The sequence below is a fragment of a genome, unplaced genomic scaffold (genome assembly GCF_019419815.1).
Source record: "Pyrus x bretschneideri cultivar Hongxiangsu unplaced genomic scaffold, Pyrus_bretschneideri_v1 Contig44, whole genome shotgun sequence".
Classification (NCBI taxonomy): domain Eukaryota; kingdom Viridiplantae; phylum Streptophyta; class Magnoliopsida; order Rosales; family Rosaceae; genus Pyrus; species Pyrus x bretschneideri.
Window position 1 is genome coordinate 3,455,175 of NW_025999768.1, and position 209,752 is coordinate 3,664,926.

The following is a 209,752-nucleotide window of genomic DNA, read 5'->3' on the forward strand; positions in this document are numbered from 1 at the left end:
ACGAATAATTAATCAGTTTATCTTGATCCTTGCCTAATCATCTCTCCATCTATATAATCAAGACAGAGATAAATTAGCTAAATTGGATCCACTCTTTAGTGACCTCCAGCTAGCCTGTAGTGACACAAAAACAAGGATTAGGGTAGGAAAAAAAATAAAAAGAAGATTTCTCCCAAATTAGGATAAAATCCAAGTTAGCATGCTTCATCTTTTATAGGAGAAAATGACATTCCACCTTCAAGGCGTAGATATTTTTTCGATCATGTTTGAGAGAACCAAATCTTTTATTTGATTTATTCTTAACTTATTACTCCATTTTTATGGCAGACTTGTTTAATGAAAATGACTCGGATTTTGTCCACCCAACAGCTAATCAAAACAGGATGAAGCAAGGCTACAAATCTCATTTTCGATTCTTAGGTTTATGTTTGTATCCCATTTACTACGCTCGCACTGCGTCAAACAAGCTGTCATTTTTTGCCCTTATCCTCTATTTCACCCAAACTCACTAACTTCACTCAACTTCCATCCTCGTTCTTCAATCTCTGAAGGCTCAAGCACCACCATCGATAAGACCCACCCACCAAAAAAAAACTTAAGCAAGAACACCACACCAAACTTTTATAACCTCACTTATTAACAAAAAAAAACTCATGGATCCACCACTGCCCATCTTTTTCGCGACTTAAGTTGTTATGATCTCACCATGATCTCCCTTAATTGGAATCGTGATTGGTATTAACATTTGATTAGTGCAAGAACAAATGATTTCCACTGAACAAGAAAAAGGTCGACCAAGACAGCAAAGACTGTCCTATAATTCACCTGTTCTTGTCCTACCCGTCACATGAGTGGAGCATTTTCTCTCATGTGGTATTCAATTTCATGGTGGGGAGGTTGGATGGATAGATAGTGATATGTAGTGCAATTACATTCATTCACAAAAGGGATTGCACCTCTTAAAAATTTGTATTGGAGATCACATGTTGGTTCAATAATTTGGAAATCATTGTAAATTTTGGAATAATGCTCAACTCTTTACTGTAATTAAAGAGTTATTCCTTATGTAGACTATGACATATACTAAAGTGACTTGCAAGAATAAAAACTGAAAAAGTTTGTTTATAAAAGTCAAACTGTGATTTGTTTGTTATGAGAAACGCTACACATAACGAGTCAAGCATTTTTTTGAAAGATTTGTGGAAGAGATTTGATGCAACACGAGCATATAAGGATTACAAACGTAAATCCTGAAGAACAAAGGTTTTTGGAATCCATCATAGATGGATAAAATTGAAAGGTTGTTTGATTATTTCTTGAATTGATACATTACATTGGGAGCCAAATGGCTTAAAAAGACACAAACACAACCCCTCAAGAAGCTCAGGGTCTTAGTAAATTAAACGACATGAATGAATCCGGACAGAAATTGAAAAGTCTGAAATTTATTAGACTTTAAAAATGTTGTTTTGGGAGTTTAAACAACCTCGAATGACCTTAAACACGACGGGCTCATATTATAACCATGAGTCTTGTTCTTCTTGCGATTCTCCTCAAAAATGACATATTACGCTCAAATCTAGCACGAAAATATTTTTTATTACTTTTTATGTCGTCATGTTGATTAAATCTGATATAGCCCGACTTTAATTCTTCTTTCCAAACTCCTCAACATTTTATTTGCTTGATATTTTTTCCTCGGAATTCTTGTCCTACATCAAGATTAATGTGTGGAATTATAATCTCCCACTAATTTGCATAAACTATTTACTCACACAAAGACTACTTGGCAACTATTCACTTTAACAAAAACATATGGTAACCAAACAATTAGCATCACAAAGTTAATTGTTCAAACTTCAAACCAACTCTACAACTGCAACTGCAAGCTCAATCTGTATTTTTCAATTTGCATTTACCAAATTACCAATACAGTTACTAGGAGATAATCTCCGTTCTGCAACAGGGGCAATGGCCATTGTTGTGAAGCCATGGAACCATGCAACCAGAGTGGAACCTATGGGCACAGGGCAGGTGCACCAGGGCCTCACCTGGCCTGAGCCTCTCCAGGCAGACTGCACATTCATCCTGGTCCGATGACTTCCAGGTCAGCTTTGACCAGCTGAACTTCTTTGACCCACTTGTACTACTACTACTACTCTTGTTTGCTCCGTAAACTTCTTTCTGCAACTCCCCAAGCACCACAGATGATCTTCCTCCTCCATCCACACATTTCAGTCCCTTGTTACCACCATTAGTATGCCTAAATTTATCACAAATATAACAAAACACATAGTTAAAAAATATCGAAAATCGAGAGACAAAAATAAACAGGTATTGCAGAAGGAGAAAGAGTGAGAGGAAATTTATTCCCCTCGCGTATGTTAATGCAAGAACCATTATTGTTAAGAAATTTTATGTGCATGAAGGAACAATTGTTTCTTCGATATTGTCAAGAACGCATCAATAACATGGATATCGAGGCATTATTGATGTGTCAGCAACAATTTGTTTCATAGCCGGACCACATATTGGTAAATTAATTACCTTTTGGGTTGTGGTTTTCTTTGTGTTCTCAGTCTTTCATCTAATCTCCCCTTGGCTTCTCTGGCTTCCACTCCCAGCTTCTCATCCATGTATGCTTGGTTCAGTATGCTTCTTTGCTATTGTGTCCAATAAATTAATACTGTTATTAATGGAGAACATGCAAATTGAAACAATGATCATGAAAAATAATCCATACAACAGGAGAAAATTATATTTGCTTGTAATTTAATCGGTAGGATAGCGATTTTCACACTCCAGTTTCTCGTTTCTCCTTCTGCGCTCTCTTCTTCTTTTCCTCGATTGATTCTTGTTTGATTCATTCATTTTCGAGGGTAAGAAAAATCGGATGCTTCCAAGAAAATAAGAGCGCGAAAAACACTTAGAGAGCGATAGAATTACCAGTGAAGAGGTGGGGGTGTGGTGAGAATCATGGTTGCTAGCATACAAACAGAAAGAAGACCGCCTGGTGCTGCCATGGATGCCGCCGACACACGGTGACTCTCCGCTCTGATGGACTCGTCTCCTCCGAGCGCATTCCACACCAGGAAGCATTCCAGCCATTAATTTCAACCTCCAAATTACAACAACTCAAAACCCGACAAAGAAAACGAGTGTAGCTCTATATATATATGTATATATTTCTCTTATAAATGATCCAGTTTTTCCACCATGAAAAGCTGCTTGGTCCTGAAATATTTTCCAAAGAAATGAAGAAGAAGAAGAAGATGGAAGTTAAACAATAAGATGGAAACAAAATATGGTGGCAGACAAAAAGGGGTCCATACCATTGATGGTTGTATATACAATCTGCATCAATCATCTTCATCTCTCTCCTCTCAATTATGTATGAGTGAAAACCGTTAAAGTTTCAGAGACGGTTCAACGGCCTACTACCGGTAAAACAAAAATAAATAGTGTTTACTGCAGTCAGGTGGAAAGGTTGATGGAGTTTCAGTGCAACTTAACCGAAAGGTTCAACCAAGTACAATAGGTGTGCGTCGAATGAGACAGTGGTGCTGCGTGTTGCTAAGAACTGAAAACCTGGCACTTATTAAGGGACAAGGGTGAGCCACGTGATCAACCAAATCTCTTCTTGTAATGTTTCTTTGGGCCTTCTAGTAAATAAAATGTCTTTTCTTGGCTGCACCAAGTGAATGGTTTTGTTGAGGACTTCACTTCTTCTGTGTTTCTGTTTAGGTAAGGAGAAGGGTAGTGAATTTGCACTTTCTTTTATGCACTCTTTCAATGAATCAAGTAGAATTAAGGGGGGGAAAAGTTTGGCTTCAATGAAACAGGTGTTTTAATTATTAAATTACATTTCATAAATGTGAGTAGAGCAGTCTGACCAGCTAGATGGTCAGACATTCTCACAAGTGAATGAGCTACATTATATGAAGGTATTATCGGGTCTCACGTAAGTCCAAACCCTAATTCATGTGGTTTCATTCATTGTGATAATGAAACGTCTTTGTCCTCATAACCTGAAAGTCAATTCGATTGTACACACAAATGACGTCTTACCCCACGTATAAAATCGACTCTTTAAAGAAATTATATCTTAAACGATCAAATTTATCAATAAATAATATCAAAATTGAATAGAAGTGAATCTTTTTCAAAGTTAAAAACAAGACATAATCTGTAGAGAATCGCAAATGTCAGGAGCGAGTATATTTTCTCTCAATAAACAAAACAAACGTATCAACCCCAACCCCACTTCTACAATATTTTATTACACAAAGGATATGGACAAAGATCGTATCATGTGAGGAAGAACACACACACACCAAGGGTTCTAAGGATCATACAAACTAATATTAAAAGACACTTATTTTTATCTTTATATACTTCTCTAAATTTCAGCTATTGGATCGAATGAATTAAAGAAGATTAATGAACAAAAATTCAAATGGATTGCATATACTCAAATCTTCCTTTATTTGGTCCAGCAGTGTGATATTCTAAACTAATCTTAACTTATAATAACGAAAATTCGAACTCAAGTACCAAAAAAAAAAAAAACACATTGTCCTAATCAACTCGCTTAACGTAAATGACCCTTTACCACAATAATGAAAAGGTGTTGAACCTCTACATGACGGCGTGTATTTGAGCCCCGTCAATGACTAATCTAACAAAATCTATCGGTTGACCAAAAAAAAAAAAATCAACTCGCTTAACCACATTGGCACCAAATCTCATCTCATAATCACATGGTTTTCTTAATTGGGCAACAAGAAAAACTAATCACATCACCATAAAATCTATGCTATGTTCAAGCCCACATTCCGATTTTGTATTCGAGCCCAGCCCATATGTCATGCAAATGGACCACAATATTAACCTTCAAATTCTGGCCCAACATGGTTTTCAGATTTATCGAAAGGAACAAAAAAAAAAAAAAAAAAAAAAAACCCTAATAAGCGATAATCTCTGAACAAAGTCAAATGACCAGAAACCCCAAAAGCATCCCATGAACTCCGGAAACCTACGTGTCCTCATCCGTCATTGCACCTTCCCCACGGGGCCTCCTCCTCCTCCCAAATAAAAACACAAATACCACCACCACCACCCCTCACCTCTGCACACAAATCAAAATAATGGAGAACCACCACGAACCCTGCTCCCCAAACTCCCTCAAACAAAAGCTCCGCTCCTCCCTCTGCATCATCCCATGCTTCCCTACTCCTAAAGCTCACCACCACCGCGCCCTCACGGCGCCTCCCACTCCGCATGAGGCTGATAATGTCAGCCTCGTGCAAACCTCCTCATTCTCCCCTAATCCTCGGTCCTCGCGGTCTAGGCATCATCACCACCCCCAACACCATTACAACCACCACCACCACCACAACAATCATTACGAGTTTGCAGAATTGAAAGACAAGTGCAGAAATTGGATTGGGCGCATGCATGGACGTGGCAATGGCCATGGCCGCGCGGGGCGGAGGCATCATTCAGCCGATTTCAAATATGACGCACTCAGCTACGCCCTCAACTTTGATCACGAGGAGTCCAACCTCGAGGATGACCCGCTCTTGGGATTCTCCTCCCGATTGCCGCATTCGCAGCCTCGAACATCGCAGGACTCTGTGGCTTCTCCGCCTGCGTCCAAGGAGATAACTGCCTACAGCTAGCTTATGATCCAAAGGCAAGACCTCAGCAATTAATCGGTTCTTAATAATTAATTAATCAGTAGGCTTCGTAATACACATAAACGTAAATATGGTTTGTTAATTAATTTTCATGGGGGTGTACATATATATTGGCACGGTTACTAATGTTGCTATGTTTTTTTAACTTCAATTTATTTTTCTTCAAACTTTTTTCTTTTGCGAACGATCAGTTCTGAATTAGGTTAATCTGTAGTTTGTATTTTGACTGGGAAATTTGGGAATGAATGCTTGCTGTCAAGTGTGTGTGTGTATATATATAGATATTGGGAATAACTTAATTATATATCACTGGATCATCACAAAATTTCAAATCATAAAGAAATTTAATAGAATCTGAATGAGTTTGCATGATTAATTTCGCCCCATCAATTCGATTTGCAGAAGTTCCCAGCTTGTATAGTTAATTACAATTGCAATTCGCATGTACCTTCTCTATTGCTCAATTTTCACGCAATAATGCATGCATGCATGTACGCGTACGTAGTCGAACCGAGGCCCAGTTTTGATACGGTAAATAGTGAATGAAGAAGACGACCACACTACGAGGGGGCGTAAGTAGTGAATGAAGATGACGATGCCCATACTACGAGGGGCAAATCCAATGAAGGAGAGGGGGCACATGAGTAGTTTAAATGGCTAATTCCCATACTGTAAATTATTAAATGGCATATGGCGGGTCCAAAATGTTAAATGGCTAATGCTCATACTCTAAATTGTCTTGTATTTAAAATAAATAATAAAGAAAAAAGAAAAAAGAAAATAAAAAGAAAAAAGAAGAAGATGGCCTTTCCAGGATGGTTAACAACATTGTAAAGAAATAAAGCAATGGTTTTTATGGGATCGATATGCTATTTTAAACTAATTTAAATTGTGAGGATAAATATATTTAACTTAAGTGCCTAACATCATAGGAGAGCACATCCGTTCTTGTTAATGTTGCTACTCTCTCACGTCTGCAAGAACTCGTGATACTTTGACAGCAAATAATTAAGCAATTCCTGCAGCTGTAAAACAAGAAGCACGCACCATGAGGTAGATGATGTCGAACAACTAAAGAGCTAGCTAGTAGCTACTTCGATTTTGTCCCGGCCAAATATGTGGCAGTTCATTAGATCATGACCTTCCTAAATATTCCTAACCTAGTAATTAAACATGAAAAATGCTAAGGAGATTTTCTCTCAAAGTGGGATTAATTCTTGATGAAATCTCTATCATCTCACGGTTAACAGTTTAATTAACGTCAATTTTCATGCCAACATTATAAAATATTATATCAAAAACATGAGATGACATAGAGTTAACAGAGAATTTCACTTTAGAGAGTTTCATTAGCATTTCTCATTAAACAATAAATAGCAATTAGTTAATTAAATGCACTTGCACTTTGTTGATCCTTCTTCTACGTTTGTTGTAATATTGAACATCATCGGATTCATCAACATGAGATTTACTAGATACCTAGGAGCCTAGGATTGGTCAAATGTACAGATTAGGAGAAATCTATGCTAGCTTAATTACTGTTTACACTACTGATTAGCTTGCTAATTATGTTCTGAATTCTCCCACAAAGGAACAATATGATACTCTCTACGCTGCAGCCAATAGGGCATATTGCGCGCGCGCACACACATGTTATAAATAAAACAATGCAAGTTGAGGTCTACTTTCCATCTCACACAATCCCACAATTAATCAATTATTTTCTCAAGAACTGTTAGAATTAGTCGCGTTTAATTATCCGTCTTTATAAACATGAATGACAAGAATCAATCCTGCATAAAACCGACAAAGCATGGCCGACCAGGACCAATTAGCCCATGCAAACACGACTGATTCCGGAACTCATTTTCTTCTCTACGTACATATCGTTGTCACACCTCTATTATCTATAGCAAAATGATTAGGGTGTTTCAAACATAGAAGGATACAAATACTCAAAAATGCAGGGTTTCACGTCCTTGTTGCTTATTGGAGGAACGACAACTTAACAGGTGTAGGATTATCTACTTGCTAAAGACGATCGAGCCAAGTACTATACATATCTCTTTCTTTTACCTGACTTTCAGTGCGCATAGATATACTAGAATCACATAAGCATGATGTAATATCGATTGGTTAGTCGGTGTACTTTTATAATACCGACATGAATTTGTTTGACTAATATCGTTAATTTGGTGCTGAGCCTTTCGGTGTAAAGTACTTAGATGAAAAATGTCAAGGTCCAGAATAATAAAGCTACGTTGCTCGAAAAGTTACCAACACATACTGCCGCTTGATAGGTTTGGAATATCGTTACATCGGTGCTCATGTTGTTAGAAAAGTTAATTTGGTTTTTTATTAATATGTAAAGGTATATTCAATGGCGGATTTAAGATTCTAACTTCAGGTGGTCCTAATCAATGAACATTAGGCGCTAGTCTAGAGGTGGGCCAAGGCCTCCTATGCGCCTAGATGGAGTATAGGCAGAGACATAGGTAGGTTAGGTGGATTTAAGTAAAGTTACTACATATTATACAAGCAAGTGCCTATTGACACTTAAAAAATATGTACTTGTATTGAGAATTTAAGGTTTATTATTCGATATATAACATAAAAATATCAGAATTTTTGCTTTAGTAATGAATTTGATGGTAAGAGATGAAAGTGATTGGGACTACGAGTTCATAGTACATTATGAAATACTTTTCAAAAGTTGTATGAATTTATAGAGCACTTTTAAAAGTAACGGTGTTAAACATATGATATAAAAATATTTGTTGAGGGATGCACCATCCGTTTGCTAATTAAAATGCTAGGGTTGCACAACTTGATGGGACAACAATTAAAAAAAAATGAATGTTAGTCACTTGGGAAATGGAGAGAAAATTCCTTCTTCTTCATTCTAACCAAGGTCCAAGCAAAGCCACAGTGGTCTTCTGTTTTCCACTACACGCTCACACCGTTGGGTGGTCTTTAGAGGTTCTCACATGAAACCGCGTATGGAAGTTTAATTCACTTTTTGTTTTAATATCAAGCAAAGGATTTGGCGGATCTCATCCAAACAAGTAAAAGACTTGCTGATGTTAGTTTCCATATTATTCTCTCTTTCCTTTTCTTATAAAGATTTATTCCTCTTTGATGTCGAACTTTTTATACCTTTAAAAAATTATAAAAAACGAGGAAAATATATCTCATATCCTCCCAGTTTTGAGAATTGAAAATCTCTCGGAATCTTTGCGTTAGAAAGCCAAGGATTAAGAGATTTGGGTTGTTAGTATGAGACATTCAGACGCTTTATTTGTGTGCAGAGTTAGTATGATGAGTTAATAAGGGTTTAAAACGATTAGTTCTATTTCTTAGAATTTATACTCTCGGACAGAGAAATTCAGAGGATCGCAATTCCAGTTTTGATGATGTGTCATCACCCACCGATTCGGTGAAAGTCGAAAATGTCCTTCAAACGGTCGATATGAATCCAGAAAAATATAGTGAACCAAGAATAATCCAATTATTGTGAAGTTGCCCTATTCAGACCAGGAAAGAAGTTAGCAATTTCGGGATAAATACAAAAGTTACGGTAAGTTATAGTATACAACAATATGGCATGCATTAACTTAATTATTTCTTACTGTAAATACTTTAGTTCATAAGAATTACGGTAAGTTCTATCGTCGAATGTAGACATACATTTTTTCTTTTAATAATTTACTCTTAAGTATGAATAGTTACTTAAACAAGTCTAGGCATTTTTTCATAATTTTCAACCGTCTATGAATCATTAGAATAGTGGCTTGTCGTCCAAAGCCTAGACAAGACCTTGATAGCACTAGGCGGAATTTTTAAAACAGTGGTAATGCTTTAACATAAACTCATAACTTATGTTTATCTTTTTTTAATTTTCTGATGGCATGTGTTTAATATTCCTTACTTTTTGTATTAACAAAAAATTAAATAAAATTGAACGATTGAAACCTAATTAGTAAAACAATCATGATTTATATTGACCATGATCATGCGATCAAAGTAATTAAAGATTGATCACGAACAAAAATAAGAAGTTAAGGCTTTAATTAAGTTGTGATTAAAATAGCATGAGCAGTTAAAAAAAGTAACCATAAGTAGATACGAAATTACTACCAACAATTCTATCATAAAGTATTACTTAAATAATATGTTGCATAATATAATTTAATGTAGTATTTGAAGGACCTTCCAGTATTTTAGTTTTGTATTTGTCTTCTCCTACCTTGCCACAATGTCGAGAAATTTTTAGGTCTACCGAATACATAGTTTGGTACATCAAGTCTTATTATATTAGTAGTTAAATTATTTTTAAATATTTAATTATTTGTATTATAATACTTGATATATCAGTCTATATTCTTGACATATTAAAAAATTCTTGACAAGGCCATTAAATTCAAAATATTGAGATAATATATAGAAACCACAAAATATATATATATATATATATGTATGTATGTATGTATGTATGTAAGAAGTCTTTAACGGAAGGGATCCCATGACATTCTCTTAACCGTTAGATTTTGCTTTAATGAAATCTTGTGATTGAGATTATGTGGTCTGTGATTTAATCTCAACTACATAATTTCATTAAAATCAAATCTAATAGTCAAAAGGATGTTCCCATTTTTTTTTTTTAAATCGGAATCCTTTCCCTTAAAGGATTTATATATTGTTTGTATATGTCACTATCTCAAACAAAGTACTCCTATGTTCCCAACAACACATAATACTACACTTTTTTACTGATAGATCATAATCTTGCATGAAACATTCCACGTGGGTTCCCCCGTCACCTTCTCTCTTCTCCCTTCTCCAAAGACTTCAAACCAAAAATTTTCTCTTACGCCACTCTGCCATTTTATTCACAAACACATCATTTTCCCGAGAAAATATTCAACGATGGATGGAACAATAAAAAGACCAGATTTTTGGAGCGAGAAAGTGCCAAGGAGCTCTTTAGGGGACGCTTGTCACTGTGAGCTTTGATTCCTTCGGAGTTTGGAAACTGCACTCCACCGACTAGGACTCTCTCTCTCTCTCTCTCTCTGTTTTTTTCTTCTCCCCCACCTTATCTCTTCCACACACTCTCTCTCTCCTCGAAACGCCAACGCTTCAATCTGGTACTTAATCTCTCTGTGTGTGTGTTTTTTTTCTTTCAATTATCTGTGTTTATTGCCCCCTGTTTTGGATATAAAGCTGTAAAATTTTGTTATAGTTTGGTGCAATCTGGCTAGGGTTTATAGCAGATGATTAGAAAAGCTTCAGTACTTGAATTAGAATTAATAAAATGAAAATCCCAGATGAAAAGACCTTAGCTTTATTGCAATCCAGATGAAAATATTTTAGCTTTATCGAATTTTGATCGTGGGTTTTCTTATTTACGGTTGATTTTGCAGACCCTTGATTGAATTTTGAATTTTTTTTATATTAATTGTAGATATGGCGTTTGATCAAAATTCGTTTCCCAAGGAACTGAGACAGTTAAATGTAGCTCGAACTGTGGCCGAAGAACCCCGCATTGCGCAGGCTACTACAGCTGCTCGAAACCCTGATGGATTTTTCCCTAGCCACCTGGTTCGTGAAGTTAATAGCCCTCGTTCAATACCTGTTTTTTACCAAGCACCGGTTGCCTCGGAGGCTGGGCATGTTGGCCTAGGGTATGGAAATGCCGTGTCGGGGGTGCCCCCGTGGTGCCCTGGCCCCCGCATTGCTGTGCCGGTGGGGCATCCAGGTGTGAACCCTGCCGTTGGTGTTGGAATTGGTTACAGTCCTAATTTGGGCAGTCGGGTCGGTGGAAATGATGTTGATCTTGTAAGCTGTGCTACTACAACAACTGCTTCTGGGCCTTCTGACTGTAGTTCAAATATGTTTAATAGGAGTGCTGGCAGTGGTTTAGATCATGGAGTTAATGATATGGCAGCTAGGATTGGTTATAATCCCAATTTAGGAAATAAGGTCAGTGGCAATGTTGCTGATCAGACTGGGAATGATTCGACATCGGGGTATGGTTGTAATGCCAATTTGGGCAATCGTGGCAGCGGGACTGAACAAGCAAGTGATGACGGTGGAGAAGATTCTGTGTCTGGGAAGAAAATAAAGCTTCTGTGCAGCTTTGGCGGAAAGATTTTGCCCAGACCAAGTGATGGAATGTTGAGGTATGTTGGAGGGCAGACAAGGATTATTAGTGTTCGGAGAGATGTGAGCTTCAATGAGCTAGTGCAGAAGATTGTGGATACATTTGGGCAACCTGTGGTCATTAAATACCAGCTCCCCGATGAGGATCTCGATGCACTGGTGTCGGTTTCATGTGCTGATGATCTTGACAATATGAAGGATGAATATGGGAAGTTGGTCGAGAGATCTCCAGATGGTTCAGCAAAGTTGAGGGTATTTTTGTTTTCTGCTTCTGAAGTTGATCCATCTGGTGTCGTACAAATTGGGGATTTACATAACAGTGAGCAGAGATATGTTGATGCTGTCAATGGGATTACGGATGGGGTGAGTGTTGGTATCGTGAGGAAGGAGAGCAATGCAAGTGCAACTTCAACTCAAAATTCTGATTTTAGTGGAACTGATGTTGTTGATAACTCAGTTCCTGGTCAGGGGGACAATACTGGACTTCCATCACCGGGCAAGTTATCACCGAAAGGGGATTCAGCTACTTCTCATGATGCTAGTACAAGGCTGGTATTTGTGGATCCTAAGCCTGCAATTTATTCTGAAGTTTCTACACTTCCAGTTGGTCATTCCTGTGGTTAAGTCTGGGCCTCCCCAAACACCATCTTCTCATCCGGAAGGTGAGTTAGAAAGATCTGTGCCTGTTACAGTATCACAGCAGCAACCTGGAATTGGCATTTCATCTACTGCTCCTTATCTGCAAACTTATGTTGGTCCTCGCCAAGAGGTTATGACATGGGCAGACCATATCCAGCTTCCTCCTCAGATGGGTTTCCCAAGTCCTCACCTATTGGGGACTGCTGGTCCTGTATTCACCAAACAGCAATACGGTGATAGTATTGCTGGCATCACCCCGCATCACTTCATTCCTGCAGCACACATGACAATGACTCCCTCGTCTTCTCATGTTAATATAAGACCAAGTGTGCTTCAGCCATTGATCCATCCACAACAGACTCGGTTGGATAAGTATGCAGGCGAGAGTACCTATGTTCCCAATGTCGTCCAGCTTCCTGCTGAACAAAGCTATAATTCCTATCAGGTTCAAGTACCCTCAACAACAGCAGGAGGTGCTTACGGATGGCATCAAGTTCAACCACCGGAGCATGTGATTTACCATGATGCATTGGTATCTCACCAACAGGTAGTGTATCCCGAGAAGTCCACAAAGTTCCAGGACTGTTATATGTGTCAGATAGCATTGCCTCATGCACATTCTGATACTGTGGTACAGGTTCAGAGAGACATTGGCGGAAGCCCGGTATCTGATTCAAGTCCAACTTATTATAGTCCTCGGCTGGAGGAGAATTTGCGAGCTCAGCCGATGAACAGGGGAGAAGGTAATTTTGGCCAAGGAGTTGAGGCTCGACCTAGGGTTCAAATTCCAGTAGATCCTTGTCTCATAACATCTCATTCAGATGTGACTGGCCTCTCTCAGATTTCATCTCCACAGGGCGTTATCCAGAGAGGAGGTGATGTGCAATCACCAAATGGTGCATTCATGGTCGGTATTCCTCAGCGTTGTCAAGACGATGTTGTTCAACAACATCCAATGCCATTTCATTACCAGGTTAAACAGGAAAATTTAGGTAACGATCCTTTTAATCAAGATGTACCTCTTGTTGGAGGCGCACCTGTTGAAACTTCAGAATGCCTGGTTCGTGAATCTCCAACTGCATATGATAATCTGAGACAAATCGACGGGAGGATGCAAACACTCAGGATAAATCCCACTGAGCTTTATGTTAATAAGGAGCATGGTGAATCACCTTGGGATATACCTAGAATGGAAGACAACGTTGATCACAAAACACCACAAGTTGGGGGTAGAGAGGTGGCTGTAGATAACATCGTTGACAAATTTGGCAGGAATCACTTTAACTCAACCGAAGTACTAGCTTCTCCCCCTGCCGAAGTCTCACATGGGTATAGTTCACAGCCAGCAGAATTTTATGATTTAGGACAACAATCTATATGGGGAAATCCTGAATCTTATCTGCAATCAAGAGTTGGAAATTACCAATCTAATTATGGAACCCCTGTTGTTTCTACCCATCTCACTGATGGAATTCAACCTTTTCCTGAATGGAATGATGAGACTATGAGATTGCAGCCCAAGATGGTACCTAACGAGAGGGAAGTTAATACCTCGAATGGTTTCGGTGCCCAGGACTCCTCAAACTCACTGTTCAGCAATCAAGATCCTTGGAGTTTGTGCCAGGATACTCAATTGCCTCCTATGCCAACCAAAATACAATTGAGAAAAGAACCATATACAGAAATGCGAATGGACAATGGAGGTCAACAGCCACCAGGCAATTTGAACAGGGATCTTAGTTCAGAGCATGCTCCGTCGTCCAAAGGTTAGTTACGTGATGATTTGCCTTTACTTTCTAGATAAGTTAATTATTTCATATGAACTTTTCATAATATTTTGCTTCTTTGTCGCAGGATCAGCAGAAGAACAAATAAAGCAAGAACTTCAAGCTGTTGCCGAGGGAGTAGCTGCTCGTGTTTTTCAGTCATCTACGCCATCAGATTCTTACTTGCATGATAAAAATGAGTCTGCTTATGAATCCAATCGAGATGAAGAGGTTCAAAACAATGCTGCAGGGATGCAAAACAGATCAGAAAGTGAGGTATTTAAGAATTCATATATGTACATGTGTGAAATTATTTTATTATTTGTATGTGTTCTCTCCCTCTCTGAAAAAATATTCTAGGCTCTCCTGTTGTTTATCTTCTAACTTCCGCTTTCTATTTTAGGATGTCAAATCCAACTTTGCAGATAAGCCAAATCTTGGTTTTCCAGTAGCAGATGGCCTAGGCCGGTTGCAGGTGAAAAATTGGTTTCCATTTATATGTATTGTGATGTTGTGATATTACCGTGTAACATTGACCGATTTCTTATTCTTTTGGCAGATTATAAAGAACAGTGACCTTGAAGAGATGAGAGAATTAGGTTCCGGAACTTTTGGTACCGTTTATCATGGAAAATGGAGGGGCACTGATGTTGCAATCAAAAGAATCAATGATAGGTGTTTTTTCGGGAAGCCTTCAGAACAAGAGCGCATGGTTTGTCTTTTTGTCGCACTAGTTTCTAAAACTTTTAGCTTTCATTCATTCATACCTCTTTTACTTAATCCGTATGTTGTGGTTTATGTGTTCAAACAGAGAGATGATTTCTGGAATGAGGCCATCAAGCTTGCTGACTTGCACCACCCCAATGTGGTAGCTTTCTATGGTGTTGTGCTTGACGGACCCGGAGGTTCTGTGGCAACAGTGACAGAATATATGGTTAACGGCTCTCTGAGAAATGCCTTGCAGAAAAATGAGAAGTAATGTATTTGCTTGGCATTTTGTTGTTTGTAATTTTAAAGTGGGATAAAAATCTGACACAGATTTAATTTTATCAGGAGTCTAGACAAGCGCAAGCGCCTCATGATTGCAATGGATGTGGCATTCGGAATGGAGTACCTGCATGAAAAGAAGATAGTACACTTTGATTTGAAAAGTGACAACTTACTTGTCAATCTTCGAGATCCACACCGCCCAATATGCAAGGTAGTGCCTTTATTTTGCTCCTTGCATTCTCATATTCTGGTTCATTTTGTGGTAGATGTGATCTTTCGTTTCTTATAATAAGCCACATACTTGTTTAAAATGCAGCATCTTTTTCAAAAACGCACATTTTTCATTGACATGCTTTATAAGATGCTTCTTGTGTAACATACTGTAATTCGTTTACGTGTTTAGAATATTGTGTTCACCGGTTTCTTTCTGATGCCAGGTCGGTGATTTGGGCCTATCTAAGGTGAAATGTCATACGCTGATCTCCGGTGGTGTGCGGGGAACACTTCCATGGATGGCACCGGAGCTGTTGAATGGTAGCAGTAGCCTTGTTTCTGAGAAGGTTTGTGTTTTCTTATTTAATTTATTCTGAATCTTCTCAAATGATTGCCACTCACTTCTTAGACCTGTTTTTATTGCTTAGCTATTTACCCTCCTCTTTTGTTGCATGCAATAGGTCGATGTGTTTTCTTTCGGTATCGTGTTGTGGGAGCTGTTCACTGGAGACGAACCATATGCGGATTTGCACTATGGTGCTATCATAGGTATCTTCTACTGCTCAATACAACTTCACACTTGTTAACAATGCTCGGCTCCTTGAGGTTTTACTCAGATTCGGAGAAGCTGATATCCTGCTGTTCATATGTTAATGCAGGTGGTATTGTGAGCAACACATTGCGGCCACCAATACCGGACTCTTGCGATCCTGAATGGAAATCACTGATGGAGAGATGCTGGTCATCAGAGCCGTCTGAGAGGCTGAGTTTCACTGAAATTGCGAACGGATTACGCTCTATGGCAGCAAAGGTTCCTCCTAAAGGATAGACCCAACCGCAGCAACCCTCGGCAACATAGCCTCAGGTTTGAAAATGGTCTTAGTCAAGTTGCTTCATCGTCGATGTCTCGCCGGCGCCGGTACCCGTGTGTTTCTAGCCCTTGGAAAATAAACTTAATATTTGCCTTGCTTTATAGTGATGGGGAAGTTGTTTTATTGTTTTATAGAAACATTTAGGTCTTATAAAAGTCTCAACTCATATAGATTTTACCTTTGAATCAACTTCAATACAAGCACTTATCATTGGATTGTATTGAAGCTTAATCTCTGTCGGGATAAGACTTTGTTGTTGTTTTGTCACTTTGTACACTAGTAACATATTAGGGTTAAATGAAACATGTTCGATTGGCCCGAGTTGTAATCGAAACAAAGATTAAACCTTGTTAAAGTCTTGAGGAAAATGTAATGTATCCACGAACATGAGTGTTGTGGAGTTATTTGGCTATTTGCAGTTGCACTGAAAAATGAGATCCATAAAGTATAATTGTCTAATGAAGAGTCTAAATTGAACTTCAGAATTGGACATCAAGATCACCTAGATTGTCAGTAACATCTAAAACACTACCATGCCAAAGCTTAATAGATGTGTTTCGGTTTCGGTTATAAAATTTTGGGAAAAACTTACCTACAACGGAAATGTCACTGTAACGATATTTTAAGTCAGTTACACGAGAATATCAGTCCACTCCTTTTGTATTTTGGGCCTACTCATCCCCTTCTCGTCCCATCCGATGAGTATTTGATCGGTCAACCACATGGTCCAGACAGAAGAACTCCTCTAATCACATATTATGTGTAGTTTTCTTTTCACGTGACATTGTATGATTGATTTAAGATTTTTTGTCAATATTGATTACTTCTTATGGGGGATACAGATACTTCCCTATATTTGTTTAGGCCACCATGACATTCCAAACTAACGATGTCATTACAACAAATTAAAATGCCATAATATTACATTATTGATCCAAAATACCACGACGGCACTCCACATGTTTAGGTCCTGTCTTCGTTTATTTTGTTTTGATCAATAGCAAGTCGTCCTTTCTTAGGGCGTGTGGGTTGTGGCGGGGAATGTTTACGGCACTGCGTTAGGGCGCGTATCAACTATGGCGGGAAATGTTAAGATTTGGAGATATTTTTCAATGTGCTCGAAGTACAGAGCGAAAATACCACATTTCATTATATAATTAGAGAAAGTTATTTTTGAGTATCATTTCAATTCTATAATAAGAAGTAGTATTTTGTCCCGTGTTTCCGGCATTTTGAAATCCCTCTGAGATTTGCATTAGGAATTCCTTGTTTTGTTTCCACAAATCTACACCACCCTATCAAATCTTTCCTCGAAAATCTATAAATCCTAAATATTGAGCAACTCTTTCTTTCCATATGTGTGTGTCTATACATATCTCCTGTTTCCTTTTTCTCTCTTTCTATCCCTTTCCCTTCCCTTCCCTTCCCGCCCCTTCCCCTCCCCTATAAATTAACACCCTTCCACTCCAAGTGCAACACAGATTCTCTCTCTCTCTCTCTCGACCAACCGTGCTCATGTCAAACCACGGTTCACTTCGCGAACACAAAACAGATATGGATGTTTCTACTTCTTCTACGTCTTCTTGCGGTTTTCGTGGTTGTTTTAGGACTTCCGGATCACGCAACAACAATGGTCACGAACGCCAGCATGAAGGCGGAGGAAGGCTCAAGGAGACAACATGATGGAAGAAGAAGCTGAACGAGGCTAAGAATAGGTTGTGCTGAAACAAGAAGCAAAAGTAAGCAACGTCGTAAGACATTGATAGTTACGCTCTCAATTTCGACGAAGGTGTTGGCAGGGGAGCCGATGCTACTCTTGGCTTCGCAGCAAGGTTCGCTGACCCTTTTACCAATGAAGATGGTTCCGTAGGCAGAGAGGTTCGCAGTGTTGGATAAATATCAACAATCAATGATAACTTTATATATGCTAATAAATGATGAATGCGAACAACTAACTTAACAGAGTATGAACATGAAATAATATTAAACAGAAAAAACTAAAGATCAAGGTTTGCATTCCGCAATGTCCTTGAAACAGATATTTCGCCCTTACTCAGTGCTTGTAGTTCTACGGACGTCTCCTTCACCAAGATTCAATGATCAAGTTAAAATTCCAGCACCGAAAAACTTAACTCCTGACGAATTTCTTTGTGGATCTCTCAATAAGAATGCTTTGGATTATAGAAGAAGAATTATGTTTTTCTATGTTCTAAATGTCATGCAGATGAATGTATATATAATAGGATTATGCATGTTCGCAACAGGTATGAAAAATGGTTGCATCTGTTAGGAGACATGTAAAAAATAATTAAATAATTAAATTCGAAATTAATTTTCAAAGCTCAAGAAGGCCCAAGGCCCATCTTTTGATAATTAATTATATATTAATTACTAATTAATTAGTACACCCTAAAGCTCAACCTCAAGGTTGAGCCCAATTTCATTCTCTATGGTCCATCACTCTAATTACTATTGGTAAGGAACAAAACCTTATAAAGCGAGAAAACCTTTTGAGAATGGCCAGTGTGAGACAATGAAATTTCTACTCAAAATTTCCACCACGCATAACCGATGAATCACCTTTCGTAGAATGCAGAGATTAGATTCAGTGTCGTGTCTGCTGTCTTGTTTCCATTTTTGATAGGTTTTCTTGCGCTGTAAGAAACAGAACAATCTGTATTCTTATATCAGTTGTATTTTTTGCCTTAAAATTACAGATTCACATTCTTCATAGACATTCTCATTCATAAAAATATGTACAGAAAGCAAGCGTTTTATTTTATATGCGATCAGTATACAAAAAATCTATCTAGATCCACCGAAACGTGGTCCATTAAGGCTACCTGGTTCGAGTTTTTCGTGTTACATGCTTAGAGTTTGATGATATTATGGTACTATAAGACATGGATAGTGTCGGGGTGCCTCGGACTCGAAGCGATCGATCCAAAGATGGGTAGCATACCATTTGAAGGCTTGAAGCTTTTACTGTACGAGAAATATTAAATTCCTTGCTCTCTGTTGCTAGATTTTCGACTAAAAGCATGACATTTACTTCAATCGTTGGTTGTTCATGTCACCTGCATTACTTTTTTTTCCAAATTACACATTGAGACAAGTTTATATGAAGTTTACGAAACAAATTGACTCGAAAAACAACCATATTATGTTAATCGTAATCCTACCTCTTGCGTTTGCTCTTCAGAACGGAAGTCGATGAAATGTTGGTGTGCCAATTCCTTTTTCTTTGATTAATAAACCAGTTATTGATCTGTTTCAACTGCAAGCCTGTTTCCTGCACCAATCTGGCCTTGTCTTCCTCCTATCGAAGCGAAAGAGCGTCTTAATTAGTAGCTATTACAAAAGAATCTGCTAAACTGAAAGCTTCAAGGGGATTATAACAAAGTTCAAACTCACTGTCGGGTAAGGCCACTTGGAATGCGATTGCCACCAAGATTTTAAGACAGAAGTTGTGTCGCCTGGCAGTTTCCCCGCTCTTCTCTTGCGCAGAATTTCCTCTCTAATGTCGACGATCTTTTCCTTGTAACCCTAATAAGCAGAGGTTATCAGCTACACTAATTGTCCACACCGAAAATGTATATATACGCTGTAAGTCTATAGTTCTTACCTGTTTCAGTTCATGCTTCAGTTCCTGCCTTACACGCTCCATTAAGGACCTCTCACTTTCAGTCGGAACAAGAGGGCCAAATCCCATGGTGTCTGGCCCGTCCAGGCTTCCATCATAGGAGTTGATGTCGCTATCTACCTGGTCGTCATCATCGGACATGGTAGCACCCGTTCCTTCACCCGTGGATACACCTGTGAAAGCAGCTTAAAATATTTAACTGTAAACCATCCATAAACAAATGTTGATCACAATCAACAACCAACAACGAGCAATAACAACTACACAAGATGTTTTATCCTATATCTGAATTTATAGAGGCAGGCAGGCAATCCAAAGTGACAACACTAATCAAACCTAAAAGACTCGACAAAAATAAAAACTTCGAGTCAGTGCAATTGCTGCCCTCGTCTTTCCTCTTCATACCGATGAAGTCTTCAACAGCGCCAAACTGACATCAACCTCAAACTCAAAACATTAGGATTCACGATAACAATGGAAACAATGTCGATGGTTTCGCTATTGCAAAATCCCTCCTTTCGCAGATACCTAAACACATAGAGTTAAACATAGTTTTTTCGGGGAAGGGCAGTAAAAGAACAACTATTAGGCAGCTTTATACAAACGATGCTCACATTTAGGACACACCAAAAACAGTTTAGCACATGGGAAGTAACATTCATGTTCTTGTCCTTTGTCCCTGTCTCCTACTTTTCGTACAAAGGAAGCGAAATGGGGAGGAAAGGATCGAGATTTATGGGGCGATCGAAACTAAAGAAACAAAAATTACCTGTTAAGCTTTGCAGAGACTGATCAAGCTCCCAACACGCCATCACTGCTTCCATGGCGTGAACTCGGACATGCTGCTGCAGTTGTTCCTTGAAGGAACAAAGCAAAAGAACATAATTCGTCTACAAAATCACAACGAGCAAAGATCAGATGACGAAAACCGAAAGTTTAACAAATTTATGAACATCTCGACATGTTAGACCCTCAACCAACATCGTAACTAAAGTGTTTTGGTACATAATTACAATGTGACTTGTATAAAGTACATAAATTTATTTAGAGAAGAAAGAGAACACCAAAGTAAGAACTAGGCGTGAGCGGATTAGGCGAGCAGAACTACGCACCAGGATTCGATTGTCTGGATACATACCTAAACGTTTAGACTTAATATTATAGTAGAAATTATAAAGAAATTGGAGAGATCGATCTGCAGAACAAATTCTAATTCCAAGACATGCCACTAATCAAACTACTAATTAAAGGGTTAAGATTCTCCAAAGCACTTGTAAAGTGGAATAATTAGAGAATTAAGCAACATGATTCTTCACTGCCACCTCAACTAATTAAACGACACTCTAAAAATATCCAGAAATTAAAAATGTTTTAAACTTTCAATAATATGGAATTAAAAATTAATTAAGATTTAATTAGTGCTAACCATGAACAAATCAAGTTCTTTCTCATCCATGACTCCAACATCCCCATTGGCTCGGAGCGCCGAGTAGTTGTCGACCACGCGCTGCGACTGCACGAGCTTCTCGTCGATCCTCGGCAGCTGATCGACCGGCGTCGCGATCCTCAAGCACGACACGTGCGCCGACACAAGCTGCTCATACAGCGGATGTCCCACGATGTCGGCCTTGAACCTCGCGCTCTCGCACTCCAACTCGTCTTCCCCCTCCTCCTCTTCTCCGCCGTCGTACCCGCTTATATCCCTCCGGTTCCGATCGCTGCAGCTGCTGCTCTTCCCGGACGGCGATATGACCACGTCGTCGTTTCTCCCCGCGTCGTGGAGGCCGCTGAAGCTGGTGTTCTGCTGGCGGAAAGCTGCGTTGTTGAGCCACGTCAGAGCTCCGGAGAGCGGCGGCTGGTCCTCCGCGAAGGAGTGGAACGCCATTTCGTGAGGGGTCTGCTGGTGGTGGTGATGAAACGCCATTTTTTCGAGTTGAATTGTGAGAAATCAGAGAGAAGAGCTTAAAGCTTATGGCTTTTTCAGTGCATATAGGAAAAGCGCGGTTTGGAAAAGCCAAAAGCGGCTTTTGAGTCAAGAAAGAAGGTGGGGTTTGTTGAAAGTTTGAAACTTGAATGTGTTATTAAGCAATTAAGGAAGGAGGAGTCCTACAGTCTGCAGAGAGTGACGGAGAAGACGACTTTTGGTTGCGTGAGGACCGAGGAAGACAATTGGACGGCCAGATTGATAGACACGTGTCGAAGTAGACAAAGATTTATTGTTGATGATTGTAATAAGTACTCTAGACTAGTAGATTTGCAGCAAGTAGCTGTAGCCTGTAGCTATATATGTGGATAAAGGTGCACGGGCGCATACTAGGCACATTCTAAAACCAAGTACCTAACACTTTTATTAGTATATATATTATCGTGTGACACGTACTCAAAAGTTTTTGTGATCATCGCGCACAAGTTACTTGATGTTATTGTTCTACTTAAATTATACTACATCTGTACATGTATCAATTAACTAATCTTATGAGAATTGGTCCCTAAAAAAAAAAAAAAAACTAATCTTATGAGAAAGTGTTCAAAGGTCCATTTGATTAGTTGGTCGGGTCACCTATATATCACACGTGAATGCTTTCATTGCAAGTTACATATGCGTAGGGTCGAATTGTAGCCAACTACTTTAGAATATGTTTCATTGTGAGAGCATAACTGTCCAGTTGATCAAGTTGTCCTGCGTAACGTTTGTCTGAATTTATTTAGTTTTTATTACTGGGAGAAGTGAGGAACATAGAATGGTTGAGTAACAGTGTGAGAAAGGTATAGAAGCATTACAATAAAATCTCAATAAATGAATGTTCGCGGTCATCATCAAATCTTTCAGCCCCAACTTGGGTCAATGTACAAAGATTATAACCTCGGTTAAATAATAAAACATTTCAATTCATTCTAGTGGTATTTTTTTTTTACTTATAAGTAGAAGGTCTTAGGTTTGATTCTGTCAAAAGTAAATTTGAATCATATTATGCTAACATATTATAGGACTTAGCTTGATTTTTCACTCTCTTAGTGTCGACAGTAACGTTTGCTAAAAAACAAAAACAAAACATAGAGTGGTGAAATGGACATAGGATGTGTTGATTCATTTATTTTAGTTTGGAGTGTTTGGACCGTTTGGTGGCATTGTGGGGTATAATTGCTTCCTACTTCAACCTTTGGGGCTTTCCCTCTTGTCTCTTCCACTAAACTATTTGCCTTGCCCTAACAAAATAATATCTAAATAAGATATTTAAACAATTACCAATCTCTTGGAGCCATATATAGATACGCACAAACACATAGATTTTGTATTGTTGCAAGAAGTTTCTAATATGATTTCGACAGAAGGTGCAGCTGTTGGCATGGTGGAAGGACTATAGACATTGAAATTATACGTGTCTATATTTTAAAAAGACATGGCAGCGATTCATTATTAAGATACTGTTCCTCAACTAGCATCTTATAATTTTCAGGTGTGTAAGAAGTTTCTTAAATGACTTTCGTAGAAGTTCCAGCTGTTGATATGGTGGAGGGAATATAGACATTGAAATTATACATGTCTATATTTTAAAAAGAAGTGTTAGCAATTAATTACTAACTACACTGATATTGTTCCTCAACTCGCATTTTATCATCTTCAGGTGTGAAATTTTTATCACTAAAAACTTGATGTAGCGAGAAATAAACCACGCTCATCATATTTAATTTGTTAATTTTCTGATTCGAGATGTTTAATATTTTCAACAATATATGTTTTAAAAAGACATAAAAATGAAGAAGTTGGTCGACAAGAAAGAAAGGAAAGTATGGAAAGGAAGGAGCAACTTTTCTTTTCTTGTGCTTTAATCCTTGAGATACGCTTGACCAATGGAAGTTTTTAAGGTCAAGACAAAATACCAAGATGTCACTCAATGAAATATTCAATCACAACAAATCTTATGGCAATATCTTGGATAGATTTCTGACTATATTCGGAATACGAGCCGGAATATTATAGGTCATTACATAATTAGAGAAAAGTGTTTTTTTTTTCTTTTTCAAGCGTCCAACTAATTATATAATGATATGTGGTGTTTCGTCTCGTGCTCCGAACACACTGAAAAATATTTCCAATATCTACCATTTTATTTAATAAATTCACATGATGAGTTCATGGTTTAGCACATATATTAGAGTAATTCGTGTGAACTCAAACGATAAGATTGTGGTGGGGCAATTGTGTCTATACTTGAGATTATGTGTTTGACTTGACGCAAGTATATGTTTTTCAAGATGTTAATAATTTCGGACCGAATTAAACTTAGATTTATATGATCTAATCTACCCACATAGGTGGTGAGTGGATTTCAGCCCAATTAGGTTGATCTTGGTAAGGATTTTTTGAACCGTATGAATGTAGGCATAATTACTAAATGGATAGTGATTAGGCACTAATACGATTCTAATTTATTGTGAAAAAGGTGATAAGCACATCGAACACATTCAGAAAATATCACAATGACGTAACTATTGTGTAGGGTAACTAATGTCTAATTATTTAGTAAAGATGGAACATGTGATCATAAATTTAAGATTATGAAGACACTTTTTTATGCAATAATTAGCAAGATTCATCATTAGTCGTAAAATACATACAACGATTATGCACTCTCAATTTAGCTCTAGGTTATTCAAGTCATTTATTTGATAAGTTATTTACCATCACTATTAGAGTTTTAGGATGAAATATTAAGTACGAGAATATGATTAGCCAGTTGATCAGATCACACTAAAAGAAATGAGATGGGTGGTTTAAAAGTTGCACTCAATATGGAGCCGGATAATATCGAGATGCAGTAGAACTTCGTTCTTTTGCAATAGTGCTTAACCGTTAAATTGGTTTAAGTTGTTCTACTCAAAATTTTCTCATCGATCCGAAACTAGGTTCAAGAAGAGGATAATATAATAAATCAAAATTCAAGGAGCGTGCAAATGTGGCTATGGTTGACAGATGTGGGGGAGGTCGTTAGATTTGATCGGTCCATGTAACGACACTGATTACACGGGAGGGACAGTGTACCAAACTCCCCAATCAATGACGTTCGCTTTTCGGACGTCCTCGTCAGAGGTCCTTACCCTTGCGCACAGTGACCTCAAACCCGTACGAGCACACGTGTCGTCCCTAGGTTTCATGGACCACCTGGGAATACACGCCCCATCGTCGGAGAATCCTGTTCGTACAGCTGTAGAAAAAAGCAGCAGCAGAAGGAAGGTGGTGGGGACCACCTGCAGGAGGAGAAACATAAGTGATAGCTGATCGGCCGTAGGACTGAATTTGGCGCTAGCGGATGAAGGCACTGCAGGACCCCTTCACGCCCAGCTGTTCGTGGTCCCCACCCTCTCTATTTGCTTGCGCCCTATTGGGCCGAAAGAGAGAAGGGCTACATCTTCGTCGTTTTCCAATGGGCCTTGCGACTGCGGTGCCCAAGGTGTCCTTTCCATTGAGACAGAAGAATTCGTAGAAGTTTGAGATGGGTCCACCCAATCCAGACCGTACGTTTGTTTGTCTTTGGATCTTGTCCGACCAATTCATCTACCTTCATAAACATCATTTGTTTCTTTTTTCACTTTTTATTTTTTATTTTTTTTCTAAATTATTTTGCCAATTGACGAACTGATTCCTTATCCTTGGAAGGGCCAAGCACAACTTTGATGAAGCCTCCCCTTCTATTTGCTGCAATGGACCGGGTTGAGGCCCAAAAACAGATCCAATTCCAAGTTAAATATTTGTAGCATTTGCAAAAAGAGAAAACGGAAGTGCAAACATCACTCCCCAATTGGGAAGTAATGTTTTTGTATGTAGGTGCATTTCATGCATACATACATACATACATTTTATACATACAATTGGCGTTGCGCTATCCAGTTAATTCTTACACATCCCTTATTAATTTATGTCATTTAATCTTTTTCATTTCACTCAATTCGACAATGGAAAATTGAGGGGAATGTGTGGGAGATAAAAAGGATATGTGGATATCACAACTGTACAACTAACCAGTATGAAGTTGGTTTAAACAATAGCATCTAAGATATCTTCAAACTATAGCATATACCAATGCTTCTTAGTTCTTATCAGTAATGTTCGTTATGCTATGTTGCCTGACTAGGTAGGATGCGATGGTATCTTAAGTCAATCACGCATCGTCACAATAAAATGTTAAAATACACGACAATGCCTGATAGGCTTGCAATACCGCCACTATCATCGAAACGCATAAAGCACAACTTAAGCAGCAATACATTCTCATTACAAAATCTTAGCAGAAACAAGATTTAAGTACAATTATAACTTTAGAAGGCTCTTAACAAAAATATTAAATCAACGAACCAAACAATATTAACAGTTATATATGTTATATCCAAATGCAATGTGCATAAAATGATCAAGGAAAACTCGGAGAAAGGGAAGGCTTTGCCACCTTGAGCTCTCCGCAGTCGCTGATATAAACGGTTTTGAGAGGTTTGTTCCACAGAACTCGAGCATTCCCAGCTATCTCGTCACCTAAAAACTCGGCGAAATCGTTGAATTGCTGTATATTCTCCTAAGGCCTGTAGGTCGGTATGGCATCTATGGCTGTCACAACATCCATACCTAAACAAAGCAGACCAAAATTAATGGGAAATGTTTTCCGCAATCTCGTTTTCTGCTAATGGAGTCCTTCATTTGTTTGTGTGATAAAGGGCTCATTTCGGATTGCTTCTCAAGCAAGCATTTTTGGTTTACAAGCGCTTCTGCTACAAGTACTTTTATCCTAGACACATTGAAATTTTTATTAAAATACAAGTGCTTAAAGAAGCAATTGAAAGTGCTTATCTGGAAGCGCTCTCTGTAGTATCGGGAAGTACTTCCTAAAGTAACTGACTATGAGAAAGTGCTTTCTGAACCATCGAAAGGCACTTCCGGAAGACACTAAACTAGAGAAATGCAGAGGAGAAAAATAGAGTGCGGAAATTAGATACTCAGGAAAAAGCTCGAACCTTCAATTTAGCCATCGGTCTTTCAAGTTATTTATCATCACCGTTAGAGTTTAGAGATGAAATATTAAGTGTTAAAGTATGATCCGGCCGCTGATGAAATCACGCTAAAAAGAAGTGAGATGGGTGGTTTAAAGGTTCCACCCTATATGGAGCTGAATAATCCGAATGCAGTAGAACTTTGTTCTTTTGTGAGAGTGCTTAACCATTAAAGTAGTTTAAGTTGTCCTACTCAAATTTTTCTCATCCGTCGGAAACTAAGTTTAAGAAGAGCATAATATAATAAATAGAAAACTTAATTCTAATCCTTGCCAAAGATGACTTTTAGACTAAAACCATGAGTAAGATCAAAATATAATTCTAGTCCCTTGATACATTAATAACCTCATTTATTAATTACATTTTGATTTTTAATTATTTCTTATTTTCTTCCTAATTTTAATGTATTAATTTTATTTCATTATAATTATAATTTTCATTTTATTTATCGTAATATATTTTGTTGTAAACATTTTAATAAACTAATTTTTGTTATACACTAAATTCCGATGTAATTTGTCTTCTTTATTTAGGTACATTAAATTCACTATAATACATTTCGGTGCATACATTTAGGTACACATATTTCGGTACACTTGTTTTCAAAATTAGGTACATCAATAATAATCTAACTATCCTTTTAATGCATTTCGGGCATCATTTATCGGTTGAGCGCACGTTGATTGTATCGCGATTGCGACCGAGGAAGGAACGCTCTCGGTCTCTGGATTCTATAGCCTGAAGACAAGGCTACTAATTCTACGGAGTTCACAACTCGTCGAAGCCTGATTCGGCCACTGTGATTATATTCGTAAGAGTATAAGCACGCCGAATTGAGACCAAACTATACGGGCACAGGTATTCGAATGTGATGTATGTCTTGATGGTAAACGTAGTTCGGCCGTCAGAATGCCGAACCCTGAAACTTACTTGTGAGTATCCAATCATAAACTCACTCGGCCTCCAATGCGCCGAGCAGGGCAATTCGTAACACCCAACTATGCCGAAATGGCTTAGTAAGATGACCTCTACCAACAAAGGTTCGAAAACCTTCCTCGGCCGAGACTTAGATAGATAATCGGTCGACCTCGACGCAGTGCTGTTTATCCAAACTGAAGGTGTGTCTCGGTCGGCTGATTCTGCGGCAGCAGTGCTGTTTATCCAAACTGAAGGTGCTCACCGGTTGCTTCCACAGTGCTGTTTATCCAAACTGAAGGTGTGTCGGCGGGAAAAGAAAAGGAAAAATCTCAAGGTGTTTGAGAGAATTTGCGCAGGGCAATTGTATGCTGATGTTGAAGGGTCTTTTTCATTGTGTGAATTCTTGTATTTATAGCACTCGTTTCCCTGAAACCAATTTGTACTCTGATTCGGATTGGGAGTCCTTATACCATTTCGCCTCTAACTCGAACATTCCCACTCCTACTGGGATTCTGAATTTTCCTCCTTTTAAGGCTCAATTCCTTGCTGGTCGAGAATCCTGGTCGCACCAGGATTTCCTCGACCCTTTCTACTCATCTGGACTATTCAGGATAGGATTTGGCCGACCCTCCTGGTTGGCCTGGGTTTCATTATTCGGCCCATAGCATCTGTCATCACCTTGGGCCGAGCATATCTTGCTGCTCGGCCCAACCATAGTATTTTGGGCCCAAACAACTTGATACAAACATTTAGGTACCTTCAATATAATACATTTCGGTGCATACATTTTGGTACTAACATTTAAGTACATTAATTGAGTCTTTCAAGTTTGAAGGATGTTAAATAAAATTAATAAATTTAAAAAAAAAACGTTTTTTGGTCAAAAAATAAATTAAAATTTGTTTATTAATAAATTTAAATATTTAATGGGAGACATTAAATAAAATGCACATTGATTATTTTAAATTAAGGACACATCAAAAGACTATAATCAATATGTAATCTAACACCAGATTTATTTTAAATTTCAATCTTGTTAAAAAATCAGGAAAACTAATGAAAAATAAATTGAAAATTTTGAGTTTTAACAATAAAAACAAAATAAAAGGTAAAATGAATAGTATAATAATTGATTTTTTAGTATAAAAATATAATTTTTCGTTAAAATAAACAGTATCTAGAATTTTTCGTTAAAATTTCCTAAAAAAATCCCTATAGTAAATCAAAAATTCAAGGAGCGTGCAAATGTGGCTATGGTTGACAGATGTCGGGGAAGTCGTTAGATTTGATCGGCGTATGTAACGACTCTTATTAGACGGATATTATATGCAAATGCATTGTGCATAAAATGAACAAGGAAGACTAGGAGAAAGGGAAGGCTTTGCCACCTTGAGCTCACCGCAATCGCTGATATAAACGGTTTTGAGAGGCTTGTTCCACAGAGCTCGAGCATTCCCAGCTCTTTTGTCACCCAAAAACTCGGCGAAATCGTTGAATTGCTGTATATTCTCCGAAGGCCTGCAGGTCGGTATGGTAGCTATAGCCGTCACAACATCCATACCTAAACAAAGCAGACCAAAATTAATGGGAAATGTTTTCCGCAATCTCGTTTTCTGCTAATGGAGTCCTTCATTTGTTTGTGTGATAAAGGGCTCATTTCAGATTGCTGCTCGAGCAAGCATTTTTGGTTTACAAGCGCTTATGCTAGAACTACTTTCATCCTAGACACATTGAATTTTTTATTTAATTACAAGTGCTTAAAGAAGCAACTGAAAGTGCTTATCTGGAAGTGCTTTCTGTAGTATCGGGAAGTAGTTCCTAAAGTAACTGACTTTGATACAGTGCTTTTTGAACTATCGGAAGACACTTCTTGAAGACACTAAACTAGAGAAATACGGAGGAGAAAAATGGAGTGCGGAAATTAAATACTCGGAAAAAAGCTCTAACCTTCAAGCACGGAGCTGAAGACGATGTTCTTGTAATCGAGGTCGGGGCAGAGGTTGGGTCCAGTGGACCGGTGGTGATGAAGAATTCGACATTTGGTATTCCGGGTTGAGTTGATGTCGTCCTCATCGTCGTTCTCGAAGGGGCTGATGGAGAGGAGGCCGGGCGGTAGTGGGTGAGAGCGAAGGATTTTGAATCGACAGTCTCGGCGTTTTGTGCAAGGCTGGATGGGCGTTGGATTTTGCCAGGCTTGTCGCCCTGGTAGCCGACGAGGAAGAATTGGCTGGGGAAAAACTTGTGGATGATAGTGCCCTTGTAGGCGTAGGAAGTGCACATGGACTTGAAATTGGCGACGATGAAGGGGACGAGGTGGCCGTAGAGGCCGAGGACAAGGCGGCCGAGGGGGATGGAGTCCGGGCAAAGGTTGGGTTTCGGGTCGGGCGAGGATAAGGGGCGGAAGTAGGTGGCATAAAGGCTGAAGTCCATGAAGATGCGGTCGGTGATGGTGGTGTCGGGCGGCGGGGGAAAGGGGGGAGAGGCGTAGGAGGGCGGGGGCTTCAGGGCTAGGGAGAGAGGGGTGGAGAGGAAAATGGAGCGTCGTGTTAGGTGAGCAATGGGGTTCGGGTTTTGGCGATGGTGGCGGGAGAGAAGAGGTGGTGGACCTGGCGGAGGAGTTACAGAGCAGCCCATTAGGTTGGATTGGGCATGTTTTGTTCTTCTCGTTCTAATTTGGGGCTTTGGGAGGAAACCGAGAGAAGCCGGGATAGTGGGCCCTACTTTTGGATAATTAATCTGGAAATTTTATTAATATTTACTAGCATTTACCTACACATTTTGTATGTATAAATACATTTTTTTAGAAAATAGAAGGAGAGAAGGAGAGAGAGAACGTGGGGGGAGTGAGAGGTTTATGTTTTTGGTTTTTTTGGGTTTTTTTTTTTTTTTTTTTTTTTTTAAATATTGGAAGTATTTTAACATCACCTGCCTTACTTTTTGAACATGTGAAATTACATTATTGCCCATCATTTTTTTTTTGATATAGAAGACTAAGTAGTCTTTTCACCTTCTTTTAGTTGACAAAGAAGGTTTCATTAATTAATAGGGATTTCATTGTAATTTGTCGTTAACCGAGTGAAAATTAACCTTTTATATATTATTTCGAAACCATTTCTTGATAAATTTTAATAACCCGTCAATTTCATCTCATAAGATGTAAGTAGCCATTTACTAGTGATGGAAAGATGTTGAGCGCTTACATGGAAAGATGTTGAGCCCTTACATGACGGTATGAGTTTAAATTATGTTGACTTTTTTTTCTTTAGGAAGTACGTGACTTGCAAAAGTAGATTTAAGGACTTATTTTTTGAAAAAAAAAAGAAAAAAAGTCAAGAAAGTTAAATTTGAAGAGCAAATTAACATATAGATTTAAAGGCTATATGCAATATTAAGTGTTTAACTGTTTATAGGTGAGAAAACTAAAGATATTACGCTGGAGATTTCCAAACGCCTCGTAGAGGTTCGGTTAAAATTTACAAACCCCTCAAAGGCGCCTTCGGGTTATTGACTGGTCCAAGCTGCATTCATGAATCGTCCGTTTAAATTATCGTCAGATATTCATTCTAGTATTTGAAGGATGGAGTAAATTATTTTCTTAATCCAACAGAGTCAAAATTCCTTTCCGTTTTTAGATTTTCAACAACTCCTTACTTCAATTTTTTAACCCATAAAATTTCACGTTCTTACATTCGGGAATAGAGAATTAGAAATATCCTATTGATTGAAGCTTTCTCCCCGAACTCCTTTTTATGTAGTCAAAGCAAAGGCTTGCTAGGGTTTTGAGTCAAGGCTTGTTAGGTCTGCTGGCATGACAAAGTAGGAGGAGTTCTGCTTCCACCATTGGGACGGTTCTCTTCCCTTACCAATTGAACTCTCGTACTCTGACCCAATGAAACGAAAAAAATTCTTCCAATGACGAAACCTCTAAGACATAAGTTACTACCTTCAACTCGAAACTACGAAGAATCCACTTCATATATTTAGTTCAGCTTCTTATGTTTAACTTAAAAGGTTTGCGATACGTCAGATATTCATGTCTTCTTTATAATTCATATCTTGCTTGTGTATGTGCTTAAGTTTCTTTGCCTTTGCCAATTGTATCACACTGGTATGAATCCAAACTAAATATCCTGTACATGACCAGGAAAGTTTCAGAGAAATAAGCACTTACCAAAAAAGCCAGAAGGTTGCCTTTGTCAGGTGAGCTTTTAGCTTGCAGATGACGTTTTGCAACTCCAGTCTGTCGCCCCAGCCTACCCGTCGTTAGTTGCTCAACTGTCGCAGCTTACTTAGCGCTGAACTAAATGTATAATTATTTCTTTGAGTGATGCACTAAATGTATGATTATATTTTCTAGTGATGAACTAATGTTTCATGCACTAATTAGTGACGCAGTACTGCTGCAGATTAGAGGAAGATATGAATCGAGCAGTCGGGCGTGGCTACAATTTATTTTTTTCTTTTTTATCTTGTGTTGGTGATCTTTCAATTAGGTATCGAAAAATTCATCTCATCGCTCCCACTCTGGGGTAGGAAGGACGAAGAATGAGCTTAGCTTCCATGGCTCCTCAGGAGAAGAGTTTTTCGATATCAAGACTGGTGTGTTTGTTTTTTCCTGTCCTAAATTTATAATCTGATTGTTTTGATACATGACTTACCAACTTGGTGTAGAGTCTATAGACTTTATCTGTATAAATGGAATATTTGTAGCTAACGGAAGACTCGGAAAGAGATTATAAGAAAGGATATGGAGTAATTGTAGCTAATGAAAGACTTGGCACAAGACCAAGTGCAGTGGCAATCTACGATTCATACAGTCAACCCCGTTTAGTGAGATAAGGCTTGGTTGTTGTACAAGTAGTATTTTTTGTGTGCAATTTGTGGCGTAAATAAAAGTCTAAAAGAAAGGTGTTTGGGGGGTGATTGGGAGGATTCAAATAAACAAATGCCTCTTTCCAGACGATTTTATCTCAAGCTCTCCAGGTGACCTGGATGTCTAGATATAGAGCGAAACAAATAAATTATGTTACTTCTCAGTTGCTGACCTTTTCCTTGTTGCTCTGCTGTGACAAGCTCTCTAAATCTTGTCCGCGACATGTTACAGCACATTCGGGTCTTCTTTGTTCCGTACTGATGAGCCACCGAGAACAACAAGGCTGTTTCTTGGGGAACGAAATATTCGTTTTTGGAGGGCAAGAGCAAATACCCTTCAAGTTGTGCAGTGCGCAGCTACAATTGCGGTGGTATGGCCTGTTCTCAATCTCCACGTCCTGAATTGATAAACTTACTTCAATCACGCATTGAAGCATCATTGCCGCTATCCCAAGAATCATCCTTCCCACCTCTCCTCTCCTAAGCTTTAGTGGAAACCCAAGTGTAAGTATGTATGTGCCAATTAAGTTTTTTGAAAAAGTGTGCTTCCTTTTTCTACATATGTGTGTCTTTGAAGTGCTTCTGTTACATGTTTATATAGAACGCGGAGGGGTGTTTCTTCACGGAAGTGTAGGAGTAACCAAGAGTAGAAGTTTTGTTAGTTTCGTTACCCCGTTGAACTCAAGAGAAACTTAGCAATGGTGATGGTTCTTGGGAAAGCATTATTTTTTTTCAGCTTTTGTTTTTCATGAGGCCTTGTCAAAGTAGTTATTCAACAAGGCAGTTGGTTTTTCTTGAAAAAATCAGCTTCTCGAACACATGCTCTAGAGAGAGAGAGGGAGAGTTTAGACAAAACGATTTTCTTACTTAAGCTTAGTTGACTGTTTCTACGACTTTAACATAGTTTTCTCCATAATGACGTCTTTTAACTAATCTTGTTACCAATCCTATTGTTATGAGTGTGAGTTAGTTGATTGTTTCTACGCGACAACATCTCCGTTTTAGCACGGCGTCACCGTTCTCTCTCTCTCTCTCTCTCTCTCTCTCGTCCTTGTAGAATAGTAACTTTAGGACGTAAAATATGGTGTCACTGTCTCCCTCCTCTCTCGCTCTCGCGTTTTTGCCTCAACTTTACCTTATCGGAGTTGTCATTACTTGAAAATAACTAATAACCACTATCAGTAAGGTAGCAAACACTATCTGCTTCAATCCGTTTTACTGCTTCAATCCTTTTCATGGTCATTTTTGTATATCCCGGCCTTGTAATCTCGAATCTTGACTGCCTGGTTCCATTTATTTTGAGAAACAATGTTCTGATATGGTATTGGCAATTCATTCTGTGGATCGAGACTCCATGTCGTGTTGTTGCTTTGTGCAATAAGAATTTGAAAATTCGATCGTGACTTTATCTTTTGTGATAAATTGATAACATAATGCAGCTATCTTATAACTTAAATCTGTAAGTGAACTTCTCACAGTAACTTTTGATATCACATATTTGTAGAAACATAAATTTTTTACGAAGTTGAAACTTAAAATGCACTCGTGCAATTACTATTCACTAACGCAATAACTGCTTTGGCCCAATTGATGGGGCAACTATTGCCTTAATGGGATGTACATGGACTTGCTCTTAAAGCTATTAGAAACTTTGAGTGGATGTTGGAATTTTACACGAAAATTACACATTTAGTAATCTCAAAAGTTTTTAATCCTACTTTAATTCGAACTTTCCTTCTAATTCTGATATATTTTCCTCGTGTTTTCGGGTCATGTGAAAAGGTGAAAACATATGGGGAGTAACTCAACTTATGTATAAGTTCATGCAAGGTCTCTCTTTCCATTAACGTGTAATTCATTCTCAATAGAATATAGACAGAAACTTTGGTAGTCCTTTGTGTTCTCCACCTCTCTGTGTAAAATCTCATACTTGACGCTTTTGCCTATGATATGTTTCCTCGTAGCACCACTTCTTTGAGTTTTAGTTTTGGCAAGGCCTGTGAGCTTTGGAACCAAGGCATGCGTATTGGCAGCTTATAGTTTGTACTTCGCACTAACAAATTAAAAATGTACACTTTTCTTGGTTGAGTTGCTTATAAACACCTGCAAGCGAGCAAAGACTTCGCTATTACCAGACATGCCTCGGTCACGTGATAAATGTTATACTAAACAAATGAATATACCCGCCGTAAAAAGCAATTATCTCCTCTGCAATTGGAGGAGATAATGTATGATGATGGATTTTCTTTTTGTTGTAACTTGTTGTCTCATTTGGAGTGTGTACGGTGTACAACCACAAAACTATCTCTTTCTGTGTCATATTGTTGACCCTAAAAATTACAAAGCCTACGTGGCGCGCATGCCGAATAACTAATGAGCTAACTACGTCCTTCAATTGTATGCGGGGCGTGCCAACTCGTTGGCCGAGCTCGATCGAGGAGTAAAATTTGTTGATGTTGCGTTGAGCGCATTGCTAACTTCTTTATCTTGCGACTGCGACCGAGGAAGGAATACGTCTCGGTCTTTGGGTTCTCGAGCCTGAAGACAAGGCTGCTAGTTCTGCGAAGTTCAATATCAAATTCGGCTTTCAATGTGCCGAATGTAGTAACATGTAACACCTCACTTCGCCGAGATGGCTAATGAGATGACCTCTACCAATAAGGATTCGAAAATCCTTCTCGACTGAGACTTGGATAGATAATCAGTCGGCCTCGATGTAGTGCTGTTTATCCAAACTGAAGGTACTCCTTGGTCGGCTGATTCTACGGCAACAGTGCTGTTTATCCAAACTGAAGATGTTTGCCGATTGCCTTCACATTACTATTTATCCAAACTGAAGATGTGTTGGCGGAAAAAAAAAAAAAAAATCTCAAGATGTTTGAGAGGTTTGCGCAGGGCAGTTGTGTGTTGAATTGGATGTCATTTTTTCATTGCCATTGCATCTATATTTATAGGGCTAAAATACTTGCTTGGCACGGCTAGATAATTGTGTAGAGTCCTTTTGCAACTCAAACTCTGTCGAACATCACTTCAGAACTGGTGTCTAATCATCTTGGTTGTCAAATATCTCTAATATATGATAAAGGCTATCTCCTAATTTCCCTTGAAAAAATAAATATATATTTTCGCATACGTGACCTCACCAAATGAAAGCATCCTATTCCAACTGAAACTTCTCTTTTTCCACCATGTTAGTCCAGGTGCAACCGTGCATGCATACTAAATTGCATTTTATCTGCAACACAACCTGATCACTTTAAGAGACCATTCTCTATCAAAACCCATCTAACAAAATCTCAGGGTCCTTTATGATTATCCATGACTTTTCAACCAAAACAACACCTAGGCTTGTCACATCCCCAAGCCTATCACCTTGTCGCATTAACTCACACATACATTCATCCAATTGTGGTTGTATGCATGCACAATCCCATCCTTGCCTGCTTCATTGCCATGCGTATCCCAATATCACATATGTTCAAATCAATGGGGATTTAGACAAATATTAGGTTTAAATAATTTAATATATTATTAAGAGATAATATCATGATTAAAATCACAACATTATTTCCTGATAATAATTGAAAATTATTTCAACAACTTTGTCATTCAACGGTCTCGATTACTCAGGCCGATAGTGTAAAATCGGGTCCAAACATTGCCCCCCCAATTTCTTGAGCTTCGGCCCGTAAGCTGAATGGTCAAGGAAATTAATTATTTTGTAGCCAACAAAATCCCGTATCGTCAAAAAAAAAACTTTATTCCTTGGCAATAACATCTCCATGTTGCCAACGCTGTGGTCTTCCTCAGCTGCCACAATTCTATAGTAGGCTCAGCAACTTTGATAAATAACCTTGTAATCATGTCGACCATCTTGAAAGACAGAATAATTGGGTCGAAGAAAGCCAACTGGGGCCGAGGGCCGAGAAAAACCAAATCAGGCCGAAGTCTCGAGGACTGTTGCCCACTGCTTATCCTGGTACTCTGGATATATATATATATATATATATAGGTAGAGCACGGGATTGCCTGAACCATAGGGGCTTGTCCTGAATATCAACAAATGATTTGATGCTGCATGGGATGTCCCTCAGCTCAGTAGAACAACCTTTATTTAAACAAGCCTAGTGTGAATTGATCTACACGACTGTTAATCACGTAGACTTACTAAGTGTGCCGCATGGGACGTTCCTCGGCAACATCTCTGTATGTGTGTGTGTGTGTGTACACATGGCAGGCCAAATGACCCCATGGTCGAGCACTAGCAGGCCGAATGACCCCATGGTCGAGCACCAGCATTTTTGTGATTAAAAAAGGTCAAAAGTCTCAATGTTGGCCCTCTTCCCGATTTATATTTACACACACATTTGCCCATCAAGCTGCAAACATTAAATGGCTCGGCCTCATAACCTTTTGGCCGAGACTTTAATATCATTTTTTTTTTCAACGCTATGGTTAGCATCTTCCTTATTTTCTAGGCTTCGGCCTAGACAGCCGAGAGCTGTCTCATTTTTTTTTTTTTTTTGTATGAGGTCAGGTTTTGAGGTCCCTATTGTCCGCCTTATTTTCTCACGCATCGGCCTGAAAGGCCGAATAGGTTAAGAAAATAATTTATTCATTATATATATATATTTTAGCAAACGAAAATAAAAGTGGCTGAACCATAAAGTGAAGGAGGCCAATGATGTTTTATTCCGAGCCGAGATCTTTTAATAGCAAAATTCTCAAATTGATTTCGCTCTAGGCCGAATAAAGAATTTTCTCCAAATATTTTTGCCTTGGTGAAATATTTTTCATTTTCGCCGCCAAATGTGTTGAACAATTATTATGCCCCCTAGGCATAATTTCTTCTCCAATTTCGACTTTCAACTCGAACAACTTAGTCGAACAGGATTTCTCCATATCGACTGTATCACCAATAATCATATCGATTGGCGTGGTTTGTTCAACTGAAAGCATGAATTGGTCTTGTTCGTCATTGGAACACTTTTCTGACGAATTATTTTCTGAGTCAATTTTTGTCTGAGAAACTTGAACATTTTCTTCTAGGCCTACCACACTTTCAGTCTCGACCGAAAAAATAGGTGTCCTAGGTTTTTCTTCTTGGCCGACCATATTTTCAGTCTCGACCGAAAAAATAGGTGGCCTTTGTTCTTCGGCCAAATTAACAACTTTTTTAGGCTGAATGTTGGTTGTGGCCGGAGCAAAAAATTGCCCCCCCAGCCTTTTGATCCAACCATTCTTCAAATGGAATTTGATTTGAACCCAAAAGGCGTTCTCTTATCGAGCCATTCATAATATCAAGCTTTATCTTCATTTAACCATTGATCTTGTAAGTTGTGATGAACCTTCACCTTTATCATTTGAGAGAAAGATTTCTCCCTTTCTTTATTTGCTTCAACGATCCAGCCAAGGAGTTTTTGTTGCTCGACAATTTCCTTGAATAGACGCCAAATCTCATCCTAATAGTGATCTTGATATATCATGTGAACTTCGTAGTTTTAGCTTTGGGTCCCACTGGGCGTGCCAACTCGTCAGCCAAGCTCGGCCGAGGAGTAAAATTTGTTGATGTTACGTTGAGCGCGTTGCTGACTTCTTTATCTTGTGACTACGACCTAGGAAGTAACACGTCTTGGTCTTTGGGTTCTCGAGCCTGAAGACAAGACTGCTAGTTCTGCGAAGTTTAATATCAAATTTGGCTTTCAATGTGCCGAATGTAGTAACCTGTAACACCTCACTTCGCCAAGATGGCTAATGAGATGACCTCTGCCAATAAGGATTTGAAAATCCTTCTTGACCGAAACTTGGATAGATAATCAGTCGACCTCAATACAGTGCTGTTTATCCAAACTGAAGGTGCTCCTCGGTCGGCTGATTCTATGACAACAGTGATGTTTATCCAAACTGAAGATGTGTTGGCGAAAAAAAAAAAAAAAAATCTCAAGATGTTTGAGAAGTTTGCGCAGGACAGTTGTGTGTTGAATTGAATGTCATTTTTCCGTTGCCATTACATCTGTATTTATAGGGCTAAAATACTTGCTTGGCACGACTAGATAATCGTGTAGAGTCCCTTTGCAACTCAAACTCTATCGAACATCACTTCAGAACTGGTGTCTAATCATCTTGGCTGTCAAATATCTCTAATATATGGTAAAGGCTATCTCCTAATTTCCCTTGAAAAAATAAATATATATTTTCGCATACGTGACCTCACCAAATGAAAGCATCATATTCCAACTAAACTTCTCTTTTTCCACCATGTTAGTCCATGTGCAACCGTGCATGCATACTAAATTGCATTTTATCTGCAACACAACCTGATCACTTTAAGAGACCATTCTCTATCAAAACTCATTTGACAAAATCTCAGGATCCTTTATGATTATCCATGACTTTTCAACCAAAACAACACCTAGGCTTGTCACATCCCCAAGCCTATCACCTTGTTGCATTAACTCACACATACATTCATCCAATTGTGGTTGTATGCATGCACAATCCCATCCTTGCCTGCTTCATTGCCGTGCGTATCTCAATATCACATATGTTCAAATCAATGGGGATTTAGACAAATATTAGGTTTAAATAATTTAATATATTATTAAGAGATAATATCATGATTAAAATCACAACATTATTTCCTGATAATAACTGAAAATTATTTCAACCACTTTGTCATTCAACGGTCTCGATTACTTGAGCCGATAGTGTAAAATTGGATCCAAACACATATTCTTATGTGGTAGCCATCTTCAATGTCGACAGTGAATATTCCTAATACTTATATTCATTCGGCAAGAACAAGATAACATTTTCTAAATGGAAAATGATTTTTAAACTCCCCTTTTGTTCTTTGGATCTTCCTTTTATTTATTTTTTTATTACAACTGATATTACTATTCTAAGTTACATTAAAGATCGATTTGGGTTGTTGTGCTTTTATTATTATTATTATTATTATTATTATTATTTTAAATTGCTTATGCTTTGCTGCGAGACTAAACAGCTGTGAAAAAAAAAAGTGTTTTTAGTGAAAAAAAAAAAATTCAAGGTAGAATTGTCAATATGAAATTTAATATTGTTCACCTGCCTCTATTGATAAAAAAAATGTTATTTTCAGAAGCATGTATAGAGCTGCTTCTGCGTTATGTTGTTTTGGACTCATAATTTTTAAGAAGCTGCTTTCACTTACCAAACACAAATATGACCCTAACTTTTTTAAGAAGTTACTTTTAAAAAAATTAAGCAGCCCCAACCATTCCTAAGAAGATAGTTAAATTTGAACTCGAAAAACAGTGGATTGAGAAAAATACCTCATTCATCAATATTATTTCTTTATTTAGGTGCCTTGTATCTTTCGATGAATCAATTTATTTAATTTAACGACTAAAAAACAAAAAAAAAGAGTACGGAGAGAAAACCTAGAGTGCGGAAATTATTTTCCTCTTTCTAATTAGGTATATTAAATGACAGATTGGGAAGCATAGATGGAGGGACATGAGAACATGGATGGTATTTCACTTTGTGCGTCATTTCTTTTGTTTGTTCGTTTTCTTTTTCCTGTTTTGTTATCTCTATTAATTAATGAAATTCTCTTTGTCAACCAAAATAGGGTGAAAATACAACTTAGTAATCACACAAAAAAAATGATGGGCAATAATATAATTTCACATGTCCAAATTTTACTGTTTTTTATAGAAACCTCACCTACAGGTGATGTTAAAATATCTTTAATATTTAAAATAAAAATAAAAAAACCAAAAACCAAAACCTCCAACTCCTCTCACGTTCTCTCTCCCTCTCTCCATCTCTCCTCATTCTCTAAAAAAATGTGTTCATACACACAAGTTGTGTAGGCAAATGCTAGTAATATTTAATAAAAGTTGTTTTCAAATTTGTTGAACATGGTGGTGCAGCTGACTAAACATCCCATCCAGCGTAGAGAGATTTTTAGTGTGTAGGGTTATTGCAATCGGTACACTAACTGTAATATTATAATTGATGAGAAATTTAAAAAAAAATTCAAATTAATTATATTATGATATTTAATGTACTGAGTAGTGTTCTTGGCTCATTAAAAAATTTCTCTTAAAATACGTCAGTTGGTGTTTGGATTGTATTGTATAATGTATTGGTTTTATTAACTATTTGGTAATTAAACACACTCAAAGACTGATAATTACAGGTTTAATCTTTCGTTATGTTAACGGCTCTCCACATTCTAATGCATTGTTTAATCTAGATCGAAGAATCTCCAAATGTATCTGAAAAAGGTTTATCTGCAAGTCACAGTTTAATACATATGTAAGTATATTATACACATATGTCCGCTTACGATTTATTTGTTGAACTGAATGTTATAAGTAAGAAGTCAAAAAAATTTCCATATACTTGTATGCTTTTGGCACCGGCTCCAATTATCAACATCTTGAGAAGGTTTACCATTCTAACAAAAACATGTGACCTGTTATGTTATATTTTGATCACTCTCGATCCCACGTTGATTCCCTCCAATATAAAAGACAGCTCTGCCAAAGTTCTTCTTCAATAGCTCAACCCACAATCTAGCTAGATCCCCAAATTGGGTATTCAAGGAGAGTAAGGAAGAAGGTGATCCAAGATTTCATATTTGCAGTCTAAAACTACAAATTTGGAGTGAAATTGACAAGGCTGGATAGAAACAAATTAGAATCCAATATTCTGTTTAGTGAGTTCAAAACAGAAAGAGTGCATGTTCTTAACCAAAATACGATGATTGCCAGATAAAAAAAATGGCATTGATATGATGATGATCAGAAAAACTTACAAACCTCTCTGAGTAAACTCAAAATTAGATTTAATTACAAAACTTGATTATCCCATAATTATTGATCAAACAAAGTACACTTACTGTACTGATCAAATCACAAACATACATCAAACCTTGAAGAGAACAATCTCCTCCTCATCCTCCTCCTCCTCCTCCTCATCGCACAAAGTATCCAATTGTTGATGCGACTGCCGCCGCTGATGTAGCCGCCCGATCACATGGTGGTGCTTAGCCGGCGACGAAGACGGCGAGGAGTGCACAGAAGAACCGGCTGAAGCCACCAAAGCCAAGTTCCCTTCGCTCCAAGCCCGCCTCAGCGGATAGGACACTTTCTTACTCTTAGGCCCTCCGTGGGTACATTGCTTGTTACGTGACTTGTTGTGTAGGGCACAGCCACAGTTGCGGTGGTACGGGCGCCGCTCCACACCAATATCCAATTCTGATAAGCAACCCTCGTACACGCACCGGAAAAGCCCGTCCGCGGCAGCTCCTGCAGCGGCCATACGACAAGTTTAGGTGTTCGTATTGAATACGTGTTACAGGTCACAAATAAACACAAACGACGTGTTTATGCACCACCGCCCTCTATAAACGAAAAGTTACGCGTTAAGGGACAAGGGGGGCATTTATAGGAAATGGGGTTGTTGGTTGTTATATAGTGAAAAACGACGAGGGGTGGGGGGTGGGGGGAAGAGAGAGAGAGAGAGAGAGAGAGAGAGAGAGAGAGAGAAGTTGGTTGTCAGCTAGCTGGGTTGCTGGGTTGCTGCGTGTGATGTGTGAGAGCATATGAGGCAGTAATTCAAGGGTTGAAGGCGTGTGATGTGGGTCGGTCGTAGACTGAGTTAATTTTTGGCATGCTTGTACATGTGGGCGTGTTTGAGTGGAAATATAGCTATGAGTTAGGAGAGAAATTAGGGAGTGAAGTTAACAAGAAGAAATTAATTAGACACTCGCAATTAGTTAGCTATACTTTTCTGAGTGATTTTACACAGTTGTATGGTGTTATTAATCTATCTATATATGACTATAAAAGAGTATATATAGGCCATTTATGCAAAGGGATTTTTTTTTTTTGAAAAAAAAGAAGGGGATTAGGTGTGGAACCCACTCCACATCAAATCACAACGGTCCTAACCGTTCATTTTGTAAGTCTCGATTCATAGATCATCATTACAAAAATTCAATTCAATCTGAAACCATTTGCCTATATAATTATCAACATCATATTTCATTGTTTCTTATATAACAAAGTATTCGTTCATTTCTTTGAACCCAATTAGATGTCTTAAATATTTCCAATTTGGCTATATTTTGCAAGGATGATCTATGAGGTACAACTTGATAAATAGACGGTTCGGATCGTTAAAATTCGATGTGATGTGGACCCCACAACTAATCTCCATTTTTATAAAAAAAAAAATGAGGATCCTTTCTCTTAAGGGCTTCCTACACACACACACACATACACATGCATACATGCATATATATATATATATATATATAATTGATGATATATTAATTATATTGTTCATACATATCATAGCAAGTGAATTAACGTGTACTTATATTATTTTTTAAATGACTAAAAGTGCTTTATGACATTCGAAAGTATTTCTACTTGCACTTGGCAAAAAAAGTTTTAATTTGTTTTTGCTAAAAATGTTCATGAACGTATATGCATTTTTAAAGACCCGGTCTCAAACGCGCTCCTACTAACATCATATGATAATGTGATTGTACGCATTCTGAAAAACTAGAATTCTGATTAGGTCACTTTAAATCCAAACTCATTATATATATATGAGGTTAGGATTAGCTTAGCAATTATCCATCTTTGTACTTGTTTGTGGGTGTGTTTGGTATATTGTAGCTGCCGCCTATAAAATATCTTGTTCACCAATCATGTTAAAGAACTATTTTTTGGGCAATTTGTGGGATTAACTAGCCAACTAGCTAGCAAGATTACTTCTCAAAACGAAAGATCAACTTTCGTGGGGCTACTGACTTACTTGTGTCGATGAGAATTTTTGTGGCTTGAATTTGACACATTAGGGTTACTTTATGAGCGATCAACAAATTTATAATATGAATGAGCAATATGCATTACGTAAATGAGAGAGTAGATTTAAAAATATCAGCCATATTAATTTTCATGTTATAATATGAGCGGTCAATAAATAAGTATACCAAACGTAAATGATTAAAACATCATCTTACGAATGTCTTTAAACGTTTATAACGAATGAATTGATACAACAAAATAAAAACATTTGTAGTGGGAACTAATTAACTTTGCTGCTGCTTACACCCAATCTTTACTGGACACGTGTCTGAGTTTTGATTAAAAAATTAAAACTTGAACATGTGTCCAGCCATAATTGGATGTAAGCAGCAGTTATTGCTGAATTTGCAGCAGTTAAATTCAATTTTGTGTAGTGTACGTAGGATGCATTTTGAAAATTGTTGAACAAAACAAAGAAAAAAGGATGCTTGTAGAAGATTAAAGCACATGCATATGCGTTTTGAGTCCTTTGGTTTCAACACCAACACCACCAAAATATTGTACTGTTGCTTGGGATTAAGAGCTAGCTTTGATTAATCAAAGATGCAAATGAATATTTATATTAGCTTAATTAAAGAACGGCTTTTTGGTCAAAATTTCAAGATTGATGTAGTTTCTTACTTTGATTTTTTAACAATGAAAATCGATGAAATGACTCTTAAGTGTGACAAATTCAATAATCACTTTTATCGACTGCTCATTCAATAATAACTTCTATGAATTTTCAATATTAGAAATCAAAACAAAAGTTATATAAGTCAACATCAACAACTATTTTAGCTAAAAAGAAATAATAATCAAACGGTTGAGATTTTACGTTGTCAGAAGGAGGTAGCATTTTGGGAATCTGGGATCGGGTCTGGGAACCAAAGTAGCATGCAGCGACAACTGGACGGATACTTCTGCACCGCACTATCATGTGAGCTAAGCAACCCATGTGAGTCTTGGTAAGGGGATGCCAAAACTTCTCCATCGATCGCAGTAGTAAAAGAGTAAATGCAATCTAATGAAGGGGAGAAAGAAAAGGGCAGAGAGAGAGAGAGAGAGAGAGAGAGAGAGAGAGAGAGTAATTGGGCATGCCAACTCATTTATCGTGCTATGCTTGGAATTGGAGATTCACGTAGTCGTATACTAGAATTACTTCGTGTTACCAACTCATTTATCCTAATGTTATTATGTGTTGTTATTATTAGTAGCTAAGGAGTTCATAGTTTATCAAATTAACGATGTTCATTAAAGAATATATATCAAAGACATGTACATATCCAAATACCAACATAATGGTAAAAACAACAACTTCAAAAACATCAAACTAAAACGAACAAAAGTCGCGCAAACTACTAAAAAACTCACTTCACCAAAATCTTGCATTGCATAAACCGTATCCAAGCTCGTCACCGAAAACAATCAAATCCTATACCCCTAAATAGTTTATAATTTAAATATAGAATTAGTGGAATAAATATACTGTGTATTTATATGTACTACGTTACACAGATAGTCAGAAAAATGCATGTAAGAACTTCCCCTACCCTAAACCCCGAAAGTCAACATGCAGATTCCAGTTGCACAACTAGTCACGAGAATGAGAGATTTTTCAGTGTGATCGGAACATAGAACAGTACATCACATATCACTATACAAATGATGAGATATGTGTGTTAAAAAGGTAATAACTTAAAAAATAAAATTTCTCACCATTTATATAAAAATATATGATGTACCACTTGTATTCCAATCACAATAAAAAATTTCTATATGAGAAGAGGAAAAACAAATTTTCCAGTTAATAAAGTTGGCAAAATCTAAGCTAATATGCCCACCTGTGGTCACATCTATTTAAATCATGGGAGGTAGGATCTTTCTATTTCTTCCAACTGCCTTTGCTTGTAAATATTAATTAAAAAATTTCACCATTAAATGGGAACCAAAGCCAGCCAAGAAAAAGATTCAAACAAACAACCTTCAAACCCTAACCACCATTTATGTAACAAACTAATTAGTATAGGTAAGACCCTCAGTAATCTTTATTAATTTCCATCTCAGAAGTATCAAATTTGATTTGATTGTGTTAGAAATAAAATATGATATAAAAGCGAAAGTGAAGAATAGAGAGAGACGAGAGAGAGATTGGGAGAAGAAAATCAAAGTGTGTACTTTCATTACCATTCGACGCCTTTATATAGGTAACAGTAACTTGAAGGAAAAACCCTTGTATCTCTAATTACATCAATGATCGATAAGATTAACTAATATTACACAATAGGTTACGAATATGAACAACCACATAGACATAAATATTTACAACAATACTCCGCCTTGGATGTTCGTGCGTTAATGAAGTTATGTCCACTTTAAATGATAGTTACCTCAATAAAATATTGCTTGGAAAACCCAATGGGACAAACCTAAGTAAAGGAGAGAAATCGAGCACAATTTTGGAAACACTGGTAAGGTGTTGGACGCACATAATGTTGCCTCGCTAAAACCTTGCCCAAAAAAAAAAAAACTCAGTAGGATAAAAACCTGGTTGAAGAGAAAAGAGCACAATGCGCTTATATGTACATTATACCACATTGTCAAAAACTCCCCATCATAAATAACTCCGCTAGATAAGTGACTCCCCATAATGATAGTAAGCCTTGATTTGATTGATCATCATTGTCGATTTTGAAGTAATGTGAAGAAATTGAACTTGAGTAGAACTTGACTCTTGAAAGCGCGAAAGTTTATCAAGAATTGACAACAGCCGTTTGTACTCCTTCAAAGAATAAATAAATACAAAATAAAATATAGGATTCAAAATAAATTAGAAGTAGTTTATTAAACTCCATAGTAAATATAAATAGATCATATATACAAATAGCCTCATAGGGCTTTCAATAATCTTATAAAAACATGAATTCCATCAAGAGTATGTTGTAACAATATAACTTTAGTTCGAACTAACAAGAATATTCGTTAAGACAATTTATACCAAACTTATATAGAATAGGCATTGACTGTATGCTTTGAGCTTTGGGCCTGAATCACTTTTGGTTTGGGCTTGAGCCTTTTGCATCATGTCCATCATATTAATCTAAAGCATATTCCAACTGCATCCTCCTCAACAGTCCGCGTAGAACCGCGCACGCTTCCGTTGGTTTGCGGATCCAAAACTCTGATATCGGACCTTCCGTCTCTCTGTGGCGGCGACAGCGCAAAAGCTAACAGGGCAGCCATGGCTGGAGGAAGAGGAAGAGGCAGAGGAAGAAGAAGACCCCACATCAACGACAGCAGCAACATAAACGGTAGCAGCGGCAGAAGAAGAGCGTCGTCGTCCTCCTCCTCAAAGTCCAAATTTCGAGGAGGTCTGTTCGTGGAAGGCGGCATTTTATCCGATTGGTCGTCCCCTCAAACCGATCAGCGAGGTTGTTCCTATATCCCTATCGAAGGATCATACTTTGCTAATTTTTTGTTTGGTTTCCGGGAAAATAATGGGAACTGGGATTCGGAACGGATGTTTTGATTCAGTTTTAACTTATAACTGCTGAGATAGCCAATATGTTTCCAGATTGAAAAGATTCAAACTTTTGCTGTATTTAGTTTTGGGTTTTGAATTTCAGGGAAAACTCCGAGTTCTAGCAACAAATCTACGTCAAAATCTGTAGCAAAAGCAGCTTCTGGGTCGAAAAGTGATTCTCGGAGATCAAATGTTACCGGTATAGGATACCAATACCCTTCTGTTGAATTTCAGGTGTGTCCTTTTGGCTCAAAAGCTTCTTCCTGCAGTTAATTTTTTTCAATAAAAGTGAAAAAGTTTCTAATTTTCCTTTGTACTCTGTCTTGCTAAATGCAGTTTTAGCTGTCTAAGATGAGATTTAAATTAAGTTTCTGAAAATTTATTTAATTTAATGGATTGGGTTCTAAGTTGTGATGAAATTGTAGTTACTAGCATTTTGTGCTTGTAGTGAAGAAAATATTACTAGAGCTACGCAGTTAACTATATCGTCATGCTCTCGTTTAGGTAAATTATAGTTCATCGGAAGGTTTTATTCTTTGTTTGAACAGTAGTTAGTTCGTGGGGAAATTTTTAGTATGCTTTTAATTTAAGTCGCTGCAAGCAATGTTTGAAGCATAATGTATGCACTTGTCAAATGGCTACAGGCAGAGGGTATTTGAGGTTCCCTTTTTCTTATTCTTTACTGGTGAACTTGGAGAATGTTTATGGAGATAATATGTGAATTAATTGATGCACTGGGTATTCTTTTTTGTTAACAATTAAGTAGCAGCGTTGGTTCTACATTCATGTAGTTTGGATATGCTTTGGTTTGGACAGGAGGGTTTCTATTCAGAACTACGCGAAGGCAATGATGCAGAAAAAGATATGGTCGAGTCGTGCCCTTTGGTTTTAGTTGATTACGAGGATACCCAAATTTCAGCTCACGCATTCCAAACACAACCGTCAAGTCCCAATGAAGTGGAATTTACTTATCACTATGGTTCAAGTTTTGTGTTAGGTGAAAGCTCTCATAGAGGGCTAGGGTTCTCTGAGGAACTTGGGGAAACCCCAAGTGGTGTTGAAGATTCCTCAAAGCAAATGGAAGAGCCAGAAGATTCATGTTTTGACTTGGAGTTTTCTGAGAAAGATGTGGAAGCCAATGACAGAATGGATTGTGAAGTTGGCGATGAGATGGCTGAAGAGATGCCAACAGAGATGTTGTCGCCCAAGAAGAACTCAGGCTTTTTGTCAATTGGTGGCATGAGATTGTACACCCAAGATATTTCTGATGAAGAAAGTGAAGAAGAAGAAGAAGAAATGGAGAGTCACTGTATGAGGGAAGCTCAGGCTCTTCTGAGTCTGGAGAACGACTTGGATTCTCTGAAAGTGAAGACTCTGAAGAAATGTCTGATGGTGATTCAGATATAGACGATGATGTTGCAGAAGATTATTTAGTGGGAATTGGTGGGAGTTACAACATTTTAAGTTCCAAATTTTTGGTAGAACAGGATTTGGATGAGCCGGATAAGAATAGCTCTCAGAGGAGTGGCTTTCATGAAACTTTACAGAAGTTGGGCGGAATTGCTCTTCAGGATGCATCTAGGGAATATGGTATGAAGAAGGGCCAGTCACAGAAGAAATATAATGTGAATGAAAGACGTGCTCAGTCTTTGGCTATAGATGACCTAATGCTTGTAAAGGATCCAAGAAAGCATACAAAAAAGAAGCCCGTTGCTAAGTTTCCTCAGTCCTGGCCTGCAAAAGCTCAAAGTAGTAAATTTTCAAGAAATTTCCTGGTATAAGATTGCTAATATATGCTTTTCTTTCTCAGTTTTGCTTCATACGTTTAGCTTGGTTAACATGTGTCTGTTCCATGAAAGGGATGTGATCTGGCTCTGGCTGATTCAAGTTCATAATGAATATCAGCGGATTAAAAACTTATTACTTTTATGTGCTTTGTCTTTTCAGTTGGAGAAAAGCAAATGAGCTTTCTCATATTTTTCATGGTTTCTACTATTCCTTGTATCCTTTAGATGAATATGATGAGAAGTGGATAGTTATGAACTTAGATCTCAAGGGTATATTTTCCCACTTATCATGGGTTAATAAATGTTTGAGGACTGTTTGTATATCAGAGACAGGATTCCTGTATGATATTCTAATAATTTTCAGTTGATTGTCATTCATGCCTTTGTTTCATGCTAGTTATTGTTCTGACTGACTTTCCATTCAGGAGAAAAAAAGAAACACCGTAAAGAAATGATGGCTGGGAAGCGTAGGGAGAGAATGCTGCGCCGAGGTGTTGATCTTGAGCGCATAAATTTGGTAAACTTCTTTATTGTTTTCAGTGAAGTTGTGGGCTGATCAGTAACTCATGGAGGATATATTGTGCAATGCATATAGTTGGATTGTATTACAGCTCTATTCTCTTCTATTTTAGAAAATGGAGCAAATTGTTTTGGATGGAGTAGATATGTTTTCTTTTCAGCCTATGCATTCCCGGGATTGTTCCCAGGTATGGAATTTTGATTTATCTCCTTAATTTGACGTTTATAATTTATTCGATCCTTGTAGTTTTACCTTTTGCGCTTTCTGTGGGCACTTCATGTTCGTCAAGTGTTAGCCTTTGTTTGATAGTTGGTGCTTTTGAATATTTTAGGTGCAGCGATTAGCCGGAATCTATCGCCTAAGGAGTTCCTGCAAAGGATCTGGCAAGAAGAGGTAAGTCAGTTTGTTTCATTAATAATGGTTATACAAAGAAAACATGGAGTTGATGTTTTTTCTTTTCCCAGGTTTGTGACTGTGGTGCAGACACAACACACGGGCATGCCATCGGCAAGTGATAGACTTCGTCTTGAAAAGGTTAATCACATTTCATGGTTACAAGTTACAATTAGTGTACTGCATGGTCTGGCTCTGCGTTTTTCATATTTTGTGTGTCTCATTGCCCTTCTGATTCTGCTCTGAAAAATAATCACTATATACTTCGAATTTTTACGTACGCAAGTGCAGCAAAATTCAGTGATTGTTTTCTATATTTCAGCTGATTGGAGCTGACATGGAGGATGCCGATTTCTCTGTCGTTGAGCCTGGTAGAGACAAAAGCAGGTCAAGGAAAACTGGAAAAGGAACTGATTTTAAGACACCGGAATGTAAACAACCCAGCCAAAGAAAGCCGAAGACCTCAGCCAAACGTGGCAGTGGAAAAATTGATTCATATGCTAATACACCGGTATCATTTGTGTCAAGTGGTGTAATGCAATCAGCGACTGAAAGTGTAACTGTTGACTCAATAGACGCAAGTTGCAAAGGCAAGGCTGTTGCTGAGTCAACTGAATATCGTTCGTTTGAGGTACACACTAAGGGTTTTGGATCGAAAATGCTGGCTAAAATGGGATATATCGAAGGTGGTGGATTAGGAAAAGATGGACAGGGCATGGCTGCGCCCATTGAAGTGATCCAACGGCCTAAATCACTTGGGTTGGGTGTGGAGTTCTCCAGCTCCATTGAGATCCTAGTCAGTAGGACACCCCCAGTCAATAATAACGCGGTAAAGAGTAACCCGGTAAGAAGCAGATCTCAAACTCAGAGTCAAAGAGTCGGAGCTTTTGAAAGGCATACCAAAGGATTTGGCTCGAAGATGATGGCAAAGATGGGATTTGTTGAAGGCACGGGGTTGGGGAAAGATTCACAAGGCATTGTCAACCCTCTATCTGCAGTCAGGCTGCCAAAGTCGAGGGGATTAGGTGCCTCAGGTTAAGTTAATTTTAATTTATATTTGCTCACTTGTAGTACTTTCGTCATTGAAAATAAAACGTGGTAGGGTTACCACACAAAGTTTTAAATGTCTTCTTTACGAGAAAACCTTTTCTGCCCTGGTTTTACTGTCCCTGGTTCGCCGTCTTTCCATCTCTCTCCTCACGTGATAGGCCAAATGAGGAGACACGAAGGGATGTTGAAACCGGGGCAGGGAAGTATTTGTCCGGTTCCTTCTTCGGGAATGGTTTCGAGAGCCGTGGTCCGCGGAAGTACTCTGCATCCATTTGCATCTGAATTATCTTGCAAGCAATCATATGGTGCACCAAATTTGTGATTCCATTAGATGGCGCTGGAAATTGGAATTGCCTCTCCACCTTCTTTCTGTTTATTATTAGTTGAATAGGAATTATCATCTGCACATGAAAGAATAACATCAACTTGTCTAATTCGACACAATCTGAGGACAAATTGTTTAAAATATGGCCAATGACACATATGCTGGCTTGGGCCAATTGTTAAAGTTTGCTCGTTCTTTTGCATCTAAATTTGAATAATCTTTTATCGTTTTACGGATTCAAATTTGAATCCTCTGTTATCGAAAAGTGAAAACGATTAATTTACAGGCTATGTATGATATCTTACATGTTCTACTAGTTTTATGTTTTTCGAATTACCGACGGGCAAGCTCACTTGACAAAAAAAATCCATTGACTAACTCATGAATCCTAGTGTTTGATTCTTGGTAGTTTTAATATTGAAGTTTATACCGATTGGACAAAGTCACACCAGAATATTAAATTTACTTCATGACTTAAATAACGTAGCATCTTGTCAATTATTTAATAATGTGCATTCTTGGCCTAGAAGATAGAAACAATATAGGTAAGTCTCACTATTGAACGGTTTATCGCAAATTTTACAAAAATCATATGCAACATGACCTGTTTCTTTATTTGATTTCTAATCTCTCTAACCGACGTGTTAATGACTTAACAACAACGTTCTCAAATAAATAAATGTGACAAAATATAAAATAAGTCTCACTGGAGAAAAATTAGGCAAAATGGCAATTCTAGGAAAATGACATAAATTTAATTAATTAAAATGGTAAATGGAGAGCCGAGATCTGTCCAGAAAAGGGCCAAAAGTTTGGCACTCTTTTGAAAATCCAACCTTATAAAACTTGCACCCCAAACTCCTCTCACTCGCATCTGCGGAGCTTCGAGATCTCGCTCTGCTGCTCCACTTCTCAGAACGCGCTCTTCAGGTCGTCCATGTCTGATGCTCCAATAAAGGTTAGTGCAGATCCTTCCTCATTTCATTTGGGTAAAAACAAAAGGATGGAGTTTTTATATCCTTTGCTGCTTATTTGGTTGTGTATAGATCTTTACTGATGTGCAAGTTGTTGATTAGCTTTTGTGATTGAATTTTGGTTGAATTTGAAAACCCATATGGAAATTGTGCTGATTTTTTGTTTTTGTTGCGTATTTTCACTTCTGGGTTCTCCCAGATCTGACTCAAACATCGAAGAATGGACGTTTCTCATCGATTCACGATCTGTGCTTTTACCATTTTGTTGATTTTTGAATCCGGATATGGGTTTTACCTTCCGGGTAGTTATCCTCACAAGTACCTTGTTGGGAGCAACTTAGGGGTGAAGGTGAATTCTCTGACTTCCATCGATACCGAGCTGCCCTATAGCTATTACAGTCTCCCCTTTTGTCAGCCCGCAGATGGTGTTAAGGACAGTGCCGAGAATCTCGGTGAGTTCCTTATGGGGGACCGCATTGAGAGCTCTCCGTATCGGTTTAAGATGCACACCAATGAGACTGAGATCTTCTTGTGTGAGACGGGTCCGTTGTCGGCAGATAAGTTCAGTCTCTTGAAGCAGAGGATTGATGAGATGTATCAGGTCAATCTGATTCTTGATAATTTGCCTGCGATCCGGTATACAAAGAAGGAGGGATTTTTGTTGCGGTGGACTGGGTATCCTGTGGGAATTAAGGTTAAGGATGTGTACTATGTGTTTAACCATTTAAAGTTTAAGGTGCTTGTTCATAAATATGAAGAGCCCAACGTAGCACGTGTGATGGGTACTGGCGATGGGTCGGAGGTGATCCCAGCAGTTGCTAAATCAGATTCAGATGAGCCTGGTTATATCATTGTTGGGTTTGAGGTGATACCTTGCAGTTTCATGCACAATGTGGATTCTGTGAAGAAGTTGAAAATGTATGAAAAGTACCCTGCAAAGATACAGTGTGATCCCACCACTGTGGCAATGCCAATTAATGAAAAGCAGTCGGTCGTGTTCACATATGAGGTTGAATTCGAGGAGAGTGACATCAAGTGGCCCTCACGGTGGGATGCTTATTTGAAGATGGAGGGATCCAAAGTCCATTGGTTCTCTATTCTCAATTCTCTGATGGTGATTACTTTCCTTGCTGGAATTGTCCTCGTGATCTTCTTGAGAACTGTTCGGCGGGATCTTACTCGTTATGAAGAGCTTGACAAAGAGGCGCAAGCACAGATGAATGAGGAGCTGTCTGGCTGGAAGCTTGTTGTAGGGGATGTTTTCCGTGCTCCAAGCAATCCTGCCCTGTTGTGTATAATGGTTGGTGATGGTGTTCAGATCCTTGGGATGGCAGTGGTGACCATACTTTTTGCTGCTTTGGGGTTCATGTCGCCTGCTTCTCGTGGAACACTTGTTACAGGTATGCTGTTTTTCTTTATGATCCTTGGTGGTGCAGCTGGTTATGTTGCTGTTCGTCTTTGGAGGACAATTGGCTGTGGAGATCACAAGGGATGGGTTTCGGTCTCATGGAAGGTTGCTTGTTTCTTCCCCGGAATTGCCTTTTTGATTCTGACCACCTTGAATTTCCTGTTGTGGGGTAGTCACAGCACAGGAGCCATTCCCTTTTCTATCTTTGTTATTCTCCTTTTGCTGTGGTTCTGCATTTCTGTTCCCCTTACTCTTGTTGGTGGATACCTTGGGGCCAAGGCACCTCACATAGAGTACCCAGTTCGAACCAATCAAATTCCTAGGGAAATCCCTGCGCAGAAATACCCGTCCTGGCTGTTGGTTCTTGGGGCTGGCACTCTCCCCTTTGGCACCCTATTCATTGAGCTCTTCTTTATCATGTCTAGCATTTGGATGGGCCGTGTCTATTATGTGTTTGGGTTTCTCTTCATCGTATTGATCCTTCTCGTTGTGGTCTGTGCTGAGGTATCTCTGGTTCTAACCTACATGCATCTTTGTGTGGAGGACTGGAAATGGTGGTGGAAGTCATTCTTTGCTTCTGGTTCGGTTGCCATATACATTTTCCTGTACTCCGTAAACTACCTTGTATTCGATCTCAAGAGCCTGAGCGGACCTGTCTCTGCAACTCTTTACTTGGGGTATTCGCTCCTCATGGTTGTGGCGATCATGCTTGCGACAGGCACAGTCGGGTTCCTCTCTTCATTCTGGTTCGTGCACTACCTGTTCTCTTCGGTGAAGCTGGACTGAAGAGTGTTTAGCAACTCAAAAGATCGGCACGTAAAGAAGAGTTACCGGTGATCAATCGTGGAAGACAGAGTGCAAACTTTTACAGATGTTCTATCCTGTGTTACTTTTCATTTTTATCGTGTTAGGGAACTTAGTTCGTTCTAATAACAATGTTTCGTCCAGTTTTGCTAAATTCTTTAAAAGATGAACATTACACCATCGATTATAGCTCGATACGGACGTTTATTTGCAGTAAGTGTGTATGAAATCTAAAAATATTTTCTCTGAAAGCGGTTTCAGTCATTTAAAAGCACTTTCAAACGAGTTCGTAGTTTTCAAAGAGGGAGAATCCGATTCGAATCTTGTACCTTAAAAACATACACACTCGAAATTGAGACTCGTTAAAAATTTTGCATTGAGAAGGGTTTGTCCGGGCACACGGTAGTACCCGATTTTGTTTGGGACTATTTGTTTTCATTGTCGTATAATCTTCTTCGAGGGCGAAAATTGATACTCTTTAACGCTTTTCTTAACTGCGAAATTTGATCATTTGTCAACTGTAAAACTTAAAATCCCTCGCTTAACGTAGTACTAAATGACTGATATAGCACTTTTAGCCCATAACTTTTTACTAGGACATTCAAATGTTGTTAGCATTTTTTTTTTTTTAATAAAAAACAGAGTAATTGCTTTTTGTCAAACGTTATTAGAAACACTTTTATGCATCTGAACTCTTCCTAAGAATTTATTTTCTTGATGGAAATAAATTAACGTTGTCATCATTAGCATCCAACTTTTCTAATTCATCCAATACTATATAAATTTAATAGACCTTGAATAGTAATGTTTTTCAACGTAAAGGCAATACGACATGATACACAAAGTGTTATAATACAAGTGGTTGGATACTTAAAATTTTTTTTGAACCACTTGTATTATAACGTTTGGTGTACCTAATCGTATTCCCGTTACATTAAAAAAACTTGAACAGGGTATCCAATTCCACCGCTAAAATTTCCAATCCAAACTAAATTTTTTTGGAATTTGAATATTTTTTCGAAAAATATTAAATGCATTTATAGATTACGAGAATTCCAGAGTTTCGGCTCGCAATCGTATATAAATGGCTCGGAGGACAAAAATGTCAATCCAACTCTAAAGAGTAGAGCCTTTTTCAACAGAGAAAACCAGAACTAGTGGTGTCAGTTTTTCCGTTAGCTTCAGCCGCTTATACTTCTTAGCCTCCTCCCTCCCTCTCCCTCTCCCTCCCTCCCTATCGTTCACACACAGAGAGAAGAACAAAGAATGTTGCTCCACTCTCTCTCTCCTCTTCACTCCTCCAATGTCTACTCTCCCTCTGTCTTCCCTTTCTCTCCCTCTCCCTCTCTCTCCTCTTCTTCTTCTTCTTCTTCCTCTCTCTCCCTCGAAACGTCTTCGAACCGTATCTGCTCTCTGCGACTCTACAGCAATGCCCATTTGAGGATCACCTACAAATCCAACGTAGAGAAATAAAAAAAACACATTGACGTTGTGTTTATGTTTATGTCAATTTTCTCTTCTTCTTAATCAACAATGTTTGTTGTGTATTTTGTGCTCCGTTTTTTGGCAGGGACTGAAGCTCAACTGTTCTCTGAAAGAGCCTCTGAAGGTGATGATATCCGGTGCACCGGCGTCCGGCAAAGGCACTCAATGTGAATTGATTGTCAACAAGGTAACCATTTTAGGATCCGTTCGGGGTTGCTTCTTTAGAAAACACTTGTTTTATGCTAGAAGTGCTTTAATTATTAACACATTGAAATCTTTATTAAAAATCCATGTGCTTTCCCAGAAGGCGCTTCTATGACCCTTGAACGCCTTTAAGTTTTTCTGCTAAACATAGGCAGCGCTTTTGATGTCAAAATGTACTTTTAGCCTCTTTTAGCCGTTACAGAAGTAGTCCCAAACGGGCTATAATATAGAAGGCCTTGCATTCTTCAGTTTGGATTGGTACACATATCAACGGGGGACCTTCTCAGAGCTGAAGTGTCATCCGGGACAGAAATTGGAAACAAGGCCAAAGAGTTCATGAATGCCGGTCGTCTGGTCCCCGATGAAGTCGTGACAGCGGTATTATTCCATCAACTCATCATGACTGAAAATCTCACATTATTCGTAATCGTATCATAGATTCATAGTCACTTGCTTTTGTAGATGGTGACAGCACGGTTATCATGCGATGATGCAAAGGAAAAAGGGTGGCTTCTTGATGGGTATCCGCGGAGTTTTAACCAAGCGCAAAGTCTGCAAAAATTGAAGATTATACCAGATGTGTACATTGTGTTAGATGTATGTGAGTCTCATATATAACGAGTGTTATCTGCTTAACCGATTGCCATCAAAACTTTATCTGCAAGTAACCTAGTTTCATATTCAATTCTTTCTTTCGAGAAGCATTTAAGTCATCGTTTTAAGGAAGCTGACTAAAGCTTCTAAGTTTGCTTAATTTCTGATGATGTATGTTAGCTGTTTCATTTGATTCAAACTCATAAAATCGTAGTTTTGTGAGCGACATTTGAGTAGAAAATCATTCATTTTCTAAAACAAGTAGTTTTGTATGTGTAATATATAGAAGTTATTTCGATTTGTCACCTCAATTCCTTCTGTATGAACTTTGTACAAATAGAATTGATCTTTACATAGTTTTTATTCCGTAATACTCAGGTTCCTGATGAAACTCTAATCGACAGATGTGTTGGAAGAAGGCTAGACCCAGTTACAGGGAAGATCTACCATATAAAAAGTTTCCCTCCGGAGACTGAGGAGATTAAAGCAAGACTTATTACTCGTCCTGATGACACCGAGGAAAAAGTATGATTTGAACATCTTGAATTTCTAATTTCTAATTTCCGGTAACTTGTGAGCGATTTCATATGTTATGTGGCAAAACTTTGGAGCAGTTAAACTCAATTAGTGCCTCAAAATCTTTTGAGCTTATTCTGTTTGCCGTCTAGGTGAAGTCGCGTCTTGAAATATACAAGAAAAATGCAGATTCAATCTCAGCCACATACTCGAATATCATGAAAAAGGTGTTTGTTAATTGACATCTTGTATATCATTTTTCCTTTTACCATTGTTGTATATGAATCTGTGTAAACAACTTTACGCTTTACACTATATCGTTTGAAACACAGATCGATGGAAACCATTCGAAGGATGTTGTTTTCGAAGTAATAGACTCTATACTATCGCAAGTGCAGAAAGATAAAGAAACCAAGATCAAATTAGGTAAATCTTTTCAGAATCTGAAGCACATTGTATGAGTTTCGCTGACTTAAATGAATAATACTTGGAACTGAGTCTTATTCTGTTTTCGGTCACGTTACTTTTACCTAAATGAGTTTTCAAATTTCAATCTTGCATGATGATTTTTATATGCATCTAAAGTTTGAAGAGAGCAGTGACCTAGTAAAATCATACTGAAATTCGATCTCTCTCTCTCTCTCTCTCTGCACTAGGAAAAAGTTGGAGTAGCTCAAATCCGTCTTCAGTTGAGGTATATGTTTAGTTAATTCAGCGTGACTGTTTAGCTATCGAATCAGCCATCGTTAATCCAGATAAGTAATATGCTATGGTTCCGTTTAATTCTTCTTTCACAATTTTACAGGATAACTGGAGGGGAATTCCTACTAAATTGAATAACGTTCCACATTCTCGAGAAATCAGGAAATATTTCTATGAGGATGTGCTGCAGGCCACAAAAAGAGCAATAAATGATGGAAGAACTCGACTAAAGGTTTCCTACCGGTCATTTCTACTTACGGTGCATCTATGATCATATATAAAACCATTGGTCTCGAAAGGCATGTTAAAGTACACATCTTATTTCCAAATTGGCAGGTAGAGATCAATATTCCGGAGCTGAACCCAGAAATGGTAAGGGGGGCATATACCTTAGTTTTCTTAAATCTGTTTGGAGTTGACTATATCTTATGATCAACAGGATGTTTATCGAATAGGAACCTTAACGGAACTTGTTCGAACTATTGCTCTTTCATTTGCCGATGATGGGAAACATGTCAAGGTAATTTGATCCTGGTGGTTTAGATTAGTGACCAATGATGATTTAAGCTTTGCTTGCATTCATTCAAAATTTTCCTTGTCAGGTTTGTGTTCAAGGCTCGATGGGGGAAGGCGCTCTTGCTGGAATGCCATTACAGCTTGCTGGTACTCGAAAAATCTTGGAGTTCATGGACTGGGGTGAATACGAAGCTATGGGGACGTTCATTAACATTGGTTCTATAGGTACAGAAATGTTACGCATCCGTCTGCTAAACAGTCGATGTTCATTTTACTTCAGTATATTACATTATCCGACTTGACTTGAGACATTAGATTCATGATCTTCCATTATAAATTCACGAAAAATGTATACATCAACGCAACATTTCTACATATCAAGAGCAGGTGGCAAAGAGGTAGAAGAGCAAGATGACCTGTTTATCTTAGTAGCTCCTCAAAATGCTGTTGGGAATTGTATTATTGATGTAAGTATATATATCTCGAGGGTCGAAGACTCCACGACTATATTCGTAGGGAGCAAAATTGTACTTGACATGGCTTTCTTTCTACCCTTCTGTTGTTATTAAGAGCCCTTTGCTTAAATTTACAGGATCTAAGAGCCATGACTGATGCTGCCGGGAACCGACCAGTAATTCTTATCAATCCTAGGCTCAAGGTTTAGTTTCTATGCTACATCTGATGAATGATTTGTGCTCGGGATTGCTTAGAGCTGCAAGTGTTAAGCAACGCTAAGAAATTTCTTCTCTTTAAGTGGACATACTGATGACATTTTTAAATTTCAGGATTTACCCGGTTCGAGTGGAATCATGCAAGTAAGTGAAGAACTCTCGACTTGAATTAAATTCATAGAAACCGATCAGTTTCTTGACTATGTCTCGTTCTATAGACCATGGGACGCGACAAGAGATTGGAGTATGCTTCATCATTCGAAAATTGCTATTTCTTTCGGCTTCTCTATTATGCAGGAACCCAGTATCCAATTATGGGTGCTCTCCGGTAAGCTTAGCGCGACTTTCTACTCCACTACTTCCATTTACTTCTCTCGCACACTCATAAATACATGTGTTTGAGGTCGTGAAGAATTGTCTCACGTCGGAAAGTTAAAAAAAACTTGCATCCAGGGAATCTGCAAATGTACTAGCTTGCAACGCAAGAAAATGGGTCAATTATGTTATTAGTCTCCTGCAATGTGCCTGAAACGTTACGATCTTATGTTGGTTGACATGTTTAAGTGTTCTCATCACTTGTCTCCTCATGTTTTAGGTTTTCTTACCCGTATCGCTATGAACTGTACAAGAGGGTGGAAGATCCTTACGGGAAAGAAAAGTACGTAATATTGTCTACATTCCCCGAAAAGCCGAGTATTGATGAAGTGAACGATGCATTTGAAGGAAAGCCTAGGTAACTCTCTCGTTAAAGATTATATGTCCGTTGATTTCGTTTAATTTGAAAGACTGGCATTTCCCTGACCTAACGTTTTCATTTCGATCAAACTTTTGCAGAAATGAAAGCAAGAAAGCCGTAGGATTTTGGTAAGAAATTAAACGTTCAAATACTTGCAGAAGTTTGTAGGTACAATGTTCTGCTATGCTGTTTTAACTGTTTTCTTTGCCTTGTAGGGGATTCTTGAGTGGTATATTTTGAGGTGGAATCTTAGGAAGGTGATCGGGGACTGAAGAAAAAACATGTAAAATATGTCTCATCAGCAAGTTCTCACATAAGAGCCGCGATCTAAGCATACAGGGGTAAAGAGTGAATGCTGTTAACCAATTCAGCTACGTCTGAGTCGCTTGCAACATGTTTTCTTTTTGTATTTGTGCTCTATGCATTCATTGCGTGTGTATATATGTATATGTATATGCATGATATATTCATACGACCATTAGCCACAAAACTAGTTATTTATAATTTTATATCGAACTTGTCAGAGTTGAACTTAACCTTTCACAAATTAACAATAAAGAAAAAAAAAATAAAGAACCTCAATTTGCAGAAGCCAGACAACTCACCAAGTGATCAATGTGTGGCTCACACACAGCTCAACATATCATATATGGCATGAACCACTGGATAAGACCAAGAGTAAGGATATTAAATAATTAGAAATCCATTCGTTTTTTTTTTTTTTTTTTTGTGTATTCAAAAGATGATAATGGATTAAGCAAGTCGAGTTGTGCATAAGGTTTAGTTGCTAGACTATAATGGTAGAAGACTTCTTTCTACACATGGCAAAAAGAATAACTAAGATCCTGAGATTAACTATCAACTACAAGCAAGCTACTTCTTTTTCACTAAGAATGAGTAGAAAATTTTAACTCCTTGAGAATTACATAAATTTGTTCAGTTGTATTTTTTTTTAGAGAACCTCGACGGTAAGAAAAAATTTTATTTATATATATTACCTTGATAAATGAGATCTTTCTAGGGCATTTTTTTTTCTTTTTTATTTTTTATTTTTATTTTTTTTTAAGGAATGGACCCCATAGAGTATCACACCAGCACGCAACATTATGCATATATACTTCCTGCTAATTAATTATGGAAAAGACTTGGCTGCTGAGTTCATTAATTATAATATTGAGTAAAAACCTAACCTTCTCATATTTGGAAACCTAATCAACCAACACAAATCAAATGAGATGGTGAATGCTTTTCTTTTTCTTGTTTTTCTTGATAAGTAAGAAGATATGACAAATTTGCAAGTATCATTTTATTTTTATCATCCACTCACACTGAAGTTCAGTAAAAGCAAAAAGCATCTCAAATTCTTGAATGGATCGTCACAGCATGAACCAGGTGAATAAAAAATTAGGTGCATAATTAAGGATATGACGAACAAGAATTCTTGTATTCTATACTTGGGTCTAATATTCTGAAAAATAAAAAAGTTGTTGTGAGTTATAACTTGCTCTATGTTTACAAATATAATTTTATAAACAAGTTAAACCCATTTAATAAAAGTTACAACTGGTCACAATTTAGTATCGAAATCATTACAACTATATATCATTTTTGCATATCCACGAGCAAACTTGAAAACTTTTCTAATCAAATGAAGATCAGATACCATTAAATCAACTAATCACATGTTTAGAAAATTCAACTTTCAAAACTTTTCTACGGTACTTGCATATATATACTTAATACATTAAACATTTAACAATCAGGTATGCGACCTAAAAAAGATAATATCATATATATAAATAATAGAACTTTTACGGGAATATTTCTTCTATTACTTGTTTTGAAATATATACATGTGCTATCATAGCTTTACAAGGAAACAAAAAACATATACACAAACCTACTTAATAAAGGACTCCTATTATTTACATTCCCTATTTTTCCTAATATTGACTCACGCTAACACTCCCCCTCAAGTTGGTGCATAGATATCACACATGCCCAACTTGACAAGTGAGTCATCAAACCTTCGACTACATACTGCATGAGTTAGAACGTCTGCAAGTTGCTCCTCTGACTTCACAAAAGGTATTGACACAATCTTCCTTTCAAGCTTCTCTTTAATAAAATGTCGATCAACTTCCACATGTTTTGTCCTATCATGCTGTACCGGATTATCAGCTATATCTCTTGCTGACTTATTATCACAGTATAGTCTCATGGTTTCCTTTGGCTTGAACCCAAGCCCCTCAAGAAGCTTTCGAAGCCAGAGAATCTCACAAATGCCGTGAGCCATTCCTCGATACTCGGCCTCAGCCGAGGATCTTGATACTACCTTCTGTTTTTTACTTCTCCATGTAACCAAATTTCCTCCTACAAAAGTAAAGTATCCCGAAGTAGACCGTCTGTCACCTACACTTCCTGCCCAATCAGCATCCGTGAACCCCTCAATCCTTAAATGTCCATGCTTCCGATAGAGAACTCCTTTTCCAGGTGCAGACTTTAAATAAGCTAAGATACGCATAACAGCAGCCATATGATCTTCACTCGGTGAATGCATAAATTGACTTACTACACTTACTGCATAGGCAATATCTGGACGTGTATGAGCCAAATAAATTAGTCTCCCTACAAGTCTCTGATATCTCCCCTTATCAACTGATTTCTGATTCGGATCCAAACATAGATGATGTTTTTCAACAATAGGAGTATCAACTGGCTTACATCCCAACATACCAGTTTCTTTTAACAAATCCAAAACATACTTACGTTGTGACAAGAAAATACCTTTCGACGATCGAGCAACTTCGACTCCAAGAAAATACTTCAAATCCCCTAGGTTCTTCATTTCAAACTCAGCCGCAAGATTTCTCTGCAGCCTAGAAATCTCATCACAATCATCCCCAGTAATAATCATGTCATCTACATAGATGATTAGGGCCGTCACTTTTTCCTGTCTCCGTTTGACAAACAATGTATGATCAGAATGACTTTGGTAATACCCAATCTTTTTCATGACTTGAGTAAACCTATCAAACCACGCACGAGGCGATTGCTTAAGCCCATAAAGAGACTTACGCAACCGACATACTCCGGTACTTCTACCAGCACTGTACCCAGGAGGAAAATCCATATATACTTCTTCCTCCAAGTTCCCATGAAGAAAGGCATTTTTCACATCAAACTGTTTTAATAGCCTGTTCATATTAGCAGCTAAAGATATCAGAACTCGTACCGTATTCATCTTGGCAACTGGAGAGAACGTTTCTTGATAATCTACACCATATGTTTGGGTGTATCCTTTAGCTACCAACCTTGCTTTGTACCTGTCGATTGATCCATTGGCTTTGTATTTGACAGTGAACACCCAACGACAGCCAACTGTTTTTTTTCCCTCTGGTAAAGACGTCACCTCCCAGGTATTATTCTTCTGTAGCGCCAACATTTCTTCATCCATTGCGTTTGCCCATTTTTGATCCTTTAGAGCCTCCTCCACACGGGTTGGTACTCGAGTAGCCTCCATATTGTCCACCAAAGTCTTGCGCTCTGGTGCAAGACCATTGCATGAGACATAGTTGGCTATTGGATACTTCACTTTGCCTTCCGGAGAAAACCTGTTAGGAGGCACACCCCGATTTTGTCTCGGTGGCAGCTTATATGTATTTACATCATTACTTGTATTAGTTACATAATCATCCACAATACTTACCTCAGGTATATCCAGAGAAGATTCATTGGGCAGCACTGTGGAGCTAGAGAGAGAAGGGGGTACATTAGTAGGCTCGTCAACAACCTGTCCTGACTGCATGCTGCTCTCGGTGACTGTTGGAGATTTATCACTCGCGGGATCACTCTCATCTGGAACCGGTCCTGACTGCATGCTGCTATCGGCAACAATTGCAGATTTATCATTCTCGGCATGTATAATCACTGCCCCATTATGCACGGCATCAACCACAGGGATTCCTTCCAAGTCCAACCATTTCAGATCATCACTAGAGCTCTCCCCCTGGGGATCTGAAGATGAAGATACGGGCGCATAAAAATACTCGGATTCAGAGAAGGTCACATCCATGGTAACATACATATGACGAGTCGCAGGGTGATAACATTTATATCCTTTTTGGTGAGAGGAGAAACCAACAAACACACAGCGAAGTGCACACGGATCCAACTTAGTGCGATGAATTTTCTGAATATGCACGTACACCACACACCCAAAGACCCGGGGTTGGAGAGTATGAGAAGACACCACAGGAACAAGTTGAGTGAGGACATGAAACGGAGTTTGAAACTGAACCACCCGAGAGGGCATACGATTAATCACGTAGACGGCATAAGTAACAGCTTCAGGCCAAAAAACCTTAGGAACAGAAGCACCCAGAAGTAGTGCACGTGCCGTTTCTAAGATATGGCGATTTTTCCTTTCAGCCACCCCATTTTGCTGTGGAGTATAGGGGCAAGTTGTTTCATGGAGAATGCCTTGATCACCAAGAAACTCTGACAACTCACGATTAATATATTCACCACCATTATCAGAACGAAGAACTTTAATCACAGAGAAGTATTGGGTCCGAAGCATTTGAGAAAAATTCCGAAATACCATACCAACATCACTCTTATTTTGTAACACATATAGCCACGTCATACGAGTGCAATCATCAACAAACGTAACAAACCACTTAATCCCAGAAGAAGTAACAACCGGAGATGGCCCCCAAACATCAGAGTGCACAAGTTCAAACGGTAAAGCTCTTTTATTCATACTAGGCGGAAAAGAAGCACGATGGCTTTTAGCAAGAATACATACTTCACAATGTAAGTCTGATTCATTTATTCCACTAAATAAACTAGGTAACATATGCCTTAAATACCCAAAAGATGCATGGCCTAACCAACGATGCAACAACCACACTGCTTGTAAATTACTAGACCGGGACGCGCGAACTGCATTTGCTCTTCCAGAAACGACGTCATCCACGTAGTACAACCCCTCTCTCTTAGTGCCACGCCCAATTATCTCCTTGGTCTGAATATCCTGGAGTAGACAAAAAGACGGATACATTAGAACAACACAATCCAATTGTTCAGTAACCTGTGGTATGGATAATAGGTGATGGGATAAAGACGGAACAAGCAAGCAATGATGTAAGGGAAGTGATGGGGTGAGATGCACAGTGCCGGCACCACACACGGGTGCCAAAGTACCATTGGCAGTAGATATATTTTTCCTGTGAGATGTAGTCATGTATTGAAACATATTTTTATCATATGTCATATGATCCGTTGCCCCAGAGTCCAGAATCCAACCTGTATGGTGCTGTTTCTCGGAGGCTAAGAGAACATGTCCCATGGTACCTGTGTCGGACGACGAGGCACCCTGAGTACGAGTCAACAAATTCTGACCAGAGGCACTGGGGCTAGGCACGGCTTCCTGAACAGTGGGTGTAGCCGCAGCAAGGGAGGCACAGCCTCCACTGGACCCGGTTACTCCACGCTCCTTGGCACGCAATTTTTTCTTTAACTCTGGGAACCAATCAGGCACTCCATGCTTAGTAAAGCATGTATCTTCAGTATGACGGGTTTGTCCACAGAAATTACACTTCAAATCATCTTTATTTTCGCGGTTGAAGGGACGAGAATTTAAAGATTGATTAGAATAATTACTAGAACGATTTGTACCAGCCGGCCGAGATATCATTGCCATGGACGGCAACCCTCCTTGATTGTTACTTCCACCCATCATGGTAGCATGTCGTTGAGCTTCACGTCGAACAACAGAAAACACCTCCTCAACAGAAGGTAAAGGTTGAGTACGTAAAATATCACTACGCACTTTATCAAACACATCATCCAATCCCGCCAAAAAAGCGTACACACGATCAATCTGAATTTCTTCTCGAAGCGTCTTGAGATCCACAGCACATACCATCTGGATTGGTCTCCGCTGATCTAACTCCTGCCAAACGGACTTGAGATCAGCATAATACACACCAACTGGCCGACCCTCTTGACGGAGTCTGAATGATTTCACCTTTAATTCATAAATCTGAGAAATATCTGACCCATCATAGTAGGTCCGAGCTACCTCTTCCCACACTTCTTTAGCAGTACGTAGGTGAATGAAAAAACCCATAATAGTAGGTTCCATGGAGTTGATCAACCACCCTTTTACTATTGCATTCCCTGTCTCCCACGTCTCATACTCAGCACTAGCCTCAGCCGGCTCCTTGGTATTCCCAGTCACAAAGCCCTTCCTACCGCGTCCAGCGATGTGCATTTCCAAAACCTTGGACCAAAGAGGATAGTTTGATCCATTTAACTTCACGGTATTGGGGCAGACGCATCACTCTGAATAACGATAGGATTCACGACTTGATTATTGGTTGAGTTACTGCCCTCTAACCGCATCACGCCACTGCCTTCTGAATCCATTCGGTGTTGCTCACCAAATCACCAAATCAACCCAAAAAACAACACAATACTACGTACACGCAACCACACCACACAGACAAAAAACTGTGCAGAGAAACGGATAACCAATTCTGATTCGTACACAACCTGCACGGCAGCAGCCCCAAGTTGCAGAAAACCCAGCAATTTGCAGAAACCCCAGCAATCTGTCCACAACTCGCACGGCAGCAGCAAGGTATTGGCTGCATAGCAGTATACAGCAGCAGACTGCACACACACAGTCTGCACACACAGCAGCAGCACACACCCACACGGCAACAATACACACCGCAGCACCACACCCACACGGCAACCTGTTTTCTGCAGAAGATTTGCAGAAATAAGGTCAACCAAGCACAGCGGAAAAGAAAAAAAAACTAGGGTTTTGGCTCTTGATACCAAATAGAACTTTTACGGGAATATTTCTTCTATTACTTGTTTTGAAATATATACATGTGCTATCATAGCTTTACAAGGAAACAAAAAACATATACACAAACCTACTTAATAAAGGACTCCTATTATTTACATTCCCTATTTTTCCTAATATTGACTCACGCTAACATAAATGTATCTAATTGTTAAATAACAAATATATTAAATATATGCATGTATCCTAACCAGTTTTCAAAATAAGAGAATTAAAGAAAAACTTTGCAGTTGCTTTTAAAGATTGCCTAATATTTTCATGCATCATTTTGCTTCATATTTTTTTTCCTACCACTTATGATTGCCTTGCAATACTAGGACCAGAATGACCGGGATATTCCACAAGAATTAATCAAACACAAACAAGATTAACTCCGGCGTCCCCACGTTTTCTACCCACTACCACATTTTTTTTTTCCAAACCCACTACCACATTTCAGCTTCCACCTTAATGAATCTGGATCCTCGTTGGATCCTCTTTGTGAGAATTTCAGAGATTCATGAATCGTGTTCATTCATCGTATATCGTGCGATCAAAAATTATTTTAAAATTATTTATTTAAAATTAAACATAAATAATACTTAATAAAAATTAATCATATGATGTAAATAAATAGACACGATTCATAAATTCTCAATATCCTTACAAAAGGATCCAGAAAGGGTCCTGTTGGCACCTTAATCTCTCTCTCCTTAAGTGTCAATCATCCACACACGTTGCCCTTACAGCGGATGTTGACTTGACCCCATAAAGCAAATAAAGTATAATATTTTGTCACTCCCACAACAATCATTCAATGATCGTACTCACCAACAACAATCATTCAAACCTGAAACCGTCAGCAGGACGAGAAATTGTTGTATTGTATTGATAGGATCATTTGGTATAATTGATGTAAGTGGTATAATATGTGAAGTGGTTATAGGACTGTGGATTTAGTATGTATGGTCCTGAAATACGATTATCTAATTTAACCAGTTCAAATGTTATAATATGTGAATTGGCTATAAGATGTGGATTTATACAAGAAGTTATAGGATATCATTTCAAATAAAGAAAGATTAGTTGAGATTAGTTATTCGGCAATGGTCGCATGCAAGGCACTTATTCTCTTTCAAAGATGTGAGGACCTTTACATCCAGAAACTCTCTTCTCGTCCCTCCTCCAACAATTTTGTTGACAACAAATGAAAGTAAACGAAAAAGATAAAGGCGGGGGACTATGCCAAGACCGCAAAGATAGAAACAATCAACGAAAACGGAAATAAGGACAAAACGAAATGTCACAAGAATGAGCAAAGGTTATAAAATTTGGAATCATAGACCACCAATTATAAGCATAATTATCTACAAAAGAAGTTAAAGTATCTGCAACTTAATTTCTTTCTCTATAACTATGTATACACATAAATCTGATTTGACGAAATATTAATAAAAATTCTTCCAATCCATCATAAAAAATCACGAAACCGCACTAGAAGCCTTAAAAGATAAAAAAAACACACTGCTATAGTATTAGTATCACTAAATATACATATTATGTAACATATGAACTGCGTATACGATGTTATCGCGCTCCACTACCCAAAACAGAAGCCCTCTCTGTCTTACATCTTTCTTATCTTTTCCTTTTTCATGTGTTACGTGTAATCCAAAGCACCATACTTTAGTACAACCAAGTTCCAAACAGAGAAGACAATATTTGAGAACATGCATCAAGAGATCTCCTCCAGATCTCTTCCACCTAATCCTTCTTATTGAACAATTTAAGTCATTAAAATTTGATCTAACGACTAAAGTTATTATAACTTTTAGAGTTGGTTTCTGTTTGTAATCATTTGATCAAATTTGAAAGATCCAGATTATTTGATGAAAAAGATTATGTGAAAGGATCCAGAGAGGATCCCTTTCCCCAAATATAAAACCAAAAACATGCAACAAAGTCAGTTCAAGTGGAAAATTGCAAATCAAGAAAAAATGGACATCATTGACTCATCATAAATGTGAAGGGAGACCTGTCTCTATCTGATCAAGTTTCAGCCTGGTTGATATGAATTTATCAGTCGAAATCCTTGGATCTTTGTGTCTGAAATCAATATATTCCAAAATTCAGACCATTCAAGAGAAAAAAAATCTAAATAAAGAGAGGGAATAGCAGTACAAGGAGGATCCATGATATGGATTGAATCTCCTTTTTATAATTTAGATTAAATTAACGTATAACATCGTGGTTTCAAGGATAAATTTAAGGTTAGATATGTCACCAATTTCACTTTGCAAAGAAACAAAGAGCAGCTATAAAAATATGGATGTGGATCCTCCTTCTTTCCCAGAAAGTTGAGAATTCTCTTTTTTTATTTTTTCTTTTTTTTCCTTTTTTTTCTCTCTCTTTCTTGTGTCTCGTAGCAGGAGCTAGCTCCTCTCTGCTTGGAAATGGCGGGAGGGTCGTTCGCGCCGACCGGTGTGGCCAAGGAGAGGGCACAGCAGTACCAAGGGAGGCTCACCCCTTATGTCATCGTTGCCTGCATTGTTGCCGCCGTCGGCGGCTCGCTTTTCGGTTATGATATCGGAATTTCAGGTAACCTTTCACATTTTTGTTGGCTAGCTCTTTGGTCTTTTGCCTTTTTCAGGGTTTCATGAGGTAATCTACCGAGTCGTTGAACGAAAGAATTAGGGAATTATGACATGAAAGCAAAGTTAGTGGTGAAAAGTTCAGCTTTCTTACATGGTATCATAAATTTTGGGTAGCTGAAAATGGAAAAAAAAATATGGGTGCAACAGGGTGTATATCTGCTTGTGCTTATCTCTCTCCTCACGGGTGAGAAGAAGGATCGAGGAGAGAGATAAGCACAAAAAAAACGGATATACAATTAGTTGCACTTAAGTTTCTTTTCTAAAAAAAAGAGTAGTAAAGGGAGAACACATTCTTATTGTAACTTACAAATGTCAGAATGATACTTATGACAGTATCTTAAGTCAATCACGTATTGTCATGTATTTTTAACTTTCCCACATAGCATTGTGTGATTGATTTAAGGTACGATCATAGTGTCGTTGGAATACCGCCACGGTGTCATCACCGTTGTAGGGAAGTTTTCAGACGGTCATAAAATCGGTAACATGTATGATTGTGCCTGTATGTGTGTGAAATATGGAAGCAGAAATCTTACTGAAGAATCTCTTCTAAATGTTTGGTTTTAACTGTCGTTAGGCGGGGTTACGTCGATGGACGGATTTCTTAAGAAATTCTTCAAGACAGTGTACAAAAACAAGACGCATGCCCGGGAAAATAACTACTGCAAGTATGATAACCAGGGTCTTGCAGCGTTTACCTCTTCGCTGTACCTCGCCGGTTTAGTTGCATCTTTTGTGGCTTCTCCGGTCACAAGAAATTATGGACGCCGAGGAAGTATAATCTGTGGCGGAGTCAGTTTCCTCGTTGGAGCAACTCTAAACGCTTCAGCTGAGAATTTGGCCATGCTTCTCTTAGGTCGGATCATGCTTGGCGTTGGTATCGGATTTGGAAATCAGGTAACTAATTCACAGAAGGCAATGACTTACTTCTGTCAACAAAATGTTCGAATACAACTGATTTCTTCTGCTTGCTTATTTGTCTTGAAGGCTATTCCGCTATATCTTTCAGAAATAGCGCCAACGCATCTTCGAGGAGCCTTAAACATGATGTTTCAGTTAGCAACTACGCTTGGGATCTTCACAGCAAACATGATAAACTACGGAACTCAAAAACTCGAGCCATGGGGGTGGAGGCTCTCGCTAGGGCTGGCTCTAGTACCAGCTGCAGCAATGACAGTCGGAGGAATATTTCTACCCGAGACACCAAATAGCTTGATCGAACGAGGATGTAAAGACGAAGGAAGAAAAGTTTTGGAGAGAATTAGAGGAACCAAAAATGTCAGCGCAGAGTTTCAGGACATGATGGATGCAAGCGAGTTTGCCAATGCAATAAAGCACCCGTTCAGAAACATCCTCGAGCGAAGGAACAGGCCTCAGCTCGTTATGGCAATCTTCATGCCGACATTCCAGATCCTCACGGGGATAAATTCGATTCTGTTCTACGCTCCCGTGTTGTTTCAAAGTATGGGGTTCGGGGGAAATGCTGCTCTGTACTCCTCTGCTTTAACCGGAGCAGTTCTTGTCACGTCTACGCTGCTATCTATCGCAGCAGTTGACAAACTGGGACGAAGGGTTCTGCTCATTACTGGTGGAATACAAATGATTGTATGCCAGGTAAACTTCATTACAATTCAATTAGAAAAACTAATTGAAAGTTCTAAAAACGCTTTATAAACGCTTATTATTCTTCTCTTCAACGCGAAACAGGTCATAGTCGCAGTAATCTTGGGGCTCAAGTTCGGGGACAATCAAGAACTATCGAAAGGATTCTCAGTACTGGTGGTGGCGGTGATTTGCCTCTTCGTGATAGCTTTCGGGTATTCATGGGGTCCTCTCGGGTGGACAGTGCCAAGCGAGATCTTCCCTCTAGAAACCCGATCAGCTGGACAAAGCATTACAGTGTCTGTGAACCTTCTGTTCACCTTCATCATCGCCCAGTCGTTTCTCTCCCTCCTGTGCGCGCTCAAATTCGGGATCTTCCTCTTCTTCGCGGGATGGATTACTATCATGAGCGTCTTTGTTTACCTGTTTCTTCCCGAAACCAAGGGGATTCCAATCGAAGAGATGATACTGATGTGGAGAAAGCACTGGTTCTGGAAGAGGATAATGCCGGAAGAGTATCCTGAAGCTGACGACTCCGTTAATGTCAGGCAAAACGATTCAACAGTTTGAGATATTTTAGAGCATAATGATGTATAAATAAAGCAGATGATCGTTACAATTCAGTTTTAAAGGCTTTTAAAATAACTGAAAGCGTTTGGTCAAAATATTTTTGAATTAATCCTCAGTAAAAATGCAAGTGAATAAACTCAACTTTTGTCCTTAAAAAAGCAGTTTTAATCATTTTAAATGAACTTTCAAACCAACCAAAAATATATTGAGTAGAAGTAGCCAACTAGCCTATTTCCCTTGAATCAATGTCTATATATATGAAATTTCCGGGCACCTACATTACTCCCAACGGGGTTTTCTCCATTGCAAGGAAATTACGAGATGTGAGTAGCCGGTCGATCTGCCCAAGGCGGACAACCAGCTGGTCAATCTGCCCAAGGCGGACAACCAGCTACTCACATCTGATACGGGATTTAAGTAGCCGAACAATCTGTATTGGGATGAGTATAGCCCGTCGATCTGCATACAGTGGAAACTGTCTACTCACATATCAGTTGTGGGATTTGAGTAGCGGAAAATCAGCCCAATACTGGCGGGCAGTTGTTGCAGGCCGGTTGACGCAGGCAACCAGCTCCTCACATATTGCGGGTTGCAAGTAGTCGGTCTATCTGCCCAATAGACAGCGGAGAATTGCTACCCAAATATCAGGATGAGTAGCTGAACATTCTCCCCGATACATGGGGACAACCGGCTAGTTATATTCGGTTTGACGGGCTGCCCATTACAGGCAGACAACAAGTTTCCCGGGCTGCCCAACACAGGCAGACAACCGGCTGCGAGTAGCCGGTAAACCTACCAATACAGGCAAACAACCGGCTACTCACATATTTCGACACCATTTCTAAACAGGAAAAACTCGTGCAAATCCAGATAAAAAACACAGAATGATTGGCAAGAGATTAAGCACAACATTTTATTCTTTGATGATTACTACTGCATCATATAATATTTCTCTCTATATACTTCTCTTTTCATCCAACCTCGTAAACATTTCTTGCACACTAAGTAAACTATACAAGGCACCAAACACACAAACTTTCCTACTAATCTTCTTCCTTTAATTTGCACAAACCCTAGCAAGATATTTGCCCTAATCTTATCATCATTTGCTCGCACTCAAATCAACTTTCCTCTTGAAAAAATAAAGGAAGCAAAGCGAACAATCATTACCAACTAATAGAACAACCTTCAACGATTTTCGGAATTTCGGATTCATTTAACTTTTCGATCAAACGATTCAAGCAGGCAGCCTTGCTAAATCACCATCGCTCACACCAAATCGAGCCGCAGCAGCCGGCGGAGATCGCTCGTTGCGGTGCCGTTCCTTCCCAAAAAAGCAGGCAGCGGCACCGAGCTCGGAGGCGGAGACGCGTAGAAAACGCTCGATCCAGCATAAATCGCGTCCATGACCTTGAACTCCGCAGCCTTAATCTGCTTCTGCACGGTCTCCGGGTCGGGTCCCAAACGGTCCGTGGATCCCAAAACCAAATCCGGATCGTTTTCCTTATTCGCCTTCTGCTTGCAATCGTCGCTAGCAACCACTCTTAGCCCTCGGTTGCTCTTCTCCGGGTTCAAAACCTCACCGCGCCTCAGGATCTTGACCTGTCCCGTCACAAGGTTTTTAACCGGCGCCTTCGCAACAACGGAGTGATCAGCGTACCGATCGCGAGGTCGGTCGTGCTGATTGGACTGAACCGCCATCGGACTCCTCTTCCGGCGGCGAGATTGATGAATATTGGCGGTGGAGCCATGGTTGGGGGTGGAATTAGGGTTAGGGTTAGAGAAATTGGGGCTCCGTCGTGATCCGGAGCGGGGGGAGAGGGTTAGGGTTAGAGCTTCGTTGCGGAACCTACCTCGAAGGCAATCCTGCGATCGGAAAATCGCCGTCACCATTTTTTTCCCTCAGAAAAAGAAAGAGAAGGAGAAAATTGAAAATTGTGAAAGAAAAAAAAATTATTTAATTTCTTGATTTTCTGAAAATTTTGTTATCGGAGAAGAAATGCTATATTTTGCAAAGCAAGGGGGAGCGTGTATTTATAGAGAGGTTCCGGTACGTCACGTGACGTCGCGTGAGGTTTGGAACCATCTGAGGAGCGTGGGCGGGTTGAGATTTTGACCGACGTGGATTTGCAGTTATACCGGGGGTTGAATTTACTGTATTGCACTGGTGTTTCACAAATTTACGAAGGCGACCAAGCAAGGTCTGCGCTGGCTTTTTTAATTCTGGAGTAAGAGAGTGGCAATGATGTGTGGTTCGATGCTTTGGTTGCCGTGAAGGGGACCGGAGAGCCACGCGTTCAAAAGTGAACGGGTGGAGTGGTTGGTCTTATCGACACGTGTTGACCGGGGAAACTGAGTATTCCGTTTGGGCAGGTTTAGACTGGAATCGCGGTTTCGTGGAAGCTACGGCCTACGGAACACGGGAAACAGTGGATCCGGGTTCCGGTGAGTGGGCTCTGGGTCTGTGTGTACCAACCGACGTGTCTGGGCTAGGCAGATTATTGACCCATCAATGAATTGGACTGGATGTGTAAACCGAAGGAAATTTAATTTGATTGGGTCCACTTTGGGTTGAACATAGTTTGGTCTACCTACATCCCGTGAAGTAAAAGCTCGTTTAAAAGTAATTTAAAAAAAAAAAAAACTAAAAACGTTTTAATGATAACGTTTTTAGAGCTAGTTCATAGGAACATGCAATTGAATCATGAAAAAACACTTAAAGTGCTTGTGAAATACAAAAATATTTTTTTCTAAAAATGCTTTCAATTATTTTAAAAGCACTCACTACGAGCCGTAAAAACTTGGATCTATAGACTATAGTATGCTATTCAAAACTAATAACATATGAGACCCATCTATAAGCTTTGTAAAGAGCTTCATCATCTTTTCGGGTCGAAGCCTTCCTTTCATTGCAGTTGTGGCCATTTGAAAATTATTGAAAAAATTAAAGGAAAGATTATTGAAAGAGGCAATAGAATAGAATGTGAAGAATTGAAATAAAATGAGGTAAAATAGTGTAGAATGGTGAAAAGTATGTGAGAAATGATGTAAGAATGACTTAGGTATTTATAGGAAAAAAAATTAAATTAATTTTTTTTAAATTCTTCCAAAAAAAAAAATCAAATTCCAATGGTAACATGACGTTAGTTAGCCGTTAGCATTCAAATTGGCTGAGCTGGAAGGTTGGCTAGAAATGGCCAGCCTGCTGGCCTAATTTGAGGGTTTTGGCTTGGTGGGGCCCATAAGCCCTATGGCTTAGTCCTTGGTTGGAGACAATTTTTGTGTCATTTCGAGCTATTTTTAACCCTATGGCCGAGTCGGTTGGTGATGATCTTATTTTCCATTTCGAGATTTGTGTAGTATATGATCGGAGCCCTTATAAGTGGTATACGTGGTATACTTCCGTTCGTTCATTTCTAAACTGATAGACGGCCGAGATTTAAAGCTCAAAAATAATGATCTCCTCCACTTCTTCAGCCTCCATCGCCGCCTTTCCTCCGTCTGGGATCTGATCTTCGCACTCCTCTAAAATACACTCCAAGGTACTGGGCAGCTCCCTCAAATCCTTTCTGATATATCCTTCGACTTCAAATCTTGGTTGCAATCGTTCCAGTTCTGGATTTTGAATCATAAGTTCATTTTTTATTTATTAATTTCATGCTTTTCTTCCTGTAAATTCTTGATAACCAACTTCTTTTTTTCTCACTGCATCTGGATAGGTTTAGATTGATGAAAAAATATGAAATTTCATTGCTTTTGGTGTTTACAGGTGAAAGAAAAGCCGGAAGAAATGCCGCTGTACGATTGTATGCTGCTGCTGAAGCCCCATGTGAGGAAGGAGTCTCTGATGGACTTGGTTGCTCGAGTGAGCAAACACGTTTGCAGAAGAAATGGAGTTATTACTGACATGAAGTCGTTCGGCACTGTTCAGCTAGGTTATGGTATTAAGAAGCTTGATGGAAGGTACTATCAGGTGGGTTTCTTTTTATCTTTCTGCAATCTTATAGTGCATTTGAATTATTACAGATTGTAGTATTCTTCGTCGTTGCGTTTGAATTGTCTATTTTTGCAATGAGAGCGTGTTGTGTAGTTCGTTGCGTTTGCGGATGTTTTTTAGTTGAACTTGTTAATGCTACATTTTCGATAAGTTGAGGGCCAACGTGATGCCGCTGCAGTTTCCCATTCTCTTTGTTGATACGTAATGAAAAGTGTGTGAAATTTCTATAAGCTTCTTTTAATATGGAGGTTCGAGAAATGACAATTACTGGCTGAAGCAGGGATGATATTTTCGTAGGACATGAACGAGGATTTGAATTGGGTTAAAGTGCTGCTTTCTTTGTTTGTCTTAAGAACTTGAATTAGAGGATTTCAAATGTAAGGATGGAACCTCTAGGGGATGGCATAAAGTTGAAAGCTTCCCTCAGAATTCTCAGGATGCTTAATTTGAACTATCTTAGGTTGTAGATTCTGTTACGCCCTCAGCAGGGGACGACGGACTCTGCTTGTAAGATTGTAACAATATCTGAATTCAAAGTTCTTTGCGAGCTTTATAGCAAGACGGATGGTTTTCTGTCAGACCTTGCCAATCCCTAAACTTAGGAAAAATGACAACAAAAAAACGAAAAAGGTTGGCATTCTATCACAGTTTTAGAGTGCAACCGTATCTTTATTGTTTGATAGTTCTTTAGACGTTTTGTCATCCCAAAGAGTGACAATTTTCACTGTCTTAGCACTCTTGAACATCTCCATTAGGATGCTGGTGCCTTTTATCCTGAAGGGTGAGGGCGATCTCCTTTGTCGGTTATTGGGTTTCCAGGGTTTCTGCTTCCTGGGTGGAAATGTAGATTTCACCAGATTCAGCACTTCCTGGAATATTCTAAAACCTTTGAGAGCTCTTGACCATCTTAATCTCATCAGATGCAGAAATACATTTGTACACTTATGGTCATTTTCTATTTCCATATGTTGTCTCGTTGGTATTTCGAACTGTTGACGAGTTATTATGATTTTATTTATAACTCAAAGTTTCCATATGGTATAGGGCCAACTAATGCAAATGACAATGATGACTACACCCAACATCAACAAAGAGCTGCACTACTTGAACAAGGAAGATCGGTTGCTGCGCTGGCTGTTGGTTAAACACCGAGAAACAAAGTATGGACAGGAATTTCTAAGTGAAGAGGATTCGAAAAGTGAATTCAATAAGCTTCAGCGGAGCAGCATATATAATATGGAAGAGTCTGAGACTGAGGATGATGATGACGATGACGAGGAATATGATGTGGAACAAGAAGGAAAACGTACCTGAAGGGTAGTGGAATACTGTTTCAGGCATGATCCTTAGCATTTTGTTTAAGTTCCTTGATTTACGTTTGCCATAAGGTACGGCATCAGTAAGTGTTATGAACTAAGTTGGGTGAATTAGCTTATCGATGAATTAGATGTAGCGAGCTTTTAGGTTTAATACGGATGATGCACTCAAATTCCGTTCTTCTCTTGGCCAGTGTACAAAACCATTGAAGATGAACTTAATCAGCCGATGTTAGGATTATTTCTCTAGACCGAAAACATCTTGAATATCTTCTGAGCGTTAAAAGGATCAATGCAGTAGTTTAAATTTCTTTGTTTCTCGTGATGATGTATGTGTTAGGTTGATGTTGAGTTGTCGCAGGAGGAACTAGGGCATGGTGCGGGTGCTTCTAGTTCGGTTACGTGAACTACAAGTAACCATGCTTTGGAGCTTCCTTCTACGATTCTAACCTTATGTTTGGATGGAGACGGCTGCCTTTTGCACATGAATTGCTTTGTTCTTGCCCCTTAATTTCCAAATGGTTCCACTTTCTATATAGCAAACATGCCTTGCATTAACCACAGGAGGAAGGAAACATCCCATGCATTGAAAAACAATAAAACGGTAGCGTCTATATTTTACACGCGGAATGTCGTTTGGCATTTAGGAAAGGCATGATATCGAGAGAATCTGTCGAATATTATCGGCGCAATCTATCGAGATATGTTAGCAGATATTAGATCAAACACTTGGTGGACACAAAAGGGACCCATACCACCTATTTGGAGAGTTTTCAAAAGACATTCACATGTATATTTTATGAGATCCTGCGACCATTCTGGTCTTAATGTACATCTGTCTCTGATTATGCTATAACGTTTAAATTAGACATGGATTTCAATTTATATTTATACTTCCATCTTCTTTTTAGCTCTTCTTTCTCTTTATTTGAGTTTCTTGACGCATACAAACGTTCGTTTTTGTAATGCTTAGGCTCTCACCCCGTTAGGACCCGATATCCTAGCCTTATAAAAACAACGAAGATTTGGCCCGTATTATTGGGTAAGGATATAGGGTATACTCATACTAGTGAGGACCGAAGTATTTTCGTTAACAAAATGTATCTTAATCATTGAAAAATGTTATACTGTTATTTTGCCATAGATTTAGCTGTTACAGTAACAAGGACAAAAGGGGGTGCCTTTCTTTAATCACTTTATTAATCCTATTCTTGCTTTATTGAACATATTATGAATACTTTGTGCATGATTAACGTCTTTTTTTTTGCAAATTGTTAATCCTATTCTTGCTTATTAGTTTCCGCACCACTAATATTTTGACTATATGTTCCCCCAATTGCATGTCTTTTGACCCTCCACTAATCTAAATCAGTGGACATGGATACATAGTTATTTTAGCGTTTTATGTTATTGATACAAATACTATGTGAATAAAAACTTACATATTTATTTGTATCATTAACACAATATCAGAGCATCTTCAATGTAGACAATTGAGCAGGCAAATCCATTTTGATGACCCATGTCAGGCAAAAACAGCTCCCACAGTATAGGCAATTAATTTTTTTGCAAATTTTGCCTACTCTCCCAAAGTAGACAATGTTGCCTACAATATCATGTCTAGGCAATAGGACCCCACATCTTCTTTTATAGTAAAATATTCTACGTAAAGAAAGATAACAAAACTTAAAAGTGAAAGTATATACTATACATGAAAGATAATAATAAAATATAATTTTGTCTACTCTATTTGCCTAATTCAATGGAATGACAAACTTTTTCGATAAGGCAATTGGGTAGATAATATGCCATGTCGATCGTTATAGTACAATTTTATCTATTTTAATTGTCTTCTCACGGTAATTATACACCTGAACCACGAAAGTCCTCCGAACTAAATAACAAGTTGACCGGCGTAGAAAGAATGTGGTGAAAAGTATTTACAAGATAATGTAAAATATAAATAATTGTACTTGTTATATGATTAGATGATAGAGGCAGAGGTATCAAATCAAAGCATAAGCTAAAGCTCCTCCTACTGTTTTGAGACTCTAATGGGAATCCAAGTCAGGTAAATTCTTTTCCTAAAAAGCTGTGTTGTTCTGAGCTGCACACGGGCAAATCCGTTTCAAATCAAATGCCCGTTGAAGTGTCTGTCCCTTTCAATTTCAAACCTGTCGTTGGGAAACTTCTCTAGTAATTTACTGATTTCTCTTGTCAACATATTCCCGGCTCGATGTTGAGTCGAGAACAGAGATTCTTACATGTAACTAAAGTTATATCCCTATACGTAAACAAGACGAAGAAAAGAGGGATGCATATTTGATTGTACCCAAGTTTTCTCGCTTCTTGTGAACAAACTACTCAAAATATAACAATCTTGTTATGTCAAGTGTGTCAACTTTTTCAAGGGGATTTTCTATGGTACTATAGATTTGGTGTATGCAAGGAGGTATTTCTAACCAGTTAGATATTTGTATAAAAAAATCAATATTAAACATTTAAAATGATCGAAGTATCACAAAATCTTACTCCGGAATCATGGGTGGATGTACATTATGACCAAGGTGGTCCCAAGATCACTCAGAGTCTGAGATATTTACACACACACACACACACGTGAAGGTCTTTCAAGGACTCTTTGAATGTTTGGTACAAGTTCCTTTTGTGCCTATCAAGTGTTTGATGTAATGCTTGTTAGGCATATCTCAACTAGTTGTGGCGACATCATTCAACAAATTCTCTTGATATCACTCATCAGATTGTTTCGGCATGTGTCAGTTTCTGTTGCCATGTGTGCAACATAGTTTAACTTAAGATAAGAAACTCACCAAATGTTCAACAAATGTCTCAATAGAAAAACCGATTTTTTATTTTTATTTTTTTGCATGCTTCGTACTTTGTGTTTATCTAAAAAACTTATACTTTAATACTAAGGCACCCCCAAAATTCAAATCCTAAATCTCGCATGTCCGAAGCACCCTAAAATTTTTGCTTTTTAAGCACTGCAATAATAGAAGAAAGTCACGAAATTCCTGAGGGTTTTTATAGTCACGCTAACCCTGCGAGAACCACTGCATGGGAGGGTCCCTCTCGTGAGTGGTGATGCCAAACCCAAAACTCGAACAGCTTGACACTGTTTCCTTTGAATCAAATCAAGACAACTGCATGACATGTATAAATAGAATTTACATGCAACTTGAACGTTAAATCGAAGTACTATAAACTTATTTAAAATACTGTAAAAATAACATCTCCGATATATGTCTCTTTCCAAAAACATGTATCACACGTTCAGGAGCTTGCATTCTCGGTAATTCACTCAGTGAGTTACTGTTAAGGTCAAGGTTCAAGCATGGGGGTTGTCAAATAGTAATTACCATTTTTAACGTCCTCGAGGGACACAAAAGCTGTGGCTCATCACAAATTAAGAAAAGGTTACTTCTTTTATCAGCAACTTGTCTTTTACTCTTTCATCTTTCCTGCACTGCACGGTCTGCATCGGCTGCTCGAGAAGGACTATATGGAACAAAATGATTGTTACTAGGACGTCTCGTTTTAATAAAATAATAATATATGTAAGTTTTATAATACATTATTTTGTATTATTGATTGAGACGTTATTTGTAAGTTTTCATATAGCTCTATAAGTAGAGTTATGAAAGAACAACGAATCAATTTTTACATTCTCATTTTCTCATTTTACTGTAATACCTTGAAGCTTCATGTAGCTCTCTACGAGGCTACAATATTGTGGAGTATTGAATATTCTGCTATTTAGAGTTTTTAAATTCAATTCAACGATTGCTTTTTTTGTCAACCGTTGGATTGGCTCTAAGAGAACTTTAGTTGTTAGTAAAAAAGAGATAATGAGAGAATTTTCACACTGTAATTTTCATTTTAAGAAAATAAAGATCAAACTTAAACGTACAGTTTTGCATACTAATTCGGGCGACTGACTTAACCTACTCTTCATCTCACATTTTCTATTCACAATACCAATTTAGAAATTCATTCAGTCCCCTACTTTTTACTTGATCTACCCTATCTTTTGATTGGATTCTTTCCAATAAAAAGGCATAAAAGAGATGCTTTGTGAACTTTTGATTATTTTTTGTTAAAAAAAAAATAAAAAATTCACAAAGCATCTATTTTTTTCCTAAATGATCAGCACCAGTCAAATAAACAAACACCCTCAAGGGTCCCCTCTTGCTCCCAAAAGCAATCCAAATTATATTCCCATTTCAACTAATCATGTTCCTTATTTGGACTTACGTCAGAATGTTTTTGCAATAGTATTTTAGGTCAATTACACTTAAAAATACATATATTTTAATTTTTTAGATCGTAGTACGTAATTAGCTTAAAATACTGTTAAACATACTTCTTTGAACAAAAAAGTCTTAGTAACTGATACAAATAGCGATGCTCTCAAGTCAATGCCAAAAATCTTAGAAAACGCTATAGGTTGCGATATTTCCTTGAACATTTTTTTTTAATTTTTACAGAATCTTTGAACGTCATTATACTTAGTTTTGCGTCAAATTTTTCGTTACCTCTAAATACCCTATGTATTTTTTTAAAGTCTCTTTCTAGATATTTCTATCTATTTTGTCATGCGCATCTATCTAATAAACATATTTTCTAACCGAAATATTTGCAGATTTTCGATTTACATGTTCAAACAAGTCCGCCTACTTTATGTCGATTTGTTGCACCAAAGAAAGAAAAAGAAATTCAATAAAAAAAAAAGAGAAAGAAAAAGAAATTATTCCTCCTTTCCCTCTTTTGCTAGTTCCCATGCAGTCCTCACTCGACTCTCACACAAAAACAGATTTCCATAATATCTGACACATTTTTCTTCCAATCGGGCATCCAAAATTGTCTGCTCTCTCAGTCATCCCAACTGCAAGTTCCAATGGAGATTTTCCATTCCTCCTTCTACTTAATCCTTCTCCTCCTCTTCGCGGCGGTTTCCGCCGCCGATATCTACTCAGACGCCCTTCTCAGCTTAAAATCCGAGCTCACAGACGCCAATGGCAGCTTGAAAGATTGGATTCTCCCTTCTACAGAAAACCCACCTGACAAAATCCACGCATGTTCTTGGTCCGGCGTCAACTGCAACACCAACAACTCCGCCGTCACTGGCTTAGACCTCTCAATAAAGAGTCTCGCCGGTGAAATTTCCGGCGATCAATTCGCCGTCTTCGCCGACCTTGTATCACTCAATCTCAGTCACAACTCGTTCTCCGGTCACCTCCCCGCTGGAATCTTCAACCTCACCAACCTCACAACATTAGACATCAGCAGAAACAACTTCTCCGGCCACTTCCCTACCGGCGTCTCCGCCCTCCAAAACCTCATTGTACTCGACGCATTCAGCAACAGCTTTTCCGGGTCGCTCCCCGCCGAAATTTCAGACCTTCAGAACCTCAAAATCCTTAATTTAGCCGGAAGCTACTTCCGGGGACCGATCCCGTCGGAATACGGGGCTTTCCGCCGGCTCGAGTTTATTCATCTCGCCGGGAATATGATCACCGGAAGCATTCCGCCGGAACTGGGGAAGCTCAAAACAGTGACCCACATGGAGATTGGCTACAATTTTTACCATGGAAGCATTCCGTGGCAATTGGGGAACATGACGGAGCTCCAGTATCTCGACAGTTGCCTATGCAAATCTCTCCGGCGCCGTCCCAAAATCCCTCGGCGATCTCGACAATCTCGAATCCCTCTTCCTTTTCAGAAACCAGCTTTCTGGGTCAATTCCGCCTGAGCTCAGCAACATCAGAGCTCTCCAAAGCTTGGATCTTTCCGACAATCTGATTTCTGGGTGGATCCCAGAAACCTTTTCGGAGCTGAAAAACCTTAGACTCCTCAGTCTTTTTTACAACGAGATGAGCGGCGAAGTTCCTGACGGAATTGCAGAGCTTCCGTCTTTGGAGACGCTGCTTTTGTGGAACAATTTCTTCTCCGGCAACCTTCCCCGGAGCTTGGGGAGGAACTCGAAGCTCGGATGGGTGGACGTCTCCACAAACAACTTTAACGGCAGCGTTCCGCCGGATATTTGTGCGAATGGTCAGCTCCTTAAGCTGATGCTGTTTTCGAACAATTTCTCTGGCGATCTCTCCACTTCTCTGTCAAACTGTTCGTCTCTGGTTCGTCTTCGACTCGAAGATAACAAGTTTTCAGGTGAGATTCCATTGAAATTCAGCACTCTGACTGACATCACATATGTTGATTTATCTGGGAACAATTTTAGTGGTGGGATTCCAATGGATATTTCAAAAGCTCAAAAGCTTGAGTACTTCAATGTCTCTAGAAATCCAGAATTAGGGGGCACAGTTCCTGCAGAAATGTTGGAATTGCCAAATCTTCACAATTTTTCGGCTTCCTCGTGTGGCCTGATTGGCAATGTTCCTTCGTTCGAAAACTGCAAATCAATATCTGTTGTTGAATTGAGCAAGAACAGCTTGGAAGGAACTGTCCCAAAAAGTATTTCTAGCTGCCGTGTTCTTGAGAGGATTGATTTAGGTAGCAATAATATATCCGGTCGTATACCCAAGGAGCTTGCAAGTCTCCCTGCTCTTCTTGTTCTTGACCTGTCACATAACAGCTTCAATGGACCAATACCTAAAACTTTTGGTTCTTCTTCGAGTTTAGTACTTCTAAATGTGTCTTACAATGATGTTTCCGGGAGTATTCCATCCGAAAAGGTATTTAGAATGATGGAACGAAGCGCTTTTGATGGGAATCCAAAGCTGTGTGGAGAGCCTCTCAGATCATGTCCTGGCTCAGTGTCTATATTTGGAAGCAGAGTTGCCGGGAAGCTTCTGTGGATCGCACTACTCTGCATCGGAGTAGTTATGTTCGTTACTCTATCAGTTATGGGGATATTTTACTACCATAAAGGCAGCAAAGGCCAGTGGAAGATGATCTCATTTGCTGGACTTCCTCAATTCACAAAAAATGATTTATTGAAGAGCTTCAGTTCGACAGAATCCATGGATGCATTGCCACCTTTGTCAGCTTCAGTGCGGAAAGCAGTTCTGCCAATGGGAATTGCAGTTTCGGTAAAGAAGATTGAATGGGGAGCAAAGAGAATGAGAGTTATGCTGGAATTTGTAACACAAATAGGAAATGCAAGGCATAAGAATTTAATTCGATTGCTTGGAGTTTGCTACAACAACCATCTGGCTTATCTCTTATACGATTACTTGCCCAACGGAAACTTGGCTGAAATGATAAGTGTGAAAGGTGAATGGGCAGCCAAGTACAAAATTATCATCGACATTGCAAAGGGATTATGCTTCCTTCACCATGAATGTTATCCTGCAATAGCACATGGAGATCTGAGATCAAGTAATATAGTGTTTGACGAAAATATGGAACCTCATTTGACAGAATTCGGGTTCAAGCATCTGCTCGAGCTGAACAAAGGTTCGTTTACAGCAGCAACTTCCACCTGGGATGCAGGTATGCATAATAAGATATGTTCTTTCATGTAGTAGAGATGATTATGTGGTGGTTGTTTTGAAAAGTTATAATCCGCCACGCCAAACATATAATTTAAGCCCTTACACCTACCACTTCTGAAATCTTGGGAAAATTACGGAATTCCAGTAAAACTCAACGATATGATTAGAAACAGAATTATAAACAATTTGATATCGTTCGTGTATTAGCATTGACCATTTCCCTGAGTGCTCTTCTTTTGTTGGACAGTTGATAACATCAGTGGCACAAAAGAGGAGCTATGCAGGGATGTATACAGCTTTGGGGAGATCATGCTGGAGATTCTAAGCAACGGCAGGTTGACAAATTCTGGCGCAAGCATACAGAGCAAGTCGAGGGAAGTTGTTCTGCGGGAAATTTACAACGAGAACGAAGCTGGTTCCGACATTTCAATGCAAGAGGAGATAAAACTGGCAATTGAGGTTGCTATGCTTTGCACCAGGAGTAGGCCATCCGATCGACCATCCATGGAAAATGCATTGAAGCTTTTATCCGAGTCGAAACTCCAGATGAAAAATAACCCAACTTTTGATACTGCAGGGTGATGAATTTAGATGCAGAAACCGAAGATATATACACAAGATGAAGTGAGTGAGCTGTTTGTAGCCAGTTAATTTGTTTTATAGTTTGTATTGTAAGCATAATAAATGTTGTGCTGTATAAGAGTGCCATGTAATGTAAGTTTGTGTACCATTGCGTCGGTTGTCTAGGTTAATCATGTACTTACTACTATGCGTTTTAACGTTATTGGCTTGAGATAGCCGTCATGGTGACCTTTGGTAATTTTACTCCTCTTGAATGTGAACATAATGGATACACTACATGTGTACGTGTGAGTGATATACCACTGTACGACTAAAATACGTGTATTTTATGAAATTTCTTAATGAAAGTACAATACAATGATTAAAAAAAAACAAATTATTGGATTTCTACTCATGCATTATGGGTATAAAATTCTTCCTTAATTATTGTAAGAGGTTTGATCCTCCCCTTTCTTTAATAACAATAAATAATAAAAAAAACAATAAAAGAAGAAAGAGGAAAAAGAGGGTCTATTCACATTCAACGGCCCCGGTAAGCATTGGGCCTTTACACCTCAGAAATGGGCCGGCTTGTCTGTCCCGGCCCAATTCACAAGTCCATTATTAACCATGGAGTCACGTGCTACTGCCAGATGTTATCAACCTCTTCCTCTTTCCCGCCAAATCATTCCCGCCAAAACGGCGCGCTCCTCTTCCGCGCGGTGCCCTACCATTTGACCTACAGCGAGGGAGCATTTTAGAAAGAGAAAGTGGGAGTTAACACTGTAATTGTAGATAGAGAGAGAGAGAGAGAGAGCAGAGACATGTCAGGGTGGGACGAAGGAGCGATCTACTACAGCGACCAAGCGCAGTCGCTTGGCGGCGACGGCGGAGACGGCGGAAGCAACGCCGCAGCCGCCACCCGCCACTCGGTTCTTCAGAAATTCAAGGAATTCATCCGTAGCTTCGAGACACAGAAAAATGTGTTCTCGTACAGGGAGAGCCTCCTCCACAACGCTAAGTACCTTCTCGTCGACATCGAAGACCTCGACTCCTTCGACGCTGACCTCGTCGCAAAGCTCCGCTCTGCCCCATCCGATTACTTGCCTCTGGTTACCACTTGACCTATCTGCTAATTATCTCCTTTAGTTTTCAATTAATCCTTGTTTTAAGTTGTTAATTAATTTTGATTGTTTTAATTGTGAGGGTTTTGTAGTTTGAAAACGCCGCCGGTCAGGTTTTGGCGAATTTAAAGACGAAAGTGCCCGGAAATGAAGGGAAATTGGAGGAGCGAGTGCCGGAGGATGTTCAGATCTTGCTGACGTCCAAAGAAGACCCGGCGTCTATGCGCCAGCTTGGGGTTGGTTTTTTCTTTGATTTTTTTTTTCTTGGTGTTTGTATTTCCTGTTTGGTTGATGAGAAAGTTTGGGAGAATGATAAAACCTTTATTTCAGCTGAACATAAAAAGTTAATTATTTGAGCAATGAGAATTTGGGGAATGGTGTATTAGGATTTTATGGTTAGGTTATGCTACATAATTTAGTTTTTAAATTATTGTAGGCACAATGTATATCGAAACTCATCAAGGTTTCTGGGATCACTATAGCTGCTTCGAGGGTCAAGGCGAAGGCAACTTATGTGATTGTCATGTGTAAGAACTGTAAAAATGTGCAAAGGGTACCTTGCCGGCCAGGCCTTGGTGGCGCAATTGTCCCTCGCTCTTGCAACCATATTCCTCAGGTTTGTTATATTCCTTGTTCTTATGTTCCTTTCTTTCGGTGTTTTCTTGCATTGTCTTTCTTTTCTAGTTTGGTATCTTATACAAGGGATTGCAAATGTTTAGCCTGGAGAAGAACCTTGTCCGCTTGATCCGTGGGTTGTGGTTCCTGATAAGAGCAAATATGTTGATCAGCAAACCTTGAAATTGCAAGAGAATCCAGAGGTGATGATCTTAATTTATAACGAAAAGAATTTTAAGTTGAATTATGGAATCTGGATATAATTAGTTGTTTTTCCCTTGGTTTATGAAGGATGTACCTACCGGAGAGCTTCCAAGAAATATGCTTCTATCCGTGGATCGTCATCTCGTTCAGACAATTGTGCCTGGCACAAGATTAACCATCATGGGCATTTATAGCATCTATCAAGCTTCCAATTCTGCCACATCGTGAGGATTGTTATAACTTTAGATGAATGTTTTAATGTCTTTGTATACTGCTCTTCACTGCTGAACTTTGATGTTTACTCTATTCCGTTCTATGTAGCCATAAAGGAGCAGTTGCTGTTAGGCAGCCTTACATCAGAGTGGTAGGAATAGAAGAAGCAACTGATGCCAACTCTCGGGGTCCTGCTGCTTTTACACAAGATGAGGTATTGGTTGAACTCAATATTTGGGAGTATCTTTAACATCTTTTCTACATTGCTAGTGTGTTCAACATGTGCAGTTCTTGTTAGTAAGTATAGGTCTCATGGAGTATTTAAGCACTAGACAATTGGTAAATTTTGGTGTGGTGGAGAATTGTTTACTCTAATACAAGCCTTAGCTGTATATGATCATAAATTCATCTTTTTTATTTTATTTTTTGGTCATATTTTAATCGAAGTAAGCTTTGTTATAGAACTAGTAATATGACTTTTCAACCATTTTTTGTATGTTTGCAGATAGAAGAGTTCAAGAAGTTTGCTTCGGAAGATGCATATAAAAATATATGCTTGAAAATTGCTCCCTCTATATTTGGTCATGCAGATGTAAAGAAGGCTGTGGCCTGTCTTCTGTTCGGGGGATCTAGAAAGGTATATCCTGAATTTTTGTCTGTAGTACTTGTGTGGTTATTGATTGTAACAACCCATTCTCCTGCAAGCAGCATTTGCCTGATGGTGTGAAGCTAAGAGGTGATATTAATGTCTTACTTTTGGGGGATCCATCTACTGCTAAATCACAGGTTTGTTCTCGTATATTTGTTTTATGGGCTCACAGTCTAAGTGGCAGTATACAATTTTTAGCAGAAAAATATCTCTGCTCAGTTTAAGACCTATTTTCCTAGCCATGTGAGAATAAGACAGTTTATGCTCTTCTTCCATTGCTACACATGGCACATGCTGATTTGATTTCAACTTATCTGTAAAGTTTCTCAAGTTTGTCGAGAAGACAGCTCCCGTGGCTGTGTATACTTCAGGAAAAGGGTCATCAGCTGCTGGTCTTACAGCTTCTGTGATCAGGGATAGCAGTTCTGTAAGTTCCTGATCTTCTTTTGATTTTAATTTAACGATACTTGTTGTCTCTAGTTTTGTAATGCCTTTCACAAAATATTAGCGAGGTAGTTGTCCCTTTCCTTCGGAAAATGTCTCTAATTTCAATTTCTTGGTGCAACCCAGCGTGAGTTTTATCTTGAAGGAGGAGCCATGGTTTTGGCGGATGGAGGTGTTGTCTGTATTGACGAGTTTGACAAAATGAGATCAGAGGATAGGTAATGCAAGCTGGATAGATCTTGATGTGCTTAACTTTAGTTTTTCATAGAGTTCTAATAGATTACATTGTTGTGGCTTAGGGTTGCTATTCATGAAGCCATGGAGCAGCAAACCATATCCATTGCCAAAGCGGGAATAACAACTGTTCTTAATTCTAGAACCTCTGTGCTTGCAGCTGCTAACCCTCCATCTGGACGTTATGATGATCTGAAGGTACACTGCCATTCTAGTTGATCTAATTTAAGAGTCTTAGATGCAACTTGTGACTTCTTTGAATATTAACTGACACAATTGCTTTCTTTCAGACTGCTCAGGATAACATCGATCTGCAGACGACAATTCTGTCGAGATTTGACTTGATCTTCATTGTTAAAGATATCAGAATGTACAGTCAGGATAAGGTATTTTTAATATTGCTAATTCGAAGTGTTTTGCTCAATTACTTTGGGAGTACAATTCTTCTTGTTTTCTTTTAGGTGGCATTTCAACACCTAACATGTACTATATCTTTGAGTGTCACTGCTGGTCCACTTTGATCGTACTTCCTTTTTCATCGGTAGCTTGACTCGGCTTTTCAATGACAGACTATAGCGAGTCATATCATAAAGGTTCATGCATCTGCTGGTGCAGCACTGGGTGATGGTAGAGTAGTTTCTAAAGAAGAGAATTGGCTGAAGAGGTATACCACTTTGAAACACAAGTTCATACATTCGTTATAAAATGGTGCCATTGCAATATCAATGAGATGTTGAATTCTTTTTCTTTGCGACATTGTAGGTACATACAATATTGTCGAACTGAATGTCACCCCTGCTTATCAGAAACTGCATCGAGAGAGCTGCAGAGTAATTACGTGAAAATCAGACAGGTATTCTTGCTGTTAACTTATTATAGTAAGGATTGAGCAGATGCCTACCCAAAAATTCTCATATGGTCCTCAAAGAAGTTGATCATGCTACAAGTTCTATGGAAGTCCCATTTGGTTTCTCTGTTAACTGGATCCACATATTGGTATATGGTTCTCAAGGATCCGATTGACATCATCTTCATGAATTTTGTTATAGGACATGAGACAGCTAGCGAATGAAACAGGGGAGGCCGCAGCAGTGCCAATCACCGTAAGGCAGCTTGAAGCTATAGTGAGGTTGAGTGAGGCCCTTGCAAAAATGCAACTGTAAGTATTAGTGATATTGATTGATGCTTAGGAGTTAGGACTTCCAGTTGTAATGTTTATTAACATGAACGTGAACTAGAACATCACTATTGAAAACCACAATGTCAAATTCAGGCGCCACGAAGCTACTGAGGAGCATGTTCGTGAAGCAATAAGACTATTCAATGCGGCCACAATGGACGCGGCAAAGTCTGGAATACAACAGCAGGTCAATCTTACCGGTGAGATGGCTAATGAAGTTAAGGTTAGTAGAAACTATGTTATTGTCATCTTTTCCTACAAGAAAACAAAAGAAACGACTAGATCAGAGATAAAACATCATTTTCATTCTCTCTTTATCTTTCTCATACTCTTATCTTTTCCAACGCGCTCTTAATTTTTCTCCCTTAAACAGCAAGCTGAAACTCAGATAAGGAGAAGAGTAGGCATTGGGAACCACATATCAGAGAGAAAGCTGATCGATGAGCTCACAAGAATGGGAATGAATGAATCTACTGTAAGTACGAATTTGATTAAATATCATTCATAGTTGCCTCCTCACATAAGCAACTAATCTGGAAAAGTACGATTATTTGGATTTGATGCCTCTCGGGTTGAACTGTCTTCCAAATATTGATAATATCACATACAATAGTGTGATTTTGGGACAAATGAACATCTGAAAAAGGACTATTTCAACTTAGCGGACCATTAGAAACTAGCTGGCGATTGCTTCCGCCAACATCTTTTCGGTCTGTTGGTGATTTGATTGATATCACTACTACTAATTTGCAGGTAAGAAGAGCTCTGATAATTATGCACCAGAGGGATGAAGTTGAATACAAGCGAGAAAGGCGCGTAATTTTGCGCAAAGCATAAAGAGCTCTGATAATTATGCACCAGAGGGATGAAGTCGAATACAAGCGAGAAAGGCGCGTAATTTTGCGCAAAGCATAAACACTTGTTACCTACACATTTACAGGGCAGTTATCTATTGTTTCTGTAATCTTACCTTAGTGACAAATTAGCCTAAGCTGTGCATTAGTTTGTACTAGAAATCAATGCCCGCGCGTTGCTGCGGGATTAAAAATTATATGTAAGATTGTATTCCAAACATATGAAAGATTGTTAGATAGAAGATTAATACTATTTACATTCAAATTGTTAGAAAAAATTTATATACAAAATATTTAACAAATACAATCCACATACAACAAATCGTAGATTTTTTTAATATATTTCATGCATTATGTTTGATATATAGACAATACCTAACCTAAGTTCCAGATATAAAATGTGTATATCGAATCTAAATGGATCTTAATCTGTTAATCCTTATAATAATTGGGGTTACTAATATAGTGTCAAGAAATGATTGGACAGAAGAACATGGGTAAACCTGTGACAAAAGACATACTTACAATAATTCAGCCATCAATCTTAAGGTCTTTCGGATCGGAGAGCTGAATCTTAATGCAAGCTTTCTGCAATTTTCCAGAAATACAAATAAAAAGTTAAAATCCAAGTCTAAAAATTAACTGATATCCCAACTTTGTAATAAATTGTGATGACCAAATCAACAAAATAGAATGAAAACATGACTTACACATTTAAGGCATGCTTGAATCTTGATCTGAAGTTGGTGATGAGTCGATTGGTTGTCACCAACTCTAAATGAGAATTCATCAGAACCTAGAAATTTAAATAAAGAATTTTACAAAATCAATATTTACTAAAACCCAATTATTTTGTTTATGATGTATTATGGCTTGCCAAAGACTGAAAAATAAAGTAAAAATAAAAATAAAAAGCACAACAAAGAGTCAAAACTCAGTCAAAAATCCATCTTCAAAGTACTATTAAATGCCAGCATTTACCCAATTTTAAGAAATTGAATTGTTAAAATTTAAATACCATGATCAATTCACCTTCCTTAATATTTTCTAAAGTTTCCTCGCACCCCTCTTTAACCGCTGCACCAAAAAGAAAAAACAAAAAAAAAAAAACCATATTACTCTTTAAATACTAAAATTGAAGATCTTAAATTCATAAATTATCCAAGACTTAATAAGGTCGTCAAAATAAGCATCCATCATAACAATAGCACTCAAATCGTGCTCCTTTGTTTCCCAACATTTTCTCATCAACCAAGCAGAGGAAAATTGTGTTCAACTAAATAGGTAGCAGTTGTGAGTTGGGTTTCACCTCTTTAAATTCATAATATTTTTAACATGCATGTCCATCATTATTTCTTTAATTTGCTTTCGAAATGGGGCAAGATCATGTTAGTTTAAAACTACTGTTAACATGTTATCATTCAATATAGTATAACATGGATCAAACAATTAAAGTTCGTAAACCCCAAAAAAAAAAAAAAAAAAAGATTAGAAATTAATGGAAAAATTATTAGTCTGACATGATAAGTTGCAAAACCTACATCACCAAATCGTTTTCGCTCAATGCTAATAAAAGCCTAACATGACTAAGTTGTAGTGCAAAGAATTTTAAGTCTCTGAGTCCCTTGAATGATGAAAATGCTTATAATCACAAAGTTCTCTGAATTTGTAGAAGATATATACCACATAATTAGACTAAAAAAAACTGATTTTCAAATACATACCAAAGTTGAACTCTTTCTCCAACCAGTATCCGATGACTAAAAGGCTCAACATATTAGCCAATAAATAGAAAACACCCCATGTAACCAATTGCAAATGATGAGAAGCCACCCCTGGTGCCTGTCACCACCTTCTTTAAATCCAAAGCCCCCATCTTCTGCAACCTAAACCAACCAAAATCCAACACAACACCATGTTATACTTGTAATCTCTGTCAACTAACAAACTTCAGAGCAAAAAGAGTCTTCTCCAATTAGGACTAAAAACATCCACCAAATGATTTCAGATCAGTCCCCAAACTTGTAAAACATGTTTTTCTGCAAATAGGACAACGAAAAGTACGAAAAACTTAAAACCAACCAAGTGGTTTTCTTAAAGCAAGAAATTGGAGCTACCACAAACAGAATGTATCAAGTTAACAATATGCAATCAATGAACTATTTCATAACAAAAATAGCTAAAGGCTTAGACCCAAATGAGATTAAATGTTAGGAATTCAAAAAACAAATTGAAAAATCTAATTCCAAAATTCCAAACACCCACCAAATGGTTTCGGATAAAGTTCTAAAGTTGAATACATGTTACCCATACATAAGGGTACATAAGAATGAGAAGTAAAGTATGAAAATTTTAAAACAAATGGCCAATCGTGCTCTTTGGCAAATTACATTTTGAGTTTGGCTGTTTTTCAGTTTCACTCTACCCTTAGATTTGTTCTTCTTTATGAGTAGACCTTCCAACCCAACATCTATTCACATATATAATTGCCCCTAGCTACACCAACACGAATCCAAAATCACATATATTCTCTAATGTAAACTAATTCCTAGCTAATTAATATGTTCAAATCCTAATTTTCTCATATGATTATGTACCAATAGGAATAGGCGAATCTGAAGAAACCCCAAATTTCCAGTCAAAGGAAAATTAATACAACCTCTGGAAAAAATAATCAGGAGATAAAAACTCAAATACCAAAAAATAGAATCAGTAAAATAATCGTATAAATTGTGATTTAGATGAAAATATAGGAGCAGGGTAAAGATTGGAAACGCACAGAGAGGGAGGCCTTGTATTTCTGCCAATCTGAAATCCAATCCTCCTTGGCCCTTGACAAACTTCTTCGATTACCACCTACACAAAGAGACAATTATCTCTTGAACCCTTTTCAGAAAATGAAAAATGGATTTGAGAGAGAGAGAGAGAGGAGAGAGATAAATTAGGGTTTAAGAGCTAATTAAAGGAGATTGCATTGTGTTCATTTTTTCTTTTGTTTTTGTTTTAAAACTCACTCTTAATCAGGATTTCCTCTTTATCGTGTTTATAGTCTTTATTGTATATTATGCCTACATTATATCCCCATTTCAGTAAGAAATTGAAATCGGAATCAATATGCTTTTTGAGTAAACATGGTGTTTTCATTACATCTTTTTCATTAAATCTTCCATAGATTAATACACCCATGATCAAAATGGTCTACACGAATAGCCAAAGATTGACACAATTCACGTCCTCTCTCTAGCTAAAGAAAAACCTCTATATTTTTCTTTTAAAAGCTCCATTCACATTATCCAAAACAATACGTAAAAAAAATAAAAAGAAAAAAAATTCCAAAATGAATACAGGTGAACCACAAAAATAAAAACTGAAATTCAAATACTTAGAAACAATGAACTACATCCCCCATTCATGAACATAATCCACTTCTCTCTTTATCTCCCCCTCTGTCAGACTAAACCAAAACCCTCAATCTCTTTTCAATACTGCAATAACATAACTCAACATAACATGGAATGAAAATCATTTACAACTTAGAACAAAAGAGACTAACTTATGCAACACCACCTAAAACACATAGAAAAAGGAAACAACATTCTCCAAATACACAAAAAAAAAAAATTAAGAACAAATGGATTTGCACAGATTCAACGTTCACAATATACAAAATTCAACCTCCACAATATACAAAAAGTAAAAATTTTGTTACACAAAATCCTCAAAGGAAGATACTAAATTATTTACCTTGTGCACAAAGGGCTTCGAAGTCTATACACCGAAGCCTAAAAACAAACAGCAAGGTCTCCTGATCATACACCCAAGCTGGATCTGACAATATAAACAAACTCTCAAAATCACAGAATCAAAATTGAAACAGAAAAGCCATCTGTAAATTCAAAACAACATGCAAAATCACAAATACAAAATTCAAACAAAAAACCCATGTGGACATTGAAAACCACATAAACAAAATTCGAAACAGCCACACGGAGAAGTCACGAAACTCACCAGAACATGCTAGATTTCGTGGGTAAAAAACCGATCCTGATCGAATCGAAAAATTGATGAAATAGCTGATGAAATCTGTAGCCACCGAGAGGTTTTAAAATCACAAAAATTTGAACACATAAAAGAAAATTCAAAAACAATAAGCTGGAGAACTCACCAGGAAACCCAAGGTTTCTGCAGGATTGACGATTTCCTGAAAACCATGCTTTTCTAGGTTTAAACTTTCTTCCCGAAGGCAACGGACCTAACATTATTTGGAAAGAAAATTCGATCACGAATTGAAAAAAAAAAAAATTGAGAGACAGAGAGAGACGAACCTGAGCTCGAGAGAGATCGAGAAATCCGTGGAAGCAAATGGAAGATCCCTGATTTTCCATCTTTCTTCCGTTCTTGGATGAGCAACACGTGTATAGCAGGAAGAAAATCCAACGAAAAGGCACACGGATGAGGATGTTGACAGAGTAAAGCGAAACAACGAAAAGCGGAGCTTAGGCAATAGGCAAAACAGTCTGCACTACAAAAGCTACAGGGGTAAGAAAATTTGTATCCACATGACTCACTGAGGTTTTAGTATTGTATTTCGTCCAATTTTTTCCATGTGAAATGGAATGAGCACTTTGTGTATGAAATTGTGAAACCATGTTTTCTCCAACTTTACCCTTCCATGTGCCTTGCACGTGACAATTTCGTACGAGAAATTAATGAAAATTGATGGACGTCTTTGGATAGGAACTCCTTACAAAACTGTAGAGATTTGTATGAAACGGAAATGCTAAGATGGTGATGTTTGAATTTGAACATGTGTGGAAATTTAAAACACGTGACGTTTTGTTTTTTATTCATTATGTTATTATGACATCTCAGAATAATGGAGTAGGATTCTCTTTTTTTTTTTTTTTTTTTTCCTTCCCTCTCCTCCGCTCCTATTTGAACGGTTGTGGTTAAATCACGTCAACATCTTACAAAGAAAGGAAGAGAATCCTAGTCTTCGAATAATATGCAAGTCCTAACCTACAAACAAGAGGACGAAAGTGAAATTTTGTGAAAACTTAAATGGACTTGTTTTGAATAAGGGAAACAAAAGAAGAGAAGAGGGGATAGGTGGCGGCGGGGGGAGGATGGCGTCTTCTTCTTCTTCTTGTTCTGTTGGGTCACCGAGTTCTCTGACTCAGCGCCACGGTCCTCCTCCGAGTCTGAGTCCGAGTTGTGTGAGGTACGCAGTGCTCGGGGCTGGCTTCGCCGGCCTCTCCGTCGCGTGGCACTTGCTAAAGCAGAGTCCGAAAGACTCCAACATCCGCGTCGACATATACGATGAAGCTGGAATCGGTGGCGGCGCGTCCGGGGTTTCGGGTGGGCTTCTTCACCCTTATTCCCCTAAAGCTAAGCTTCTATGGCGTGCTGCCGACTGCTGGAGTGAGTCCTTGAACCTGTTGAGCGCTGCTGAAGCCGCCGTGGCTTCCGCTGCTCAAAATTCTGACGGCCCAACGCCAATTGTTAGAAGAAGGTTCGCTTTTTTTTTGTTTTTTTTTTTTTTATAATTTCAATTCGATTAAAGTTGAAATATTTGTGTTCTAGATTACTACATCATTCGTGCATTGCAGCATTTGTGCGCATTTTAGTGTATCTTGAAAGGGTTTTGATGACGTGGATTAGGTCAATTGGTCACGGTGTTCTCTACTAGTGTGCGAATTCTTTACAGTAGATTATAGTAGTTTAGAATACCGCTTTGTGAAAATGTTTCTTTTACTCTTTATCTTTAAGGTTGAAATCTTTTTTTTGTGCTCAATTGAGTGTGTGTAACATCTTAAAAGTGTTTGATTTTCGGATTTTCGCACTAGGAAAACAATTAAAGCTCAATACTGTAGAAAAACACCTTGCTAACAAGAGAACGGGAACAAGAAATTTCGCTCTAATAATCGGTTAGTAAATGACTAGTAACAACCGGATAGTTGAGAGTTTTTATCTCCAATTTTGCTCGTGTTTTTGTATAAAACTTAGCTAATAGGCATGAGATTTTGAATTTCTTGTCTTCAGGGGCATCTTGAGACCAGCCCTGAGCTTGAAGAACTTGGTGTTGTTGAAAGACGTAATTCTCCCTCGTCATTCTACCATCACAACAGCTTCAGATACTTAGTTTTCAACCTCATTGTAATGTTAGTGTTTCTCAATTTATGTCAGTAGAATGCCCAGAGTTGCCTTGCTAGTTGCCGAATAGAAACCCTTGACAACGATGCTGCCCAAAATCTCGTACCCGGCATATCTCCACCTCTTGATGCCTCCTTTTATATGCCTGAAGCTGTTAATATTCATCCTCAACGCTATTTACAGGTTCAGATAATTTAGCCGCTGACCCCTCTTTCCTCCGTATCTCTTTGGTAGATACATTTTTCCTTTTGTTTTTGTTGATTTCTTGTTGTCATGGTTATTTTTCCAGGCACTGTTCTTAGCATGTCAAAATTTGGTGAAGGAACTTTGTGCTTCTGGCTCCGGAGTCAAAGAATTGCATTTGCACAAGAGTTCTGTCCACAAACTCTTAGACCTAGAAGGTAATGACCAACGCCATTGTTTCAAGCTTTGTTAAGGCTCATGTCGTGGACTTCTTTGGCTCTCTCCAATAAGTTGTTTGTATGTATTCTGTTTCGTGCTCCGTATTTCTTATCGTTAGCCTTGCAAAGTAACCTGTGAAATTCAGTTAACATCTGTGTAAGTTTGGATTTTGTTGATAGATTTGATGTTTCAAATCGGATGTTTAACATTCCATGCAGCTTCCTTCATTTCAGAAGGTTATAACTGATAGGTTCAACATTTTTTCATTGCACTTATCATTTTTCATATTTAGTGTCTGATTATATTTGATGTTAGGGGAGTACCAGGCAGTAATAGTATGCCTTGGTGCCAAAGCAGACATGCTTCCTGAACTCTGCAGGAGGCTTCCATTGAGGACGTGCAGAGGTGTTGTTGCACATCTTCAGCTTCCTGATGATATAGGGTAAATTTTCTTCTCTGCCTTGTATCGGTATCTGAATGGCCCTAATTTTTGTGCTGTATGTATGAAACAAAACTCATCTTATGAATTTCTGTGTTTAAGAGAGGAGTATCCAAGCCTCGGCCCCTCGATATTGTCAGATGCTTGGCTTGCTGTCCAAGGCCCTCGGAGTTTATACATGGGCTCGACATGGGAATGGAAATCAAGAAATTCATCACCGGATGTTTCCGCAGAAGAAGCTGGGGAAGCCCTTAAAGAGCTTCTGCCAAAGGCACATGCCGTTTACCCTGTCCTAAAGGATTGGAAGTTTGCCGGAGCCAGGGCTGGCCTGAGGGCAATGCCGCCGCTCACTCCTCACGGCTCACTCCCCCTTTTGGGCTGTGTCGATGACATCGTAGGCAAAAACCAAAGCTCCAACTACTGGTTATTTGGAGGGCTTGGCTCAAGGGGATTGTTGTACCATGGTTGGCTTGGGAAGTTGATGGCGCAGGCTGTGCTTTCATGTAATGAAGAATTAATCCCGCATGAATTAACCTCTTGGAAGAAATTAAAACAATAATTAATGCATAATTTCTCGTTCATTTTTCAAGTTCTTTGAACCGAGGTGCCTTGTTCGATGCGTTCATGGACATGCTTGTGCCACAATATACATGGGTTAGGCCAGTTGACCAGAGTTGTTCAAATCCGCCTCCACGTAACTTGTTCAAAATACAAAATAGCTCGCACCACACGACGTCACTGGATTAAAGTTCAAGGTACAAAACTTGTCATGTTTTCACTAGCTACGTGCAAGCAGAGAAGCTGAATTTCCTAGCCCAATGTCCATACATAAACTTGGCCTCCGGCTGTGGATCCTGCTAGCATCCCAACGTTGTAAGGGTGAGCACCAAATCGACACGGAATCGCAGTCATGTGCGGGCTCTCTAAAGTGAGCACTGTTCTTCTTGCAGCTGGGGATATCACATCTACTCCTCTTTTCACATTGCCAATGAAGACATAGGCGTCGTCCCACCCCCATATTCCCCTGCTTCCAGTTTCAAAAGTCAGATGCAAAGCGAAAGCGATCCCGTTCTAGCAAAAGGAAAGTCACAAACATATCAAAATTTCAAAATCTGGTAAAAATCATACCTGAACTTAGAAATCCATCTGCTGGTATTATTGTTATGGTATATCATTGACGTGTACTCGAAATTAGCTCCACTCGATATACCAACTGTATCGTCAATACTACATGAACACAGAGAGAAATTAGTCACGCCGCAGCAGGCAAGATCAATGCAAATTCATTCATTAATCACCTCCTAAGAACGTTACTCTTATGGAACAACAATGCAGCGGTAAGAAAAAAAGCGCAAGTTGGATACCTTGTCGTTGCAAGAAACCCTCCAGAAGGCGAGAAGTAAGCAGAATGCACAGCCCTACTGTGGCTAACTGTTCGTAAAGTTTTATCTGCATCAATACTTCTCAAATCCCAAATGCAGGCAGTTCCGTCTGAGGAACTAGTGGCCATGAGGTTAGGGTTTGCTGAGCTAAAGTCAATGCTATTAATTCGGTATTCATGCAAAGACCACTGGTTTGAGAAGCTTCCAGTTCTCTGATCCCAGACACTTAAACCTCCATTGCCCTCGGCAAAATATAAGCAGTTCGGACCCTTCGATTGTTGGGACATAGAGCATATAGGGTCTCCACTGGAATGTACTAGATCAAACACCTCTTTCTCGGCATCCATCAACCGGATATAGCCATCATAACAACTGGTAAAGATCTGCAATTTAACTCAACAATCATATGTTAGCATATATCGCAAGAGTTACTCGAACTCATTCCAGTGATTGCTCACATAAAAGCATGCGGCAAAACATTGCCAACTTTCGGGAAGATGAGTTTCCGCCTTATTGTTACCGAACTCAATTTCTTATGTTACTACTCAGAAGTTGAGCAGGACAGGAGTATACTAGTGACAGTGTGTGAAACATAACTCAGAATTTAACAGAACTTAAACCTACATTTTTGAGTCGGAAACATAAACGTCTCTCTCTCTCTCTCTCTCTCTCTCTCTCTCTCAAGTCTCAACACTGTTATCATACAAGAACCATTTGGATAGAAAATACCTTTGACGTGCAATGTTGCTGAATCAAAATCCCCGAAATAGGACCACTATGTGGATGATACAAATATATTCCGCTTTCTTCATCTTCCTTAGAATCAATATGCCAAAATCCAACATTCCCAAACTTATTTCCAACCGCAATCATATTCGAACTAGTACAAGGAAAAAACTTCACATTCATAATCCTGCCGGGCACAACTCTCGCTACATTCTCCGGTTTTAGAGTCAAAGACTCTAACTTTAAACTACTCCACACTTCATTTTCTTCCTTCTTAACCAAACCACAAGTAAACCCATTTTCTTCCTTCTTAACCAAACCACAAGTAAACCCACCAATTCCCTCACTCAAAGGCTCTGTCTTCTCACCAATTTCAACTTCATTTTCTTCCTTAATCGAAAAGCTCTCACCTTTGCCACCCTCAAATCCGCCATTTTCGCCTTTAATTTCACCTTTCACTGAAGCATCCAATTGGGGCTTCTTCGAAATATCCAGAATTGCTTCCATTAGAGCTCGATCTGACACTCCTCTGTAAGCATCTTTCATGCTAAGAGGACCCAAATAGCGAGGCAACCCCTTCGATGGGCTCGAAGATTTCGGGGTTTTGGCCATGGATTCCAGAGCCTCATCGCTTAGGCCCTTCGCATCGGGCGGTAACCCGCGCGTGCGTAAAGACCGCCTCATGACAATCGGGGTCTGGGTTTTGGGTTGTTTCTTCGGACTAACTTTGTACGATTTGGTCTCGACCCTACAATTATAACCAGATATTAGAAACGGGGTTTTCGAGAAAATCGTGATTTTACCATAGATGTACACACACACACATATATATATATATATATATATAGAGAGAGAGAGAGAGAGAGAGAGATAGAAAGAACCTTGGGCGTTTGATGGAGGCAGAGACATGGGCTTTGATGGATTGGAGCTTGAGGGAAGACATCATTTCGCCGTTCCGTAGGATGTTCTCGAGCCTCTTGCGCTCGTACTCTGTGAGTTTCTCAGTCGCCATTAGAGGGGAATGCTTAGAAGCAGAGAGAAAGTCTCAGAGAGGAAAGGAAAGGAGAAGAGAGAGGGGGCTTGCATGTGAATGCGGTGGGCCGGTTATATATGTCATTCGCGGATTGGTGCAAAGTGGCGGGAAGAGAAATTGGCGGGAACGGAATTAGGCCAATCGACATGTGGCCGCATCAGCTTCTACCATCTGTCTTGGTTTTTATCCAAGAGACCCGAAGATTTAAATTATGAGAAAAATATCTATTAGAGCCATTAACGGGAGAGTAATGCTACCGCATTTTTCATATTATATTTGTACAGGAAGAGATTTTTTTTTGGGCTCCCGAATAAAGGGCTCAAGTTCGGATCATTCAAAATAAAATTGACAGACTACGTTAACTTACTCTATTGGTTTACTTCATACAAATCAAGAGCTCAAATTCTATGGTTTTTAGGCTCCTGATTAAGGATGGACAAAATACCCATAGATTTGGGTAATCGCGGTTATCCGTTCATTTAAAATTCACGGTTACGGATATGGATAACCGTTTAGACAACCAAATGGCTGAAATTTAAATGGACGATTATGGGTATTACCCGCGGTTATAACGGGTATCCATTGATTATGGATATTATCTGCGATTATAACGGATAACCATTTATCCATTTAATTTATATATATATATGTATTGTACACTCATAAAGAAAATAGATGATATTGTGTACCACAGCGATGCGACTTGAACGATTATCAGGACCCTTCATTTGTAGGTGCTATATATATATGTATGTATGTATGTATGTATGTATATTAGAGAGGAGGAGGACTAAGGATCGCTTTTATTTGCTTTTTTTATTTTTTTTATGATAACTGAATGTACAATGTAAATCTTATGTGATTACTTACCCCTATTGGATTCATGCTAATTGGTGTCGGTGTTCCTAAATGAGATACTAATTCAATTTATACATTTCTTTTGTAAGCCTCTTTTGGTGACAATGAGTCGATGAGACTTTGTGATTGAACGTGCTAAAGCATTAGTGTTCAAAAGTGTCTAGTTTTGAAATATTTTGGAGCTTTGAATCATCTAGTATTCAAGATAATGATTACTTTTTGTTTTTAGAAACTTTACTTTGTAATCATATGGATTATAATTAAAGACTTGCTTGGGTGTAGCAGAAAAATATCGTTCGTAAACTATTATTTCAATTATTAGAATTGTACGAGGACTTAAATGATTAAAATAGGGAAATGCATACTAAAATATACATACAATGGTGTTTAATTGTTAAAAAATAAAAATTATGACAATTTTTTTTTTTGTAAATTTCAAGTTGTTAAAAAAAACATTTAGACGGGTGAAAGAATGAGTAAATGGGTAAAAAAATGATAAATTGGTTCAAAAACAGGTAAATGGGTAAACAGTTATGATTAAATGGGTACACGGTTATGGGTATGGCTAACCGTTTATAAACGGTTATGTGTATGAATATAACCGTTTATGCAATTATCCAAGGGATAAACTGTTATGCGGGAATGAACATAAATAGTTATGGGTAAATAATCATTGTTATCCGCCTGTTATAACCGTTGCCCATCCCTACTTCTCACCGTCAAAGCAAATGACTTTGTTTAGGAGGCTCTTGACTGTCTGAAGCGAATGAATTTTATTTTATTTTTTTTTGAAAATGCGAATGAATTTTATTTGTAGGCTCTTGACTGTATTCCATTTGTACACCTCTTGAGGCTACTTCGCCAATCCATCTCTCTCTCTCTAACGACCTTTTTTTTCTAAGAAAAATTTGAAATAGGTCCGATTTTATAGACTACCTTTTAAAATAGATCCAATTTTTAATGATTTTTAACTTTTGAAATATATCCAATTTTTAGTTATTTCAACCATTTCAAAAAACCTCTTTTTTCTATTCTCACTCTCTTACGACCTCATTCTCTCTCTACTCTCGCTCTAAGAACCTTTTATTTCCTTTCTTCTAAGAACCTTTATTTTTCTTTCTTATTCTCCCGTTATTCTGTCATTCTCTCTCTCCCTCTCTGAGTACCTCTGTCTCTCTGTCTCAGTACCTTTTTTCTATTCACTCTCTTCTCTCTCTCTGTACCTTTTTTCTATTCACTCTCTCTCACGGCCTTATTCTACTTCGCCAATCCATCTCTCTCTCTCTCTCTCTCTCTCTCTTCTACTTCGCCAATCCATCTCTCTCTCTCTCTCTCCTACTTCGCCAGTCCATCTCTCTCTCTCTGTAACGATCCTTTTCTATTCTCACTCTCTCACGACCTTTTTCTACTTGTACGCGTAAAGCTCTGCCCGAGGTGTATAAAATCCACCATGAATTCTCTCATGGAACTAAGAATTTAACCATCAGTTTCCCTCGATCCACAGCTGTGTAGGGTTATACTTATCAGGTACAAGTATGAACTACTGTATTGCTAGTGCTTATCAGTGCCTTCAGGCATTTTTGCAGCAACTACTCAACAAGATCTTCATCAGCACATTGGACAATGATCTTGACCCAGAAGCAATAGTACCGGCGACTGATCAACCACCATCACCACTACCACCACCACCGCTGCTGCCAGCCTCCGCTGCCAGCTCTAGGACTAGAAAGCACAACTTTGACTGGGCGAAGATTATCGTGGCATATTGCTTGTCGACAGCCATTGGAATGGCTCTCATTCCCATCCAACTTCACTCCAACCAGCTCCCTCTAACCTTTTGCTTTCTCGGTCTCGCAATCCTACTTGCCTTTACTTGTATCATGGTTAGCAAATTTATCCAACACTCCAACTCTCCACGGATAATAGTTCATCTCTTCCATTATTTCGGGGTCTTCTTCGGAATCACCGCCTTCTTCATTTCCGTCACAATCCCATTTCCTGTCTGGTTCAAATGTACGGCCTCTCTCATCTATGTGGCCTCAGGCATTGTAGTACTACTTTGTCACCACTACTATCCATAAGGCTATAGCAAGCAAAGAGAAAACCTCATAAACAAAACGTTCGATTGGGGAAACACAGTTGTAATCTACTAGCTACATATCTGCATAAGACTACATGCACATGCAATGATCGAGTTAAACTGTATTAGATAATGTCTTAGCAAGTGTATCAATTTTATACAAATAACATTATTGTCTTGCTTTTCGTTTTGGCCGGTATTTTACTTTTTAGAAAAGATTTTCACCCTAATATCTATAAATATTAAATGTTTGTTTTTGTTATTTTGTTTTTCTAGTAGCACCGACTTCACAAGATCAATAAAATCTCCCTATTTTAGTTTTACTTGGCTCTAACGACTCTGCCCATTATTGCTTGTAACCTAAAAAATAATAATAAATAGTGTCTTGGAAAGTGAAAGGGAAACAAATCGATTGATAAAATGGTGAAGAAATGTGTTTTTATGAAGAATTTTGTTTTGTCAGAAATTAGATTGCAGCAACAACATGTTAATATGACCAATTTCCCTTCCACCCATATATATATATATTGGCTTAGGCTTGCTAACACATGAGAGTTCTGTCTCTATTAAAAATGTAGTACAAATATAATAAGAATAGCATGATGAGGACAGTTCTTACAACAAGTAACATGGTGTAGAGTCAAAATAAAAATGTTTTTAGGTTTTTGTGAGAGTTATCATATAAATAAAGTGGTCAAAACACAGTTCACAAGTTTTTGTTTTTCCAAGATGAAGGCTATTTTCTTTCTTAAATCAATGGGAAAGGATTTGAACTAAACAAATAACTAGTTAGTAAACAAATCCAAAGTTGGTATAATATATATCATATATGCACACGAAGGCTATTTTGATTTTATCATTGTTGGGCATAATCTCGTGTCATTTTATAACAAGCTTAACGCTTGCTTCTCATTTCCTTTCATATTCAATAAAACATGAAAAATTTCATACGTTAACTTGTTAGGTTAGTCAATTAGAATATTGTGTCTGTCCTCGAGCATCTAAGTACGGATTTATAGTAACAAGATTTATAATACACTTGTAACAAACCCATGTTGAGATGAAATCAAATATTTTGTACTTATTTTTGTGTGTGACCTCTACCAGCGATTGACACGCGCTAAATTTGTGATCGTAAAGTTAAGGACGTGTCAATTAATGATAGAAGCCACATACAAAATAAATACAGAAAATTTGAACTCGGTTGAGATTTCGTTAATCATGCATGATAATTAATCTTGGAATAATTTCACTGTGAACCACTAAATTCTTCTTGCACTATTGATTCCTAGGCAATACAATCCCTCATTCTTATAAAAATAAAAAAACAAAAAATAAAATAAAAAGGTGAGAGGATAGTGTACCTTAAACACATGAATTTTTTAGCCTATCTTAAAAAAAAAGTAGAAAATAACCCCAATAATTCATCTTCATTCCATCCCAAAGAGTTTTAGTTTTTTCCAATATCTAATATAAAGACAAATCCATTCAGCTGGCTTTCCCAGCATTTACCATCTCTACTTTCATAACATAAAATATATATAAATACTATATATTTGTAAATATATATATATATATATCGTTGCAGCTTCTCTCTGAGCACTCCTTGCGTCCACCTTTGCCTTTTCAGCAAGTGTTCTAAACAGTGTAGTGTTGTTGGATGGTGTCAATGTCTAGCCCCTTCAGCTTAACCACTGATTCGACGTGTCCCTTTAACGTGTGCAGTTCCCTCAGCCTGCATGCATAACATAGAACATCAGATGCAAAAATTCAAATAATTTTTATTATTTTATTCGCGCATATACGTGTATCGATTTGTTCAAAACATATGAACCAAGAATAGGCCTCGAACGAACCAACAAAGGGAAGATTTTTCAGTGTGATCGTCACATGAGACGGTATACCACGTGTCTTTATATAAATGGTGGAATATGTGTGTTAAAAGGTTAATAACTTAAAAATTAAAATTTTCCACCACTTACATAAAAACACATGGTGTACCATCTGTATTCCAGTCACAACTAAAAATTTCTCCAACGTAGGAAGCATGCTGCTGTTTTTTGAGTGCCCTTTTTTTGTTTTTGTACAAGGAAGCATCATTTTACCTAGCGACTTCCGCGCGCCTCTTGGCCTGCTCAGCTAGCTCCGCCTGCTCCCCGTGGTTGCCGTGGAACAATGCTTCCGGAGGCTGGAGACCGCTGAGCGAACGCTGAGCTGACGCCCATTGCGCTTCTCTTGCCCCCTTTCCGTAGTCATTGTTCGATGTGAAGGCGGTCTTTGTGCGTAAACAAAACATTAGCAAGCAAGATTAGGTCGGGAAACGAGTGAAAAGAGTAAAAGGAGTAACGTTTTTTTGGTAGAGCGTGAAAAACAAACCTTGTTCTGGACAATGTTATCCCAGGCCTTCCCGGTCAATGCGTAGCGGATAATGAACTTGAAGATATCGAGGGGGAAGTAGGTGACGATGCTGTAGATCCAGATGACACCGGCCCATCCCCATCCAACGCCTTCGATTCTGGCAAAGCCCCAGCTGCAGTACACAGCGATGAGCGTGGCCACCTGAAGAAAAAGGTACCCCAAATTAGCAAGGTAAGTTATGGTGAAAAGCGAAAAATACTACCAACTGTATCGGACGTACTTATTTTTTAGAATCTAAGTGGCACATAAAGTGAGACGGAAATTGAGTTTCAAAGGGTAAAATGATATACTAACCAACTGAGCTGCAAGAAAGGCGACCATAAGCATGAGACCAGGGCGTTCGACGAAGGACCAGCTCCTTGATCGAGTCACGAAGATGAGCGCTTGGCTGATGATGCTCACTTGTAGGTAGATAGCCGAGTTAAGCTGTTTCGGGTTGTCTGAGATATTGTGCACTCCAAAATGTTTCTGTAAAAAGTAGAGATCTTTTTAGCATTTGTATTAGACTTAAATCATCAATTGAGTGTTGGCATTTGATTTTTGATCTCTAAGAGTTTGTTTACATACTCCGAAGAAGTTGGTGCTATTTGCAAGCCAAAAGAAGACCACGGTCATGACAGCCATGTAGGTTCCAAGGACAACGCCAGTGGCGAAGATTTCCTTGAGCTTCCATGAGTCAGGGAGAGGAGACGGCTTCACTCTGTCCTTGGAGATGGTCATGATAGTCCCATCGTTCAGGACAGCGATAACCAAGACCATGAAAGGCGAGAAGTCGAACTTCCAGATGAGAGCAACGAGCATGAATCCCACCACAATACGGATTGTGATGGAAACAGCGTAGATTGTATAGTTCTTCATCCTCTGGAAGATGGCTCTGCTTGTCAAGACGGCACTCACAATCACACTCAGCCCTGGCTCTGTCAGGACAATGTCCGACGCGCTCCTGGCTGCGTCAGTTGCATCTGCCACGGCAATACCAATGTCCGCCCTCTTGAGCGCCGGGGCATCATTCACACCATCTCCAGTCATCCCGCAGATATGCTTCCTCTCCTGTAGCTTCTTTACAATCTCGTACTTGTGCTCTGTATGCCACAAATATATGTGCATTAGTTTTAGGTTTAAAACCACTAACGGGAGTTGCTATTGGCACTCGAAAAAATAGTGTTTTAGTTACCAGGAAAGACTCCGGCGAATCCATCAGCCTTTTCGATGAGCTCATCAACAGGCATGGAGGCAATGGACTCGTCCTTGCTCTGTCCTAGAAGGGTGGATGACGGATACATGTTAGTTCCCATGCCAAGCCTGCGACCAGTCTCTTTCCCAATGGCAAGTTGGTCACCAGTGATCATCTTAACATTTACACCGAGCTCAAGAGCACGACGGATAGTCTCAGCACTGTCGTGCCTGGGAGGATCAAAGAGAGGCAGTAAACCGACAAACTCCCATGGATTGCCAGCGCTCTCCTTTGTCTTCTCAGGAACTGTCTGTAAAATCATAGAGAATGGAATCAAATTTATGTCAGGAAATTCATCTTTCTGGGGTTAGAAACAGAACAAACACCATTGAGGCATTTCGTCGTGGTTATTCACCTGTCGAGCAACTCCCAATGAGCGGAGACCACGTTCTGCATAGTTGTCAATGACAGCATGGGCCTTCTTCCTTGCTTCTCCCTTGAGATCGCAAAGGTCAATGATCTGGTAGACAAGTAAAATAGTTGGTTATCAATATTTTTTTCTTTCCTCAAAATATTTACGTTTGGAGTTCTCATGGGATCCGGTGCGTAAAATGTGCTTGGTAGTATTGGTACAAGGGCTTACTTGCTCAGGTGCACCCTTGCTGCATCTGTGCCAGTCGCCATTGGCATCGATGTAGGTGATTGCTGTGCGCTTGTCGACGGGATTGAAGGGCAGGAAATGCACCTCAGTGATTCCTGCTCTTGCCTACAAAAACATCAACAAATCAGAATAAGGATGAGCTTCTTCAATCAGGCATGCTGCTGCAGGAGAAGTAAAAATGGATTGAATTGTGTACCTCCTTAGGGTCGGCCAACATATTAACAATCGAGGCATCAATGGCGTCCTGGTTTTCAACCCTGGAGGCCCTAGCAGAGAGCAACACCACGCCATCCTTATCCACGTTCTTCGGGAACACCTGAATTATAATCACACCCAAAATAAGTACTGATCACATAACGAGAATCATAGGCAAATAATCATATCTACTATCTTGGTTACTGACTGCCACGCCTCCGAATTTAAGGTCAATATTATACTGAAATATGGCACGTATTCGGGTTATTACACTAACCTCAATTAGACTCTTATCGACGGTAAGCTTGTTGAGGGTGAGGGTACCGGTCTTATCACTGCAAAGGACGTCCATCCCAGCCATCTCTTCAATGGCTGTCATCCTCTTGGTGATGGCGCCTTGCTGTGAAAGGCGGTGAGACCCAATAGCCATGGTCACGGACAAGACCGTGGGCATGGCAATCGGGATACCTCCGATCAGAAGCACCAGCAGGTTGTCAATACCATCTCTGTATGCCCTGTGCTGAATTGGATACATCACCAGGATCTCAATTACCATTCCCACAGCAATGGAGCATATGCAGAAGTTTCCGATGGATGTCAACACCTTCCAAGATAATACAAAATTAGTAAAACGCCCTGAACTGAAAGAGGAAAACTTCCATGGAACCGAGATGTCATTGTCACTGTTATATAATTGGATTGAGATACCACACAATAGTTTACATAAAATTCGATGACTGACAACGAAAAGAAACGCGTCAATGCGCTTACCTTTTGGAAGTGACCCACTTGGTTGGTGCTATCCACAAGGTGAGCAGCCTTTCCGAAGAAGGTATGGACACCGGTGGCAATGACAACAGCTTCGATCTCACCCTGCTTGCAGGTAGAGCCAGAGAATACCTCATCTCCTGGGTTCCTGGTAACAGGAAGGGACTCACCGGTGAGAGCAGCCTGGTCAATCTTGAGAGGATCACCTTCCAAGAGACGCGCATCAGCTGGGACGATATCTCCCAACTTGATGCTGATCACATCTCCTGGCACCAGGATTTCTGCCTCTTGCTCCCCCCATTTTCCATCCCTCAAGACCTTAGTCTTAGGGGCAAGACTAGCCATCAGAGCTGCCGCAGCATTTCCGGCATTGTTTTCCTCGATGAAACTGATGGTTGAGTTGATGAGCAACAACACCATAATACCGACGAAGTCTGGCCAGTCAGTTGGCTTGCCCTGCATTGTTCATGACATTCTTCCTTATTTAATCGAACGACCAGAAAAAAGTTGTGCATGGGAAGAAAAAGGAAGTGCCGAAATCATTTTTCTTTCGTTTGATTAAATTGATTAACATTAATATTACCCCTCCATTGGCCAAAACCAGGGCCATGATAGCAGCGCACTCCATGACCCATGATAGAGGATTCCACATAAATCCCAGGAACTTGAGGACCTTGCACTCCTTCTTCTCCTCAAGCTTGTTCGGGCCGAAGATCTGCAGCCGCTTCTGGCCTTCCTCGGCCGTCAATCCACCTTTCGTGCATTTCAGCTGCTCGAAAACTTCCTCAACGGGGATTCGCTCCTACGAAAGACACACAAACAATTCAAACACATTGCCACTGGCATACCATTGCATGAAACTTCAAAAAAAAAAAAACAACGTAAAATCATGCAAACTCAAATACGTACGAGGTCGACGTTCTCGTTCTTGACGTCTTCTAAGGAGATGTTGGCCATGATTGACCGACGGCACAACACCGCCTTCTTAGGCTCTCAGGCCCGAAAGAGCTCCGCTGTTTCACTGCTTCCCCACCACGAAATGCGCCACAAGGAGTGCTCTCAACCTCTGGGCCTCCTCGTCGGAAGAGACACGAGGAAGAGAGAAACGGAAAGTAAAAGAAAGTACGAATAGGATTTGTCGGCAGCCTAACTCTGTCCCTTTTTCCCCTGATGGCCTAAGTTGTGCCCCTCAGCCGCCTCGAAATTTATAGGAGATGTGGGAGGGGGGCAACGCAGGGCTGCCCGTCGATTGCTGCTCTTGTTTTGGAGTTTCGTTTCGCCGTTTCGGTTTCCACGGATAAGTTGGTTAGACATTTTTGTGGCCTTCCAAACTGCACGGCCATATTTGGCTCCTTTTAGATATATTTACAACTCATTCATCGCAAGTTACGGGGTACTCCCACTTGGAACAACATAGCAAAACTGATCTTTCTAGAGAGAGAAACTGAGAGATAAGGGGAGATGTAGAAAAAGGTATGTAGGCTAAAAATTATATTTGTTATTGATACATGAATGTGGAAAAATGGAAGAGAATGCAAATGGAAGAGAATGCTTATTTTTTCATTATCTTTCTCTACAAGATTACAAGGATATATATACATGATACAAATGTGTAGGTAGGACAAGGTAGCCGTCCTAGTGTGTAGGTAGGACAAGGTAGGATGGCTGTAGAGGACAAGGTAGCCGTCCTAGTGTGTAGGTAGGACAAGGTAGGACGGCTGTAGAGGACAAGGTAGCCGTCTTAGTGTGTAGGTAGGACAATGTAGGACGGCTGTAGGACGGCTTATTCTTCCAATAATAATATTATATACAGTTACACAAGGACTCCAACCATATTCCTTATTTGTCTAACACTCCCCCTCAAGTTGGAGAGTGGATGTCAAGAACTCCCAACTTGCGTAGCATACCCGAAAACTTTTCTTTCCCAAGAGGTTTGGTAAACAAGTCTGCCAACTGTTGTGCCGTACCCACATGCTTGGTCTCTATTGTGCCATCTACAATCTTATCTCGTATAAAGTGACAATCCATCTCAATGTGACGAGTTCGTTCATGAAAAACAGGATTGTCAGCTATATGTAACGCTGCTTGATTATCACAAAATAAAATGGAAGGACCATCCAAAGGAATGTTCAAATCCTTCAACAAAAAACGAAGCCAAACTATCTCGCAACAAGCACCTGCCATGGCCCTATATTCCGCCTCTGCTGAAGAGAGCGAAACGGTTTTCTGTCGTTTCGTCCGCCAAGAAATCAAAGAACCGCCCAAGAATACACAATACCCAGTAGTCGAACGGCGAGTGATAGGGCAACCTGCCCAATCAGAATCACAAAACGCAGTTAACTTGGTCTGGTTGTCAGAACGAAATAATAAACCTTAACCTGGAGTAGCCTTCAAATAACGAACAATACGAAGCGCAGCATCCATATGAGATATCCTTGGCTCGTGCATAAAACGGCTTAGAACATGCACATAATAGGTGATATCCGGCCGAGTGATAGTGAGATATATTAACCGACCTACTAATCGTCGATACTTTTCAGGATCCTTGAGAAGTTCTCATTTATCAGATAATTTTGTGTCATCCATAAGAAAAGCAATGGGTCGTGCTCCCAAAAAACCATAGTCCTTGAGAATCTCTAATGCATACTTGCGTTGAGAAATATAAATCCCTTGTTTGGAACGAGAAACCTCAATACCCAAAAAATATTTTAAATCACCAAGGTCTTTTATCCGAAAATGATCACGGAGAAAAGACTTCAGAGAATTAATGGCACTAGCATCATTGCCTGTAATCACAATATCATCCACATAAATGAGCAAAGCTGTGAAAGAAATACCAGACTTTTTAGTGAACAATGAATAGTCAGCTTTGGATTGTTGAAAACTGGCAGAAATGATGGCACTAGTGAATTTGGCAAACCATTGGCGAGAAGCCTGCTTAAGACCATAAAGTGACTTGTGAAGGCGACACATAAGATTCTCCCCCTGTCGCCGAAACCAGGAGGAGGAGACATATAGATTTCTTCATGTAAGTCACCATGTAAGAAAGCATTATTAACATCAAGCTGATGAAGAGACCAAGACTGACTAGCAGCAAGAGCAAGAAGACAACGCACCGTAATCATCTTAGCAGTAGGAGAAAAAGTGTCATGATAATCAATACCTTCAGCTTGAGTGAAGCCTTTAGCAACCAAACGAGCTTTGTAGCGGTCAATAGAGCCGTCGGAATTGTGCTTGAGTTTGTACACCCACTTACAACCAATGGGAATTTTGCCAGGGGGCAAGGAAGTTAAAGTCCAAGTATCATTAGCATGTAAAGCTTGAAGCTCCTCAGTCATAGCACGTTGCCAATTGGGGTCAGTGGCAGCCTCGGCAAAGGAGGAAGGCTCCACAGTCCGACTGACAGAGTTAATGTAAGAAAAATGTCTGGGAGAGTAACGGTGATAAGAGAGAAAATTACAAAGTGGATATCGCGTACCTTGTGTAGAACCGGGTTGCGAAGTCGAAGATGGGTGGGATGGCAGAATCACCTGCGAGCAAACGTAGTCTTTTAAATAGGATGGAGGTTTATGGGCACGGGAAGAGGTGCGGGGAAGGGGAGGATTGGTAGGTAGTGGGGGGGTAGGGATGTCCGTGGGTAAAAGGGTGAAAGGTAAAGAAGTAGCGAGGGGGGGAGGGGAAGGAGGGGATGCCGAGAGGGCAGGGGCATGGAGAGGAACGGGTAATGGGGCATCAAGGGAATCTGTGGGAGGCGTGGAAGGGGAGGAAGGTGGAGGAGGGTGAGGCGTCGGGGCAGGAAGGGGTGGGTTATATGTAAAGTCCAGAGGGGGTGGGATGGGTAGGGTAGGCGAAGAGGATGGGATAGGAGGGTGAGAAACGGCATAAGGGAAAGTACTTTCGTGAAAGATGACGTCTCGACTAGTGAAAATGCAGTGATTGTCGAGATCGTAAAGGGTATAGGCCTTTTGTCCATGAGGATAACCGAGAAAAATGCAACGATGAGCCCGAGGGGAAAATTTGGTGGTGGGAGTGACAGAGGTGGCATATGCCAGACAACCAAAGACGCGGAAGTGGTCATAAGATGGGGTTTTCGAAAAGAGAACCTCAAATGGGGATTTATGATGGAGAAGACGGGTAGGGAGACGATTGATGAGATAAGTAGCGGTAAGAACACATTCCCCCCAAAACTTGATAGGAAGATGGGATTGAAAACGAAGGGCGCGAGCGGTTTCAAGAAGATGACGATGTTTTCTTTCAACAACGCCATTTTGTTGGGGGGTATAAACACAAGAAGTTTGTAAAAGCACCCCATGATCAGAGAAAAAACTACGAAGAGATAAAAATTCACCACCATTGTCAGTACGAATGCATTGGATGGTAGTGCGGAATTGGGTAGTGACATAAGCAAAAAAATCCTTAATTAATTGTTGAGTGTCGGATTTATATTTCATGAGGAAGACCCACGTAAAGCGAGAAAAATCATCCACAATGGTTAAGAAATAATTAGCACCAGAAAGAGAAGATTGATGATTCGGGCCCCAAATATCACAATGAATTAAAGCAAAAGGGAAAGTTGATGAAATGGAACTCAAAGGAAAAGGTTGACGAGTTTGTTTTGCCAACGGACAAACATCACAAATATGACTAGAATCAAAAGTGCAATTAAGAGAGCTAGATGCTAAAGCTTGCAAACGAGTGGATGAGGGGTGACCAAGACGCCTATGCCAGAGGGAGGAGGGGATGGTAATGATGTTGCAGAGAGGTTGACGGGTGGGGAGAGAAGAGGTAAGGGCCACAAGGTAATACAGATCGCCACGTCGCTTACCCACACCAATCATCGCCTTCGAAACCAAGTCCTGCAAAACACACCAAGAAGGAAAGAAGGTTATGGAACACGATAATCCATCTGTAAGTTTACCAACCGATAAAAGGTCTACTCGGAAATTAGGGACACATAAAACATCCTTCAAAGTAATTGAGGAATTTAAAGGAAGAGTGCCGGTAAAAGTAATGGGAGCGGAAGCACCACTAGGCAAAGAAACAGGCGGCAAATGTGAAGGAGAACGATTAACCAAACATGAAGCGGAAGAAGTAATATGATCCGTAGCACCACTGTCAAGAATCCATTGACCATGACGAGAGGTGACAGGTAACAAACCTTGGGCAAAATCAGTAGTGAGCACGGCATTGGCCTGAGGAGGGGTGGTGGTGTCACGTAGAGCAGCTAGAACACGGGAGTGCTGCTCGGCAGAGAGGTCAGGCATGGCAAGCTGCAAGTCATGCAAAGTGGGCTGGGTCCCGTGCACTTGGTGGGTCGCTGGAGTAGAAGAGGAGGCGGGGGCCTGGGTGCCTTGCACGTGATGGGCCTGGGTGAAATTATGGGGCCGGGAAGCAGAAAACCGTGGCTGCTGGGGAGGACTGGAAGGTGCATGGCTGCGGGAAGAACTGGAAGCAGTGACATGGCGCGGTGATCGCCACGGTTGGCCATGGAGGGGATGGCCAACGGGATAGCCATGAAGTTTATGGCAGGTGTCTCGGGTATGATAATCAAAATTGCAGTAGGTGCAGTGGAGGGGAGGACGAGCAGAGGAGGGACGGGACGGGCCACGAACAGCCATGGGAACGGCAGAGAAAGCTGCCGAAAAAAAAATTAGGGCTAGGGTTATAAACCTGCTCTGTATACCATGTAGGAAAAGGTATGTAGGCTAAAAATTATATTTGTTATTGATACATGAATGTGGAAAAATGGAAGAGAATGCAAATGGAAGAGAATGCTTATGGAAGAGAATGCAAATGGAAGAGAATGCTTATTTTTTCATTATCTTTCTCTACAAGATTACAAGGATATATATACATGATACAAATGTGTAGGTAGGACAAGGTAGCCGTCCTAGTGTGTAGGTAGGACAAGGTAGGACGGCTGTAGAGGACAAGGTAGCCGTCCTAGTGTGTAGGTAGGACAAGGTAGGACGGCTGTAGAGGACAAGGTAGCCGTCCTAGTGTGTAGGTAGGACAAGGTAGGACGGCTGTAGGACGGCTTGACGGCTGTAGTACGGCTTATTCTTCCAATAATAATATTATATACAATTACACAAGGACTCCAACCATATTCCTTATTTGTCTAACAGGAGAGACAACAAATCCGGGGGAAGGAGAGAGGAGATGGGAGGGAGAAGGGAAAAAACTCGTAGAAATAAAATCCTTCAAAGATTTGATCCCAAAAAAAAATGGGACCAAATGGACTTGGTCTTGCTGACAAGTCCTTCAAGGTTGAGGGGAGAGAGAGTGTATACAGCGACTGACAACGGATGACGGCTGGAGCCAGTTGCTGCCATGGTGGACGAAGTTCGCCGGTGGGGTGACTTGTTGAACCAGTGGGTTTATTTGTTAATGTGAATTTCGTTTCAGTTTCCTAATTGTAATTAAAATAGAAAGTCTGTGTCACAAAAGTTCAAAGTTTAGCATGTAAAGATAATTACCGAGTTTAAATTAAAAAAAAAAATATTTTCTTTTGCAATCAGGACTAAAATGTAAGTCTCTTCATTGTTTTTTTTCTTTCTTGGAACAAACGATATTATTTACACTACAAAAGTGCAGGAGTGGACTAAGCCTCGCAATAGGCCAACCACAATAATATGGTTCAAATTCTTGACAAAAATCAAACGTAAGATCTCTCATTTACAAATGAAAAAGAATATCACTAAACCGTAATTAGATTAACTTAAAACGATGCAAACATATTTGTAAGAAATTAGCTAAACCAATTACATAATGCACGCTAACTTTTGATTTTTGGTTTTTTTTTTGTTTACACAGCTAAAACTTACATAGAACAAGTCCACCATCACGTGACATCCCAATCCAATAATATACATTGCCATGTGGAGGAAAACATGCACATAACAATGCATTATTGTATAGGAGACAACACGTAGTAGTGAACTTGTTCCATATAAATTATTCTCGTCGTGCACATATAGTACACATTGAAGCATAGGTGTACGGTAATTAATTTTAGAATCACAGTGATTGTGCTGGGATCCGCGACACGCATGAGCAGAGCAAACATAAATTTCCTCTAAAGCAAGAGTTGTAACATGAACCAACCTAGAAAATCAGATGAACTGTAGCAAACACGAGAAGTTGAGAACCTAGCATGAAAACCAAGTAATCCTTCGTGCAACTTTCCTCTAAAACAGGAGCTGCTCAATCAGCCCGGGAAAATAACGCCGAATTTCACTTTGGAAAGCAATTTGACATCCACGCAAGAAACTAGAAAATCCCTCCATAGTAGTAACTGGACATCATTAGACATATATCTACTGTAAAAGACACCTCCATTTGAATCCCTCTAAAGGGCAATTCCTTTCTCACCTCAAATTGTTCAGTAAACCGACAAGATACTTCCGCTAACTATATGTCAAATTTCATTACGTAGAGTGAACAACGAGCTACCTAAAAGAAAGAAAATAATTTTCCTACAATTCCATGGCTGAACATCAACATGCCTATCTATGCAATGTATCCAAAATCCAAACAAAACACTGAAATATTTTGACCAGAACATCTTAGCAACGCACTAATCAGCGTAACCAAACCCTTATGGATTACAAGGGCTGGACAGAATCATTGCTACTGTGTTCAAAATTCTATATCAATCACAGTAAGTACAATATGAACGATGAACTACCCATCACCTCATAAAGATTTACGAGGCAAATACAACATGCCAAATCAGTCATGCAAACAAGTATATCACTAATCTTATGGTACAGGCAATCCGCAATCGAATTAAATTAAGAAAGACCAGCATGCCATCACCAACAAATATCAGCATAAACAAGGCATTGAGAAGTCATGATTCAAATTAACTCATCTAAATTCAAAAATTGGTCCAACATTACTGGAAATACACTTAAACTACAAACCAAATACCAATTTCATAAGGCAATCTCCGCTTCGGGACTCCATGGAAGTTCCCACTTTGATTAAACATAAAAAGCTTCCAACTGTTTCTCAGAATTAAAATCTTGACCACTAAAATCTTGACCACCACATAGTAGGTGATCCACCTCAAAACCCGAGCTTGGTGCGGCGCCAGTGCCTGCGCTTAGCGTTGTACCTGAAGCAACACGACGCCGTATTAGAGCAGGCGGGAGAAATTTCCAAGAGCAAAAAAGATAAATCGAATGTAAAAAATAAAAAAAAGAAATCAAATGGTGTCTCTTAGATCCGAACCTGATGGTGTTGTCGGTCCTCATGCGGATCCAGTGAGGAATGGGTCGGTTCTGCCTCATCTTCTTCGCCAGCTTCTTCTTGATCATGAAGGACTTGTGTGACGGCTGCAAATCCGACGGCCGATCTCAAATATCAGAACAAGAAGAAAGAAGTCGACGAGTAGAAGATGCAGTTAGAGAGAGAGCTTACCATCTTCGCTGCTGCAGCTCGGGAACGGAGGAGCGACTTGCAGACAAAACCCTAGCAATAAGAAACCCTATTTGCTGAGTTTTGCAATTTATAGTTTTACAGCAACGGGTTTTACTGGACATTTGGGCCTGTTTAATATTATGGGTTTATGGACTATTGGACTGCATTTGAGAAAGCGTGGGAATTTTGTAGGCCCATTTCTTGAAGTGGCTTACACGATCCGTTTAAATATTATAATTAAAATTGTTTATTCTCTTTATCATTTAAAGAATATATATGTAAAAATAAAAATAAAAATAAAAATTCTGTTCGGAGATCGTTTGGTCATTTATATGTGTTAAACCAATCAATGGTTTTGGTTATAAGTAGCATCATCATGATAAACCGTCCATTTGTTTTATGCAGATGAATGACTAAAAGATTTATAAACTAAATAATTTTTCAGATATGATATTTAGAAGATGATAATGAATGAACAGTTTCAATTATAATATTCAGGTAGTAAAGATTCGTTAATCCCCCATAGAAGGACACAAGCAGTATCCCTTTTATCCTTTTCACGATGCGACCTGTAACGTCCAAACAAAAACTAAGGCACCTAACCCAATATAATAAAGGGAACTTTAACGAAAAGCTCTTATTATTGTTTACTTTAACGAAAAACCACATTTTTACACTAAAAAATCAATCTTGGTACTATTCATTTTACCCTTTATTTTATCTTTATCGTTAAAACTTAAAGTTTTCAAACCATTCTCATTAATTTTCATTATAATAAATGCAAAGATTTTTCAACGTGGTAATATTTCATATTACATGGTATGGAAGTTGGATTTGGGGAACTCAATATTTTTATTATATGGAGACGAATTTCACCATTGAGATTGACATTAATGTTTTCTTTTTGGTAAAGAGAGTGACCTTAATGTTATTTTATTGATACAGCAGGTTTTCTATACTGAATATTTCCTCGTTATGCATGCATCAGGTGACGAAGCTGATCTAACGGTCATTTTTACTCGGTTTAAGCAGTTGGATCAAATCCAAGCAGTATGTGTCCACGTTCTCTACAGAAATCGCCAATAATGCACTGTTGCAGTGACCGTTGAATTGCTTAGGAACGTTAACGTCAATTCAAGTGTTTTGACATTTCCAAGGAATTCATAAATATCTGCTTTCTGATCCCTTTCAGAAGTATATGATACGAGGTTATGTATGAGAACTGAAGTAGCCATTTCCATGGAATTCAGAAATATACGTCGCTGACGCATACGAAGGTCTTCATATTTACCGTATGCAGCGGACGGGCTGTTCAATTTAAGGCAAAGGTACAAGCTTTCAACCACTTTATGTATACGACATTCCGTAGATTATGTAAAAGAAAAACTTGTGTAAGGGTAATTAAACCACGCATACTTTTTGACTGCTCTTATAAGAACACAATCCAGTATATTTTGGTGATCTTATATCTCCAAATATGACGTTTTATGTCAATAATACAAATTTTTGTTCATACAATTTGTTTGCTCTCCTTTGAAAAAGGTACCCTACTGAATATTTCCTCCTTACGAATGTCTCAGGTAATTAAGCGTCTGTCCCACCAGCAAAAGAGTTTTATTGAAGCTGTCCTTGAATCCTAAACGGTATGTGTCCACGTACTCTAGAAAAATCGCCAATAGTACGTGCATTGTTGCAAGCATTGAATTAGTTAGAAACGTTAACGTCACTCGAGGTGTTTTGACATTTCCATGGAATCCAGAAATATCTGCTTTCTGATCCCTTTCAGAAATATATGATACGAGGTTATGTATGAGAACCGAACTAGCTATTTCCATGGAATTCAGAAATATCTCCTATCTGATCATCCCCTTCATCTTCCTTGTTTCTTGTTCCTCTGCACAAACTTGGATAAGAGCCGGTTACTGGTACGCCGGCAGCGAGTCTCCTATACCGGAGATAAATTCTGCCTTGTTCACTCATCTTATCTGTGGTTTTGCTGATGTGAATTCCTCCACCTACCAGCTCTCCATCCCTTCTGCTCATGTCCAATACTTTTCGAGCTTCACCGATATTGTCAAGCGAAAGAACCCGTCCACCATCACACTCCTATCCATCTGGAATGGACAGGCTGAAACAGGGCAAGCGATTTTGGGCGAGAACGCTAACTTTTCAGTCTTGTCCTCAATGCTCGAAAACCCTTCTAATAGAAAGTCTTTCATTGAGTCCTCCATCCAAATGGCAAGGCGTTATGGATTTCGGGGTATAGACTTATTCTGGCTGTGGCCCAACGAAGCCTCCGATATGATCAACATGGGTAAGCTGTTGGACGAGTGGCGAGCCGCTCTGACTTATGAGTCGAGAAACTCAAGTCAGTCACGATTAATGCTGACAATGGCCGTTCGTTACTTGCCTGCTTTTGAATCATTGAGTTACCCTGTTGATTCTATGAAGAGGAATTTGGACTGGGCACATGTCGTGGCGTATGACTATCATCTGCCTTCAAAGGAGAATGTTACCGGTGCTCATGCAGCTTTATACAATCCTTCGAGCCATGTTAACACCGACTATGGAATAAGGCAATGGTTAAACTACTCATTTCCGGCTGGCAAACTGGTTTTGGGTTTGCCTTACCACGGATATGCATGGACACTTGCGAAACCCGAAGAAAATAATGGAATTGGGGCACCAGCATCTGGCATTGCTGTGACAAAAGATGGATCCATGAGCTATAAGTACATCAAGTGGTACACACGAAGCTACCGAGCTCCCATAGTGTATAATGCTACTTATGTTGTAAATTACTGCATCATAGGATCGAGTTGGATTGGTTTCGATGATGTGGAAGCTATCAGAGCTAAGATTGCATATGCCAAGGAGAAGAAACTACTCGGTACCAATGTGTTTCTAGTCACCAATGACGATGACAATTGGGCGCTTTCTCGGGCAGGTACGCAATACTTATCCCACGATACAGGTTAATTATCGATGCTATGTTTTGACATAAGGCTATTTTCAGACATCAAATTGGTATCCAATGACTAATATAGATCCTACTGTTTTAATGATTCACAGCTCAAGAGGAAGGAAATGGTCATGAAAACAAGCGGCGATTATTGCTTATAATTTTGCTTCCGGTTACTTTGATCGTAATTCTTATAGCCTTTGTGGTGTGTTACTTGCAGAGAAAACTCTTGATGACAAGAGGTTGTTTTTCTCAATATTGAGGGTTTGTTTAACAACTAGATGAGGATAATTTATCTTTTTGTACCATAACGTCAACAGAATTTGTGTTTTCACTTTTTCTTTTCCCTTCTGGTTTCAGGGAGAATAATTCTAGGCAATTCAAGAGCATCAGATCCTTCAAATCTGCAAGTGTTCAGCTTTTCTGAGATCAAGGCAGCAACAAACAAGTTTTCAAGCGAAAATAAGCTTGGAGAGGGCGGGTTTGGTCCCGTATACAAGGTAAGACTTCGTATATTATCTACATGTTGTACAAACTCTGGTGAACAGTGAGTGTTGCAACTTTTGAATTCATCTTTGGATCGGTTATAGATCTCTATTTCTTTCATCAACCATGTCAGCTATATTTTCTTAAAAATTTCTAGGGTAAACTGCGGACAGGACAGGAAATAGCTGTGAAAAGACTTTCGAAAACGTCAACTCAAGGACTTGAGGAATTTGGAAACGAGGTTACACTTACCGCGAACCTACAACACGTAAATTTAGTTCGGGTTCTTGGATTCTGCAGTGAGAAGGAAGAAAAAATGCTGATCTACGAGTACATGCCAAACAGAAGCTTGGACTTCTACCTTTTCGGTCAGCAATTTTTCATGCTTTCTGCTAAAGTTGAGAATGCATTCTAGAATAACACAAACTTTGCAATCTAATTTAAAGTTGTGAAATCTGTGTTCGTAGTTTTTTTTCTCTTGCTCCTTTGCGTACATCATCGGTACTGAGTTTGTCATCTCGCAGATCCTACCAGAAAGCACCTCCTAGACTGGAGAAAGCGTGTGCACATCATTGAAGGGGTTACTCAGGGACTCCTATATCTTCAAGAATACTCGAACGTTACTATCATTCACCGAGATCTAAAAGCTAGCAACATTTTGCTTGACAATGAGATGAATGCTAAAATTTCAGATTTTGGAATGGCCAAACTTTTGGAAAAGATGAACTTGAAGGAAACACAAGCCGGATTGTTGGAACATAGTAAGTAAACTGCCTCTCATCGGTTATTCTTATTCACACATGATCATATCCTTTAGTACTTACTGAATGCAATGCAGCGGCTATGTTCCTCCTGAATATGTAAAAAAGGGCATATACTCTATGAAGTACGATGTCTATAGCTTTGGCGTTCTACTTTTGCAACTGATTAGCGGAAGGAAGAATACACGTTACTATGGTCCGAACGAAAGTTTGCACCTCTTGGAATATGTAAGTTCCATAGCTTTCTTTGACTACTGTAACAACTACAATTTTGATCTGAACTTCAGCATTAAAATTATTTCAGGCATATATATCATGGAAAGAGGATAAAGGGCTAGAATTTATTGATCCATCACTTGACGATTCTTCTACTTCTTTTAAACTGTTGAGATGCTTGCAAGTAGCTCTACTATGTGTGCAGGAAAATCCCGACGATAGGCCTACAATTTTGGAAGTCTATTCCCTACTCAAAACTGACACAGAAGCCATTCCAATTCCTACAACGACAGCTTTCTCCGGAAAAAGTGATAGACATATGGAAGGCGTATCTACATCACAGAAAGGAAGCTGTTCAGTCAATGATGCTGAGATTTCCGAACTGAAACCCCGATGATAATGCAGGCTCTGTTTATGCGAGATATTGCTTTATTATTTATTTATTTAGGGGTAGTTGTGTTCTTAGGCTGAAGAATGTGGTAGTAACTTTTTTTTTTTTTCCTTCTCTATATAAAACAAGCTGAAATTAATACGTGCTGTTTAATCTGAACTCTTTATGGATTCGGGACTAGGCCGAAAAAGGGGTTCCAGGTAAAGTTTCTCTAGCCATTGCTTTCATGGCAGATAAACTTTTCTCAATATAATTCAATATTGTTCTTTCATACATTTCTCAAAAGGTCATCTTCCTTATTTCTTGTAATTTTTTGTGCTCTGCACAAACTTGGATTCGAGCTGGTCACTGGTACGCCGGCAGCAAGTCTCACATACCGGAGATAAACTCTGCCTTGTTCACACATCTTATTTGTGCTTTTGTGAATGTGAATTCATCCATCTACCAGCTCTCCATCCCTTCTGCTCATGAGCAATGCTTCTTGAGCTTCACCGATATTGTCAAGAGCAAAAACCCATCAATCAAGACACTCCTATCCATATGGAACAAAGAAGCAGCAGCTTCTCAGCTAATTTTGGGTCAAAGAGCTCACTTTTCAGCCTTGTCTAAAATACTTGAAAGTCCTTCGAATAGAAAGTCTTTCATTGAGTCTTCCATTGAATTAGCAAGACGTTACTTGCAAGGTATAGACTTGCTCTGGCCTTGGCTTAACACAGCCTTGGATATGATCAATATGGAAAAGCTATTGGACGAGGGGCGAGCTGCTGTGACTTCTGAGGCAAGAAACACTGGCCAGTCACGATTAAAATTGACAATGGCTGTTAGGTATTTTCCTATTTTAATCTTTGATTTATCCAATCGAATCTCTGAAGAGGAATTTGGACTGGGCGCATGTTAAGGCATATAACTATCATCTGCCTTTGAAGAGAATGTTACCGGTGCTCATGCTGCTTTATACGATCCTTTGAGTTATCTTAACACCAACTATGGTATAAGGCAATGGTTAAACTACTCGTTTCCTGCTAGCAAACTTGTTTTGGGTTTGCCTTACCACAGCTATGCATGGATACTTGCGAAAACCTCAAGACCCTGCATCTGGCATTGCTGTGACAAACGACGGATCCATGAGCTATAAGTACATCAAGGGGTACACTCGAAGCTATCTCCCATGATGTATAATGCTACTTGTGTACTGTGTGATAGGATCGAGTTAGGTTGGTTTCGATGATGTGGAAGTTATTAGAGCTAAGATTGCATATGCCAAGGAGAAGAAGCTACACCAATGTGTTTCATCAAGTCAGCAATGACAATCAAAATTGGGCGCTTTCTTGGGCACGTAGGCATTACTTATCCCACAAGGAAGTTCAATTGTGACAGCAAGCTATTTGAAGGCATCAAATTGTTTTACTTCGAACTTCATTAAAGATTGACAGCTCAGTAGGAAGGAAATAGTCACGAAAATAAACCCCGGTTAGTGTTTGTAATTTGCTTCCAGTTTCATCAATCGTAATTGTAATTCTCATCGCTTTCATTGTGTGTTACTCACAGAGAGAATTATTGAAGACAAAAGGTTTTATACCCAACTGTGATGGTTATTTTCTAATAGCAATTAAATGAAGAGAAATCTCTTGTAGTGGTCGACATCAACAGATAACAGACTTGCATTTGAATTTTTTACTCCTGGTTTCAGGGATGATTGTTCTAGGCAAATGTCTACTAGTACATCAGCTGTTGACAGTGATGCTCCAAATCTGAACGTATGCCGCTTTTACAGTCTCAAAGCGGCTACAAATAACTTCTCAAGTGAAGATAAACTTTGCTTTGGTACATTATTTTCTAAGTGGGTTTGGTCCCGTTTACAACGTAAGATTTGGTACATTTTCTAAATGTACTTTTTATGCTGTGGAAACTAAGATTAAAACTAGTATAATCTGCCTGAACAATTTCAGTGATTTCAACATATAGTTCATGTCGAAGTAATAGTTCATGATAGAAATTTGAATGTGGAAATTTTATTGAACTTACATATTCCAAGAGGTGCAGACTTTCATTCAGACCATAGTAACATGTACTCTTTGTCTGCTAATCATTTGCAAAAGTTGAACTCTGAAGCTGTAGACATTGTACTTCATAGTGTATATGCCTTTTCGTACTTATTCAGGAGGTACCTAGCCACTGCATTGCATATAACAAGTATAAGGATATGGTCATTTGTGAATAACCGATGAGAGGCAGTTTATCACTTAATATGTGTTAACAATCCGCCTTATGTTCGCTTTGAGTTCATCTTTTCTGAAAAGTTTGGCCATTCGAAAATCGGAAATCTTAGCATTCATCTCACCCACATAATTACTTTCCGTATACTTAATTGTGGTTTGGGCTTAGAGAGAAAGGGTGGAGGAAGACCTAGGAAGACTTGAAAGTAGACTTTGAGAAAAAAACATGGAGTACTTGGAGTTAGCGGAAAAAATGGCGCAAAACCAAGCGCAATGATGTTCTAGGATTCATACAGCCAAAAGCACTTAGTAAATTAAGACTTTGTTGTTGTTGTTGTATACGTAATTTTGTTTTGGAAGGGTCGCTCTAAGTAAGAGTTATACTGCCTGGTGACCCTAGATTGACCTACCTTTGCCTTAAGTTGGACAGCCTGGAGTTGGTCTACATTTGCTGCATATAGCAAGAACATGGACCTTTCTATGTTTGTCAACGATGACGAAATTGCAGGGTCAACAACTTAAGTTAAACATGTAGCACTGAAAGCTTTTGCCACCAAACTTTTTGTGAAATGTATGAAAGAACTATCGAGTTATACTGAGAAAAATTTATCTGCCATGAAAGCAATGGCAAGAGAAACTTCACCTGGAACCCTTTTTTCTGCCTAGTTTCAGAATCCACACAGAATTTAGATTAAACAGCGCGTATTACTTTCAGCTTGTTGTATATAGAGATGGAAAAAAAATTTTGCTAGAAACTTGTCCAGAAAATAGCTAGAAAGAAGAACAAGAACTGACCACATTCTTGAGCCAAAGAATACACCACCTCTCATTCGAGCCTTCATTTTCATCGGGGTTGCAGTTCGGAAATCTGAGCGTCATTGACTGAACAGCTTCCTTTCTGTGATGTAGATACTCTTTCCTTATCTCCATCACTTTTTCCACAGAAAGCTGTCTTTGTAGGAATAGCAATGGCTTGAGTGTCAGTTTTGAGCATGGAATAGACTTCCAACATTGTAGGCCTATCGTCGGGATTTTCCTGGACGCATAGTAGAGCTACTTGCAAGCACCTCAACAGTTTCAAAGAAGTAGAAGAATCGTCAAGTGATGGATCAATAAATTCCGGTCCTTTATCCTCTTTCCACGATGTGTATGCCTGAAATAATTTTAATGCTGAAGTTCAGGACAAAATTGTAGTTATTTACAGTAGTCAAAGAAAGCCATGGAGCTTACATATTCCAAGAGGTGCTGACTTTCGTTCGGACCATAGTAACATGTACTCTTCCGTCCGCTAATCATTTGCAAAAGTAGAACTCCAAAGCTGTAGACATCGTACTTCATAGAGTATATGCCCTTTTTTACATATTCGGGAGGAACATAGCCGCTGCATTGCATTCAATAAGTACTAAAGGATAGATCATGCGTGAATAAGAATAACCGATGAGAGGCAGTTTACTTACTATGTTCCAACAATCCGGCTTGTGTTTCCTTCAAGTTCATCTTTTCCGAAAAGTTTGGCCATCCAAAATCTGAAATTTTAGCATTCATCTCATTGTCAAGCAAAATATTGCTAGCCTTTAGATCTCGGTGAATGATTGTGAAGTTCGAGTATTCTTGAAGATATAGGAGTCCTTGAGTAACGCCTTCGATGATGTGCACACGCTTTCTCCAGTCTAGGAGATACCGTCCGGTAGGATCTGCGAGATAACAAATTCAGGACCGATGGTACACAAAGGAGCAAGAGAAACAAAAATTACAATCACAGATCTCACAACTTTAAAAATTGCAGAGTTTGTGTTATTCTAGCATGCATTCTCTTTTATAGCAGAAAACATGAAAAATTGCAGACCGAAAAGGTAGAAGTCCAAGCTTTTGTTTGGCATGTACTCGTAGATCAGCATTTTTTCTTCCTTCTCACTGCAGAATCCAAGAACCCGAACTAGATTCACGTGTTGTAGTCTTGCAGTAAGTGTAACCTCGTTTCCAAATTCCTCAAGTCCTTGAGTTGATGTTTTCGAAAGTCTTTTCACCGCTATTTCTTGTCCTGTCCGCAGTATACCCTAGAAATTTAAAAGAAAATATAGTTAACGTGGTTGATGAAAATCCAGATCTGTAGCCGATACAAAGATGAATTCCAAAAATTGCAACACTCGCTTTCAGAGTTGTACAACGTATGTAATATGCAAAATGTTACCTTGTATACGGGACCAAACCCACCCTCTCCAAGCTTGTTTTCGCTTGAAAATTTATTTGTTGCTGCTTTGATCTTGGAAAAGCTGAACACTTGCAGATTTGGAGGATCTGATACTCTTGAATTGCCTAGAATCACTGTCCCTGAAACTGGAAGGGAAAAGAAAAGGTGAATACATCATCTAGTTGCTAAACAAACCCTCAATGTTGAGGAAAACAACCTCTTGTCTTCAATGGTTTTCTCTGCAAGTAACACACCACAAAGGCTATAAGAATTACGATCAAAGTAATTGGAAGCAAAATTATAAGCAATAATCGCCTGCTTGTTTTCATGACCATTTCCTTCCTCTTGAGCTGTGAATCATTAAAACAGTAGGATCTATATTAGTCATTAGATAACAATTTGATGTCTGAAAATAGCCTTCTGTCAAAACATAGCATCGATAATTAACCTGTATCGTGGGATAAGTATTGCGTACCTGCCCGAGAAAGTGCCCAATTTTCATCGTCATTGTTGACTTGATACACAATGGTACCGAGTAACTTCTTCTGCTTGGCATATGCAATCTTAGCTCTGATAGCTTCCACATCATCGAAACCAATCCAACTCGATCCTATGACGCAGTAATTAACGACATAAGTAGCATTATACACTATGGGAGCTCGGTAGCTTCGTGCGTACCACTTGATGTACTTATAGTTTATGGATCCATCGTGTGTCACAGCAATGCCAGATGCAGGTGCCCCGATGCCATTATTGTCTTCGGGTTTCGCAAGTGTCCATGCATATCCGTGGTAAGGCAAACCCAAAACCAGTTTGCCAGCCGGAAATGAGTAGTTTAACCATTGCCTTATTCCATAGTCGGTGTTAACATGGCTCGAAGGATTGTATAAAGCTGCATGAGCACCGGTAACATTCTCCTTCGAAGGCAGATGATAGTCATACGCCACGACATGTGCCCAGTCCAAATTCCTCTTCATAGAATCAACAGGGTAACTCAATGATTCAAAAGCAGGCAAGTAACGAACGGCCATTGTCAGCATTAATCGTGACTGACTTGAGTTTCTCGACTCATAAGTCAGAGCAGCTCGCCACTCGTCCAACAGCGTACCCATGTTGATCATATCGGAGGCTTCGTTAGGCCACAGCCAGAATAAGTCTATACCCCGAAATCCATAACGCCTTGCCATTTTGATGGAGGACTCAATGAAAGACTTTCTATTAGAAGGGTTTTCGAGCATTGAGGACAAGACTGAAAAGTTAGCATTCTCGCCCAAAATCGCTTGTCCTGTTTCAGCCTGTCCATTCCAGATGGATAGGAGTGTGATGGTGGACGGGTTCTTTCGCTTGACAATATCGGTGAAGCTCGAAAAGTATTGGACATGAGCAGAAGGGATGGAGAGCTGGTAGGTGGAGGAATTCACATCAGCAAAACCACAGATAAGATGAGTGAACAAGGCAGAATTTATCTCCGGTATAGGAGACTCGCTGCCGGCGTACCAGTAACCGGCTCTTATCCAAGTTTGTGCAGAGGAACAAGAAACAAGGAAGATGAAGGGGATGATCAGATAGGAGATATTTCTGAATTCCATGGAAATAGCTAATTCAGTTCTCATACATAACCTCATATCATATATTTCTGAAAGGGATCAGATAGGAGATATTTCTGGATTCCATGGAAATGTTGAAACACCTCAAGTGACGTTAACGTTTCTAACTAATTCAATGCTTGCAACAAGGCACGTACTATTGGCGATTTTTCTAGAGTACGTGGACACATACTGTTTGAGATTCACGGACAGCTTCAATAAAATTCTTTGGCTGGTGGGACAGACGCTTAATTACCTGAGACATTCGTAACGAGAAAATATTGAGTGGGGCATCTTTTTTAAAGGAGAGCGAGCAAATTGTATGAGCACAAATTTATATTATTGGCATTGGACATCACCTTTGGGTATATAAGATCATTAAAATATACTGGATTGTGTTTTTATAAGAGCAGTAAAAAAGTATGCGTGGTTTAATTACCCTTACACAAATTTTTCTCTTACATAATTTGTGGAGTGTCGTATACGTAAAGTGACTGAAAGCTTGTACCTTTGCCTTAAATTGAACAGCCCGTCCGCTGCATATAGGACATATGAAGACCTTCGTATGCGTCAGCGACGTTGCAAAAAATATGTGGACAACTCTACTATCACAAGGATTAACAATTTAAGTTAAACACGTTTCATTGAAATTGTTTGTCACCTAACATTTTGTGAAATGTATAAAAGAAAAACAATCAAATTATCGAGGAAAGTTTGTCTGCCATGAAAGCGATGGCTAAGGGAAACTTTCCCTGACTCAATAGATTAACAGCCCTATAACCTATAGGGCGGTTAATCAAGTTATAAATTTAAGATATTATCGAGTCGTAAATTCAATAAATTTTAAGCAGTGAAGTGAGATTAATTTCTTTGTCTTTGTTCCTTCTTCGATTAATTACGTATGTAACATTTACGGTTGAGATAACGTGAAAATTCCAAGTTTGAACAAAAGTTGGAGATGTGATCGTGGATGGCGTTTGGGCATGGTAAACCAAATGACTTTAGTTGCGTTCGGTTGCCAGATGCCGGAATTTTCAAATTTTTGGTCTACGTCTGCCTAACAAGTACACTTCTGCTGACCTTATCGTAAGCATTCGGTGCGCAACAGAGTTAGTCAAACCAAATGTGGAGTGTCGACAAAGAAAGTTTCTTTGACCCAGCGTCCTGAATGCCGCATTAGCTAAGGCCCTCGTGCTTCATTTTTCCTTTAGCAAACAAATATTAAAATATTGAACACGTGTGTAGGAGATAAAATAAAATGCGTGAAAATCACCGCTCATTCATATATTCGCCCCACGACCATCTGTCTATATGTGATAAGTTTACCAATTGACCTCGTATATTTGCTTCAATGCCCTTTTAGACATGTCTGAATATTATGAAGATTGCTTCAAAGGTTTTACTGGCATATATTTTTTGAGTACAATAACAATGTTAGTGAGTTAGATAGTTAGTTGTTAGGGGGAGAAGAATCGGTGAGAATTGAACTTTCACTCATGGTTCATAAGCATAATTGCTTTTTGTTATTGCGGTAAAACGATATATGCTAGTAGCATACATTTTTGAAATAGGAAGGCTACATATCAATAATTGAATATTAAACAGAAATTGAAAATATTATTTCTTATTATCTGGCAGCAAATTAATATTTGACATTTCCATTGGAGATGCTCTTAGCCTTATTGAAAGTAGTTAACTACTATACTACATATTGTGGGCTTGTTTTGGATAATTTACCAACTTTAAACTGTGATCTTTATGTTCATCCCCATGTACTTGCAGCTGCATGAAAAATGAAATTATAGAGTTGAATAATCAACAATAATTGAATCCTAAACAAAACTAAACAACTACATTTTGTATTCTTTAATTTAGAAGAACTAATATTTCATATATGCAATAGAAATTAATCCAAAAAATATGGGTTATTATCAGAGAAACAGTCTTAACGGTTCACTACTAATAAACGTCAAAATTTTCTCAAATTTAATCACTTGTACGATCCATTTAGTGTATCATTTTAGATAAAAGTTTCGATGGATGCAACTAGCAATGAAATCGTTCAATATCCAATATAATGTAAAATTTTTGCAACGTGATTCAACAAAATACCTGCTTGAGAAAGAGCCCAATTACTGCTGTCAGCGCCGACATGCCATGCAAAGTAGCCAAGAAGTCCTTTCGTCGTCTTAGCATACGAAACCTTGGCGGAGATACTCTGCGTATCGTCGTAACCAATCCACGTCTTCCCGGAGTAGCAATAGTTCGTAACAACGGTGGCGTTGTACACCGTCTGAGCTGCGTTTTGGCTTATGAAATCCTTTATTTGGCTGTAACCTTGGTCACCATACGTTCCTATACCGGATCCATTAGCTGGGGCAAAAATGCCGTGGTTATTCGCGTCCAACAAACGCCACGCATATCCGTAAAATGGAAGACCTAGCACTATCTTTTTGGGAGCCAAACCTGCCTGAATCCACGACGTGATTCCGGCATCCCCGTTAACGGAAGTCGCAGACAACGCAGCGGGTGGCGCAGTGTTGTTTGGGAACCAACCGGGGCCGTAGAAGTCGTAAGCCATTACGTTGATCCAGTCCAAACTGTTTGATATGGACTGGAAGGGGTAGTTTATGGTGTAGTAATCCGCAGAGCGGAAAACAGCCGCGGCTAGAAGTAAAGCGGTCTTGCCCGTGGTTTTTGACTCATTTGCCACGGCAGTTCGCCACTCCGTGAGAAGGGTACCGAAGTTAGTCATCTCCGTGGTGGAGGATGGGTATTCCCAGTCAAGGTCAAGGCCATGGAAGTTGTAACTCCGCGCTAACGTGATGGAGGAGTTAATGAACGCTTTACGCCGGGTAGCCTGGCTAGCCATTGCGGCAAAGGTGGCGGGGTTGGAATTTCCGCCACCGATGGACAGCAGGGTTTTTACAGAAGGGTTTTTTTGCTGGACTGTTTGTGTAAAGCTTGAGAACGGGGCGGAGTTGGAGGACGAAACTGTGACTTGGTAGGTGGTGGGATTGAGATCGGCAAATGCACAAAAGAGATGAGTGAAAAGGCTGGAGTTTATGCTGGCGGCCGGGAAGCCACTGTCGGGAAACCAGTAAGCGGCTTTAACGACGGTTTGGCCGGATGAGAAGTTGAGGTGGATGAGGAAGATGAGAGCGGAAAAGATAAACGGAAGTGTTAGCTTGGAAGACATTGCAGCAAGTTATTAGTTCTTGCTTGCTTGTTCGTCTCTTGTGTGTCTATGTATTTCTAGCGTTTTGATCCAATGACTTTTTCCTGCATGTAGATAGGAAGACCCAATTTGCGTTTAAGATATTGTGTTAGGATTGGGACTTTGCATAGACTCTTAAAGACACTTGTGCTGTGCGCGGTCTATTGGCTTAGAGTGGACCATAACAAAATTAATGTCTTGCTCTTGGCTTTTACGCATACGGATAGATATTTATAGATAGTTGACATCTTGTTACCAAATTTATGGCATGTAGGTTCTGTATTTTCTTCGTATTGCTAACACATGAGTACTGAAATTATTTCTCTTCACATTATTCATGCGTTTACAAATCCATGTGGAGTAAAAAAGTTGGTTTCATATAAGATTATGTAACCCAATACTTGAAAATTCGAGATAAGATGGTTTGGGAGAAGAGGCTAGCTGATCTCACAACTATTTATTCTCTCTCCTAATCTTGATTTCCTTGATTCATGAATTATTTGAAAGCTGTGTAAACACAAGGGGAATGAACGAAAGTTAGCTATTTCAGAAGTTGCAAAACTAGCATAGCTAAGTTGGACTTTAGATGAGCAAGTGGCATCCCTTCTCGTTAGGGAGGTCCAGAAACTGAATACATGCTCCGATATAGTATAAGACTTTATAATCCTAGTGGTAGAGTGCTTACCCTTATACTTACTATTAGACTTTAATATTAAAACACATTAATATTTTAGGGTGGCATTAATAAACGGGTAGTATTATCTATACACATTTTTTACTTTTTGACACACCTCTTAATTTTCGACAATCGAATAGAATGAGTTGAAAAAGATCAAATGACAAAACTTAACAAAAAATCTGTGTGATATAAGCATATGTGTGTGTGAATACCACCACCTTTAATAACCATGTACTTGTAATAGTATGAAATTGATGATGGTATGTCACATACTAGCTTTGTGCATGATGGATTGAGAAGGAATATGTTACAGACTTGTTGACCCTAAAAACTACTAAGCCTACGTGGCGTGCATGCCGAGTAACTAATGAGCTAACTACGTCCTTCAATTATGCGTAGGGCTTGCCAACTCGTTGGCCGAGCTCGACCGGGGAGTAAAATATATTGATGTGGTGTTGGGCACGCTATTGACTTCTTGATCTTGCGACTGCGACCGAGGAAGGAATACGTCTCGGCCTTCGGGTCTTATAGCCTAAAGACAATGTTGCTAGTTCTACAAAGTTCAATATCAAATTCGGCTTTCAATGTGCCGAGAAGGACTCGAAAATCCTTGTCGACCGAGACTTGGATAAATAACCAATCGATCTCGAAGCAGTGCTGTTTATCCAAACTGAAGGTGCTCCTTGATTGGCTGATTCTACGACTTCAGTGCTATTTATCCAAACAGAAAATGTCGCTAGTTGCTTTCACAGTACTGTTTGTGTTGGTAAAAGAAAGGGGAGAAGGATAAAATCTCAGGGTTGTTGAGAAGCTTTGCGCAGGGTAATTTATATGTTGAATTGGAGGGGCTCAACATGTTGCACATCGCTTTATATTTATAACACGTATTAACCTCGGCACGGCTAAATAATTTTATAGAGTTCATCTGCAACTCAAACTAGCGAAGCTAATCCGTGCCATATGCTAAGGTCTATCCCCCTATCCGAAACTTATCACGTCACCATAAATAAACAAATTTATCTCCATGACATCACTTCACCAATCGAATCCATCATATATATTAACATCACTTCACCGATCAAATCCATCATATATATTTCCCCTGATGAAGACCATGTGCATGCATGATGATTCCTTCACCAAACTATAACTCTGAAAAATAATTCTAATTGATGAAATATAATCACCATATCTCAAGATAAAACCACGTGCAACAATGATGTCTACGACACTGTATTTATAAAAGCAAATGTTGTGTGGCGTCGCTTCATACTAGTGTATAATTTTTTCAATTCAAACTCGTCAGCTAGAACTTCAGTCAAAGGTTTCTCAAGATAAGCGAAAGCCCATCTTTTAGATGCCATCATCTTCTGACCATGCTTCACCATTATTCAAAAAGCCCATGTTTTCCTTCCAAAAAATCGTGACCGTGTCTCCTAGTCCAACTAGAACTCTATTTCCACCACATGGATCCAGGTGTTGCCATGCATGCATAATAAGATGAAATATAATCACAATATTATTTCTCAATAATAACTAAAACTTATTTCAACCACTTTATCATTCAATGGTCTAAAATTTTGCTCGTTCAACGATCTCGATTACTCGGGCCGATAATGTAAAATCGGGTCCGAACAAGACTATATTTTATAAACCACATATAACTCATCTCTCTAATAAAGGTAAAACCTACTTGTTTTATGGACTTTACCTTTATTAGCGAGAGATTTTAGATGTGAAAATATGATCTCCTTAGCATTATCGAATTGATAAACCTTCATTTTCAATATTCTTGAAACTTTTTAATTAACATAATAGATTGTTCTTGAATGTATTATATTGGTCAAATTGATGGTGATTAAGAAACCAACCAAATGTGAAAAATAAAAAGATGTACAATTTTCATTTAGAGCTTTAGATTTCTAGTCTCAAGTTGGAGAGAAATTTTGTAACAACCCGTCTCAGGATTTACGGAATAAAAAGGGTGTTTGTGTATTTTCACTAAGTTTGGACATCCCGGCTCGGGGTCCACCACATCCCGGGCCCACTCCACCATCGCAGCACAATATTGTCTGTTTTAGGCCCTTACCACGCCCTTACGATTTTGTTTCTGGGAACTCACACGAGAACTTCCCAGTGGGTCACCTATTATGGGATTGCTCTCGCGCTCTACTCGCTTAACTTCGGAGTTCCGATGGAACCCGAAGCCAATGAGCTCCCAAAAGGCCTCATGCTAGGTAGAGATGAGAATATATACATATAAGGATCACTCCCTTGGGTGATGTGGGATCCTACAATCCACCCCCTTAGGGGCCCGACGTCCTCGTCGGCACACCACGACCAGGGTTAGGCTTTGATACCAAATTGTCACATCCTGGCTCGGGGTCCACCACATCTCGGTCCCGCTCCACCATCGTAGCACAATATTGTCCACTTTGAGCCCCGACCATGCCCTCACGGTTTTGTTTCTGGAAACTCACACGAGAACTTCCCAGTGGGTTACCCATCATGGGATTGCTCTCGCCTGCTACTCGCTTAACTTCGGAGTTCCAATGGAACCCGAAGCCAATGAGCTCCCAAAAAGCCTCGTACTAGGTAGAGATGAGAATATATATATATAAGGATCACTCTTCTGGATGATGTGAGATCTTACAAATTCACATTAAACAAATTTATTGATATTTTTGCATTTTGGTTCAATACTGCATCGTTGAGTGGAAAAATATTTATATACAACAATAAATTATTAAATCAAAACATCATAAGTAATCAACCTTGTCGGTTTTGAATAAAAAAAATCAAACTTGTAAGATCAATGGTCAAATTTGAAAAAATCTGAGTAAAAAAAAAAAAAAGCATTACAACGAGGGGAGGAGTTGTTAGATTATTCGGTACATCAAATGTAATAATATAATTAATTAAAATTTTAATTAAAAATTTTCAATCAATTGGATTATGACATTTTGAGTATCGTTGATGGCTCGTCAAATGAAAGTGGAGTTGGTTTCGATATTGTTCTGATAACATTATATGACCATGATCTCGACACACTAGAATGTTTTTTTCAATGGGAGGACGGGCGATACATGCTCCAAATCGGTAGGACCCACAATTAAATCCAACGGTGGGAAAAACCACACCTGATGCCACGTTGACGTCGTTGGCTCTTCACCAACCAGTACAGCAGCGCGCGCGAGCGAGATAGAGTGACTAGAGTAAGTCACCTACCCCGTGTTTCATCTCCGGTTCGCCTCCCCCCACCCTCGTTCCGACCACATCGCCGCGCGCTCTTCCATGGCTTCCTCCGTAGCTCGGAGCTCAGCTCGTATAGCCGTTGTCGGTGACGTCGTAAGTCCCTCTCTGTGAATTTCCGAAACCGTGACCGGTTGATTAAATTAAATTTCGTACCTTTCTCCTCTAAATTTCAAATTTTTTGTCTTGGGTTTGTGAAGCATGATCAATGGAATCTAGAAGAAGATAGGAAAGCACTTCAACTGCTGCAGGTATTTACATTTTCCCCCTCTTCACTATTTTCTTTTAACTTAAAAGAACAAGTTAAAATCTTTGATTATTTGGGATTATGTGGTAAAATTTGAGTTAATTAGCAAAAACCCTTTTGTCCAAATGCTTTTTCTTTTTAAATCTTCCAACTTTTGTGTATGTCCTGCAAAGAAATCTAATGAAAGTTTGTAACTTCATATTGCAATGCAGCCGGATTTGGTTCTTTTTACAGGCAGGTTCCATTCTCCCTGACTATTTCATGTACCGTATGTTTTTCGGTGCTTCCCGACTGCTGATCGAAGTAACTAGTAACTTTGGACGTTTGATAAATTCATGGCATGTCCCTAATTGATGTAAATTTTAAGATAAGTTCGTTCTCAGAATATAGCTCAAAAAGTTTTAGAGACTTAGAGCTATGTGTGATCTGAATTTATGTTGTGGCTCTGCACTAACGAGGCCGTTGAGTTTTATTTGTTTTGTGAAATCGATAGTTTACCTTCCTTTTGTGTATTTTTGGCCCTTCCTTCTCCTCCATTTGGTTCAGGTGATTTTGGGGAAGAGAACGTTGAACTCGTTAAGAGCGTTGCAGATCTCGATATTGCTAAAGCAATTATTTTAGGAAACCATGACGCCTGGCATACAACGCAGTTTTCTCGAAAGTAAGTTGTTTTCCGCGATATTGCTAAAGAAATTATTTTAGGAAACCATGATGCATTGATGCCTGGCATACAACACATTTTTCTGGGAAGTAAGTTGTTTCGTTTCTATTTGTATTTTTCTTAATTACTTCCAGATGTTTAAAGTGAAGGCTTCGTTAGAAACGCTGCATAGTATCCAGTTCAATATGTAACTATCAATGTGGTTAGTCCATGGTAATCTGGTTAATTTAATAATTTCTAATATCAGGAAAAAAGACAGCGTTCAACTTCAGCTAGAATGGTGAGTTTGTCTTATCTTGTTGATTGTCAAAGATGCTGAAATTGCCATATCTATTGCGTTTTGGTGTACCAATTATTACTTAACGTTCCATTGAAATATGATATATTTGCTGTTCTAGTGTCATTCTTACATAAATACTTGTAATATTCAGTCTCGGTGAGGAGCATGTGGGCTATCGGCGTTTGGACTATCCTGCTGTGAAGCTGAGCGTTGTTGGTGGGCGACCTTTTTCTTGTGGGGGAAATGAGTTTTTTCGACAAAAGCTTCTGTCTGCAAGGTGCGTAATGTTTCTAGCAGCTCTTGATGAAACACGAAACTAAAATTTTATCAATTTGTTTGCTTTCTTATTCAAAAATAAAAAATAGTTGGCCCCGATACAAAGTAGCATCCAAGAATGTGTACCCGCCTTTTATAAAACTATGCATGAATCACAGTTATCATGCAAATTCTTTTGAGAAAGTGTTTTCCACAATGGTAGCTTAAATACTGACTGAATGTGCTGAAACAACTGCCTCTTAGGTATGGGGTCCAAGACATGGAAGGAAGTGCTAAGAGAATATGCGAAGCAACTTTGGGTGCTCCTGAGGACCATTTGATCATATTTCTTGCACATAATGGACCCACAGGTTTATCAGTCTGCTGGAACAAATAATAATCAGGCATTTTGAGCCAAACTAGCTGCTTCATTTGAACGCAGATTTCTGATTCGCTCCTTGTGTAGGTCTTGGGTCTAACGTGGATGACATATGTGGAAAAGATTGGGTGTTTGGATTTGGGGATCATGGTGACCCAGGTAATAACCATTCGAACCTCTTCACTGAAGCACTGAAATGGCTTTTTGTTATCCTTTTAAACTTAGTGTTACCGGTTGAATCAATGTCACTCTCCTACTCAACCTTTTGGGTTGCTGCGTGTTGCTTGTGTCCTGATGAATCTAAGAGGCTGGTCATGGAAAAGAAGCAAGTTGATCTAACTTAAGATGTACTAACATAAACACTTCGTTTGTTCGGTACAGATCTTGCACAAGCCCTGTCCCTCTTAAAAGAGACTGCAACAATCTGTGCTCCACTGGTAGTGTTTGGTCACATGCATAAAGAGCTAGCGCATGGAAATGGTCTTCGGAAAATGATTGTGGTTGGAGACGACAACACTATATACCTCAATGGGGCTATTGTTCCTAGAGTTAAGAGACTGAACGTTGAGCAAGGAACACCGGAGTCCTGTGGCACCATGCGCGCCTTCACTTTAGTGGAGATCTTGGACGGAACAGTTGATAAAATCGTTGAAAGTTGGGTTTCAGTTGCCGGCGATAGGATTACATTGGAAGAGGAGCACATTTTGTTCAAAAGTGGCGGTTAGAATTCTCCGAAATTGGATGTTAGTTGAGCCATATTGTATGTATCCACGATTGTGTTATGAGATATCGACTCCTATGCAAAGGAACATCGTTGTTTAACCTGTTGAATGTATATGCTATTAGGGTTTCCAAAACAAATCATGTTTGTATGAGGAAGATGAAACTCTTTTCTTTCATCTCCATGAACTCTTATTTAACCAAATAATCTATTTGCTTGAGTAATGATCTTTTCGACGACATTTAAACTCCATGTACAAGAAGGTTTTGAGTACTCTGTTCCAGCCAACAGACTTAATTTACGTTAGCATTTCACAAGTTTTCTCACTTTTGCAATTATGTCAACCTTGTTTTTCGAGAAATGCTAAGAAGACTCTCTCAAAGTAGAACTCTCTGTCCTATATCTTAAACATAATATTATAATATTGACACAAAAATTATACAAAAACATGAGTGGCAGAGACGCATCTACTCACAAAATTACAAAAATTTGAGGTGTCGGAGAGTACGGATAGACTCACTTTTGTGCGAGTTAACTCAGCATCTCTCTTCTTTTTCTTTCCTTTTGTTTCCCCTACAGATTCCAAGGAAGTCTATGGCCTTTTTGACTCAATTCTTTTCCTTGGTTAGTGCACAGAATTATTTAAAGAAGATGAATTGTCTGCCTTACTTTCCTATATCCTCTTCATGCTCTCTTGTTTTATACGTTAATGGTTAAGCAACGTCAAAATTTTTTTTTTGTCTTATTATTTTTATAAAAAGATAAATTTAAAATATTAACATGATTTAAGCGTGACCGCACAAAATAGGAGGGCATGGAGAATGTATGGAAAGGGGAGGGTAGATAATCCATTTCTTATCTAAATACCTACCCTCTCCTTAATGACTTATGAAATGTCGATCCAGTCACCTATTGGTCCAAATCGCAAAAAACAAAAGTTAATGTGCCAGAAACATGATCTGTGCAGTAATATATAATCATAGAGGTTTAATTGAGATTATGATCATGGTAGATGTTTTGATGTGTCTGAAACATATAGAGATACGTCTTATGTTATTATATAAGTAGAAAGAGGTTTTTTTTTTTTAAATGTTCCTCTACTTGTATCCGTATTTCTAGCACACTCAAGAATCTCTCCATAGTTATGAGTGCAGCCCAAATTTGTACAAAGAAGTCCCTAATATTGCGTGACAACATACATATTTCATCAAACACATGATGAATATCATCATGTTTGTTCTATTGAGCTTTTCATGTTCATTGATTTGGTCCCCATCTTAAAGCACAAAAGTCCCCTACTCTAGTCCTAAAGCCTACTCAATTAATTTCATCGTTGATGACATCCTTATCTTTTATGTTTAATTGCACGTTATTCGGTTAGTTTTTATCATATACTATTTATATTTAATTTTAAATAAAAAAATTATAATAATTTATGGTACGATGAACAGATGTTATTTAAGGATCCCTAAAATCCTTATAAAAAGAATCCGACAAGAATCCGCACTCTATTTATTTTTTTGCATAATAAAATGACAGATGTGACATATGCTACTTTTTTTTATATATAATTATGCAAACATCACTTTGTTTAGCTTTTTATCATAATTCCTTAATGAAAACTAGATGATTTGGATTTTTGAACTAATAAGTTTGGAATTAACTTGGCTTCTCTACGTAGCTGATTCATGAAAGTTCATACTTATTATTAAAATTATTTATATCATAAATCATTATATAGAGATTATTTCTGCAAAAAGTCTGTTACATATGAAACCATTTTTGTCATCAAAAGATATAATAAATGAATTATGAACCGTTTATTTATTTACTACAATTGATTGACGAAACACCCTTAATTTTAATCCTTTTTCATAAAAATTTCAAAATAATTTATAGTATGAACGGTCCCGACCATTAAGTGAATTAAAGTGAAACTCCTAAACCTTGAAGAACTAAACCTTTCTCAATAAGTTTTATCAAAAAGGGCCCTTTGTTGATTTTATCTAATTTTTTATTTTTTTGGAGTTATCAAAATCGGGGGTTATGTAGGTAGTTCAAAGCACTGACTGAAGGAGGAAAGTCATTGGCAGGCAAACCAAGTGTCGTCTTTTGGTAAAACATTGGCTTAAGCAAAAGCAATGGAAGAGGATTGTGAGAATTCTACAAATCTTAACATTTTAACTATTTATTGTACATCGTGTGACCAATTTTTATTAGATTTTTTTTTAATTTTAAATAAAAAATAAAATAATTTTTAATCGTATAATGTAAGATGAATGATTAAAATGTAAAAATTGTTAGAATTTCTATAATTTAGATCCGAATGGAATCCAAATCCAAAAGAACGAGGAATGTCTGACTCTGACGTCTCTGCCGCTCTTCTCCCTTTCTTCCAAGATCCTCCCATGGTCTTTGACTGAATCTCGTCCGTCCATTTGTCCATCCACTTCTTTGCCCTTTTCATTTACTGCTTCCTTCCCCTTTTGGTTATAAAATAGTAACTAGTAAATTTTACCTGCGATTTTGCTGGTTTTTAAACTGTTTAAGATGATATATTTTATTATATATAGCTTCATGTTCAACCGATTGCCTTCCACTGCTTTTTTTTATTGAACTATTTCCTGCAATAATTAGTAATTACTACACTTCGTTTTACTGAACTATTCCCTGCGATAATTAGTAGCTTCATGGTCATGTACGAGTAATTAGTAATTACCAATCTTCTTTTGCAGCTGAAGTATTGTTATGTTATAAAAGAAATGCTAAGGATGCTCTTTTAAAGTGGAATGCTTCATAGAAAGTCTGATACTTCATAGTTTAATGTTAATTCTCGTGTTACCATTATAGAACCGTTGATAGAATTTCCTTAGATGTGTCAAATATGTATTTTATTGGGCTCAGAGTTACAATAACTATTAAAAAATAATCAAAATCAATTTTAGTTTTTATTCTCTTGGTTGTTAATGGGACACATGAATTAAAAAAATTAGATTAAAAAATATTTGACTCCATTGTTTGCTGTCAAAAAAGATAACTAAAAAATAAGAAATCAAATAACTCAACTGCCACATTGTATTTGACATATCTATTAGAGAACATTTAAATGTCTTTTAATCTTATTTGATAGTGATCAATTCTATCAGACATGAAACCGTTGCTAATGACAATTATTTAATATCTTGAAAGTGGTGAACTCAACCATTTTTATCAGTTTTAAGCCAGTAAAATTTAGTGTCTCAATTATTAATCTAATCACAAACAAATTTACACCCATGTCCACGAGAGATTTCTCAACAGGTTGATACGTCATATATTATTATATAAACAAAAAAATATTTTTTTATCAAAATATCTCTCCGTTTATATACCGACATATGGCACATGTGCTCGTATTTTGAGCACACTGAAATGCACCATGTGGTCAAACTCGCAACACCCTTAAATAAAAAGTTATAACGTTGTGGGGCCAGTTTAACTATAAATACGAAAATTCGTCTTCCAGATATTTATCCCAACAATCAATAGGAAGAGTAAACATTGGAGGAGGATTCTTTACCCTTTTAAACTCTCTATCCTTTCATGTCCTTCTATTTATACGGTCACGGTTAAGTCACGTCAATATCTTATATTGATTTTTAATTTTTTTATAAAGATAATAAGATAAAATGTAATATATAAGAGAGGGAGACGAAGGAGATGAAAATACGAGGATAGAGAATTTTCCTTCCCAAACACCACGATACACTCTTGAAAAAAACAAGGGGCCGTCACGTCAACTGATATAAATATACCAAGTCTGCATCGTCATCAACCTACTCTTGTTGTTTACAACAACAACAAAAAAGGCATCCTTATTATTACACAAAAACAAAAGACAATGAACAATGTTGTCATAATTTTAACGTAAGATTTCTGTTTTTTCAGCTTCTGAATTTGTTTCTCCCCCTCTCCTCCAGCAGGTAATCCGTAATTTCCAGCTCACCCGCCAAGATCGGATCTATCTTCTGCCACCACCACCTTTCGCCTTTAATTTCATCTGACGCCACCTCCCACCTGGTTTTTTTTCTGCTTTCCATCATCCCCAGTAAAAAAAATTCACGCAATCCAAAACCCTCCACCCTCAAAAAATTAAATCTTTATTTTTTTTTTCCTTCTTTTGTTCTAAAAAACAGAGAAAAAGAAGAACAAATAATAAAGATTTAATTTTTTTTTTCTTCTATTTATTGGAGTTTTAATTTTCTCACGATGAACAAGGACAGCAAGGATTGGTAGAACTCGATTTGTCTGCAGCTGGGTCTGCGTTAATGGGCAACGTGACGGCGGGCGTGGCGGCCAAGTTTGCGTTTTTCCCGCCGGACCCGCCGACGTACGAAGTGTACAAGGACGAGGGCGGGAAGCTGGTGTTTTCCGGCGTGACGGCGGACAAAAACATGGAGGTGCATTTGCTGGACACGAAGGGCGGGAACAAGATCGTGGCGACGTTTTGGCGGCACCCGTTCGCGCGGTTCACGCTGCTATACTCGCATGGGAATGCGGCGGACTTGGGGCAGATGCACGAGCTCTTCATTGAGCTCAGGGCTCACCTGCGTGTCAATATTATGAGGTATTCTTGCATTTAAATTCTCCCCCTTTTTTTTATTTTATTTTATTTCATGATAGGAGAGGTATTAAGATACGGGATTCGAACTAAAGACCTCTGGAGGTGAAAAGGATAAACGCTCTTAACCGCTTGAGCTTCAAATCGCTTTGTTTTTGCTTGTTTTGGATTCTGTTCTGGATTTTGATTGATGGATTGGCTTTGTTTTTTAAATTAATAAACATCAAATGGTATTTTTTTGCTCCTTTATTTTTCTCTCTGTGCTTTGTTTCTGTTTTTTGCTTTGAGAAATGTTCATGGAACACCTATTCAGCTTTTTAATTTTATTTTGGTATTGGTTTCTATTTTTTTTCCGTTTTATTGATTGTTTTCTGCCTTATTTGAAATAAATTTTCTGAATTTGGTGTTTGATTTTTCAAATATGGATGCTCCTCTGCTTCCACGTTTGATATGTTTCGTTTGTTTCTTTGACAAGATTATCTGTTCATGCTAGCATTCTTTGAAATTTCAACGTTTGATTGTTCCAGTAAACAACGGCGGCCAATACGCACGCTAATTTTTCTTTATATTTGTTGGTCTAACGTTGTTGGTCTTTATATTCTTTGAAATTTCAACATTTGATTGTTCCGGCAAACAACAGTGTAAGCTAAAACTGTTTGATTGATCGTGTAGCTTTCTTATTTTAATGCTTTTTGGCGGGGTTGGTATGGAATGGATGCGTAGGATGAGAGCGATCCTCGTCATAGAAATTCCTCTGCCGCCATTTGTTAAGCACTTGAGAGTTCACTAATGTACTTTGAATGTAAAATGCAGATGATATGCTGTAATTTTTTTTCTAATTCACTGTGTTTCAGTGATGTGAAGGCCTTCCCGGGTTTACTTAACATAGTTTTCTTTGTTGCAGTTATGACTATTCGGGATATGGAGCATCCACTGGTAAGGTAAGTATTGAGTATCGATGGAGTTAGTTTGCGTTTATAGTCGTTAGTGCAGAATTATGTCGATCTATTGACCATCGTAGCGAAAATCTACGACTGAAATGTGTTAATGTTGGTGATTGTTTAGCCATCTGAGTTCAACACATACTATGACATAGAAGCCGTGTACAATTGTTTAAAGAGCGACTATGAAATTAGACAAGAGGATTTGATAGTGTATGGCCAATCTGTTGGAAGCGGACCAACACTGCACTTGGCTTCTCGCTTGAAAAAACTCAGAGCCGTTGTTCTTCACAGTGCCATCCTTTCAGGCATACGAGTCTTGTATCCTGTCAAGTTGACATTTTGGTTCGACATTTTCAAAGTAAGTTCGACTCGTCTTCTTTGAATTGCTTAATTCTGCTGCAAGGCTCGGTTACTTGAATTTGTATTGACAAGCCCTGTGCAATGTTTTCAGAATATAGACAAAATACGGCATGTCAGCTGTCCGGTTTTAGTTATTCATGTAAGTACCTATTTCCTTCATTCATTTAAAACTATTTTGTTTGAGTATCATTCTTTAGAATTCAAAGAGTTTGTGCTGTGGTTCTAATGTCGTTAATCTTCCCGCCCTTGTGTAGTATATCTTGTCTGATGAAAACCATCAAAAAGTCGTAACTTAAGAATGAAGAACATTAAACTACAGCTCAACGTTAAAAACCTCGTTTGTTATCAGCTAAATTGAGAAGAGAAATTGTCATAACAAGTGAAAAAATGGTAATCATATTATCAGAAGAGAAAGAGGATTTCATATCAACATCAAGAAGCAACTGACGAAAGGAAGAATTACTCTTAGACACCTCTATTGGGTTGAACTTCCGACAAAAATGCTTTAACTTCAGAAATTACGGCAAGATTCTGAATTTTGTAAATATGTAATTGAAGCATTTGTGACACTTCTGGTTTGATTCTGTCCGATTGTTCTCATATTAATGGGTGCGTCTAATTTGATTCATTGATACGCTACTATTTGCAGGGAACGGAGGATGAAATTGTTGACTTGTCCCACGGAAAGCGTTTGTGGGAACTATCCAAGGAAAAATATGATCCATTATGGGTGAAGGGTGGAGGCCACTGCAACCTCGAAACATTTCCGGAGTACATAAAGCACTTGCGCAAGTTCATAAACGCAATGGAGAAACTCGCGCACACAAAACCACAAAAGGCGAAGAAACAACTCACTTCTGATGGAAGCATCACAGAAGTAAAACACAATAAGTGCTTGAGATTTAGAAAGAAGTAGCTGGTTTTTATAGTACATGATTTGAGAAGTAGAAAATGGAGACAGGTAGTTCCACTGCACTGTGAGCCCCCCGTCTCCATGAATAGCTGTGATTGCTTACATGATGGACTGACTACCCAGTGTTTGGCAGACAAGGTTAGCTATGCATTCAGCTCGGTAGTTTTCTTGGTAGGCGAAGGGATCGAATTAGGAGTCATATGTAGAGTGTTTGATCCAGATCAAGTTCAGAGTCGAATGACGATTTTTCGAGATAGAAAATGAACTTGCATCTAAAATTTAAGAGGTTGGTTTGCTTTCCCTTGTATCTGGATTTCATGTATAATATTTATAGAACTGAGCTTTTCAGAAGAGAACTTACATGGGTTGATATGCTTTGATTTACTTTCTTGGCCCAACAAATGTAATTTTTTATACGAACGATACTGGGGGAGGGAGTTCGGAGAACTCATGTGAAAGAAAAAGTCTTAATCAACTGAGCTACAAGTCGTTTTAATCCAAGTACTTGCAGTAGCAGGCTGGACCAGTAAGACTGCCTCCTCGCAGGCAGGTCCAACCTGATCACGTAACGCGGGACTTTTTTGTAACCGGGAATATACATCGTCGCCCTATTTTACAAGTCACATGATGAGTCAAATACGGTGATGACATATATTCCTACAGCATCAAAACGCTGTCACGAAAATTATGATATATGCCGGGTGTTTCATGCCTCGTACAGCATCAAACAAATTCTGGATACACAAGGATAAAAGAACGCTGAAATATTTCAACACATGATTAAATTCCTAATTTTCGTTCTCTTTTTCGTGGTCTCGTCTCTGCAAAGCAAACGGAATTAAACAATCACCCTAGCATTTGATTTAGTCTAGCTCTGTAAGCTGAGCTCTCCTTTCTGCAGCTCTCTTCCTAATAAAAATCCCCCACCTTAAAGCCGCTTTGAGCTTAAGCCACCCGACAACAGCCTTCCCTGAGCTCTTCGCGTGCTCCTTCCTGAACGGCTGGCCTATCTGAGGCTCGTATTGTACACTGTAATTGTAACAAGACTCATCAGAAGCACCAAAACCAGTTCCTCCTGCTCCTACGCCGGCTCCCATACTAAACGTCTTGAGCAGTCTTTGCATGTCATCACTCTCCAACATCTCTGAACTCCTGATCCGGATTTCATCAGCAACAAAATCGTCCAATCCATTCCCGTAGTTTGGCCGTGTCCAATCTCCCGAAAAATCTGAACCGCCAGCAGATGGCATGTAACCCGTGCTGCTAGGCAATGCTGCTGGTTCTGGGTCATTAAATTTGATCAACGTTGTTTGGTTGGAACTCACAAATGGAAATTCAATGAACTGAGAGACGGATGGGTGGTTATTTTCGGGTTGGAACTGTTGGCTGAATTGAGGGGGGTACTGCTGCTGGCTATTCTGAGTAGATGCAGAATGGTGATCCATTATAGCATAGTTGTTGTAGTCAGCCACGGGTGCAGGTGAGGCTCTCGTGACCTTTTTATTTCCAGCGAGAGCATGTAAGACTTTGCCGTCATATTCTATGACTTGTTGCCAATTATCGTACGCTCTCTTAACCAGAGAATCCACTGAAACCTGCGTATAGGGCTCCAATTGAGTGAGCCGAGTTGAAAGAGGCAAAATTATCATAATGTTTCTAAATAATAAAAATCATCTGACCTTTTGAGTGTGGGTGAGTGACTCCAAGGGAAGAAATTGCCCATCAGCGATAAGTCCCCTGAGCTCGTAAATGTGATTGAAAACAACACCCGTGCCATGAGCCTGATCAGTGTAGTAAACATAGAGCTTTCCACCCAAGACACAAGTTTTGGCATGCTCGACTGTGTTTTCCCACATCCTGTTGGACATCCCGCTCCCAAGCATCTATATTCCGAAATACAGAATAAGAATACCCGAAAAAGAAAGAGAAAATGATGTTCAGAAACAAGTGCAAGGGATACTTACACTTCTTAGTTTCTGTGGGTCCTTGACAAGAAGGCGAAGGAAGTCTTCAACGGTTATGATCTCAGCCTTCATCAGTTTTTTGTGCAGAGCTCCATCCTTTGCTATCCTATCCAATCTCCAGACTTCATCGTGCAAAGCTGGTGGGTAGTGTTTCTTGTACACTTAAAATTAGAGAAACAGAAACTTGATTTAGATAAGCTTTTTGCAGGTATCTTGTCGAAAAGGGAAATCGAGGGTGAAGTGACCTTTTTATACCAAAATTTTCCTAAAGCCTAAAGTGTGATGCATATTAAGTGAAGGGTAAAATAGCAAGTTTCAGACAACTCACATTCTCCCCTGTGATCTTTAACAGAAAAGGCATCCGTTTTAGCCTCACAAATACGAATTCCTTCACAATATCCAGGGGAAATCTTAACACCGAGCCTAAATTTCCTGCTCCTCGTCCAGCTAGAATTGTCGGTGAAGGTAAGATCTCCGAGAGTACCCACCCCTTCCTTGAGAACAACCTGTAGATCCCCTGTCAGAAGAGGCCTTTTCCCCTCACGTTCCTTTACTTCCTGGTTTTCAAAGTGTTCTTTTGTCCAATTATCCTCAGATTCCTCATTGAAGTCACCTTCCAGCACCACAACATTCAGTTTTGCAGCAGATTCGGGTCCTGTTTGCATAACACTGCCTGTGCTGAGGTCGACCAAGACAACATGAATCGCTGCTCCTTGCCCTCCTTCAACCTTTGCACCTGTGAATAGGTGAGGTGGCATTCTTGTTTTAAATTGTAGTTGCAGGGTTTTTCCTTCTAGACCCTGTATTCTCGGTGGTGGAGACCTGCAGTATTTCCGAAAATGCAAACAATAAATTCACTGATATGGGCTTCCCACCCCGACCTCAACCAAATACACAGTTCGAAGAAAAATAAAGACAAAAACACAATAACTGATGAAAATACGAAGAAGAAAGCATAGTTTAGGACTCGAAAGGAACAAGGAGAGTCGGAAACATCTAAATACTATGGTTGGAACAAACCTTCCAGCCAGTTCAGCATGGTCTAACTTTGTCAAAGCTCGCTCCACTTCTTCACTAACCTGTTACTCAAAGAAAGTTCAGAATGATCAAAAGGGTGAGATCTTGCTGCAAACAATACATGTTTCGAGCAAAATGCAGCCCGGGAAATACTATGCAGCAGCAGCACAGGTTGGAAAAGTGAAAAAGCGCAGTTAGTTTCAACATTTGACTCAAATTCTAAGATGCAAAGAGTAACAATCCGACTCACAATTCGGCGGAGAAGAGGCTCCAAAGATGAGCAAAGTCTTTGCAAGCTATCTACCTTCAAAGATTCCACAATTACACTGCATATAGCATTCAACTGTATAAACAATAACATTTCGAAAAAAGAATATCGAATACTTGCATACAGATCATTCAACGATAAGATTAAACTTACAGACTCGATCGCACTTAACATACTTAACTACAATTTTGGATGAAATACCAGGAAACTTTCAGCCACAGGAACACAAAAATCACTAGATAATTCAATATGAGGACATGAATTTACAACTTTTAATCAAACTCTTGATGTTGTGAAGTTAAACTTAACACGAAAGTTCGAAGTTTGAAACAACTGCTATTACTGAGCACTAGTTTGAACTTGTTTCTTTAGAGAAATACCGCTAGACCGAAGCTAGTCAGGTGAACAGAGTATCAGCTTCAATAGCACAAAACTACATTCATCGACTTATTACATATGACTGCATTAGTCAACAGTTTACGATCTTCATATTACTTTCATAGTATTTTAATTCAAAGACATTGGGAGTCGGAGATTTGAGCCAAGTCACATCGAACTCGTCATGAAACTCGGACCTCTCACTTACAAATTCGCTAAGTTCAATAGGATTAATCGATTAACCCAAAAACCAACACTAATCCAGAAGATTAAACCCTTAAACAACCAAATTAGCACCTATTAACAAAATAAAAAATAATAAAGCATAAAATCAAGTAAAAAAAAAAAAAAAAGGAAAGAAAGAATAAAAACCTTGCCAAAGTGGGCAATCTCTGCTTCTTCGGCTCGGGGGGATGACCATCTGCATCGGCATCCAATTCATACGCTCTCTTCTCCACCCTCGTACTCCCCGAACCTTCCATTTTCAGAAACTTATCCAAAAATTCCCGTTGCCAAAAGCACTTCCCAAACTTAAGAAACTTAACAGAACAGAAGAACGCAACAAATTTAACTCCAAAACAACAAACGGAACCGCAAAGTTTCCAGCTTTTGAGATCCCAAAGGACAAAAAAGTTGCTTCTGCGTTCTTTTGTGATCTGGGTGTTGCTTGGATAGATCTTTTTGTTGAGTTTTTGGTGGATCTATATCGATTTTTTTATATTATATTTGATCCGAAACACAATATATTATTGGGTTCTTGCGTGTTATAATATTTTTGTGTATATAATTCAACGTCAGAGGCTCACAGCTGGGATTGATGGTGCCTTCTCTCTCCTCTGCTTGCTCTCTCTCTCTCTCTCCTCTGGCTGTGAGTGCATGGACGTTGAAAGTCCGAACCCCGTCTTTCGGTGCAACTTTTGAATTTGGTAATATTATATTTGTGCGTGGATGTGTGTAAGGAAGTCAATTGCTTATCTCATCCGCCGACAGAAATGACCATTTTTACAAGTTGTAGTTGTGTTCGTTTCCTTCTTTTATTACCCAAGAAAATATAACTCTTCAAAAACTAAATTTTTAGATTAAATTATAAACTAAATGATATGTTTTAAGATAAACATATGAGATGAATGCAAATAGCTTTCTTAAAAGTGAGACTTATGGATTCTGTCACTTTATGTTTTTAACACAATATTTATAAGGTTGATACGAAAATTGATGTTAAACTATAAAGCGACAAAGAGTCTATGAAGAATCTCATTTTTTTAAAGTTCCCTTAGCATTTCTCGTATTATATTTAATGTTTTGACCTCATTTGGATGGTGTGAGATCTAATATAATCGGGTTAAAAAAAATTAAGTAGAATAAGGTTCTCCTAATAGAACTCTCATACTAGATAAGACATGTGTAAGATTAATATCAAGAATTTTATGCTTTAGTGAGAATTAAAGATGACGTTGTCGACAATCCATGATTTGTGTGTCCTTAGTAATCATAACACGTGATGCTAACATGTGGAAGCAATAAATTAATAGAAAATACAGTTGATATATATATATAATATATATATATATATATATATGAATTAAGATCTGAGGATACATCATTTTTTTTTACACTCATTTGAAATATTTACTTTGTAATGTATTTTAACGATCGAATCGTTTGTATTTAGAATATCATTAACGGATTATCTTTGTACTGGATGTATTCAAAATCATTAAAGGCTGATTTGGATGTGCTTTTAAAATGACTGAAAGCGCTTTTAAAGAAAATGTTCATGGGTTCCAGAAGCACTTTTAGTGCTTTTTACAAGAAGCACCAGTTATGTGCTTCTTCCATGAAGCACTTTAAGTGCTTTTCCAGGATTTGTTAACATTTTTACTAAGGATTGTTCTCAAAAAGATTTTCACCAAAAGCCCTTTCAGTCATTTTAAAAACACATCCAAACGAGCTCCAAGACATTCATTTATAGTATAGTGAAGAAAATTGACAAATACGGTTCTACAAAGAAACATACATTTATCCAACGATCATATGATTTTAATTTGAATGATTTTTGTTGGACATAATGTAAGACAAAAGATAGATGGTTGTATCATTGAAATACATTACAGAGTGAACTCCACAGAAACGTGTATCAAAAGCATGTGTCCTCGAATTCTATCGCGTCCATTATATGCAAGTATTACATGTTGATATGAATATTTTCAATCACACTTCTACCGTGGCATAAATTAATTTACTAGCAGTAAAATGGGCCAAGGGATCCATAACATTTTGTTCATAGGTTAAAAATCTGGTAACTATATGCCATTTGTGGGCAGTACAAGTACAACTACAATTGCAAGAGAGCGAGAGAGCAATTATGCTGTAACAGGGGAAGAAACAGACCATGCAATTTGCTTGGTTTTGTATGTATAAATATTGCGAAGAGAGACGAATCAGTAGTTAAACCGAACGAGAACTTGAAATCGAAGTTTACAAACTATCCCAACCCATTTGACGGGCTCGTCTTTCCCACAAGAAAGTCACCCTTCTCTCCTTGATGAGCAATGCCTCAGCGCGCTCCCTTGCCTCCTCGCATGTTTCAGTTGCAGCGTTGCACTTTTCTGCTTCCTTCTGGTACTGAGAAGCCACCCTCTTTGCTTCAGCAAATGTGATGTTCATGTGACGGGTGTGCTCTGCGGCAACAGCCTCTTGCAGCTTCAATTCCTCTGTCAAAAGGTCCACGAACTGCTTCTCCATCTCCTGCTTCAGATCTGGGTCATTACTTCCGCAATCTGTTCGTCAACAAAATACTCATTACATCCATGTACCCGTATATATAGATCACAAGACATACCAGGAATGCAGAAAAAGAAATAACGCAAGACGTTGAATGGTAGGAGGCATTCTAACCTGTGACTGTGAGATTGGCCAATCCTGCAAAGGAACAAAAACCAAAAACATGACATTTGTCATTATACATATGAAAATAAACTCCCAGATTACATTAGTTTGAAAGAAGATAAGGAAATCAAAAGCGAAGTCTCAATATGCACAAATCAAGACTCCATTAAAATACCACGACAAATGCTCAATCTAAATTAAAAGCCCTAAATTGTTGTAGCTCTAGTTCTTCTACGGGTAGTAAAACAATCCATCAAATATGCGAACAACCATTTATGACAAGATAGTTAAAACAACCACCTGCACCCCCTCTTCCCTCAGTTCGACCCAGTTCGAGTAACTGCACACTAAGAATATTCAACAGTCGTATGATCAAACAAGATTTCCAGGAACCCATGGATTAAAATCACAAACATGGTTAACTAAACCTGAGTGCAGAACTAGTGCAATGTTATGTTTCCAAAAAAGGAGCACATCGCGGATCCATAAACTCAGATCAGAAAGACTTCATACAGCCCTCGGTAATTTTAAACAGTTCATATATGATATGCAGGTAGATGCTGTATCTACATTTCAAGAACCATAGTTTGCACAATGTGTATATAGCAAGTCAAAGCTACAATGGCCAAGATCTCAACTTTACTTGAAATTCAATCGAATTATGATTCAAAACCATGAACTGGGTTCAATGCCACAAATCTATCATCAGGGAAATTCCAATTTCACTCTGTTCAGCTTAAAATCAGACACAATTAAGTGGAAAATTAAATCTAAACCTGAATTGTAATAGCAATTTCTCTCTGTTCAGCTTAATCAGAACAAGAGGAAAAGCAAATCTAAATCTGAATTGGGTTCCATTTGTCACACATAATCCAATACATTAGCAGCTCCAAATCCAAAATTAGCAAAAATAAAGATCAAAACCCCAAATTGATGACATGGGTAAGCATTAATTTCATTCCAATCAATAAAAATCCATACTTTCAGAAGAACCCAGAACAAAAACATAAGAAATCGGATCCAAAACAACAAAAAACCCATATTTTAGAGAGAGAGAGAGGATTACCAGGAGCAATCTTGAGGAGAGACAAAGGAGGAGGGCAATCGCAGTTGCAAGAAGGGCAAGAGATTTTAGAATCCCCCAACTTTATGGTCTTCTTGAACCGCCAATACAAGGCCGGCCCGCAAACCCCCAATGCAGAAACCACAGCAAACACCACCAAACAGCACCGCAAACAGGTAGCAGATCGCCTTGACATCTCTCTCCTCTCTCTCTCTCTCTCTCTCTCTCTCTAGGTGTGGGTGTGTTAGTGTATTTTGGGGAAAGTGCGATCTAACTGGGAAATGAGAGATTTTTCAGTGATTGAATGAAATATCACGTGTTATTATACAAATGATAAGATATGTGTGCTAAAATGTTAATAATTTAAAAAATAAAATTTTTTACCACTCCTACTAACACACACGTAATATGACACTTATGTTCCTGTCGTAATTAAAAATTTCTCCTGCGAAAGAGAGAGAGAGAAACTGAGTTATGAATCTTAAATAGGGGAGAGAGAGAGAGAGAGGGAGGGAAACTGAGTTAAACTGTCTTTGAAGAAGTCTCAGTGGCACTACTCCACATCCACATTAATGTGCTGTAATCATGCAAAATACTAATGCTACCCAGCCAGAATTTTGTTGTGGTTTGGTTTAGCTGGTAAAGCGGTTTTTCTAGCATGCACCGAAGTATAAATTAAAATCTTTATTAAAGTATAAATATGATCGCAAATTCAACCGGTTTATTTTTTATTTTTTTATTAAAAAAATGATAACTGGTAATAGGTTACGGTTATCCATCATTTTCAGAGGTTGGGAAAACTCACAGAACATTTTAGCCTTCCTCTAATCACAAATTTGACTTCCACACCAGTAGTGGATTTCAAACCCGAAACTTTCAATTTTTAGTTCTAAAGAAACCTCGTAATCCCCTCTTTACCATTGAGTCACCAGCTGCTTGTTAATTCAGCCGGTTCATTTACCTGACTCATGCGCTGGTTCATTTTAAAATGGGAGTGCGAGTTTATATCTGTGTTCGGGCGGGCCTGTTGTAACATTTTACCTCTTACCTTGTGGCGGGCTGTTGGTTTCTGGGGGTTTCTTAATTTCAGTCCAATAAAGATGGGCTTGAATAGGCCCGTATGAAAAGCAGTCAACTCTAGCCAAAAATGGGCTACAAGGCCCGATATCCATGTTTATGGTTTTGTTTTTTTAACAAAGCATAATTTTTTAGGAGGATAATTCAAACATTTTTCTTATACGAGTGATATTAGTTGTGGAGAATCAGACTCACCTATGTAACTGTGTTCATAGATTGGATAATGCTCTTTAGTATTAACCAGCTGAATTACAAGTTCTATGCAATACGTTTGAACTTGAATGCAAGTAAGTGAACATAATTATTCTGATCGACTGACGTAACTCAATTATGAGCCTAGTTCACACTATGAATTTAATGATAGAAATCAAAATTGAACAACCTATGCGATTTAAGTCCTCTAGAAACAAATACTATAACTAATTAGCTATGAATAAAGAAACTGAATAAAATATATTTGTGCTTTTAATCAATAATCAATTAAAACATTGATTTCCTCTCTAGTTTAGCTTTCTTTCCCTTTAAAAATGGGACTAGTTGGTGGTTTCGCCGCGGCAGTCAATTCTTCTAAGGGTCAAGAAAATGCACATAGGTATTTCTGTCTTCCCGTAGCCACTATCGTGTGATTCACACTAACTAAGAATTGAACCTAGGATGTGCCGTATGAAATACGAACCTTAAATTGTCCCCCAACTATTGGGGCACCATGTGATGGTTCTCTAATTTAGCTTGTTAATTTCTATATTTATGTTGTCTTAACTTACAAGAAATATCATGTTTATACTTGTAGGATTAATCTTATCAGTTATCATCCATGTGTGGATGTGGGTCCATGAATAATTTTGACACATTTAGACCTTGGTAGACCCTTGATTTTGATATATGATCATAGAATTCTTGGTTTCATAAGGCAATGGGAGTGACATGCCTAATGCTTCCGACCAAGTTTGCTTCTCTTTCAAGTTTCAAGCTATCATCACAACTTGCTTTTTCTTCCTCCTTAAGGTTCCATCCTCTTCAAATAAAAAAAATTAAAAAAAATTGAGATGGAAAGTTTTGAATCATATTTTCCAAATCTGATGAAGTTAAATGTCACTTATATTGAACGGTTATCCTATTAATTGTATCGATACTTTTGTACAAAGTTGATCCTTCAGATAATTAATTCGAAAACAATATCGATGTAATTAGTAATGAATTGGTGAAACACTTTTGAAGTTTTAACATAATGTGATATATATATATATATATATATATATATATATATATATATAACATGAGAGTGTGATACAAGAAAAATGAGTGTACCAAATTTTAAAAATTAAGGACAAAACAACATAGAGATATTTACCTACAACAAATGTTACTATACCAATGTTTTAGACCAATAACAAACATTTATGTGTTTCAACTTTCTCACATAGCAGCACGATCAACATAAACTACCTTTAGAGTAATTTCTCGAATTCTCAGTATTAATGCTACACTTACCACATTTTTTTATACCACATTTGTATTTCTCTAATAGAGGTAGGACCCACCAACACATGTGGGTCTAATAGAAGTAAGACTTGTAGATACATATGAGTCTCATCTCTAATAAGGAGTGTAGGATTCTCTTTCCTCTAAATTCTCCTGCCTTCGAGGAGGGAAGGGAGGACAGAGAATTTGAAGAGAAGAAAATCATACTCTTTGTTTTAGAAATGTGGTATAAATATGGTATAAAAAATATAGTACGAGTAGCAGTTTTGCTAAAACAAATGCAACTGTAAAAACATGGATTTTGAGAGAGAGGATATTCGTTGGATCCTCTTTGTGAGGATCCTAGGAACCCTCAAATCACATCCGTTCATCGTATATTATGCGGTCAGAAATTATTGTAAATATTTTTATTTAAAATTGACTATATTAAGCAACATGTCAATCACATTATGCACAACAACATATCCAAAGAGAAAAATACAACTTAACGAAAAATTTAGATTAAAGCAACTTAATTATAAAAAATAACAAATCATTTTAGTAGATAAATAAAAAGCATTAATTTTTCACAAATTCAACAATTTATTAAAAAAAACAGAAAATTTTGATGAGCAGATTTAGCATCATATTGGTTTTATTCCGATTCTCTGAATTACTAAACGCGTTTGAATTGTATCGACTTGGACATTTAGAAACAACTCAACATGATTCTGATTCTGTGTCATCTCAGTCATTATTACTTACTATTCCTCCTGATTTATGCCATTTATTACGAATTATAAACGCGTTATTATGCTAGAGAAAGGGATTCGGCCCTTTCCGGAAGTCAACCATTCACAAACCCCCACGTCCCCGTCCTTTCACTTTACCTTTTGCCCGAAGCAAAAAACCCATTAAAACTCCGCCACCTGCACACACCTTATCCTCACAAAACCCCCCACCCAAAATTCACGAACTCCCGCACAAACCAAAACACAAACACTGCATCTGCAACAATGGCGACGAAGAAGGAGATGGAAGTCGTGAAGGGCCTGGATGTGCAGCGCTACATGGGGCGGTGGTACGAGATTGCCTCCTTTCCGTCGCTGTTTCAGCCCAAGAGCGGCGAGAACACGCGGGCGACGTACACTCTGAAAGAAGACGGCGCCACCGTGAATGTTTTGAACGAGACTTGGACCGACGGGAAGAGGGGGTTCATCGAGGGCACCGCCTACAAGGCTGACCCGGCGAGCGACGAGGCGAAGCTGAAGGTGAAGTTTTATGTGCCTCCATTTCTGCCGATCATTCCTGTCGTTGGGGATTACTGGGTTTTGTTCATCGATGAGGATTATCAGTATGCGCTGATTGGCCAACCTAGCAGGAATTATCTTTGGGTATGTATGCATTTCGTATTTACGTTTAAATTTAGCACCAAAATTTAATATATTATGTTAATTTATTTTGTGACCGAAAGATCACGGTTCGTGAAAAAATATCCCTATACAAAGCAAGATAAGATTGCGTATGATAGATATTATGTCGTTCTCGCAAAGCGAGAAACCTTTTGCCTTAGAGTAACCCTTTATATTAATTTATTCTAATTTTTGTTGATTTTTGATAAATTTAGAGTTGTCGCTTGAAAAATAAGCGCAAATAGAACCTGTTACAAACTTTTAATAGAAAATGAGAAGAGCCCCTTTGTCATTTGGTTAGTGTCGACGATCTGTATTTATATCGTTTTTAAAATTTGATTAAAAGTTCGAACAAAAGATTAAAAGTTCGTAATTTGTACGAAAAGTTGATTAAAAGTTTGTAACTTTTTCTATACACGCATAGTACTTTTGGTTGTGTTACTTGCTGCGGTTTGGAAAAATACGCACATTTAGAACCGGTTACAAAGTTGTAATTAAATTGAGAGTCCCTTATGTTGTCCTCGTTGTTTCTCCAGTTCTATTTATGATTTAAAAGTTTGTAATTGGTTCTATTTGCACGTAGTACACTTCTTTTTTTTAATCTTTGTTGTGCTTTGTCCAAGTCCGTATGTAAAAATCTGATTGTTGTTTTTGGCGGGTGGTAAATTGGATGCAGATATTGAACCGGCAGCCATATCTGGATGAAGAAATATACAACCAGCTGGTTCAGAGGGCGGCGGACGAGGGTTACGACGTGAGCAAACTCCACAAGACGCCGCAGAGCGAGACTCTGCCGGAGGCGGAAGAAGGCCCCAAAGACACCAAGGGCATCTGGTGGTTCAAATCCATCTTCGGAAGATAGTGAAAATCTGATAGCACCAGTCCTACTCCGGTAGAAGTAACATGTATGGGGGTTTTGTGATGTCTGTATTTGAAATAAGAAAGACAGATTTACTCTAGCAGCGACGTCGTATTGTCGTTTTGTTAATTATGTTCTTGTACTGTTATTATGCACTAAAGTTTCCTTCAGGTTGGTTTTATTATGCATCGTGTGTGTGTGAATTTTGATCGCATTTTCTGGAAGATATTTTGAGATGATTTGTTAGTAAAAAATGTCTTCAAGGACCACTGTTGAATTGATCGGATGTGGACCGTGTCAACGTCGCCTGGGCTCTACGGAGGTAGAGAAACTTGCGTGTAACGGTTGCATCCTTCTCTGTCTTTGTCGATAAACTTGCGTGTAACGGCCGCAACCTTCTCGCTCTCTCATCACATAGAGATTCTTGCGTGTCACCAGTTGTATATTCATGTGAGCATGCACTCTCACTTGTCACGCCATTGTATCATTTAGCGTCATTCACGTGCTTCTTTATTGCGTGATGGCACCAGCAGGTGTCTTACAACATAGCAATCACATGGATGGATGTTCAATTAAAGTTCAACAGGCAAAGCGTGGTGATTTCACGCACAGCCCTGTCTAATTCTGGCCCTTAGATTAAACCAAAGGAAATCGAGGTACAAAATAAAAGGAAGAGTAGAAGAACAACGATGTACGGAAATCATTTCCCACTCCTAAAATGGACGGAATTCATGCAATTTGAGTAAAAAAAAAAAAAAAAAAAAAATCTAACTTATAGAATCAGACGGTAGCATAACAATCATGGACCTTTCATGCATGTCTCTGATAGAACTCTACATTCCCTACATATGCTCTACAATCTGAGAGATGAAAGATGACCCGGCTTCAGAAGAATAAGCAATGACATAGATTTCATAAATCATAATGCGAATATCACGTACATGCAAGCGGAGGCGTAAAATCATGTTACGAAACAGAAACAGTAACATACTATAATAGCAGGGGGCCTCGATGAATATTTGGTTTCCGTTTCTTTGAGACGGAAGAAATGAGGGAACTTCACACAATTCTGCCAAGCAAACAACTGACAAATGACATCAACATATTACAATCATCAATTTGTCATCCATCAACTTCGACATTACAGGGTTGCTGCTCGCATTACAAGCTTACAATATGGTACAACACTGATTGGTCTGTTTCGCCTGCTTGTAGAACATCTGTTTCAAACAAACACCGTTGTCATGTACTCACATCAGAAACAAACTAAAGGTATTTAAACACTGGTTGGCACGTTGAACTTTCCAAACTTCAACGGGCACATACAGTGTGTTTTAACATATATTTATTTGCAGAAGGAATGTCCATTCCTTTCCTTCAACCAAGTATTTAAAACAAGAGGCGAAAAAAGATCTCAATAATCCATACACACAACTTGAAATATAACCCTAATATCTTTGGTACAGTACAATCAGCGATGATATGTAAAAGAGATTGCCAAAAATAAAAATTATGATCACACTAAGATAAACTTAGACCTTGATGTTCAAATGCATCCCTTGACGTCACACTTGAAATTATAGGTAATTAACATGACATCGGCTGATATATACTATATGAATGTGTGCAGCGGCAAACGTGTAAATGTATCACAAGAGTATTATGTATGTACCTGCGATGCTGCACTAAGATCTGAACTCTTCTCAACTAAACTGTCCAGTCTCTCACCTCGTGCAAGCACACTATCAATAGTCTTATGCTGTACCAAGGAAATAAACAAAAAAATAAGCCGGGTGAGAAATGTAGGAGGTCACCAACATGAACTGGGATATGGCAGGTAAAGATTATATCATTAAAGATATCTACAACTTATTTCAGGCAAAGAATTCAGCATATATGATATTAAGTTGAAGATTTATTTTAGCCATTACTATTCATAGGTAAACATGTCAAATTGGAGGTCCACATTAAATAAATATTTAAAATAAAATAAAGATATAGGACAGACAGATGTACATAATCTACTAATAAAAAGATCATATAAAAACGAGCTACAACAATACGTTGATCAAAATCTAACTGAAGTAAGGCATTATACTCACAAGGATAATTTTTGTTTCATCCAATTCCCTTTGAATTTTCAACAACTTATCAGCCTCTGCAGGATCCTGAAATTTGAAAATATAGAAAGAAAGAAGAAAGTAGCTTCAGTTATAACTCTATAAAACTTATCTGTTTCGTAAGAACAGAAAACATAATCTTGATTAACCCATCTGTTGCCTTATGAGTCCAGCTAAACAAACGAGGTAGAAAACAGATTAACAGGCACACCTGGAATTTCGTCAGAGCCTCACTCAAATAAGGCCATGGTTGTGTGCCATCCTGTTTTGCAGTCCTCCAAGAATCACCAAAATTTTTCTGATATTCATCTAGCACCTGAAAATCATACCAATCAATCACTTATTTGATAACACAAGCAAGGAGCACCATATTAGTAGTCCATGAAACAAAGTATGCAACTATGCAAAAACCTCCGACACAAACAATTCAAAGTCAATTGGATCTAAAATTCTGCTAGGGAGCCACTTAAGCTGACAAACCTATCCATCGCCAAAATACGATAATGCGAAACACGGTAGCTTCAATAATTGGTTAGTAGTAAAGACCATGGGAGACATGATTGACATTAGCAGATAATTCACCAGTGTCAGCCAATGCTAGCATTTTAGTAATTCCATCTACTAGAAGCCACTCTGATATACCTAATCACATAACACTAACATTCCTACCACGTGAATCATATCTCACATAACATAGTCCAAACTACCAAGGAAATCTTAGGTAACTAGTAACCTGGGAAGCAAGGCATGGCAAATGAAGGTACATAACTAAATATTGACCAGAACAATGAAATGCAATGCCTAAATGAACATTGTGTTACCTGGTTGAGCAGAGAAAATGCACTTCGAACGGGATAGTGATCATCCATAAAGCCCAGCGCACAGAGACCATTGCTGTTGTAAGCGTGTACTTTATACTCTGAAGAAACATTAAAAAAAAAGAAAAAGAAATTCAGGTTTCATATAAGCATATTGAAATGCTTACATTTGCAAACATAAACGTTAAACCTGTGAGCTACACAATCTGTGCCGAATTGACAGAAGTTTCTAGTAAAAGCATACCGCAAACTCGGGCATCGATATTGAATCTGATGCCCAAGGAAATCTAGGCATCGAAATACCAATTGAAGCTTCAAATTTCTAGAAGTTCCAACCAAATTCAAGAGCCACAAATCCCAAATCAAATCAGCTTAATCAGCTAGCAGTTTGTAACACGAATTGGAACGATCATAGATTTCATCAAATTGCGAAAAATTTCATGAATTCATATAATCGCAATGAGCAATTGTAGTTGAAAACAAAAACTAATGAAAAAAGGGGTCCCTGAAAATTGAGGGTGTCAAGAACGGACCTTCGTGCTTGACGGACTGGCGTTGGCCGGGCGGGGTGCGTCTGGCGACGGTGCGACCGACGAAGACGATGAACTCCTTGACGCTGGACCTCTGGAAGTAGCCGAAGTGACTGGTATCGGAGGCGTTGGCCAAGATGATCGGGTCGGATTCGTCTGGATTGCACTTGAGAACCAGCAAAGCCGTGATCTTCATCTTCCTTCTCTGATTTTTCTGTCCGCACGATCTGAACGCAGAGTTTGTGAGCTGGTGTTCGATTTAGGGATTTAGAGATTTGGGGATTTGAAGATTGAGATCGTGGAGAGGTGAAGAAAGCGAGAGTAAGAATTGCGTTCTGGCAATTGGCGGGTGGGGTGGGATCTCGTGCGGTTTAAGATCCTCGCGATATTGTGCACTTGCTTTGTTCCCTCCACCATTAAATCAAAATTCCTTTTTTTTTATTTAAATAAATAAATAAAAATCGAAATCAAATTTGGACCGATGCCTTTAAATCAAAATTCCTTATTCTTTTTCTATGGCATACAAAATTAATTCCTTATGCTTTCCCAAAATAATAATAATAATAAAAATATTGAAGTACGACATTATGAGGGAATTTTATTTTAAAGCAGCGAAAATATAAGACATTCACTACTTAGATAAATGTTGTTAATTACTTGAGGTAAAAGTAGCATGTAACATTTATAATTGCTTAAGGATCTTACCTAAAGGTCTTGCAACATATTAGCTTCTATGCAAAATATTTCTTAAAACTGAAAGTTTTAATTATTTCACAAAAACTATGAGCTATAACCTAGTTTTAAAATCGATTTTGAGAATTTTTACAACATTAATTATAAGTGAAAATTCAAGTCATTCTAGTTGCACAACATGTTTCCTAAAATTAATTAAGGAAATTCTGAAGATTTTTGCACCAAAAAAATTAAAAAATACTTGGGGCCCTCTATTAATTTATATTATTTTTCTATTTCACAAATTTAAAAAGCAGTAAAAAAATAGTTTCATGACCTAATAAATGGTAGGATCACATCCAAAGGTCTTGCAACATTTTCCTTAGTTCTCAAGCAAAATATTTCTGAAAACTAAAAATTTCTTCTTTTTTTTTTTTCACAAAAAATGTGAGTTGTAAGTAAACTTATAACCCACTTTTTGTAATCGACTATGGGAATTTTTACAAGATTAATTATAAGCGAAAATTTGAGTCATTCTCGTCACACCAAATGTTTCCTAAAAATTAACTTAGGACATTTCAAAGATTTCCGACACATAAAAAAATATTTGGGGCCCACTATTAATTTATTATTTTTTCTCTGTTTCAGATTTAAAAAATAGTTTATGGACCTAATAAATGGTATAATCACATCCAAATGTCTTGCGAACATTTTCCTTAACTCTCAACCAAAATATTTCTGAAAACTAAAAATTTCATTTTTTTACAAAAACTGTGAGTTATATATACCCACGTTTTCAAATATATCTTGGAATTTTTTACAAGATTCAATATAAGACAAAACTTGAGTTTTCACGTCGCACCACATGTTTCCTAAAATAATTTAGGACATTTTGAAGGTTTTTTTGAACACGAAAAAAATAATTTGGAGGCCCATTAATAATTTATTATTATTTTCTATTTTTCAAAATAAATAAATAAAAAGAGTTCTTTACCATTAAGTGATATAACCCACGTTTGTAAATAGAAATCCATGCAACTTTACAATGATCTGTTTAAATAATGACATTCATGTGCATAGTTGTATTTAGCATAAGTTATAAATTTGACCAAGCTACCATGGTGACATGTTATAAAGAACACAAAAATTTGAAGCCCGCTCCATTAAGCACTTGATTTTGACTAATGGTTATATTTGGTGTTATGAGTAGCAAAATTACTGTTCGGCCATATAATATAATACACCTTATCTTTCATATTAGCCGGTTAATTACGTGTGGTTCACGTGATGAGATAGTTACGAAAGTAAAGCGTTATATGAAGATTACCTGTGTTAAACTTAAACCCCTTAAGCCTTAGAGCATTATTATGTCATTAGCATTCAATTAATAAAAATATCGAAATGAATGATTCGAGAAACGTCTACAACAACAAAGTTTTATCTAACTGAGGTCGGGTCGGTTGTATGAATCCTAATACGCCAGTGCGAAGCTCCAAGTACTCCATATCTTTTCTTAAAATATATTTCCAAATCTTCCTTGGTCTTTCTCTACCCCTTTTACCCTGAGCCTCTGTCTCATGCTCACACTTTCTAATCGAAGATCTATACATCTTCAGTTCACGCGTCTAATACCATATGGATTCCAGAACCGTCTAAATTTAAAAACGTAGAGGTTTCAAAAAACCGTTGAAACTTCAAAGTGAAAGAATACATATGCCTTGCTTCCCACGAAACAAAAATGACAGCGATCCAACTCAGCCACTCCCCAAAAATAGTAAATACAGTTAAAAAAACTGGCTTCTCCTTTAATAGTGATTCCTGGGCTGGTATTAATGCGAGAAATGTGTGCAAAGTAAATGGTAAAAAATGAAACCAAAAAACCTATTTGGACGTAAATTTTTTGTAGGTAAAATTGGGTGAAAATTTAATTCATAACCTCTCACTTTTCTACCCCCTTCTTTTATCTCTTCCACCGCATTCCCTCGATAGTTTTGCACAAGCTTGACGGGGAGTGTTTGATTCCTCTACGAGTAAGTTCTATTCGTTTTTTCATTCGATGCTTTTTATGTTTAGAATGGATCATTTGTTTGATGATTCGATCGATCCCCATATGGAGGATCACATTTTGGAATGTAAATCGATGATTTTGGCAATAAATCTGAATCATATAGTGTTTTTGTCCGATTAATGATAATTATATGAAAAATGAGAACATTGTAGCGTAATAGTTCGGATGTGAAAAAGTACTGTCATGTTATCGATACATTTTTTTTTTAAATCGGCGACAGGTCGCAAGACATGATCAGGTGTTTGCTTTTCGTTTCCTTGTTGATCTACTCGTCTTTAGCAGCGAAACCACCAAATGAAGGACAGAAAGCAGCACCTCAAGCTCAGGGGCCTCCCTCGAAAAAATGGCAGACTTTAACCGGTAATAACAATTTTTCGGTTACAATTTGGACCTTAGGAATTCAACATCTCAAGAAACCAAGTTCAAAATTCATGTTAACAGAACAAGATTGTAACAGATATGAACAACAAAAGCTATTTTTTGTTCAACATTTGCAGGTCAACAGCCTCTTGTTATAGCGCGTGGCGGGTTTTCAGGGCTTTTCCCGGAAGCCAGCACCTACGCGAATAATATGGCAAAGTCTCTGAGTTTGCAGGGCTCTGCCTTCTTCTGCAATCTGCAGTTAACGAAAGATAGCGTCGGAATATGCCTGTCGAACATTCTGCTTGATAATACAACAACTATATCTATGTTCTACCCTAAGGGCCAAAAAACTTACAAAGTGAACGGGAAGGATATTCGCGGCTGGTTTGCGTTGGATTTCACAGCTGATCAGGTGTTAAACAATGTGTCACGTAAGTCCTTGAAACGAAGATTTTGTGGTTTAAGGACTAATCATGCTTTGTTGTTTTTAATTTTATGTTCTTCAATTCCTTTTGCAGTGACTCAAAACATTTATTCGCGACCAAGTCAGTTCGATGGTATTTTGCCAATCGCTACTGTCGAAGATGCTTTGGGAGCTAAACCAGATAAATTTTGGTTGAATGTGCAAGTATCTCTCTCGATCTATACTGTCATTTGGTTAATTTGTAGAGCTATGTTCTCCACTAGTTACGAATCATTATTTTCGGTGTTCTGTATGCTCTGTGTCGCGTGCAGTATGATGCATTTTACAACGAGCACAAGATCAGCATGGCGTCATTTGTCGAAAAGGCAGCCAAATTCGCACCCATACCTTACATCTCATCTCCTGAGATCAGATTCTTGAAAGCCATCGGTGGAAAAGTGAACAAAATGAGGACAAAGCTCATCTTCCAGTTCCTTGACCCCGAAGAAACAGAACTGACAACCAAGCAAAAGTACAGTGCACTGGTGAAGCAGCTCGGAATGATCAAGTCAGTCGCAGCTGGAATCCTTGTCCCGAAAGAATACATATGGCCTGTAAACAAAAACAATTACGTGGAGAAAGCCACGACACTCGTGAATGATGCTCACAAAGAAGGGCTAGAAGTGCATGCTTCTGGTTTTGCCAATGACGTTATTCTCCCTTATAACTACAGTTTTGATCCCACAGCTGAGTACCTGCAGTTTGTCGATAACTCTCAGTTTTCGGTTGATGGTTTGCTGACCGATTTCCCTCCTACAGCATCAGAAGCAATCGGTGAGATATCATATCAGACATTCGTAATTTTACAAGCAAATGTTTGATTTATAACCTAGTTAACCTGCCAATGCCTTCATGCTGCAGCATGCTTTGTGCAGAACAAGAACGGAACCAAGCCAAAGACAGGTAATTAATTAGATTCTACTAGCTTAATATAAATGACAGGCTGCATTGTGAATCGCGTGATGTGGTTGTTAAGAAGTTCCTGAGAAAATTTTTGAACTTGCAGGATTTCCTTGATCATAACTAGAAATGGAGCTAGTGGAATCTATCCCGGCAGCACAGACCTTGCTTACAAGCAGGCAGTAGAGGATGGGGCTGACATAATCGATTGCTCGGTTCAAATGTCAAGCGATGGTGTTGCCTTCTGCTTAGACACTCCAGACCTCAACTCGGGCACTAACGCATTGAGCCAATTCATGACCAAGAGTGAGACTATCCCAGAACTTCAAGCAGAAGCCGGAGTCTTCTCCTTCCAACTCTCATGGAGCGATATTAAGAGCTTGAAACGTAAGCCTCTATAATTCAAAATTTGTTATTGCTACTTGCTAGTAAATAGGAAGCTTCTGAAATTACGAAACTTAAGAGTACGTCCTACATTACTAAATTTAATGGTTAGAAATACGCTAAAGAATCCAAACGAATTTAGCGACAGGCCGCTTAAGTGTACTAATGGCTTTTCAACTTGGCTATTTATTTCAGCACAAATGCAGAGCCCCTACGGAACCAAGGAAAAAATAGTCAGAAACCCGGCTAACAAGCACGCGGGCAAACTGGTGACCCTCAATGAATTCCTGGAGTTTGCAAAGAAAAATGCAGTTACTGGAATTCTGATCAACATTGAGGTAACATTTATTTCCAGAAATTTCATTTGTTTTCTACTTTCGATGCCCAAACTCTTCCTACATTTATCGTTCGTGTGCGAGAACTGATGACACACGAACATATTCTCAGTATGCTGCATACCTAGCATCAAAGGCAGGACTAGACGTTGTGGGAACTGTATCCTCTGCCTTGAGCAATGCCACATTCGACAAGCAATCCACTCAGCAAGTGTTGATCGAGTCAGATGACACTTCCGTGCTGGCCAAGTTTAAAGACATGAAAAACTACAAGCGAGTGCTCAACATCAAGGAGAAGATAAGCGATGCAACCAAGGAATCTGTGGCGGAGATCAAGAAGTACGCAGATGCAGTAACCATCACCAAGGATTCAATCGTCAAGATCACCGATTACTTCATTTCTGGCACGACCAACGTTGTCAAGGAAATGAAGGCCGCAAACATCACTGTGTACGCCCACTGGCTGAGGAACGAGTTTGTCAGTCTCATGTTCGATTATTTCTCAGACCCCATCACTGAGATTGCTTCATACGTACAAGGGTTCGAAGTTGATGGCATTGTCACCGATTTCCCCGGAACTGCCAGCAAATATATGAGTAAGTAGACTACTACTTCCGCAGCGGAATTTTAACCTACTGAATACGAACACCTGAAAATAACATCGAGGCCTATTGACCGGTGTCGCGCCATATGAACGGTCTAAATACTCTATCTAATGAGTCGTTTGTAGGTGTTCGTACTCAGTATGCGTTAACGTAACCTAGAAAAACCGAGTTACAAAAACCACTCACGACAATTTTCGACATGAATTTGCAGGATCCCCATGCAGTGATACGGACCCCAAGGCTAGCGTCCCGTATGCAATCTTGCCAGTTGAACCAGGTGCACTGTCGGGTCTGATCGGCCCCGAGGCATTGTCTCCGGCAGAAGCCCCAAGCCCGGCTCTTCAGGTCTCGAATGTGGTTGACCCACCGCTCCCCGGAGTGGCGAAGAAGAACGATTCCAGCTCCGGCTCCGGCTCCAACTCGGGTTCATCTGATTCAGGCTCCAAATCTCCACCTGCCCCTGCACCTTCTGATGAAAAGTCAAGTGCTTTTGCAAATGGGGCCAGTTGGTGTGCTTCTCTAGTTGCTGTAATGGTGCTTTTGCTGGCGAATTAAGTGCTTCTGAGAATTAATCTAATATTACGTGAGTGTTATACACACAACATCATCTCATACAGTATAGTAAACATTGGAAATTTAGACAGATTTATTTATGACTGGTTAATTGTTTTAGTTCTTCATTATGTTTTGTTCATCCTACATTTTCATTCAATTTTTTTCCCACTAATCATCAATCAACTCGAACCGATTTCGATTGAAAAATCTCTAAAATTCGAACCTATTGAACCGGTTCGATCGATTTGTTTGATCAATCATGTCCCATAATTAGTACTAATCAGAGTTTTATCACTTACTAAGATCAACTTATTTTACTGGAAGGTACGTTCATAACCTTCACAAGTTCATACCGAGTAAGAGATTAACACTACTTTCTACGAGATTCAATCAAAATTTGTAATGTTTTTAATTTTTTAAAAACACGGGAAGAAATATTTTTATAATTATTCAAAGAAAATATGGAAATTCAGCCCAAAAAAAAAAAAAAAAAGAAAAAGAAAAAAAGAAATTTAAGAAAGGGAGAGTACGAGGCTCAGATTCGCCTTTGTTCAGACAAAGGAGGGAATGAAACGCAGCGTTCCATGGCTGCGAATACGGCACCTGCCGGCGGATGGAAGGACAAGTATAGTCATTTCCACCGCCAAACAAAGCAACCGGGTCGCCCCGCCAAGGAAATCGGTTCCGCATTCCCGCCGCCTGGTTTTACAGTCGCTAAAAGTATCATCACCGCCTCGTTCCGAGAGAGAGAGAGAGAGAGATACAGAGAGACAGAAACAGAAGCAGAAAATTTGATGATGATGATGTTGATAATGAATACGAAGAAGAAGAGGAAGGAGGAGGAGAGAGGGTTGTTTGGGTGCGAGTAACAAAAGGTCGGGTGTGGTGAAATCATCGGCTCCACCGTCATTCAGAGAGGGCGGCAACCACCCTCAGGAACACCCGGAACGGCCTCTCTGAGAGCAGAGCCTCATTCTTAAACTAATGAGCCTTTAAACCCTAGACGCTGCGGCCTAAGCCCCTCTTTTATACTTGCTCCGAACCGAGTGAGGGTATTTTGGTCAATCTCGTATCGTGGGGCAGTATAGGACCCGATGGTTATATCTTGAAAAGATGGGGGCATTATGGGAATGTGAATGACCACACTCCTTGGACATTGCATTTCTGAATTTTGGCCCAGCAGACCAGTCCACCTCACAAAAGTCGAAAATTTTGAACGGCTTAGATTCTTTCTTTCTTTTAAACGGTCATAATTTCGAGATTTTTCAAGCTCCTAACACAGGGATTCAGAGATAATCTTTTTCAGTTTCCTTTGTCTTTGGACTTATCAATTTGCATTGAATCTCCCTAAACTTTAATTCATAGTAAATATCCTAAATTTCTAGAGAAATTTTTTAGATGCCCGATATTCAACTTAGGGACACTCCAATTGTCATAATATAAGTGAATAGACATAAAAAAATATATAATTTCCTTCACTTGTATAATGATATAAAGTACCGCTTAAATACCCAGCACTAGAAAAATCTCTCCAATTTTTGTCGCAATTTTCCGTTAATTTCGTATGCTTATGCAATTTGGCTAGATTGAAGACAATAGCAGCCATCAAAAAATTGATAAGCAAATCAAACGTTCACAGCATGAATAACAAACATGTAAAATAGTTGCATACTTGCATTTTTCAATGACAAAGAAATAGGTATAAATTCAAAAATCCGAACGATCAAGCATATCTACGAGAGTCATCCTCCTCGGGAACCTCGGAGGCAGCCTCAAATACGTTGCATCTTCAATGTCAATAGGCAGATGTGTTGCCACAATCACAATGCCACCTTTCTTCCTATGCTCTGCGATGATATACTCGAGCAGCTTTGTCCCTTCAGTGTCCAACGCAACCGAAGGCTCATCAAGCAACCAAATTGGCCTATCGATTGCCAGAAGCCTTGCGAGCTGCAGCCTTTTCCGCTGCCCCATTGACAGCATTCTCGCTTTGTCCTTTGCCAGTCTCCCGAGCCCCATCAGCTCCAAAGCCGGCAGTGAATTCCCTTCCTTGCCTTCGAGAACTTCAAACCACTGAACATTGTCGAGAACTGTGAACTTCTCTTTCACCGCATCTTTAAGGGAGAGCCAGTTAAGTTGAAGCTTGTACTGGTGGAAAACTCCCGAATCTGTGATGTCATGTCCATTCCACAGGACCTGACCAGCAGAAGGACGAGAAAATCCTGCTAACATGCGTAGGAAAGTAGACTTGCCCGAGCCATTAGTGCCCATCAGCACAAGTGCTCCACCATCGTGAACTGAGGCATTCACGTGTCTCAAGATTTGTTGTGCATTCCTCATGCAAGAGACATTGTTGAGAAGGAGACGGGGAAGCGGAGGCTTTCTGAGAGACATCAATGGGGTCTATCAAACAGGAAAACTACAATTAATTTGGAACTACGAAGAGGCCTTCTGAAGTGTGTATTATCTTTAGTCGATGTTCAAAACCCCGTCATCCAAACCAAGTCCCAACAAGTAGACGATGCAGGACGTAACAGGTAACTGTCATACAAAAATTCCTGTTACAAAAAGTTTGAAAAAAAAAAAAAATGAGACTCCAATCAGCTCATAAAACAAAAGCAAACATGATTACTTTCTGAGATCAAGGTGAATTCTTTTGCATTGGATGTTAACGAAAAAAAGAAAAGGATCAAGTAACCTATAGCATAAGTTTCATGGATGATTTGATTTTGTCTGTCACAGAGCGAAAATTGACAAGAAGTAAGCTTATTTTTCTTCTTATTCATATCAAATGATAAGAAAATAACCATTTATTCATAACAAATTAGTATTCATCCCCATAGTTTCGATAGCATCTGAATAATACGCGGAACCATCAAGAACAAAGTGCATTTCGCATACGATTAGCAACTCTAGCATGAAAAAACACAAGCATTATTCAGAATATTATGCATTATCACAAACATATCAAAAGTTATGGAGTACTTGGAGCTAACGGAAGACTTGACCCAAAATCAAGCGCAGTGGCGTTCTAGTATTTATACAGCCGACCCCAATTAGTGAGATAAGACCTGGTTATTGTTTATCACAAACACATCAAAAGTTCTCACTGAATCATACGCAATTCAAAGCAAAATTACATAGAAGTCACAGAATTTCATAAATTCAAATCAATAAATAGTTAATTGAACAAATAAATTTCATAAATTCACAAATTTTCTGCATTTAAACAGATAGAAATGGGTTCAAAGATCAAGGGGAATAAGCAGAAAAGCAAATAAAAGAAAGACCATGAAAAATTGGAGAAATAAAGAGGCAGCAGATTTACTAGCACCAGAAAAGAACGGATGTCTTACCGGCGGTAGCTGAGTCGGTGCCGGCGTTGCTGGCGGAGTTCGCGGACGTGGTTGTTGCTCGTGGTTCGAAGGTCGCATACCGTGAGTTGCTCATGAAGCAAAGAGAGGTCTGTTCTCGGCGCCTGTGTTTTCCTTTGGTTAGATTTGTTGAAAAGTCTTTTATGCCCTTTTAAAATTGGCAATTTTTTTCCTCTCTAAATTTCTTTTTGGGTCCCCTCCTTTAGGAAAAAATTTTCGATGTGACAGATACACGAGACTGTAGGTCACGTGTTACTATACATTGGAGAGACGTTAAAAAAAATTCTTCTTTTTAATTATATAATAACATTCGACGTATCACTCAAGTTTCAATCTGAAAAATTTTTACTCCTTACCGTCAATTTGATAATCTTTTCTGGTGCTTGTAAGGTATCAATTTGCTCCCTACAATAATCTTTTCTTTTGAGCCTTTGGCCACACTTGAATAGATGAAAATTGACAAATCTGATGGTGAATGCAAAATTAGAAGATTTGGGCTCATAACCAAATTAAAAGACGAGAGGCGAATCGAAATAAGATACTAAGTTTAAAGCAAGTTCTGAAAAATGTGAGGCACTAGTCGGGCGACGGGTTGGAACATAACGTCTAGGCGGATTTAAGTAAATCTATTATATTTCATGTACATAAACGTTTGTTTATACTTAAAATATGTATATTTCATCATAAACTACAAGAGAAGAATGACACATATATTATGAAGTATTGGAACATAATGAAAATATGAGGAACAAACATATAATCTGTGTTCATTTAAATATTCAACAAGTCCCTTATAGTTTATTGAAAAAAATAAAATGCAAAATGAAAGTTATCTATTTTTTATCTAAGTGAGTCGCAATCTAGGTGGGTGCCTAGGCGGTCTAGGCAGGCATCTCAACAGGTCTAGGCGTCATTTCTTAATTTTCAAATACCTAGGCATTAATCGGGACGATGACCAGCCATCCAACGCCTAGGCGACGCTAGACGGGAATTTTTAGAACAGTGATTCAAAGCACATTGCCAAAACTTGCCTTTCTCCTGGGTGGAACTCAATATTTTGCCTTTTGGTTTTACATGAAGCATTGAAAGAAGTGAAGCAACACTGAGTGATGCAATCCAATTGTCAAAAAAAAAAAAAAAATATGAAGTATTTGACAAAAGAATGTTACAATTTACATGATCTCCTTTCCTCTCTGATGGAGTACAGATCTATGCACAACTTCTCCAGCTGATGTAACAAAGCAGGTTTCCTGCAACCCGAAACAACGGAAGAATGAATATGTCAAACTCGATGGACAAATTGCCAAGGATTAACAGCAGAAGAGATGAATGCTCACAATCTCTAATGAGCCGACTCTATGAAGAAAAAACCCGTCTTCCAATTTTCTGCGCAACCGGGCAAAAGGAGTCAATAAAGGGTTGCGAGTATGGGGGCACATTGTGCATCAGCCAAGAGACTCACCTTCTAGATGCTGATGTTTCATTTACGGAAGCAAGATAAGCACCTGCTGCCATTTTGCCCGGGTTCCTGATGTAGCTCAGACTACTTAATCGGGGGCTGCTAGCGCAACCCTGCCCGCTTAAGTATGCGTTCTGGAGAATACAAGACATGAACGGGTGAGGACTTAGACGGATTTTGCACTTACTTGGAACTGGTGCGGAAACAAGGTATCAGTGAATACATAGAACTCTTAGTTCCTACCACTTCAAATTTCGTGAAAGTACTTTGTAGAGACTCGAAAACTTGCGTTGCTTCCATTCCCTCCTCACCATCTTCACAAATAGCCAGTGAATGGAATCCAACAACTACGCGCCTATATGGAAATACACTGAGTTAGCAATTGGAAGATTAGTTATGGAAAATTAAAATTTTAGAGCTACAATGCCAGTGTAGCAGTAACTTCTAAACATAAACGATACAACTCATGAACATTCACAATTTCTTCAAGCTTCGTTCTGTTTCTAAAATATCGCTAGCACGTAAGAAACAGAAACTAAGAACAGAAGAAGTTAATCACAAATAGCAGGGCCATACAACTAATTAAGTTTACCAGTTACTACTGGTTGACTCTAGTGTCCTTCTCAGCCAACGTAACTGATCGTTTCCAACTTCGCTTAATGATCCCGTGGTCAAATTCTTCGCGTTAAAAAATTCAAAATCAAAGAACAGTGAGTTATTAGGCAGGCAAACAACATTGAAAGCTAAACGTGAAACATGATCGCATAGATCAAATCGAAAAACAAATTAGAACATACCTGAAATAATCCAGTATCCACCACAATGACATCCAAGGTTTTCTCGTAAGGTAACTTAATCTTCTTTTGGAAGTAACCTCCTCCTTTTCCTTCCGAAACTCTGGTTGTGTACCTGCAAGTGCAATTTAACCAGAAAACTGAAAACAATGGTGCCAGCAGAACAGCTGAATCTGAGATGTAGTAATAGCAAAATTACGTAAATTATTGCCTAGAGGACAGCATACCAGGGAACTTTCAGTGTCGAGAAATGGAGGGTGCCCTGTAAAGCGAATATATCCAGCATTGTTACCAACAGTTAAAGCCGAAGAGAGGAACAAATTCTTACCCATTTTATCAATCGCTACACAATGTCAATCTATCAACTTTATCCATTCGTGTAACAGTTTCCTACGAGATCTTTCATTCACGTTAACAGTTTCAAACTTCTATAATTCCGAAAAAGGCTTTGCAGAACAGAAATCATGTGAAGAGAAAAACAACCTTACATTTTGCATGAGCGGATCATCTTCCCCAAGATCGCTAACGTCCACCACAAACTCTGCCTTGTACTTGTTTGCCACCTTCTCCATCTTCACCAACAGGAAGAACCACAATTAAACACAAAACCAAAACCAAGGGTTAATACTAAGAATCAAACCCGACAACTCATTTCTAAAGAAAGCCTTAAATTCTTTTCATCATCGTTCCCCTATTCTTTTCGCTTAAAGAAACACAAAACCAAAGGTTAATACTAAGAACCAAACCCGACAACTTATTTCTACCGAAAGCCTTAAATCTTGGACCCCATCGGCACATAGCAAACGAAAAATTAGAACCGGTAAGCCACTGCCTGTACATGAACAAGTAGATGTGCTTTATGACAAGTAGATGTGCTTCTAGCATTTGACAGATGGATAGTGGCATTAGACCAAAGAGAAAGGTGTAAACAAGATTCCTCAGCAAACAATAACATAGTATTTACTGTAAAACAAAAAACAACATAGTATCTACTCCCACAGAAACAGATTAAACATTCTTCTACTTTTGGTTGCTGAACAAACACAGTTTTGAATCACATACATCAATACTTAGCCAAACTATTCAACAACAACAATAAAGCATTATCCCACTATGTGAGGTTAGCTGTATGAATCATAGAACATCACTAAGTTCAGTTTTGCACCAAGTTATTGAGCTAGGAAGTTTGATTTCCTTCCAAATATCCTCATATTTTCTAACAATTAGAAAAAGATTCTTGCTTCATAAAAATATAGTCCAAAAGTAGTGACCAATGAAATCGAATTATAATATACGCAGATAGAACTTTTTACAAGTCTTCAATAAAAAATGACAATTTTTCCACTAAAAGGACATCAATAAAACACGTTTTAGTGCTCCTTTATCGAAAAAGTTTTGATTTTTATTTGCGACTCGTAAAAAGTTCGATTTATGCGTATCTCCCAACAACGAGCGTTGAAATTCCAATAGGCAAAGTAAGAAAGTCACCTGTTTGAGAAGATGGGTCTGTCGGGTGGGAGGCCGGAATCCTCCTCCGACGCTGATGAAGTAAAGATCCAGCGGCCTCCTCTCACTTCTGCCATGGCGGACAGAGCTCCGAGGCTGACCCAGCTGAAAAGCAAGGTAGAGACAAAAGCATAGACTCACCTGCGTCAACAGTGTAAGAACACAAGTGGGTTTTTTCTCCATTGTTTACAGAGAGAGTGGTACAGAATCTCAATGCGCCTATCAGTGATATCTCTCAGCTTGGATATCTGAGTGACTCCACCCACCCATTTTTACCATACAAAAAAAAAAAAAAAAATGCACGTAAAAAATAAAAATAAGCGCATGCTATATAAATTGCAGCATAAAAAATTCTACGGTGTTTTGGTGTGTCAGATATTTTTACTCTGTGTTACGCGGAGTAAAATATTGTCTGATGAGGGTGCTGACCGCCGTGCAGATGCTACTGTTTGAGTTTGTCGATTGCTAGTCCATGTTGAGCACGTCTGGTATTAATCATTATCATTCATCGTCCTCAAGCTTTCCAATTTTGAATCTGAACGTGGGATCAGGCTTTGGTGGACCCCGCCATCAAATCGTACAACACCCAGGAGAATACTCGTCCGATCCTCCTCCAATCACATCTGTTCATTGTACATCGTGCGGTCATAAATTATTGTAAATTTTTTTGTTTAAAATTGAATATAAACAGCTCTTGACAAAAACTGACCGCACGATATATGATGAATGAATGTAAAGGAAAGATCTACGGGATCTTTACAAAAAGAATCTGGCAAGGATTCTCTCTCGTACAACGCCACCATGTATAACATATGCCTTCATGTTGTTTTTTGACCAAATTATTTTATTTTTAAGATCCGGATTTAGTTACGTTTGTGAGAATAACATATTTTTAAAGTAACACGTTTTTTATTTGTACTTAACTTTGAATTTCACTCTCGTAACTTATTAGATTAGAAATTTAGGATAGCACAAAGGAATTTACATTTTTGTTGTTGTCAAGTTGGGTCAATATACTTTGGTGAATTTTGTAGCTTTACTCTGTTAAAGTGTTTGAGAGCAATTTGTCAAGGCCAAATGGGCCACTATAATTTGAAAGGCAATACATGAAAGTCCACCCTCCACTCCATTGTTGATTGAAATGCCATCACAATAAAGTTTCGAGGGTAGCTAAATTCACAAGATCTCAGTGCAGACAAATGATTTTATTCACTTGAGCTACAACCCACTTACCGTTATCTTCAATATATATGTTAGTTGGAATGGATGAAGAGATTTATGGAACAACTAATAAAACAGTACTATTCCATCTTTGTGTTGTTACATTCAACTTTCTAGTAATCCGATGTTTCTAACTCTCGTTCCAAAATTACCCCCAGTTTTCTTATCTTTAAACCAAAAAGAAAGGTAAAAAAGGGTAAAAATAAGAACTCGATCAAGAACTCAAGATACGCTAATCAAGTTACAGTATATATAGATATAAGTTCTAACATCTCCAACGATGGTGGAAATCCTTCTCTTTTCGCTCATCAGTTCTTCGATCTTGTTTGTCTTCATCCGTGAAGCTCCACCAGTACTCTTGCATTGCTTCCAGTGGCACCCGGCTTCTTCACAGATCCCATAAACAGCATTTTCAGGTCCGGTAGACGACCCTCAAAGCATGCCACATCAAACCTGAGCAACAAAATTACAAATAGTTGCTAAAAGCAATCCTGCGCCACCATCAATGGCCAGTTCAATGTTACAATCGCCAGTATATACAAACGAAAACATTATAAGTAAGCTGGGGCAGCATGGTTACAAAATTATATAACTACTGCAGAGCAGAGGTATATGGGATTCTACGATTGCAAAAACAAGTTGAATGATTGCACCGCCCTGAAGTTTCAATTTAATAATTAGGCCGAGCATAACTCTCCCAAAGAGATACAGCCAGCTAACCTTAAGTTCCGTATTTTCAGATTCAGTTGCTGATCCACCTTCTTTTCCTAGCTGGCCGTTCTGGTTTGATCTCCGACTCCACAGGAGTCTGAGTCTGAGTCTGAGTCTGAGTTTCGCTACTGGTGGAAGGCGGCACATCACTCTCCACCTTTTTGATTGCCACTGGCTCTTTTTCACTTGGCATCGGACGCTTGAAACGCTCACTTCTTTTCTTTAACTTCTCGACTGTGTCCAGGTGTCGCTCCTCCAATGGTTTTGTGTCGGCATCCTTGATATCCTGATCACCGGCATCTTTCTCCTCAGCCATTGAATGTTGATTATCAACAGCCTCAACTGGCTTGGAAGATTCCTCTGGAACTTTATTGGCATCCGCGGATCCTCTGTTGTTGATCCTATCAAGCTCTTTGAGTTCCTCTGGAACTTTCTTGGCATCTGAGGATCCTCGGTTGTTGATCCTATCAAGCTCTTTGAGCTTCAAAGATGATTTACTGTTGATACTGAAATCCCTCTCCTTATGGCTTGTCCAGCGCTCCAATTTGGAGCGCCCCCTTTTCAAATCCTCTTGTTCATCATCAGAGGAAACATCTTCCTTATGCCTTTTGGAAGAGTGACGCTGTGGTGGGATTTCCTCACCAGTTCCTTGCACACGGGTGCCTTTCAAGCCCTAGAGGGGCAAAAGAGAGGAAACATTCTACATTAATCAGCTAGGGTCAAGTACAAAGGACAAAATAGTGATGACGAATAACAAGAACAATTCTGCATCAAAATTCCAGGATTAAGGGATACATTGTCAGCTAATAACTATAAATGTCGTTCTATTTGTTAGTGCTTTAATCTAACTGCAGAATGCCGCATGATACGTGTAAGCCATATTCCTCCATATGACTGCGACCCTACACTGATTGAAGCACAAACTTCAAAGCATGGGGCTAATCCAAATACAGATAAAACATTACTACTGGTCTCAGCAAAGTGTACCAAATCATTGAATATGCGATCATTCCTGACCGTGCCAATACCCATTATTCGTGTGAAAATACAGCCCACAGAGGCTGCCACTAATAGGAGAAGATATGAACACAATCTTCTGATTTTAGCTCTTGCAAGGAAAAGAGGAAATGGAAAGATGAATCCACAATCCAGAAACATGAAAGAGAACAGAACCAAACCAGTGAAAGTCAAGTTTACAGATGCTCATAATCAAAAATCTATTTAATTTTATTGGTATAACAAAGAAAAAGAAATGGAATTTGACAAAAACTCCAAAATCAAGCTTGCATTGCACCCTATATACATTATTTTTCAAGGGAAGATAAACAATACAAGAATTAAAAGGGAAAAACAAGACCAAGAGAACTGATGTCAAGAACATACCATCTCCTTATTATAACCACTTTGATCTTCTTGACGTCTCTTGGAAGTGGTGCTGTTATTAGCAATCTCAGATTCTTTAGTCTTCCTTGAATTTTCTTTATGTTTTCTGTCATGGACCTTTTGGTTGTCAGCACGCTCATTATGAGTACTTGATCTCTCCTTTCCAGATCTTTTCTCATCATTATTTATTTGATTTCCACGTCCATGAACATCTTCACGTCCCCTACGATGCGAGCTTTCTTCCTCAACCCTATCTCTCCTTTTAGATGGTTCGCTATGCCGTGCAGTCTCTTTATATTGGTGCTCCTTATCAGAGCCCTTGTTCTCATCCTTTGCCCTAGTATGGCCTACCCATGCTTTGTCTTCTGCACCACGCCCACCCCTTATAGCAACTCGTCCTTCATCTCGTTCACGCTTGGGTATATTTTCCTCATGGGATTGTTTGACCCTATGCCAGTCCTCCTTCTCTCTTTGCCTGTCACCTCTCTCCCTCTGCGACCAGCCATCATCTTTGTGCCTAACAGGGTGCAGATCATCAAGATTTTCTCTAACTCTTTGTTGCTCATCTCTCTTACGCTGCTGATCCAGAATTTCATCCCTTTCACGCTTTCGGCGACTGCTATTATCTCTGTGGCCATGCAAAAAATCTTCTTTATCTATATGGTCTCTCTTCATATATTCCTCATCTTTCCTTCTCTTGCCATGGTAATCTTCCACATGTTCATACCTCGCCTTCAAACTACCTTCCCTTTCCCTGGGTCGTGAACCGACATCCTTATCATGATAAACCCTATAGCTACCATTGTCCACCTGTTTTCTTGACTGCAGATGTTCGTCTTTTTCGTTCCTGTCACTTTCTCGAACCTTACTCCTGTGCCTAGATCCCATTTCATCACTACGTTCTCTCTTCCTTGTTTCTTCAGGCCTGATCCTTTTGCTATAAGGATCATTTTCTCTCCGTTGCCATGGTCCATCAAGATTGTCCCTCTCCTTTCGCCTATGAAGGCCATCATTTTTCAATTGCAACTGATGTGCAGAGCTAGGATCCCAGTCCCTATAAGGATAAGAGCCCTCCCTCCCTTTAACCACCATGTGACTTCTATCTGGTTCCTGTCTAGCATCATGGTTTTTCCTCTGGAACCCCTTTTCATTTTCATTAAGGTGCCTCTTGATGCCCCCCATATGTGTTGAACGTCCTTGAATGACTTCCTCTTCAACCCCATCCCTCCACTTCGGATAATCCCTGCTGCTTCCTGATCTTGCTTTGCTGTTGTCACTACTTCTTGCAGCTTTCGAGTCCTCACCATCATCAAGTTCTTCGTCAGCAGACTGTTCAACTCTTGAAACTAATTGTTTATGCTTTGGAGCCCCATCTTGCAGGGCATCATTTTCATCAACCATAGACGTTTCCCTCTTTCCCATTTCAGAGCTTCCATCAGCCAGAACAGGCTCATCTTGGTCACTATCTCTATACTCAGCACTTGACTCCTGTGCAGCCCTATTTGTGACGGGTGATGATATCCCTAGACTACGTTTACCATCCATGCTTTCAATCGATTCTTCCTTCTGATTTTCAAGGAATTTCTTATCCCTTGTATTTCGACTAGGAGTCACATGAGGAGATCTGTCACGTGCTCTTCGTTGTGTTTTCCTATATCCATAAGGACAGAGTTAAAAGCCATTCATGGAGTTGGACTCGAAAGCTGTTAAAAATCAATTTTGTATGGCTCTCAAGCCCATAAAATCTTATAATATGAAGTAGTGCATCCATGTATTTCCAAGAATATATTGTTATTTGGGTCCCAGATTTGACTACAAATGGAGAGAACGTCCTATTGATTATAAATACTTTAATTTTGTGACCATAATAAAAGGTGATAGGTGCTCTTATAGTTGGTGGCAGAATTGGTATTCTCTGGTCCAGAATACTCAGTAATTCAGTATGTTGCAAGGTCATCTTATTCTCAAAAATAATCCTATCGCAGAATTCTATACGGGTGCTAATGTTCAACATGACAAACCAAAAAAATATCTTATTACCTTTCCTGATAACTAGGAGTCTCACCCCCAGAACCAGTATATGGGACTGCCACTTCAGGAGGGGAGGGTAAGTTTCCTTCTTCTGGTATGTTATCATGGAAAGGCATTTTTCTTCCAACCTTTTGATCGTTATTAGCCTGGGGAAAACCATCAAAATACTCGCTCTCAACCTGTGCGAGGTCTCCTTCACCTCTACCAAAACCCTCTCTTGGGCGATCATTTTCAGCTCCGTCTGGGATACCATTTCCTGCAGAGGAATCATCATCTAAAGAGTCCTGCAAGACAATCTGTTTACAGAATAGCAAGAAGTTAACTTATATTGCATATCCAAAAACAAGATAAGAACACCCAACAATAGGATCAGCACGGCAAAGGATGGCTTTGATTAGTACCTCAATGATTGCATCTGAATCACGAACTCGAGGTGGTCGGGTATCAATTGAGGGGAGACGCTCACCAAAACCACCTTCCACCTGAATTGCTCTTCCAGTTGGCTGGCAAGAAATTAAATTAATCACTGAACTGGGAAACCAACTTTTCTTTTATTGCAATTTATTTAGCCAATGAGTTTGGAAACTAACATATCCTTTTGTCAGGTCAACAAGAGCTAGCATTATATGGAAATTGTAAAAGAGGCACAGATCAAGAGGATGTAAAACAAGAAATAAAAGGCAAGACATCATTTATAGGTATAATAAAAAAAACAGTTATTACGTACTATAGGAGGACGCAGACGAGCAGATCCTTTTGCTAAATCACTTTGGACAACATCCGACTTCCCAGGATTTGCATTTTCAGCAGGCAAATCATGAATACCAGTTGCTGCTGCAAGCTCTGGGGGCAGATCTGGATCATACTCCTGTGATGAAGAAAGTAAAAGGCAAACATAAACTTTCACTTTTTACCAATATATGGTTGACAAGAATAAATATTAAAAACTGAAAAAGCCAATAAACTTTCTAAAGGTACAGAATCACTTCATTACCTGTTCTGCTCGTCCACTTTCATAAACACGAATCTTACTTTGCATGGTGGACTCCAAACGAAGCTGTTCCTGCGAATTTAAAACATAGGTACACTTATAGCCTTACCAAACATACAATAGACAAAAAGCTTTAAGGTTTATTCTTACCAGCTGTTTACAATAATCTCTCCAGCTATCTTCATTTAAGCCAAAATTGAAAAAGTCCGACGTATCAACACCAGGATACTTCCAAGGTTTTTCCTCAAAACCATCAATGTCAATATCAAATATGGTCCTGGAATACATAAGCAGATTCAGAAAACAATAGAGAACAAACCAACTTGGCTGTTACCAAATGATTACACTTAAATTAATAGAACCCTGACGTCAGTGCTATAGAGCATACGCAAACTGCATTGCCTAGCAACTCATAAATAATGAAGAAACACAACAGTATGGCACTATCGTAGAAGTAAAAAAAGAACGCCAGTTCACCATGTATATTGATAACTTAAAAAGGAAAAAGATTACTTGTGTGAAGGAAGTGTGAACTCCAGTCCACCACCGAAACCACGACCACCCATATTGTTGCTCCAGCCAGGCGTGCCAAAGCCTGGATGAGAGTTCTTCTGCAGTGGAGTGCCATTTTTCATTCCTGTTGGTCTCCAGTCACCTCTACCTCGACCAGCTCCAGGACCCATGTTTACAAGTGGACGAACTTGACCTGGGACTCCTCCAGGGCCAGATGTAGTTGGTCCAGGCATTGGCACAGCACCAGGTCTTACATACTGCATAAGAAGAAACCATTTTTAGGTATAGAAATAGAGCATTAAAACCGTTCACAAACTACTAACATGCAAACTATTCCTTATGTTGCAGATGAGACAGAAAATCACAAAATGGCATATGCTAGTCTATAAGAAAAGAGTAGTAGGAACGGGGAGCAATCATGCTGGGGTTCTACAAATTAAAGCAGTAAAGCCAGCAGTTTCCAGATTGCTACAATTGACTCTTAAGGCATATAGAATAAAAGAAGTACGAATATTCTTCTTCACTAAGAATGCATTCAAAGAACAACTCTAGAAACAAATATTATTCACTACACGTGGTCTGAACAATATGCAGTGTACAAGGCTGCTAGCATCGTCCAGATTTTCAAGCAATAGGTGCTTTTGTCTATGGGAAGGTTTCACCATCTACTTGTTCGTAGAATATATATAACGTGCAAAATAGCTCAATAACTGCACCGTTTACTGAAGCAAGATTGCAAAGGCCAGACATTTGAGAGCAATAAGGCATAATACGTCTAGCTTTCTTGGGGTATAAAACAAACCTCATAAATTGCAAGAATTTCACAGTGAGTAAATTTTCTTACGAAAATTCAGAAACCCGTTAATGATGTCTCCCTAGTTAACTATCAAAGTAACGCCTCAATCGTTAAGCTCAGTAATAAATGAGCCACAGTCCACTCTGTAGTTAACATGCCTCAGCGAGACAACGCTACTGAATCCACCACGTGGAACCTAAATTCTTCATATCAGCATTAAAGTGGCCGCACGTGACAGTTAAAGATTGATAATGGTGAAGAAATCTGAGGACTGGAGTTCCAAAGGTTTGTTAGACAAAAAGAGTTCATCAATGAATTGCCTATTGGAGCAATATTTCTCGAAAAGAATATATGTAAACAACATGTTTAACAACTTTTCTAAGAAAAATTAATTTATAAAGGAGGGTATCACTGCAGTTGTCCCCCACAGCTAAGCCTATGTAGAAAATAATACCCAGCTAATTCATCTAGAAGGTAATACCCAGCTAATTAAAACTCAATCTTTCGATAAAGACAATCCGAGAAAATCGAACAGATTTGGTTCTGTTTTGAGTAGTTACTCTCAACTGCAGGACTTCCTCAAATTTTCAAGCATCGTCTACCGGGGTAAATACCAGAATTCTGAAAACATATTCAAATTATAAATTTTCACTTCACTGATAAATCAACTATATATTCACATTGTACAGATCATTACAAAGCATAAGTTACAATTCTAATCTCTCATCATAAGAAGGGGACTTTACAAAGACCCCAGTACAAAAAGTTCCCTACTTTAATCAATATATTAACAAAACTAAACTAACCTTAAACTGAGAATGAAATGGATGATACCCATGACTGCTATACCCAACTTTTGGGGGCACAACCACACCGCCAGCAGTCTTCCCGGCTTCAGCCATCTCCTTCCTCTCACCTTCCGCCGCCTGTGCGCTCTCTTCCACCCACTCTTGGTCGTCCATTGGCTGGTTCGGCTCACTATCAGCCACAATAACGAGGCCGTCATCGTCATCGTCATCTTCGCCGCCCATTCCACCTCTCTCCATATCCATAGGCCCGTGGTTGTTATCATTCAATACTATCTGCAAATCATCCTCGCTATCGTCGCTGTCCCAGTCATCTTCGCCTCTCTCACCATCTCTTCTTGTAACTTCCGGGTTTCCGAAATTCGCTGCGGAATCATTCACCGGAAAGGTATCCGAAAGCCCTGGAATCACCGGACCCAAACCCATAGCATCAGCTCCATTGTTAGCCTCCTCGATGTCGAAATTCACATCCTTGTCCATCAAATCCAAATCTTTACCACCAATATTCAAATCCACGGAATTGACTTTCGGCAATTCGACGTCTTTAGCCTCCAAAACCCTAGACGCACCAACTGGAGCAGCATCTCTAGCGGAATTGGTTGGAACAGAGGCGGCGGGAGCTAGGGTTTGGGAATTGGACGGGTGAGAAACAGAAGGATTAGAGTGCGGAGCTGCAAAAAGGATCTTGTCCTCTTCGTCGAGGACGTTGAGATCGATCGGACGGTGGAGAGATTGGGCTGCGGCGGAGGATTGGTGGGGCTGCGGCGCAGATGATGACGATGGTTCGGACGATTCAAAGGGTCGAAGAACGTCGGTGTAGAGATCTCCGAATTCGTCGTCGTCTTCCATCGGAAAGGAGGGAGCTTTGGAGAGAGAAAGTGTGTTCTAGAGAGAGAGGGGGAGGAGAAGGTTTTGAGGTCTGCAAAGAGCCCAAAAGACTGAAGCAATGGCCAATGTGTTTAAAACTCGAAGCATTGCATTTTATGTGTTTTCCATTTTTTTTTTTTTTTGTTTTTTTGTTTTGTTTTTGTTTTTTTGGGTCTGATTTCCCAATTTGTTTTGCATTCCAAAATTTTTATTCCAATTCTCAAAAGGTTATTATTTAATTTATTAGAAAAATTAATGAAAATAGTTAGAAATTTTTGAATTTTAACGATAAGGACAAAATAAAGGGTAAAGTGAATAGTACTAGCATTGATTTTTTAGTGTAAAAATGTAATTTTTCGTTAAAATAAACAGTACTGTAAGCTTTTCGTTAACGTTCCCTATTTTGTTTTGGAGAGCCTTAATAATTAAAAACGGTTTCACACGATCTTTTAATTTTGTTAAAATTTTCAATATACAAGATAAACGATTTTCGTACATTCTTGTTATCACCATGAATATCTTTGTTTATTTATACACCTCGATTTACATATAAATATCAAGAATTACTATTTTGAAAATTGTTTGGAGATTTTATTTCCTCTTTTAAAAAATGACAACGATGATAAAGACATGATCGATATGTGAAAGATTGTAACGAAATGTGAGAAAAATGATGATGACAGAGAATAACGAAGGTGCGGGAAAAGGACAATGTGGGAGTATAACGAATGTGCAGAAATTATCAAATTATTCTGACTATCTCATTATAAGGTTTAGCTCATTCTTAATGTAGATAATATCGAATAAATTTAAAATAAAATATTAGAAATTTTCTTAAAAATCAATGATGTTGATGACAGGCTTGTTGTGCACCTTGGCCACAATAACGTGCCCATCTTCATAGGTCCTCTTTTGATTTACTTTCTTTAAAAAAAAATATGATAATGATTAAGGCGAGAGAGTATAAGCAGAACAAAGATGTGCGAAAATTAGTTTCTTAAAAAAATTATTCAGAGATTTTTTTTTTCTCTTTTAAATTTTTGATTGGATAATGCTATTTATACATTTATTTTTACTTTTCACACGTACTTTTCAATTTTGGATCACCGAATGAATTGAAAAAAATTAATATCCAAAAATTAACAAAAGTGTTTAAAGAATAAAATGTGAACATCATAATTTTTTTTGGTTACGGGACTGACTGAGTAATATGGAGACTGCCAATGGCCCAATTGGGATGTCATTCGGTTGTTGATAGGTCAAACAATAGACGTAGTGTACTTTTGTTGTTTGGCATTTTTTTGGGTTGGAAGCGTAGTGTACTTTTGTTGTTTGGCATTTTTTTGGGTTGGTTTGAAAATCTTTTGGTGGTGTGATGGGTTATAAGCAATCCTTTTGCTTTTTCTTTCAAAACTTCACATATCGACATAACTTGTTGAATTTTATGTTATCAATTAAAATTGAGATCGTTTTTATTTTTGAGTTTCTTATGCTTACAAAATATGAACTTTTGGTTAAAATTTATAACTTTGTACTTGAAAATTAAGAATTAAATCAATTAGAGATGACTAGTCAAATTGATTTATTTTCCTTTCTTTGTTTATCCCTAAATTTCTAGATTCCTTACTTTGAATGTATTCATGTAGGATTATAAGTAGACACGTTATCACTGTTCCAAAATGGCCTAGGCACTGGACGGTGTAAAACCAATCCAAGTTAGTGTTACTTGTTTTGAGCTTTTGAAAGAATATTTATCATATAATTTTCCAAAAAAATAAAAATGGAGAAGTTATTTTCACACATTTGTTAGCTTCTTAAACATCATTGATTCCGTTTAATTTATTCAATTTTATGACCATAAAAACCGAGGGCGTATGATAAAATAAAAAAGTACGTGAAAATCATTTATTCGATACTTGAACGCTGCCGGTCCAGACCGGCACAAATAAAGGAGCGAGCCGATGGAATACACAGAAGTAGCGAGTGTTCTGTAGAAGTTGTGCTTCCGAAAATCCGATCCGCAACACCACCAACTCTGCTTCTTTGAATTTCTTCAAATCCAGAAGAAAAAAGAAGAGTTGGGGAAGAATGATTGGAGCAGGGAAGATCAAGCAGTACTCCAATGTCCTCGACAAGCCCCTCAGCAAGGGCAAACAAGAGGTCCTCTCTCTCTCTCTTTCTCTAGTTTATGCTATATGCTTGATCGGATTACCTCAATCTTCAACAAATGGCAGCATTTTATTGGATTTCTGGGTGTTGGGTACTGTGATTTGGGGGAAGAAGAATTGCAATCTCCAATAAAGTTTTTAAATTTCATTCATTTCGAACTGTTATGCTGCAAATTTATGCTCGATTGACCTCGAATCCGAGTTCTGAACACATGGGTGGTTTTCATTTGTCGAATTCTACGTTAATTGTGATATGGGCAATTTGATTCAGGCTATTCACTTACTTGGGTTTGTTTTTTTTTTTGCTGATTTTGGCATTTGATGTTTTTTCAGGTCAGTTTGAGTGCGTTTGCGTTCTTGTTTTCGGAGCTTGTGCAGTACAACCAGACGCAGGTTGACAACATAGCTGAGCTAGAACGAAGGTGATTGAAATTACTACCATTTCGATTACATTGTTACGTGCTCATCATGCGCATTCAAATTTGTTTCCTAAGGAACAGGTGAAATCATAGTACAATATGAATAGAAATGGTTATTTGATATGTTATAAGGACAATTTACTCTTTTGTCCGAATATGAATCACCTAGGATCGTTTGTTTGCTTGATATTGCAAGTTTCTTCTGCAACCTAGCAAAATCACAGAGGTGGTTTGGAAAATTGAAGCGAGTTTGAACAAAAAAAGGGTCTCGAGGTGTTGTGGCAGAATAATTAATTCTATTATTCTAATATGTGACTTATATTGAAATTCTAATATGTGAGTGTTAGAAACCAAAGTTTCAGTAATATTTTATGTAAACTGGAGCAGGCTGGAGGATGCAGGATATGCTGTTGGGGCTCGAGTTCTGGAGCTTCTTTGCCATCGGGAAAAGGTATGCCTTGTTGTTGAGCAGGAATATCCCTAACTATTATTTTTGTAATCACGATATTTAGATACTGTTGCTTCATTTGGCAGTAAGTGAGAAGTAAAAAACAGATATCAGTATCTTTGGATTATAACATATTCTCTATCTATAAGTTGGCAAGTGCGAGGAGCTAACGATTACTGAATATGTAGTTTTAGTCCTTGTAAACAATTGATTCTTTGAGTGTAAACTACATTGTTACTACGTAGTTGCAAACCGAACTTATGCAACATATGTTTTCAGTTGTGGTTTATAAACTAATCCCTAGGCAGGAGAAGAAATTACACATAACAATGCACTGTGCTCATTATATTGGAATTTTGATAAAATGTTATCCTAATGGTCCAAATTCTAACAAGTTATATGTGCTGGTGGGTTTGGATCTATCTCATGCTGTAGTGGGTGAGACTGCATGTATGCTTACTGCTATATTAATGGTTCTTTGATGCCACAGGGAAACAGAAGGGAAACGCGGTTGTTGGGAATCCTGTCTTTTGTGCATAGCACTGTTTGGAAGGTGTTATTTGGAAAGGTGAGTGCTTTTGCTTTGGCTTCTTTATCGTTTTGCATGTTTAGGGCTTAATGGCTGAATAGAGCACAATGTACTGAAATTAGGAACTATGTTAACTGCTTCTTGGTGCCTGAAAATTAGGTAGCTGATTCCCTTGAGAAAGGCACTGAACATGAAGATGAGTACATGATTAGTGAGAAGGAGCTCCTTGTGAACCGGTAACAGTTTCTGCGTTAATGATAATTTACTTCCCCTACTGTTTCAATTAGCTGGATCCGTCGGGTTTGGTTGATGGCCAACTAATACACCATTTTTGGATTGTAGATTTATTTCGATTCCAAAAGACATGGGAACCTTTAATTGTGGAGCATTTGTTGCCGGAATTGTAAGGGTAAGTGCGACGACACTTTCTTGCTTGTTAATTGAAACATCTGGTGCTTCTATTGTCTGATTGGCCTTTCATTTCCCAATGAAGGGTGTTTTGGACGGTGCTGGTTTTCCAGCTGTGGTAACAGCTCATTTTGTACCAGTGGAGGGACAGCAACGACCTCGAACAACCATCTTGATAAAATTTGCTGAAGAGGTGACTATCTTTAGTTTTCTGCTATGATGTTTCATTTGTCTTGGTATTCTAATCTTGTCGTTTTTCTTTCCTCTTCAAGGTACTACGAAGAGAAGCAAGGTTAGGTTGATGTTCGTGGCACGGTCATCTCATTGTTAGTTTTCCTAGCGCTTCTCCGTAATCCAATGAAGAAGGCGGGGACTTACAGATGGATTGTCGAGCTAATGAAATTCGCACCTCTAAACTTGCGGGAATTCGAAGTCCCACATTGGTTAATTCACTGTGTAAGCTATGGCACAATGATGATTTGAAAGTAGCTACAATTTGTAAGTGTGGTTTTATCTAGACGAGGAGAGAAGTAGAAAAAATGAACAACACTTAATTACTGCAAATTATGTTGTTTATAGAAACTCGAAAGAACGACAGGCTTGTGCTTAAAAGAAGCCTCATTTTATCCCCTTGCGAGCCTTTGAGACGTTCTTTTTGTCAAATAAGATACTCGATCGTAGATTTGGGTTATGTCAGTTGGTTATGTCGTGTGGCTGGGTCCTTACTTAAAATTTACCTAATTGCAAAGGAGAAACAATTACCGGTACCACTGATCTTGAGAAGGACCCACGAAGTGCCACAAAGGAAAACTAAATGACCTGAAAGAATCTTATGTTTTGAGGTTGCAAGAGACCCATGAAGCGAGTTGCAGAAACCACAGAACATAATAGTGCAGGGCTTCATCTGATTCTTAAAAACTACAAGGAAAAGGGAAACCAGTCGGCGAAAACAAGGTTCATGAGCACTAAAAGTACCAATCGTCTTCGTTTTCATCACAAAAAAAGGGATTGTGTAGAGTTGAAGGGAAGATATTGAGGAAAACAGAGGCAGCATGAAGCCGACCAGCAGAATGTGCAAACCTAGCAATGAACGATAAATCGTAATTCAATCACAACGGCAGCAGTTCAATATCTTTAAGAGGAAGAAGAAGAAGTAAAACGATAAAAGATGAGCATACGAAGAGATAGAAACAGGCACCGAGATGTAGTCTACCAAATCTTTTTTATTTTTATTGATATTTCTTTTTCTTTTCAAGGGGAATTAGGTCCATTCTCAACACCAAGACCATATAAAACACCAGCATATTTGTCTGGAGACCCATCAAAGTAAGTCTCTTTCAGTTTCATGAACGTACTGCATGTTAGCAAACTATCCGAACCAGCTTGGTGGGAGATGCCAATTCTCTCAACATCTAACAGCTCCGCGAGTTTGTTCAACCCACCATGAAGGCTGTTGCAGAACCTCATCAGATGCTTGATATCATAAACTGTAGGAAAATACATCTTGATCATTTTAAAGAACCCCGCCTGTGTGTTCGGGAGGCTTTGGCCTGTAAGCAGCTTGAGCAAGTACCCAAAATCATACCCACTATGGAATGTCACCCAAACCACATTATCAGACAGCACAACTCCGGATGTCATTAGTAGCTCGGTGAACTTACTAGCATCAACACCCTTCTCATTGTTCTTCACAAAATCCATGCCGCTCTGGGACAGTAACTCTATCGAGTCACTAGCATACACATCCTCGTTGGGGTTGAAGTCGCGGAAATTGAATTGCCACACACAGTGCTTGTCGGTTCCACAGGTCGGAAGGTTCCCTTTCTCATCAGAAAATGTGAGACCCAACTGTATCAACTTCAAGAGGTCCACATTGGCCTTAAGGGTTTGATAGTGATAATCAAAACTGTCCTTGAAAGTCCCTACAGGCCTCAAAACAATACCGGGAAACTCTGTGTCCATCGCTACATATCGGTATTCCTCTACAACACTGCGAATCAATTTAAACTCCTCCTCAAGATTATCGCTCCAAACTTCCCTAATGTGAATCGAATCTCTATTCGGAAAACTAGACATTTTCTTCGGGCAATAACAACACAAATTGAAGCAAATAACAAGACCCAAAAGAGCAAAAACCATAGAATCTGCAAAACCAAGAAACCCACAACCCATATCAGGAAACAAGAACAACCCACATCTCAAAATTCATACTTTATCAAAACCCATGTATCCAATCATCCAATACCTATAAATCAAACGAGAAATCAAAGGTACGATAACTCACCTCAAGAATCAACGACTCCGGAATTCTCTTCTCGTTTTCGGATTGAGAAATGACGGGTCGGGACGGGCGGGCAACAAGATGGAGGGGGGGGGGATTTTCTCCGAGAAATCGATGATTTTCTCGGGAAAATTGGGGGTTTTGTGGGAGAAAAAACGAGGGTTTTGACGGAAAAGGGAGATGGTTATTTTATTTATTTTTTATAGAAAAAGTGGATGGAAAGCTAAAAATAAAATGGTTTTGGTTTTAACGTCGTTTCAGTGAGGTGAAAGTAAGCGCTGTAAGCCTTCCTTGCTTACATTGTAACAGCAAGGAATAGCCAGTGAGGTTGGTGACGATGAACTGGTAATCCCTCTTGAGGTGGCTCTTATATACACAACATTTCTCAGAGCCTTTTTTATTTTTCTTTTTTCTTAGGAATATTATCGAAAAATTGTAGGTACCGTTGATTTTAACGAAAAATCATATTTTTACATTAAAAATTTATTTATTTTATCTTTTAATTTGTTCTTATTGTTAAAATTTAAAGTTTTCAAAGCATTTTTATTTTTGTTTTTACCTGTTTTGCCCTCTACTTTTTCATTTCTGTTGGCCTTTGCCATTTATGCCCTTCTTTAAATCTCATTTTAACAATGTCCTGTGAGTTGCGGACCTCGTTTTACTTTGCCCTCTGATGAGATGCTCGATCGCCCCTTTACAACAATGTCCCCTGAGCTGTGGACCTTATTTCATTTTCCCTCCGATGAGACGCTCAATCGCGCCCTTTGTCTGTGCTTGTGATGCATTATGGAATCTCAACCGTGCCGAGGGACCAAGAAAGCTCGTGGAGTAGGAACTTCTACTCGAGTCCCATTAATCTCTCAATTCGTGTCAATGTCTTTCAAGCCGTTAATTTTTTTTTACAATTTTAGTAGTAACTTGTATTATTGCACACGAGTAAACTAAAGTCAAGGGACATTGGCACGAATTAAGAGTATATGAAGTTCGGAATAAAATTAAAAAATTTGAGCGCAAAATTGAAGACGCCATTAAATTATAACGAGGTAAAAACTGTCGCTTTCTATGAAAATCTGAGCATGTAACCTTGCAGTCAATGGCATGTAATCCGTGGATGGGGAAGAAAATTTAGTTCTGAGATGGTGATTGAAAGGCCGATAGACCGACCTTTCTTTTTGTTCCGTGTTTTGAAAAGCCAAATAAAATAACAGACTACTTCATTAATCATTAGTAATTGAAATTCGCAGATTTTCTCCTCATCTGAAACGAAAATTTGGCAACAAAAGATAACACTTGGCTGACATGCTCACAATCTCAAGTAAAACCTCACCCTGTTTAAGGAAGAACTGATACTTTTATCCTCTGCAAACTAAACCAGAAGGTCGGCTCTCGTGTTACTTTCTTCTCAGGGGTCACTAAAAAGAGTTGTTATTAACAAGCCAACGAATGTGCGGAAGACAGACCGCTATAAGTTTTGCAGGTGAGACACTATAATGAACTTCATTCCAGGCTCCTCCCCAAGTTCCATCAACCCAAATAGCCAACAATTGATTGCATTTCCTATGGGAAGCAAGGGTGCAAAGTGGTGCGGTGTGGAACAGCTCAGGAACTCTTCAATTTCTAAATGCTTCGTTTTCAAAACAGAACACAATTTGGGTTCAGGTAGATCACACTATTTGAACATACAAATCTTTACATACTACAGCTGCAGGAATAACAAAAGCATAGCACGATCCTACCAATATCGGAATCCTACCAATATAAGAACAAAGGTTCCGAAAAGTATATAACAAGTCTAAGTGTCTTATTAATGATATGTTTGTTCACATTACAAATAAGACAGTATTCCTTTCTCTTAGACCTTACCATCAATCAGTTTCTACCAAGTGGAAGAGATCTGCAAGAAAATGTTTCCTTGAAGTCCTTCTTCCTTGACGACGTGAAGATGGACGCATACACTTCCTTAGTAGCATTAGCAGGGGCCATATCCACCGCCTTGAACCTCTTCGCCCCACCATTACTTGCATCCTTCACATTAGCCCCACCATTCACACCCTTCCCATTTACCTCGACCTTTGCTGAAGCCTTCTCCACAGCCTTAGCATCAATGCCATGCTTGGTTCCACTCAACCGGGAGGCCTCCAAACCCACACCCTCTTCCTCTCCACCATTCACACCAGAATCCCCGTTTTTGGACTTTTTCACCTTCTTCACTCTCCCTTTCGCCTTCTCGGCCTCCATCCTCTCCCTCAACTCCGCAACTTCCTCTTCATTCCCATTAATCACAATCTTATCCGCCTCCGAAAATCCCACATGACAAACAAGGCAAGTCGACGACTTTATCTCCTTCATAGCCTTTGAACTCAACACATGCCCACAAGTTCTTAATCCCACAAACTTACATTTACCATTGAACTCAACCCCGGTAATGGGGCACTGAAACCGCGGCCCGGCAACCGATTGGCGATTGAATTCAGCCCCGGTAATTGGGGTAAGATGAATACTGATCATGTCCTTCAACCCCTTTATATGCCCAAACGCCTTGGGCACCTTCTTCCCTAGTAACGCCTCCACAAGAGCCTCCTTGTTAAACACATTCCCTAGAAAATCCATCACGCACGGCTCCTTCAATGGCTCGTTCGACAGCGCGCAATTGAGCCACTTCGAAAGCCTCTGCTCGTTCGGGTCGACCTTATCGGGCTTCTTCTCCGCGTACATTTTGAGATAGCAGTCGCGAGACTCCGCCCCGGTCGCGCCACCATCGCCGCCGCCTCCAAGAGCCCTAATTCGTAAAATTAGAGTAGAAAGCGGGGTAATTTGAGAATCGAGAAGCGGAGTGGAGTCGTTTAGGGGCTTACCATTGACGGTGAAGTAAAGCGATGGCAGGGCATGGGAGAAAATTGAGAGCTTGAGGTGGCGGAGAGTTGGGGTCTGAATTGGGGATAGGGTTAGGGTTTGGGTTGGGATTTGGAGGTCGGGAGATTGGAGGAAAATTTGGAAATTTTGAAGTTTGGGATGCATCGTGATCTTGCTGGTGGAAATGATTTGCGGATTGGGAAATTAGGGTTTCAAGATTGAAGATTTCGGAGGGAAAATTGCAGGAATTGGAAACAAATCTGTCGAATTTGGGGATTTATAAGTTTGGAACGAGAGAGAGATCGGAGGGCCGTGGAGTCGGTGATGAAGTCCTCAAATGAGGGGTAGAATAGTAACTTCAGTGTAGGGCTTTTAGGGTTATTTCGATATAAAGCTCAAAACTTTGAACGCTCGCCGTCGTCTTCCATTCACTTATCTTGCTGCCTCCCTCGCATCGGTACTTCTCCGCCACCTCCATTATCAAGGTTAGTGTTCATCTCTCTATGTTTCCGATCACATTTCATCCCTAAGTTAATGGAAATCCCTAAAATCCCTAAAATCTGAGATCTGAAAATCCCCTGATGGGTAATTTGAGTTATGTGTTTTTTCACGAAAGCAACAAATTTATCCCCCAATTCCAAGTATCATTTTCCTATCTTAGGGTTTGTGATATTGTTTTGCAGGTTTTTACTGACATTGTTATGAGATTTGTATAGATTTCAGTGATAGAGCTTGTACGTTTGGTGATTGTATGTTTTACTGAAATATTTTATCTGGCTGACATCGCTTTTGTTGATTTCATGTTACCAGGGTTTGTAATTTCAATCGGCCCCAAAAATGTCAGGGTATGTAGTCATTTGTATGTCCGCTCTGTACTTGTTTTTCGCTGTAAATATCGAATGTATGCTATGATGGAGGATGCATATACTTTTAGAGATCAAAGTTTGTTTCCGATTGTTTGAGATCAAAGCTTGTTTCAGATTGTTTGAGATCAAAGCTTGTTCCCGATTGCTTGGCCCGAGCAGTAGTGTAGGTTTATCTATTCTACTGGTGAACTTCCTTTCGCCAATTTGTTGCGAGAGGGCACAATTTTTGTCTAGCTATGTGAGAGCTGTGGGGTTAGGAATCCAGATTTTCAGAACGCATAGTGAACTTCTGAATTCTAGTTAATGTCTATAGCAGCCTTTCTGTTTCGACAGTGGGAATGTCATGGATGAGTGTGTGAAGGCTTAATTTAGTTGTATGTTTTAGATTTTGTGTTTCTACTCCATGCTTGTTTTCACTTACTGGACATTCCGATAGTGGGACATGGCAGTCTATCATACGCATTCTTTATTTCTCAGTTTGATATACTTGATATATTTTGGTGTGTCATATGTGGTATGGCAGCGTGTTTAATGTTACTTCATTTTATTGATTGTACAGAGAAGAAGAGGTTGTTGTTCCAGCTGCCGAGCCTGTTGCTGCTGCTGCAGCAGCTCTAGGTGAACCCATGGACCTTCTGACCGCACTGCAACTTGTGCTGAGGAAGTCATTGGCTCATGGTGGGCTCACACGTGGACTCCACGAAGGTGCAAAGGTCATCGAGAAGCACGCTGCACAGCTCTGTGTGGTAGCTGAGGACTGTGACCAGGCTGATTACGTTAAGCTTGTCAAGGCTCTATGTGCTGACCATAACGTTAAACTGCTGTCAATTCCTAATGCTAAAACTCTTGGAGAATGGGCTGGTGTAAGTGAAAATCAATTGGCATAGAAGTTTTGTTAGTTTTAGCTCTTACCGCAAAGTAACTATTTTCCTGTGTTAAACATTTAGTTTGTTTGTATTTCTTCAACTTATTATTATTTTATACCATCTGCACCCAGCTTTGCAAGATTGATTCAGAAGGAAAGGCAAGAAAAGTGGTTGGTTGCTCTTGCGTCGTTGTGAAGGTATTTACAACATTCATTCGAGTGCATACGTTACTACATTTCCGGTGTTATGTCTTGAAGCTAAATCTCCGAAATATTTTGTATCTGGTGGAAAAACATCCATCCGAAAATTTGGTGTTCCACTAACTACATAACTGCATTTTTTTCGAGATTTTCTGAATAACTTTATAATTGTGCAGGCTAATACATGCTAATCGGGAAGTTTTTGTATTTCTCTACCATACGTTCTTATGGCATCACTAAATTTGATTATTCCTTGTATTCGGTATGTTTACTTTATTGCGTTTTGTTTCGCAGGATTTTGGCGAAGAATCGGAAGGCCTTCATGTTGTTCAGGAGCACATTAAGTCCCATTAAATTAGAAAAAAAGTTAGCCCCATTTCGATTTGGGTGTGATGTTCTTTAGGTGGAAGTGGAATTGAGTAACTTTCCATTCAGATTATCGAAACATATGATGTTTTGTCCGTCTTTACCTCTCTGTCCGGAATTGAAGAAGTTTTCTGTGTCGTTTCTTTATTTGATCTGCGTTTTTAGTACTCGTTGATCATGCTATCGGTTTTGAGTACCTTGTGGATCACCGTACAGGTTTTACATTTTGTAGCATCCGTTCTACAAACGAAAAAGGATCATCGACCGTGAAACATGCTTACGTGAAACAATCGAAACCAACAGAACCGAACCAAATCATTTCTTTGTTCTAAAGCTTTTCTTGTAAGTAAGAGAGGTTTTAGGTTCGATTCTCGCTAATTGCGAGTTTGAACCATATTGTTATTAGTTCATTATGAGGTTTAGCCTACTCTCCTACTCCTTTAGTGCAAAAATATTGTTTGTTCAAAAAGAAAAAATAGAAAAAAAAAAAAAAAAACCCTAATGGGAAACATAGTTTATCTTTTTTAAGTATTGGTTTAGGAGGAATCGGGGTTTTGAGTCCAATTTTCTCCAATTTCACATTTATAAAAGAAAAAAAATATGGATATTTGATACTAGCTGACCTAGTTGCGCTAATGGGTGGCCGGATCTCCAAATGCCATGGGCTATTATTATAAAGTCGGTATCGAACTCGTTGAGTGAAAACGTTAGAAGTCTCACCTGTGAATCGAGAAAAATATCATTAAAGCGTAGTAATAACCGAAAAGAAGCGAAGCATCAAAATTTAAAGAAAGTGATTAATCTTGGGCTTGGGCCCGACATTGTGACAAAACGAAAGCAAATAAATTATTAAAGCCCAAGGGTACTATAGTAATTTTGGGTTAAGTGTTTTAGGGTTTATGCAGATTCCATGTAAGTTATAAGCTCGGCTCCTGCCTCATTAGCCTTCTCCTGCAGGATACAGTGCTGCCGCTTTCAGGATTTCGATCTCCGCCTCCCAACCACCGTCGAGGTCAGCGCTGCGTTCAGTTGCATTCTCTTCTGATTTAAACTTTACAATTATATTTCGGTTAAGAATTGTGTGTGAAAGCCTGGGAATTTTAGCCGAAAATTGAAAGAATAAAAAAAGATGATTAGGGTTTAAAGATTATCAAAAATCTGATATTTATTCGAAGGAAGATTTGAGTTCTTTGTTTTTTCACGAAATCTATAAAATTTCTGGGGAAATTGGAAGTTAAAATCTCATGTCCGAGCATTTGGACACTAAATGTAGCAGCTTCAAATTTCCTTAGCAAGTTTGAAGGGTTGTGGTCTTTTTTGGCAGGTTTTATTGCTCTAAGCTTGTTTAGATTTCAGTATTTGAGCTTGGAAGTCTTGTAATTGTTGTATCTCTCACTGAATTTTCTTTAATCTGGCTGATATATCATCTGTTTTCTCATGTCATCAGGGCTTTTCGTTTCAACCGACCCGAAACATGTCAGGGTATGTGGACATTTTGTTTTCTGATTCTCTACTTATGGAATATTTGTTATATAAAAGATGCAAATAGTTTTAGAGATCAATGGGTGATCCTGATTGCTTGCCCTGAGCAGTTGTTTAAATTATATTTGTTGTATCGATGAAGTGTTTTCACCGGTTTGTTACATATCGTGATGATGGGACACGGTATAAGTTTAGTCTGAGAAGAGCAGTGGGGTTAGGATTCCAGAATCTCAGATTTCCGGGGAACTTCTGCGTTGTAGTTATTTGCCTGTAGGGGCCATTTGGTTTCGACTGTGGGTGCATGTCATGGATGAGTGAGTGAAGGCTTGTTTTAGTTATGTTTTAACTTGTGTGTTTCCGATACAATTGTTCTCAATTTAATGTTGTATGTTCTCCCATGAAAGATATATTAGAAGCTTTTGTAAGCTGTACCAAGTCTTTTTTCTTTGCTAGTCACCTTAGGAATTGAGGTTGCACTCTCGAATTCTGATTTCTTCATTGATCCTTTAATCTAGGACTTTACTGGCTGGATAGTGCTTACATACTTCAGTCTATCGTAGGCATTTTTTTTTCCTCAGTTATGACATCCTTTATATATATTCGGTGCGGTATGTCTAATGTTACTTCAATATATTGGTTGTACAGAGATGAAGAAGTTGCTGTTCCTGTTGCTGAGCCTGTTGCAGTTCCTGCAGCTCTAGGTGAACCAATGGACCTTTTGACAGCCTTGCAACTTGTGTTGAGGAAGTCATTAGCTCATGGTGGGCTCACTCGTGGACTCCACGAGGGTGCAAAGGTCATTGAGAAGCATGCTGCACAGCTCTGCGTTGTAGCTGAGGACTGTGACCAGGCTGATTATGTTAAGCTGGTCAAGGCACTATGTGCAGACCATAATGTTAAACTGATGTCAATTCCTAGTGCTAAAACTCTTGGAGAATGGGCTGGTGTAAGTAAAAATCAATTGAAATATAGAAATTTCGTTAGTTTTTGTTTTTTCATCAAAGTATTTGTTATCATTTGTTTGTCATTTTAGTTTGCTCCGATATTTTCACCTATCTTTCAATCCATTTTGTTGCTTTTCCCAATATTTTTCAATTGTTTCACAATTACCTTCACTCTGTAGCAATACTTTAGAGTGGTTTTACATCCCAATTAACTAAAATGTCTCTGTCAATTTGCTTATGATCTGATGACTTCCATTGTGGGCGGGGCAACTGGATTTTTCTAATATTCAATGTTTTCTAATATTCAAACATGAGACGGTCTTTAAATGGTTTCTAATGTTCAAGCTCTATTTCATTGTTTCCATTTTCCTTTCAGCATATTAATTTTTCTCTTGTTGCCCGTATTTATGGATCTTTCTGAACCAGTTGTTAATTCTATACTGTCTGCTCACAGCTTTGCAAGATTGATTCAGAAGGAAAGGCAAGAAAGGTTGTCGGTTGCTCTTGTGTTGTTGTGAAGGTATTGAGAACAGTTGGTTGAGTGCATGAGATTTACTGCATTTCCGGCGTTATATATTGAAGCTGTCCCAAAAATAAATTTATAACTACATTTCTGGGACTTTCTTAAACTACACAACACTAGTACACACTCTTAGTGAATCTTTGTACTTATTTACCGTACTTCCTCTTAGCACTTGCCAAATTTAATTATTCCTCGCATGCTGTTTGTTCACTTGCCTTGTTGCATTTCGTTTTTCAGGATTTCGGTGAAGAATCAGAAGGCCTCCATGTTGTTCAAGAGCACCTCAAGTCCCATTAAATTATTAAAGTTCTGCTTTCAGGCCGATGTTCCCTAGATAGTCTTAAGGCCTCTTTAATATCTGGTTATGATATCAGTGGTATGTCCAATCTTATATTACTATGGCTTTGTTATAAGATTTTGATTCGAGCACGTTATTTAAGTATTGACTTGAGTATTGCCCGAAGGAGTTTTACAATTTTGTAACTGTTTTTGACTTCGAATGAAAAACTATCGTCGATTTGGCATGCTTGAATGGATTATTGATGTTGAGGTTGAAAGCAAAATCTTGGCCGCCGTTTTATGCTAGAACACGGCGTTTCTTTTGTGGACCATGAAGCTCATCAGCCTCAGGCTTGTTATCTTGATGGTTGTTTTCTTCCCCATCCCAATTATATCTCAATCCTTGCCGCACAATGTATGGGAGAATAGGCCTCCATGAGATTTATGGGATTAAGTAATGTTATCCTGGAGTGGTCAGACTAGTGGCTATCAGGCATGCCTGATGCCCGTGTGTGAACCACATTTGCATTCAAGATTCAACCATCATCTCCATAGACTCTGGGTATGACTCATCATTCCTAGAGATGCGAGTTTTTTTACAAGAAGCGATAGCGAGAGGCTTGAGTCTTTTTGTAGTGCGTGTATTAGTAAATATGGGTCTCGTGTGTAGGATTAGATCAGAAGGAAAGACTGTTATTTTTAAAGGAAAACTAACGAAAAATTCAAAAAAACTTCAGTTTTAATAAAAAATAACAAATAAATATGTAGTGAATAGTATTAGAGAAAGGTGAAAATGTGATTTTTCGTTAAAAATGAACAATACCGAAAGTGTTTCGTTAAAATTCCTTGTATTCAAAGTGTGTCAAAGGAAGAAATGAAGGAAAAAAAAGTCGTTTGACTTGAAGGGAGAAGGTGTATGCACGTTAAGCAAACTTATCCTTTCTAACTGTTTCAAAAAGATAACATAAAATAAGAAGAAATAAGTTTCTTTTATGACCAATTCATTTGTGATAAATCGTTCACTAGCTTTTTGTTCAGTCGACACTATTGCCTTGAAAAGCTTTTTAAATAATTCTTAACAAGCGGTTTTGCCTAAACACGTTTGTTAGAACGAAATTTTCCTTAAAAATTGAAGTGTTTTATAAAATAGCGGTTTTTTTTGGAGAAGCACCCGACACTTCAAAACATGCCCATAAGTTCATAAATAAAAAAATGAATGACAATAACCCCTGATCGAGATTCTCTCTGGATCTTTGTGTTCAGAGCCCAAGGACTTGGATGTTCGAGCTGTTGAAGTTTGAGAGAGAGATTCGGACTGTTGGTTTGTGTGAAGTGGGCCAATGGGATTAGCTAATGAGGGTCGTAAGATTTCAAATGAGTTATCTAGTTCTCTGGATTCGTCTGCTCCGAACACAGAAGTTCGGAGAGGACCCCAACTCCATAAGCCTATCCCTTCAAAGATGGTGTAGAAACTTTCACATATCCAATGGGGACACAGAAGTTCGGAGAGGATCCCAATTCCATAAGCCTATCCCTTCAAACATGGTGTAGAAACTTTTACATATCCAATGGAAAAAGAAAAGGGGTTTTGCTTTTTGCAAGTTGCCACAACCAATAACGAAAGTGTGGCCTAAAACTAAACCACTTGGGTCTTGGAGTCGGGGATATAACTGAAAAAAAAAAACGTTTCGGTTTCGGCCATGCTTTCTGACAAACCCATTCGTTTCCGGAGTCACCACCACTGGTTGTTACGTCCAATAAGAAACCCTAGCCAACTGCAAATGAGCAGTGAATGAGACCCCCATAAAGAAAAGATAATGGGATAAACTTTGGATGTGAAAGAGGTTGCTAACAGTAAAGGAGCACATATTTGTTAGGTTTTTCACTCATAATATAACACAGACAAAAGATATTAAACGATAACCAAATACGTATGAAAGTATGGAATCTATCAGGAAACATAGAAAAATGTCAAAAGTTATTAATTGGATAATATGAAGACAACCTCCCTAATTGATAACAAAATTAGAAAATACCCCCAAAACTTACCGCGAAGTTTTGACCTAGTAAATGATAGATTTGGAGCTTATAGCTTAAAACTTGAGTTTTGTTGCTGAATAATGTGCAAAACTTATATCGCAGTTTTGGCCTAATAAACGATAAAATTTGGAGTTTGGGGCCTAAATTTGCAAAACTTGAATTGTTGTTTCTTGGCTTTACGTCTGTCAAGCTATTTTTCCAGTGTCATCTGTGTATACGTCAATATTGAGAGCAATATATTTGCAATGTCATCGTTTAGTTGTTAGCTGCGAATGTCTTTGCCAAAAATGATGTGATCGAGCTTATTTACTTATTTATTTTACACAAGTGATAGCAAGAGAGTGAGAACCGAACCATTGATTCACGGCCTTAAAGCACTGGTCCTAAAAGCCCCTTGCAGATTCTTATTAAAATCGTTATTCTATTTTATCCATGAAGAATTAGACTCGACCGCGGGTTAACGTTGTTAGATTGATTAATTAATTTGTATATGTATAATTAAGATCCCATGCATACTTCAAACAATAAGACGCTCAATACACATGTAGCTATACTTTTGCAGGAGCCTGCAAAAAGATTCGAGGGAGAGATGATCCCAATTGTGGAACACGTTGAAAACATGCAAGAACCATTGATGATGCCAAATTTGCCAATGCAATGTCAAGCAGCCCTCTCTATCGGAGGACAAAATTAGCATTGTGATAATCGATCCTCCTTAATAACTGGTAGTTGGTTTTATCTACTAAATCCAAGCTAATCCCTCCGTAATACTCGTAACATTTTACAAGTTTATGTTTTAATCACCAGATTAGTTATATATATAATGCGGCCATTCAGAACTAATCTTATTAGACAAATATTAATTTCTTTTTATTTTTATTTTTAATTTGTTCTAGATTTAGCTAGAAGAAAAAGAATGGCTCAACTTTTCTCCAGTTTTCATGTTTTAGCTGATACAAATGGCATCATTAAACTCAGCTTTCAGCAGGTTTCAGTACTCCTTATACTCTCTCTACCTCTCTCCCTCTCTCTCTCTCTACTCATCTCTTTCTGGTTTTGCCTAATTTATTAGCTCCTACTCCAATCACTGATTAATGAGAGCGCCCTTGTTCATGTATGCACAAACGCAGTTTAATTTGTTAATTACTGTTTTGCAATTTCTTCACGTTGATTTGTTTTTGGTTTTTGGTTTTTAATTTCTAGTTTTTCCTTTACATAATTATTTAAACCATACCACTTCCAATACAGGTAGGTGGCAACCGTGGTGTATCTACTTCTTCTTATTTGCCTAACCGCGGTGTCCTTCGAATTCGCTCATACAAAACCAGTTCTGATTCAGGTAGGGCTTGAAGGTCCTAATCATTTTTATATAATATATGCATAATGTATATGTATATGTATGTATATACATGTTCAACAACTTCATGCAGGCGTGCATGCAGGAGTAGTAGATGTAACAGCTCTTCCTTCTCCTTCGTTTTCTTTACACAACTATATATAAACCCTAATTTAGAATTCCAAACTCCTTGATTGCCTTCTTAAACTAAAACCCTTATATATAATCTTTCTCCGTTAAGGTTCAAGTTTATTGACAACTACACAAATCGAATATCAACAACCGTATGATAGATGTATCGAAAATATCAATAACATTGATCTACTTTTAAATTAGTTACAAATTCAAAACACCCCATTTTAACATCGTGGTACAAGTGAAGATGGTAACCGGTAGTTACCTAACCTTGACAGGATAGCGTGCATAAACTGTGGTAGTTGCCTAACCTTGATAGGATAGTGTGCCTTGCCCATCCTCTTACCCTAATCTATGATTTTTAATTGTATCACGCTTTAGGCATGTATCAAGTTAAATGGTAACTTTTAAAATTGAAAATTATTATACACTAAGCGGAACATTATTGTCACGTAATATGATCAGTTCACAAGTTTAAAATAGGTAGCCAGATAATATATTTATACTTCAAGGTATACTATAAATGATTATTGATTCATAATATTAGCACAAAAACAGGCTTTATTATCTTGGATGACTCCGGTTGTGCTTCTGGTTTCCATTCCCATCATCATATTGATGATAAATCACCTCGCGCTCTGTAATTAAGAATTTGGAGTCCGTGTCATGTTCAAGGTAAGGTAACGCTATGATTCTTGCTCAAAAAAAAAAATAAAAAATAAAAAGCCAAACCCATTCGAGTTATAGGCTCTTCCAACCTGGCTGCATTCATCAATCGCCCGTTCAACTAAACTGATTATACCATGTAATTGTATTTTAATAACACAATAATTACCCTATAAGTGTGAAAAATAAAAATTGTTGGCCCAAAAAATTCAACAGCAGTTAAAAGCCGCGGAGAACACGAGGCTAACTAATTTTCGAAATTTCATGTATATTTTCAACTGTCTGAAACAAGAAAAACGTAGAGCTGCCACAGAAGAAAAAGAATAAAAAATTGAAGAGCAGTAAAAAGCTTACTCGTCAAACCTTAAAACCACCTAACAAAAATCCGTCCCAATTCACAGAACAAAGCGTGGCTCACCTTCCCCTTACATAAAACCCCACCAAACCACAGCCCATAAACCACCAAACTCCATATTACCACACACTCACTTCTCACTCCTCATCCTTTCATAAAAACCAGAGTGATATTGTTATATTCTCTAAGTTTTCTGATAACTTAGAGGAAGAAATCGTGTTAGTTTTCTGGGTTTTTTGAGATATTTGGTATTTGAATCTTTGAGAAAAGAGTAATGGCTGGGAGTGGATTGTTTGCAGAGATTGTTGATGGAGAAGCATACAAGTATTATGCTGATGGGGAGTGGAAGAAATCATCTTCTGGTAAACTTGTTCCCATCATCAACCCTACCACAAGAAAGGTCCACTACAAGGTTCAAGGTAATGATTATCTTTTTTCATGGCTTTCAATCGGGTAGCGATTTTCGCGCTTCAATTTTAGTTATCTGCGCTTCAAACTGAATATTTTACAGTTTTATGTGTGCTTTAAATTGAATATTTTACTATTTTCTTTGTATATGCGCGTCAGTGTGATGTTAAACTCATTAGTCTTTAAATTTTGAGTTGTTGGTCTGTTTTTATTCTGGTTTTGGCGCTCTAGGTTTGGTCATATCCACTTCAAATTGAATATTTTATAAGTTTTCCTCCATTCCCGCACAAGAAGTGTAGATGCTAAACGAGGAGTGTTATAATCATTGTCCTTTCAATTTGAATGGTTGCTCTGGTTTTTGTTATATTTTTCATCTTTACAGCTATTTAACAATTATCCTTTGTTTGGCTGTGGCAGCTTGTACGCAGGAAGAGGTTAACAAGGTCATGGAGACAGCAAAAATCGCACAGAAGACATGGGCTAAGACCCCGCTTTGGAAGCGGGCCGAGCTCCTTCACAAGGCTGCTTCTATCCTCAAAGAACACAAAGCTCCAATTGGGGAGTCACTGGTTAAAGAAATTGCTAAACCTGCTAAAGATGCTATCACAGAGGTTGATAACTCGTTCTCTGTCTTCTTAGCAAATTAAAAAAACACTCCGACAACTATAAGTTTATACAAAAACACTTGTCATGTTCTAATTCGGTTTTAGTTGCGAAATTTCTTTGATGACTTCGTTAATAAGTCGGCAAGTTGTTTTTCTAAAGCATTGAATTGAAGGTTTTTATCTTAAAGTGTAACATTATCAAGAGCTTATATGTGAAAAATAATTTTTGTTATATGTTCACGTTTGATTTCGATGATAAAGTGTAATTTACTCGAATTGGAAACTGATATGGAAATTTTGGGTTCTGTGAAGGTTGTGAGGTCTGGAGATTTGGTGTCTTACTGCGCCGAAGAAGGGGTTAGGATTCTCGGGGAAGGGAAGTTCTTGGTGTCTGATAGTTTCCCAGGAAATGACAGAACAAAATATTGCTTAACTTCCAAGGTATCTTTATTTTTCAAGTACTTTATAGTTTTAGTTTACCTTTCTACTCTTTACTGATGAGTTTTTGCAATATCTTTTGTGTGACTGTTGCTGCAATATGATTGCAGATTCCGCTCGGTGTGGTTCTAGCCATTCCACCATTTAACTATCCTGTCAACCTTGCTGTCTCAAAAATTGCTCCTGCGCTGATCGCTGGAAACGCCCTTGTGCTGAAGCCCCCAACTCAGGTATTAGTTACCAAACTTCAAAATTATACACTGGTTCAGAAGTTCTTACTAGATAGTAAGACATTGTGTTCGAGACTCAGTAATTCCCCCGCTGTTTGATTCCACACATCTTTTGCACTGACCTGAGTATAACACCTGAGTATAACTTCTCAGTGGATCATTGCCACTATGTAAATTCATGCAAAAATGTATTTTGAATGACAGAACTGCATTACAAAATTCTTTCAAAAACACTTTAGAAAAGATTTATGTTCGATGATCTCTTTAACTTCGAGGAAGACTAAATTGTACCCGTAAGTTTCCTTCTAGGGTGCTGTTTCTTGCCTTCATATGGTGCATTGCTTCCACTTGGCTGGATTTCCCAAAGGCCTTATTAGCTGTGTCACTGGGAAAGGATCTGAGATCGGCGACTTCCTTACCATGCATCCTGGAGTGGACTGCATTAGGTAATCCCAGATTGATTTCTTCGATACCACAATAAGCTCCCTTTCCTTGTCTATCGTTACTCAAAGATGAATCCTGGTTTTTCAGCTTCACTGGTGGTGACACCGGCATTGCAATTTCGAAGAAGGCAGGCATGATCCCTCTTCAGATGGAGTTGGGAGGAAAAGATGCATGCATTGTGCTTGAAGATGCCGACCTAGATTTGGTCGCGGCAAACATAATAAAGGGAGGCTTTTCATACAGGTGAAGAAATTAATTGTGTTAGTCTCATTCTTTCTGCTGCAATCCATAATACTTGACTAACAATATAATTTCAAATTTGCTTGACAACGCACATTTTTAACAGTGGTCAAAGATGTACTGCTGTTAAGGTTGTCTTGGTGATGGAATCCGTTGCTGATGCCCTCGTCGCGAAAGTGAATGCACGAGTGGCAAAATTAACCGTTGGTCCACCAGAGGAGAACAGTGACATCACTCCTGTTGTCTCGGAATCATCTGCAAATTTTATTGAAGGTTTGGTTGTGGATGCAAAACAGAAAGGAGCAACATTTTGCCAAGAGTACAAGAGAGAGGGCAACCTTATCTGGCCTTTGTTGTTAGATAATGTCAGACCGGATATGAGAATTGCGTGGGAAGAGCCATTCGGTCCAGTCTTGCCTGTTATTAGGATTACTACGGTAGAAGAAGGAATCCACCATTGCAATGCCAGTAATTTCGGACTCCAGGTAACATTGATTTCCTTCGGAATCCACCATTTCATGCTTGCTTTAACTCAGAAAATATTAACCCATGTGTAAAAAAATACAGGGCTGTGTGTTCACAAAGGACATCAACAAGGCCATTTTGATTGGTGATGCAATGGAGACAGGAACTGTTCAAATAAACTCCGCACCTGCTCGTGGACCAGATCATTTTCCGTTCCAGGTAACCCTTTAAAAGTCCAGAAAATTAGTTTTGTGACTGATTTCCGCCCTCTTTTTTTTATCCTTCTACACAATTGTTTATTTTGTCCTTTGATTCTCCTTTATCGACAGCCAGAATTTCGTTCCAAGACTGCCATGTTCACAATTTTTATGAATGACTTATTTGACAGGGCATAAAGGACAGTGGAATTGGGTCACAAGGAATCACCAACAGTATCAACATGATGACCAAGATCAAGACCACTGTAATCAACTTGCCAACCCCTTCTTACACCATGGGTTAGTGACCCTGTTAATAACGAATCGGGTGATAATATAGTAATCGAAGCTACTTAACGTCGTTGTAGTAGCGGATTTAGTAAAATGTGTAAGTGATTTTTTAGGCTGCAGACAATAAAAATGTGTCATCGTCGGACAAATGGAGTTGAGAAAAAGAGAATAATGGGCAATACCCTTACACAAAAGGCTGCATCACGCGATTATTACATGATGTTTTAAGCTCTTGCAAATACTTTAGGCTTCTCTTCTGTACCTGATGAAGTTGGAGACTTGGTCAATAAGAACTGAGAGACTTGTATTACTTTCTGGTTTTATAAGCAGATCATCACATCTATTAGCTAAGTACTGGACTGCTTTGATCCTTGGTGTCTTGGGCATGATTCGAGGTTCACAACACTTTAGTTTGGGCCTTCTTCTGTGATGGTCTCAAACTTTTAGCACACTTTTGAGCTGGTTACGGAAGAAACCAAACACAGAACTTTCGTCTAACCGTTTTTAAGTAATTGAGCTACAAGCGCTTTGCGATGATCAGTGATTTTGTAATTACTTGGGACTTACCGTCTTTTTCTTAAGGTGCTTTTGAGCCTTATCTTTGAGCTTCATGACGTCGTGTATGCAATAAAGATAATTAGCTAATTCATAAACTTATCTTTGTCATTTTCACTAATACTAATTAGTAATTCTAGGGTAAGTACGTAATGTGGACGCAAAAATGCACTTAGGTGCACTGAGGTTGGTTAGTGAAACGCATGCTTAGAGTGTTTGGTGACTAATTAATGAAAAGATGAAATGCATGCCTATTGCTTAGGTGGGTTTTTCTTTTACAAAAACCCTTTTTGGTTTAACATAGCAATATTCTAATCTGCGAGGATGAAGATTCAAAATTAATTGCAAAGGGATGTGTACATTGTCCTGATCAACGTCTACGCAAATTGTGTAGCTGTGAATACTGGAATGGAATATGCTGGTTTAGGCTCCCAAATAAAGCTCTCTAGACATGTTCTTGTTCTTTAATTTGACATCCAAAAGTTTGACAAAAATTTCAGTGTATCAGTAATACGGTCTGGTACACTAAGTGTCATATTACAAGTAATTGAAATTTTTTTTTTCAAGTATCCAACCACTTATGTTATGAAACTTGGTGTATTAGATCGTGTTTTAGCATACTAAAAAATCTCTCCAAAAGTTTCTTCAAAATATTTTAAGCAGAGCTTCCGAGAGTTGAAAACTGATCTGAATCCAGCCAATGCTGCATAATTCATCTTTACCAAAAAAAAAATTGCTGCATAATTCATGTACAGTCCAAAAAATAAAAATGAAACGAATAAGAAAGTTTCTGATGAGGATGTGATTGCAGTTGAAATTTTTAGATGTCAAATCAAATTCTTATATCTGGCGGATCAAAGTTGGCTTGAAATGTGATTGATTGATGCAAGAGCGTTGGAATATATCAGATAAGCACTTACTATTTTCATCAAACTTTTCGAGAAGCACTTGGATTTTTAATATAAAAAGCACTTCTAAAATAACTGTTTTTTGTATAAATATCTCCAAACAAGTAGACAACATAATTATTAATTTAGGCATAAGGATTATTAGTTGGCTCAAAAGTGTTTAGAGTGGATATCCCTTAGGGTATGATATCATGCTTGTATAGAGGGAAACTATAAGGTTCGACTGTCAGACCATATTATTTGTACGGTGTAGCATACCTCACAAAAAAATCCAGAAATAAATATACACTCATGCTCCTACAGCGCGGTGAAACACATAAACAATAAAGGGAATATAATCTTCGTGTTCTTATAACACTAGTTAAGTGACCTAATTCTTGACTAAGCAAACATGATAATCATGTTTAATGATTTGGTTTAGGGATTGCCTTAACATATAATATGTAACATGTATGGCAATGTATGAGGTGTAAAGACTAAAGAGCATAGAAAAGTGGGGATGTGATTGGTACGGGACAAGGACGTCTACCTACATCTTTTGGGAGCATTTTACTAACCAAACCCATTCGAATTTTTGGTGTCTCCGGATTTCAAATAATCTTGTTAATTAAGGTTAAGTAGGAGATCACATATATGCTAATCTGTATTAAAAACTTTTCAGCTGATTAATCACTAAAATTAATGTTGACCAATGAGTGTGGATGAGAATTAAGGTGTAGCAGAGATGAGAATGTTTCGTTGGATGTGTGAGCACACGAGAAATGATAAGATTAAGAACGAAGAAATTCGAGGTAAAGTAGGAGTGGTCGCAATTGAAGATAAGATGAGAGAAATTTAGTTAAGGTGATTTGGACACGTATGTGAATCAAAGACCTTGTTGCTCCGGTTAGAAGATGCAACTATGAGATGAAGACTTAGCTCAAAATGGGTAGAGAAAAACCTAAGAAGACATGAAAAGACAATGTAAGAAAATATACGGAGTACCTGGAGCTAATGAAAAGTTAGGCGCAAAATCGAGCGCAGTTATATTCTATGATTCATACAACTAACCTAACTGAGTAGAATAAAACTCAATTATTATTGTTGTTGTATGAGTCAGATTTCGGTTTGATTAAAAATTATATATTCATACTTCACAGCTCAATCCATCGCCAAGAAGGTTGAAACTAATGAATATACTATTTTATACCTGTTTAATTAATCAATTAATTAGGAGCAGGATATGGTTTATTAAGATCCTAGTGCATGAACTGTCGAAAAGAGTATATGCGTTTTTATGTAAAATATGAATCAGTCAATGGTGATCATTTCCATTTGTGACTCGATCATTTCAAAACAAAGAATTTTTATTAGTTGTAGCAAAGAAATAAACTTCATAAACGTCAAAGTATGAACATAAAAAAAAAAAAAAAAAAAGGTATACCGAGAAGCTTTATTCTACGGATAAAAGCATTTAATTGATAAAAGTGTTGTAAAAGATCAATTTGCGAGACTTTGGTCCCATGCCATAAGAACTACTTAGTGCATGTGGAAACAAAAAAAATAGAGTGCAAAAATCACTATCCATTGTTAACAAACTAACAAATCAATTAAATGAATGAGAAAATGAATTTCTTAACCTAATAATATTCGATATTTGGATGCAATGAATATGGTTTGGAAATTGGAATTACAACTAAGATTGCATCCCAAATGAGAGGCCACAACAATCACAACGCTGCTGAATTTTAACATAACAAGATTATAATCCCACTGGTCGTGCTTTTAGCAAACAAAGCTTGAGCATTTTAGTGGTTGAAATTCCAAAAACCTAATTAAAAATGTATGTACCCATTTTTTAGTCTTTGCACATTGATGCTCTTGTATAAAAAAATGCGACGTAAATCTTGAACAAATCATATGGTGAATTATTTGTATTCTAAAAGGTACTAGTTGGACGGTGGGTTGAGACCTAAAGCGTCTAGACAAAGACTAGACGGATGCAAATATGAGTTTTTTAAATTGAAGTTAAAAAGCGAGGCTATGAGTTAAGAATTCATTTTTTCTTAAGAAGAAAAGACTACATATGATTGAGCATGTTGAACTTTGATGTGAATGCCAAGCCCAAAGAAAAATGGTTAATTCCTACTTACGAATCCACCACGCAACGAAGTTGCCGAAATAAGAGAAAAACGTTGCGATAGAGATGGGTTGGATAAATGAGAGAAACAAACGTGTGGGATTCTCACCCTCCATTTTTCCCTCCTTTCATTTCTTTCCCTTCTATTTTTATTTTTTAGAAGATAAAACAAAATAATATCATAGCTTATTCTTGAGCGTTCAAATAGGAGGAAAATTTAGATTTGAGAGTAACTAGCACAATTGAGTTATGTACATTATGAAAATCATTAAAACAAAAATTACAATAACACGCACAATATTAAATTCAAGTTACAAAACATGTGGGAGTAAAGGAGTTGGATTCTCACCCCTTTATTTTTCCCTCCTCTCCTTTTTTTTCTTTTTCTTTTTATTTCTTAGAAGATAAAAACAAAATTATGTCGTGGCTTAATCTTGAACGTTCAAATAGGAGGAGAATTTAGATCTGAGAGTAACTAGCACAATTGAGTTATCTACACCAAGAAAAATATTAAAACAAAAATTACAATAACACGCACAATATTAGATTCAAGTTACAATTGAGGATGGACGCGA

General features: G+C 38.6%; 38 protein-coding genes, 1 long non-coding RNA gene and 2 pseudogenes across 62 annotated transcripts; 21 read left to right on the plus strand and 20 right to left on the minus strand.

The window, feature by feature from the left end:
* Positions 1–1,783: 1,783 nt before the first annotated feature.
* On the minus strand, positions 1,784–3,477 carry LOC103933833 (probable E3 ubiquitin-protein ligase RHY1A). Its single transcript, XM_018644140.2, has 4 exons — positions 3,333–3,477; positions 2,947–3,234; positions 2,548–2,663; positions 1,784–2,263 (listed from the first exon to the last, which is right to left on the minus strand). The coding sequence occupies exons 2-4, from the start codon at positions 3,106–3,108 to the stop codon at positions 1,939–1,941; spliced, it is 603 nt and encodes a 200-aa protein (XP_018499656.2). The 5' UTR covers positions 3,109–3,234; positions 3,333–3,477; the 3' UTR covers positions 1,784–1,938.
* A 1,670-nt stretch (positions 3,478–5,147) lies between these two features.
* LOC103933868 (histidine-rich glycoprotein-like) lies at positions 5,148–5,681 on the plus strand. The gene has a single exon (XM_009343566.3). The coding sequence runs from the start codon at positions 5,148–5,150 to the stop codon at positions 5,679–5,681; it is 534 nt and encodes a 177-aa protein (XP_009341841.2).
* Positions 5,682–10,502: 4,821 nt separating this feature from the next.
* Positions 10,503–16,753, plus strand: LOC103956063. The gene is given in 11 exon segments (XM_009368005.2): positions 10,503–10,846; positions 11,164–12,470; positions 12,472–14,266; positions 14,355–14,542; positions 14,670–14,741; positions 14,826–14,978; positions 15,078–15,241; positions 15,320–15,467; positions 15,694–15,816; positions 15,931–16,018; positions 16,129–16,753. Coding segments are annotated over 10 exon segments (4,206 nt in total). The 5' UTR covers positions 10,503–10,846; positions 11,164–11,165; the 3' UTR covers positions 16,299–16,753.
* A 2,312-nt stretch (positions 16,754–19,065) lies between these two features.
* On the minus strand, positions 19,066–22,101 carry LOC103955935 (homeobox protein knotted-1-like 3). Of its 2 annotated transcripts, none has more exons than XM_009367848.3 (6): positions 21,411–22,101; positions 20,754–20,874; positions 19,967–20,157; positions 19,756–19,887; positions 19,524–19,660; positions 19,066–19,418 (listed from the first exon to the last, which is right to left on the minus strand). In XM_009367848.3, exons 1-6 carry the CDS (start codon positions 21,906–21,908, stop codon positions 19,415–19,417), a joined length of 1,083 nt encoding a protein of 360 aa, XP_009366123.2. In that variant the 5' UTR covers positions 21,909–22,101; the 3' UTR covers positions 19,066–19,414. The 2 variants fall into 2 exon arrangements, with proteins under 2 accessions (XP_009366123.2, XP_009366122.2); XM_009367847.3 differs by having other exon boundaries at positions 19,066–19,426; positions 21,411–22,100.
* A 7,096-nt stretch (positions 22,102–29,197) lies between these two features.
* On the minus strand, positions 29,198–30,641 carry LOC103933835 (annotated as a pseudogene).
* An 868-nt stretch (positions 30,642–31,509) lies between these two features.
* Positions 31,510–33,550, minus strand: LOC103933865. Of its 4 annotated transcripts, none has more exons than XR_001951926.2 (3): positions 32,989–33,550; positions 32,115–32,238; positions 31,510–31,865 (listed from the first exon to the last, which is right to left on the minus strand). XR_001951926.2 is itself a non-coding variant. In XM_009343562.3 (3 exons), the coding sequence occupies exons 1-3, from the start codon at positions 33,274–33,276 to the stop codon at positions 31,803–31,805; spliced, it is 420 nt and encodes a 139-aa protein (XP_009341837.2). In that variant the 5' UTR covers positions 33,277–33,541; the 3' UTR covers positions 31,549–31,802. The 4 variants fall into 4 exon arrangements, 1 of the variants encoding a protein (XP_009341837.2); XM_009343562.3 differs by having other exon boundaries at positions 31,549–31,865; positions 32,115–32,183; positions 32,989–33,541; XR_007251927.1 differs by having other exon boundaries at positions 31,549–32,238; positions 32,989–33,127.
* LOC125469714 lies at positions 31,814–32,359 on the plus strand. The gene is made up of 2 exons (XR_007251930.1): positions 31,814–31,954; positions 32,088–32,359. It is a non-coding gene; the product is annotated as an uncharacterized LOC125469714 (long non-coding RNA).
* An 8,020-nt stretch (positions 33,551–41,570) lies between the features above and the next one.
* Positions 41,571–42,290, minus strand: LOC103955938. The gene has a single exon (XM_009367852.3). The coding sequence runs from the start codon at positions 42,125–42,127 to the stop codon at positions 41,732–41,734; it is 396 nt and encodes a 131-aa protein (XP_009366127.2). The 5' UTR covers positions 42,128–42,290; the 3' UTR covers positions 41,571–41,731.
* Positions 42,291–46,718: 4,428 nt separating this feature from the next.
* On the plus strand, positions 46,719–51,012 carry LOC103933875. The gene is given in 9 exon segments (XM_048567268.1): positions 46,719–47,096; positions 47,292–47,422; positions 48,005–48,490; positions 48,493–48,961; positions 49,398–49,492; positions 49,608–49,682; positions 49,827–49,888; positions 49,960–50,029; positions 50,211–51,012. Coding segments are annotated over 9 exon segments (2,295 nt in total). The 5' UTR covers positions 46,719–46,906; the 3' UTR covers positions 50,928–51,012.
* A 1,043-nt stretch (positions 51,013–52,055) lies between these two features.
* On the plus strand, positions 52,056–54,629 carry LOC103933839 (transmembrane 9 superfamily member 11-like). Its single transcript, XM_018644135.2, has 2 exons — positions 52,056–52,221; positions 52,437–54,629. Exon 2 carries the CDS (start codon positions 52,458–52,460, stop codon positions 54,429–54,431), a length of 1,974 nt encoding a protein of 657 aa, XP_018499651.1. The 5' UTR covers positions 52,056–52,221; positions 52,437–52,457; the 3' UTR covers positions 54,432–54,629.
* Positions 54,630–55,608: 979 nt separating this feature from the next.
* Positions 55,609–60,398, plus strand: LOC103933870 (adenylate kinase 5, chloroplastic). The gene is made up of 19 exons (XM_009343569.3): positions 55,609–55,910; positions 56,020–56,121; positions 56,388–56,516; positions 56,601–56,735; positions 57,111–57,257; positions 57,401–57,475; positions 57,581–57,674; positions 57,905–57,942; positions 58,054–58,182; positions 58,287–58,322; positions 58,390–58,470; positions 58,553–58,691; positions 58,854–58,933; positions 59,059–59,124; positions 59,252–59,281; positions 59,356–59,465; positions 59,733–59,870; positions 59,972–60,001; positions 60,089–60,398. Exons 1-19 carry the CDS (start codon positions 55,716–55,718, stop codon positions 60,111–60,113), a joined length of 1,779 nt encoding a protein of 592 aa, XP_009341844.2. The 5' UTR covers positions 55,609–55,715; the 3' UTR covers positions 60,114–60,398.
* Positions 60,399–68,703: 8,305 nt separating this feature from the next.
* On the plus strand, positions 68,704–71,636 carry LOC103955942 (sugar transport protein 7). Of its 3 annotated transcripts, none has more exons than XM_048567274.1 (5): positions 68,704–69,005; positions 69,162–69,333; positions 69,967–70,286; positions 70,377–71,003; positions 71,097–71,636. In XM_048567274.1, the coding sequence occupies exons 2-5, from the start codon at positions 69,189–69,191 to the stop codon at positions 71,559–71,561; spliced, it is 1,557 nt and encodes a 518-aa protein (XP_048423231.1). In that variant the 5' UTR covers positions 68,704–69,005; positions 69,162–69,188; the 3' UTR covers positions 71,562–71,636. The 3 variants fall into 3 exon arrangements, with proteins under 3 accessions (XP_048423231.1, XP_048423232.1, XP_009366130.2); XM_048567275.1 differs by having other exon boundaries at positions 69,165–69,333; XM_009367855.3 differs by having other exon boundaries at positions 68,705–69,333.
* Positions 71,637–72,449: 813 nt separating this feature from the next.
* LOC103933841 lies at positions 72,450–73,570 on the minus strand. Its single transcript, XM_009343531.3, has one exon. The coding sequence runs from the start codon at positions 73,452–73,454 to the stop codon at positions 72,831–72,833; it is 624 nt and encodes a 207-aa protein (XP_009341806.2). The 5' UTR covers positions 73,455–73,570; the 3' UTR covers positions 72,450–72,830.
* A 1,377-nt stretch (positions 73,571–74,947) lies between these two features.
* LOC103955941 lies at positions 74,948–77,191 on the plus strand. Its single transcript, XM_009367854.3, has 3 exons — positions 74,948–75,103; positions 75,331–75,534; positions 76,603–77,191. Exons 2-3 carry the CDS (start codon positions 75,352–75,354, stop codon positions 76,870–76,872), a joined length of 453 nt encoding a protein of 150 aa, XP_009366129.2. The 5' UTR covers positions 74,948–75,103; positions 75,331–75,351; the 3' UTR covers positions 76,873–77,191.
* A 4,296-nt stretch (positions 77,192–81,487) lies between these two features.
* On the plus strand, positions 81,488–85,245 carry LOC103933844 (leucine-rich repeat receptor-like protein kinase TDR). Its single transcript, XM_009343534.3, is given in 3 exon segments — positions 81,488–82,536; positions 82,538–84,347; positions 84,597–85,245. Coding segments are annotated over 3 exon segments (2,889 nt in total). The 5' UTR covers positions 81,488–81,792; the 3' UTR covers positions 84,932–85,245.
* A 409-nt stretch (positions 85,246–85,654) lies between these two features.
* LOC103955948 (DNA replication licensing factor MCM5) lies at positions 85,655–90,669 on the plus strand. 2 transcript variants are annotated; one of them, XM_048567455.1, is made up of 18 exons: positions 85,655–86,022; positions 86,127–86,270; positions 86,471–86,650; positions 86,754–86,852; positions 86,941–87,077; positions 87,175–87,280; positions 87,572–87,703; positions 87,775–87,852; positions 88,038–88,142; positions 88,286–88,377; positions 88,459–88,591; positions 88,684–88,779; positions 88,963–89,057; positions 89,156–89,246; positions 89,443–89,552; positions 89,667–89,796; positions 89,947–90,053; positions 90,410–90,669. In XM_048567455.1, exons 1-18 carry the CDS (start codon positions 85,735–85,737, stop codon positions 90,486–90,488), a joined length of 2,202 nt encoding a protein of 733 aa, XP_048423412.1. In that variant the 5' UTR covers positions 85,655–85,734; the 3' UTR covers positions 90,489–90,669. The 2 variants fall into 2 exon arrangements, with proteins under 2 accessions (XP_048423412.1, XP_009366136.2); XM_009367861.3 differs by having other exon boundaries at positions 85,656–86,022; positions 89,947–90,048; positions 90,327–90,669.
* On the minus strand, positions 88,765–94,886 carry LOC103933856. 10 transcript variants are annotated; one of them, XR_007251937.1, is made up of 11 exons: positions 94,593–94,880; positions 94,436–94,510; positions 94,172–94,255; positions 93,207–93,283; positions 92,152–92,313; positions 91,460–91,504; positions 91,138–91,223; positions 90,953–91,015; positions 90,544–90,606; positions 89,295–89,535; positions 88,765–89,216 (listed from the first exon to the last, which is right to left on the minus strand). XR_007251937.1 is itself a non-coding variant. In XM_048567456.1 (7 exons), the coding sequence occupies exons 1-5, from the start codon at positions 94,810–94,812 to the stop codon at positions 92,197–92,199; spliced, it is 573 nt and encodes a 190-aa protein (XP_048423413.1). In that variant the 5' UTR covers positions 94,813–94,880; the 3' UTR covers positions 90,667–91,015; positions 91,138–91,223; positions 92,152–92,196. The 10 variants fall into 10 exon arrangements, 1 of the variants encoding a protein (XP_048423413.1); XR_007251936.1 differs by having other exon boundaries at positions 89,295–89,828; XR_007251938.1 differs by lacking the exon at positions 90,544–90,606 and having other exon boundaries at positions 89,295–89,828.
* Positions 94,887–95,491: 605 nt separating this feature from the next.
* Positions 95,492–98,010, plus strand: LOC103955947. Its single transcript, XM_009367860.3, has 6 exons — positions 95,492–95,939; positions 96,470–96,521; positions 96,617–96,763; positions 96,870–96,981; positions 97,298–97,424; positions 97,524–98,010. Exons 1-6 carry the CDS (start codon positions 95,554–95,556, stop codon positions 97,978–97,980), a joined length of 1,281 nt encoding a protein of 426 aa, XP_009366135.2. The 5' UTR covers positions 95,492–95,553; the 3' UTR covers positions 97,981–98,010.
* Positions 97,969–100,603, minus strand: LOC103933855 (WD repeat-containing protein 76-like). Its single transcript, XM_009343550.2, has 5 exons — positions 100,411–100,603; positions 99,533–100,277; positions 98,786–99,186; positions 98,550–98,648; positions 97,969–98,445 (listed from the first exon to the last, which is right to left on the minus strand). The coding sequence occupies exons 1-5, from the start codon at positions 100,539–100,541 to the stop codon at positions 98,232–98,234; spliced, it is 1,590 nt and encodes a 529-aa protein (XP_009341825.2). The 5' UTR covers positions 100,542–100,603; the 3' UTR covers positions 97,969–98,231.
* Positions 100,604–104,789: 4,186 nt separating this feature from the next.
* LOC103933849 (ATPase 8, plasma membrane-type) lies at positions 104,790–110,022 on the minus strand. The gene is made up of 13 exons (XM_009343542.3): positions 109,626–110,022; positions 109,300–109,518; positions 108,720–109,172; positions 108,226–108,552; positions 107,950–108,069; positions 107,736–107,858; positions 107,508–107,612; positions 107,093–107,402; positions 106,486–107,000; positions 106,213–106,386; positions 105,877–106,059; positions 105,606–105,775; positions 104,790–105,235 (listed from the first exon to the last, which is right to left on the minus strand). The coding sequence occupies exons 1-13, from the start codon at positions 109,671–109,673 to the stop codon at positions 105,139–105,141; spliced, it is 2,844 nt and encodes a 947-aa protein (XP_009341817.1). The 5' UTR covers positions 109,674–110,022; the 3' UTR covers positions 104,790–105,138.
* Positions 110,023–116,563: 6,541 nt separating this feature from the next.
* LOC103955944 (60S ribosomal protein L39-1) lies at positions 116,564–117,277 on the minus strand. The gene is made up of 3 exons (XM_009367857.2): positions 117,144–117,277; positions 116,955–117,058; positions 116,564–116,838 (listed from the first exon to the last, which is right to left on the minus strand). Exons 1-3 carry the CDS (start codon positions 117,144–117,146, stop codon positions 116,790–116,792), a joined length of 156 nt encoding a protein of 51 aa, XP_009366132.1. The 5' UTR covers positions 117,147–117,277; the 3' UTR covers positions 116,564–116,789.
* A 1,055-nt stretch (positions 117,278–118,332) lies between these two features.
* LOC103933851 (cysteine-rich receptor-like protein kinase 4) lies at positions 118,333–122,230 on the plus strand. The gene is given in 9 exon segments (XM_009343544.3): positions 118,333–118,471; positions 118,724–120,090; positions 120,216–120,347; positions 120,466–120,605; positions 120,749–120,959; positions 121,116–121,298; positions 121,301–121,352; positions 121,430–121,580; positions 121,657–122,230. Coding segments are annotated over 8 exon segments (2,316 nt in total). The 5' UTR covers positions 118,333–118,471; positions 118,724–118,952; the 3' UTR covers positions 121,966–122,230.
* Positions 122,219–123,620, plus strand: LOC125469566 (annotated as a pseudogene).
* Positions 123,621–123,763: 143 nt separating this feature from the next.
* On the minus strand, positions 123,764–128,177 carry LOC103955950 (LRR receptor-like serine/threonine-protein kinase FEI 1). The gene is given in 9 exon segments (XM_048567397.1): positions 123,764–124,134; positions 124,971–125,328; positions 125,406–125,556; positions 125,633–125,693; positions 125,696–125,869; positions 126,022–126,232; positions 126,367–126,500; positions 126,581–126,721; positions 126,842–128,177. Coding segments are annotated over 8 exon segments (2,331 nt in total). The 5' UTR covers positions 127,992–128,177; the 3' UTR covers positions 123,764–124,134; positions 124,971–125,019.
* Positions 128,178–129,549: 1,372 nt separating this feature from the next.
* On the minus strand, positions 129,550–131,296 carry LOC103955951 (class V chitinase). Its single transcript, XM_009367866.3, has 2 exons — positions 130,065–131,296; positions 129,550–129,734 (listed from the first exon to the last, which is right to left on the minus strand). Exons 1-2 carry the CDS (start codon positions 131,149–131,151, stop codon positions 129,715–129,717), a joined length of 1,107 nt encoding a protein of 368 aa, XP_009366141.2. The 5' UTR covers positions 131,152–131,296; the 3' UTR covers positions 129,550–129,714.
* Positions 131,297–135,001: 3,705 nt separating this feature from the next.
* On the plus strand, positions 135,002–137,867 carry LOC103955952. 2 transcript variants are annotated; one of them, XM_009367867.3, is made up of 9 exons: positions 135,016–135,196; positions 135,301–135,351; positions 135,560–135,581; positions 135,894–136,008; positions 136,256–136,288; positions 136,440–136,565; positions 136,808–136,914; positions 137,010–137,081; positions 137,304–137,867. In XM_009367867.3, exons 1-9 carry the CDS (start codon positions 135,143–135,145, stop codon positions 137,645–137,647), a joined length of 924 nt encoding a protein of 307 aa, XP_009366142.2. In that variant the 5' UTR covers positions 135,016–135,142; the 3' UTR covers positions 137,648–137,867. The 2 variants fall into 2 exon arrangements, with proteins under 2 accessions (XP_009366143.2, XP_009366142.2); XM_009367868.3 differs by lacking the exon at positions 136,256–136,288 and having other exon boundaries at positions 135,002–135,196.
* Positions 137,868–141,453: 3,586 nt separating this feature from the next.
* On the plus strand, positions 141,454–144,844 carry LOC103955954 (alpha/beta hydrolase domain-containing protein 17B). Its single transcript, XM_009367869.3, has 5 exons — positions 141,454–142,249; positions 143,148–143,184; positions 143,309–143,545; positions 143,639–143,686; positions 144,197–144,844. The coding sequence occupies exons 1-5, from the start codon at positions 141,951–141,953 to the stop codon at positions 144,461–144,463; spliced, it is 888 nt and encodes a 295-aa protein (XP_009366144.1). The 5' UTR covers positions 141,454–141,950; the 3' UTR covers positions 144,464–144,844.
* A 290-nt stretch (positions 144,845–145,134) lies between these two features.
* On the minus strand, positions 145,135–148,945 carry LOC103955955 (calmodulin-binding protein 60 E-like). The gene is made up of 7 exons (XM_009367870.3): positions 148,460–148,945; positions 147,692–147,767; positions 147,445–147,503; positions 146,753–147,246; positions 146,425–146,585; positions 146,140–146,343; positions 145,135–146,055 (listed from the first exon to the last, which is right to left on the minus strand). Exons 1-7 carry the CDS (start codon positions 148,567–148,569, stop codon positions 145,324–145,326), a joined length of 1,836 nt encoding a protein of 611 aa, XP_009366145.2. The 5' UTR covers positions 148,570–148,945; the 3' UTR covers positions 145,135–145,323.
* Positions 148,946–150,341: 1,396 nt separating this feature from the next.
* On the minus strand, positions 150,342–152,487 carry LOC103955956. Its single transcript, XM_048566997.1, has 3 exons — positions 152,043–152,487; positions 150,986–151,009; positions 150,342–150,867 (listed from the first exon to the last, which is right to left on the minus strand). The coding sequence occupies exons 1-3, from the start codon at positions 152,233–152,235 to the stop codon at positions 150,566–150,568; spliced, it is 519 nt and encodes a 172-aa protein (XP_048422954.1). The 5' UTR covers positions 152,236–152,487; the 3' UTR covers positions 150,342–150,565.
* Positions 152,488–155,514: 3,027 nt separating this feature from the next.
* LOC103955957 (temperature-induced lipocalin-1-like) lies at positions 155,515–157,032 on the plus strand. The gene is made up of 2 exons (XM_009367872.2): positions 155,515–155,971; positions 156,666–157,032. Exons 1-2 carry the CDS (start codon positions 155,594–155,596, stop codon positions 156,849–156,851), a joined length of 564 nt encoding a protein of 187 aa, XP_009366147.2. The 5' UTR covers positions 155,515–155,593; the 3' UTR covers positions 156,852–157,032.
* Positions 157,033–157,736: 704 nt separating this feature from the next.
* LOC103955958 (VAMP-like protein YKT61) lies at positions 157,737–160,532 on the minus strand. Its single transcript, XM_009367873.3, has 6 exons — positions 160,320–160,532; positions 159,790–159,887; positions 159,180–159,284; positions 158,951–159,016; positions 158,521–158,607; positions 157,737–158,068 (listed from the first exon to the last, which is right to left on the minus strand). Exons 1-6 carry the CDS (start codon positions 160,510–160,512, stop codon positions 158,018–158,020), a joined length of 600 nt encoding a protein of 199 aa, XP_009366148.1. The 5' UTR covers positions 160,513–160,532; the 3' UTR covers positions 157,737–158,017.
* A 2,750-nt stretch (positions 160,533–163,282) lies between these two features.
* Positions 163,283–167,017, plus strand: LOC103955962 (glycerophosphodiester phosphodiesterase GDPDL7-like). Its single transcript, XM_048567406.1, has 9 exons — positions 163,283–163,416; positions 163,554–163,850; positions 163,938–164,047; positions 164,155–164,656; positions 164,744–164,785; positions 164,888–165,169; positions 165,362–165,504; positions 165,614–166,097; positions 166,318–167,017. The coding sequence occupies exons 1-9, from the start codon at positions 163,287–163,289 to the stop codon at positions 166,659–166,661; spliced, it is 2,334 nt and encodes a 777-aa protein (XP_048423363.1). The 5' UTR covers positions 163,283–163,286; the 3' UTR covers positions 166,662–167,017.
* A 1,230-nt stretch (positions 167,018–168,247) lies between these two features.
* LOC103955963 (ABC transporter I family member 1) lies at positions 168,248–170,172 on the minus strand. Of its 6 annotated transcripts, none has more exons than XM_009367876.3 (2): positions 170,018–170,172; positions 168,248–169,219 (listed from the first exon to the last, which is right to left on the minus strand). In XM_009367876.3, exon 2 carries the CDS (start codon positions 169,053–169,055, stop codon positions 168,369–168,371), a length of 687 nt encoding a protein of 228 aa, XP_009366151.1. In that variant the 5' UTR covers positions 169,056–169,219; positions 170,018–170,172; the 3' UTR covers positions 168,248–168,368. The 6 variants fall into 6 exon arrangements, with proteins under 6 accessions (XP_009366151.1, XP_009366152.1, XP_048422973.1 ...); XM_009367877.3 differs by having other exon boundaries at positions 168,248–169,202; positions 170,018–170,167; XM_048567016.1 differs by having other exon boundaries at positions 169,996–170,145.
* An 880-nt stretch (positions 170,173–171,052) lies between these two features.
* Positions 171,053–174,228, minus strand: LOC103955964. The gene is made up of 9 exons (XM_048567145.1): positions 173,777–174,228; positions 172,777–172,860; positions 172,516–172,550; positions 172,292–172,403; positions 172,087–172,172; positions 171,738–171,849; positions 171,498–171,628; positions 171,373–171,421; positions 171,053–171,285 (listed from the first exon to the last, which is right to left on the minus strand). Exons 1-9 carry the CDS (start codon positions 173,975–173,977, stop codon positions 171,208–171,210), a joined length of 888 nt encoding a protein of 295 aa, XP_048423102.1. The 5' UTR covers positions 173,978–174,228; the 3' UTR covers positions 171,053–171,207.
* An 833-nt stretch (positions 174,229–175,061) lies between these two features.
* LOC103955965 (FIP1[V]-like protein) lies at positions 175,062–183,095 on the minus strand. The gene is made up of 9 exons (XM_009367880.3): positions 182,247–183,095; positions 180,645–180,901; positions 180,282–180,408; positions 180,135–180,203; positions 179,868–180,008; positions 179,542–179,643; positions 179,150–179,436; positions 177,110–178,760; positions 175,062–176,399 (listed from the first exon to the last, which is right to left on the minus strand). The coding sequence occupies exons 1-9, from the start codon at positions 183,093–183,095 to the stop codon at positions 175,758–175,760; spliced, it is 4,125 nt and encodes a 1,374-aa protein (XP_009366155.3). The 3' UTR covers positions 175,062–175,757.
* Positions 183,096–185,112: 2,017 nt separating this feature from the next.
* On the plus strand, positions 185,113–187,715 carry LOC103955966 (trafficking protein particle complex subunit 5). The gene is made up of 8 exons (XM_009367883.3): positions 185,113–185,273; positions 185,615–185,703; positions 186,088–186,151; positions 186,639–186,716; positions 186,837–186,913; positions 187,020–187,086; positions 187,171–187,278; positions 187,358–187,715. The coding sequence occupies exons 1-8, from the start codon at positions 185,202–185,204 to the stop codon at positions 187,385–187,387; spliced, it is 585 nt and encodes a 194-aa protein (XP_009366158.1). The 5' UTR covers positions 185,113–185,201; the 3' UTR covers positions 187,388–187,715.
* A 575-nt stretch (positions 187,716–188,290) lies between these two features.
* On the minus strand, positions 188,291–189,666 carry LOC103955967 (probable CCR4-associated factor 1 homolog 7). The gene is made up of 2 exons (XM_009367884.3): positions 189,370–189,666; positions 188,291–189,229 (listed from the first exon to the last, which is right to left on the minus strand). The coding sequence occupies exon 2, from the start codon at positions 189,222–189,224 to the stop codon at positions 188,337–188,339; it is 888 nt and encodes a 295-aa protein (XP_009366159.2). The 5' UTR covers positions 189,225–189,229; positions 189,370–189,666; the 3' UTR covers positions 188,291–188,336.
* A 1,354-nt stretch (positions 189,667–191,020) lies between these two features.
* Positions 191,021–192,388, minus strand: LOC103956066 (replication termination factor 2-like). The gene has a single exon (XM_009368009.3). The coding sequence runs from the start codon at positions 192,382–192,384 to the stop codon at positions 191,236–191,238; it is 1,149 nt and encodes a 382-aa protein (XP_009366284.2). The 5' UTR covers positions 192,385–192,388; the 3' UTR covers positions 191,021–191,235.
* Positions 192,389–192,577: 189 nt separating this feature from the next.
* On the plus strand, positions 192,578–194,664 carry LOC103955969 (40S ribosomal protein S12). 2 transcript variants are annotated; one of them, XM_009367885.3, is made up of 5 exons: positions 192,578–192,704; positions 193,030–193,064; positions 193,645–193,948; positions 194,083–194,148; positions 194,446–194,664. In XM_009367885.3, exons 2-5 carry the CDS (start codon positions 193,057–193,059, stop codon positions 194,503–194,505), a joined length of 438 nt encoding a protein of 145 aa, XP_009366160.2. In that variant the 5' UTR covers positions 192,578–192,704; positions 193,030–193,056; the 3' UTR covers positions 194,506–194,664. The 2 variants fall into 2 exon arrangements, with proteins under 2 accessions (XP_009366160.2, XP_048423113.1); XM_048567156.1 differs by lacking the exon at positions 192,578–192,704 and adding an exon at positions 192,915–192,953.
* A 739-nt stretch (positions 194,665–195,403) lies between these two features.
* Positions 195,404–197,990, plus strand: LOC103955970 (40S ribosomal protein S12). The gene is made up of 5 exons (XM_009367886.3): positions 195,404–195,529; positions 195,965–195,999; positions 196,645–196,945; positions 197,398–197,463; positions 197,704–197,990. Exons 2-5 carry the CDS (start codon positions 195,992–195,994, stop codon positions 197,761–197,763), a joined length of 435 nt encoding a protein of 144 aa, XP_009366161.1. The 5' UTR covers positions 195,404–195,529; positions 195,965–195,991; the 3' UTR covers positions 197,764–197,990.
* Positions 197,991–202,350: 4,360 nt separating this feature from the next.
* On the plus strand, positions 202,351–205,946 carry LOC103955971 (NADP-dependent glyceraldehyde-3-phosphate dehydrogenase). Its single transcript, XM_009367887.3, has 9 exons — positions 202,351–202,696; positions 203,103–203,296; positions 203,603–203,731; positions 203,839–203,958; positions 204,268–204,404; positions 204,490–204,645; positions 204,749–205,127; positions 205,210–205,326; positions 205,496–205,946. Exons 1-9 carry the CDS (start codon positions 202,552–202,554, stop codon positions 205,607–205,609), a joined length of 1,491 nt encoding a protein of 496 aa, XP_009366162.1. The 5' UTR covers positions 202,351–202,551; the 3' UTR covers positions 205,610–205,946.
* The last annotated feature ends 3,806 nt before the right edge of the window (positions 205,947–209,752 follow it).

Bases quoted from the DNA above. Each gene is read 5' to 3' on its own strand.
- LOC103933868 (XM_009343566.3), top strand. From the start codon at position 5,148: ATGGAGAACCACCACGAACCCTGCTCCCCAAACTCCCTCAAACAAAAG.
- LOC103955958 (XM_009367873.3), bottom strand. From the start codon at position 160,512: ATGAAGATCACGGCTTTGCTGGTTCTCAAGTGCAATCCAGACGAATCC. The intron at 159,285-159,789 runs GTAACACAATGT...TATGATTTTCAG, and splicing joins CATTTTCTCTGCTCAACCAG to GTGCTAGATGAATATCAGAA. The intron at 159,017-159,179 runs GTGTGCCTGTTA...TTCAAATTTCAG, and splicing joins AGGCTCTGACGAAATTCCAG to GATCCTGCAGAGGCTGATAA.
- LOC103955954 (XM_009367869.3), top strand. From the start codon at position 141,951: ATGGGCAACGTGACGGCGGGCGTGGCGGCCAAGTTTGCGTTTTTCCCG. The intron at 142,250-143,147 runs GTATTCTTGCAT...TCTTTGTTGCAG, and splicing joins CTGCGTGTCAATATTATGAG to TTATGACTATTCGGGATATG. The intron at 143,185-143,308 runs GTAAGTATTGAG...GTGATTGTTTAG, and splicing joins ATGGAGCATCCACTGGTAAG to CCATCTGAGTTCAACACATA.
- LOC103933855 (XM_009343550.2), bottom strand. From the start codon at position 100,541: ATGGCGACTGAGAAACTCACAGAGTACGAGCGCAAGAGGCTCGAGAAC. The intron at 99,187-99,532 runs GTATTTTCTATC...GTTAAATTGCAG, and splicing joins AGCAACATTGCACGTCAAAG to ATCTTTACCAGTTGTTATGA. The intron at 98,446-98,549 runs GTATGATTTTTA...AACTGGAAGCAG, and splicing joins AGATGGATTTCTAAGTTCAG to GGGAATATGGGGGTGGGACG.
- LOC103955955 (XM_009367870.3), bottom strand. From the start codon at position 148,569: ATGGAAGGTTCGGGGAGTACGAGGGTGGAGAAGAGAGCGTATGAATTG. The intron at 147,768-148,459 runs GTTTTTATTCTT...TGCTATATGCAG, and splicing joins AGATTGCCCACTTTGGCAAG to TGTAATTGTGGAATCTTTGA. The intron at 146,056-146,139 runs GTCAGATGATTT...CCCTATACGCAG, and splicing joins CACTCACCCACACTCAAAAG to GTTTCAGTGGATTCTCTGGT.
- LOC103955969 (XM_009367885.3), top strand. The intron at 193,949-194,082 runs GTAAGTGAAAAT...ATCTGCACCCAG, and splicing joins CTCTTGGAGAATGGGCTGGT to CTTTGCAAGATTGATTCAGA. The intron at 194,149-194,445 runs GTATTTACAACA...TTTGTTTCGCAG, and splicing joins GCTCTTGCGTCGTTGTGAAG to GATTTTGGCGAAGAATCGGA.
- LOC103933856 (XM_048567456.1), bottom strand. From the start codon at position 94,812: ATGGAAAATCAGGGATCTTCCATTTGCTTCCACGGATTTCTCGATCTC. The intron at 94,511-94,592 runs GTGAGTTCTCCA...CGGTGGCTACAG, and splicing joins CAGAAACCTTGGGTTTCCTG to ATTTCATCAGCTATTTCATC. The intron at 93,284-94,171 runs GTAAATAATTTA...CTCTTTGTGTAG, and splicing joins CGAAGCCCTTTGTGCACAAG to GTGGTAATCGAAGAAGTTTG.
- LOC103955967 (XM_009367884.3), bottom strand. From the start codon at position 189,224: ATGGTTTTTGCTCTTTTGGGTCTTGTTATTTGCTTCAATTTGTGTTGT.
- LOC103955957 (XM_009367872.2), top strand. From the start codon at position 155,594: ATGGCGACGAAGAAGGAGATGGAAGTCGTGAAGGGCCTGGATGTGCAG. The intron at 155,972-156,665 runs GTATGTATGCAT...AATTGGATGCAG, and splicing joins CTAGCAGGAATTATCTTTGG to ATATTGAACCGGCAGCCATA.
- LOC103955952 (XM_009367867.3), top strand. From the start codon at position 135,143: ATGGCTTCCTCCGTAGCTCGGAGCTCAGCTCGTATAGCCGTTGTCGGT. The intron at 135,197-135,300 runs GTAAGTCCCTCT...GGGTTTGTGAAG, and splicing joins TAGCCGTTGTCGGTGACGTC to CATGATCAATGGAATCTAGA. The intron at 136,289-136,439 runs GTGAGTTTGTCT...TGTAATATTCAG, and splicing joins GTTCAACTTCAGCTAGAATG to TCTCGGTGAGGAGCATGTGG.
- LOC103933849 (XM_009343542.3), bottom strand. From the start codon at position 109,673: ATGGCCAACATCTCCTTAGAAGACGTCAAGAACGAGAACGTCGACCTC. The intron at 109,173-109,299 runs GTAATATTAATG...TGAACAATGCAG, and splicing joins TGGTTTTGGCCAATGGAGGG to GGCAAGCCAACTGACTGGCC. The intron at 108,553-108,719 runs GTAAGCGCATTG...TTATCTTGGAAG, and splicing joins AAGTGGGTCACTTCCAAAAG to GTGTTGACATCCATCGGAAA.
- LOC103956066 (XM_009368009.3), bottom strand. From the start codon at position 192,384: ATGCATCCCAAACTTCAAAATTTCCAAATTTTCCTCCAATCTCCCGAC.
- LOC103955951 (XM_009367866.3), bottom strand. From the start codon at position 131,151: ATGTCTTCCAAGCTAACACTTCCGTTTATCTTTTCCGCTCTCATCTTC. The intron at 129,735-130,064 runs GTATTTTGTTGA...TTTTTCATGCAG, and splicing joins TTGGGCTCTTTCTCAAGCAG to CTGCAAGTACATGGGGATGA.
- LOC103955935 (XM_009367847.3), bottom strand. From the start codon at position 21,908: ATGGCGTTTCATCACCACCACCAGCAGACCCCTCACGAAATGGCGTTC. The intron at 20,158-20,753 runs GTAATTTTTGTT...CTGCTTTCACAG, and splicing joins GTCTCTGCAAAGCTTAACAG to GTGTATCCACGGGTGAAGGA. The intron at 19,661-19,755 runs GTGAGTTTGAAC...TCGCTTCGATAG, and splicing joins CCAAGTGGCCTTACCCGACA to GAGGAAGACAAGGCCAGATT.
- LOC103933841 (XM_009343531.3), bottom strand. From the start codon at position 73,454: ATGGTGACGGCGATTTTCCGATCGCAGGATTGCCTTCGAGGTAGGTTC.
- LOC103933865 (XM_009343562.3), bottom strand. From the start codon at position 33,276: ATGATTCTTGGGATAGCGGCAATGATGCTTCAATGCGTGATTGAAGTA. The intron at 32,184-32,988 runs GTCAGCAACTGA...CTGGGGCGACAG, and splicing joins AGCAGAGCAACAAGGAAAAG to ACTGGAGTTGCAAAACGTCA. The intron at 31,866-32,114 runs GTAAGTGCTTAT...TATGTCTTAGAG, and splicing joins GCAACCTTCTGGCTTTTTTG to GTTTCGTCATTGGAAGAATT.
- LOC103955970 (XM_009367886.3), top strand. The intron at 196,946-197,397 runs GTAAGTAAAAAT...GTCTGCTCACAG, and splicing joins CTCTTGGAGAATGGGCTGGT to CTTTGCAAGATTGATTCAGA. The intron at 197,464-197,703 runs GTATTGAGAACA...TTCGTTTTTCAG, and splicing joins GCTCTTGTGTTGTTGTGAAG to GATTTCGGTGAAGAATCAGA.
- LOC103955962 (XM_048567406.1), top strand. From the start codon at position 163,287: ATGATCAGGTGTTTGCTTTTCGTTTCCTTGTTGATCTACTCGTCTTTA. The intron at 164,048-164,154 runs GTATCTCTCTCG...TGTCGCGTGCAG, and splicing joins AATTTTGGTTGAATGTGCAA to TATGATGCATTTTACAACGA. The intron at 166,098-166,317 runs GTAAGTAGACTA...ATGAATTTGCAG, and splicing joins AACTGCCAGCAAATATATGA to GATCCCCATGCAGTGATACG.
- LOC103933833 (XM_018644140.2), bottom strand. From the start codon at position 3,108: ATGGCTGGAATGCTTCCTGGTGTGGAATGCGCTCGGAGGAGACGAGTC. The intron at 2,664-2,946 runs GTAATTCTATCG...TGGACACAATAG, and splicing joins ACACCCCCACCTCTTCACTG to CAAAGAAGCATACTGAACCA. The intron at 2,264-2,547 runs GTAATTAATTTA...TGATAAATTTAG, and splicing joins AGAAAACCACAACCCAAAAG to GCATACTAATGGTGGTAACA.
- LOC103955938 (XM_009367852.3), bottom strand. From the start codon at position 42,127: ATGGCCGCTGCAGGAGCTGCCGCGGACGGGCTTTTCCGGTGCGTGTAC.
- LOC103955956 (XM_048566997.1), bottom strand. From the start codon at position 152,235: ATGTCAAGGCGATCTGCTACCTGTTTGCGGTGCTGTTTGGTGGTGTTT. The intron at 151,010-152,042 runs GTAATCCTCTCT...GTTCCTTTGCAG, and splicing joins TCTCCTCAAGATTGCTCCTG to GATTGGCCAATCTCACAGTC. The intron at 150,868-150,985 runs GTTAGAATGCCT...GTTGACGAACAG, and splicing joins GGCCAATCTCACAGTCACAG to ATTGCGGAAGTAATGACCCA.
- LOC103933839 (XM_018644135.2), top strand. From the start codon at position 52,458: ATGGACGTTTCTCATCGATTCACGATCTGTGCTTTTACCATTTTGTTG.
- LOC103955971 (XM_009367887.3), top strand. From the start codon at position 202,552: ATGGCTGGGAGTGGATTGTTTGCAGAGATTGTTGATGGAGAAGCATAC. The intron at 202,697-203,102 runs GTAATGATTATC...TGGCTGTGGCAG, and splicing joins GGTCCACTACAAGGTTCAAG to CTTGTACGCAGGAAGAGGTT. The intron at 205,327-205,495 runs GTAACCCTTTAA...CTTATTTGACAG, and splicing joins CAGATCATTTTCCGTTCCAG to GGCATAAAGGACAGTGGAAT.
- LOC103955941 (XM_009367854.3), top strand. From the start codon at position 75,352: ATGCCGCTGTACGATTGTATGCTGCTGCTGAAGCCCCATGTGAGGAAG. The intron at 75,535-76,602 runs GTGGGTTTCTTT...CATATGGTATAG, and splicing joins TTGATGGAAGGTACTATCAG to GGCCAACTAATGCAAATGAC.
- LOC103955942 (XM_048567274.1), top strand. From the start codon at position 69,189: ATGGCGGGAGGGTCGTTCGCGCCGACCGGTGTGGCCAAGGAGAGGGCA. The intron at 69,334-69,966 runs GTAACCTTTCAC...AACTGTCGTTAG, and splicing joins TTATGATATCGGAATTTCAG to GCGGGGTTACGTCGATGGAC. The intron at 71,004-71,096 runs GTAAACTTCATT...AACGCGAAACAG, and splicing joins TACAAATGATTGTATGCCAG to GTCATAGTCGCAGTAATCTT.
- LOC103933870 (XM_009343569.3), top strand. From the start codon at position 55,716: ATGTTGCTCCACTCTCTCTCTCCTCTTCACTCCTCCAATGTCTACTCT. The intron at 59,282-59,355 runs GTAAGTGAAGAA...CTCGTTCTATAG, and splicing joins GTTCGAGTGGAATCATGCAA to ACCATGGGACGCGACAAGAG. The intron at 59,871-59,971 runs GTAACTCTCTCG...AAACTTTTGCAG, and splicing joins GCATTTGAAGGAAAGCCTAG to AAATGAAAGCAAGAAAGCCG.
- LOC103955944 (XM_009367857.2), bottom strand. The intron at 116,839-116,954 runs GTTCGGATCTAA...GTGTTGCTTCAG, and splicing joins AGGACCGACAACACCATCAG to GTACAACGCTAAGCGCAGGC.
- LOC103955965 (XM_009367880.3), bottom strand. From the start codon at position 183,095: ATGGAAGACGACGACGAATTCGGAGATCTCTACACCGACGTTCTTCGA. The intron at 180,204-180,281 runs GTAAGAATAAAC...TTAAATTCGCAG, and splicing joins GAGATTATTGTAAACAGCTG to GAACAGCTTCGTTTGGAGTC. The intron at 179,437-179,541 runs GTACTAATCAAA...TTCTGTAAACAG, and splicing joins ATTCAGATGCAATCATTGAG to ATTGTCTTGCAGGACTCTTT.
- LOC103955964 (XM_048567145.1), bottom strand. From the start codon at position 173,977: ATGGAGAAAAAACCCACTTGTGTTCTTACACTGTTGACGCAGGTGAGT. The intron at 172,861-173,776 runs GTGACTTTCTTA...CTGTTGGTGAAG, and splicing joins AGACCCATCTTCTCAAACAG to ATGGAGAAGGTGGCAAACAA. The intron at 172,173-172,291 runs GTATGTTCTAAT...TTTAACGCGAAG, and splicing joins TGGATACTGGATTATTTCAG to AATTTGACCACGGGATCATT.
- LOC103955948 (XM_048567455.1), top strand. From the start codon at position 85,735: ATGTCAGGGTGGGACGAAGGAGCGATCTACTACAGCGACCAAGCGCAG. The intron at 87,853-88,037 runs GTTTGTTCTCGT...TTATCTGTAAAG, and splicing joins CATCTACTGCTAAATCACAG to TTTCTCAAGTTTGTCGAGAA. The intron at 88,378-88,458 runs GTAATGCAAGCT...GTTGTGGCTTAG, and splicing joins AAAATGAGATCAGAGGATAG to GGTTGCTATTCATGAAGCCA.
- LOC103955966 (XM_009367883.3), top strand. From the start codon at position 185,202: ATGATTGGAGCAGGGAAGATCAAGCAGTACTCCAATGTCCTCGACAAG. The intron at 185,704-186,087 runs GTGATTGAAATT...AAACTGGAGCAG, and splicing joins ATAGCTGAGCTAGAACGAAG to GCTGGAGGATGCAGGATATG. The intron at 186,152-186,638 runs GTATGCCTTGTT...TTGATGCCACAG, and splicing joins TTCTTTGCCATCGGGAAAAG to GGAAACAGAAGGGAAACGCG.
- LOC103955963 (XM_009367876.3), bottom strand. From the start codon at position 169,055: ATGTCTCTCAGAAAGCCTCCGCTTCCCCGTCTCCTTCTCAACAATGTC.
- LOC103955947 (XM_009367860.3), top strand. From the start codon at position 95,554: ATGGCGTCTTCTTCTTCTTCTTGTTCTGTTGGGTCACCGAGTTCTCTG. The intron at 95,940-96,469 runs GTTCGCTTTTTT...TCTTGTCTTCAG, and splicing joins ACGCCAATTGTTAGAAGAAG to GGGCATCTTGAGACCAGCCC. The intron at 96,522-96,616 runs GTAATTCTCCCT...TTATGTCAGTAG, and splicing joins ACTTGGTGTTGTTGAAAGAC to AATGCCCAGAGTTGCCTTGC.